The following is a 245792-nucleotide window of genomic DNA, read 5'->3' on the forward strand; positions in this document are numbered from 1 at the left end:
CAGAGACACACTGTACCCACAGCTGCTATACGACTCCTCAAACGTACAACCACCTAAACAGGAAACAAGGGAACGTGGAGGTTAGGAGCCTTTTAAAATGCGGTGCAGCTGTTCAGTTACAAACCGTAAAGTGTGTGTGAGTAACTAAGTGGTTATTCAACGGTACTAGTTATACAACCGTCCAAAGTGGCGTCAATTTCATTGTACAATGACAATAGAGGCTTTTTATTTTATTCCATTCTGTTCGATTTAGCCCTTTGTGGTGCAGTCAAATAAATCAAAGGCTAAAACCTAAAAAAAAAAGAATCAACAACTATGACACTTCATCTACCAAATCGGGTTCCAACCAAGCTGAAAGAAATCTCACCATTGACTGGGCAGTTTTCAGCTCCCATCGGGCCATAATAAGGGTCAGTGGGCATTTCATTCGACGTGGTGCAGCCAACAGTTGCTGTCACACTAAAAAAACATGAACGCAGACCTACAGTCTTCTTAGGTTTAGGCACTTAAACAACAAGGTGAAGTTCCTCTGCTTTCCAGCTCAACCCTCCACCGACTTCCTCCTGACTATGGCCACTAGAGGTCGTCTCTCTGGCACGTGGCTGCACGGCAGAAGGCTGCCCTCCGACTCACATGTATGGACTGATACGACACCCGTTTGCATGTGACAACCGTCAAGTTGGCCGATGGAAGACAACTTTTTTTAAGATGCTTTGCCATTGTTGACTATATTATACTGATCTCGGTACGAATTAAGCCAGTGTAAATCACACACTGTCACAATTAATCAGAGAAGTGAGAAAACCAGAAAGAGGGAGGGGGACTGAAGCACCGTCTCCCTCCCTCTTTCTGTTTTTCTTTTAATAGACAGAGAGAGAAACAGATAAGGAGAAAGCTCTTTGTGTCAACATGATTAAGTCACAGATTCTCATCCTTATTTCATGGCCCAGCTAAGACACATTTTCCACTGCATTAGCCTTCTCTGCTAGCCTCAGGCACCATGCACGCACACACACACACACACACACACACACACACTCCTCTAATTAGACATATGCTTTAACACACAACCATTGTAATTTGTTTTGAAGCATTTGAAATGGGGAGAACGTCGCTTTGTCGATGAAAGCACAATATTTCTATTGCATTTTTTTGTGTGTCTCATTCCCCGGCTTTTGTTGACTTCATCTACTGTTGAAATCACATTTGTCACTTTGGACACCATCAAAACCAGAGAAGAATGTCTTTTACTTTAACAGCAAAAAAAAAAAAAAAAAAAAAAAAAAAGCCAGAGAAGTTAGTGAGGCGCTCAACAAGAGCTGGAGCTGATAAAAAACTGTTTACTGATTTTCTCTGAAGTTGCATGTGTGACAATGAAAAACTTTAGACACATCACTTTATGGGACTTTGACCACACTAGACGGTTTGATGTAGAAAAGTAATATCAGCACAGTAAATAGCCTGAAATGTAACACGTTACAAATATAGTTTTGATTATGCCTCTTTAAGCAAGACTTACATCAATTGGGAAATTAAAATGAAAAAAAAAAAGTAGTCTGTTGAAAAACAACCTCCAGCAGTTGGTGTAAAGTAGAGAAAATGCTTTTTTCCCCCCACTTACAGATATGAAAATAGCTGTTATAAATTAATCAATACTGAGATAATTAGCCTTTATGGCCCCCATGTTGTTCAGTGATCTCATTAGAAATGAGAAGAAATCAAAGTGATCTCATTACAACAGAGTTATAAACAGGCATGGGGGTGGGTGTACAGGGGCGACGCAGCATCAATATTCAATATCGGATCTGCAATTTTAAGACCACCGTCAGGGGGGATGGAGAAAGAGGAATGGCTCACAGCAGTGGGCAAGTGTATGTGTGTGTGGATGGGTGGGTGTCAATGCCCCCAAACCCCCTGCATCTCATTTACACACACACACACACACGTTCTGTGTCATAAAAAGGCCTTAATAAAAGCCCAACACAGAGAGGATGTCTATCCTGTACGTGGTGCAAACACAAACTCACGTGCACGAGTGTTTCAGTTATGACTGCAGGGTACATGCATGTATTAATGTGACACCAAAACAAGCTAAACCCCTTCATCTCTGCTAATAAATATTCCTGTAACCAATTTGATCAAATATTGATACCGCTGCACACATGCACAGGCAGCGAGTTATACAGAGTCTTAACATAATGTGAATCAGAAGAGGGTCCATGGGTTGGTGAGTAAAAAATTTTCCTGAGTGACAGGACAGCGAATAACAAACAGCATTTGACAGCCTTTCCATTGAGACAGCAATGAGTGATGGTTATAAACACATGCTTACAATGTGTGTGATGGGTTCGTTGTAATCCGACCTGTAGTGTTGGCTCAGACTGCATAACACTCTGCAACAGCTCTCCGAACAGGTACATGTACCAGCCTCCTAGTGTGAGGACGTGGTGGTTTACTCAAATGAAAAAACATTTTCCCCATTCATTTGTCTATCAACCAATAGGAAGAATAGGACACATTTTAAGACGTTAGAGTCAACGCAGCATTGTGGTCAGATTCTCCACGTACATTTATCCACAGGCACAGGACGTTTCCATTAGACGAAAGTGTCATTGCAACTTTCAAAGTGGAGCGGCATCAATGCTCAATTCAGTTTTTACGTCAGATCACATCACATTCACGTGTGTAGAGCCTCAAAAACTGCTCAGTTAGGTTTGAGCTACAGCTTCTCCGTAAAACCTAAAACTTCCTCCTCTCTCCACTCACCCACGTCTCTGTTGTTCATTTCTTACGAGGCTGCGAGGTGCCAACACTGACTGATGACAACAGGGAGTATGTGCATGTGCACGGAAGTGAGACACTATAAATTCCCATCTGACCACACAGGCAGGGAACGGAACAGAACAACAACCTTTGTTGTCATTGAGCACATATACCAGATACATGTTACAATGAAATTCTTTCTCTGCATTTGACCCATCCGCCTGGGGGAAGCAGTGGGCTACCATGGGAGGGGGGCTCTGATTTGATCCTGCAGACGTCTGCATCCCATCCTGCTGCACTAACCATTGAACCACCGGGATTGAATTGGATTTTGGACGACATAGACACGTTATCTACAAATTAAAAAAATAAATAAATCTGACTCACTTCACTTCAGCATGTTGCCGTTCTCATCAAGTCAGAGGTAATTGCAGGTTGGAAAAACAAAAAACAAAAACCTTTACTCATTGTTTTTGAGTGAAGCTGACTTAAAGCAATCAAGTAGTAACAAATGAGGCAATGACACTGCTGACACACTGAAGGTCATAAAGGGAAGTATTAATATGGTCAAAGCATCATGGGTGCAATTCACAAACCCAGTGCATTTGGCCATTGACTGTGCGTGGGACTGATCTGAGCACGAGATAATTACAGCTGATTAACAAAATTAGTATTATAGAATATTTTGCATAATATTGTGGTATAGAGTAGTACTTTTACAATAGTACACACACACAGTGCACTCGACATGAAATAATAACTCAGAGTCCTCCATACTGAGTGAAGGATGGACCTGAATCTATGGTTGTTCAAATATTGGTCAGTGGGATTAGGTTTGGAATTTTGGTAAAGTAGCAATAATCCAGAAAAAAAAGAAGAAGTCAAATGATTTCAGCTTTAACTATCAGCACAAACAGTAAACGCAAGTCCTCGGTTGTTTTAGACTGAAGAACTCTTCATCTCGTTCTCTGGCAAATAGAATAATTAACCAAAACAAATTCACTTCAGAGAGGGAAAGACGTGAAAATCGCATTGTTGATAGTCGACGACCAATTAATTATTTTTTATTGATGGTGAAAGGTTTGTTTTTCCTTCCACACCTGTTTTGTCAATCAACCCCATGATACTGGAGCTATAGAAAACTCTCTCCAAACACTGAGTCACTGTGTCGCGTCACTTAATAGTCCCAGAGACGGTTTTCATGCTAATTTTGTTTTTTGGTTTTTTCAATTAAAAACAGCAGCGGTTATTGTTGACAAATTAATAGGCAACACAGAAATTACAAGGACGTCTCGTTGTTGTCGCTGCAGTTGAGATGTAATTGGTTTTGTTGTCAAAAAAAAAAAAAAAGTCTCACCACAGACTAATAAGCAGAATAGCAATTACTTTTCACATAATAGAGGTTGAATGTTTTGCGTGTGTGTGTGTGTGTGTGTGTGTGTGTACACAACATGGAACAAAATGAGGAACATTTTAAAGGGTAAACGTGTTGAACACGTACGTCTAAAACCTTTTGAGAAAAAAAACCTTTTTACTTCATATTCACTCTGAACCATGAACCTTTTTGGAATCAATGCTTTTTCTGCTTGAGCTGACACCTGGTTTACTTAGAGATGTGGTTGGCTGACATGGATCACACTAACTCAGTGTCAAACCACACAAAGAAAACAAAAATCCACACCAACATTATCCAAGCAACCTGGCTCTAATCCACTGAACACACACGAGAATGACTCTTGTCTGAATGTGCCCACTTACACGCAAATACACACATCCTCCAAATGACACCGCTTGTTTGAGCAGAATCCTGTGTCTTTCTCATGTTGAGATTCTGCTCCCGCGAGGCACCGATAGCAGCCATTAGAGCCTTTTATGTCAGCCAAAGCTAACACAGTGCGACAGGACCCACGGAGTCACAAACCAGAGGGAGGCACCCCGAGGCAACCGGCTCTAAAGAGTCTGTTTGCTGCTCACTTAGATAACATCCACTGATCCTGAGTGTGTGTTCAAGTGTGTTTGTGTTGGTTGGGGGGGAGCAAACGGAGGACAGATGTTGAGTGATTATGTGTGAGTACAGTGCAGAGCTGTTCTCCAATGCAGATGTGGACGGAAACAGAGATCAAACCACTTTTAATCTTCTATTAATTGTACATTTACTGTATTATCCCAAGAATAAAAAGGTCAAATAAAAGTTAATTAAACCTTTTTTTTATCGGCAGTAAATACAGTTGATTACAGTGACAGTGGCCTTATTTTGGAATTTGAAATGTCATCTGCATAGTTTTCACTGTACATCTGTTGGGCTTAACAGCTACTTCCCTTCTTGCATTTCACAGTAAAAGCATGCGCCATCTTGTTTCACAATCAAAATTTATTACTAATATTAAGCACCAACTGTCCTTCAGGAAGCTGAAGGCTGAAGAGCAGTAATATGGCTTGATGTACTTTTACATTTTCTATTCTCTAAGCTTACATTTATAGAAAGAGTGACTGTGAAACACATTTCAAAGTTGCCATAAAATTGTATTGATACTTTTTTATTGTGAACTTGCAATAAAACATAACAGTATGAGTATAATTAACACATTCTCATCTCCTCACATATCATATTATGCCCCAGGTACCTTTGGTGTCACCATTAGTCATGGCCAGGAGTGTCAACATTTGACGCCACGGAACCTAACAGTGTGTTAGGGTTAGGCACAAAAGTTGCAAGATAAATGACATAACAAAACACTGACAGTTTCCTTGCTAGAAGAACCACATGCACCACCTCGTGTTACGATCATCATTAAAGAACACAACATCTGGTACCAGAGTTGAACCCTGTGGAAAAGTCCCTGTTACTCGTTGTACCATCCACCTCCCTATGAGACGTGTCATTGCTTTAGGCATCAAGCATTGAACAGCAGGGTTTCCATCGTACTACGCCAAAAGCTCCGAGCGTCGATCACCGATGCAAACAGGTACCCGAAGCTTCAGCACGTAACACAAAGCGACTGGACAAAGCTGTGCTTTTTGTGTGTGTGTGTGCATGTGAGCTCACTGTGTCCCTGTGTGCATGCAAGTCTGAGTCGATCTGTGCTGAGAAAGTCTGGAAACCCAGGTGTGAGTGCACACTGTGGGTGGAATGACTCAGTGTGTGTGTGTGTGTGTGTGTGTGTGTGTGTGTGTGTGTGTGTGTGTGTGTGTGTGTGTGTGTGTGTGTGTGTGTGTGTGTGTGTGTGTGTGCATCTCGTCTCTTAGTTAAGTCATATTACATCCACTGTCAGCTAACATGCCAAGATCCTTAAACATTCCCATTAAGTCATTTAAAAGCATATGCCATCTGCGCCCATGTAGCCCTCGTTCAGACACATCCCGAGGCAAATAAACACACTGGCTAAACAATAAATGCCATTACTGCCACCCCAATAATCCTAGATAATAAGAGAAAATGGGAGGGGGAGAGAGAGGGAGTGACATAAAGTGTTTGGTGGAGCTACCGAAAATGCAGAAAAAAATGTCATGATGTGTCAGGTGAAGTTGTTTTTCTGCGTACTTCAAAATTCAAAAGGAAGAAAGCCAAAGTGACGAGGTGACAGGTTGTGTGTTTTTGTTTGAGCATGTGCATCTGCATGTGTGTCTGGAGAGCAGGGGGTGAGAGGACCGCACACGAAAGTGAACATTTAATAGTGAAACACAATAATACAGACAACATCTGCAAGAAAACAGGTTCAGGTGATATTAAATGCAGGAGGGGGTTACGGGTTGTGTGTGTGTGTGTGTGTGTGTGTGTGTGTGTGTGTGTGTGTGTGTGTGTGTGTGCAGGAGGAGAAGCTTTGGGGTGGGAAGTCAGATCAGTTTCTGACAAAAAGAAAATAAAGAAATGATGAATGTGGGCTGAAAGAAAATTATTTGAAAAAGAGAACATTTTGGAAAATTCCGACACGATGTGAGGGCCAAAGGTGTTTGTGAGTTTTCAAAGCACTCTCAAAGTTTTTTTGGGAGTTTGCATGAGAGCAGCAGGGCAGTGAGCGCGAAAGGAGAAAGCAAAAAGGTCCAACGGAAGCACAACTAAAGTAGGAAAAAGGCCAGTGTGCAAGTGTCAAAGATGGAACGAGTTAAACATTGTGATGGTGCTTTCTGCTTTGTGCAGATGCTACTGTGAGGTTTGACGTCCGAGGGGAGAATCCAGATTACTGCACAACATTTCGGCTGTGTTCCAAATCTCTTATTATCTTAACCTTTCACCTTAGATGTACTTGCTTTTAACTATGTGAATGTTTGCCCTAATTGGTGCCCTCGTGTAGCGTGCGTTGACTTGGGGGGGCTGTTGTGCACATTGTCAGAAAATTACGCTTTATTGTGTTTGTACAAAAGGATCTTGGCAACAGCTTCAAATCACAAGAATCTAAATGCCTGTTACTTTTGTTGCCCTTCTGTCTGCCCTCAGCATTAACCTATTTGAGGGTCGCTATGACCTTTATTGTGTTGTGGAAAAGCACAAGTTGGTGAGGGAGCAATAGCCCAGCGTGGCTAACCTGAATCTTTTGGACATACACAAACTACGTAAAAACAAATGTGAACAATGACGCTGATGATGCTGCCGTTGGAAGCCTGGATAAGCAGCAGTTTAAGTAATAAAACACAGACGTAGTGGAAGTCAGCTGGGTTCAAAAGCAAAGGAGAAAAATAAATTGGCTTTAAGTTGGGACCTGAAAGTTGCCAATGTTGCAGCATTCAACAGTTGACAAAAGAAGACACTGACCAAATGTTGACCACCGTGATGACTTTAACCCAACCCACTGCTGATGACGTGGATCAGAAGGTGCTCACAGCCAATCAGGAGCTAGAATGGGGTGGACAGAGATGGTTGGAAAACAAGCCGATCAAGCAGGAGTTGATGACTGCTGAGCTACATGGATCAACTGTGTCTTTCAGGCACGACACAGAAAACAATGTCACCAAACGTTGCACTCAATCGAATCGATGGTCTTTGGTCTGAGGGGTGACGACAAAGGGGAAATGGCCAAATTGACGCTTTTGCTTTCACCAAAATGTGCACCTTCTTTTTGATATGACGCGATGGTTACGGTGGGCTGTCGGAGAAAATTAGAGGAGACAGTGACATTGGAAAAAACACAAATCTCACACACACACACACACATTCAGAGCTGATTGAATTGATGTGCTCCCTCAAGCTGCTGTAATTGTATCTTGCTTCCCAAAACACACTTGAACCTCACTCAGGTTGAACACACACATCGACCCTCAAGTTAACCCTGTCTGCCCTTTGACTGGAAACCAAACCAGCACAGTCCGATCTCTAACAAACCATGTCTGCTGCAAGCAGACTGGCTGATTCTGGAGCTGAACGCAGTCCAGGCCTCATTTGAACAGAACCAGGCGGGTCCTGTTTGCTTTGTAGTTTGGTACCAGGTTATCCCCGTTTAAAGATGGTCAGGTTTAATGATGTAATGATACAAACAAAAGACAATGAAAAAGATGCTGCAGAAAGGTGGAAACACGTGGTGTTACTTTGGCGTAGGCCCTTTAGAGCTACAGAAATGTCTTTTATTAAAAGATCTGAATGTTTTAAATGTGAAACCTGATTTTAAGTTGACATCTGACATCTCATTTGCCCCACGGGCTATTTGCTAGTTTTAGGTATTTGGGACAACAAAATGCCAAAAGTAGAAATAATAGCGTGACCCATGACCTTTGGAAGCCAAATAAAAAAAAACAAACAAAAAAAAACACACAACCAAAAAACGATTTTAAAAATCTTTGACTCCACAACGCTGCTCATGACTTGAATTTGATGCACGACAACACGCGTCAGATATTATCACATCATTCTAAGGCTGCTATCTGTTGTTATCAGCACCATAGCTATGCACCTGTAGGCACCTGCTCTACATGCTGTAGGCTCAGTAGGTCATTATCGTGTGATAGAATGTGCCAGAATGTGCTTTTGGTTTTAGCACAGAAGAATCTCAAGCTCGTGAGAGGGTTTAAAACTGAAACAACAAAATCTCCATATTGTATCACCGAATGCAACTCTGTCGCCTGTGACAGTTACACACTCACAATTCCTATTTGACTCATCCAAATCGCACACACACACGCACGGTGACGTTTACACTGTCCCTTTGTCACACGCATGCAAACCCCTTCCTCATTCTCTCTGTCTCACAGACACACGGTTTTATGAAGTTCCTGTCGGTATTAGGATGCTAATCCTGTGCAGGATTTCACCGTTGTCAGAGCAGAAAGATCTGCTTTAATAATCAGCTCAATCTTTGTCTCTTTCACACTCACTTTTTCAAAACACACACTCTTACATGTAAAACACCAACACAAACTTCAAAACCCTCTTTATTTTGCTGTGTGCTTCTAATATACTCTGAACTAACACTGTAAGGACACAATTTGAGGAGTAGCACACACATAGTATGTGCACACACACACACACTAATGGGGATGACATTTATAATTTTACATTTATAATTTGCATCAAAAGTCCCATATGTGTTTCTGTAGTAAACCAAACCAGAATCTTTCCCTAAGCTTAACCAAGTAATAAACCATAACCCTAAAACCGCTGCTTGACCCTCTACAACAAACGAGGGTCAACCAAAGCCTCGAGGTCTGCGACTGGTTGAGACAAGGATGGCTGGATATTAAAAGACAGACTCGAGTACACAGAGAAACAGAGCATCTGCACAAAGGAACACACTTTCTCACACACTTGAATACAACTCGAGATACACAAAGTCTCTGTGGTCATCATTAGGAGAGCAACCTCCTATAGCAGGACTACAGGGGGGTGACCAACTCCATCCCTGTCCTACTGTCTTCCAGCACTCTGGTCCTGTCAACTTCACACTCTGTGCTCTGCTTTCACATCTGTCAGGCACTTTTTTTTTTTTTTTTAAATTTCCTTTCTCATCAGATTTTGTCTGTACACTCATGTCCGTTTCTCCTTTACCATTCGTCTTCCACTTGCCTTGCTCTCCATCGTCACTCCAACCTTTTCCTCCCAAGTCCTTCCTTCGTGGTCTTCTCTCTGTACATAATTATTCTTGCCCTTATTTTCTATGCTTTATCAGCTTTTAGCTTTGACATTTACACTTTAATTAATAGTTTTAATTACTTTAATTAAGTTGCCAAAGTAAATCAAACTTTTCTCATATGTTAATCATCTTCCATTCATTTTCTGCTCCTCTTACATTTGATGTTTTTACCCTCCTTCATATTAACTATATATGTCCCCATTTATTGTTGTTTTTGTTCAGTTTTTAATTCTTGGGAAGTTCTGACTAAACTGTGACGTCCAGCTTAATTCAGACATTTCTGACAATCAGAACATGGAGGGAAAATAAATGTGGATTCTGAGTTTAGATTTCAACATCTGAAAAAAATAAATTAAGTCTGAAATAGTGACTTGTAGGTCAGAATTCTGTTTTTTTTTCCCCTGACAATCAGAATTTGGAGGAAAGCAACTCAGGTTAAAAAGGTAAATATCTTAATAAAAAGAATCAGGAAAAAAGTTTAAAATTCAGAATTTTTCGACAGAATTCTTAGTAAAAATTAGAATTGTATTGAAGTGTTAGTAGCTTTTCCCTCCATAGTTTTAAATATTGCACAAATTTCAAAGAATGATTGTTCCCATCCCTTCTTTCTCTCCTTTAACCTCTTTTATTCCATTCTTTACCATCATCTCGCTCATTTTATGTCTTTTTGTCTCGATTCTCAAGCAGCTGAAAGGAAAGTTCTCTTGACCTTAAGGTCCACCTGAAAATCAATAACCTCTTCTTGTTTTCCATTTTGTTAGAAACCAAATGTTCTACCTTTTATTTTCATGTTTCACATTTGCATATATTCTGTGCTCAGTCCCATTACTGTCAAATATCCACTTTAATGTTTGCCCCTCGTTCTTCCTCTCTTTGTACTTTGTTACATCTTGGTAACAGATTGAGGTGTAAGCTCAGCCCGTCAATGGTCATTTATAATTCAGTGGTTTTACATATCACACAGAGAGAGAGAACCTGTGGACGCGAGAGAAAATAAAACAGAAAGATGGTGGTGAGAGCAGCCATACTTTACTCTGACATGATGACCAGTCAAGGCTGGAAACAGCAGTTGTGTTTGTTTGTGGGTGTGTAGAGGTTTGAGAATTAATCATCACACAAGAGTCACTGAGTCTAACCATCAATGTTACAGTGAGGGTGAAAAGTGCAGCAGGGCAGAGGTGAGACTTTGGCCACACGAACCTGGAGAAATGAGAACCGCTCTACTTTTTCATGCTGGGCTTCTACTCGCAGTGACGTGACATTTTTACGCCTCCATTTTGGAAAAATCGGAGCCTTCCCGAAACGGTGACATTTTGGGGTGCTGTGTAGCAGAACTTTAAAAAAAAAAAAAAACTTCCCAATGTGCCAACTTTAAATGCCAGAACAGGCAGCCGTGCAGAACGTGTGGTACTAGTGATCGGTGGCCATGTTTAGTTTGCAATATGAGGTTATTTAAACATTTCCAAGGGTTTATACATCAGCATTTAGTGCAGGAGCCACAATCAAAAAGCTTTTTATTAGACGTCATCGATGAAACTGAAAGACGTGTAACTGTAAATGGAGGTGATCACGTATAGATCGGGAGCATGTGCTGGTTCCACTGCTTAACAACTGAACAATAGAAGGAGGAAAAAAAGATGGAGGAGAACAACAAAATGAGGAGAAGAAATGAGAAGAAGAAGGAGCAGGAGAAAATGAACAAAGTGCAGAAGCAAAAAAGAAGAAACAGAAGAGAAGGAAGATTAAAGGAGGAGGAGGAAGAGGAGGAGAAGAAGAACAACGACAAAAAAAAAAATAAGGAAGACAAAAAAGAGTTAGAGGAAAAAGGAGGAGGAGGAGAAGAAGAAGAATTTGTATTTTGCACTTGAGTGTGAATGAAATAGCTTGAAAATAATCGGTGGATCCAAGTTGTGACATGGAAACCTCTTTAATTTCTGTTATGTTCCTGATGATGCCGACTTACACAAAGATGTGTTTGAGATGCTGATGTTTAGTATGTGTGTGTGTATAGTGTAAAACATCTGCATCTTTGTACACTGACACACACACACACACACACACACACACGGGAATAAGTGCAAATACTGCTTATTTATCACCTCGCTGAAATCCCATAGCTTAAGAAGAGTGTGCTTTTTACTGCCCGCAGCCTGCTCTATTACTGTACACACACAAGAACATGCATATGCTTAACATGCACACACATACACACAAACACCCGTGTGTGGCACATACAGTACACACACATTTTACAGCCCTGAGCGTCTGTTTCTCCCACAGTAATCAGGACTTAGCAGGAGTGAAAATGCAGGACATGCAGTCTGCAGCAGCTAATCATCTTGTACTGACAAATTTTATGAGTTTTAGGCCTTTTACGATGCAGGCGGACGGTGTTGGAAGCATTCGTCAAGTCAGAGCAGCTCAGGGTAGAAATTGACTCATTTTTATTTCATTGTAATTATTTATTGAACATATTAGGCAGAGAAACGCCACAAAGAGAGCTGGGGAAGAAAGGGCTGAGCTTATCAGCCCATTTATCAATGTGGGACTTCGCTTCCAAGAATGTGAAAATAACACTCAGTGACACTTTAGCACCAGTTAATTATTAGCACATTTAGAGACCTTTATATTTTTATTGTCACAGAGGAGGCTGTTCCATCCTGGGTTTGCCTCCACCCTGGTCTCCATCGCATTTTACAGCATCTGCGATGTGATTTGTTTTACTTCCCGCTGACCTGTAGTGAGATCCTGTTTAAAATTGTCTGAGCTGATCCTTTAGCCAAAGATCTTTGCCCACATCTACCTTCCTATAGTGGCCTATGTTTATTATGGATGAGTCTGTGGCAAATATTCAGTGCCAACACAAAGTAACGTTCACACGCTTTATGTTAATGATGATCATTTGTAACTGGCCATTCTCACATACAACTGCAGCAGCGTGGGCCAATGACAGCTGCCCGTTCAACCCTGTCTCTTAAAAATTACGTTTCTATACAGCTAAACTGCAAACGCGAACAACGTAATTTTAACTTTACATTTTCTGTGAACAAAAGAATGTGTTCACATGTAACTTAAACAGCCAGTTGCAAATACGTTGATGCTGGAAATATCAATAAAAGGTAACCAGGCAATGGAATAGTTTCACACAAAAAAAAAAAATATTTTATGGCTTTTAAACACATCCACGATCTTTCTCTAACCTACATGTCAGTGGTTTTCTTTCCTGAAACCAGCCAGATACAGGACTCAGGAGCCGATCTTGCGTGTTTGGCTAGAGAGTCCAGTGCTTTGTCCACCCCGACCCTCCCCAACATGAAAGGGCTGTTTGTGTCATTCGCGAAGTGCGATGCATTGGAACATAATGAACAACTTGCCACATTCCCTACAAAAATGTAAACACATTTGGAGTTTAGTGGTGTGTGATTAATATTTCTTTGGAGAGATTTGGCCCATTCATTGTCATGGGCAAGCCAGCAATACCAACTGGAGCTCAGCCACATGAAAGAGAAAAGTTGAGAAAGGTTCAACTTTTTGCAAAAAAGCAGTTCTTCAGTATGTTCACAACATGTGGCAAACATGTAAGTTAACGGAAAAAAAACAATTTGCCACCATTGTTGGTGTCGAACAATAACAGATACACGGCACGGAAATAATAAAGTCGGCACAACACACCCACAGAACACCAGCTTTACTGGATGATCACAGCTACAGTTGGACACATGGTCACTGTATGGACACATCCAGAAAGACAGAAATGGACGGGGCTCACAGTTTCTGAGGGGTGTCTCAATTCTAACTGAGATCACCAGCCTGGCCAGTGTTCTCCAGTCTACTTAACTACTTCTACTAGCACTGTACTGCATCCATAACACGGATAATCTGCAAGATAACTGCATTTCTATTGTGGATAGCAGAAATAATCCTTATTACAGGAAACTACATCTATTGGTCATTTTTGTAATTGGACATGCACTTGGACAGAACAATTACTAAGTCTTTAAGTAAGTCCCATGATGTACTATGATATACTGTTTCCCCTGTTGCTTATACTAACGTTCATCATCCCTGTGCTGAGGTATTAAAGGAGTTAAACTAGTATTAAAACAAGCTCCCTAATGCAACATATGCACAATGAACAGTTTGAAGTCTTCACAATAACTGTCAACACACACACACACACACACACACATCATGGTAACACAGCACAGCTACTCTACATAAATTTCCCTTAAGCAAAAGCCAGTTTAACCCCTGTAAATATTCATAACAGTAATGTGTAGGTTGAAGTGGCCCTTCACTCTGCACCTCTAGCAGGCTTAATACTTGATTTAAATTAGTTTGAACGCTAAAAGCACCTCTTAGCTACGCTTTAGGTCAGAAACACCACACAACATTTGGCCTTTACTTCAGATTTTGAAACTAACTGACATGCTGGCGTATAGGTTATTCAGGCCCTCTTTAGCTCATTCTGTACTTTCTCTGGTCTTATCTAGACTGACGGCACATTTCGATGAGTTGTGGCTGTTGATTGTCAGTCCAAGTGTCCATACAATGTATTCTCACTGAACATTGGAACCTAATTTGCATGGAGTTAGGGTCGAGTCTACTTTATGCAAATCGGGGGCACACCGTAGGAGCAGGAGCCCCTGGAACCTTTCAATTACTTTAAGCCAACTTTTTAAACTGTGTGATTTGGTTTAACATCTGTGTGGCCCTTTTTCGGCCTTGAATATGTATTTTAGAATATTTTTTTTCAGTTGGTGAACTTTTTAATTATAAAGCTCATCTGTCATCATATCCATCATCTGTCACCATGGCTACCAAAAGATAAGCACTACAATATGCGTGACTATTAATGAACATGCTGAATTGTATTACATGCATTTTGAAGGTTTATGAATTTACAGTCGCTGAGATCAAACATAGTGTTGGTCAACAAATTAACGGAATGATCCAAAGTCTCCATAACGTGCATGCTCGAGATCTCCGGGGGGAATAATATTACGAAGGACGTTACCCACATGGGAAGATGACTAAGATGATTCAGGTTGATGCTGACATTTGTTGTTAGATTTAGTGTTTTTACAGGGATTGATGATAATAAGATAAATCTAAAAATTTCCCGCTTAATATTTCTTAGTGCAGAAATGTGTCTGTAAATCCCCAAAATGTTTGTTTTTATTTAACTGTGTAAAAAGTGTGCAATCTGTTTATCTGTCCTCACATCCCTGCGTGCACACACACACACTCTAACCTGGGTTTTAACCAGTTTCATCCTCGCTTGCTCTTTTATCAAAGCCAGATTAGCTCCTCACACGCGCACACACACAGAGATCTGCAATATAGCGCTCAGCGAACCACTGACTGTCACACACGCACACACACACATTGATTACCTATCTCCCTCACTGTCTCTCTCTCTCCTCAGACTCAACCCAAACACTTATAGACAAAATTTATGCATCCTCTCTCCATTATGAAGATGGATCACTGTCAGAGAATTTATGGGTGGAATGAGCCAACTATCCTATTCTGAAGATGTGTGTTTTTGTTTTTGGTATTTTTTTGGACAGAGAAAACTTGAGCAGAAACAGCAACCAACAGTACAGCAACTGCCAAACCACAAATACAAAATGTACAAAGTAAGAAACGGAATTTGTGTGTATGCATCTGCATATTCATGCATTTTATAAACTCAATTCCCAAGAAGTTAGGACGATGTGTAAAACTTAAATAAAAAAACAGAATGCAAAACAAACATATTAGATGTTAAAACTGAGACATTTTCACATTCATGGAAAATATAAGCTCATTTTAATTGTGATGTCAGACACAAATCAGATGTCAAAAACAGGCAGAGTCTCTCCAATGTAAAGATTTACATTCGGTGTCAAACTGCACCAAACATTTTGGAACAATTTCAGAAAAATGTACCTCAACGGAAAATTGCCAAGACTTTGAAGATCCCACCCTCTACAATATATAATATCATCAAAAGATTCAGAGAATCAGGAGGAATCTCTGTGCATAATGGACAAGGCCGAAGGTCAAAATGAATGAATTTGATCTTCGGGCCCTCAGGCAGCACTGCATTAAAAACAGGCCTAATTCTTACTGGACATCACTGCATGGGCTCAGGAACATTCCAGAAATCACTGTCTGTAAATATGGTGAGCAAACCACAAATATAAGTTTAAAGCTGTATCATGCAATGAAGAAACCATATGTGAACAAGATGCAGAAACACGGCTGTGTTCTCTGGGCCAAAGCTCATTAAAAATGGTCTGAGGCAAAATGGAAAATGGTTCTGTGATCAGATTAACCAAAATTTGAAATTCTTTTTGGAAACCATGGGCACCGTGTCCTGTGGACTAAAGAGCAGAGGGACCATCCAGCTTGTTATCAGCAGACAGTTCAAAAGCTTGACGGGATGTTAAACAGTGGAAAACATCACCCTGTTCTAACTTTTTTGAGATGTGCTGCTGCAATCAATTTTAAAATAAGATAATATTTTCCATGAGTTTGTAAAATATCTGGGTTTCAACATCTGATATGTTGTTTATGTTTTATTCCGAATAAAATATGGGTTGATGAAATCAATGCATTCTGTTTTTAATTACATTTTACACATTGTCCCAACTTATTTGGGATTTGGGTTGTACAGGTTTATACTTGTTTTGTCAAAATTGGGACATTTTGCTGGTCCTAACAAACGAAGAGGCTGTTTGAGGCTTAAGACTTTGTTTGAGGGTTAGAGAATGGATTGTATTAGTCTTTGCAAGAGTAGAAATACAAACCTGTGTGTGTTTGTAAGTTTGCACCACCTGAGGTCAACATTTTTGAAACCAGGTCAGCCTTTCGCCCCCACCCAGACAGCAAGGACAGTCCTACCCAAGGGATCCAGTGTGAGTGTGTGTGTGTGTGCATGAGTTTGTGTGTATATTTATAGGTTTGGACAGGTGCAAAACCCTCCAACACACATCTACCCCTCTGTCTTTTATCTTTGTCCTCGTTTTATATGTGAATGTGTCTCTGGGCCTGCCTGTGTGTGTGTGTGTGTGTGTGTGTGTGTGTGTGTGTGTAATCCCCCCAGAGCCTGCCACTGGCCTATTTCAGATAGAAATGTTGAACTGTAATGTATTTTTACCCCCTTTTCTGCCCCCGGCCAACCTGTCAGTGACCTTGGTCCAACAATTGCACCATAGGGCACCTTCACGATACTCAAAGTCCAAATTCACAGTAGATGCTTTAAAGAGGTTGGTTCAGTTACAGTTTTCCTGTTCCTATTGTTCCTATTGCGTCTACACATTGAAAGTTAGCTCGGAGAAATACCAGACAAGATGGAACCATAGTATTGTCAGGCTTGTGTGTGTGTGTGTGTCTGTCTGTTCATCAATAATGAAAGCCAGTGGCCAGAATGAAGACTGTGATTAATGAGCCTACCAGTCAGAGATGCTAATCACTTGCTGCCACACACTCAAAACAAGACCTCTGTGTGTGAGTGTATGTGTATGTGCGAGTGTGTTTCTCTGTTTGCGTGTGTGCATAACCTGACTAGTGTAACTGTTAGCTAAAGCACCCTCACACTCACACTCACTTCTTTTCCTCTCTGGACAGAAAGATGGAACTGGATCGAATGTTGTTGCTTGAAAACATGCATTTTAAAAAGAATAAATAATGATGGTAATAATACACAATATTGGATTTTAAAAAAAATGTCAAATCGGCATTTGTCATTGTGGCTTTGGATGTGTTTGTGATACTGAGTAACTAGTTTATTTTGTTGTGTTTGTATGTCATGGGAATTGAAGTGCTGGGCTGCAGGGAAGGACCAAAATGATTGACAGGTGGTCTGGACCAGGGTGGTCGGGCGTAACGGAGCTTCAACACAGCCCAGTAGACACAGCCTCACACACAAACTGGGCCTAAACACATAGAATCACTCTCTCTCATACCAAGACACCAAAGCACCACAGGGACCTCTCCTCACCTCAACTTGTCTCCCTCTGACAGCTTTCAACAGCGGTCAACACACTCACACACACAGTGCACACAAACGCAGAACTCCTGACAGTTACATCCTCCCACTCTCCTCCCTGTCACAGTGTTGGCTGCCTTACCATCTATGCATGGACACACACACACACACACACACACGCTCTAACACACACAGAGGGGCTGCTCAGCTCTCGGTCAGGTCAATGGTTCCTGCTGCAGAAGCACCTTAACTTGTAAAGTCTGGGGAGACTTTCATTCTCTCCTCACACTTTGCCCATTTGTCTCCTACTCTTCTCTCGCTCGCACACTGTTCATTCCACTATGAAACACTAACCTCAGTCTCAGAAATGGAAGAATTTTTGTCAACTATTCCGGTCCAGATACTTGGATCAAGCAAGGCGGTTTTTCCACAGTGTCACAGGGTCTGAAACATAAACGATAAGGAGCTTTCTATCTTGTAAGGGCTGAACTTGAACGTGAGTTGGTGACTTTTTCGTACATGACCTATTTAAACAGCTGGCCAAGCACCAAACTACTTTAATGCAGTTTAATTAAAGTTTATTTATGCAGCGCCACTTCACAACAAAGTCATCTCAAGGCACTTTACATAATAAAGTCAAGACTATAAAGATTTATATGGAAAACCCAACAATTCCGCCCTTGAGCAAACCCTAGGCAACAGAGGAGTTATTCAGCATCACTTTGAGACAGGATGCTCCTAATTTTGACAATGTTCCATAGGTGGAAGAAGGCTGTTCTAGAGATTTGTTTTATATGTGAGGTAAAGGACAAATCCTGGTCAGAAATAACTCCAAGGTTCCTTGCAGTAGTGCTGGAGGCCAGACCTATGCCATCTACAGTAACAATGTGGTTGGACATCATATCTCTGAGCTTTTTGGGCCCAAATACGATGACTTCAGTCTTGTCTGAGTTTAGAAGTAGAAGTAGAAATTGTCGGACATCCAGGCCTTTGCCTTGTAGACATGCTTAAAGCTGGATCATAGAAACATATAGCTGGGTATTGTGTTTTCTAATAATGTTGCCTAAAGGAGACATATATAAAGTGACAAGTATTGGTCCTAACACAGAGCCTTGTGGAACTCCATAGCTTACCATACCTTTGTGTGCATGAAGGATTCATCATTAACATGAACAAATTGAAATCTATCAGATAGATAAGATTTAAACCAACCTAGTGCAGTTCATTTAATCCCAATTTCATGTTCCAGTCTCTGTAATAAAATGTTATGATCAATGGTATCAAATGCAGCACTAAGATCTAACAGAACAAGTATAAAGATGAGTCCAGTATCTGAGGCCATGAAAAGGTCGTTGGTGACTTTTACCAGTGCTGTTTCTGTACTATGATGAACTCTAAATCGTGACTGAAAGTCTTCATACAAATTATTCCTATGAGGGTGATCACATAATTGTTTAGCAACTACTTTTTCAATTATTTTAGAAATAAAGGGGAGATTAGATATTGGTCTGTGATTGGCTAAAACACCTGGGTCAAGACAGGGTTTTTTAAGTAGTGGTTTAATTACAGCTACCTTATAGACCTGTGGTACATTGCCTTTCTATATAGATCTATTAATGTTGTGTATATTAAGGGTAAAGCTTCCTTGAGCAGCCTAGTTGGAGCAGACCGGTTGCTATTTAGATGAGGTAATAGTTGAAGTTTAACTAAACTTAACCTGGGTCGAGGAATTGTTGATGCAGATATGGAAACTATAATTTACACTTTATAAGGTGATGCCTGACCTCTCCTATACTGTCAGATTGATTTCAAACATATACTCCAACAGCACCAATCTCAGAGCGAATTTGTTATTATGTTGCAACAACGTACATAAAAAACGGATAAAAAAATATTACACACAGCTGCATGTAAATCCCATCTCAACAACATCATTATTGATTGAAATGACAGGATGGGGCAACCTTGCACCTTGCAGCCAGTTCTTTACAGTGATGAACCATCATACTGCAACAAACAATATTCTTTTGGCCAGAATGCATTTTCCTCCACAAACTACCAAAATAAAAGCCAAATCTCTAAAACATGTAAGTTATTGGCATATGATGCCATAAAGTCTACCCATGTATTACAGCCCAGGGGGTGGATGCTAACTAAGAAGAAAATAACCTTGTTGAGCATCTTTTCCCCCCTAAAACCTACAAGTGACTGAGTTGACAGACGTATTGTAAGTTGTCTTAACACTGCATCATGTTCTCAACCTTCTGCCCAAGTTTTAACATTAACATTACAATTTGCGTTCCTGAACTGAAGCAGCACGTCCAGCAGTTCAGGCCAAACCACTGTAAAAAGCTTCACAGTGTAATCTAGTCCAACTTGCTTTCTTACTGGTGGCATCTTTTGATCAAATCCTACACTGGTCAGATTGTCCCAGAGGCATCATGCATCTAATTGAGTCTCATGATACTACTGACCTTCACTCAGCTGCTTTAATTTGTGCTCATTTCATGTTTGTTCACTTTGTTGTGCCCTTTCAGCCATGCAGCTTATTAAATTTTATGTTATCTAATGAGATCTAAAGCGACGACTGGCCTTTTCTGGGTTAAACCCAGCAAATTTTAGATTATGGTCACCCAAAGATGCAACACTTTCAGATCCCAAACCCAGATCCAAGCCCCCTTGTTCACGGGGGTCTTCAACTATTTATACAGTACTGATTTAGATTAGATTTCACTTTTTTATAAATGAAAGAATAAAGCACATATTTCAATCTAATGAACACATCAAATTGAAATAAGACCTTGTTTTTTTTTTGAACAGGAAAACAAAATGACCTTGTTTGAATACGTGGTTTAAAAGTTCCAACTTCTGTAAATTTGAAATTGGATTTGTTTCTAAAGGGAGATCTTTGAACCGTGTACAAGTAATAAAGGATGAAAAAATTAGAAAGGGGGGGCTAAGTAGATAGCTGTAATTTGATTGGGAGAGTAATCAAAAGCAGCAATCTTCACTGTCCATCACTGAAAGAAAGGCACCAAAGCCTTGAGAAGCTTTTGAAAAGTAGCCCTTTCTCTGAGTTTGAAAAGGGGTAGGAGGATGATGAGCAAGGCTTTCAACTCATTCACTACACACCACCCCCACATGTAAACACAGACAACTTTTCATCAAAGGGCTAAGTGGAAGTGTAAAGAATTGGCGCTGCAATTTAGCTTTGCAAATTTAATTATGTTTACCAATTAACTAATTAAGATGATTTAATACTCGAATGTTGAAAGCAAGTTGTACATTTTAGTTTCAGTGGGGGAAAAAAAAAAGCCTCCAGCTTCCTGCAACAAACGCACACACACACACACACACACACACACACACACACACACACACACACACACACACACACAAATCTCCATTTCCAAATTTAGAGCCTTAAGGTCACTGACTTGGAATAAGGATGGGGATTAGATTGTGCAGGTGTCTTTGTGTGTGTGTGTGTGTCTGTTCGTTCTTGTCTGCCTTTTTTGTGCCTCATTAAACCACCACCTCCCAAAGCTACTGACTTCCCTCCAACAGCTGTTTTTTTACAGTCATTAGCTACTTACCATCCAGCCATGCTAACATGCTAACAACATGGCATTGATAGCTAATCTCTGTGTTTTCCCTCTCATTTAGCTTCGAGCTTCTTTTAGCTCTAGGGTACAAATTGCCATCTAAGCTGACAAGTACTCACTAACTTTGGGCATCACCAAAACATCAGCACCATCTGTAATAAATGTTCACGTATGGCATGATGCAGGGATGCTAGTTAAAACCAGCACTATACGCTAAAAACAGTGCATATAATGTCCACTCCCATCATTATCTAAGCTGGCTATGCTAAAGCCTGTGACCCGATCCTATGGGGAGAACATGCAGACTCCACACTGAAAACTAAGTGCTCATTCTTTAGCATCCTTAGAAAAGTATATCAGTATTAAGACCAGTCCTGAGACACAGTGAAAGGCTCAGTTATGCTTACGCATTAAATATGCAGCACATATGTAGCATGACGGACCCTGACGTCTCCCTGTGAAGAGGAACAGCACGTTGCAGGGACGTAAACCCGCAGTAAATGTGATTGGTCCATTGGGTAGCATTGCATGTCTGCAGGATTAATGTGCATCCACTGATTTGAAATAAATGGTTGCAGAAAACAAGTGTGCAAGTTCAATGCAGAAGCATAAATTTAGTGCAAGTGTGCAACAATGGCACATTGGCCGACAACATGACTAAAATCAAGTACCTTTGTCTTCTTGCACTTACTGAAAAATTGCTAAGCGAACTAAAAAACAAACAATTGTACATGTTGTTTTCACACCTTCTCTTCACAGCCAATATGTTCATAGTACAATTAACAGAACCAGTGCTCTGCTTAACAGCATCACCTTTAATAGGTTTCTGTTCAGTGATCTAACACGTCTTCTATGTGTTTTCACCATACAGAGTCATAATTGTCTCTCTTCCTTTCCACCCTCCGTCTTCCTTTATATTTCTCAGTCTTGTGTTTCTTTGTGTACCTGCCCCATTTCTTCCCTCCCTATTGACATCATCCAAACACTTCCCATTCCCCCTTTTGCATCCTAAGCGCAGGAAAATTCCCCAGAGAACTGTAACTGGCAATAAGCCCACCAAATCTTATACTTTTGTATAAGCTGTACTTTGCAAAAAAACTTTGCTTTGCCCTTTAAGGAAGGAAAAAAATCTACCTAGAATGAACTGTCTGCTGTAAAAGCAAGATTGCACAGTGATTGATTGAAACATCTAAGGCTTCCCCTCTGGCATACCAAACATACCTTTGTGCATTTATATCAACTTCAGGCATTGCAATCCTCCTGCAGATACACTGGTGGATGCCGTGCAGCACAATAGCAGTATTCAGTATGAAGCCAAAATACACAATCAGTCAAGACTGCAAATAAAATAACTGACTTCACTGAAACAAATACTGTAAATACAGTCGTTTTTCAGATCCAAATCTCCTGAAATTTGACGATACAATGAAAGTGTTGATTTGTCGATGAAATGTTGAAGAAAAAACTGTTGTTAAATACTGTAACCATAGATACTAGCTGTCTAGTGCCCTGGTTTCTAATACGTAGCTGGTCTACTGTGTACAGGCCCTGTGGACCAAGAGGGCACCTGTACCCTCCTGTGTAGGAATCAACAGTCCAGATTTGCTGTTTGAAAGTCACAGCTCTTCATAAGAATATTGCAAAATCACCACAATGCGACAGAAAGTTGACAAAATGAGCACTAGCTTAACAGTTGAGGCAATGGGACATTGTAACCTGTGACCTTTACTGGTCTGTGTGCAGCAGTGTTACAGTAATTAACAAAAACTATGACAACACCTTTTCATCAAACCTTTCTTGTGGTTAAGAGGAGAATAAAACAAAATAAAACGTATCATTTGTCAAATAATATGCGAAAAACTAAAGAATAACGTGAAAGCGGGAAGAAGAGAAATAAAGAAACATCTAAATGCAGCCTTATTTACCAACGTACAGAGTTTCCTCCAAAACCTGAAGATCCTCCAGTTAAAAAGTTATATTTGTTTCTTGGCATTTTGAAACAATCTCAATAGGAAGCTTCCAACGTTCAGTAACTTCCTGTCTCCATCACCTTACGTTGCTATGTTCATGAACTACATTAATCCAGACTGTGCAACAGTTTTTCCCGCAAGCCATCAGGCTCCTCAATACACAGAACTGAAATGAAACTCACACACACTTCAACCCAAACTCAACACACACTCATCACTCATTACTCCATTCAATTCATTCCATCATCATTTATTTATTTATTTATTATTATTATTATTCTACACTTAACTGCACTACACTGTTTACCTGCTGTTTTTTCTTCTTGCACATTCCACTGCAATTGCACTGGACACATGGACATGGACACAGTTGACATTTAACTGCACTTAACTGTTTACATGCTGCTTTTTGCACCTTTAAGCACACTTGACTGTACTGTACAATCGAAGTATACACACTGATAACATTTATCTACACTGTCTGTCTGTGTTGTTTTTCGTCTGCACTAGTTGCACTCGATGCACTTTACATAGCTTGTGTTGTTTTGTAGCATCTTGGTTCTTGGAGGAACGTTATCTCGTTTCCACTGTGTAACACTGTGTATAGTGGAAATGACAATAAAAAACACTTGACTTGACTTGAAATCTGCTGACAATTAGACAGGATGTTGCAAAAAACAGCAGAGAATATAAGAAACACAGCCTCATGCAGAAGTGACAAGTTAAGATGATTTTAGTAGATTTAGTTTAAAGGTGACCAATGCTAATTAAAGAGCTTTAAAAGCCCCTGAGATAAAAACTGAGCTCAACTATGGTTGCAAAAGCCATAAACAGTGCACTGGAGCACACACACAGCTGGACCCAGAGGTCACCCATCCATCCATCAGGGTACAAAAACTCAGCAGTGCAACCTTAAAATAAACACACACACACACACACACACACACACACACACACTACAATCAGCAGGATATTTAATCCTATACAACTACAGGTGGGTGCTACCAAAATCCTACAGTACAGCAACTAAGACTTGAGAAGTTAGAGACATGGAGTGTGAAAGAGCAAAGAATTGTTGGCTTTATTTTATATTTATTAAAGTTAATTCATCTTCCGAGTTATTTTTCATGGTACTGCCTCCCATTGAAACAGAGCACAGGTGCAGTGGAGTTGATCAAAATAAAGTGGGAAACGGAATGATCCCGTGGGAGGGAGCCGGAGCAGGGAGGGTGTAGACAAATACTAAAAAGAGAGCCACTGAAATGGAAACAAGGTGGGAGGCAGAGGCAGAGAGGGAGCAACCAATAAGTCAGGCCTAGTTTACCAGTCAGGATTAATGGGAATTAACCTTTCAGCAGCTCTCCTAATGACACACAAACATGCAGCAAATGGTCTAGCTGCAAATGTCATGTAGCTGCAAGGTGCTAATGACACCACCTTGTGAAGCCAGTGTGTGTATGGGTGTGTGTGCATCCTGGCATCACCATCATTCTGACAGCCAGCCTCAGCCTTTAGACCTTTATTTTGAAGGAAAGTGTGTGCTGAGTTTTTTTTTTAGTTTCGGGATGGAATTAGCGAAATAATTATAGGTTTAATAGTAGATGCTTAAAGTTAGATTAGTTCGGATGTTGGGATTCTGGGAGAAAAATATGATTGTTCCGGTTTGCAGGTCGCAACATAGTTTAGCTTCAACTGTTTGCATACAGGTGGATCCTAGACTTTATCAGACCTTTTTAAACCAGTGCACTGGAGAAGGAGATGGGGCTGATGATTAAGCATAGATCTGTCACCTGAATCACATGTTTCGAACATCACAGAGCGGCTTGTTAATCTGCCATAGAGTGGCATGAATTTAAAAGCCACAATCAGCGCTGCCTTTACCTCTTAGAGAGCATAGCGTGAATGTGCAAACACAATACGACAAAACGTAGTCACAGTGCAGCAGGCATCCAGAGCTCTTAGTGCAACCTGACAAATGGACGGTCTGTCTGTCTCACACACACACTCACTCACTTAAATAAACCACAGAACAAGGTATAATTGAAGCCCACCCCTCCTCCTTTTTTTTCTCTCATTCCTCCAAATGCTAATGCAGTACCTAACCTTTATGCAGCGTAGCTAGGCTAGCTGTTGGCTTTGACCGCTGGCTGCTCTTTAGCAATTAAAGAGAAGGAAGAGCGCGACGCTGGCTTTGGACTGTCATACTGGTGACGACGTCTTTGTGAAACACCAGCCTCTACAGACGGCAAACTATGTGTTAATGTTTACAGCTCATTTAAATGTTTGTGCGATCACATGTTCATACATCAGTGTGTATAGAGCCGCCAAAAGGCCCAGTGTAATATATAGAACCCATTATTAATCTTCTTGCTAAGAAATGAGCTACAGCATAAGGCAAAAAGTATATTGACAAGACTAGACTACAAATATTTTAGGTCTTTAGCTCATTCTACTGCATCACTTTAGAAAACCAGAACTTCCTGTTTGGGTTCCAGAAGTACATAGTGATTTCTGACATGACAGATCACAAATCAACAAAACTATTGGTTAAGAGAAATGGCTCAAAATTGCCTCGGGTGTGTGGTCTGCACTAATAAGAGGCTTTGCACTCTGCAAAAGGTACCAGCTCCCGCCTAAACCAAACGCATCGTTTCCAGCAGGTGAGAACACGCCTGACACAAACCATCTCCTGTTTTGTGCTGCGTAAGTGAAAGTGGCCGGATTCTTGAGACCCTGTGCACAGAGACCTGAGCTCAAGGCGGCCTGACATCTTCGGGAAGAGGCGCATTCCTACAAAATGTGGCTAACCTCGTTAATGTTCCTGTCAAGTCAGGTGAGTTTCATTTGTATAGAGCATAATGGGAAGACAAGGTGCTTAACATCAGTGTTAAAGCACTGACACAACGTACTGTACACATACGTTTGGCCCACGTGTTTTTACTCATTAACTAGTCATGTAAAGGCCGCGCTAACCATCACAGAAGAGTGAACAAAACCTCCCAAACTACTGTAATCTGAATTCTCCACTTCGTGACAACAAGTCTGTAAAATCAGCCCAAGACAACATTTACATTTTCCATCAGCTGGTTTGGCCACAGCAGCAGCAGAACAGCGAGTAGAAGGAAAACAATTGCATGTCAGTGCATATACAGTACAGTATGTGCACGTGTCTACCTACAGAATGTGTCCATAATATCCACGTCTTCAGGGGTAGTGCGTGTGTGTGTGTGTGTGCGCGCGTGTGTACACTTTGGTATTCAAGGGCCGAAAAGCTAGTATCAGTATTCTGTGACTGTACTCATTCTCTGTTTTCCTCTACCATCCAGACACCAATTACTGCTGCCAATCACTTTCTCTCTCTCTCTCACACACACACACACACACACACACCTACACACAAATATACAATACTAAGCAAAAACTTAGAACACACACACACACACATCCCAGGGCAGTACGAGTGTGCAAAAATGTGAACAAAAGTCATCTATCACTCTACCTTTATCTGGCTTCCTCACTCACACTACAACATAAGCTCTCTCTCTCTCACACACACACACACACACTAATGTATTCACACACTCTCTCTGATGCCACCCTCCAAGTTCATTAAAAATAAACAATTATTCATCTACGTGTAGTAGATACAATAATGAGAAACATGCAAATTTTACATGTACAGTTACACACACACACACAGAGGTGGTGTCAGCTTTATTCATCATCACACACAGTAATCATGTTTCTTTTTTTAAGGTGTACACACACACACACACAAACACACACACACAGCTGTCCTTGCCTGTAAGCCAACCAAGGACAGCAGTGTTGTAAACTAGTCGACTGGAGGCCTTTTTAAACAGGTGTTCTACTTTCTACTGTCCAGACCCATTCATCTCAACCCCGATCAGCTGGAGAGTGGAACAAACGGACTGAGATAAAATGGGGTAGAGGGAAAAAAAACCAAAAACAACAACTTTGGGATAATTGCAGTAAGGAGAAAAACAGACAGAAGAGAAAAATAAATGGAAAACTCTTTTCAAACTGTCAAATGTTGTATCTGATATTACTTCCTTTGTCTCTTCTCCGTCTCTCTCTTCCAGCATCCACATGATAACAGTCACAATCCAATCTTCAAAAATTCAATTAGCTTTAGTCGCCTCCGCAGCTCGTTAGTCCACGTGGCTCGTTAGAGGGAACAATAGTTGAGACTGAATGTTTAGACCAGTCTTCCAGAAATGCTAGCACTCATTTGCATGTCATTAACATGCTGTTTGCACGTGTGACCTGCTGCTTTCTGAATGCATTCAGACCACAATTAGGCTTCTGACTCCACTGAAGTGCTACTATAAAATATATTGGTACAAATTATAATAGAATGTTATTTTAACTTCCAGCTGTAGTTACTGATACAGATCATTGTGCTGGTTCCCTCCCGCAAACCTTTGCGCACTAATATGCCGTTTACACACACACACGTATAGATGTGTTCCTGTGTGATGTCATGCCAAAAAGAGACCACTGACTTAAATGTTATCAGCTACAGCAGCTGCATGGTAATAGCCTCGATAAACATAATGACTGTGTGTGTGTGTGTGTGTGTGTGTGTTAGGGGTTCTGACCCGTAAAGGAGTGAGCGTTGACTGATAATTACCAGCCATATTGTTTCTGGTCATTTAGAACCCATTTGCATTCAATTTGAGGTTTTTATTATCGGCCTTTCCACATGACACAAATCTCTATTTCTAATTCTTTTGCCCTGTTTCTCTTCTCACGCCTCCCTTCTATCTTCTCATTAAATCCCAGACACAACTAAGGCTGACGTGATCTAACCTTAGTCGCCAACTGCAGCGGCAGGACCAGAGGGGTGGACTTGGGGTTGCACTGGCCACGCCCATATTTTTATTGGCTACCCCAGGTGCCGCCAGGCAATTGCAAATTAATAAAATAATAGAAATTGGTAGTTTCAGTTTTTTTTTTTCTCCAGTTATCAGTCATTGGAACCAAAACATACCAGGAAAGTCCATGAGTATGTGTTGCCCACATTGGAGAATCTTTGAAATCTTACCGCAGAGCCATGTCCTCCTTCAGGGACTGGAAATGAATATTGGAGCTGTGCTGAGTAAAATTAAAGAATGAGCGTTAAGAGAAAAATTGGGTTTCAGGAAAACTGTCTACTGAAAGTTAGTGCTTTAACCTCAAGCGGCTGAGGATACATTTCAAACAAATAGATGTTTGGCATGGAGGTAAAGTTCTTGACTCACTCAAAGAGGCCCTAAGATCAAAGGGCTATTAGTAATCCCAGACTGGTGTCCAACCTCAGCCAAACTGGCAAAATAGTTGCATTTCCTCTGAGCCATTTCTATGGGAACACGGTGTTTCTCAAAGCTGCAAACGCCTCTAAGAATCGGTATTTGGCTGAAATCCGCAAGGAAGGAAAGTTCCAGCAGACAGATCAAAGCATCACTGTAGACTAAAGCACTCGGAGCTGCCTCAGAGTCTTAGATAAAATAGTCACTAAGAATTAGGCCACAATGAAAGCTCTGCTCAACCTGCTTTCATCCGTTTCTCCTCCAAACCTCCTTTTCTAGCGTTTGTATCTGCACGCCTACTTAACGCTGATAACATGACAGCCGACCTCAGAATCCTGAGTCTGTAGCATCTGCATAGCATCGATCTCCACGTACAAGCGTAAAGCTCACACAACACCCAGCAAAGCTCAACCCCCGGCCTCGTGATTCAGTCGAAGCATTCGCTCCATGACCCCCATTTGCTCTGGTTTTTTCCTGCAGCCGTCTGGGGTTCATTTCCCCAGACTGAAATGTGACACGCTTTGCACAGGTGGGGAAAGAAAAGTTGCATTTACATAACGAACACACACTCACATCAGGCCAGTCTAACTGTGACCCTCTCCACAGGGAGCCATGTGTGACGGTGGCATTAACTTTCAACAGAAAATTAGCCTCAGCCAACCAATTAACCAGCTCTTAAATCTCCTTAGTGCCGACACTAAGTGTATAGAAACAAAAGAGAACATAAGAGGGTGTGTGTGTGTGGGACAATCAAAAAAAAAAAGAGAGGGTTTGTGTGCTTGAATGTTGAGCAAAGGTTAATAGGACCTCAAGAGGGATAAGACAAGGGCCTTGTTACCTTCCCAGAGCTGTCTCCTCTGCTTGCTCACTGACAGGAAGACGGACACACACACACACACACACACACACACACACACACACACACACACACACACACACACACACAGGGGCTCAGTGCCAAAGCTGGTGGTCTATTGAGCAGCAGAGTAGTTCATTACTGTCCATGACTTACACTTGCACTAATGCTCCTTAATACTTAACACTCTCCTCTCATCACTTCCTCTGTTTCCGTGTCGACCTTTTCTTTTTTAACTCTCTCTCCCCAACCACCTCCCAGCGGCCTCAGCTGCTCCCTTTTCCCTGCAGCAGTTATGAACGGAGCCTCTGAGAAACAACTGGGCGCCTGTGCAGCACGTGACGGTTGTGACCGTTTAGCTGAGATCGAACAACAATTAACTGGAGTTTATGAAACACATTCGTACACTATGCACCTCTTCACGCTTCTTTTGCTCACTTGTTTCTCTCCCTCTATTTTCCTGAGACCATCCTTCTTTATCCCCCTCTGTTTATATCTCCTTATCCTCTCCCCTTCTGTCTTGCACGCCGTTCATTTTGTCTCCCACCCCGTCGCCTCCTCTTCTTCTCTCCCTTTATCTGTGATTTTACATCTTGAGCTCATCTCTCTCCGTCGATCCATAATCCTCTCAATCTAATCACCCTCTTCTCTTCTCTCCGTCTCTCTCGTTATCTCTTTCCTCGTTAGAACGGGATCCGACTGCTCTCATGGCATAGTTCATATCTGCTGTGGAATGCACACATGGTCGACACGGTTGGCTGCTGCTGTTGCTTTTATTTTGTTTCTTCGGGTTTTGTTGCTGCTTTGTCAGTCATGCTATTCTGGGCAACAGACTGACAGGCTGATACAATAGCACTGTGGCTCACACTAGTGGCAGCATGCGTTGTTTTGCCAGCTGTGAAACACAAGTTACAAAAGTCACCTATATTCTGCAACTTCCATGCAACAGTTTTTTTTTATGCCAATTGCGCTTGACGTTGGAAATTACAAACAAATTTGTTTTAACAAAGTGCAGCTTGCTTCATGCACAAAATACTTTGCATCGGAACACCATTATTTTTTTCAATTTCAATTCAATTCAACTCAACTTTATTCATATAGCGCCAATTCACAACAAAGTCATCTCAGGGGACTTTACAAAATAAAGTCAAGACCTCACTAAGTTCACTACAAAAACATAATCGCATTTGCAATTTAGTTGTATAGGAATAAGATTTTTGGCAGACAGGGTTGTAGTACGTCCCAGACCGTTGGCACTACTTTTCAGCCAATTCACCATGTTGACTCAGCAGTGGATCCCGTCAGTGAGAGGGGCCACTCAGACTGGCGATTCAGCTTAGCACAGAAATACAAAGCAAGTAACGAAAACCGGCAATCGACAAAGTGAACTCACATAAGGCTCTAATTTTACACCTTCGTCTCACCCGCACTTTTTGATAAGAGCATGTGACTTCTTAGTGGCATCGCCATCTGGAATGATGCTGAAACGTCTTAAGTGAGCGAGTGGTTTGAAAATGCTCTGCAAACTTTCCGGTTTGTATCCACAGTCCTGTATCTTCTGCTTTCACTATTTGAATGACTCATACATGCTATCACCACCTGCTTTACTTCCGACCTTTCAAGTGCAGTATGTACATGATGGTTAGTTATCGTCTTCGCGATGTGTTCAGGTTCTGTTTGTTCCAGGAAAGGCAACGTGTGTTGAGCTTTGCTTTGGATTATCTGGGGAGCTAGATTGTGCAGCCATAGTGGTCGAGATGAGATGGGAACCTGCATGAGGAGCTGGGTGGCATATTCAGAAAGGTGGGGGTCTGAGCTTACTGCACCAAGCCTGTACACCCGAAACGTGGAGATTTGGTCTGTAAAGTTTACATTACAGAGAGACTTTGTGGGGACAATCACTGAAGAGCTAAGTAAAATTAAACAATGATGTCAAAAGGACCAGAGGTGGTGCGTACAATAAATGGGGCATTTTAGAAGCTGAGAATGATGTTTTCCAATTAGAAGCAGTGGCCTGATGATGGGGTTTCTGGTGGTAATTGGGACCCGAGTCTGAGCTTTAAAATGATGAGACAATTTCAAACTACACTTATGAAGCCAAAATGGGTCGTGCACCTGTTTTATGTGGGTCTGTGCATGTTAAGAGTGTTTTAATGGACCATTATGTCACTGCATACAACTCTGGAGGACTTAAAGTATGTTCATAATTAGTCGTGATTCATAACTCGGCAGTAGCCATCAACAAAGTCCCATCTAGCATCTGCTCCGCAATTATCTTACACTGTAGTAACAGCCACTCCTGCCTATTCTCTCTCAAAGGTTGTGGGGTGAGGATGAAATGGCATGTTGTAGAGCAAACCTCTGCTCTTTTCAATCGGATGACACGTTACTCTTTATTCCCTCTTGGAGCTAAAACAGGTATAAAACATTGTGATTGCATTGTCTTGAAGAAAAGAGTCTAATGTCTGACTTTGTGTGATTTAAACTGCAGGAATTTGCTTAAAAGGCGACTTCACCACTTTTCAAATGGCTTTTTATGGATTTAGTTTAAGGTGCAAATGTACATTAATGCTTTTAAACTTCCCACTATTGCAATATTTCTTTGCTACGATCTAAAACACTCCTCCAGATGTTTTAATCAGATGTCTTAATCTGGAGGAGTGTTTTTCATAATCCGCGGTCGAGAATTGGAGGAACACTGGAAAAGCAGGTTGACTATGATTACAAACTCCATAGTGTGAGTAAGTAGGGTTTTTTTTTCCAGTTAAAAAACAGTGAGTAATGGGATGATATATGAACTGAAGGTTCCTCCGAGTGATGTCATCTGGAGGCATTTTTCAGCTAAAGGAAGAGAGATATTTTAATACAGGGAAGTCAGAGGTAACGTAAAACGCAAACTAGATCCTAAAGAAGCAGTGAAGGCGTCCTTTAATTAATTACCCAGAAGCCACTATTCCACCTACTTCCGTGAGCCAGCTTGTCCTCCAGGTGGAGAGACTTCACTGCTGCTCAGCTTTCATCTAAAAATATGCATGACAGGCTCCGTGTTATTTACAGTCGAAATGCCTTTTGCTCTTCAGCATTTCCATTAAGTCAAAGTTGAAGTGGATTTATTTATAGCGTGTTTAGTAACAAACGGCAGCTTCACGGAGAACAAAGAAAAAAAACGCGCAGATTAAATATAGATCATTGCGCTGTCTGTACTGATGTGTCTTCCTGTATGTCGGGAAGACGTTTCCACGCAGCTTCCCTCTCTACAGCTTTATATTAGACCTGGGATGTTTAGCACTGTGCAAAAAAAAAAAAAGACCACTTTTAGGCTTTCAGGAACTCATTGTCACCCATAGATGATCATTTACACAGTATAGATTATGTATAAGAAAACATAATTTACACCATTAATGGCCATCGTGATCTCTAGGAATCCTCAGTTCTCCAACAAGGTCACTCATCAGTTTGATAATCTGTCAGTTAGATGCTCATTTCACTCCGTCTGTGGCAAAGTGTCCTCAAGTTTAGATCTGATGAGGATTTTCCTGTCTGTCACCCTGCAGTACACGTGGGAACTAAATCAAATAAATATTTTTACCGCGCACGCAGGCATAAGAAGATCAAATTGTCCGGTTTACCTAATTAACTTTACTGTCATTGTGCATAAAATTACAGAAAAACATAAATGCATGAATTGTGAAAATATAAAAAAGGGTTTTTGTCTCGTTAACTCTAAACTCTTGACCTCCTCAACAATATTATCTCTAATCCTCCTCCTCCTCCTCCTCATGACCTCCCACTCATTCTCCCATCATTTGTCATTGACGCTCTTTTTCCGCCACCGCCAGTTGCTCCCACTCCTCCTCATCGCTTCCTCCCCCTCACTTATTTATTTCTTTACATCACTGCTCCGTTCTCCTCCCCTCGCCGAGTGACAGGTAAAGCATCTGCTGCCATGTCTCCACAGCCAGGGAAATGGCTTTTCTGTCTCTCTGTCCGTCTGCCTGTCTATCTAACTCGCCTGTCTGCCTGCATCACCCAAACAGGCAGCGTTTCCTGTAGCTAGCAATGGCAGAGCCAGTTATGTGTTAATCAGCATTCAGTCTGAGTCACGTGCACTAAATACACATACAGACACACACACACACACACACACACTCAGTTCACATGCAGGTCTAAACATCAGTTCTGTGTGTCTGACAGTCAGATGGATGGTTGGACTAATAGATGTCAGGGTGAACGGATGAACGAATGACTGAATGTTTAGACAGAATGAGCGATCAAGAGTTGTATGAATGAACTATAGAACAAAAAAAAAAAAAAAAAAAACTAAATCACACACTGAGATGGAAAGATGTGGGTGACAAAGAAAAGGCGAGCAGATGCTGGATTACAGTTGTGTACAATTGGCAGTGTTTTAGTCAAGTTTGTGTGTCTCTGTGTGTGTGTGTGTGTGGATGAGAGAATGTAAACAACTAGATGATGCCTGGCACCTCCACACTCCTCCAGAATGGGACGACGTATATATGTGTGTGTGTGTGTGTAAATAACGAGCGGCAAAATCCAACTGCCAGGCAAATATTACGATGTTTGCTCCTTTCTGTCTGCTGCATCTCTGCCCTTCTTAATTCATTCCCATCTTTACGTTCTCTTGTAAATCGGTTTTCTTCTGTCTTCACTTCTTCCTCTACTGAATCATGTCCCCGCGAGAAAAGAACGTCTTTATTTTGTCTCTGTCATCGCTTCTCCACCCATAATTCGCCTTCTTCTCCGTCTCCTGTACATATCTGTATGTGTTGCTGTAACCTCGCCACTAGTTTTTGAGTTTGGACACAGAACCACTGCTGAGATCTGGGAGGATTTGTAACATTCCTACAGTGATGTCCAGCGCAGTGGAAACACCAGATTCCCATTGAGCAGGAGAAAATCTGCACCTTATTATCTGCTGCTTATTAGCACCATAGCTATGGGCCTGTAGGTGCCTGTATGTTGGTCTGTTTCTGCAAAACCAGCAAACAGCATTTGGTTTAGGGACAAAAACAAGAAGGCTACAGTTTCAATCAGCCGTTTATCACATGCTTTTATCCACAACTATGGAGCTCAGCGTCTTTACCCGGGGACAACTGACATGTAGCCAAGAGGACTGGGAATTCGAACCAGCAACTGAGCTACAGCCGCCCTAGAAGATTGTAGTGTGTAACCTGACAAACCATAACTACGGGCTGATCGTGATGGATAACGTCCCATTCGGTGGCTCTAGAATCCTCCAGTAACTTAACCGACGACTCCAAATGTAACCGGCAAACCTTTCTCTCGCTGTAATTTGCACCTTCCTAATCTCGCCTGTTTGTGTTCTTAGCTGTCCTGACTTGGTGATGACCCTGCATCAACAGATTTAAGAGCTGCTGATCTCGATGGCAACGGAATAAACGGCAAATCTCCTGTGATGGATTTCATTTGTCGTTCTATCCTGTTACTGTGGCTCTTTCTGATTTGGACATTTCAATTTTTATGCATTATGTTTATTTATAGAGCAGTTAAGAGCAGAACGGCTCTGACTGCATCTGCGTATCCATCTTCTGTTTCAGACCACCCACACAGCCCGACATAAATTATATTCATCCACTGTGAGACCAAAGTGAATGATGCGTGGATATCAAAAAGCTTCTCTTCCCTTTCTCGGCTCTATTACTCGGTTATCACCTCCCTCCTTCTACCCACGTTTATTTGTCTCATTTCCTCCTTTATTTCCTATCTGCCATCCATCCTCTAACTCTTTTTCTCTCCTCCTGAGCTTGTTGATTCAGCAGAGTAAGCAGCCGCTCAGCCTCTCTTGCCTAACATCTTCTATTAAATATGGATTAATTACTCCGAAACCTTGTTAAGCTTCGTAAAGACCTCCTGCATTAATCAGCAGTTATTTTAATTAGGGGAAAGGAAGTTTTTAATGTGCCGCCGACATTCTAATCAGCTCAATCACAACTTTATTTGTCTCCAAGTTTGTTTTGCCGCCTGAGACGCCGACATCAACCTTTACCCAACCACCTTCTTCAGGAGCACTAATAAAGTCTGCAGAAAGTTTTGCTTCCATGTTCACATACTTCCAACGTCCAGTCTATGACCGCTAGCATGTGGACCAGCTACCTCCTGGCCCACAGCTATGGCATGATAAGCTCTGAAATGGGTGTGGCAGTGCTCCACAATGCTCTGCCAGTGCTTCAGGTAGCCAGCATCATACTCCAGTACATGGAAACTTACCAATCAAGCAGAAATAACTGTGATATCTGACTGGTAAGAAAAAACTGTTCGAAGCAAATATGAGCAGTGTTACTGTGTCACAGGAGGCTTCAAGTGCAACTCTTCACATCATGGTACATTTAAGCAACATCACTATGAAAGCGATTTACGTTTGGTGCCATTTTGACAGCTTTTAGGCTCATAATCCGAAATAGTTCATATTTCTTTCTTATAAATTTCCAAATAAATTAAAAATGTATTGCGTAAACATTAAGAAACCAGCTCTACTCGCTTGTTCTTTTCATAAACAAAGACCATGTTTAACGCACCTCCTCTTACCATCTGCCAAAAATATTTTCTTTTCGACCTACGGGGGCTTGAAAGTGACACAAAACTCTCACTGAAGTGATTTTTTTTTTCCTGAAGGTGGAGTCAAAGTGCAATAAGACACGGAAGACGAACATCTGCACCATCGTGCCCTGAGGGTCTGAAGTTGGCAGCCTCCACGGGATAAAAACAAAAACATTTTCCACCTCATTTATGCCTGCAAGTATTCATCTGCTGAATTCTATCTGCGATGCCATTATGCCCTTCCAAGGCTGAGGGTTTCTGGATGCACGGTTGTATCATTTATGACTGCTGTATAATTTATGCGCTGCTTTAAAATCCTGCCTGTATAATTTATGTAAAGAACGAATTACTGTAATTAATGGTTTAGCCTGTTATAATGAATGTGTCATGTCCACCAGGCATATCTTTTATTTAGACTATTACTGATAAACAGACACATGGGCAAAGTCTTGGTGAAGGTTTCTGCAGCTATGACGTTTGTTCAAACATATTCAGATCTCACCGTCCCGTTGGTCTGTACGGAGTTAAAGCCGACAGGGGGAATTGCGCCTGAATACTTTCCTACTGCAGCTGATGCATGCAGGATGCAAAGATGGGCATTAATACAAACACTGGATTCTGATAGTTCTCCCCAGCACTTGTACACAGCAATGCACAGGTGGTGAGTCTGTGTAGGCATAGCTGATGGTTTTTTTGTTTTTTGTTTTGATGCATTTCCAAAAAGAGGTTTAAAAAGCACGCTGGTTACTTATTAAATGAGCACCTACGCTGCACAGTTTAGGATTATTCTCATCTGGAAAAGGCCTCATTCGTTGTGTTTATCCATTTCACACGTTTTCCCACAACTCTCTGTCTTCTCCTGAGACTCCCACAGAGAGCTGGCTCTTCCTGTGTGTCCTCTGCAGGTGCACCAACACACTCCTCTCCGTTTCTAAGCCCATTTTACGACTTTGCTTGCGTTCGCTTCACCGAGTAACCTCGGACCATTTAAGAAAGTTTCCTGCACCTCTTTAATGGCTACAGCTGTGCATTTACTTCCACCGAGTTCTGTGCGCATTGCTGGATCTGATGGTGCAGCAGGCAAATTCACCCTGAGGGCAACTGAATATCCATTTTTCTTGTCTTTCCATTAGATGAGCATTTCAAGGCTGTGTCATCGTTCACTGATCACAGTATCTCACTGTGTTTTCTGCCAAACATCCTAGTGGCAGACAGAACTGTCAGACTGACACCATCTTCAATCTCTGGAGAACTCCGTGTCTTTATCCCCTGCAGGGAATTAGCGTTGTTGTTGTTTTTAGGAAACACAAATGACAAAAATGACCTCTGAACCTACCAGGAAATCAAACTGCAATCAGTTTTACAGTATCTACAGTGAATTTTTTGTTTTATTTTTTATTTTTTGACGGAGGCAGACGAGCAGTAACTTAACTACTGCATTTTAGACCAAAATCAGCTCAGCTCAATGGGCAATCAGTTAAATTCATGCACACCTGCCCCACAGCTTAACTTTGACACGCCAACAGAGTAACAACCATTTTGACAGAGCCGATGTTGAAATGAATGGAGAATCAGCGAGAGTTCAAACCATAGAAATCCCTGCATAATGTGATGATGGTACAGTGGTAATTTATGTTCAAGGAAATCACTGATCGGCAGCGCGTGGCCACCTCTGAAATCGAAAGCCATTTCCAGTCAAGTCCTGCAGAACTTTTTGCAATTCAGGCATTAAAACAAGACAAAAACAAAGCTGGTGACAGGAACTAAAATCATCACTGAAAAGGAGGAAGAAAATTATACTACATTTTCGTTTATATTCATCATCACGCTCATGTTACTTTTACCAAGAGCCTCTGTAAAGCGACTTGACGACCTGATTTCCTGCCCTCATCCCTATTTTTTTGTAAAGATAAAATTGCCAAACCTGAGAAAAAGACTAAAACTAAATTTTGTTTTTCCTGAACGAGAGCGGATAAAGTTTTAAATCCTGGCAGCTAGAGACGAGCCTGTGACGATACGGGAAATCCTTTCAGAATTTGGGTTGTCAGGTGAGTTAGAACCAGTCGTGCGCTGCATTCTGGGATTGTAACTGCGATTCCAATGGCAGGTAAAGGGGGAAAATCACAAGCTGTTTGCAGCAGCTTGTGTCCACATAGGAAAACAAAACTATTTATAGCTGTTCCGAATGGCCGCACTCAAAATCGATAATTGTTCAAATATGCGCATGCGTAGTGCACGTTTTCAGACATTTGAAGGTGTTCAGAGATTCCAGCTGGATAGTATGTTTCCAGTCTGTTTGACAGCAACTGCAATTCACTGCAACTATGTAGCTGTGCAAGTAGTCACAAGGCTTGTTGCACCACTAACATCACACGTCACACACAAACTCCCTCTTTTTTCCATTCTAAGTGCATATTATTGACTCTGTTTCCCCTCTGTCTCTTTCAGCTCCACCACACAGACACACACACTCTGCCCCGGCACTCAGCACGCCCTGCTATTAGACTGTCAGTTAGTCGGGCCAATAGAATAAGTGCCGTGGATTACGCGGACAGACAGACACACACACACACGCACACGCACGGGGACGATGGACAGCATACTGAGCAGAATGGGGCATGAGGTGACAGACATCCCGTCATAAAGCTCTTTTCCCTCACACACACACAAGCCGCAGATGAATCAATTACAGCCACTCAGACCGTCAATACCAGTCAGACATAATCAACTTAGTCATTTTTTTTTCTCGTCTCGACCTCCTGTCGTCCGTTGTCTTTGTCGTTTCCTCCAAACACTCATCATTTGCTATTCCTTATGTTTTTGATTCTTGTCTGTCTCTCCTCCTCCTCTTCATCATGTCTAGACAGGAGTGATGAACAGCAGATGACAAGGCTTCTCCCACAAATCTTCCCCCTCAGTCTCCTCTTTTTCTGTCTCCTCTCCTTTCTCATCTGCCCTGTTCTTCTTCTTCTTCTTCTTTCCCCCCCTTTGCCCCCCCCCCCCCCCCCCCTTCTTCTCAAGGTTCTTTTCTCTGTTCCTTTCTCGCCCATTTCCCTCTTGGTCCTTGCCCTGGCTCCCTCGTTTCTCCTCTCGTCTTCATCTTTCCTATCTACCTCCTGTCCTCTCCCCTTCAACATCCTCCTTCATCTTCCTTCCACTAAACTCTTTCCATTTCTTTGCTTCCCTTGTTTCTTTCCTAATTTCTCAACCCCTTCTCTGTCCTCCTCACACGTCCTTCATCGTCTTATTTTCTGCTTCTCCTCCAGGTTTCTTTCCTTTTGTCTCTTAAGTTCACTTCTCCTCTGTTCTCTTACCATCTGTCCATTCTTCAGTCTCTTCATCCTCATGTCCTTTTATTTCCTTCAGCTCTCCTCTGTTTGCATGACTTTGGCCAAACTCTACCACATTTATATGAAGCATGAGACACACAGTGTCTACACTAATCACATAATGGGATATATAACACAGGAAGTGAAGGCTGTTAATTTGATAAAAGCCAGAGACTTTGATCCATCTCCCCCCAACATATCAACACAGCAGGTGAAAAAGTCAAGGACAGATGAAGGGACACACCATCTCTCCCTTTCTCTGTCTCCTTTCATTCTCTTTTAATGTTTCTCCTTCTGGCCGTACTGCTAAAGAAATCTCATAGTGGAATGTGAATTGAAACGTCTTTTCAGAGAAAAAAACACAAGAGCCTTTGTCGTCCAAGGTTCCACCTGATGTTGAACAATTAGCATTAGTCATTGAAACTCAAACTACAAGTCAGTGGCACAGCTGCTCACGCACACAAACATACAAGCTGCACACAGACACACCTTTGGTTTCATTTCCTGCAGTTTTAAGATGTATTTTTCTTTTCTCCACTTCAATACAGTTGTGAAGAATCGAAGAATGTTTCTAAGTATCGTTTAGGAATTTCTTACTTTGGATAATCCGCAGACTTTAATCTGGACTGTTTGTGGATCAGTAAGAGCTTTTTATACAAACTATTTAAAAAGGGCCAAGACAGACAAGCCCCCGGATAAACAGCCTGATTTTCTTTTATTTTTTTGTAGGTGTCCGGCCCCCAGAGAGGTAATAATGGCCTCCAGTTTGATAATGGATCAGAGGGCAATCGAAATGTCTACTTCCAGATTTAAGACAGACTTGGGTTGAAACCAATCTCTTCATCACTGGGTTTCAATTTGTTAGAACTGAACAGGTTCCTGCACATTTTCATCTCCTAAAAACACAGTGCAACAGTGACAATTTGTGTGTTTGCTTGCATTACTCATTTGTTCAAACAGACCATCATTACCGTAGAGAATGAACACAAAGGTTAGTCAGTAGGTGTTCATGTTAGAGTGAAGGTAAATCACCGGGAAATAAATGTGTGTCAGTGTAATGTCATCAGAAATGAAGAAAACACAGCTCTGTGTGTGTGTGTGTGTGTGTGTGTGTGTGTGTGTGTGTGTGTGTTTCACTGGGAATATATCTGATGTGCCACTGTCGCCCTCTAACGGCGCACGAGCAAACAACCAGCTCTCTCTCACACACACACAGGCATATACACACATCCCCAGTAAAATGACTGGTGACAGGCAAGTAACGGCAGAGTAGATCAAAAAGAAACACACACAAACACACTCCACAACAATACGGCAAAAGGTGTGACGGGTGCAAAACGGTACAAAGAAGAAAAATGTAATGATTTATTTCCAGCTTTTTTCTGGATGTGCCCACATCCTCATGAGCAGGTTGAGCTGCTTTGGAAACTATGATACACGGACCACAAGACGCACGACAACATTTAACGTGGCTTTAAAAAGTTTCCCTTTCACATGTCTGACAGCATCAACAAAAACACCTATATTTTCTATTTAACCACAACACGCAACGCAAGCGCTTTCCTGCGCGATGCCATTACGCACGGCCGCGCTGCAGCGCAGAGCCGGAGCCCAAGAGAGAGAGAGAGAGAGAGAGAGGGGGAGGCGCGGAGGAAGGGGGGACTCAGCATTTGGAGCCAGTCTTCTCTTCAAAGTAGCCTCTTTTTGCAGGTTTACAAGTCATGAATATCAAGCAGAAGGTGCCGAGAAAGACGCGGACACGGAGCCACACAGTGCTGCAGCGGTGCACTGACATCACTCAATTTCGTGCCCCGTTACGTCGAACCTGAACTTGTGGAAACGGATTCGTGCAGCTTGACACTCGGATCCGTGTTAAAGTCTCACATTGTTTTTCCCACATACATTAAAAATAACTAAGAAACATCCGATTGTAAGTCATTTCTAACACGCATAACGGAAACTAATCCAGCCCACAGTTAAAGTGGCAGCACGGCGCTTTTATTCTGACTTTAAAGTGTTTGTGCACCAAACATTTTATGTGTCATCTTTTTCGATAAACTCACTTTGACTCCCAAGATCCTTGTTTTCTGTTTGTTTGTTTATTGTTGTTGTTGTTCTTTTTTTTTGGGGGGGGGGGGGGGCGGGGGCGTTTATGTTTTTTCCCGAGGATGAAGCGTAAAAAAGAGCTACTGTAACGTACACAGCTTCAGTCTCTGGTTATTGACCATTTTTAGGAACTATTAAGGAAAACACGTATCCTGCGCGTAACAAGTGGAGAGCGGACGGTCCGCGCTGCAGGGATGCTGCCGCGGACCGCGTGAGGAGCCCGGTGCTTCTAGTCCGTGACATCAAACTGAGCATTCTGACTAAAACACACGACATTATTCCGGAATGAGCGAGTAAACACGGAGAGAAGGATGTGAATCAGTGGTGTGCGAAAGTTCAACTTGCTTGTACAAGTGTAAACTGAGCACGTTACCCCACGAGACGGATTTTTTTTAGTGATGGGTTTGTTGTAACACCTGTTAAAAATCGTCATTAAACAATAACTAATAAACGAGCTGAAGCTTTAGCAGAGGGCTCGCGGAGTCCACAGCGAAAACCAGCCAAGGCAAAAATCCACCAAACACCAACCATGTCCCTCATTAAGCCCCAACAGAACTTCGCGGCGAACAGGAGACCTGTGATGCAGAATCCCACACGGTGCTGGAAACAGCTCGGGTCCGTGGTCAGCACGAGTCACCACAAGCCAAACTACCACCAGGACGTGCACGACGAGCGGTAACGGACAGGAGTTTGCTTTCGAGACATATCAGGTTTTACATACGTATCAATGACAAGGCACAACTGCCCATGTCTCCAAAACTGATTTTAAGGGTCTTGAATTGTCATAATACCCCCCATAGTCTATGGTGTAATGTCTGTGCACACGCAGGACGCTGGAAGTCAACAAATCAGCGGGCAAGTGCACTTTATAGTCCCTCATGCGCCACCTCCGTGCCACGACGATTATAGCGAAGGAAACACGAGAAAAATCACCCAAAAGTGAAAATATAAATGAGACATTCAGGAAAAGAACACACGCATTGCTTTACCTGGAAAGAACTGTCCATCAGTAAATCCCAAAAGTACAAAGTGGATGAAAGCTACAGGCAAAGCGACAGAAAAGCTCCGTTTATCCATTTTGGGGGTTTTCTTCTCGTTGTCTCGGAGGCGCAGCTTCTTGAACATACTCCCGTCAGCTCCTGAAACTAGTGCTCCTCAGTTCGGGACAGCGGCGGCAGGAGGAAGAAAAATCCTCGCATTGGTGGAGAAGAACACACAGAAAGACGCAAGTAGAGGCTGGGGAGACGATGGAGGCAGATTTTACGGGAGATGTCTCCTCTCCTCCGGTGCGTCGGTGCGCGCGTGCTGTGCCAAAGAGTGTGTGAGAGGGGCGCAGTGTGTGTGCGCGCGCTCAGGCGGTCTCTGACAGACTGACGTTCAGTTGGAGAGGAATGGGGAGCAGCGCGCGCCACAGCGGGCGCCAGACACCCGCGTGAAGACGCTCGCGCTAGCGCCTGACAGGGCTTCCGGTTGTGCGTTTCAAAATAAGGTGAAGTGGCACCTGAGAGGGAACTGATTTATTTTATTTATTTATTTTTTACAGCGGAGATTTGAATACGAAATTCATAATTGAACATCTGGGGACATTTTAAATATATAAATATGAGGAAATTAAAGTATTTATGTTTCTCTTTGAGCTTTTCCATAAGCTCGGGATGCCCACAGCCGATCATCGGTCATCATGTGGCACAGCTTTTTACGCACCGGATGCCCTTTCTGATGCAACCCTCCCCAATTTTACCCAGTAATTTACAAGAGAGACACACTCCGCTGGCTGTCACACAAATGACCCCCCGCACACACACGCACACACTTTATGTTCCATCTTCATAATGGACTCCTGGAGAAATCAACATCCACATGATTTAATGGATTCTTTTGAAAGACGAATGCGAGCAATACATTTAGCGCACGTCTTTGATATGTGTCCAGACACACGGTTTGCTGCTTTTCCTAAATCGCCCAGTTAAGGCTCCTATTTGAAGAGCAGTCGAGCATATTAAGTGTTTTCTCTAACTTGACTGTGCTGAAGGCCTCTTGATTTTTTTCATTTTTTTTTTTTTTTTTTTTTTCGTTTCTCCCGGGTCCTGGCGCCTGCCTCCTCCGCAAAGATCGGATTCACGCACACATTCCCTGCCGCGCTCCCTGTCCTCTGTCTCTGCGCGTCCGTCCCTCCCTGTTGTCTTGATATCCGCTCCTCTCTGCTCGCTCGCTTTACTGTGGCAGGTTTTCTATTTCAAGGCCTGGCTCTCTTCTCTCTTCCACACATATGAGCAACACCTGTGGGCGGGAGAAGCAGGACATCCTAAACTTCTTCTCATTCTGACTCACCGTGTGTTTCACCACCTTTTGTGATCAGAGTGAGCAAATTAAGTTTCTAATTCAGTGGCTGCTCCCTTTGCCTGAGCTGCACCTCTCATTCAAAACTCCACTTTATAGATTATATTTAATCTAATCCATTATTCGCGACAAACGAAATGAAATCAGACTTTGCAGCAGTATTGTTGTTCTAACACATCTGGGCATAGAAGTATTTTTGGAGTCTGCAGAACGTGGCTGGATGTCAGTGGTCTGTGCGTTTCCAAGTTCTTCAAAATGAGCCCAGATATCATCCAGATGTTTTGATGGATTATAGAGGGCAAGTAATTCAACCTCAGGGGGTTTGCTTTGATCATAAAAAAATAATAATGTCAGAAAAGTATAAAAAGATGCTTCAAATTGTAACAATTATTAAAACATTTTAGAACGTGACAACTTTGAATCAATGTGTATTTAGACACGAAAGCATAGAGAGACTCTTCAGAAACAAACATTGTGGTTTTGACTAATTTGGTTTTTAACAGTGTTATCAGGCATCTGTGGAATAGCTCTGGCCTGGCTCAGGTTTTATCTGGACAAACCTTCAAGCTGTCCCGGAAGGGGCATGTTTCTAACTCTCACAGCCTCTTCACCGGTGTGCTACAGGGCTCAGTTCTTGGTCCACTTTTAATTTTTTTCCTGCCAAATCCATACTACACTCCTGGGTTCTCTCATCCGACACACAGCTCTCCCTGTCCTTTCTACTGGAGGACACCGTCTCTTGTGCAGGTACTGGTTTATATCTCATCTCAATTACTGCAGTGCGCTGTTAAAGGGCAAATTTTGAACTAGCTTTAGTTTAGGGGTAAATGTACCTTAATGCTTCTAAACTTCCCTCCAACTTCCTTCTATTAAAATATTTCTCTGCTTCTGGCTGAAAATGAAGGTTTTTCATCATTAGGAGAAGTTCAGATGACGTCATCTGGAGGAACGCTAGAAAAACAGATTGATCATGATTACAAATCTCCATAGTGTGAACAACGAGGTAACGCAAACTGAAGGTTTCTTTACATGATGGCATCTGGAGACATTTTTCAGCTAGAAGAAGAGAGATGTTTTAATGTTGCCAAGTGAGTTTAATGGCAATTATTTACATGTACTACTCAAACTAGACCCAAAAGAAGCAAGTTCAATATGAATGAAGTTGTTCTTTAAATATTCATATCCAAACCAAGTGTACTGAAGGCCTGAGGTGGTGTGTTACAAAACAGATTTACAAAACTTGAAAACGATTAGTTCTTGAGCTAAAATCACGTACGACCCAAGCTAGATCCAAATGACCAAGTTCTGTATTAATGAAGTCATCCTTTGAGGGGGCTACTGGCATGAACAATCAAACCCCTGCAGATGATCCAAAATGCAGCAGCAGCATCATCAGGTTCAAAGCTCGGACTCTCGCCTACAGACTGGCCAACTCAGCCTCCACTCCCTCATTCAGGTCTACAATCCCTTCCGTCCCCTGCGCTCTGCCAACAAAGGTCGTCTTATGGTCCCTTCACCAAACAAAAGATAACCAAGCAAAGCCCTTCAGCTCAGTGATCCCACGATGGTGGAACGAGCTTCCAAAGTCTGCACGCTCAGCAGCCTCAGTCCCAGCATTCAAAACACGGCATAAACAGAAGTCTGCCACTTAACAAAAAAAACCCTTAAATCTGTTCCATCTTGCACTTGTATCTCATTTGCATCTCTTGAAATGGAAACACGTCTTAGAGCACTTTGCTTTAATGTTTTCTCCTTGACTTGCTTTTTTCTTTCCTTGTTCTTTACTTGTCAGTCGCTTTGGATAAAAGCGTCTGCCAAACGATTAAATGTAAATGCAACTGCTCAACTATGTGGAGGATGGTCGGTGCTTTGCTGTGTTGAGCAGGGACTTTATTTATAAACCTATTTGGGTAAAAAAAAAAAAATCGGAATAGTCCTACGTCTCAGGCCAGCTTTGAAAAATGTTTGCCTGGAAAATCTGAGCACTCGCGAGCCTGGAGACAAATGCCACAGTTCACATCTGCGTACAGAGAGAAAGTTTGCCACGTGGAGCCAGGTGAGGCTCCAGGTAAAGTCGGCGCTGATAAAGCGAGAAGTCAAAGCAAAAACACAGGAAGCAAAAAAAAAACAAGTCGAAGTTAAAAAAAAAAAACACAGCGGATGTTTAGTACTTTGATGTCCGGAGATGCTTCATGAATCCAAGAATAAAGGCGTTTTGCTAGACATTTAATCCAAGTGATTAGACAGATGGATGACTGGGTGAGTTTATTGCACCAGCTAATGTAATTTCTGTAGTTCAGCTATTTCACATATTGGAAGCTCTGTGATGTTTGTATGTGCACTGATAAAGATAATTGTAAGAAATTTGAATCAAATAAAACACATTTTCGGCTTTTCTGCATCCAGACATTATGGCTGGATGATGAACCTAAACTTCTAATCTGTCTCAGCCCTCTACAGGTCCCTGCTGACCTGATATTTGTTCCCTTCCCTGTCCAGGTGAGCGTGACAGGGTGTGTTAAATTTAGTAAATTCCACACAGCCATGTGGGACGGTCGTGACATTTTTTTGTCCTCCGAGCTATATTTGGCTCAGTGGTACAGGCGAGATACCAGAACTCAGCCTGTTGCTGTCGGGTGAAGTGGAGATCAATACTGGCTGCGATTCGAAAATTTGAAGAGTGGCAGATCCCATTTAAATGCCCCTATTCTTTCTGTCCGATGGTTTACTGCGATATATGAGACAAAGCTACTCAGCTGCTTCGCTTTTAACTCACTCAATCAGTTCAGATAAGCCACTTCAGCAGCATAGTGCTCTAATCACAATTAAGGGGAAATTAAATTTTAACTTAATGGATGAACGATCTCAACAGTGGACAGTCCCAATACAAATTTGCCAGACAAAATTTGAAATAATTTTCAATTCAACTGTATTTCTATAGCGCCAATTCACAACAAAGTCATCTCCAGGCACTTTCCAGAATAAAGTCAAGACTATAAAGATGTATAGAGAGAATAAAAGTAGGATACTTCAGTAGCTATGATCACACAAACTTAACCACATGAAATACATTGTCTGCAGATGTCTCCATGCTACTTTTGTTTATTTCCAGCTCGGAGTATTTTATTTCTGGGTTTGGTTTACAAAGATGTGACCTGTGCTTAAACCCCAGGACAAGCCTCAGCTTTCCTGTCACCTCCCTCTCACCCTCAACTATGTATTTTTATGCTTACAGCTAATGAATATTTCCATTATTTAGTGATTTAGAAATCAATGTCTCATTAACATGAGGGTGCGTTCGTCCGAGCCAAGATCAGGACACAAGCACCCGTATCCTCTCACCTCTACATCATCACTTATTTATTAGAAATCAATTATGCAGAGTTGAAGCATTTCCCCTCAGGTCTCTTCTAGTCTTTCCAAGTTTATTCTACTGCTGTGAAATTGTGCAACACTAGGTTCCAACATTGTCCAGTCTCCAAATCGGAATGAAACGATGGTACGAGTCAATTTCAGCATCTGGTCACCTCCAGTAGGTCATCAGGGTGTTATACAAGCAAAATAAACCTAAATATCATCTTGGCTCTGTAGGCTTTGTAATGATAGGAAGTGACCCTCTATTTTCACCAAAGCTTCTGCTACAGCGAATCAAATTAATTAGCACCAGAGGGATGAGAGGAGCAAAGGATTTGTTTTAGAGCTAAGACGGTCAAGAAAATACCACACACAATAAACACACTGACTCACACACATACACAGTATATATCACAGATGACCTGCAGTGTGCAGTTACACTGTGTCCGTTTGGTTATATGCTGCATCTCTACGCCCGGCTGTGTGTGTGTGTGTGTGTGTGTCTATATACAACACACTCAGCTGGGACTATTGGTACATTTGGCTAAAATTAATTTAGTCAAATCCTACAGTGCTGCAAATAATCAACTTTCATGAAGAGGATGATTTTCTGTTTTTATTTCGGAGAGGTGGTGATTACACGGTCCGATCATTTCGGACCTTGAGGCTCAGGTTGGTGCAAATCAAAGGAGTAAGTGTGAAAGGTCCCTCAGATCACGGTCCAGGCCAAAGAACCAAAATCTGAATTTCAGAAAAGGGCTCGAAGAAAAAACTACAAGACTAAAGCGTATAATAATTTTTTGGAGAGCATGAAAGAAAGGGACAGGAGAGCAGAGCTAACTATAGAAACTATGACCTGCAATAAGAAGGGTCCATGTAGGCTATCGAACAGGAAGTGGGTCGTGCACTTGCAAAATTGCAATGTGAACCAAAACTGCCCGGATCAAATGTGTACAATTTACTACCAACATGAACATTGGTTCAGACCTTGTTTGCGACTGTCAGGTGTAAGAATGCCTTAACATTCAGTCCACTTTAGGCTCCTTTTTTGGTCCCCACCAGATGGGAAAAAGAATCAGACCTTTGAGTTGCTCCTTATTGTCAACCAACCCTTCTCACTGGTTTTTTCTCTGTGCAGGGGAGATAGTGTTTTAGGTGGGGGTGTCGCTGTTAGATTCCCATCTTCTCTCAATCAAAAGTAAAAAAAGAAAAACAGCTAGCCAGATTTGCCTGCTCAGCTCAACACGCAGATGCAGCCTGAGGCACACAGAGCACCAGCAGCTGGCAGCAAGTAATACTGAGGAGAGTAAATTATTAATAGTGGTTTTTATTGAGCACCTTTAACCTCCCAGCAAGGACGGTATAAATCAATATGTCGAAAACATAAATTGCATTTTTTTTTTTTTTTTTTTTTTTTTTTTTACACTAAGTGGTAGAAATAATAGAGCTGGGATTATACAACAAAGTAACAGCAGTATAGAAACTCTGATAAACAAGAAAGTCGTGAAATCACTGAAGTGTGTGTTTCTACAGCATTTTAGCAGAACATTTGCAAGACTTCACATTATGAACTAGTCCAATATAAATTGAAGCCCTTCGTAGACCTTGGTGGGAAGCGATTAATGTAATGTAAATATTTATTTATTTAATTAGGTCCATATTAAGTATTTATTAGCTTGTACAACAAAACCTAAAGCACTGTACACACATTTCTTTAGCCAGTGGATGTGTGTCTTATTATTCCTCTGCATTCACACTAATCCTGTTTGGTGCAGAACTCACACGTCTCCTGTGAATTATACACAACAGGTTTCTGAACAAGCCTAAAAGTAATTACGTCAACCAAACTGCAAACGCGATTACATTTTTGTAGGCAACGTAATTATTACGTTCCAAAGCAACTTGTTTTTTGAATGAATGAAACTGCACTTTCATTAAGCGAAAGCGAGCTGCCAGCAGGTGGTTGGCGAGGGCGGCTGGCGTACAATGCACAGAACTGTCAAGCCAACGACCCGGCTTTGCCCGCTGCGTCTGGCCCCGGAGTCCTGCGTCAGCTTAGGCTTAGGCAAGAAAACATGTCATGGCCTTGGCGTCACAACCCCCTAAACTTCCAGTTTGATATTTGATTGAACGCACTAACCTTCACTACAGAAGCCTTTTATTCTTGTGACCTGATGTAGCTAGCGAGTAAAACGTAACCAAATTAATTAATGTACAATAATATGTGAAAGTCTTCTAATTCTTGACCTTGTGTTAACCAGAGACCTTATTTTGGGCATTTAACCAAAAACCCATTCAAAAAAAAAAACATACCTAGTTTCTAGGTTTAAGGCCTCAAGTTTTCCAAGTTGTGGATCATATGTCTACTAAAAATACATAAAGTTTCCAAAAGGCAGCATGAGCGTCATCTCACTGTAAAACTAACAATCAACACGCAGCAGAGTACATATGAAGCAAAATCATTTCTTCTTTTTGTGATATTTTGGCTAAAGTCATACTGGTGGTGGCCAAGCGGCTGAATATTGTGTAGTGCAAACATTTCAGATGAATTTTACTTAAAGACTGCTGGTTTCCTGTGGGTTGCACTGACCTCCAGTCCATTTATGTCCAAACTTCTTTTCCTAATCAAACAAATAATAAGACATAATGCTGCACAAAGAAAAGCTAAAAAAAAAAAAAAACCACAAACCAACTAAACACGATTACTAGCAGAAGTGGCTTTAATTGAAGAAATCTAATATCCAGCGAGTCAGAGCCTGAGGATCTGTTAGGTAATTCACAATCAAAGCCAGCACTTCACCTGCACTTGAAAACTCCTATTTTCCCTAGAGACGTACGTGGCATTCCAGTTTAATACTTAGTAAATTGCTTGAAAAAAATAAAAATAAAAATCTAATTTTCCATGTCTGCTTTTTTCTCCCTGGTAAGACAGCTATTACTTGTTGCTGCCACAAGCTAAGTTTTTTTCTTTTCTTCATTTAAATAAAGTGATGTTCAAATAATAACCGACATGAAGAAACATGAAAAGAACATTGTGTCTTTTCAAATCAGGTAATTTTTTCCTCACACTGAATGTGAACCTTCAGCCTGTTACATCCCTTAATCAGAGGCACTTTAATAGTTTTTATTCACTTTTGGAGTTTTAATTGTTGCAAAGCTTTGGAGATCTTTTAGACAAAACAGCACTTTTATGACTTCAAGTAAGTTACTGGTTTTATAAACCTGCGCAGCCCAGGAGAGTTCAATCCTGTTTGCTTCATGTTAAATATGTTAACGAAACATATTTGTTTTCCACCTTTTTATCCTCTCAGATTTTGACCAGTCCAACACATTCTTAACCACACATTGTTCAACATGTAACACTCTGAACATGTCCAAACCACCTCAATCTGGCCTCTCTGACTTTATCTCCAACACATCTAACATGATCTGTCCCTCTGATGTCCTCATTCCTGATCCTGTCCATCCTCGTCACTCCCAAAGAGAACCTCAACATCTTAAGCTCTGCTACCTCCAGCTCTGCCTCCTGTCTTTTCTTCAGTGCCACTGTCTCTAAGTGAACAACATCTCTGGTCTCACCACCGTCTTGAACACCTTTCCTTTCATTCTCGCTGATACTCTTTTATCTCACAACACACCTGACACTTTTCTCCACCCGTTCCAACCTGCCTGCACTCGCCTCTTCACCTCTTTTCCACACTCTCCATTGCTCTGAACCGTTGACCCTAAGTACTTAAAGTCCTGCACCTTCTTCACCTCTGCTCCCTGTAACCTCACTGTTCCACCTGGGTCCCTCTCATTCACACACATGTATTCTGTCTTCCTGCGGTTAAGCTTCATTCCTCTGTTTTCCAGAACAGACCTCCACCTCTCTAATGCAACTCCCTCTGACCTTCTCTGTACTTCTCCATCAGCATCCTCAAAACAAATACTGCATCTGTTGTTCCTCTTTCTAGGCATGAAACCATATTGCTGCTCACAAATGTTCACCTCTGCCCTTAGCCGAGCTTCCACTACTCTTTCCCACAACTTCATTGTTTGGCTCATCAGCTTTATTCCTCTGTAGTTGCCACAGCTCTGTTCATCTCCCTTGTTCTTAAAAATGGGCACCAGTACACTTCTCCTCCTCAGCATCCTCTCACTCTCCAAGATCTTGTTAAACAAACTGGTCAGAAACTTTACTGCCACCTCTCCCAGACCCTTCCATACCTCCACAGGTTTGTCATCAGGACCAGCTGCCTTTTCCACTCTTCATCCTCTTCAACATCCTCCTCACTTCACTCTTACTAATCGTTGCTACTTCCTGCTCCACACCAGTCACCTCTCCTACTCTTCGTTCCCTTTCATTTTCCTCATTCATCAACTCTTCAAAGTACTCCTTCCATCTTCCCATCACACTCCTGGCACCTGTCAATACATTTCCATCCTTAGCTTTAATCACCCTGACGATTTCTAGAGAATTGTGATGCATGTTGCAAGATCTTTAGGTTTTATAATATACAATGATGTTAAATTGCTTAACATCATAGTATTGCTTGTTAAAGGTTGCGCAGAATTTTCAGGTGACTGGTTAAATAAATTATTGCAGTCACAACACTACAAATTCCTAGCAGGACAGAATTTAATTTATTTTCTCTGCATATTTTTTATATTTAGGGCTATTATTGTATATGGACAGTGGGAAAATGTTCTGATTCTGAAATTAAAGAGATGTTGCACTTTATAAAATCCATGTCAGTAATTTATTGATCCAATTATCTGCCACTATTCATTTGAATTCTTATATTTCTTGTCAATAATTTAAATCAATCAAATCACAGAACTTGTAAATATTAGATCAGTTTCTTTTAATTGCTCAACAGCCCTATAAAATAACCATCTATATTTTCATGTGCTCGGCCTCCGGCTTCTGCTCAGCCACTTTCCAGGGTTGGATTTTTCTTTATCTTCCTCGTGTGTTTTATTTTGTGTGTGTGTGTGTGTGTGTGTGTGTGTGTGTGTGTGTGTGTGTGTGTGTGTGTGTGTGTGTGTGTGTGTGTGTGCATATTTTCATTGTAGCTCCGTAAAGCAATTTGTAACTGCTGTTTTGAACTAGCAAGAAAAATGTATATCTATGATCATTAAAATAAGTGTCGTTGCAAACTGAGGAGTAAACCTGAATGAGATTTTTATAGCTACTGCCTGAGGTCTAGATCTCTAGTAAGGGTATGGAGCTTATTTCCTGTGACTCCTAGACTTATGTGATGTTGTTCCCTGCATCCACAGGCAAAATAGACAAGAATAAGTGTACACACAATGTGTTTCTGCGACACTGAAAGGAAAGTGAACTTTTCTTTGTTTACAAGTAAAGTCCACAGGGCCTCTTTAAACTAATTTGACAAAGTCAGGATTTTTCCCGCATTCAGAAGTGAATGGAGTCAAATCTCGCCCATGGCTCCAGTTCCAGATAGCCATAGTCTGAGCAGTGATTGTCAGAGTGCAACAGAGCCCAACCAACATGTAACGGAACGTGAATGTATATGAATGTGATTCATTCAGCCTTGATTAATTAACAGCCAAATAGACAGTAAATTTTCCTTCTGTCCCGAGCAACAAATCTTTGTGTCTCAAATTCACAGTTGACAAGTTTGGGCCACCACTGATCCCTATAACACCCACAGAAACTCGTAAAACCTTTGATACTGAGCTCGATGCTGCGTTAACCTCTGCACGTAGGCATAGGTGGAAAAATGTGTGGTTTGATGGTCTATGGGAGTCGACATTCTTTTTTTTTTTTTTAACCACAAAGATAAAGAGAGTATAGTGACATCTGCTAGTGTGAAGTCCCTACAGCGACGAGTCCCATTTTGAGACATGGCAACTGAAAATCTCCATTTAGCAGTCAGATATTACTTCTACTATCAAAGGAGCTTAAATTCCTATGCAGGTGGTCTATGTGTGTGTGCACATACAGTCTGAATGTGCGAGAATATGTAGACTCGCAAATGCGTCTGCGTGTTTCACAGAAATTGGAGACAGGATTTTTATGTGATTGACAATGATTTGCAACTGTGTTCACCACAGGAGAGACAACATCCATCTACACACACACACACACACACTCTCTACATGAGTGATAGATGGTTATGCTTCTCCATTTGGGAAATCAGAAGAATGCACACACTCACTTTTCATTCTCTCTGCATGGAGAAGCCGACATTTTTGTGTTTTGCTTGTTATTTGCATTGAAATCACATCACGGCAGTGGAGTAATGCAGCATGCGTAGCCTGACAGCTGACGAGACGAAGGAAAGGTGATGCACAGGCAGACAGGGAGAGAAAAAATAAAGGACAGAAGAAATTAAAAGAGGGACTTGGTGGAAGACATAAGGAAAGAAAGTGGAAACCTACAAGGGTAAAAATTAAAAGATAGCAATTTGACAAATGTGCCACAAAGGAGGGAAAACAGGAAAAGGAAGAAAAGGGTAAACATGCAGAGGGGGGGGTGTAGAATCGGTAAGAAAAGGATAAAAAGCAAAGAGAGGAAAAAAAGAAAGAAGCAGAGAAAAAAATGTACAAGTGAAAAACAAGAAACAGAAACAGCTGAAGAGTGTGATGGAGAGAGAATGGAATTTTATAAGCGAGAGCTTGACAGGCAGAATCCGATTTGGTGAACGAGGGAGATGCTGAAACCACCTGTGTAGTATTAAATGAATGCAGTAGCATAACTGGTAATGTGGGAGCAGGATGTGGAGAGGACATTATCACAGCACCAGCAGGATATTATCAGTGACGCAGTAGTAAATCAGAAGGTGGGTAGACTGCATGACCTCCAGTTGGCTCCCATTGTAATGCAAACGCCATCCATTTACACAGCATTCATTTGATTTTAAGAGTCTTACATTTTACTTCGGAGAGCAACCACCTTCATGTTAAAGCAACTCAGCGGCGACACTGTGTGAACTTCAGGTCCAATCTCAACAACCAGCGGAACGTGACATGAGAAGGGGGAGTTTTAGCTTTATGTGTACGAGCTGCAACAAGTAATTGAAAAAGATAATCAACTTTAAGGGGGAGTTGTTATACATCTGAGTGACAAAAGCTCAATTGTGACTTTTTTTTTTTTATAGTCTAAGCCACCCGGGCAGAATGTGGAGCTGCATGGGGCACCGGGGTATTGAAGAGCACATGGGAAAGTCAGTAAGAAGGGAGGAAGAGAGGAGGCAACCGGGTCAGTGATTGGTTGTTAACACACACGTCACATGACCACTGAGCACTCACTCACACCTTTATGTGAAAAAGAAGACATTAAAAGGCTGTGTGTGTGGTGGGTGGGGGTCGACTTTTTTCTGGACTCTTTTGCAGACTTTGACGTGAATCACACTTTAACATCAGCTAAAGTGTCTCAGCTGCGAGGGATGATGGAGAACGGCTCCCATCCTCTGCACAACATGCCGCTGATCTCAACTCTTCTCAAGTCCCAGCTGCAGTCTGAGCAGGAGATTTTCACCCCTCCGCCACATCCAGACCGCAAATGAAATGGGTCGCGCATGCACGGAGCCACCGCTGGCTGATCCCGGTGTAAATGTCAAATAAATCACTGCCTCACAGCCTCAGTCACTTCCACTGTGCGTGTCTCGTTCAGGGACATTAGCTAAACATCTAGCTGGCTAACTCATCGTGTCTCCTTCTAAACTATACACTCAAAAATACAGAAAGGAGTGTGAATCGGACCCAGAAGTCAGAGGCTGGGTGAAGCTGTTTATTGGAGATGATACGCAGGTATTCTGCCTGAAAGACTGACTCCTACGACACACTTAGAAAAAAAACTTGAGTAACTCCGCAAGAGTTTCATCACTTTTGCCCGTCCCAAGTCCAGACATAGGAGGAGGGAAGAAAGAAAGTTCATTTGCAGTCCTAAAGATATTTAGGGTGTTTTTAACTCACCTTTTGTCTCTGCCACAATCTTATTCCTGTCTCCTACAGCATCGGTTACAATTACATGTCGCGCAACTTCTAGCGACTAGTTGGCAACACTGTTGGAGTCGTGTCACTCGGACATTTGCATTCTTACAATCACCACCTCAGGGTAAACACACACACGTTCAATTAATCTTGTGAAGATGTACATGTATCATCGGACGGAGCTTTAATTCTAAAAAAAAAAAAAAAAAAAAATGTACAAAATTCTTTAGTTTGAAGTCACATTTTACGTGTTTCTCTAAATTCAAGGCTGGTTAAGTGTCACATACATAATGTTCCCCTCCCCCAGCGGGTTGTGTGAGCAGATTTTGTGGCTGTCCAATTATTACACAACACTCATTTAAACTAATGTCCTGCAAAAAAAAAAAAAAACCCCAGACAGTCGTTCAGTATGCTGTAAAGCATGAAGGTCTTCATCAGTACTCTGACAGCAGCTGACTTTGTTATGTCCTATGTGTACAGGGGAGGGAGAAAGACAGTACTTTAGAGAGAGGGAGGACACAATCCCTTTCACACAGCCACAGTGTAAGGACTCACCGGGTCTCCACAAGGTGATCCATTTATATGAGGGTAAGCATTTCTGTGTGCAGACATGTGCATGTTTCTATTCACGGGATGATGTGTGTGCGTCTGTTCCAAAGCATGCATGTAAGCGTGTGTGTGTGTGTGTGTGTGTGTGTGTTTATCGGAGTCCATGAATTTATCAGGCAGCTGTAACATTTTTGGATTCAGAATCTCTCATCAGATGACAGAACCTGGCTGCCACTGTGCTCTTGATGTAGTGGTGGGACAGCGGAGGCTGCAGGTATGACACTGAATTTCTATCAGCTTTTCAGCAATCACATCTTTTAACAGCTCGTATTTTCTGAAAAAGATTTTTTTTATTCAGCAAACCAATCTGTTGTATATTACATGTAGTATTTAGTAGTACTTGTTAGAAATGTCAAGGAGACTTTGAATTTCTTACTTGTGTTACACTAGTTTCACCTCAGCTCTATTTATTGGACGGAAGAGCACAATCGACACTGGCCTCCGTGAACTATAACTCCAATCTTCTCTAAGCTTAACCAAGTTTATTTTGAAAAACAATCTTTAAACTTGGAAAACCGCGGTAGCTGAATAGTTTTGAAGTGCACGGCACATAATCGCAATCTCCTGTGTTTGGACCCGGTGGAGAACTTTTTCTTTTGCCTACACTCACCAGGAGCAGCCACGTTGGGGTTTAGGGTCTTGCTCCAGGACACTTCGACACCGGACACCTTCTGAACCACAGTTGCCTAGCAACGCCCAGCAAAGAAGGTGGTGTAGTATCAGGACGCATGGATTTTATGTAGTGAGGAGTCCTGCAACATTAGAGCACATTATGAAACTTTTTCCCAAATGTTCTTCAGTAAACATATGTTCCCAAACGTCAGAGTGAGAGGAGCTCAGAACATCAGCTAATGGTGCTACTGCCGCCTCCCCATATTCAAGCCACAGCTTACAGCCACTTTTGGGGCCAGAAACTACCAGAATATCGCCGCATACCAACAAAACTCAGCTTTTTACAGCAACACATACCTAGTGTCGATTCATTTCACATTTGCCTAGTAGACTGCAAAGAAATTTGAAATAATGAAAAAAAAAATGTAAACACTGAGTTGTTGGCGACCCCTGAGCTATGCCCCCCCTCCCCCTTTCATCGATTGTGTGCAACAATAAACCAACAGCACATTAATGCAGAGACATTAATTTGTCATAGACGAGTTTATGGCTGATAGTACCAAGGCTTTGAAGTCAAGACCACCAGTCAATCATATTCTCAATTTGATATCCTCTACAGTCTGAGGCAAAAGTGCATTGGAACCAATCATGATGTGAAGGAGTTCAGACGTCACGGGGCTTTGTTTGACTGGACTGGGAGGTCCAGGTGCAGTAGACTCTTGTGTTGACAAGTGGGCCAAGTTTGAAAGGGAAGCTCTAAATTTACCAGTACATTCCAACGCTCACTTATGGGCCGAGGGCCAGGAGAATTTTTTTATACAGTACGAGGAACCAGGGCTGTAGGAGTCGCCCCTGCAGGGAACAGGCAGTGTTCGCTCACAGTGACGGCATCCAATTGACATGGTTGTGGAATCTGATCAATTTACACACACTTGTCTCCTGACTTTCTAGACACAGATACGCTAGAGCAAATGCATTTCCCTTCCGGCCCGGGGACGTCTTAGGATCCCCCCAGAGCAGCTGAGAGAACGTAGCCAGGGCCAGCAGAAAATGTCTTGATGGCAGGTGGATGGATGGACATTTTCTTTTTTTTTAAATGATCAATGTCACATCCGCATCTACCGAAGTACAAATGTGACAAATGTCAAGTTGCTTGATGCTTTAAAGTGCCGGCATGTACCATCGCCAGTTAACCTGTTATTTTCGACAGGTGAAGTTCAGGATGAGCTCAGGATCAGTATAAGACGTACTTCGACTGTGGCTGCGGCATCTGTGGGCTGCAGAGCATGAACAGCCGCCCATTTCGCTCCCTAATTTTAGACATGTAAGTGTGCGTTAGCCCTCGGTGTCTTGATGTCACAGATGATGTTTAGCTATTTAGAGAGCAGAGCCTGGCTCCACAAACAAGTAGAAAAGCTGCTTTCATGGTAATGGTTAAGAGGCTCTACACCCACTACTCGCCATCATCCCCTCGGTCGCTGGATTTCTCACTTTTTATCCAGATATACCCACAGCTCACACGTCTTTTTTCTGCCCGTCTCTGCGTTCGCGCCTGTTGTTATGTTTCTTACCACGCTGGGTTTCTATCTGCAACACTGGCTGTTGCCACCGCCATGGACAGCCGCCCTCGTTACTGCACCTTCATCTGCTCACATGTGCAGACAAAAGCGAAGCAACAAACTGCAAAACGATTGCAGAAATTTAAATTGCCCCTGGATTATTAATTACTTGCTAAACCATAAAAGAGGGCAAGTGGTTTTTAAATACATAGAAGAGGGCATTTTGGATTTCTTATTGCCTTCCTTAACCCTAAACCTGGAGATCGTGTGGCATATAAAATCACAAGAGAAGAAAAGTAATAGATAAATAAAGTTTAACTTTCTTTTATTCTCTTGTGATTTTTATATTTTATTCATCTATGTTTTTATTATTTTCATCAAATAAACTTGTTTTATTGTGTTATCTTTTTTCATTGATTATATTTCTTATATATCTTTTATCCACTATTCGTGTGTACGGGTCTCACTTTTCTGCTAATATTACTATTATTCTTCTTATTATTATTTGTTGTTGTATTTTAAACAGTCGTTTTTATTGGTCAATATATTTATAGTTTTCTATTATTTTTTAATATTTTGACTGTTTTTATTGTCTTTGCTTGATTCAACTTTTTATTAATATTCAATTATCTGAAAACACTTTGCATTAAGGTGCTATATACATTTCATAATAAATTGCTTGATTGATTGAGCCACCTTCACTTTAAGGTCCATTTTTGGATGAACAACTTCCAGCTACTGTATCAACTGCTGTACTTCCTGCAGTCCGCCATCTTGCCAACATTTAGATACAAGAATTCACTTTCTCTTTGTGTTCAAAAATTTTGATATACAATAATAACTTTATTGTCCTTTTATTCTAAGATTATTGCCTCTTATTGTAGTCTTGATTTCTAGAGTTCTACCTTTGAAAGTTCACCCGTTGCATTTCTTTTTCTTTCTATAACTTTTATTGCCCTAAATCAGCTCTAATAGAGACTCATTGCTGTTACCCAACTTCCGACCTCAATGTAAATCCAAGTCCTATAAATGTTTTATCTGCTGATACAAAGTCTGATCAGCTGTATTACTCTGCAGGATTTTCTGCAACTATAGTAACAGGTGACACAAAGGGGAGCAAACAATCTTTAATTATCATTATAACCCGACACAGTACAAATGGTGCAGAATGTTTTACTATAAGTCCATTTTACAAACCTCTGCTATACAACGAAATGCTACATGGAGGTCAGTAAAACCTGGACATGTGTTGTTGTAAATCGTTCTTGTGTGATCTGTGTAGACCCCTCTAGTTAGTCTCTCACACACACACACACACACACACACACACACACACACACACACCGAGTCACTCACACTCAGTGAGCTATCTCATGTCTTGAGGGTAGGATTTAATTAAAAGGTGTCAAGTTTAATGAGGCTGAAGTCACTGTTATCAGTCAACACACACACAAACACACACACACACACACAAACATACATTTAATACTTAGTATACATAAAAATGGAGGGGTGGGGGGGGGGGATACTATGGCATAAAAACCTTTTTGCACAAACACACCGTGTACTTTACTAAGGACATACACTCACACAGTCCTGCCCCCGCGAACAGACAGATACACACACAGTTTGTTCCATGATTAAGGACATACTTAATGACACAAACGTCCTGTCCTGACAGTGGGCACACACGCGCACACACACACACACACACACACACACACACACACACACCTCATGATGAGTCATGCAGAAGAACCCAGTTAAGAACACTATAACATAATTTGCTAAATCATAAGATTTATGGTTTGTTTGGTTTTGACGTCATATTTTTGCTGTTTTATGTCACACAGTCTGACTTAACCAGCCTTTGTTCCACTGGAAACTTAGAGAACATTCTACACATTATAGTGTCCACTGTATCGGGCCATTTTTAAAAATCAGTCCTGAAATCTTCATTAGACAACTGTGTGAGTGAACACAGGACAACAAATTACGCCACATAGTCTCGCGTCTTATTGTGGGCATTTCCTGCGGCATTTGCATCTTTATATTTGGTTGTTTTATCTTTTGTCATCCTTTTGGTGACTGGGCTGCTCAGTAATTCATCTGTATATAAATATACATTGTATTAAAACGCGGTCTTCATTCCCAAACTGCTTCAAACACTTGCTATCTCAATATCTCAACACACTGAACTTCCTACACAGACCACTCAGTAACAACCAATCCCCCCGGATTTCCTGTACCCACTCAACAGGAGCTGATTTACACTCTTTCAATTAGGGCTGCTTTATAAACCACAGCTCCCGTTTAACACCGGACACCATTAGAAGACCAGCTCCCCTAACGGGACCACTCGCAGTGTGACGGATCCACACAGTCTGTATGGGAAGGCTGAAAGAAATGAACAAGAAATGCCTGCTCACAACAGAGGGCTGGAGAAAAGGAGGACTTTTATTTTCCACTCTCAAAATACCAGGGATGTGTTCATTTGCCAAATTGTGTCTCGTTTTGTTTTAAAACGCAAAGAACCCTTGTGGGAAATCTGACGCTCCAGCGGGAGTTTGAGGGGACGCTGACAACTGGAAGCAGTTTACCCCAACTGTATTCCCACAAGTTTGTATTCAGAAACTACCATGAAGACAAACAATAGAAAAGATTAAATGCATTTCCAAGCTCACCTTTGAAACAAGGCTTGCATGTCCTTGATCCACAGACCAAGCTCTCAGTCCAACAAACCTTATCCTTCCCAAAGGGACAGCCCGTTGTCTTTCCTGAGGCGCCAAAAATCGTGGCTTTGTCCAGTCACGTCTCTTTACTTGCTGACTGTTAGAGTAGCTATTTGCCCTCTGTCCAAAAGCAATGACGTAAAAATAAGAAGTGAACAAGTCTCACAGGGTGGTGCGCGGTACCACAAGACACGTGACCTTTCCACAGGAGACCAGGGTTCGGCTCAAGTGCGAGACGTTTTGTGCTTTAAGGATAACGTAATGTTTATTGTAACACAATGTGGTGCACATGGTTACTGTAGTAAGCGCGTGTGTAGTTTTCCAGTGGCATCAAATGGTGAAGCTTCTGAAACGTGCAACAGTAGAGCCACAGTGTAAATGCAGCGCCAATATATTATGTCAAATGACTTGCGGAGCAATTTGATGTCTTAGGACGGGTTCATTATGCAATGCAGGATGATGCAAGGGCTCTGTCTCAAATGTAGAACGACATATGAATGATTTACATTAACTGGACTGTGCAAACTAAATCTTGGCCTCAATGTGGACATCTGTCTGGCCCCTCATGGATTGGGACGCTGAAAACACTTGGACACTCATGAACAATGTGGACATGCAGAATAAAGCTTTTTCTACTTTCCCATGTATTGCAGGTGGGTTCCTTTGTACCTGCTTTGTTCTAGGACATGGCCAAAATGCAAGCTCGGCATTGGCAGCTTTCACTGACCCAGGCTGTTGAAACCACGTGTGACGGCCCAGAAACCCTTTGGAATTATCTCCCATCCAGTAGTTGGCTTTGGGTTCTAAACGCAGGACCTGTGAAAATGCGTTCATTCTGTACTTATGTCACCACCCAAAGACAAAGAAGCCAACTACAGATACAAGGACTAAAATTTGATTGGACTTGAAGCCCAGCATACTTTTAGTGCTATTAACAAATATGTACTAACACAATTTCCGACTCAAAGAAGCCAGACTACTCTGCCAGTAGTCTCCTTGCTCTCAAGGAAGCAATTATTGAATTTAATTTGCTCTCACTGAATGAGAGTGGATTGCTAGTAAATGTTGCTACTGTCTGCTGCTCCTGCAGATTTATGATGTCCCTGTGTCCTCTGAAGCCATCTAGGGGTCATCACTCTTTTTACAGCTAAATTTGGTTTTTCGAATGAATCCTTGAACAGTGCAACCTCAAATCCATTTGCTAACTTGTGCATAAACTCCTTAAGCTCACCCTGAACAGGTTCCTGCAAATACAACTCCCGTTTAATGGACAATCACTCTACTCAATCCAATCAACGATATTAAAATCGCAAAGTGGCTCCATTTTTCTTTGGAAGCTTCTCTCCCCTGTTATTCCTGAGCAAAAAAAAAACACGTCAGGGATATTTTTCATGCATCATTCCTAATAAAAGCTCCCCGAACAATGAACTCAATTCAGTTTCTGCTTTTTCCTCGCCAACACACACATTATTCAGTGTACCTGCTCAGTGGCAAGCACACATTTCCACGCACAAATGCACACAACCCAGACAATGTCCCCACTCTCTCAGACACACACACACACGGGAACTTAATAACAGTTGGAGGGCGGAAAATGATTACTCAGTGCTTTTCTCTGCTCTTCATCTGCTTTTATTTTATTTTTTTTTTTTCCACAGGGTTCATCTCAGCAAAACGACAGCCGCGGCGATATTGCTCCTCTTTGCTTAAACGGATATTGGGGAGGAATCAGATAAAAATGCTATTTATTTCTCATCTTCGCCGCTTAGGTATTGGCTTTTGCAAAGATACACACACACACAAACAAACACGGATACGAACACAAACAGATTAATGCACAGAACAACAGAAACATCCTGCAAACAAAAACATGTGACGCTATCACGAAAGCACACACACATACCATATGCCGTCTTCTGACTTCAACACAAAGGCTTTGAAGTCATATTCAAATGCAAGACATAAAACATACAGAAGCACTAATCTACTGTATGAATTTACATCTTTGCATATTTGCTACATCCGAGTTTTTTGCAGCATTTCCATGTAACAATGTGATTTAGCCAATAAGTGTTTGGCCATTCAACCTTTCTTAGGCTCTATTGGATCCAGAAAGTATGCTGACCAGTAGGAAATGGCTAGAAAGGTGCCAGGAACAAAGACACACAGATAAACACACACTGCACAGTGGTTAACACCTGTGCATCATCTGTCAACACATCAGTAACCTTTTTATGTCGGAACGTGGCGCTAAAAGGAAACTGAATGTTGAAGTAGAGACTATCCAGTTGGTATCCGGGATTGTCCTGTGACCCTGCTGACATGGCTGCAGTGTCAATCCATTTAAGTGGCCAGTGGCTTAGTGGCACTGGCAGCCCTGAACGCAGTTGCCTGTGATTGCTGTGAAAGCACAGACAACCGGGATTCACATAAAGAGCCGTTTGAGCTCTGAAGAACGGATGTCCAACATGGAGCAGTTTGATTCTCCTACTAATCACAGCACCAGGTTGTTCCCTCTTCATTTAAAAGTGTACCAATTCAGGGGGGGGGGGGAAGGGTGGTGAGGAAAACCTGCTCTGAGCACTGCTTGATGTACTTAGACCACTCATACACTGAATGTACACTTTGTCCTCTGTATGAGAGGCCCAGGGTTTTTAGTTAGCTCTAATATTAATGCAGTCATGTTGGTGTTTGTTGCCTAGAGCGACGACAAAAAGCAGGAAATCTGCTGATCTGGGTGCACGAATAGGTCAACGAGACCGAGGACTTTCCCACAAGAGATAGCCATTCAAATTCATGTGGCACATTTCACACATGGCCCTGTTCATGGCTTTATCATGTATTATTGTATGGAAGAACTTATTTTGAGTCCAACCGTGATCTAATTTCTTAGCCTGCTGTGCCCAACACGAACACAGTTGTCTCTATGTCCCCCCCCCCACCCCCCATTCCCATCAAAACTGCCTCGTGTCATTGTTGCATACAGATGCCAAAGAGTACTATGGCGTCGGTATAAGATTCCAACGAGGTTGACGAAATGTCACTATTTGATGCCAAAGGAATAAAAACAGGCCAGTGCAGCTGACACTGTGTGACCCATCCAATGGATTGCTGGGACACGTTGAGTGCTACCGACTTCACCCGATACCCCCTTTTTTGTTTTTCCCCCTCCAGCCAGGTCAGCCAGGTTTTTCCTCCTGGGTTAAAATGTGATAAAACCTTTCATTGTTATTCTATTGACACTGGTCAAGCCTGCTTTTCCCTTCACTTTCAAAATAAATTTGACATTTTTTGGTCATTTGAAATATCACAGCTACTGGATAGATTTCAATAAATATTTGATGGACACATTCATCACCACCACAAGATGATAGTAATAAGTTGGTGATCCACTGCTTATTGTCTCATCAGGCCATTTGTCATCTAGTTACCATTTTAATTACAAAATGCAATTAGTCATTTAGCAGATGTCTTTATCTAAAACTGACAAATAAGCAGCACACACTACGCTTGGTCTTCAGCATCTTGCCCAAGGGCACTTAACTTAAGGGCCAAGACGTTTGGTAGGACATGTACATAAAGGCCATTAAACATCCCTTTGACTTCCCTATTTAAAAATCTCTCTCTACTTCTAGCTGAGAAGCGCCTCCAGATGACGTCACTTGGAGGGACCTTCGGTTCTGGTTACGATATACTGTTATATCACAAATAATTAAAATTCCATTGGTGCAAAATTCTGTATCCCTGTGATATTTAATAAAAAAAAATTGGCTGTTCATCATAAATGGTCACCTTCATATTCTTGCATAGACCGTACAGTCCATGTTCTCCATCCAGGACACTGATCGTGCGTCTTCGTTTTCCCCTTTTTAGCGAAAGTTGCTTCACTTGTTAAACACAAGTTGTCGCCATGCAACGTGCAAGAAGTTCTTTTAATTGCTTAACTGCAAAGGATTCATGAGTATTTTAATCTGCAGAAACTCATTCTCGAAACTCAAATGTAAGTACTTGTACGCAGTGTGGAAAAAAGTGGTATCAGGACATCTCTATGTATGATCAACAGGTCTATGGCACAGATGAAGAAGTTAATCCAGGCTGCAGGCTGACAACTGACCAAACGTGCATAAAGATACAATATCATTAAGTTTGAATTCGTTAACCTTGTGCTCTCACATCTCTCCTAGCCAGCAAATACCATCATAGTCTTGTCAACTCATCTTTTTCAGAATATGAAACTTTTTAATTCTAGGACAGAAATTGCTTTTTTTTTTTATACATGGATTTGATAATACATTATTTGTCTAGAGTGCAGCGAGTACAGCTGGGTGAAAAACAAACGTGTCATTAAAAATGCAATTTAAAATCTTAAAGAAAACTGCCTGTGCTCAGATTCTTGGGGGCTTCAGTGGCTCTGAGACAACCTCAGGTCACAAAGACACTGATACCAGCATGGCTTTCTATGCGACAGTCAGGGGTCAGCGGTGCAGTTTCACTATTGTAGCCAGACGGGAACTAGGCTGTGTCTGCTGTGTGTCTGCTGTGTCTCCGTCTGTCCCTGACCCCTCTACCCACCGACACAGAGTCATGGTGATATATCGGACATAACTCAGGGTTAATGGGGTTCAGGTGCTGCTTGTTGTCTCATCAGACCACCGTCATCGCTTCTTGGCTTTCTGACCAACTCGCAGCTCTGTTCTCACTGCTTACATTCAGCTTCAGTACACAAGTCTTACTTAATAAAACAGTCCGGCCCTGAGAAATGTGTTTAATAATGTTTTCCCTCAACTAATTCTGTTAAGGCAATGGAGAGTTTTGCTCTAAATAGAGATAGATGTTGCAAAATTAGTTTCTGGAGTGAAAGTAAAGCAGCATAATGCAGTTGGGGTTGTGGGCTTATCCTAAAACTTTGCCTTGGATTTTTTCAGAGGAACTGGAGCTTTCAGACACGTTTGCACATTGTAAAATATCTACTATAAATCTAATGAGCTTTAAGGACACGTAAGTAAGATAAAACAATGAGGAAGTGGAAAAACTTTCTGTACTTACCTCGTTCAATGTCGGGGGTCTTGTCTTTTTTCTTTTTCTTCTGGCGTGACCTCCTCAGTGTCTCTACACAGGCCTCGGTATGTATCCCAACACTTCCAACATTTTGTCATACGTTCCAATGAAAGTTAGCACGAAGAAGAGTGAGGAAGGTTGCTGCCACAATGTAGTGCCAGCAAGGTTTGAGTAAACAAAGGCATCCGCTCAAAAAAAAGGCACAAGTAATAATGAAACAGTACAAAACCAAGTAAAAAGTAAAAACTGAAAGTCAAAATCCCTCCATTTTGTATAGGTGTGCCCCGCCAGGTGTGCTCACATATATAGAGGAAGGCCCCGCCTTTCCAGTTCAAATGGACCAATCAGATTATGACAAAGCAAATTAGATTAGATTCTTTCTTCTCATTGCATGTAATTACGAAATAACTTGAAAGAAAAGTATAAATAAATAAAAAATAATTAATAGGATATTTCCCAATAATATTTCACATGATATTACACAGTCAATATAAATCTAAGAGAACATATTAAAATAAAGTAGAGTCAGGTCAGGTCTATACAACTAGTTCAATGCTTAAAACACCAACAGAAGAAGACGACACATTTCCTCTGAAATCACAACATAGGTGTGTGTGTCTATTTTCTCAAGCGTCTTTTCAAAGAATAAATGATACACATCCCTAAATGACACGAGGATCCATTTGAAATGACAGAAGTAGTATGACCAGTCTACACCTTTGACTACAGTCATCGTGGTCACTGCAGTCAGAGGTTATAGTGTTGCTCTTTCAGGCCACAGTTGTCTCTGGACTGACTCTGAACTCTTCTCTGAACCAGGGACATTTTCCATGAACAGTACAGTAATTTACCTGCAGGTTTTATGAATTTCCCACTGAGACCGTTTCAATAAAAAGGGTTTTGATCAATTGATGCATAAGAATTCCTTAAATTTGACCTTTAAGTGCATTTTGATCATAATTTTGCATGTTGGATTTGGGTTAGCATCTTTTTACCTTTTTATATATATTTTATGGGAGGAGGTTGTATATATTTTAGAAAGAAGAATAAAATCAGTGTATTTGCAAATTTCCATCCTGTGCATTTACCCTGTGTCAAACCTTCTTCCCCTGTCTGTGCACAAACATTTTCCCCTCAGTGTCTGTTTTAGAGATAAGTCGACATTTAATAAAACCCTCTGCTTCAGGCCCACTGAAGCTCTTACTGCCTCCCCACTTAGATCTATGATCACTCCACTGTCATTAGAAGCTAATCCCTTTAGTGACCCGACAAATTACAGAGTCTTCCTCGGGATGAAAACCCATTTTCCACCTGGAATACAGTTCAAATTTCACGCATTTTAATATTTTTGCCATGTGAATCTACTTTAACGTTTGACCTGACTGTGTCACAATACCTCTCAGTGTTTGTGTGCCATTATTGATCATTGTAGTACACTGCAAACAATGTATTTAGAAGATAAATGCTAAATGAAGATTCAGAATAGATAAGATGATGAAGAAACTGTTTTAAACCTTTCGGCCATTTGGTGCGGTGAGTCCTGCTATTAAGATACCACTGCATCACTGAACATTAATTTCCATTAGTGTATCCACCTGGAGAGACAAGCAAGTCTAATTTTTTTTTTTTTCAATCTGTTTTGATCTACACCAATGTTTTCTGTCTGCTGTTTGGTGTTGGGCAGGTTGTGCATTGGGTCGATGAGAATTTTATTAAAACCCTCGCCTTCTGCTGTGGGAAATAAAGTTGATCAGAGCAAAACAGAGTAAAGTTGGGCTGAAAAAAATCAAAACAATGAGCTGAAGAATGTTGAATTGGTCCACAGAGCTGAGAGTAACTGCAGAGCCAAGTGATAAATCTTTGTGGGTTTATCACCACGAGTGAACACTTTCACATTGCACACACATTGCATTTACGTGCATTTAAGTGAACAACCTTAGCTGATTACTCCAATCAGGGCAGGGAATTAGTTAAACCTCCATGTGGACTTTTCCAGGAAAAAGCCAATTTATCTGCTGTGTATGGCCTGTAACACGGTTTCCAATTTGCATAGAAGTGTGCATGTGTGTTAATATTATTATTACGTTTATTTATCAGGAACCACGAGATAAACCACTAAGAGAAATTGCACCTTTATCTAATTGTCTTATTACTGTGTGCAGTCCCCAGGCAGATTGACACAACAGACAGCAGACAAGTGCTACATACTTTAAGGCAGCTGACCATTACCACGTTTAAGCTGGGAGCTAATGCTTAACCTATAAAGAGTCACCTCTTTAAAAAAAAATCTGACCAGTTCTGGCCATGTCACAGCAGGTCAATCTCATTAACACACGGTGACATAGTGCTATTAGCAGGCCGGTCCAGCGTCAACTGCCAAGAGCAGTGTAAATAGCCACAGGGCCACGTTACTGAATCCTGGCTTTGTGAATTCAGTCAGTATGAGCATGAAGAAGTAACTCAGCTACTGTCCCGCTGAAGTTGTCCATCAGCAGCTGGTCCATTAAGCCAGTCCTGTGTGGCCAAGACCCGGACCTGGCGTTGCCAGTCAATCCCTTTGTTGACCTGTGACTTAGTGATAAGCTCTTATACATACGCATAATTAAAGCAGGACAGTGACTGAACCCAACTAACTGCATTTTATTTTAGATTAAATATTAAACTATAAATGCCAATTACAATTCAATAATTTAATATGTAAGCTACTTCTTAAGGATGTAACATTATTTCATATAGACATACAGTACAGTTGGGGACCGTTTCCATCGCTTTAGTTTGAAATGTCAAAAGGAGTAAACATAACATTTAGTGCCCAGTTACATAGTCCAGTCATCAGAAATTAATTTGACTTAATTGTAATTAATTTTTCAAAGTGGCTGCTAAACTTGACTATGATATTTTTTACACATTCGTTCGATTTTGTTACTTATAATGACAAAATACACTTTGTACCAGCTGATGTGCATTATTATTATTATTATTATGTTAGGTTTACATTTACATTCCCTTCCATTCATTTAGGTGGAAACATATTCCAGCTCATATTGAGCTTATCAATCAACAAGCTACAACAGTGGTCTGCATAATGTCTCAGGAATGTTTCCTTGTGTTCCAATCGAACCGGTTAAAATGTGTTAACATTAGAACCAGCTCTTCTCATAATGCGCTCCAGTACTTTGATCCCAATCACAAACACGTAGTAGAATTATCACCTTTCTGACAGGTTTAACCTAAAAACTGGGAAATTATAACATAAAAGTATGGTCACATAACCCTGAAGGTCACTTGGTACTTACAGCTATGGGGGGGTCATACAGTACATCTCTAATGCAGAGGTTTAAGGGAGTTATTGTTTTCGTATGGGAAATATTCATTATACAATTTTCTTTCTTTCTTCTGTAAATTTTAAAGCTTGCAATGACGAGAACATTTTTCCTGTGGTGAATTAATTTGCTCATTTTTTTAAAATCCTAAAATAAGTTATTAAAATCTTTGACTTAAAATAGTCAATAGTCTTTTCCTAGTTTTGAGGGTTTTTTTCAGCGGTTGGATTTTTATGCTACCTCCAAGAAAACTTTGCTCCACACAAGATGTTTTGATCATATTGAATATATTGTTCTTATTTCTAGCAGGGGAGTTTTTGCAGTTCTGTGTACTTTTTTAGCAGACAGAGTTGACCTAGCTGACCTGCACAGGCTGCAAGCAATTGTAGGTTAATCCCTTTAATGGCTGGAGATTTACCGTCATTGACGGCTTTAGTCCAAGTGTCAGTCCTTTACCCATCCGTCGCCCTGCAGTAACCAGAGGAGGGCAGACTTCAGACCTTTAGACTGCATGTGTTTTCTTGTACACGGATCTCTCCGGAGCGACAGAGCGATGTCACCTGTTTAAATAAAGGATTAAGTAACAAGTAGCCTGTTAATTGGACAGTTCGGTCATCCTGCCACAAAGGGGATTTGTTGTCATGGGGAGGAAGGAAAAGCAAGTCTAATTCCAGTTCTTCTAACTTTAGAGGGCCTGATGAACTTGCAATCTCGCTGCAAAAGGGAATGAATGACTCCTTAATACGAGTGCACACCTGACAACCTGCCTGCTGAGCACATCACAGTCTTACTTCCAACAAAGTGCTGTAGGTTTACTTGGATCTCAAAGCTTTGGCCAGGTAGTTTCAGATATGAAGGTGCAAATATCTGGAGCCAACCCGGCATTGTCCAAAGCTTGACACCATTCCAAATGTGCTTAGTGTGAACTCACTCCTACAGTAGCCAAGACTCTGGCTGCCGGGGAAATTACATTTGTCAGCTTTCCATTACAGAACAGTGTCTGCGACCGCGGGGCCAGCTTTGTCCATTATGCTTGTTCGTTTTAATGCTACATTTGGACAAGTAGGTGTCAGAAACTTACAATGAAAACCTGGCAGTGCTTTAGTACTTTGCTGACAGAGCCTTTAACAGCAGACGAAGTCAGATCGGTGAGGAGATATTTTCTGTTCGCTGTACCTTCAAATGCAAACAAGGACTCCCTGAAACTCCGAGATTTGGATTATAGTTGACAGGACTCCAGTGAGTCTTTAAAAGAAACTCCACTTGAGATGTATCCCCGCCTGTATTTGTGTGTCACGGGAGGTGAATCCTTTTTGGTTGCCACTGAGAGCCCTTACAAAGACAACTGCACAACGTGTTGGTGTCAGAAGTTAAGCCAGATGAGGATGAGAAGGTGTCTAAACCTGTTAACCATGGAGGGACTCGTGCCAGCAGGTTGCATAAGCTATTATGACGGCAAGGCGTGGTGATGCTAACAGGCAGAAGAGTAGAATTAGGAGGAAAACAACACTTATCAAGCCTACATTGACAGATAATATGGGTATTTACTGCTCTGTTATCATTTACACTGCAAAAATGGAATTTTAAGTAGCTAAAAAAAAAAGGAAAATAATTCTTACCAAAATAATCCAATTTTAAAAACATATCTGTGTTGTGTTAATTAGTTTAGATTTAGTATTACTTCTAAATGTAGACAAAGCATTTTCTAATGTAAAGCTATTTGATACTAAATTCAAAACTCCTAAAATTAGCTTAAATGAGCTATTTTGAAAAAAAAATTAACCTTTTCTTTATATTAAGGCATAAATTCAGCTCAATCATGTTAAGACTCTTATTTTGTTGCCTGTAATGAGCAAAAATGTGCCGCTGTTTTCTGGTTTTAGTTTTACTGTCTCTGACGAGTAAAATTTTCATTCTAGTCTAAAGCAAAATTTGCTTGCTCCACTGGCAAAATATTTTCCCCTCCCCAATATAAAAGATTTTTAATACATTAAAGGTTTTTTTTATATATATATCTCTAGCCGGGCTGTTTCGCAGTGTATGAGAAAAAAAAGTGAAAATGAAAAGGATAAAAGGAAATAAAACTTTATGATACACGAAGAAGAAGAGAGAGAAACTGTAAAAGACAGAAAAAGGCAGATGTGTGAACTGTACTGTACAGAACTGAGTTGCCCACAGGGATTATTAAAGCTGTCTTATCTGACCTTTGTAGATGTAGTAAGGGATGAGGAGAATAAGCTTTTAATAGGAAATAAACAGGAAGAGGATACGTCGAGGGTGGAGGATGAAGATGAAGATGAGGATGATGACAGTAAAGAGATGATATAAGGAGTGAAGCAGTCGAAAAAGGGGAAACGGGTGGCGAAGACTAAAGTCAAACGGAGGAAAGAAAAGGAAGGAAGAGAGGCTGCAGAGCAAGGAGCAGTGAAGGGAAGAGGAGTGGAGGGTGGAGGTGGCACAGATTGGAGGAGGGTGTTCACATATCGTGTCTAAGTGAGCTTCCTGTGGTTGGGTCTTCTCTTTGTCGCCAGCCTCTCTAAGACCCCTTCAGTGCTGCAGACAGACAGAGAGACAGAGACAGACAGAGAGAGGAGGCACTTATGGAGGCAGGCAGTCCTTCCACTGGATAATCCTCTTCGCTTCTACTAATCCCAGCTCCTTTGCTCACATGTACCATCACACACACACACACACTAAACAGTTTTCCTACCTTCGACTTGCACGTGTGTGTGTTCCTGATGTGGCTGAGCATGAATGTAACAGAAACCCAACTCTTTCTATTGAACAATGTCGTTTTTGGAAATATGTGTTTGTCTCGCGTCACTTCCTGCCGATTGGAGCTGCTTTCAGGGGCCTGGTCAGATGAAAGTGCTCTACTGAGTTTTTTCATTTTACACCGAACTTTGATGAGGGAGAATAAACTCCCTTCCGGTTGGCAAGACGAGACAGCGGTTGTCCTCACTTCGTTCCACGTTACTCACAACGCAACGCAGGCTTTTCCCCTAAAAGAAGCGGCGTCAGCTGAGGCCCGGTGACGCTGACGTGCAACATATGGCCGAACGTATGTGGAAGCAAACAGGGAAATAGAAGAAGTAAACCCAGGTTCTCTTTGTTATGACTCCTGCATTAATTCATGAAGTATTAGTAGTAGCAATAATAGTAACGATGAGTACAGCGAGGACAAGGCAGTGATGGAAGCTTTTTGGTGAGAACTTTGATTCACTTTCTCGCACCCAAATAAATGGTCTGAATTCTTCACAGCCTCATCGTTAGCTAATAGCTTTACAGCTGAGGCAGCTTAGGCATCAGTGTCTTGGCTGAGGACAATTTATTGTAGGACAGGTGTAGCCACAGCAGCAATAATTATTATTGATATGAAGGAATAAATATATTTATATGTTATAATATACACTCCCCTCCAAAGGTTTTGGAACAGTGAGGTCAATCCCTTTATTTTTGACATCAAAAGTTGAATGTGAGACTAGTGATCACCATTTCAGCTTTTATTTACATCTGGATGTGAGACACAACTTTAAGCACCTTATGCTTGAACCCACCCAATTTTCATGTGAGCAAAAGTATTGGAACAGAAGATTAAAGTGAATAAGACTTAATGTTTAGTTGCAAATCCTTTCCTTGCTGTAACTGCATCAAGCCTGTGACCCACTGACGTCACCACACTTTTGCGTTCTTCAGCCTGTTTCAGTTGTTGTTTGTTTTGGGGGGTTTACTCCCCTCAGTGTCCTCTTTAGCAGGTAAAATGCAGCTCTGGAGGGTTTAAGCCTAAAACCTTCCACACATCATCAATGGAGATTAAAGAGCCAGAAGAAGCCGTGCAGCCCAAGCCGTGACATTACCTCCACAGTTTGGGATCATGTGCAGATGTTTTCCATCACTCTGGTTCATTTTTGTCTCATCAGTCCATAAAACTGTGTACCTGAATTTTTGAGGCTCATCTCTGTACTTTTTGTCAAATTCCAGCCTGGTCTTCACATTTTTCTTGCTAATGATTGATGGGTGGTTTGCATCTTCTGGTGTAGCCTCTGTACTTTTGTTCATGAATTTTTCTGCGAACAGGATACTTCACTCCTCCCCTCTGCAGGTTGTTGCTGATGTCACTAACAGTTCTTTACAGCTCCCATAATGTTTCTTTCGTCAACCGCTGTTGTTTTTTGTGGTCCACCCGTTCAATGACTTGTTACTTAGCACACCAGTGGTTTCTTTCTTCTTCTGGACATTTCAAATGGTTGTAGTGGCTATGGCCAATGTTTGTGCAATGGCTCTGATTGATTTTCCGTTTTCTCTCTCAGCTTCACATTTGCTTGTTTTTCACGCATAAGCAGCTCTCTGGTTTTCATGTTGGTTAACACTCTTAACTATAAATGCAGTCTGAACAGGCAAAAGCCAAATCTGAAACCGAGCGTAGACATTCAGAGCTAATTGTTGTTTGAATAATCAATGTCATAACACATCTATCATTCAATAATGTTCCAATACTTTTGCTGACATGAAAAACCGGTGGGTTCAAACAAAAGGTGCTCTCTTCTAAGTTGTGTATATGTATTTATCCAGATGTAAATACTTATATAAAAAAAAAAAGCTGAAATGTTGATCTCTTGTCTCATATTCATATTCTTTTGATGTCAAATCCAAATGTTTTCAGCCTACAGCAATACAGGACTCGGCCTCACTGCCACAGGGTGGCATGGAGGTAGAGCGGTTAGTGCTGCCGCCTCACAGCTCCAAAAATCCTGGCCAGCTGTGGCCTTTGGAGTTTTGCTTGTTATCCCCGTGCTTGCGCGAGTTTCCTCCGGGTGCATATTAGGTTAAGTGGTGACTCGGAATTGTCTGCAGGTGTAAATGTGAGTGTATGTCTCTCTGCGTTGGCCCTGGAGACGTGTCCAGGATGTGGTTACAGATAACCGATGGATGGATTTGTCATACACCTAAAGGTTCCCAGGTGCTTACAAGACACTGCAATATAAATAACCGTGCGTGTTTTTGATTATGATTGTTATAGATTCAACTAAGTTGTGTAACTAATCGCAGTTGATCTCTGCATCAGTCATTACGCTCCACATGCTATGCACAGCTCGAGTGCATTGTCATCACATAAAAATAAATGATAATGCTACGAGACCTTTTACCTTCACATGATGGCTGGATGTTAAGTTACGTGTGTGTTGACACCCAGGAAACAATATCAGATCTGTGAGCTCTGTGATCTGTTGCACCCCAAGTTTAAATAGAACCGTAGGTTTGATTCTGCTACTGCAGTTTATTCACACAGTATATTTGGTCTCTGGCAGAGAGGGCTGATATATCAAGGAGCTTTAAGCTAAAAAGGCCTCAGCATTTCACAACTGACAGATGCCCAGAGAAGTTTAATGCCTTGCTCATTAGAACATAGGCAGAGATAAACGGGTGAAAGTAGAAGTGTGTTTATGTCTCAAAAGGTCAGTAGAGCATCTTACTCTCGTTCGTTCTCTTTTCTCTCTATTCCCTCGAGTCATTAATTATGATACGCACCCACACACAGCCACCCACACACACACACACACACACACACACACTAACAAACGCTGGCAGATAAAGGATTAGCGGTTGATCCTGTTGGAGCTTGGCTTTTTAGCTGAGCTGACTTTCACATTACCCCACACAGACACACACACACAACCCTGGGGCATATACAAAGAACATGTTCTACCTCTGACATATGTTAAAAAAAACGAATTCACATGGTCGCTCCAATGTAACCTGTGACACACACTAAAGGTCAGAAAGGCCGAACACAGACACACACAACACCTGTGCTCGAGGCATCAGCGGACAGTGTGATCATGTGTCTTCGGATGTCAGGTGTGTGTAAATAAAAAATGGAGTAAGTGGACAAAATTGCACGTATAGAAACGTGAGACTGTCCTAGAATTCATGTGTATAGAATTTGGACGGAGCCAGAGACAAGGAGACAGGCTGACAGACAGTATGGAGAAACCTCCTGCTCCTCTTTTCATTGTAAGGTGATTTAGTCCAAGGAAAAGAGAATCAGGGTAGCAGATATCAAATTGCTTTTTAAGCTTAAAATCAATTTGAACATATTTATTTAATCATCTTTTTCGTCCACCGGCAGGCACCACGGTGGTGAACACTCCCTCCTTCCTATTACTCTATCATTTTTTTCTAATACTACAAATCTTCCTTAGCAGCGAGAACAATTTTTCTATTTTGGTTTTTTGGTTTATTTTCTCATTTATTACAAAGAAAGAATTACAGGGGCTTCTTATTAAAAATAAAAAGGTGGATTATTTTTCTTTTTAATATCTCTCCCCCTTGTTATTTGGTTCCAAGAGACACCTTGTGTTTCATGGCACAGTGGAGGAGCAAAATATGCAAAATCAAGCAAGAAATCAGGAAGAGAAGTAATGGAGGTAAAGGACTGGGCAGAGTTGAGTCGGAACTTCTTTACAGTACACCCAGTTTTTATGGACAATAAAACGGAGACTCCGCATGCAGTAAGCTAAACTCAATTACAAAGGCCACCGCGCAGGAGAGTCATGTGGAGCTGAATGGCAATTAGCACAACGTGTCAGCTTTAGAAACGGCTGACAGTCACCGCTTTTTCCGAGTTTCCAAAGCAAATCGTGGAAACCTGACTGAGCTCCAAAAAGGCACAGTGGTCCTGAAAACTAGAATCATTTCCAGTGACAACAGGACCAGTTGAGAAAACTTATGACAGAATGTCATCTGTCAAACTGGGACACGGGGCAGGTTGGAAAATGACTCAAGTTGGTGCGGCCAAAAGAAACTGACAGTTGTAAAAGACACAGCTCCACAGGCCCAGAAGTTTGCATATGTAAGAGTTTCCCAATGTGTCACCGTGTGACCTTTAGGAATCATTTAACACAGAAATGCAACATGCAAAGTTTCTATGGGTTCAGTCTTAACCGGTTTTAAAAACAAGACACAAACCTAAAGCCAGATTTACTCACTTTTAATATTTTCATATATAGAAAGCAAACACTAGAAGATTCAGCGGACAGTTTTTGTTGGTACACAGACGTCAACACAGAAGTCGATGTAATCTGTAATGTCAGTCCATCATTGTCCTCACCATGTGTCTCACAGGGTGTTTTCCAATCTGTGGCCTCTAAGCATCCCTGCAGGGCATTTGTGGCCCCCTCAGACCATGTTTTCACCGTTTTGGATCAGGTTAAATGGTGAACGGTCTGCACTCATACGGCGCTTTTCTACCTGCTGGCACTCAAAGCACTTTCACTATCAATGTTTGATAAAGCGATGGCATAAACTATAAAATAAATGATCAGTGATGGCACTGATGCAGCTGGTTTCATGTAGCTGTCAAAGGTAAAATCAAGTGATTTGCATCAAATTGTTGAAGTAGCAAATGCAATATGTGATATATGATTTTCTACCAGTTCGGTTTGGCTCCTTTAATCACATCGTTTTCTACTGTGGTTTAACGGCATCTGACCTGAAATTTAGAGCCACCGATTGCTCATGTCAATGCACAGAGATCAACAAGGATTAGACTCAACACATGGTCAGGATGCAGATAACGAAGGGCAGATCTCTATGGAAAACAATGAGTGGCAGAGCTTTTGGTACATTGTGGAAATCTGCATTTTCTTCTGATATTCTGAACATTCATTGAAGATGTGAGCTACATTTGGATAAAAACTTGAGTCGTGTTATCTGTGTGCTGTTTGGTGTGACTGAATTAAAGAGAGACATATGGTGGGATGCATCTATTTTTGACAACATAATAAGCTTTAATTTGATGACTGCAAAATGTGGCTGTAATTGCGCAGCGATAATTTTCATCAAGCATGGGTCTGTGTTGATGCACTAGTCTTTCGGTAATTTCTCCAATAGCTCCTAATGAACTCACTTGCACTGCAGCACATGGTTTGGCAAAGTTTTTTTTTTTTTTAAGTTTCCATCAAAAAGTAAGTGGGGGAAAAGGTCACAAAAGACATATAAAAAGAAAACCTCCGTAACAGACGAATCTAATTTTTCTGAATAAACCCTGATGTTATAGTGTCTGCTGGAGGCAACTCATTTCAAATCACCACTCCACAGTAAAGTCTATATAGAATTAAGGATGAGAGTCCCATTTTTATTGGGAATCTGAACATAAGAAGCCATGACACAGCACCTATGTGCCTGACAAATCGTGTTATCTTGCATGTTCATATGAAAACATTTGCATATATATAACGGAAATTTGCACAATTCGCTCAAATCTGGTGCCTCAATTTGATGGAAACATAACTGCAGTCACACACGCACATCAAAACAATTACATATGAGTCTGCTATGAGTTGGATTTATAGCAGATTCTTTTTTTCAAGTGCGGGGCCTTTCAGTTCGGCTGATTAAAATCCTGGGGTCATTACACAGCTGAATGCAAGTGTTCCATCTTCAGCCTCTGATTTGAGAAATGTGCAATTACAATCAGCATAGGTACTTCCATTAATTGGCACAGCGTCATGATCTAACAAAGCTGCTACGTGACATCCAGGCTCTACAGTAAAAGCATTTGCAGTGTATGGATTCATCAGTGGATTTCCTCAATTTCAAAACAACCTAAAGACCTGAACCAGATACATCCGCACAGTCCACAGTTTATTTCATCCCAATACGACGACTTTTTGATTCAAACAAATTTTCCTGTGAAATGAAGCCTGAAAGGAACCACAGGGAAGCCGGTGGGAGGGAGATGAGGGAATTAAGAGGAAGGATTACAAAAAAAAAAAAAACACTGGGTAATAATAAAATGTTCAAATTTGTGTTTTTATCTGTGTCGCAGCCACACTTGATCCCCTCAATGACCCCACACCACCACATGGAGGTGACAGTCATTTGTGAAAAGTGCAGTTCCAAATTAATGAGCATGAGTGGAGTACACAAAAGAATATCAATGCCACACACACACACACACACACACACACACACACACACACACACACACACACACACAGGAGAATATGATTGAGCATTTGTGTGGGTTTGTACCCTGATGTGCCCTGTTAAAGGCTGTCAGTATGTGACTAGAGCTGCCTGTTCAGTAGATTAGCAATGAGTCATTTAGCACACACACACATTGTGATCTGATGCTCTGTGTGTGTGTGTGTGTGTGTGTGTGTGTGTGTGTGTGTGTGTGTGTGTGTGTGTGTGCACATTAAGAAAGATTTATCACAGGTTGTGTGTTCTGTGCCTCAACTCCAACAAACTGATGTGTACTGTACATTTACTGTAGGTAATATTCAGGGTGTAGAAGTAATGTGCTAAATCATCTTAACATCTGAAGAGTCATGAAGTGGCAGCTGAAATCCTCAAGTTACACAAAGTATCTCTGGCATATTAATTGTTTTTATCCAACTGCCTTTGCAGTAAAATTCTGACAAAAATCTAAACAATCGGTCCAAAAAAGGTGTTTAGATGCTAGAAACGTCAACTCTGGATGTTCGCAATAAACAATGAAAAAGTTTCAAATTGCGAACTGAACACATGTTGAAGAAGTCAGACTGAAACAACCTTTTGTCACTTCACTCAGGACAGAGATTAGCAAAAGCATTGTGCAAATATGATTGTGTGAAAGTAATAATAACAACAATAATAAAGCCTATGTGTAATATGCTCATATACGGTTATGAGCTCGGAAGCGTTCTCATGTATCATCACATCATTTTGTGTGTCCATGTTTGCGGGTTTTTCCAGTGGGCTCTAATAAAATTCACTCTTCTCATAGACCTCTCACATTTCACTGGGCTTGAGCCGAAACTTACTCGGCCTGAAAATTGGGCTTTCTGGGCTCCCGCTCACCGAGGGTTTGCCTCCAACAATGACAGCGTTTCTCCCCCCCCCCCCACACACAGCCACTCAGCCTCCGAGTGATGTTGACGTGTCTGCGTGTAATCAGGCAGATGGACCTGGGATCAAAGCATGCTGAGTGACGGATTCAATATTTTGCTGTTCCGTTTTAAAAAGTCTCTTCCAGGGATTTTTTTTTCTGGGTTATGCAAATTTTCACTCATTACTGAAGGTAAATGTAAAGAGGAGGAGGATGTTAAATTTTAGAACACAAGCTTCTGCCAAGTTGTTGGACCTCCCTCTGCCAACTTTTCACTGTCCTTCCTTTGCACCTGTCGCAATAATAATAATAATAATAATAATAATAACAACAATAATAATGAGGGCGTAGTAGTATATTTAAAGCAGATAACCTGGAATGGACTGTGCACATTGTGTTTATTACTCTCAAGAACTGTTGTTGTGCATCAGTTTTCTTTGTCTGAAGTCGGTGGATACGTGTGCATTTCGTGCATCTTCGTGTCTACATGTGTCCTAGTCGCACGTCCAAACAAACCCAACCAAAGCGACACAGAAACACTTTGTCAAGTATCACACAGGCAGGTTTTCACTGCTAGAAAAGTACAAACTATTTTGGGTTCTTGGGTTTTTTTCGTTTTTTTTCCCGGCACTTCTGTGTAAAAATCTGTTATCTCGCTGCTTTTCCTTTTTTACCGGCATCTGTCTCTTTCTGCTTGCCAACTCTAACCTTCTGTAACGCAACACCAAAGCTTTTCTGCACCAGACAGAAAACTTAATTAGTATTTATATTCGTGTTTCACTCGAAAAAGAAAAAAAATGCTAATCGCACATTCAGTACATTTGTGTGGCTTCTACTGTGCATCTCATTGTGAAGGTGGGTTTATTATGTACATAAAGAGGATGTAATATCCATGTATACATTCACTTGAATTGTGTGTGTGTCTGTGACTCATCTGTGTATTTTGTGGATTCATATGCACAATCTGTGTTTTTGTGAGGAATTTGTAGCCACTGAGTGTGTGTGTGTGTGTGTGTGTGTGTGTGTGTGTGTGTCTGTGGGTGCACGCCTTGGCTCTGGCTGGTAGAGGCCCCCTTTCTAGTACCCCCCAGCTCCGTCTCTCCTGCCAATACCTAATTGATTTGGCTCCATCCTGCCTGCTCTACTTACTCAAGTAGTTAATTAACTTAACTTTTAATTCGTTTCCACACGGCGCCTGGTAAAACATAAAGCTGACACTGGCTGTGCATGACCACTCACCCTGTTTTTGTCTAATGGAGCACACAAGCTGGGAGTCCCACAGCTCGTAAACTGGCCTGGAGGGGTCGACAAGTTTGTTGACAGCGTTTACTGCATGTCACACACAGGCCAACTTTGCCTGGCTTCACTCCACGACTCAGTCCAGTTTTGTTGTGTTCACTTCATGCTCAGTTACTTTGCTTTTCTCACTCTTGAGCCATTGCCTCACTTCAGCTTTGCAGCGGTTTCTTTGTTAAATGTTCATTAATTATGATTTTAATTGGCACATAATGCAGAATTACCTTACTATATCTGCATGGGGTTGATGAGGATCTTGATTAATGGCAATTACAGTGCGATTACTTCACCAGGTGCTGAGATTTCTGGCTTTTAGAAGTCACTTTGCAGCACGTACTACTTCTGGAACAAAAGCTCCTCTCACACCTACTCAGATTTTTAGCAGCTTAACAATGAAGAATGGCGCTAAAAACAAGCAACTGGCAATGCAGCATGTCAGCTATCAAGGCTAAAAAGCCTTATTTTCAAGCCAAATAAAAGGAAATGACAAAGATCTATGATTGTTCCGTTCTGATTGCTGTACATTGCTTCTTCACTTATTTTGTAAATCAGGACTGCAACAATTGCTTTTGTACCTCAGAACAAAGAGCGTAGAAGAAACGAGTCTAACTTGTGTCAGAATATTGTAAAAATATGTAAAATTTACTGAAAATGCTACTGATCTCCAACATAGTAAGTCAGAAGTCTGATTATTGTTATATAGTGTTTAGCACAAATCATACATTAACAGTAGAGAGCAGGTCTTTCAAAGTCCAAAACACCTTTTCCTTCATGGTTTCACGCGTCATGGTCATGTTTCTAGACTTGGACCCGGATGCTGACCACAGGAAAAACGGTTCGGGGTTGATACGACGAGCAAAGTAGTTACGACGGGTGAGTTACCAAGACACGGGAAACAAGCCCACTGTAACAGGAAAAATACTTTAACAAGAGATGAGGTACTTTACTTTTACATGAGACCAAGTAAATGACTTTAACATGAGGCAGGGAAAATACATAAACATGACATCAGGTAGCATGAAGGCTGCACTTAAACATCAGGCCAGGTGCTACGACAGAGTGGACTAAGCAAACAGAGACTAAAGGTCCATAAGCTAAACCTGCATCCATGTGTGTTGTGCTGTATATGTACAGTGGAAAGCACTTTGTAACCCCGGGTTTGAAAAGTGCCACTTCAAGGAAGTTTTACTTGTTCACTTCTCCTCATCAAAAGTGATGATGACAAATATCCAAATATCCCCCCCCCCCCCCCCCCCCCCCCCCCCCCAAACACACACACACACACCCCACCCCCACCCCACTCACTATCAGAGCAAAAACACATCAAACCATTTAAGTTGTTTCAAGGGACATGAACCATCTGGTCTCATTCTGCCCCCTCCTGTCCCTCTGTCTGATTTTTTCACTCGTCCTTGTGTCCGTCTCCATCTCTTTCTTCTCCTTTGGGCCTGTCTGTTCATTTGTCTCTCTTTGTCCTTCTGGACGATGAAACAATTCAGTAACCCTTTTTAACGTGGCTGTTTATCAGTCATGAAAATATTCTCAAGAACATTGCTTTTCTGCCTCTCTCTGGGTTTGAACATAGAGACGTCCATTTTGCTGCCATTCGGGGGGGGGGGTCACAAACTTCCTCACAATCCTGTCAGCTGCTTTCTCTGCCCTTGTTTGAGCCTGTATTTTGGCACAAGGAATGCTAAAGCCCCCAGAACAGCGTTTTGTGTGTGCGCTTTCAACAGTTTTAGAGTCGCTCCAAAATTAGGTGTCTACTATTTTAGGAGATGAAAACATAAAATGTGCAATAGGTAAACATCAGCATTCTGTCAACACTTAAGACAAATGTATTAAACAACTAGTACATTTCAGTATAGGAGCCAACCTAAAGGCGGAATTATTCTTTTCAGTAAGTTTCAACGTGGACGTGCGCCGAGAAAGGAATTATGGGTAACCGTCTGCCACAGAGGCTCACAGAGACCTCGACGTTCTCACCTCCCAAATCTCAACATGATAGATACTGACAAGCAGATCCAATAGCAGGAGTCGAGACGTGTCGAGAGTGCAATAACAAATCTAAAGGCTACGAACTAGACGAAGCTATGATCCAACTCACAAACTGTGGAAAAAGGCTGGTGGTTGGGGAAAGGACGACTGAGACGGATAGAATGCGCTGGGAGGAACAATAACACAATAGCAACTAAACAAATCACACACAGGTCCCTTAAATACACAGAACACAAGAGCAGCGATTCCCTTACTGGCTTCAAACATGGAAAACTGGGTGGACACACATGCTGCTCGGTAACCTCAACTTAGAGGAAGTTCCTTGGTGAATAACATCACCCTGTCCCCAAACTTGTATTAGGGAGCCAGGGACCTCCAGTGATTGGGGTGGTAGGCTGCCCCCGGTTGCCCCCTCAGTAGGTAGGCTCTCACTCAGGGCCAGGTGGAACAACAGCATCTGATATAGGCACCTACTGACAGCACTGCCGCCTGGGTTTGGTAGGTCGGGCCTATGGTTACCTGGAAAGGATAAGGGATTATTACTACACATGCACTTTAACATACTTTCACTTTCTTGGTTTAGTCTTTCCGTTTGGCCATTGGTCTGGGAATGGAACCAAGACGTCGGACTTACAGATGCACCCAACGCCTACTGACAGCACTGCCGCCTGGGTTTGGTAGGTCGGGCCTATGGTTACCTGGAAAGGATAAGGGATTATTACTACACATGCACTTTAACATACTTTCACTTTCTTGGTTTAGTCTTTCCGTTTGGCCATTGGTCTGGGAATGGAACCAAGACGTCGGACTTACAGATGCACCCAACGCCTTGCAGAATTCTGCTCAAAAGGCCGCTGTGAACTGAGGTCCCCGGTCTGATGCATCCTCAGGCAGTCCATGGAGCCATGCTGTATTTAGCTGTATTTATAGCTCTGCAGTCTTTCTGACCAATGGCAATTTAACAAGGGGAACAGCATCGACCAATTTGGATAAACGATCTTCTACCACAAGTATAACTGTCTTACCATCAGACGGGGGCAGACCAGTGATCCAAGTCCAAAATCATGCGTGACCAGGGACGGGGTGGGACTGGCATAGGGTGGAGGAAACCAGCAGGTGCCTGGTGGAGTGTCTTGTTCTTGACACAGACCTTACAAGCTCCTACGTAAAAATGTATGTCCACATTTATAGCTGGTCACCAGTATCTGTGGAATTAGTGCTGTAGTTCTTGTAGTCCCTGGATGGCTGGCCAGCCCTGAGTCATGGCCCCAAATAAGCAGCTGCGGACAAAGACAAGTAGGGACAAACAAACACCCCGGAGGGCAACCAGCAGGGACAGGAAGCGAGTGTTTAAAATCTCTTACCCTCTTCTCCAGGTACTTGAGCCTATCCCTGCTGTCATAGGGTGGGAGGTGGGGTACACTGGACAGGTCTCTGGTCTGTCTCAGGGTCAGCACAGAGAGAGACATACACAGACAGACAAACATTCACACCAACATGCAATTTAGAGTCACCAATGAACAAGCATGTCTTTGGACTATGGGAGAAGCAAACCCACACAAGCACGGGGAGAACATGTAAAGTCCACACAGGAAAAGGCGCGGTAGGTCGTGCATGTGAGCCCCCAAGCTTCGAGCCGTTTTCGACCCCAGTTTGGAGGGACACATCAAGGGGTCTGTTTTTGAGAGATTTCACATTGGCAAACTTTGTCATTATTGGTTTTCGAGTTGAAATCAACGGGCTGAAATGTCAGATTGAGTCGAGAACGCAGTCGGCAAAAAGTGAAGGTGTCTGAACACTTTCTGAAGCCATAGTAAATAGAAACTAGGATATGGAGCCATTGCTGATTGACTATTTGGTTTTTTTTGTGCCCTTTTGTAGTTTTTTGTTCTCACACTAAAACTTTAAAATGTCACATCAGCTAGTGGCTTATTTGAATCCAAACTAGTCTCATTTTTATTTCAATGAAAATCTCTAAACCCCAGGGTTCCAAATCATCCATCAGTGCACATGTGGCACAGTGTGATAACCCACATAATTACTGCTAATAATAAAAGAGTTAATATACTACATTAACTTGTAAAACATTAAAGAAACCGTTTCAATGCATTGTGTTCCAAACTATGCATTTAAACCAAAATTGTTGCCATTAGATTCAAATACTTAACTATGAATTTACAAATGCCAAAGCACATTTAAGTAGAACACTGTGAAGAGGACCACAACAAACTACTGTGTCCCTGTCAATGGTATAAAACTGGATGTTTAAACAGGATAATGTTTGTAAAAGGCCACTGAGCAGCTCCCATTCATTTAACAAACTTTAGTGTAGATTTGTATTTACATAATGATTGTAGAAAGTGAAATGTGTATTTTATGTAGCTTCCTCCTACAGTCACACCGGTTACATTTTATCTGTCCCAACGCGAGTCTTTGCTTCTTTGACACAAACCATTAAGTGATTTTAAGGTTTTCTCCTATTTATAGAGTTTGAGGATCATCGGTTTCTAAACTGAAGGTCCATCCAACGATCGGACGTGCGCAGTGCCAGCGGGCAAGGCAGGCAACTGCTTGGGGGTAGGGGGCTATGTGCCCCCTACTGAGTGTTCAGTGGAAACAAGCAGGTGTAATGAAACAAGGAAAATCCGCTGGTGAAAATGACGAGGAGTTATGATTCTCGGAGCGTGAAAATTAGAACAGCAAGACAGTGGTAAGTGGAGCAGTGGAGCTAATATTTAAATATGAAACACTACATAGCGTTAGCTAAATGCTGCTAGTGTAGCTGTAAATGTGGTGAACAGACAGTTGAAAAAAACCCGAACTTCCGCTAGTGTCACATCGTTTCTTTCGTTTACTTTGACATTTAACTTGAGTTAACTTAGCTAACTAAGTTAGCAGAGCTGCCTGAGTTGAGTCCAGCATTGTTAGCTTAGCCAGCAGGCTGCAAATAATTAGCTAACTCAGCACTTTTTCTGTGGTAAACTGATGAAAGCTGTGTCCAATTAAACCGTCAAGCTATAAATGCTAAGTTGTGAAATTTAGGTGCAAAGAAATTCGAACAAATGTGCTATAAATCCCTGTCAAATCCATCAATCATTACTGTAGGTCATCGTGCTATGTGCAGCGTGTTGTGGTGTGTATTTTATTATATTGGTTTTATGATGCATACATTTTTACCTAGGGCCCAAACAGCCACTGCCACTATATTAAGTCAACACAACACCTGTTGCTAACACACACCTGACGACCCTGTAGATCTGCCTCCAGTCTAACAAACTTTATTACTGTGCTATTCCTGTTGGGAGGATGGACATGGGTTTCTGATGGAGTTGGTCACTGTAAGTAAGGCTGGGACATGGTTCCAAGTATCTGCGCTTTGTTCTGGATGTACTAAATCACGGATCAGTTCTCTGTGCTATAGCTGGACTGACTGGCTGAGCTCCATACGGAGGAATAACTTTTGGGCTTTTGAGGAGGAGGCCGTTACTTTTGGATCAAAAACAGCTTCGCTTCAGTAGAGTCAGTGTCAGATATCAGGGCGGCTCGGACTAGCAGGTGAAAACAATATTTAAAGAGCTTTTCTAATTAATTTAAATGTTTACTAAATTAAATTAAATTACATTCTAATTGATTTGTTTGAAAGCTGCGTGTAGTTTAAACATGGCCCCTGTAAACACAGGGTCGCTCAGATTTCTCTAAGTCCACAAGCGGCGCAGGTTCTTCCCTGTTCTCATGTAGCTGCTTCAGAAACTGAACATAACATTAGCAGTTTGATTGGACGGAGGTGTGGACTTTACCTTCAGCTCAAGCCAGTGCTAGAGTCTGGGGTCTGGTTGTGAAGCCTACCGTCAGGAAAGGCAAGACGGGAACGTGTTTAAGGGCCTCTGAAGCATTTCAGGAATAGGGGCCCCCAAAATTGCGACATGTCCACTCACATTGGTGCCACTGGGTTTGGGACAGCTACTGCATAATGGCGACAAACTTGCTGCTCCGCAGTTCAATGGGACGTTTCGGAATGAGAGGGTCATATCTAAGTTTGCGAACAAAGTGACAGACTGCAGCTGGAGGCAGCTGCTGCCTCCTTGATCCTCACCAGGCTGCAGGGAAAACTCTCCGATCCTAATGCTAATTAATTTCCCTTTTGAAAGTGACGCCACAAAAAGAGATTCACATTTTTTAATTGGTTAAAAAGACAAAGTGTACTATTGTGGTTTTCCGTGATGTCAGCTCCTCCATATAAATGCTCGCTGGTGCTGCACACAATTTAATCAGTTCATCATAAACTGGCCAAACCTGGTCACTTTGCTGTAGACAGTTCCCACCTTAATTTCCCGCTGCAGAAACAAATGGACGATGCTCTGATGTGTGTGTAGCTTTAAATGCTGTAGCACACCACATCCACAAAAGTCTCATTAAAATGTAAATTAGTTTTTCTTGTAAGTTTTGCTCCCCTGTTGGTATTGTTCTATTTACCAATTACACAGTGAAACTTTGCACATTATTTTAAAATGTTAACTTACAAACACCCACGGTTTTGCACACTTTAAACTCCACTCGCTGCAGAACCTGGATCAGAGGTTTGCATCTGGGTCTCTCATTAATATTCAAGTCAAGCCCCGGAGATATACCCTGCCCTTGCATCTTGTGTCAGGAAACAGAAAAACGAAAGAAGAAAATTACAAGCTCGAGGCTATTCACGGGGGCCTTGAATGGACTGAGAAGTTTTAACTTGGATTCAATCCAAAGCTGAACTTTCAAGGTATCAGTACATTTTCTGTATCGTACTGTGTACGAACAGGTCACAAAGGACAGATTCCCAATACGTCGGAGACATTTTGCTTCTTGTTCTTCAGTGGAACAGCTATGTGATGCTCATGGACAGAGTTTGTGACTGTGATATAAGACAGTGAGTACTGTTCTTGTTGAGCTAGAAAAAAAAATTGCAGACAACAATGCCATCTGCTGGATGCTCCCATTCTTCACTTTATTGCCTCTAGTTCCACATTTGATTAAGTCTTACAAACTGTGGATGTTCATTCAAGCATGTTGCAACTGACACTGAATTGTAGTTTTGCTCGGTTCATCTTATCAAACAATTCAGTGTGGAGTTAAACATGTTTTTGAATGTTTTAGGAGCAGAGGTGGATAAAGGTTACTTAAGGTCGATTATTCTGTCCAAGTAAATAACTCCTTACTGATTAGCTTTTAGTTTTAGTCACAAACCTCACAGCTGATGATGCTTCCTCATGTTTCTTCAGTGTTCTTCAGTATTTTGACAGCTGGTAAACTTTTCCGACTTTAGACAGAAACTGTTGAATTTGTAGCACTGAAAGGCTTTATTATCAACAACATGGCCTCCTGTCTTTGCATGGTTGGCCATGGCTTCTCCAGAGGGAAAGCAATGTGTTTTCATCTACTTGGCAGATAAGACACAGTTAAAAGTCAAGAAGGAGCCAGAACAAAATCTGAATATGCCAAATGATGCCAATAATTCACATGTAAACTCCTTTGTAATCGCTAACAGTTTAATAAGTAACTAATTTAATTTCCGGTTAGTGAAATTGTCTGCATCCCCTTATATTAAAATGGCTAAAAGAATAAAACAAAAAAAATCGGCATATTATTTAATGCATATTCAATGACTACGAATGTTCATTACAAGTAGCAAAAACTTACAACTCCCCTCCAAAAGTATTGGAAACGGTGAGACCAGTTCTTTTATTTTTGCTATAGACAGTGGAGGTCATGTCACGGCATCTTCTGATACGGGCTCTTTCATCTTCATTGATGATGTAACGCATGGTGGCAGCAGCAAAATGAACTCTGAAGTCTACAGAAACATGTTGTCTGCCAATTTAAAGAAAGAAGCAACCAAACTGACTGGAAGATCCTTCATCATGCAGCAAGTCAATGACCCAGAACAACAAAGGAAGTGGAAGGTGTTAGACTTTAACCCTCTACAGCTGCATTTTACCTGTTAAACAGGAGACTGAAGGGAGTAAACCCCCCAAAACAAACCACTGAAAGAGGCCGAAAGCCTGGAACAGCATCACAAAAGACGAATGCAAACGTTTGATGATGTCAGTGGGTCACAGGCTTGATGCAGTTAATGCATAAAGTCTTATTCACTTTAATCTACTTTAACCTTCTGTTCCAGTACTTTTAGAGGGGAGTGTATATTTATGTATAAAGGAAGTTATATAATTCACTTTCATATGTAAAGTCAAGTGTATTTCAACACTGTACCAAAATACATTGTTAAATATTTATTCAAACAATGTATTTTAAATAAATCTTAACGTGAGGCTGATTAAAAACACTTCGAATCTTATCTTTTGTGCTGTTTTGGCTCAGTAACAAGTTGCCTTTATTTTTTATTAACAAAATGAGCCTCAAAGGCAAATTTGTACATAAAGCCAACAAATGCGTAAATGTACTTAGTTATTTTTCACCTCTGCTTACAGGTACGTACCCTGCATATCTGTTTGGGGGTCTTCAGTATCAATTATGTCACTATGTTAAGAACAGCTTCTACTAACAATCTGTGAGAGAAGGCGTATTTTACAATTACAGGAAATCTTTCATTATTTTATGCCACCAAAAATATAAGATGGTTGGATTGTTGGAAATCCATTAAAAGTAGAGCAGTACCTCTTAATGAGCAGCAGAGGGCAGCAGCCATCGCAGAAAACAATGGCCACAGTCAATCTTTGACTGTGCAATGTAGTGAGTTGATGAAATAAGATAATGTGCACCTGCTTTAAAAAAAACGAGCCACAGTATACAGAGTATGACAGAACTCTTTAACATATTTTCAAGATTTGTAGATTTGGTTCTGAGGTCCATGTCAAGTGGCAGCATTTTACAAGAACAAACGTTTTGCATTTCTGGTGTTTACGTGTTACAGCGAAGATATGCAAGTAAAGTGCTGGAGAATCGTAACAGTGCAGGCATTTTACTCACTAGGACTATAATGGAAATGTATGTGGCAAATGAATTACCCACAGAAACCAGTTAAAGCTAGAAATATTTAATAATAAATACACACACACACACACACACACACACACACTGAGGACATACCAAAAGACACCGCACGATTATTGACTTAAAGGAAGTTTCTTTCTATTATGACACACTCATTTTTTCTTTAACACTTTTAGGGCATCTGTGGGGCTTTTGGTGCTTTCAGACAAATAGGAAGCGACATATAAAATCCTTTTCAAATAATTTGATGAGATTTGTTTTTTGCTTCCTCCACAAAAATGCCCCAACTGGAGAGACTGTGGTTGTATTTAAAAACTCCCCAGAGTTATAATTGTGTGAGTCTCTGCCTTTAAATATTATTGTGTTGTGGTAAATTACTTACTTATTTGTGCTGAACATTTCGCGATGCAACCATAGAGTCAATTTTCCACTTCTGCAAACTGCAAAAAGTCAAGTCTGTGTCAAGTTGTTTTTGTGGTTTTGCATTTTAGGAGCTGAGTGGATCTAAACATTTGCAGGCAATGTAACCATACCAAAATAATAATAATAATAATAATAATAATAATAATAATAATGATCACGATAACAATGCAGGCATTGTCCAATGAGATGGAATACTGCAACCCATTACATTTCATTTCAGATAGCTGGACAAAAATCGATGTTTAAACCCAAGAATTACGTTAAAGTTTCAACGTTTTTAAGCAGCCACAAGCATGAAGATCCACAGATAACACAGACTTTAAAAGGCCTAAAGGACAAAGGAAGCTTAATGATTTGCAGTTTCTTAAAGCTTTGCTTGAACTGGGGTGATATTAGTTGAAAAGATGAAAGGATTCTCTAAGACTTTAGGACAAAATTGCACTTTGTTTGTATTCGGAGATGTATCACGTTTTCATCTCTACGCGAAAACTGTTTCTGTTCATCTTTATTTTCTTCATCTTATTGTTTCTAATTTTCTTCAAACAAATCCACTTTCACACCGAGCTTCTCTTTCACAATGCTGCACCTCCGTGCAAAGATAAACAGAGAAAGATCACTGACAAACAAACACACACACACACACACACTGGTCTCCATGACGCCTCTCTGACCTGCACATCTGACATCTGGATCCTCTTTGTGCACACACACATACAGTGCACAGCCACTGAGTGTGTGTGGGTTCGAATGCATGCTTGTGTGTGTAATTGTTGATGATGTCAACCTATCTGTGTGTGTGTGTGTGTGTGTGTGTGTGTAATACCACTACTTGTTGCCCAGTAGTTTTGTCTCCAGCTGTATCTCTTCATGTCTCTGTTGATTCTGGATTTAATCTGCTTCTTTTATGGGATCTCTTTAAACCTGCGTCATTGTGTGTGTCTGTGTGTGCATACGTGTGCTATTATTAACCTTGAATATGAAAATATCCAAATATGAAAGTTTTTATTGTTTAATATGTAGTTTTCTTCTGTCCTAAGTACCTTAGTTCTTTGTTCTGAGCACTAATGATGTAGTAGCAGCATTAGATTATTGTACACATCACAGTAAACTGTAGTCATAGTATAGTAAAATGCTTTGATAACAAATAATAAAGCATATGATTTTTGGCCTAAAACACAAACACAAACACTTTATTTCTGTTTTACAAACCTGACGGAAACTCAGACGTTCTGAGTGGGTGATGACAATTTATGTTTGCAGCAACACATCTCGAAATTGATCATGGATTTACAAATAACGTATTTTTGCAAGTTATGTGTGGATTTGTTGAGCTGATGTAATTTGAAGATTGGATACAGGATCTCTGTACGCAAGGGTTATAATAGCCTACTTCAGAAATGCAATGTGTTACGACATTATGGTATAAAGGAGAGTTTTTAAAAGTCCAAGTGTCAAACTGGCCTGTCTGCAGTCCAGAGCTGTCTCCCACTGAAAACAGCAGCATTATGAAGGAAAAATATGACATATGTGTGAAAACATTTTAGCTTTGCTCACAAATTCAAAAGGAGCAAAGTTCTATTTTTAAAGAGTTTATGTCTTTTTTAAACTATTCAAATTATGAAAGGGTTTCAATTGATAATAGGTTTTAAAACTGAAGGTTTTTTAAAGATTTTTCCTTTTTTTTTTCTTTTTACTTTGGGATCTGAATCCAGTTTGGATTCCTCTAGATATGTTTCTTCAGATATGGTTTGGAAGAGCACAGAGCCAGCAATACAGCAATTCTCTCGCTCTGTAATGAACTGCACATAGCTTCAGCAGAAGCCGTGGAGCTCCATACACCAGACACGCACCATTTAAGGGAGATCAACAAGATGTGCTTTTACATTAGAAACAGCCATAAGCTGAGAAGCAGTTGTGAGATTATAATGAAAAACGCTGCATCGAAGTTGACTCATAAACAAGTTGCAACTTAAAATGTCTGCAAAGGGGTTTTTCCACAAAAACAATGTCACAGAAATGATTCCTTAACCCTGAATTCTACACATAAATGACAAAAGCAGAATGTTTCTGGTTAAAGAATGACCAGGTAAAAGAGACAAAAAAAAAAACACTGGGGAACACAGAGAAGCCGATGCTGAGAAAAGAGAGAATCAAAGACAGGCATCAAGAAAAGCACAGAGTCAGTGCAAGATAAGAAAAGAGCCAGATAGCAGCAGGAGGGATGTCAAGAGCAGAAGTGAGAGAGAAGTGCAGAGAAGGCAGTGACCCATGGGATGGAAGGCATGTTTTTAAGCTGCGGTTTGAGTCAAATAGATTTATACCGCAGCGCTTCAAACCAGCAACACATGCTGCACCTGCGATCCTCCACAGGCCGGCGTTTGCGCTGCTCAGCAATCGAACAAGTCGACATTTTTATGCTACGAAATCAAAGCTGGACTGCATATTTCCATAAACACTCCACGATGTCGTCTCTGCAGCACCATCGTGCATCCAAGCATCCTCTCTCTCCCGAGAACCTTTTGGGAGTGTCATGGCATCCGTACAACACATGGGTGCCATGTGATGTGGTGGGCTCTTCAAAGCACTGTACACACTAAAGAGCATTTTAAAAAGAAGATTGGAATCTAGCTTCGTGGCTGTACTACGAAAGTGGACATGGCAACCAATGAAAAACTTCTACTGGGACTCGTTTCATTAAAAATCAATGGTGACATGCTTTTTTTTTTTTTTTTTTTGTGCAGTTGAGTTTTTGCAGTATATTGCAGCATAAGAGCACAGTGCTGTAGGTCCACTTCCTTTTGATGGATGCTATGCAACTGTTTCATGTTGAACGTCTCACTGGGAAATCATTATTATAGTGAACATGATGTCTGCAGCTCCAAAAGGAAAAGATGAAAGCATAAGACATTAGAATGGGAACTTGCCATATTAAAGCTACAGTATGCAACTTCTTTGTAGTTTTATCTTATTAAGAGGTGCTGTCAATATTTCGCAGGTTCTTTAAAAAGCACTGGCAGCATTGCTGGAACCTATCTGTGGCCTGGGACTGTTACATATATTGTATTCCGGAATCACCAGAATCTCAGGTCACATGTCGAAGTGTCATTGAGCAAGACACTGAACCCCAACTTAGTTGCTCCCAGTGTGTGTTGGCCAGCTGCATCGCAGCTCCCCCCATCGGTGTGTGAGTGTGTGTGTGCGATTGTGTGAATGGGTGAAGGAATTTGAAGTGCAGAATGAAGTGCAGACCATTTATCTCACATAAGCCTAAAAACACAACGAGCATAGTTGAAGGCCAAGCTCATGCAATACGAGAGTCATAGGAAGATTTAATTCTGGGAAGAAAATAAAAGACCATCTGTTTGTTCGCAACAAACAACAAAAGATTAAAAAATTTCAGTCGAAAACTCGAACCAGCAGAGGGTGGAAATGTGAAATTTGAATTAGTCTCAACAGCTCGAACACAAAAACCAGAATATAAGGAAGAGATACCGGAGTAACAACAGCAACAAACGCCTTTAATTCTGGAAAGATCCGTCTGCGTCTTCATGTAAAGAATAATGAGTTGAATTGTATCATGATAATTATCCATAGATTATTTCTTTAAAGGAAAAAGCTCAACAATTTCTGCTTGATTAGTGCGTTTTGCAGCCTGTTTCTTATGGTTCGACCGTGAGGATAACTGAGGGGCTGTGGACAGTAACAGGGGGGACTGAACAGAGTCACCTCATTTTGAGTCTTAAGGTGGATCTAGCTTAAGTTGCATATTTTAGCTTTAAGTAATGCACAATAAATGCAATGTATTATGCACAGATGCAAACACAAATTGAACATCTCCACATCAGCTTTTGTGCAGTATCAATACTGCATATAGCAGTACAATTACTGCAGTATAGCAATATACTGCAAATGCAACTAAGATTTTGAATGGAAGGAAATTGCAGTTTCTATTAGCATAATGCGGGTATGAAAAAAAAAAGTGTGAAAACACGTTGCATCAAAACATTATTCATCCACTGATTACACTGAGTAATTGCTTAGCTGCACGGGGACGTACATTGCAGAACACAGGGTTTGCTGACTTACAGAAAAACATCCTTTAAAATCATTTGCCAACAAAATAAACTATTTATTGCATTAGTGGAATTGAAAAAAAAAAAAGAAAAAAAAAACTACCTTTGGTTTGTTGTGTGGCACCACAGTTTTAGCCATAATCACTAGAAATTGCACCTTCGTGGTTTTTTATATTATGTGCTAAAATCCCAAACTAATCACCCTAATCCCCTGTTTTACATGTCATGATTGTCAGGCTGGGATTTCTGTTGCTGGCTGAACCTCTGCAGCCGCTGCAAGAGTTGAGTCTGTGCTGTCTTGTGCCCCCGCTGCTAAAGTTATTACATCAAGCTTGTTTTCTTTCTTTCGAGCTCCGTTGCGTGATGCCCCTTTACTTCCCACAGAGATGATTGAGTCAAGCTTGTTCTGTCGGCACAAGATGAATCTGAGTTGGGCAACTCCACCAGAGCTCCTCTGCCCATCTGGCGCAAAGTGAGTCAGCGCACAAAGGAGCTGATTTGTTCCATACATATCTAACCAGAAAGTAGGCTTTTATTGGTCCCTTTGGATGATGAATAGATGTCTGGTATGTTGGTTTTTAGTTTGTTGGGCAGGTACCTCACATGGCTTACAGTTATTCAAAGCACCCTTCACTGTTTTGTCTTGTTTCTGTTATTGGTGTTATAATATTATTTTAGTTTTAACGATTTATCGGGTTAATTGCTTAAATCTGGTGACGTGGCAGCAACACAAAATCCCACAGCGATTCTGAGCTTCCTCGTTATATAGGCGAGAGTTTAAAGCCCCGGTTGGCAAGATGTGGTTTGTTTGCTATCTGGCTCCCTCTACCACTGCTAAGTCAGATTCACCTTTACACCGTGGCTGAACCAGGCCAACTGCAAGTTTGGATTGACGTGCCCTAACCCTAAAACCCAAAGAAACCAAACCAACACAAGACCACTGATCCACCAGTTCCGATGTCTTGGCTTCTTCCAAGCTCCCTTTCTTGAGCCACCTGTGCCATGTTGAGCCCCATGACCAGGAATACCGAGCTAGCCTCTTCTCACTTGGTGCCGTGAAGCATTACTCACTTCTCACGAGAGATCTCTTGCACGTGATTTACACATAATTGGAGGGTTTGCGCGAGCAGTGGCAACACAGTGGAATGGTGCAAGAATTTTCTTAACCTTTTCAAAGGCAAGATTGACACCATCTGCTCCCTTCTATCTGGATCTTCTGCTCCACCTGCCCTGTTTGCCAGCCCGTGGTCTGGGCTCTCTGGCTCTTTTCAAAGCTTCTCTGAAGGTTTCACAGTGTGAAGTTGGGGCCATCATCAGAAAAATTGAATCATCCACTTGTCCACCCTGGATCCCTTTAGGACAACCCTGATTAAATCTAACCTTGCTGCCTTGAACTCATATATAAATAATCAACCAGTCCCTTCAGTCTGGCCTTGTTCCATCCGCACTCAAAACTCCTGTTATCAAGCCGCTTCTTAAAAAAACCTTTGACCCAGATGTTTCTTGCCAACGATAGACCCATCTGCAACCTCACGTTCTCTCAAAAGTGCTGGAAAAAGCTGTCGCCGTTCAGCTTCAGGACCATCTACATCTACACAATCTGTTTTAGAAAAATTCACTCAAGTTTCCGCTTCGCCCAGAGCACAGAAGCAGCTCTGGTCAGGGTCACAAATGACCTTCTGCTGGTGGCGGATGCTGGCTATCCCTCTCTACTCATTCTCCACACTGTGGATCCTCAGTCGGCTCCACTGTGACGTTGGACAGGACAGTCCCCTTTCATCTAGAGTTACCAACCTTGATGTGGGTCTGGATCCCCACTTAACATTTAATAACCACATAAAACATATGAGCAAATCATCTTTTTTCCACCTGAAAAACATCACCAAACTCCATCTCACTATCACCCTATCTGATGCAGAAAAGCTCTTCCGTGCCTTTGTTATCCTCCAGGTCAGACTATTTCAAGGCACTGCTCATTAGGATCCCTGGCAAGAGTCTTCAAAAGCTCCAGCACATACAAAACAGCGCTGCCAGGCTCCTGATGAGAGTGTGTGAACATTAGCATATCACTCCTATCCTCAAGTCCCTTCACTGGCTCCCACTCCCAGAATTCAATATAGAATTTGGTTACTACCATACATCAGTGCATCCATGGCAACGCCCCGGCCTACCTCAAGGAGCTTATCACTCAGCAAACTTCATCCCACAATCTCAGTTGTACGAGCGACCACTTCTTACATACCCCCAGAACTAAGTTAGGGACTAGACTAGGGGATATCTAGCTTTCTGCTCAGCTGTGGAACCCCCTTCCTGAACATCTGAAGGCCCCACAGACTGTAGCTGCTTTAAATAGGACCTGAAGACTTGCCTCTTCAAGAAAGCTTTTAAATAACTGCTCCTTGTTCGTCTAGTATTAAATGTTTTAAGCTCCTTTTTCTTGTAGCACTTTGAGATTTGTTTTTAAATGAAAGGTGCATTTAAAATTATTATTATTATTATTAATAATGGCAGCTGGGCTTGGCCTGCTAGTCATAGTCGTGTTCTTGCCACTGAGCCTGTTCTTTTACCTGCCTGCTTCCCTTAATTTTCACCACATGAAAAAGAAAATTCCCTTCACTGCACCAGTTTTTGGGTGTCATCTTTTGCACATTTCTTCATTCCTGAGCAGGGATGCGACCTACATTTGTCCTTTCCACCCTGCCATGAGTTTGACTAAGGGTTTGTTTGGGGAGTTTTTCCATTACCCAGTTCTAGGGTCTAAGGACAGAGGAGGTCACGTGCTGTACAGACTCTACAGGCCATTAAGGCAAATTCATTATTTTTGGCAATACAAATACAATTTATCTGGACTTAATTTGGCAACATCATTGTTTTCCTAGATTCCAGCAATAAATTTGGGACCAAACTGTATTCAGAGCCAAAAGAAACAAAAATAAGATCCAGGTTGCCTGGCAAACTTGACACTAAACAATGTCCAAGTGCCAGAGAGTAAACAAATATGAGGTTCGAGAAGTTGAGTTACCTGATGCCAATTTCGTCTAATATCTGTGATTAACAAAATGTTCTTAGCACCTGTGTGTTTAATGATTATCACACCATTCTTAATAAACCAGGGCAACAAGTCAGCTGTTTGTGAGATGCTGAAATTGGTACATCTGGCATCAATAAACCAACCAAATTGAATTGAATTAGTTTACTTTTTAGACAGATTGTGTGTTAATTTCTGTGCATGTTTAAGCAAAGATTAACATTATTTCTATGCACATTTAAAGAAAACATTTTCTGTGTGTGTGTGTGAGACCACATACTGTGCCTGCATGTGAACTCCTGCAACATAAAACAGAAATACTTTATATCAGCCATATACTTGCCCAGGGGGTCTCACTTCCTTTTCATTGCCTGTCATTACTCTTCAGAGCCCATTAGAAGTAATTGAGCACCTGTCAATTTCACCTCTTTAGCGTTTGTCTTTTATCTTTGGACATCAAGGCAGGAAATAAAAATGGCCGACTGGTCTCTGCGGTGTATCCGTTTCAGGTTTGAGTGATAGATGAGTTTTTCTAGGACAGAGTGTGTCTTTCGCTCTGAGGTGTCCCGAGTGTGTAAGTGTATGTGTGAGTGTGAGTCCACATGTGTTTATATTTGAATTTTTTTAATATATATATATATATATGTGTGTGTGTGTGTGTGTGTTTTGTTTAATCGTTATTTTAAATTTATTGCACTTTAGCCGAGAGGCGAATACATTTTAGTAAATAAACTTTTGGAAAGTTTCCAGAGTTACATAAGCAGATACCTAATCAAAGAATAGGTATGATACAGTGGCCCTGAGAGCTCACGCCACTGCAAATTGAGAAAACACATGCAAACAACAACAAAAAAAATACTCCTTAAATTTGACAACACAGGTGCAGCATTAAGAAAAAGTTGTCTACAAAGGTTCAGGGAGACACTCAAGTCTAAGTACCGTGAGCTCTCATAGTAAACCCCAGAATGTGGCACCAAAATGGCGGCCGGCGTACCACTAACTTTCATCCTAAACAGTCATAAATAATGAACTTCAGCTGTGCAAAGAGAGCAGGTGGACTGGGCTCAGGCACAAATAGAAACGGGTTTAGGTTTGGTAAACTAGTTGTGGTTTGACTTAAAATCCCTGCTTCCCAAAGGTTACGCGACATCTGTCACATTACATAGCCTCACAGTCTCATTGTTACTGCTTCACACTGGTTTAAATTCTCTACATGTCGCCCAACTGTGTTATTATAACAAAAACTATGAATTTCACATTTATAACAAAGCTTTGTACTGTGTCACACAGCACATAAATTTCAGAGAGCCACCAATTAGCCTTAGGTCCATGGATGAGCTGCAGCCACCCCTTGGATGTCACACTTAGACTGACTGACATTAATTTACCTCACGGAGAGAAAACATCGCAAAGGAGAAGCAACAGTTCTCAATGTGGAAGGTTTTATCACTGCTACATGCTTCTCATATCTCAATAGAAAATGACTTCACTGTTAAAACTTGCCTTGAAGCTCCTGATAGGAAGAACTAAGGGGGTGTAGCCAAGGTCAGGTATCATTTATTTGCAGGTGCTTATCTGACACCAGCATTTAAAAACAAAAGCCAAATGAAAGCGGAGTTCATTTAAACGGGATTGATGCATTTGTAATTTCTCCTTGTACAACACAGCTTTCTGTTTAATTTCCCCATGTATCTGTCGGGTCTCAGGTTTTCGTGGTCTTTGGGGAAATTTGCCAGTCGAGGTGACGTGATGTGCAGATAAGCTTGCAGTGCCACGATGTGCTGCTGAACAGTGTGTAACTCACACACACACACACACACACACACACAGTGAGCATCTGTTGCACATTTACCATGTGGTCATGGCCTTGTGGAGCCTCTTCTCTCTTTTCAGGAGGCATTTTTGATCACTCAAACTCTTTTACTCCGTGGCTCTGTTTTCCAATGAGCAGCCTTCATGCTCCTCTCTCCCTGTCTCAGTTCTTATCTTCATCAGCTATTCTTTCGTTCCTTTGTCTATTGTTTCCCTGTCTCCTCCGCTTATACTGAAATATTCTCCGATTTTTATCTTAAACCATAAAGAAATGGATTAAAGAAGTCTTTATTTTCCTCTGATTCCACGAGACAAATGCCACACCACAGGAGCCTTTTAGTGGACACCAAGAATGTTTTTGAGCTAATTTAAACTAATTCGGTAACAATATGTCATACATAAACATTAACTTGTGCTTTTATAACGGATTACTGACGTTTTTCCCCCTTGTTTCCCGTAAAAGAGGAACCTAAAATACTGCAGCATACAAAAGTTTAAGGTTTTCAGATTTGTGGATTTTGTCAAGGCCTTTCCTTGTTTTAACATGGCAATGAAAACTGTTACCTTCATAACTGATCCACGATGAGCATTAGCATTAGCAATGATGGAAAATAGATAGTTCACCAGAATCACAAGCTAGAACCTCTAAAGTGGCTGATGACTTACAGGACGTCTTCACCGACACTGAACTTGCTTCTTTTGGTTGGATGCCTTTAAGCTTCCATCTACATGTAAAATATCTTCTAGCTAAAAAACATCTCCAGTTGAGAGACCACTTGGCAAAACCTTCAGTTCACATTATATCATCTCGTTCCTCTTTCAATGAAGTTTGTAATCAACCTGCTTCTTAATAATTCTAAATACACTAAGCTACTAAAATGTATCATCTGAACTTGGAATGATAAAAAACAACATTCCAAGTGTTGTCATCTGGAGCAGTTTTTCAGCTTAAGCATAGAAATATTTAAATATAGGGAAGTCAGAGGAAAGTTGAAAAGCATTAATGGACATTTACATGCTAAACTAAAGCCGGAAAAAGCAAGTGGAACATAAAAGTCGCCCTTTAAAAGGACGTTTACTTAAAACAAATAACTGAACCTTGCACCATGTTGGTTTTAATGTAACGTGGGTGGATTAAATTAAAACGCAGTGAATGAAGGTGTAATTAACCAAGTACAACTTTGTCTGAAGTTAGCAGAGTTTTTTTTAAAAGGTAACAAAGTAATTTTTCTTTACACACACACATTTTTCTTGACTACAAACTCTATGTGACCTTGTCTTGGAATGGTTTCATTCATCTTCCCACTGTGAGGGACATGGTTACATTCAAACTGAGGGGTGTGTAAGTTTTTTTCCCTGTGTTCATTCACACTGAAGAAGTTCAAGTGGGGAAGTCAGTTCATATATTTCCGAGTTTCTCTGTGAGCAAACTCAAACTGTGCCCTGAATAACGGAAACTAAAGTTTGCATTCTCACCTTTTAATCTCCCTTCTTTTACAAATGTGTCTTAAACATTACAATTAATGAAAACACTTTGCTAAAAATGCATTCGATTTCGATGTACAATCGAGATTCTGAATCAAATACAATAACTTGCAATCAACGTTTTCTTGTATAGAAATGTAATTTTTGGGAGCCGGGGTTGTTCCTGTAGATGTAATCAGAGTTTCCATGCTAGAGATCACGATTACACAATTTATCATTTAAGACAAATGTGCAAATAAAATTTGCAAAGCATTGGCTTGGTTGTTGTCAGAGACTTTAAAGAAGTGAAGGAAGAATTGACAGCAAATAGTGCTCGTTGACTTCTGGTAATACAATACAGTGAAGAAACTGTTCAACTGGTGCTCGACTTGAAACCAAGTCGAGCACCAGTTGTGTGTATCTCTGAAGTTAAGAGTGTGCTAACAATGTGTTTAGTGGCAGTCTGTCAGCAGCTGGTTAAGTCTGTGCCTGGAAGCTAAATAAAGGTCTGTCAGACAATAAAGACACAGCAGCTTGGCATTTTAATAACGTGCTTCAGTTGCTAAGATGCGGGAGGCTGTGCACTCACTTGAACCTGCAGCTTTCAGCAGGATGATGAATTGATGTTAGAATCACGAGAGACTGAGTTGTTAACACATTGAGTTGGTTTTTATTTTTTTCCTCCTTCTTCTTCTTTTACATGTGGCAGTGCAAATTAACCATTAACTAATTAGCTTTTACTGGTAAGATTTATGATATAGCATTTACATAAAAGCTCACAAGTTGTTTTGAAAATGATTCCTGAAAAAAAAAAAAAAAAAAAAAGCACTTGTGAGTTTCCACTGTGCTATTCCCTTGATGGCTTTTATTTTGACTGAAATTTTGCTGCATTCCTTAGCTTTGGGACTAAAAGCAAAAGGAGGAAATGCGTGCAATGAAGCATTTCTGTAACTCAGATGAAAAATACTATTTTTCTTTTCAGCGAGCGTGCAGAGCCTTTTATGGTCGTTCACCTAATTGTTTTTTGGACTCTAATCCCCTGAACTCTGCATACTTAACTGAGTTGTTTATATGGTTTTTGAGTTCCGTCCTCAATAAAACATATTTCTTTCATTAGTGAAGGAAATTCCTGTTTTGCAAAATGACGGGGAGATGCACAGCACTTCATGCTACAAACAGACATTTAGAAGTGAAGTGAAACCAAATCATTCAATTAAAGATGCAAAAGTTTGCAATGAAAAAAAAAAGAAGCTTTCTAACACACATATCGCTAGTATGGTTCCCTCAATTTGCTTTATATGAACAGTTTTTTTTACATACTTGACTGTATCTGTCCTGTCTGTTTATTGTGTTACTGTAGCTCTCGTTGCCTTGAGGGAACCATTGTAGCATTTAATAGTAGGTTGTTTAGTTCAGAAATGTATTTCATAAACACTAACTATAGGAGCCAAATCTAGTCCAGTGAGTTGTCTGCATTTCAGGTTCTGAGAGTCTCCTCTATATAAGTAGCTGATATACAACACACCTCTCTTCTTATAATAAGGGGAAAGTGCGCTGCCTTTGAGTACACACTTGGCATTTGCTTGATTTGTTCATATACCAGAGTCAGCGAGTAGACTCTGCTTGTTGGCCACTAAGCGTGTTGTAGTTTCATTAATCATTGGTGTTAAAAATGTGTTTGCATTTACAGTTGACTAATACAGCTGCCATGATCCGTTTCTATGTCCTACGCAACAAATGCTATTGCGATTCGAAAGGGAACATAACCAGTAGATGATTATGTTCCAGTGCAACGTGTTTTTTTAATGAATAAAGTGCAAAATTTAGAAATGGAAAGTGAGTTGCAAGGAGAATTTATATCATAGACCCGAGTTCAAGTCCACACTTGTTTCTGTAGGTTATGCAAGAAAAATACTTTGGTTGGGTTTGAGAAAGACTGTGGTTTTGTTTAAAAAACAAAAGTATTAAGTCTTTCTCTAACCCTAACCAACTGCTGTTCGTGCCTCAACACAGCCGTAAAACGCTTTATTAAAGCTGTACTCGAACTGGATGTTGAGCCTCCGGACTGTGTATTCTGCTGGACAAACGCACACTGTCAGGGAGCATTTTGCTGATATTATCAGCGTTATTTCTAACATCATTCACGTTAAATGTCAACGAATCTTCAATGTGTTAATTAAAATTGCAATCAGGATGAAACCACTGTATATTCTAGCTAAAAATGTATTTGCGTTGATCTTTAGAAGGCAGGATTCTTTAACAACATGCTACAATTAAAGTACTCTTTGCAAGTTTTTTTGATTTTGTTATCTATTGAATTTATACTTATCAACACCAGCATATCAGTGTGACAGGTGTGTGGTGCCCAATGCTCAGAACACTTGAAACACACGACACATTTGGAGGGTTCGGGTTTGTCTAACCCATGTTCCGAGCAGCAGCAGCGTCAAACAGACCGAGCCAGCGAGCTCCAGATACCAAAAGGACTTATTCTTACTTAATGTCTTGCTCTTGTTCCAATTTCACCACAGGCCACAGTTTACTCTGTCCAACCCCATGAAGAGGCTGTGGCCACAAAGCATCAAAATAAAAATTACAACCAGGCTTAATGTGGAAGCCTCACAGACACTAGAGTAATTCCATTATTGTTAAATGTGTGGGAAGAGAAGCAAATTAAAACCGTGTATCTCAATAGAGTCATCTCTGTTGGAACAAAAGCCAATATTGCAGAATGAAAGCAGTTGTTTTTACCGTGTCACATTCTACTGTCTGCATATTTCAAGGTCGTAACATTTAACCCACGACCAACTTAAGATCTGTCACATTGGTCAGTGACACTACAGACATGGATCCATAGACTAAACATGTTAGCTTTGATTTAAAGGGTCTTTGTAATTGCTAGTCAACCCTGACTACTGGAAAACAATAATGCCGTGTAGAAGCTTGTAGTACAGTCGCTGATACCCACTGTAAAAACGGGGCTTCTGATTCCTACAGCTGTCTTTAAATGGTTTTCTAGGACAACACTTAAAGTAATTTGTCAAAGAGATTCAGGAATTCCCTTGCTGGTGCCACCCAGAGAACCCAAATGTTCCTTGATGCCGTTATTATTTCTTAGCGTACGAAAACAATGTTTTTTTTTTTCTTTGTAGTGCATATTTTTTTTGTTGAGTACAGAAAAATGCATCTTTGATCTGGTAATGAAGGCTGTGTTGTGAGTCAGTCAATAAATCAGCTAAAGTTTAGAAAATTTGTTTAAATAGAGACGTGACATTAAACTGAATCATGGGTAGAAGAGACAGGACAAACAAAGGAGGATGACATGCAACAAAACTCAAAGCCTGTGTTCACATTGAGTGAACTGTGGGAGCCGATATAAAACATTTATGCTTTTAGATAAAAGTAGAAGAAGATGACTTTTTATTTCCTTCTTTCAATACTTTAATACTTCATTTGAACAACTTTTTGAATAGATTTGGTGCAGTGATGACAAATGACAATAAAAAAAAACCTCAAGAAGAATCAAAAGACAAATTCTTTTAAAAAGTTTCTCGACAAACGTTAAGCAAATATTTAAGCAAATTGAAAACATATTGATAAAAATATGAACAGTCTGTTTACAATGGCTGCCTAGAAAATTGTGAAAGCATTGCATTTAATATTGATAATTGTAAAATTGGGAAATAGTTAACACAGTAGGTGCCTCATTGGTAAAATCTGAGCCCAAGCCCCTAAGAAATGTTCTCGGCTTAGATTGTCTAATTGTATTTTTATAGAAATTGCCAGTGATGCTTTAGATGAAACATTTATATGTGTTCGTTTGTATGTATAGATTTCAGTGTTGTAGTTCTTGTACCCTTTACATGTTTGCTGAGTTTTCCTACAAGAGGACCTGCACCTGGACAGGTGGTCCATCTACCACAGCACTGACACACAGAGAGCGAGACAGCTATTCAGACTCGCATCACATCTGTGGGCCTGTTAATCTAACCTGCATGTGTTTGAACTGGGGAAGGAAACCACAGAATGGCCCCAGATGGCCGACTTGTCAAGCAGGATTGGTGCAACACAAAGCATCAATTCCACAATTCAGTCGTTGCTGTAACTTATTTTAGAAGATACTTCACAATAACAGTGATGCCGACTCTTCCACGTGTGTTGTAGACAGGAGACATGAACTAAAACTGACCTTCTCACACCTAAGGGAGAGATTCACTGTAGATTAAGAGAAGCAGATTTCTAAGTGTGTGTGTGTGTGTGTGTGTGTTTGTGTGTATCTTGTATAATGTGCATTTTGTTTTAGCAGTAATTCTGAGCAGACCACCTAACTGGTCCTACCACCTAACTCCAGGAGAAAAAGGTGTTTGCTCTTTTACTGGTGCTAAAAATGAGATTCTCATTTTAGCTCATTCTGTTCCTATTTTGGCTCAAACTCCTGCAAGGCTTCGGTGGTAAACTACCTTAGTTTTATTTAGGTGTAAAGTATCTTAAAATGAGGAAGTAATATACTGTGCATACAGACCCACTCAGTTTTATGCGTGAACCTCTAAATATTATACCCACAGAAAGGTCCCACTCTCTGACCCTTTTTACCATAGTTATGATCTTGATCAATCAAGCAGTCACAAACTACTCTTTTTTTTTTTTCTTCATGGCACATTTTTTTTTGGGGGGGGTTATGGATCATGGCTTTTCTAAGGAAACTTACTCATAACAATCTATAATCACATGATCAAAATTCACTCACTAACGATCAAAGAGCAAGGAGTGAGTTTTCCTTTGCCGAACCACAAAAAATGAAATGCAGCTGTTGCCAGCGACGTGGGATCTAAAAAAAAAATGTCTGCAGATACTGAAGCAGCTTTCAAACAAAGTATAATTTGTCAAGGTTGTGTGAAGCCTGAGTCCAACGCAGCCCCCTAAACACACCTTAGCCAACCTCCTCGTCTCGGACTTAGAAATCGCAGACATCTTACGTACCTGACTCATTACCCGAACAGGCACAACTAATCAATTGCAAAAACATGGCAAGCTATAATCAGATTTCAAACTTGCAGTTATGCTGTTTTCCAGCTGTTTTCGTTTCTTTCGGGGTGGGCACATTAAATTTACTGACTGCCCACATTTAATAGGATTTCCACAGAAAACATCGCTGTCCAGCGAAGGCAAAAAAAAAAGTTAAATAAACAGGAATCATCAAAAGAAGAGACTGAGCAACAATAGATGGTGGGGGGGGGGGAGATCAAGCTGGAAATATGGAACCACTTAGTCTCTGCGAGCCCACCCTATAAAGGGTTAAAGATGGCTACGGGATAAGTGGAGCTCGTTTATCGCAAATTTGACAGTGCTAGTTAAATGGTGTGTTTTTCCCTCCGAGCTGCCAGTCTGGGGAAGCAGCTGAGGCTCTCTGCTCCCCTCACCTCCAGTCTTCCTCCCTCTCCTGTGCTCTCCTCTCGCTGTTTATGGCTGCACGTCCCGTCTCAGACCTAAGTCTCCTCAGTGAAACAGAACAAAAGAGAGGAAGGTTTTGCTTTCTGTCTCATTTCTCTCCTCTCACCTTAACATTGCTGCGTCAGGCCTTAAAAAGTATCTTTTCTGCTTCACCTCCATCCATCCCCTCATCTTTTAACCCCCCCCACCCCCCACCCCCTTGGTCTTGCCTTTTTCCTTTCTTGTCTTCTATCTGTCCCCTCGCTGTGGAACTAAATTCTTAAATCTGACACCCCCGGAGTCCCCGCAGATGTCCGCAGCCTGGCACTGAAGCGGGCGCTTGCCAGCAGCCCAGATGCATTTGCGACTCTTTGCCATTGTGATATCCTTGGTATGTGAGGTGATCAGGATGGGGTCTGGTGTCGCACAGAGGCAAAGTGGTGAGTACGTTGGGAAAACAGCATGAGGGGTTTGGGGATTTCTGTCATTTTCACGGCCACTTGTAAACATGTTTCAGTTACTGTGGCTGATCTGATAATCCACAGAGTTTGTATGATAGCGAAACAGGAACTCCTCAGATACTTTGTGCTGTACATAGTAAGAACATGCAGAAATTGAAATAATTGACGGTCATATATGAATATCACATTCCTTTTACCACAAAATATGAACACAGCAAATGACTATGACGTTAATGTTAAGAACACGGTGTTGGTAACAAACTAAGCTGCAAAATATACGGAACTTATGATTAACATGTGATGACTTGCTACTAGAGACCAAGTGCTATTAAAAAAAAGCAGAAGTTAAGTTTCTCTCCGTTGCGTCAACAGTTATTTTCATTTTCATTTTATAATAAAAGCGAAATGCTTCTTTCTCATTACATCATATCACTTCTCTTCATGTCCCGTTATTACATTATCTCAAAATTGATACTAATAGAAAACAATTATGTATATGTATATGCGGCAACCTAAGATATGTCATAATAAATTAGCAATAAAAGGCTCCGTGCTTTGCTCGGGAACCGTATTAAATTTGCGACATCGTATGAAGACCTTTGCGACATCCAGCGGCGGCTGTTGCCATTGAGCAAGTTACATTTGTCCTTTCGTGACAACTTTTTGTTCCATTTCCGAAATCAGACACTCAGATATCACTCTGCAGATCTGGATCATCAGGGAATCGTAATCATTAAATTATTATTTCCCCCTACCACGCTTTTAATTTCCTCATGTGCCCGATTTGCCCTCCACCAGCCGACGCACCACAGTGCTCAGAAATTCTACTCAGACCAAGATGAGGTTTCGTGACATCCCTCTGAAAAGTCCCCAGACCACAGCCACACAGGAATGCAGTGACCTTGACACTTAGCAGTGTCATTTCCTCAGGAATTTGGAACCAGTAGAGATCCGGGATCAATTACACCCTCATTTTGGCTTCTGACGTGTCCCTGTTTGCGCCCATCAGCCAACCAGAAGTGAGGCCTTAGATAACGATTAGAAAGGCTGCACAGGGCCATCAGGTGCTGCTGACTGGGATTCAAGATGATCGCTTTGGACAGCAAGATTATGCAGCTTCAAACACTCAACAAATGAAGTTTGTTGTCAGACCAATGTTTAAACAGTAGTACCAGTACAGCCCCTCAAATCAGATAAGGACAAACCTCAGCAAAATACTTTAAAAGTCAACACATAAAACAGAAATTTGTTGCAGAAGCTGGTGCAGTGAAGTGTCCTTGTCAACAGTGTAAAATGAATGACTCCTCAGAGAAGGTATAAACAGCATAGGTAAAAATAGAACTATGGCAATTATGCATAATGACAGCGGGTGTAAATATAATAAAATATAAAGGACATAAATATAAGAATACAGAATAAATACTCTTCTCTTAAAGACATGTTGTATTACGGTTCAAACAAACCACTGAAACTTTCTTCTGCATCAAAAAAGAGGAAATAGAGCCAAGTCCTGAAGCAACGTGATTGTTGCCTAAAATTTGACAAAATTACTATCGAGTTCGGTATTTGATGCAAATAGGTCAGAACAGCTTAAGGTTAGATGTCGCTTTCAGGTCTCAAGGGTCAAATGCTGGTTGTGGACGCAACGCATTGACCCGCTGTCAGTATTAATCACTTCACACTTGAAATTTGTTGGCAATTCAAGTACCACCCCACAGGCACACACACACACACACACACACACACACACAAACACACCCTCTGCACTATTTCCTCTCCTTCATTTACCTCTCATACAATTTGGTCCTGCTTTACACACCCCTTCCTTATCGCATCTGGACTTGGTTCCTTTTAACTGTTAAAACACACGTACACACAGCTGAAAATGTCTGAAGTGTTTTGGAGCAGGAAAATGGAAGCGTAGAAGTCAGAAGGGTGAACCCATTATAATGTCCATTAGTGCTATTTGTGTTCCTGTGAGGTTACTGGAGGTAATTGTGAGCACCTGTGGCTGTTTTACAGGAGAATTTAGGAGAACTGAGAGAAAAACTGATCAAAATTCGAGATAACATTTTCCTTGCTTGTGTATCCAGAGAAATTTTCAGCGTTGCAACATTACACACATGTGTCCGTTTCTGCCGACTTTGGTTCACTTTATGGTTTTTGTGTTGGAGGTTCGCAGGCTTCGATACATTATCAGTGTGCTCACTGAACTTTCAAAGGTGCTAATGGGCCTGGAACAAAATCAAGGAGTGTGTCCGCAAATGCAGAAATACAAAAACAAAATTGAAAATGGAGAATGTGAAGTTGATGTCACGGAATATTAACTGTTGGCCGATGGAGGCACCATGTTGTGAGACTTCCTCTGCCTTTCTGTTGGCAGTTCGGAGGCTCTGTTTGGACTTTCGGTCGTGGTTCTGAAAAGCTTCACCCTGGTAGGTGAGTGGAGTAGTGCTGCCTTACCTGTGGGCATGACTGTGCTCAGAGCACCAGAGCTTGGACGGAACCACTGGCAAAATTGTTCCTCTTTATTTGCTTTTCCATATACTATTGCTTGCTTTTGCAATTTAGTTCTTCCTTTTCAACTCTTCCCATCGATTTGAACGACTTTTTATTCAAACAAACGATAAGCAGATTCAAACCACTGGAGCAGGCAAAGGTTAACAGACAACATACTGTAGATCACAAGACCCGCATCAGAGTCTATGGCAGCAATCATGAAGTCAAAATCAGGAAAAGAGTCAGATTCGATGTTGGTACATTGTTAGCTGAGCTGAGGAGGTTGAGACGGAGCGTTGTGATGTGGAAGACGTTTGTTTGTTTGAATGCAGCGTTTTGGGGCTAAAAATAGTGCGAAACCGACCGTCAATTTCTACAAACAGTCCTGTGTGTCATACGACAGGATGGGGACAAACGTCCCGTAGTCAACATGGAGTCGGCCGTAAAGTCTGAGGACTTTTTGGAAACAACATGAAACAGCTACAAATGACAAAATATTATTATCATCATATTATTATCATTTGACAGTGATCAAACATACACAGTGCAGATGGAATGTGTGTAAATATTCACATGAGATTATTTTCGGGGGCAATTGTGTTATTATAATGTAATATATATAATAATATATAAGTCGGGTGACATAAGTCTTTTACACCATGGACCTTCATATTTGCACTGTTAGGGTTTGATGTCAAGCACACAGTGTTAAACTGAAGCTTCTGCTAATGTGGCACGTGGATCTTCTCCCCCCCCTTATGTGAAACAGTTTACTTTGCTCCTTATGCTCCACCTCGCACTGCACAGCACTTCAGGCAGCCATGGTTGTCAAATTATGATAAACAGAAATGTTAATAAAGTCACTTGTTGAGCTGAACTTCCTGCTCTTCTCTAATTGGTCAGTAGGGCGAGCGTCGCTCAAAAAAGGGAAACTCTCTGCACCACTGTGTGTGTGTGTGTCGCTGAAAACATGAAAAATGTTGCGTAGTGTAACTTTAAGCTCACGGCACACAGCTGGAGAGTATCATCATTCAAAGGCTGCAGCCAGAATATGGAGATGTAACACAAACCCCCTCGAACTTCAGTCGCATGGTGAAAAATGTGTGAAATAGCAGCACATCTCGGGGGTCATTAGGGTCTGCACCCGACCTGTCATGTTTTTCTAGTTAAAGTACACTTTACAGTGGGTACTTTGGCTCCATGGACTTTGGGGGGGGGGGGGGGGGGGGGGGAGGGTTGTTTTTTCACACCCTTAAATTGAATTCTCAGAATTTCTATCAGTGAAGCACAGAAGGATAAAGCCCCTCGATCTCACCCTTTACCCACGTGATCTTTCTTTTTTACATATTCGATATCTAATATATCAATAACAGCATGTGAATCGTTTTAATCTACTGTTTGTAATATTGTTTGACAACAAATCTGTGAGAATAGATGGCACAATGTTGAGACCAGTACGGAAACAACACAGATATTTAATAATACATAACATTTCAATCATATAATCAGTGCTAACAAATCTAAAGGTCTGTGGTGTGAGGGGATCCGTCTTACTCTTTGCAAAAGTCCCTCGCACCCTAATAAAGTAAAAATGAAGTTTCGTACAACTTTATTGCCTTTTTCCGTCCGTGGTGTTAAATTGTCTGTCTTCGACTTCTTAGCATTTGTTTCCCCCACCACATTATGGAAAAACAGTTTGAGGGTGGAATTCCCATGAAAATACTCGCATGTTTCCTTGAAAGTCCAATGGAGCTTCTTCCACCTGGTGCTTGTTAAAAACGCAGTGCACTAGGAGGCGAGGTCAAATGTCACCGTTTTACGCTACCTAAACCTGACACTCCTCTGAAAGTCCCTGAAGCCTGCAGATCAATAGCATATGTGTAAAGAGCTGTTTTTCAGAAAGTGGGTCAAGACCTCAGAGTGTGGTTCTGAAGTGCTACGAAACAGGTTCCTGGATGATTTCACCCTGCTCTACTTTGTACTAGACCCCCGTATTTTATGGTGTCTTCTCTAGTCTCAACTATTAAGGACTCGACTCGTGTCTTCTAAGCTGAGATGTCTTCAAACGTGACCTGAACACATGCAAGGTTGGAGGTCGTGGTTTAGTGGCATCTACACCAGATACGGCAGGACTGAGATAAGAATCATTTGAAATCGAGGTCCAGAAATGTGAGAAAATGGTTCACTAGAGATTTGCTGATCTACACTGTGGTGTTATGTTGGACAATATGATTTTGCCTCTGTGTGTGTAGTACAGATCTATGGAAGCCTGTTTCTCAAAATATTGAGATAATATTTTATTACTTTGTTAGGTCAAAATGTTGAGATCTGTGACATCTGTACATTATCTATCACCGCTTGTCCCACATTCACCAATTAACCTGAAACGCCTGTTTTCGGACTGTGGGAGGAAACATGCAATTTCCATGCAACCTTCTATCTGTGAGGCAGCAGCTCTAACCGCTCCGTCACCGCGCTGGTGGTGGCTTAGTAAGTCATTATTTTAAGAGACAGGGCAAAAACAAGCTTCTATACAGATCAATGTGATTCTGCACAGCATGAACTATAACGTGATGACCTCCATCATCCATTTGCTGTCAGAAAAACTTTCTGTCCAACAACATGGGTCAGCTCCCTCATAGTTTACATTTCTGAAGAGATGCAGCTTGTGTCTGTGATCGTCTGTGAATTGATTTTCAGTCTCATGCTACATATATATTGTAGCTCTCACCTTTGTTTAGTCGTCCTACAAATTACGCAATAACTGCAACACTTTTATGGGTCATGTCAACTTCTCTTTAGCAACATCACGTCAGGAGGATGAACAGTTTAAATTAACCTCTCATCATTTCGGAGCATTTGCCTAAGCAACTGACGCCATTGATATGTTCGATATGCATCTTTAATCCATGAGATGGTGAAGAGATTCCCAAGCATCATTATGTTTAGTCTATGTGAGCCTGATCCTCAAAGATCCTTTGATTTCAAAGGGAATAAGCTGATTCAGTCTCATAAAAGGCACAAACGGATGAGTCGTGCCATTCAAAGGACGCAGCCTTTAAATCAATGTGCAGTCACCTTTTCTTCTCCGTGCTCTAACAGACAAGGTTTGGATTATTTCCTGGACATGCACTTAACATAGAAGCCTCCTACATCATTTTACATCCTTCTGTCCACGTGGATCCTGAAGTAAATGGCTGTTGAGAAGGGTCGTAATCCGTGTGCACGTGTTTGTACTCTAAAGAGCTGCGTGTAGTAATAAAGTAGTTTTTTTGACGATTGCATAAGTTGTGACCTCTGATGACCTCTGCCAGTGAACAGTGATGTTTTAGTCTGCTCACACACACACACACACACACACACACACTTTCCTACAGACCCAATCAACAATGACGCTGGCAGTCAGCCACAGGTGCTTTGCAAGGATCAGACTCTGCGATTTTTCAGACTCACGCACACTCACCGCCTGTCCTTCACCTCCTCAGCAGACTCTTTCCATCCTTCCTTGCTTCATTCCGTCTTCCATCCCACACTATCCCTGTCAGAGCCCTGTCCAGCACTCGACTATCTGGCAGCACAAATCACCGTTTGCCGTTGTACTATATTGAGACTTACTTTGGCTTATATGTAATCCTGCTACCAAGACAAGTAACAAGACTATTTTTATATTCATCTTTAGTGTATGTGATGGGTTTTTATAAAACAGGCTGACCCACAAGGAACAGCTGCATAATATTTGCAGAGCACATTTAATAAACAGACAGATGAGCAGAGATTCACTTCATGTGTATTTATCCCATTTTTGGATACATTAGTGGACAATACACGAATTGTCTTCTTCAATTATTTGTTTGATCAGTGTAGTTTAAGTGTTCTCCACCTGATTTTGTGACAGTTACTCCAATTTAAATGACATAAAATGATTGTTTGCACTAAAATATGAGATTAAACACTAGTACTTTGAGGTAGGTACTGCTACCTGGCTTTGCTTGGCATTTGTTTTCGCCGTAAACGGAAGGAATTTGGGTTCAAGATTAAAAGGTAAATATGAGATGAATGTTCTGAATTTTAGCTTTTATTTCCTGGTATTTACACCTTATTTACACCTTAACACCATGGCTTTTTTTTTTTTTTTTATCCGAAATGTTCACTTTTTTTTTTATTAATACAGTGAAACCTGCATTTAAGCACCGAGATGATTGTGTTTAGGAATTAATTGCAACCCAGTGGGTTTCAACACACAAACATAAAAGTCACGTAAAAGTCAGGTAAAAGTCCAGACCTCGTCCTTTTTCCTCTACCTGTTTGTAAAATACCTTCTCCTCTGTTGAATCTGCCTCCCGTCGTCTCCTTCAGCTCACAGGGAGACATCGGAGGACTGTCGGAGCTGTCTGGAGTGTTCCAGTGACAACGGCTGTGTGCGTTGCCCCGAGCGTCTCTTCCTGTTCCTGCAGAGGGAGGGGATGTCCCACCACGGAACATGTCTCCACGCCTGCCCCGCTGGACACTATGGACAGAGAGGGAAAGACATCAACCGCTGCATGAGTACGTTGTTTCAACCGACTCACTCCTTTTCAGGCCTAGTTGATTATTTTGTCCATGTGCACAAGTCCACATATTCACTGAGATGTATCGTGTTTGTCCCAGAAAACTATTGTCCTAATCCCAGAAAACAACTTTAGCTAACAGCATAGTTTGTGTCTCATTCCATAAGTTTATTTGACTAAAGAGATGCCAGTAAGCCCTCAGCTGCACACAATTATTGCGTGCAGCTCCAACCGTGGTAAAGACAGGAACCGGCCCGATCAAACCTGAAATATATTCATATGAAAACACACAGTCAGGAGTTCTTGGAAAACCGAAAACAGCGCTCACAACACAATCAGTCCAACGCCAGATTTTGCCAGATGGGTGTAGTTTACACTCTGGATTTATTCAGGCACACGCAACAACACGCTTTGCTGGCTTGAATGGACGTTTTGATGCTAAAACAAAGTAGCATGTGAAGGCCATCAGCTGAGACAGTGGAGAGTGGTGCATTTTTTTGTACACGAGACAACAAGTTCTCACAGCTAGAGGACACAAGACTGCAGGTTGTTTGTCTGTCACTCAGTCGGATGTCTGGAAGTCACAACTTCCAGCTTCCAGCTAAAAAAAACATGTGTCTTTGGGAACAAATTGACTCTATTGATTTGAACTCATTGGTGTGTCACTCTTATTTCCCACCCCCAACATCCCATTTCAACAGGATCATATTAAGGAAGTCCAGTCCCATTTCTTTGTCCCCCCCATACATTTGCACTGCAGCATGTCTCTCAACATTCTGTTGAGATCTTACAAATGGGTTTTTGACTGAATGACTGTGTCTGAAATCCTCCCTATTCCCAATACAGTGTGTTCACCATTTTGTAGTAGTGTCTGAATGTTGAGTGTGTAAATCTATCCACTATACGGTGCAGTCAAAGTATCCCACAATGCAACACTAATGACACGTACCCTACTTTCTGCTAACTGTCCCATTTTAGAGATGTGAAAATTATCATTGTGAGGCTCAAACAGCTGTTATTGACCAGTTGAACAGTTAGTAAGTGACTCGTCTCTTGTGAACTACGTAGTGTACATTATACCAAGTAAAGTGGCTTTTTGTCATTTCAGCCACATACAGCCAACACATGGTGCCGTACAAACCACACAACCACATAGACGTTTTTGGCACAGACACATTTAATGCCAACGAACACAGTGGTATGAGTTACAGTATTGTGCGCTAAAGCAGGAGCTGATTCTGCAGACACTTAGGGGACTGGGGAATTTGGACACAGCCGGTGTGTGACGGTCTCTCTCTCTCTTCTCAGAGTGCCGCTCTTTGGAGTGCGAGCACTGTTTCAGTCGGGACTTCTGCACCAAGTGTAAACCTGGCTTGCAGCTCTACAAAGGCAAGTGTCTGACCAGCTGCCCAGAGGGGACGTTTGCCCACCAGACAGACTGCTTAGGTAACTAAGACACTCTGTAGGTAGAGCTTTTATCATCTGCAGAAGTTAGCACGAAGTGGAGGGTGTAACGCATCAACATCGTCTTCTAATCAAACAACAAAAGTTTGACTTTATTCTTCAACATTCAACTTTTTTTTTGTCCTCAGTGTCTGTTTTAATGATTGTCACCCGCAAACAGTATTGGGATATTTGACTAGGACTAAACACAGGACTTTGAGAAGAGAGACACACAAGTCCACGTCCTGTTCTTGCTGTTTGTGTATTTTCCCCCCACACTATCACGACAGGGTAAAGGTCAAGGTAAACCTCATTATCAACATGGGGCAAATAATCTTGCAGCCAACAGTAAGCAATTTGTGCAACCACATAACCACAGACGTACCAATACAGTCCAAAACAAAAACATACTAAAATCATGGCGAACAGGGTGAGTTTGAAGGAGTCATGTGAGGCTCTTTTGGAGGCCATTGGAAGCTGGGATCAATGAAACCTTAAATTTATTTGTCCTACATTTTGGCAAGGAAAACCTTCAACCAGATGGCAGCAAGTTATATTCTGCAAAAAGTGGGGAAAAAAACAGTGCTTTCTTCAAAGCTCTGCTTTATGTATTGACCTCTAGGTTCATCAAGGTTAAAAGTTAAGAGACGCAAACCAGCAGATAAAAGAAAATGTAAAAAATGACTCAATAAAACATTTTCATAAAACTGGTTTCGAACTCCTAAGTTTACAATTTCAATGTTACAATAAAATATGAGTTTATCATCAATTATTGATGATTATATCACCATTTATTTTGACTGCGGCACCACCTCAACAGCCTGAACATAGATGCAAACAGGAGAAGCAGGCGCAGGTTTCTTTATAAATGACTCTTGACTTTCAAAGGTATTTGACACATGTTTCCACCTTTCACTACTGGGCCAAGACACACTATAACTGAATCATCTGCAAACTGAATTATATGTCTGCCCTCAACGTGAACTCAGAGAAAAACCAACCAACCAAAAGTAATGAGAGGACACATCCCTGAGGGGATGACGACGGATAAAACCTCATACTTTCTTAGAAGTTCTCGTTAGAAAGTCAGTCACCAAACCGATTAGACTGCATACTATGGCATGATGAGAACCTACTGAGCCTACTAGCCCATATCTATGGTGGCTATTATTGTTTTCAACCAAAGTATAGGTAAAGTTGTCCATTCTCAGTAGGAGCGTGCAGACAGGGTAGTAAGTAACGGAGTGTTGAGACAGGCCAGCGCATTCTTGCTTTTGCTTTGTTGTCTTTCATTTGGATTTATTGACAATAGGAACAGACAGAGAGAAGCACACGAGCTGTCGCTCACTAAACTTTGGCCCGGAGGTCTTGCGCTACTTTGCTTGATTACATGCACACAGGTGTCCTGGTTATGATCCGGTCTTGGAAGCACCCTGTTTATATTCAGTGTAAACATCATTGCCTGTTTTCAGAAGCCTGAATAAGCTTTTATCCCAGTTTTAAAAAGCCTAAAGATGGCAGTAAATGCAACCAAAGCTGGGATACTGCACCTTTTCTGGCACGTGTACCGTTTGTTTTGCACAGACAAAGAAACTTACGAAAATGAGTCACGGAGGATATTTAGTGTCTCGTATCTCAGTGAGCCTGCAAAATATAACCCTTTAGACAACCGGCATAACCTTTGGTGACCTTTTTACTGTTTTAATTGCTGTTTCAAATCACTGCAGGTTTTGTGTTACGCCATCATATAAACCCGCCTATAAAATGTAGGTCCACTCTGCAGCGGCTGCATTGGGGAAGCTGATCTGAGGGATTTAATCAGCAGCAGACTCGCTCCTGCACACTCCGCTCCTCTTATCTGCCTTCCTGGCTCCGTGGCCACTTCTCTACAGTGTTTCATGTGCGAGTGGTTGAGCGGCTCCATTGCTTGTGGAGGTTCTTTATGTAGCATCAAGCTGATTTTAGTGACCTAATGTGACCGTGGATAGATTGCTCCTGTTTAGTGAATGGTCATGTAATAAGAAAACCAATCTTGAAAATAACCCTTAATCACTTTTACCTTATTCAAATCACCGTCCTCAAGTACTTTTAGTTTTATATGATGATGGCTTAATGATGCATCCAAGCTACAAATCTGTCTTTTTGTGCTACATGTTGTTTCTGAGAAGTTCATCTACCCATTTCTTTCTCTACATCTACTCCACCGTTAAGTCTTTTCTGATTCGGAGCCAGACGTTTGATTCAACACATGATTCACATTAGAAGTCTTCAGAGAAATGTTTGAATTTATCTTCATATCTCATTGTGTATCATCCCTCCCTTCTAAGTAAGTGAGATACATTGCTGAGCTCACTTATCAGTCGATGCTGTTGGAGACTCCAGATTCCCCCTCTGCCGTCCACCTGCACCATCTGCAGCTACTGTTGTTTCTTGGCGCCGTGACCACATGTGGTTTTAATGACGATGTTAAGGTTTCATGTCTAACTGTTGGTACACACCTCAAGCAACTTCCACCGGAGTCACCACATGGAAATCTATTCATTTCAAACCTCACGATGTTAATGATGATTACCAAATAATGTTGTCCCATCTTGGCCCAAGATGGTGGTTTCCATTGTGGATGTCGTGCTTTTCTTCGTCCCTTATGAAGTGGGGGGGGGTTGGGGGGGGTGACGTTACTCATCATCAACCAGTCTACAGTAATGACTCGCATTAATGCTTCAGCTGGTGTTTATAGCAAAGTCAGATCAGCTTCTAATGCACCTTTATGTTAATTGTCTCTCTCTTTGTATCTGTGTGCTTTAGAAAACCACATGTAGCCAAATGATTATTCTTAACAAAAATTAGCTTTAAAGGAATTTAGTTTGGCATCTCCATGCTGACCACCGTGCACCTCATGGGGTGGAAAGAACTTTTCTTCTCTTTGACCTTATACAGTCATGGATTCGTGAAAGTAGTGGGTGAAAATGACACAAAGAAAATACAGGATGTTAAAATGACAGACATCCATATAATTTTCCATTTGACACCCGTCGTCCTAATTTGAGTTGATTTTGTTGCTTTACTTTAACCCAAACTATGCTCTTTTATCCAAACCGACAACAAATGGGTTTGTAACTTTAATCTAGTCATTTTTTTTAAAACTTCAGAAATAGTGTGTCCCTGCCCTTTCATACAACTCAGAAACATCTTAGTGCCCCTATGCAAGCTATGCAAGATTTGTTGCAATTACACCTCTTAATGGGGACGGGCACCAAAATGGTCGCTAATGTTACAATATTGTTACATCGAAACATTTAAAAAATGCTGAATCACAACTGTGCAAACAGAGCGTTTGGTTGGCTTTTCGTTCGGCACTAAATTAACATGGTCAGGTTTAGTAAAAATCTCAGGATTACGCTTAAAATCACTTCTCGCTTTTTATAACCTAAAAATTCAAAAGCCTGTATTTTAATGTGTGACTTTGAGATGCCATTAATCACCTTGCTTCTTTTTTTTTTTTTTATCCTTTGGCTCCGCTCGGTTAGAGGACTGTCTCCTGGCTCCGCCTGGAGAGTGGAGCAAATGGAGCACCTGTCTCCATGATGGCCTCACCTGTGGCTTCAGGTGGGGGAAGCAGACCAGGACCCGGGTGGGCGGGGAGTCCAGCAGAACGCCCGAAGAGAAAACGGCAACGCTTTGTCCATCCCACAGTGAGACGCAGAGGTGTAGAATGAAAAAAAAGTGTTCCACAGGTGAGGAGGGTGGGATAGTGAGAGGGAGGGGGGGTTACTGGCTTAAGAAGAGGCAGAAAGATTTAACTGAAATGCAACAAACTGCAGTAGAAGCAGCCTGCTAGTCATGAGCCCAGTCTGATACAATGGATCCTTTAGTTTATTTATTCTTAATGATGTGGGGCTGCCAACATCTGCAGATTCCCTACATTGTTTGGTCTTGTGTTATGTGCTCTGTTGCCACACTTGTGCAATTTATAATGCCAAGGGGAAGAGATTTGACCCTATAAACAATTTCAACATGTGCTACTTCTAATTAGCACTTCTGGGCTGACATTAATAGCTTTTCCGCTTCCTGAACGGTATTGTCATGATGTGTAATGTAGAGGGATCTGGAAGTGGAGATATTGTTACTTATAAGACACCTGTCGATCCTCTGATGCAGATTCACATTTTGTCTTCGGTGGAGAAGTCGTGATGTATCTGCAGAGCCACAATACACCGATAATAATGCTGCAGCATCTTTGTTGTACATAATATAAGCACAGAATAGACTAGAAGCTCTATTGTTGTCATTTATCACATATACTGTACATGTTGCTATGAAATCTTCTGCATTTAATCCCAAGCTTGGGGATGTGGTGGGAAACCACAGGTGGCACCTGGCGAGCTAAGCTCTGAATGTCTTTCTCTACACGTTGAGCCACCAGGCGGCTAACGTAAGGTGCCGACGTAATGTAACACCAGCGATGAACAAGCCGTCCACAACATGTGCCGGAGCCCGTCGGGGCGTCCAGCTGTCCTTTATTACTGCTGCGTTGTCAACATCACAGTCAAACTGCAGCACGTTTCAAATTTAGCCCAAAACTGAAACCTATCAACTAACAGTTCCTAAACAAGTCAAGCTCTTCACATTAACTTCGCCCTTTACTAGCCTCTATTATGAAGCGCCAAAGGTCCTTTAAATAAAAACCAGAATACGATGTTGGGACTGGCCTGTGGAATGACACAAAGATGTGCTTTTAATCTGATGCCCTTAATAACAGGATGACATTTGTCCGGGCCTATGAAACCCTTACACTTTAAATAAATCAGTTACGGTTTGGTTAGATTTAAGGAAACATTGTGGTTGTGCTAAATTGACTGGTTTGTTAATAATTATAACAATAACCATGCAGTGAGGGTCAGGGAATGCAGTCCTGGTTTGTTAGGAACAATTCAACTTTTTTTAGGCTGGACAGCCTCGAGATGCTGCTGACAAACTGGAGGCTCTTCATTGGTTGTGTGTTGTGTGAACCCTTTGTTTACAGCAAATGAAATATGGCGCAAACCTGCATTTACTGATGACAGTTTGTGAAAGGCTGCGTAACGTTAAAATGCTCGTTTAGTTTTTTTGAATTGGACAAACAAAAAGTGAGAGTAATTGCTGCACAAAGTCTGTTGGTGAAGGAAACGTAACCACAAGATTAGAAGGTTGTATTTTTGTTCTTACCAACTGACACTGCACATTGCAAAAGACAAGACCTGTCAAAAATGCATCTTCATCCTCTAACAGAGGCTTTTGGTGCTGAGCACAGAAACAGAACTTATAGATGAAAACAGAAGAGAGAAAGTTTGTTCATGAAGAGGACGATGATATATTCTAGGCTAAAAAGCACTATGAGTATTTCTTTGTGTTGGCTGCTGTATCACACCTCCACAGCTTCATCAGAGGGTTTAGGAAGCTTCCATCCAAAGATATTTAGCTTATCAGATTTGACAGGAGCAATCACGTCCAGGGTGTAATGCTGAACATGTGTTCTGTGTCTTTTTAAAAGTCTAAGGCAACCTGACTCCTAGCTTCTTAAAAAAAAAAAAAACAGAAAAAAGAAAAAAAGAAAGAATTTAAAGCTCTGTGTTGTGGAGATGCTGTCAATACTGGTTAAAATCGTATTCAACAGAACAAAAACACGGATTATTTAGTCCTTCTAACGCTGATGAAGGCTTAAAAATGCCTTCATCAGCCATAGAAGCATTGTTTTTGTGACTGTCCCTGGCTTATGCTGTGAAGTCCGCATTAACTTAATGATGAACTTCATACGGATATTCCAGAACATTAAAAACTAAACTTGGCAGTGGTTGTCGGCTTTGCCTCCAAAACCAATTGTTGTTGTGACTTCTTCATTGTTCCATATTTTCTCTGCTCATTACGCAAACCGTGCATGAAGCTGTGAAACATTTGAACAGTGCGGAGGAATTTTTTTTTTTGTTTTTCACTTTGTCCAAATTGGTGAGAAAGCCAACAGCAAGTTAACGGCCCTTTAAGTAGTGTGTGTGTGTGTGTGTGTGTGTGTGTGTGTGTGTGTGTGTGTACATTGTCTACAATGCAAGGCATGTAATTTGAGGTAAATATCATTATTGTCAGATCATATGTCCGGTGGCATTAGCAGAGGAAGAAATTCAAGCAGAGTCTGGCGCGGGGATCGAGCCCGTGGACCAAATAGCACACATCTGGGATGAAAGGGTGCTGTGGCATCTCTCGAACATTCCTCTGTTGTTCCCGATTAGACGGCTCTAGTCTTTTAATTCCCTCTCTCTTGTCGTCTTATTGTTTTCAGATGACGGGAACACTGGTCTCATCTCCCATCTGCTCGCTCTCTTCTGTTTTGCTCTGTCTCGTCACCGAAGGCAGCAAACTGTCACAGGCAAACAGAAGGTTTCGTTGCTTGTTTTCCTGGCAATTTAGCATCTGGACAGTTAAGCTGTAATGTTGGCAGGGATTTTCTCAGCAGGACAAATGCATTTCGCTTCGTATCCAGCTCATCGGCGACTGGTAACGTGTGGTGCAATAGTTGCGAGAGAGAATCCAGGTTCAGGTTTTCAGGTGCTCTGTGGCGAAGTGCAAACAGCAGGTGGTTGTACCATCCACCGAACACCGTCTACCGTCAGGCAGGTTATGGTGCACACAGGTGTATTTGCAAGTGGCTCCTTGTAGAAATCAGGTGGTGTTTTTTGGTCCCCTGTATTAGCGCAGAGGTAGCCATCAGTTTCTGAAAACGGGGATTAACCAGCAATCTTTGAAGCTGGTTTGACAGGTTTCAGAGAAATGGCCCCGAATTTGGGATGATTTATTTGGGATTTATTAGCAGAAATCAAATCTAGTGTTCCTAATGTTTTCATAATGTTTAATGTTTTCAAATATGCTTTCATTTTTGCTTAATCACCAGAAAACTCTTTTCTTGAGCTTAGAATGAGCCTTTTATATCCCCAAAGAGACCGAGTCCCCTTTCACGGAGGTCGCCATGTCGCACCAGCATGTTTCTACAGCAGCCAAACACTGAGTCTACAGAGAACCTTTGGTTTTTACTTCCATGGAAGCTGTGAGCGAGAAAGGAGACCTGCGCAGGGTGGACCTTGTCTCTTGCTCAGTGACATCTGTGCTCGGCTCTGACCCCCTTTGACCCTAAAGAGGAAAAGCTGTTAAGGAAAATGTATGATTGGATGCTATGGCATTAGATTTATGAAGATATTAAAAATTATTCAATTTCTAAATATAAAATGTATCCAAAGTATCCTCATCACTGGACATATGACCGTAGACAGGCCAGTGGTTCCCATCTTGGTCCTCAAGTGCCACTGCTCTGATGCTTTTTCCACTACCAACTGCTGATTACCTGGATTAGGTGTCTTCTTTCACTCTACCCTCATATGAGATGGTGTCTTTCATCTTATGGCTGACTGAACACACCGGATTGACTCAACTCACCGAACCGACTCTGGTGGGCAGGTTTGACCTGAGAAACATGGAAGGTCGAAGCATCACCACCACGGGATTAATCACCTTGGAAATGGGAAAAGGTCTGATGAATTGGGGAGCCAGTTTCTTGCACTCTACCTTGAGGAGTAGGTCAGTGGCAGAAAACCACACCTTCTTACCTGGTCGGTAGAAAGGAGCTGTAGAGCAATGCTTGCTGGCCCATCTGGTGTAGACCTGGACAGTGCATAAGGTCTATTGAGTCCTTCTCCACACCAGATGACAGCATTTAACCAGTGCCGTGGCAGATGGAACTGTAACTTCTGATTCTAGGCTGGGGAATAATGGTGGTTGGTAGCCAAAGACTGCTTGGAAAGGGGTCATTCCCGTGGCGGCAGAAGGCAGAGAGTTAGGGCGTACTCCACCAAGAACAGATTTCTGGCCCACATAGCTGGGTTCCAGCTGCACAGGATGCGAAGTCTGATTTCAAAATGTTGATTCATCCTTTCCGTCTGACAGCCTGACTGAAATGCCCAATACATGACAGAATTCAGAACCAGAAACTGGCTGTGAATGGGGGCCGATGATTGGAGATTATATCACGGGGAGGCCGTGTAACCTGAAGAGCTGCTTTTTGATAGTTTTGGCAGTGTGTTTGGGAGAGGGGAGTTTGGGAATTGGAATTAAATGTGGCATTTTAGAAAATCGATTGACTACATGTGTTACAAGGGTCTTTTTGGCACAGAAAGGGGTCGGTGTAATTCTGAGGGCCGTAGTCAGGGTGTCTTGTATTGGGCGCAGACCCAGGACATAGTCGGCCACCAGAAACGCTGTCAAACCAAAAAAGAAGGGCAGGAAAAGCGAGGGTGACATGTTAGTTGCGATGAGTGACACCAATTGATACCTTGGTTCTAAGATTTTTTTGGGACATATAATTTATTTGTGGGGCAGGCTGAAGGTTCTGAGAGAACAGAGCCCAGCGGGCCTGACGAGGGTTCAGTCTCTTACTCCAGATTCTTGTGGTCAGTGAGAAAAAGGAATTGCCCCCTCTAACCAGTGTCGCCATTCTTTCAGAGCTAATTTGATGGCCAGTAACACACGGTCTTCGATACTGCATTTCCTTTCAGCTGGAGACAGATGCCTTCTTCCCCACAAAGAAGAAGCCAGCGCTGGAGCCGCTCAGATTATCCCCACATGCTTTGGTGATGTATTTCCTCATCGCCCCCTGCTCAGGGGGGGAGAGCGAAAAGAGACGGCCCTGGGGTGGTGAAGCCCCAAGAGGGAGGTCTGTAGCACAGTGTGGGGGTAGGGATGTAGCTCGTTGTAGCTTGATAAAAACCACTTCCAGATCTGAATAGATTTCTGGCACTTTAATTAAATCAGGAAAGACAGTTTCAGTTCTTTTAGAGTTACATCGAGGGGGAAAAGAGGCTGAACCTGGAGATGACTCAGAACAGGAGTCAGGCCCCCCACTCCAAAATCTTCCAGTCCAGGTGCAGGTTGCGGGACTCAAGCCAAGGGATTCCTAGTACCACTAGGTGGTGAGGGGACTGAATGACGAGAAGCGAGATGGATGCCGCATGGTTATCAATGGTGAAGGCGAGGGGAGCTGTTCTGTGGGAAACCTGATGTAAATGTTGATCATTAAGGGAGCGGACCTGGAAAGACTGAGGTAAGGGCATTATTTCCACATGGATTCTCTGGGCAAAGCGGCATTCAATGAAATTGGTATCCGACCCCAAGTCAACAAACACAGAGACAGGAGTCCGAATGGGACCCACACTGAACTGAGCTGGAGTGAGAGGATGGGAAGCTGGTGGTGAAGGCAGGGATTGGCTCAGCAGTGTCCCCCACGACCCACGCTGAGCTCCCCCGTTTTACTGGACGCGAGATAGACCGATGGCCAGGACCTCCACAATATAGACATGAATTCCTTTCCCTCTCCTCTATGGACAGACAGGAGTGTCTCAGGTGCATGCGTTTTGGAGACTCTGAGCTGACGACAAACTGTGGTGTTGTCTTGGCCGTAGGCTGATACACCGGGGAGGAGGACTGACGAGAGGGGAAAGAGGGACCAGAGACAGAATAGCGGCCAATTCACAATTCAGTGTCCAAGAAACATAGTCAGAATCCAAAGAGCCAGAGACAGAGATGTACAGAGTAGGTTTCCAGGGGGAACAGACAAAAACCGGGGACCATGAAACAGATGTAATGAACCAGAGAGACAGAACAGGGAAGGTCCAAGGTCCAAAACAGATTCAATAAATGGAGTCAGGCTATTTACACTGATCATTATGATGAGACTGGAGGCACAGCAGACGGGTGAGGACAAGAGGGGATTTCAAAATAAAAGTTCAGATGTGATGTGTGTGTGAATTCTGCCCACCAGTCTAAAGGCTAATGGGTGTGTGAGTGGGACATTTTTAACCTGACTTCCCTGTGGTGTAGGTTGCTCCGTCAGCCCGTGAGTTATTAATAATGACTGTAAAAATGTCAGCTCATCACAAACGCAGACATGTGTCTGATTGGGAGAACTAGCACCTCCTCTGCTGGTTCCCTAAATCTACTTAGGACACATCCTTGAGCGCTCGTACATTTCCCATGTCCTGCCAGCCCCTTTTAGTCTGTTTTCTTTGATTTGTTACAGTCCTGCTTTTTAAAAAGAAGAAACAAAACATTGTAAAAATTAAGAGTTGTCAGCTCGAGGATTTCATTTCTACAGCGTTTCAAGTCCTTGAATGACAAAATCCAGGCTTCATTCAGATGTAAGTTTGTCTGAGGACATCCAACTCAATTTATTTCAGCGGTTCACACTAGAGGCTTGCTGATTACATGTTTGATAAAAAAAAAAAAAAAAATTGGCATGTGACAGACAGGGAGGGAAATTAAACGGGAGCAAATTCGCCCTCTCCCAGCAGGGTAAAAATAGTTTAATTAGTCACAATTCAGCCACAACTCCGAAGAGATCGCAAGTCAAACACCCAGTTATTTTTGGCCCCGCTGCGGTTAGGTATCCAGCTCATAAACAAAGAAACCACAGGAGATAAGAACCCAAAGTCTTTTTTCATCCGTTGGGGTTTAGTGCATCACAAATCACTGTGTAAGTGTAGCCAGCATAACTGGGAGACAATAACAAATCACAAGTGGTGTAATTACCCATATTCTGTCCACATGTTGATAACTCAAATAGCCTCTTCTTAAATTTGAGCTGCATATGTATTTATAAAATGACTTTTGTGGCTACAGACACATGTTTGGTGTTAGTATGAAAGCTTAATAAGTTGTATTTATGGTGGTGATAATCTTCCATACTTTCTAACTAAAAATGCAGCCATAGTAAATACTTGGCACATAATGAACTTCCCCTGCTATAAAATTGAAAGCTGGTGTTTTATGATGCAATGCAGTACAATGTAAACTGCAGGCAAACAGTGGTATCTATGGTCAACGTCCAGCCGTGTGCATCTGTCTTGCGTCAATATTACAACAGGCTGAAACAACTGTGGCTGACCTCGCTTGTACAACGTCCACCCTTCGTGATTGTTCCACCGCTGCTGCAGCGCCTTGTTTTCCCGAACAGCATGAAGCAAGACGAGCAGATACAGGTCATAATTCAAAGCAAAGTCCCTTGTGGCTTGTTGCCTGCTCATTACTTTTGCCCTGTGCTCGCTGAAAAGAGACAGCAAAGCTTAATTCATACAAGTGCTGTACAAGCTGTGCTTCAATGTTTAATATACTAAATGCAAAAAAAAAAAAAAAGAAAAAAGAAAAACGAGGGCTTAGTACAATAACACACAACAGAGCTGTTCACTGGGATTAAACTGGGGACTCGCTCGTTACTAATATACTATACATGAATGAAGTGTGCAAGTATGGAATTAGGAAAATACATTTCACAGACATTTTCGTGAGCACACTAATCAGCTGTGGACTACGGCCCAAGTTATAGACTGTGGAACTATAGTTTTTGGTCCTTTCAGTTTATCCCGCGAGTTCAGGGTCACCACAGCATGTGGATTGGTCAAAGTTTTCTTTTTCCTGACACAACCCTTCCCAAATTCTACCGGGCTTGGACCCGCACCGCACAGCTGGGGAGGGGACTGGGCTGTTAGGGGTTCAGTGTCTTGCCCAGTAGCAATACGCTACTAGCCTAATATTTAAGACACATGACACTGTTGTTAGCTTTTGCTTGAATACATTGCTTGAGACGAAGAGATTACAATTGCATTTTTTCTACTTAAATGTCCTATTTGGGGCGACCGTGGCGACCCCAAACTTATTGGCCAGATGCATAGCAGCTCCCCCATCGGTGTGTGATTGTGTGCGCGGAGGGAAGCAGTTTGAGTGCCAGGTAGAAAAGCTCCATATAAGTGCAGAGCATTTACCATTTCATGATGTAAAATCACTGTAGCATAAGTCTCACCTGAAAGATGACCCCAGATATCCCCAGCTTTGTGTGAGTAGTGTGTCCACAAAAAACTGCGTTAGGGTTATGGAAGACAACTTCAGGCTGAGACAACGCGGGTCAGGCAAACAAACTTCAGGGTAGCACTCATGCTCTTCCTCCCTGTAGTAACTGCATGCGCCAACGATGTCTTACAGTCATTAATAAAGTACACGTCTCGCACTAGTTGAACCCCAGTCTCCTTTATGTAGCATGTCAAATGTTGAAGCGTCAGGTTTTCCGTTGTACTACGTTACAATCTCCAAGTATCGATTACTGACCCTGAGCATCAGCGTGTAACGCAAAGGGACTGGACGAATGACCTTTCAGCCGCAACTCACGGCAGCAGTATTAATTACTGTCAAGTTGCACAAATGTTTAACCTAAAATCTAAAGAAAAAGAACTTGTTTTTATCAAAAATTATAAAGCTGTCATGACCAAACATCAGATGTTGGTACAACTACAGACAGATTTATACATGGACATTTCAGTCTAGTTCACATCTCTGATTTGAGACCATGTGCTCCATTCGCAGTACGTGAGCTTCGAGGTCACATGTTTGCTGAGTGTTCTGGGTAATGTCTGTGTCACAGAGGCACGAAAAAGATGTTCAGCAGGCTTCGATTCTCCTTGGTTGTTGGTTTTGATTTCAAACTTGTCCTCTGCTTTAATGCTGCTTCGTCTGGTGGTTGGCTGCAGTTGTTTGGTCTGCTATTCAAGTCCCAAACTTTCAGAAGTTCACAACCAGATGAAAAGTCAAAATGAGCCTGGCTCCACCAGGTGAGCTGTGATGCTGAGCTGATGTTAATCCAGATGCTGCTTGCACTTTCTAGGCTGTTGGCCACTGGGCTTGGAGAGTTTAAAGGTGGAATCTGTGCTCTGATCAACAATATCAAGAGCGCCAAAAGCAAGACCGAGCATTTGGACGCATTTTAAGGACAGAGAAAGCGTATGTAGGGAGGTGGATGGCGTGACTGGATGGACAGTGAATGTTTGTACTTATTCCAGATGTTTCTGTACCTTAACTTAAGGTGAATGTATCTCTGTGTTATTCTATAACTGCGACAACGACGGCTCTGAAGCACCACAGCCCCCAATAAGACCTTACTGAACCCCCCAAGGAGAAAGAGGGTCACACATTGAACCATAATTATGGGCTGATTAATGCTCGAATGCTGTGATATCGTCCTGAACCGGGGCCACATGCGTGAACCTCTGTCATGACTAAAACATTGTACAGAGACAAAAACATGAATATGCATTTTGCTTTCACCAGATTTCTAAAGACAGGTTTACGCCTGGTTGTGCTTTTTAAATCTCAGTCCTCATGGAAGTAAGCGCACGTGCTCAAGCTTCATTTCATACACGCAGGTGGAAACACCCTGAAACACCAGTTTGCATATTGATACTTGTGCTGATTGGAATCCATTGCAATGTTTTAGCACAAATGACTGTTCTGCCCGGCTGCAGCATCGATACCTTTAATTCATCCTGGCTGTACATAAACAGATACTTAATATTAAGCCATCATTAGTCAAATACAGATTTAAGGTAATAAAAAACTATTAGAAATACTGACAAAAGAACTAAACAAACAAGGGGACCTCTTGTCTCATTCATTTTTGATGTCAAACCCCAAAATAAAGCCTCGGTGTTCCAACGCTTCTTTGGTGGAGTGTATGAGTTGCCAGGTCATCACACTGGGGGGAAAATGTGGGGACCTGTAAAATAGAGCATTATTAAAGAAACCTCAGAACCCAAATCCCCTTTGCACATTCACGTTTGCATATTTATTATACAACAATGAAGAAATTCCTGATCCTCATCCTCGTCTGTTCCTACGCAACTAAAACTGCCAACTCGATTACATTTTTGGCAAAGAAAATAAGTGGGTGATTATGTTCTGATGTGTTTTTTTTAATTTTTTATTATTAAAGTGTAACGGGGGCAGCGCGGTTATGGTGGTTAGGTTAATTGGTTTCTGAGCATGAATGGTTCTATGTACGTCTCCCAGAGATAGACTGGACACCTGCTCAAGTTGAACCCTGCGTCCTGCCCAATCACAGCTGGGATCGGCTCCAGCCCCCCTCAGTGGTTCCACACAGGATAAGCGGATACGCAGAATGGATGGATGGATAAAGTGTTACAGTTTGTAACAGAAAGCAAGTTGCAAGGAAATGGATGAAATGGATTTAAGGTGCAGACCATAGTCTTTCTCTAAACCTAAACCCAATGCTGTGAGATTAAACAAACCACAAAAACAAGGTTATGTTAATGCTGAAGTCGTTTTGGGGACAAAAGTTTAAGAACATTTTGCCGATTGTGCGTTTGAGACGACCCATCCTCGGTATATTCTGGTTGCAATTATGTTCCTCACAGTTTTGATGACAGCATATCTGTGGAAATCGTCATCTATGTACGGAACTGGTTTACTAAGCAAAGGACAGTCTGATAGACAAGATGTGTCTGACATAAAAGAAGCTAATTGAGATTACACTGTTCACTGCTTCTACAATATGCAGTCTGTACGCTGCAGAAGTCAGCGGCCTCCTCATTCAGCAGCACATGGATCTGGGCAAAGCTCACAGCGTAACACAACACAGACAGCAAAGCTGAAGCACATTTTCCCCAAGTATCATATGCAGTCAATTAACGCATAGCTGTCCCAGTGCAGACGCCGCCTCTGGCAACTGAAGCCTGGACGACAGGTAATCATTAGAGAACATGGGGCTCGCTGCACGCTGCCTTCCTCTTCTTCATTCCCCAACTTTTTTTAATAATATAATACATTTAGGGGCCCACGTGAAAGGTAGTAGTGAGATTTTTTTTTTTTCTTTCTTCCCTTCTTGTGGGCAGAGATGAGTGAAGTGTGTTTCTCGGTGGATTCCACACATTTTCATAATTATTTGTGTTGGTGTGACCCATTCAATTTTTTGCTGGATCGAGTCCATTTCAGCGAACTTCTAAAATGTTTCCATTTCACCATGAAGAAATTGGAGACTGGGTACACTCCCCAGATGGACATCGTACACTACGTTTTGAAGTACTGAATGTATCAAAGATGTCCTGATATTTTGCTTCTATGCTTGTTTTATGACTAGCAGGTGTCTCCTGTCCTTAGAGAGTTATTCTGCACGACACACTTGTTGTGAGCAGAAGCTACCCAGTGATCCTTGATCCTTAAAATGTATTTGCCTACTTATTAAGAGTGGACAGGTGTACCGCTTGTTGTAATGACAGGGAACTCTTGCTGTGGCATTTCCTACTCATGGATAAACATCTGCATGCTGCGAGCGATGATGTTGAAATTCTTCTTTGAGACTACCGTTGTGCAGCTTCGCATCAAAATGTGGGATTGGTTGTAGGGTTGGTTCCTCAATTCCCCAGCGTCCTTGAGCAAGATACTACATCTCTTTGGCCAGAGCAGCATCATGCATGGCATCTCCGTCCAAACTCTCTCCTGCCATGTGACCTTCTACAGTGGAGCTGAGGCAACAGGAGACACTGATTAAACACTGCACACTAGCTTGTCTTTTTTAGGGTTAAACTTTTAGCCACAAAATACTCCCAGCTAGGGGAATCATGGAAGCTAACAACATGGCCCTTTGGATGGCAAAGTCGATTGTTCTCCCACTTTGATCAAGACTAACATTTCTTTCACCACATTGTCATATGATATCATCAAGTCTCGGATGGATTGTTTTGTAGAAACTTTCATTGTCCCCAGATGATGATGATTCCTGACTGGCGCTTGTCATAGGAGAAATCTCAACATTGCCTTGTTGTATTGCCACAACCATTTGTAAAACTTTATACATCTTGGATGGATTGATAGGGATACGGTGGTAGAGTAGTTAGCGCCTCACAGCTCCCCAAACTGAAGCGACCAGAAGTCAAAAATGCGCTAGTGGCTGGCTGCAGTACAAGCCATAAACCCTGCCTGAAGTGGTTAGCGCTGCCGCCTCACTGCTAGAAGATTTCCAGTTGTGTGGGTTTCCTCCCTCAGTGCAAAGACATGCTTGTTAGTTTACCTGCTGACTCTAAATTGCCTGTAGCTATGAATGCGAGTGTGAATGGTTGTCTGCGTATATATGTGTTTCTCCATTGGCCCTTTGACAGACTGGAAAACCTGTCCAGGGTGGTTCGTGCCTCTTGCCCAATGACAGCTAAAAGTCACCCAGTGCAGCCACTGAGCCGTCCCAAGAGAGCTGCTGAAGACAAACGCTTTCCTCCAAGTGTAACCAAGATGGCTCCAGTCTGCATTCAAATCTGCAGATTTCTCATTAAGAGGCCGTTTGTAATCTTTCTGCCACTGTGCTGAACCACGGTTATGCTTGTTTTAGCTGTGCGTGTTGGCCCACATGGTTCTGTTATGCTTATAGCTCCACGCAGATTTATCCTCCTTGGTGCCATTGAACAGTGCTTTTGTTTTCATTTCCACAACAGCATGTGGTTCTAAGTGCAACTCTGTCGTGCAAGGAGTCAGCACAGGATAAAGAGGATATTACAAGCATCTTTGAAAAGCATCCTGCTGCTTTGTCTGGTAAATTTTGGCCCCCTGAAATTTGGCAATGGTTCAGTCAGAGTTTACGTCGATAACAACTTACTCCCATCTCTAAAAGGTATCTGGCCATAGACAATACAATAAAAGTGTTTAGGATAATGGTGTCATGACAACTGTTCATCTCAGATTCTGCAGTTGCTTAGAAAAGGTTCCAAGAGTTCCGTCCTTTGTCTAAGCTTTGCACTGAGCTCCTGGGACTTTAACACTGTACTGTGTGCTGATTAATGCAACGAGTGCCGTCGAATGAAAATCTCTCATGTTGCCACAGAGCAGCTATCAGCTCTAGTCCATGATCACCAACAGGAAGCTTTTGGACTTGGCCATAGCAAACCTGGACTTTTTGAACCTTTGAGCATCACTAAGGTAATACTCTATGTGAGTGTATGTACCTTTTTGACAATGTATGTGTAATTTGAGCCTTAGTTTTAGAAAACTGTACCCACGAGACCACTGATCGATGCCATAAAATTGATTGTAGCCTACATGGCAGTTAAGAACAAATATGTATCCGAATCTTGCACGAGGCCCATTGTCCTTGCTAGTCTTCATAATCAGCCGATGCTAACGTTTGCAGTTTGGACAAAGAAAACCCCATAAGGAGCAGTTAGATTCTTTTATGATTGTGGGGGAACTTTTATTAATAAGTTGTAAATCATTGCCACTAGTCAAGTTGTTGGTCTCAACTGCCATTCCTACATGATCACATTTGAAACACCGACCTCACTTTTCTTGCAGTGGCGCATCACTTCCCGTTCATATCTTCACACATTCAGTGAAGCATTTCTGTCAGGAAATTCCTCTCATTACAGAAACAACCAAACGTGCCACAAATTGACATGTACTGTTCTGTTGGAGACATTGAACAACAGTGTTTGCAACATACTGAAGTTAAGACTTGGTTGACTTCGGTCAACAGAACTATTTATATACGTGCACAATAGCAACACACGCAAGCCTTTGGTGTCTGTTTTCAATATTTCAACGGAGAAGTTGACCATCAAGACAATCGTCCAGAGTCAGAGTGAATCCATCGAGGAGTTTGTGATGTGGTCGTATGTATTTAGTGTTACGGTTTTAGAGGATGCATACGATTCAGAAGAATGGCCATGGGGACGGCATTTGTATTTCTGTGCGTCCACATCCATGGTGAGCTTGCATACATTTCTTTGTGTGAGTAGTCTGCCTGTGGTTAGGCCTTTATGTGACGAGCGGGGAGGTTTTCCAACGCAGCACTTGATTCAGATAAGATGGGTGAGGGAGGATTTGCTCCCAGGACACACCAGCTACAACCCATCTGCTTCACTGTGTGTAATTTACGTGTGTGTGTGTGTGTGTGTGTGTGTGTGTGTGTGTGAATGAAAGACACCTACTGTAGCAGAAAAATGACTTAGTGTTGTTGCCACACTTTGAATAAAGTCCTCAGGCCTTTTGCAAACTGGTAAAACTTCAACTTCAAAGAGGAACAAACCCGAACCCTCAACTGCTCAGGAACCTCCAACCTCCCAACATTGTTTTGATTCAATAATAACTTTTTTTTAAGTGTGGAGCTAGTTTTAACCTGTTCATGCAACTGCAGGAAAGTAAAAATATAAATAACAGAGGATTTTCCCCCCAAGACCGCAGAACTTTTCATTGCTCATTCAGTGATTTAACAGTCATCGATGCCAGAAATACAAAGGAAGAATAGGTAGCAATGAGCTTTGAGTCGTATTTGGAGAATGTGAATGCAAAGAGAGGTTAGACAGCAATAACAGCAAAAGCAGTAATTCTGAATATGGCACAGTATCGATAGTTCAGTTTGGATGACCTGAGAGATGTATGAGGCAGCTAACCAATGGTCAAATCCAGGAGAGCAGAGTCGAGATAGTGGTCTCTCCTCCCGTCTTACAGCAGCAGTGATGTGACCTGTTGTTCAGGAAATGCTCAAAGTGCCAGGAACAGATGGTCAGATGTGTTTAATCGGATAGTTGTTTGCTTGTAGCTCCTTGCTGTGGTGGATGAGCGACCTGCACCGCCATATCCAGCTGTTTGGGACTGTCTGCCAAGCCGCAGTTGAAATTTCTCCTCACACATGTGTATGAATGAATTCACCGACACGAGCACATGACCACACAGCGTCCACTGTATACGTTACGTCAACAAGACTGATCGTGCATACATCTACATTAGTAAAGAACATGTGTGCATCACATGCACGTTTCCAGTTTTTTATACGTTTGCAAAAGTTTCTAAAAGCATCCGTCCATTATCTGTAACCAGTTCAGGGTCGTGGAATGTTCACTGGGCGAGAGTCAGGGTACACAACGCCAACACAAAGGAAGACGTGGACAGACAGACGACCGTTCAACGCTTATTCACACCAATTAACCTAACGTACGTGTCTTTGTACTGTGGGAGGAAACCAGAGTACCAGCAGGGAACCAACGTAAGCATGAGGGAGAACTCCACACAGAAAGGCCACAGCCAGCTGGGGATGTGAACCGGGGACCTTCCAGCTGTGAGGCAGCAGTGCTAACCACTACACAGATGTGCTGCCCTTTCTATATTATCTATATCATTTTCACTTTGTAATTACAGATTAAAAAAAAAAAAAAAAAGTTACACCCCCTCCACCTAGACTGGGGAAAATAGATAGAGAGTAGAGGCATTTCAGGACAGCCTGTCCTCATCCCCATCATCAGCACAGCATCCAAGTTCAAAGGCATTGTGACAGCGTTACTAATGAAGGACAGATTAAAGGAATGAAGGGACGGAAGAGCTGGAGAGTAGAGACAGAGCTGGAAAAGCAGAAGAAGAGCTGATTGATTTAAGGAAGAGGATGAGGGGAGAAGACAGGAGAGGATTTAAAAATCCACTGTCTTAGGACGAGTTCCCATTACTAATGAAGGGCAGATGACAGCGGGGGGATTCCTGGCATGGCACCACAGCCTTCCTACAGTAGAACAGGGGGGAAGGGGGGCTCTGATGTAAACACTCATCATTGTAGCCTCTGACACAAGAGATAAACAACCAAATATCGATCAAAGCACCATGTGAGACGCAATCTGCAACCAACCTTCACTGTGGAATTAGGCTTTCGCTTCTCCACCGACGGCAACGTCGGTCATGCAAACAGCCGGCTTTGAATCAAAATGACAGTTTGAGGCTCGGTGGAAAGTGGGAACTCAGTTTTGCCCCCACCCCCCACCCCCCACCCCCACTCACCCCCTTCCTCTCCAAAAATACAACTGATATGCCCCTAAGAAGCGTGGTTACAACAGCAGCGCTGCGTTTTGAAGATTGATGGAACATGGTTCCATCTGTATTTTCTTTATCCTTGTAATAATCCATGTTGGGCGTCCGCCTGTGATTCTGATGGAATGAGGTGGAAGGAAAGCGAAAGAAGAAATGAGCCAAAATAAGACACAATTCTTTCAGAATCATTTGTGTATCATTTGTATCATTTGCTTTAAGAGTCACATGAAGCCAGAAAACTGCTCTTGATGAGGTCCCGGGTTGAACATTAGGCAACTGAGAGTGAAGCAAGAAGAGAAGTTTTAGAGATCTTTGCTTCCAAACTCAGACTCTGTACAAAGTGAGAAACATGTCGGGAATAAATCTTTCAAACACTCGACTGGACAAATGCCACGTTTTCTAAGAAGCTCTTGTAAATGCAGGACTTATTTTAGTTTTCTCTCAGAAACAGCGCGATGTTACTGGGCAGCCAGTTGTGTTGGGGAAGCGGATGGTTCGGTGAAAGACCATGTTCCCTGCTTCTCGCTGGCAGCTTTTACCTCAGCCTTTCCCCATTTTTTGGCTACACATTACCTGAATTTGACTGACCACATAGTATCAGACTATACTACCAATACTTGATTTCACACAGGAGGATGAAAAACTAATTTTGTAAGGATGCACAGGTGGGTAGATGGTAGGCTGGATGGATGACAGTCAAAGGATGGATGGGTGAATACATGGATGGACAATAGATCATGAATGGGTTAAAGATGGTAAGATAGGTAAGATGGATGACAGATGGTAAGATTTAGTTAATAGTTATAAAGGATGGCTGGATCAAATAAGGGATGGACGGATGGATGACGGTTAAGTGAATGGATTGACATGTATAGGTGAATACATGGAGGAGTGAACAGATAGATGGCAGATGGACAGAAAGAGACTAGATGATGATTCCTGTCATTGTGACTGACAGGTGAACGCTGTGAGGAGCATTTTTTGGTTTTGGTTCCCCTGACGAGCAGCTCAGTATTCACACCACACTTCACCGTGTCACAGTTTCATTTCACCTCCTGGTGTTTGCTTTCCTTCAGCTCCTCATTCTTTTCTCCCATTCCGCCTGCATTCGACTTGTAGCCCTCTGATGTCCAACCAACCTCTAAATCACCCTCAGTGCTGTATATTACAATGATTCCACTTTTAAACTGGGGCCAAAAATACTGAAGCTCCTTTCTCTGCCGCTGAACATCAAAACCACATTTTCTATCCAGGCTGCTTTTAATAGCACGAGACAAGTTTTAATCTGATGTCATGATGAATTGTCAACCTCTTATTCCCTGAGCCCTATAAAGTTTTGATCTGAAATTCTCTGGCTTTTAAATATGACATGAAATCTGATGTATCTGTGTGTTCACAGCAGACATTGAGGAGACTAAAACTAAAAGCTTTTTGTCTCTGTCCACTCGTGGCCAAATTCCCCTCTGAGAGCAGTGATACATCACTGAAAATATTTTAATGACACTTGTGGGAGGAGGATTCTCTGTGCAGACCAACGGCTGCAACCTGGATAAGAACCTGGGGCTTCACCCGAACATTTCCAGTGTGTAAAAAAAAAAGGATCCTCTGTAGGTTTGCACATTTTCCCCATTTACTATTTGATAAAATAGGGGAAACTGAGGGAGGAGGATGGAGGGATGTACATTAATGTAATGGCGCGATCTGGTCTTTGAAGGATGCTCGCTCCTGTCAGACCAGGTGAAGAGTGTCTTAATGGATGTCCATTCATTCTGGATCCGAGAAAAAAACACTACTTTGAGGCAGGACCAACACAGTAGGATCAGAGCGGCCAGTTTGTCCTTCAGCGTAAACGTGGGGTTAAACTGACAGCGTTAAGTGATTCAGTCATTTTTATGTACATAATTTGGGGGTGTGTCTATCTCCAGAACGTCCAATCGCTCCCAACCGGCCGTTAAACGTGTTTACAGTTTACTCAGTCGTCAGGTAGAAATCTGTGATGGTTGGTGGAAACAGTATTTATGTGTGAACTGTCCAGTCTTTGACAGTCTTTGCTCGTCTTCAGGTGCGTCCCCAGCTTTAGAGAGAGCAGAGCGCTGGCTTTATGTTGTACAACTCTGCTGTACACACTGGGTTTAAGGTTTAAGGCTTAGCTTCCCTGCAGTGGATCACTAAGACCCAAATGTCTGGATTAACTTTTGTTTTAGCATGTTTGCAGTGATTGCGGCTCAGTGTGTATTCAGAGCTTGATTCACTGGAATACAGTCGCTCAGCTGCTGTGGAAACAGTTAAATCAATGATCACTATGTTGGTGTAAGACTTGCTGAAACTTGTATCCTATAACAAAAGGCTACAGGAAGAAAATGCTATATTTCCATTGCATACGTGCAGAACCTTCCTACCATTACGTTTAATGAGTTGCACCTGAAGTGGGCCTGTGTGGAACTGAGCAAACAAAGTCTGCAGTTAAGCAGCTGTAACGAAAGACAAATGTGCCGCGAGTAAATACCCATAAAGATGCAAAGTTGGGACTAGAAATAAAAATATCTGTACTATTTAACATTTTTCTTTCCTTTCTTTTTTTTTTTTTTTTTCCCCATCTGTCAGAAAGAAAAAAGAACAACCAACAAGGACCTGGGAAAAAAAAGGAGAGAAAACTACAACAGTTGGGAGCCAGCAACAGCACTGGCAGCTCTCAGAACGGAACAGCAGACGCTGCCGCAGAGCACGAGGACCCCCGAGGACGGGACGCACGGCTCGGCAGCAGCCCCAGTCAGCGGACTTAGACCAAACCACTGTCTAATAACGTCTTTCATCAGCCTCTTACACTCTGATGAAGCTTTACTAACAAACACAGTGTTTCACCAAAAGCCTGTTACTGGAAACTTCATAATGAACAAATAAGTAAATGTTATGACTAAGAAATTCTTATGTTGTGATGCTTGTGAACTACGAGTCCAATTTCCATCCAAGGAATGTTGCAGACTTGCCAGTAAACAACCGTCCGGTCATGGTTGGATCCAGCATTATTCTGTAGTCTTGAGGTCAGAATTGAAAAGGGAAACATGCACTGTGTGTCAAATATTATGATTACAGAACTTAAACTTAACCACATTTAAAAAAAAAAAAAAAAAAAAAAAAAAAAAGGCTTCATTGTTTGCAGCAGCTTCCTCGTGTTATACAATTGGTGATATTGTGGCGATATGTTACCTACTGTTTAAAAGAAACAGCTCATCATCCTCATCTGGACTCCATCAAAGATGAACCGGTCAATGAAGTTGTCATTGCGTCAACCAAGCCCCCGATTTGCCCAGTACATGAAAAGAAACCTCACGGGCAAATGTCTTTAAAGTGTCTTTGTACTGACTTACAAATGCTGTATTTAAAGACAAAGATATCAGCCACTGTGTTTCATGGTTTGTTGTATTTGTCAGGGAGAAAAAGAAGGTTTTCTTTAAATATTTAGTTGCCCTGTGTTTCAGTATAAATGTGCAGTCTGCGGTGTCTGATGTTGCACAGGTAAAGTGAAGGTGTAGCTGGTTGAAGTTTTTTTCCCCCCACAGCTGATAAAAATCATCTGTTTATTGAGTTGCTTCCCAGTTGTACATGCATCAGTATTTCTATGACGAAATGGGATTTTCCTCCATAACGTGAACGTGTGTTTTAATAAATGTACATATTGACGCTGCTGTTACTGGTAGAGGTTTGTCTGCATGATTTCGCCGCCTGCTAATCTGAGTTGTGGATGAGTGCGAGCGTTGGCTTCAGGGGAGTCTGAGAGCACAAAAGTCAAAAATGCGTGGCTGGGCGTCAGTGTTGTGTTGTGTTCTGAGAGATAATGTGTTAATTTATTTTTGAGTGTTGTTTCTTTTGCAGATATGCAAATGAGAAATTGGCAAGACACACCGGGCAAAACTTGGCAGGAAGGGGACAAACTGCCGTTCGACGTCACTGGGTGTCTTTGTGCTGCATCATTTTTATTATATTTGTGCCGTTTTTTTCATGGCTGAAACACTTATTACTGACCTCATTTTAAATATGAAATGGCTGCATGGCCAGAGTTTAAAAATTAAATCCAATGAAAAGTAGTAATAAAGCAGTAGTTACTAAATGAACCCATTCAACCTGCAAATCACCCAATTAAGTCAAACCTGGATGATGAGTTACATGAACAAAAGGTCTGTGCATATTTGTACACATTGATTGTACAATACAAATGTATGTTGTATATATAAATACAGATTGTGCACATGTAATTATGACCCTGTTATGTAGCATATATTTTTATACTGGTTATTCAGCATAACGTGTACTTTTATATTCATACTTTTGCACCTTTAAACCAAGTTTCTAAAGAGACTAAAAGCTCTGAGCTCTTTCTCAGTAGTTCTCTGCTTTTACTAGATGCAATCACGAGTTGTTTTCCCCATAAATGTCTCTCTACCTGCTCAAACCAGGGCTGCTGCAGCCTCTCCCAGCATGCACTGTGCAGAAACCAGGCTGTTCAGTCCACTTCGGGGGCCACCGCAAACCACAGACCTGAAATGTTGACACACATTAAGAAGTGGCTGTAATGACGTGGGACAGAATTTGGTGTGAGGACAAAAGAAAGTTGAAAGTCATCTTTTATTGCACAATAAAAGATCACACATACCATGTTTTGACTCGTGAGATTGGTCCACATGGGAATACAGAGAGCTATAGTTACAAATAAGAAAAACGGAAAGAAAAGATAAAAACCCCACCACATAACTTACTTAGTAATGACCAGGTTTCTGACTCCAGGATCAGCCAGTTGGTGTCTTTTCTCCACTTTTTCAAAGAACGTCCTAAATAACATTGCACTTGATTCAGCTTCCCTGTATTAGTTATGCTGAGGTGGGTGGTTTCACAGACATGTCTGAACCTGCATTGCTGTGAGCCAAATCTCTACTGTCCAGCGCTCGTCGTCGTGCAGCTTTAAGATCAACATGCCTCTTAAAATTAAATACGGCAAAAAGCCTGTTTAGGAAAATGATGATCAACGCAGTGAAGTTTGACTTAGTGTTTGTCGGCCCTGTTTGTCATCGTTAGGGGAGCTGAAGGTTTTTGTGTGATCTTACTTTGTTAGAAATTGATCGTAAACGGCTTGGTAAAAATTATTGGTTGGCTTGGTTATAATCCATAGGACATTTGCATACTGTGCCTAGAAAATATCTCAGTGTCTGTGAAACCAACCTGTGATGAATTAAGCTAGAAACACCACATTTTCGATTCGTTCACTTTTTTAAATTTATGTGGCACATCGAGCAAAAGCTATGGAGTGTGTCTGCATTCTGAGGTTTGTTTATCCTCGTTCGAGCCAACTACTAATCAGCTGATAGGAGTTTAGTGTCTTGCTTAAGGAGACTTCAGCAGGCTGAATCTTTGACACTGGGCCCTTTAAAAAAAAAAACGAAAGCCAGTATTCAGGTGCTCAAAAAGAGGTTAGTGTGCACTGGTTACCTGCCAACTCCACACAATTAGGCCAACAAACAGTGACTTGATATTAAACAGGCATTTTCATTTTAAAGATGCAACTTTTTCTTTTTAAAGAAGGAAAAAAAAAAAAAAAAAAAAAACCCTAATCCGCATTAAAAAGGTCTGATTCTAAAACTAGATTTCGATGACTGAAATGCTATTTCGGCTAAAACTGAATGAGCTGTAATTGTGTAGATCTGTGCTTGCTTTCTTGTTCGGGTGTGAAGTGGTCTTTTTAAGTTTCCGATTAACTGCCAGAGCTGCTCCCGAGACTAGTTTTCAGATGCCTCCTAGTATACAGTGAAAAAAAAATGCACATTTGATAACAGGACCGACCTGTCGGCTGCATTAGGGTCCTAACTAAGGACACTGCATGTTGTTCCAGCTCAAATGTTGGATTACTGTATGGCACAGTTCCCCCAACTACCTGAACAATGAGATCATTTGTATACATGCAACTCCTCTGTCATTGTAGCTAAAAAGCAGATTAGCAGGAGATGAGGGGAAAGCAGATAGTTTAACTTCCATGTGAACCAAAATGCTTTTGTCTTTCAAGAGACGTTTAAGAGTAACAAAGCCAGCCATTAATCAGCCGTGAGACAATTAGGCAAAGACGAGATCTGTACAATAAATACATTATTCATGATGAGATAAATGTTTACAACAGTTTCAGGTGACCATTCTAAAGAACATTTAAGTTAACCAAAACTACTTCAATGAAAAAAAAAAAAGAGAACACTGTTAAAGTAGGCGTGATGTGACATGAACAGACGAAACGGAGCCATCGCCGTGACCAACCACTAGCTGTTGTCACATTCTGCACCCAAGATTTAGTTTCAAGTTTTTACATTTAAAAAAAAGAAAAAAAGAAAAAAAAAAGTCAGTAACAGGAAATGATGTGCATACATGGGCTGTGGAATTAAAAGTACGATCATTTTGCAGTGGTAAATTACAACTGGCTTCCCCTTGGGATTTTCTGATGCATTGTTCTCAGGAATGTCAACAAACACAACAACAATCAAATACTTGCGTTGGATACATACTGTATTGCGCGTGTGCATTATCATTCTGGATGGGACAGACGCCAACCTAAAGTTCTCCTGCAGTAAGCGAATGGTAGAAGAACAGAAAGCCATTGTTAAAAGTTCAAACCTGTTATTTCTCAACCTGCGTCTTGTTCGCTTTTCGCTCCTGGGCTCAAAGCAGAACTCTGCTCGAGTGCTGATTAAGCAGCGTGAAACCTTCACAGCGTTCCAAACGTTCTTCCACCGAAAAGTTGTCAAACCTTCGATTCCAACCACAAAGTAAGAGTTGAGGAGCCACTGACATGGATTTGCAGTACTACTGTGTAGCTTTACCTTTGGTTGGACTCAAATGTTTGTCAGAATTTTGTATCGACTCTCTGCACCAATCAATATCTTGCGGGAGTTTCCCCCATTGGGCAGGTAAGTAAAACACTCACCCAGTCAATGCGATTTATAGTACTAATGCAGAACTATGTGTCAAGAGCCAGGTTGAACAACTGAGATTTACACTTTATGCTCTTTAAATTACTTTTTCCTGTAATGACTGTTAGATCTCTACCTGAATAAATGATGATTTGAATGATAACTATGGGAACCTGCTTTTCCAAAGAGAATCGAAAGAACTTTTAGAGGCACTGGTAAGGACAGTCGCTTTTCCTTCACTTCCCATTTACGCTGTGACGGAGATAATTGACAGTGATTTGGATGCTTGTACCCTTCGCATTACTGCTGACTTTTAAAGATAATGCACATCACCAAGGCTGTGTACACAAACTGAACACAACTACAATAACATGTCCCTATATGGAGATGTAACAGAACATCTATACAAACCTACTAGCTAAATAAGGCATTTTACTTTGAATAATACATAATGAAACCAAAAGAGAAAGAATGTCTTATTTGGTGAAAGTTTGGCAAAGCAAAAGGAATAGCATAATAAATTATATATAGCCACAAACTTGTGACAAGGCAACAACTATGTTTTTTTTTTCCCCCCAAAAGAAGAAATGTGACTTGTAAGGACGTGACGGCAGTAGAAACACAGCTACACAACGAAATGTGTGCGCATGCATGCACACGTACACGCTCTTCCATTACCACACACTCTTATGCACATATTAATCAAAGTAAAGACAGAAACAGGTTAACATTCACTAAAAAAAAAAAAGAAAAAAAAAAGACATTGTGCAAAAATAATGTTTTCATGTATGAAAACAAAAGTCCAACATCATCAACAGAAACATTTGACATATACCCCTAAAATACAGACCCTGTTGTGAAAAGACTAAATAAAACAGACTTCCATCCATTTAATGTACAGTACAGTCTGTGTGATACAGAAAACACTGGGACGACACTCAATGCAAAAATCCCCCTTGCATATGTCAAGTATTTTCCCCCCAATGGAGAAACAAAGGGCTAAATAAAAAATTATGCAATGGAAACAAAAAAATTAATACACAGCGATAGATTTACACAATTAGAAACTCTTAGTATGAACTGCTATAAAACGTATTTAAGGGAACGAAGGGGAACAAAGGAACGGCACTCTTCAGTCCACTTGGTATCCCTCTTCTTCCTGTTTTAGCTTTTCCACATTCCTAAAGAAAAAAAAACTGACTATTCCCTTTCCGTGGACAGATCCTGGACAATAATCTCTCTCTGGACACACAAAAGACATGATGCTACAGGTTGGGATTGCAACCATTTTGTCACTTTGCACTATTCCTGGTGAGCCAGTGGCCTGGATGGAATTACAACTGACTTCTTCCAAGTTAATTCCACGTGGGACTCCAGGGCAAAAAAAAAAAAAAAAAAGAACTTTTTAATTACTCTCCTCCATTTCTGCACAATTCCCCCTCACCCCCCCCAGGACTTTGCAGGACAGGATACAATCTAATCTCCTACTGCCCTCTGGTGGCTTGACTGTGTGCTTAACTTTGAAATTCCTGTTCTTGGGATTAGGCCTGATGATCAGAAAGAAGGGCAATCGGAGTTTAAAAATTCACATGATCTAAAAAGTAATGAAAGAAATTAATCTTATGATTGTTCTCTGCTTTCATCAACAAAGCTAATAAAAAAAGGGGAGTTCTTGTTCTGAATTCTATAAACATTTCCTGTTCCCGAATTCTGGACTCTGTTGTAAATGACACCTGAAGTGTGGATGTACAGAGAAGTTATAGCAGCAACGGCATCGCACTGACACAAACATAAGGCAAAAGAAAACTATGAATGACACTTTATAAACCATAGGGAGAAATCAAGGTAAAAACATCCCTGCCAAGAACCTTTTAAAACCTCACTTGAACTGTGATTTTTGACATAATTGTCAATATTATAGCCACAATTTTAGCAGGGAAACACCAAGTTGTGTTTTTTTTTTTAAATTTGGCAGATTTCTTACCTGTACTAAATATGAACTGTGGACAATCATGATCTTGGATTATTGGGATTTCAAAGAAAGCTCCACTCTTTAAAAAGTATTTGGACTGTGGTCTGTTTTCTTAGTAGAGAAGCTCTTGGATATTCGTCTTACGTTTGTCAGGATTTTACCAACTCGGCTGGGAAAAGGTTGTTTTAGTGTCATATGTCTGGGAACCCTGGTTCAGACTCATCTGTCTTACAAAGTTACACTTCCATGTTCGTACAGCCTGCAGGTTTTCGAACATTACTGTAAGATAATCCAATAAATAGATATCACTAAATTTAGTGGAGTGTGCCAGAAGTCAAAAGAACAAGACAGTACTCATTTGAAAAGGCTGTGTTTGAACCTTAAACATAAGATACACAAGCTTCTCTGAATTCCCAAACTGTGGTGAGAAATTCAGAGCGACTTTAGAAAACCACCTCTGACTGACGTGCCTCAACCCTGCAGTCATCTTCATTTCTCTATGCAAGCACAACAAACCGAAGCTGCACGTCCAAAGCTTTTGTCAAAATAGACCATCTTGGATCACGCTGAGCTTCTACTCGTATTGATATTTCTGCCAACGTACTTCCTCGGTGGTGCAGTGTGTGTTCCTGTTCAGAGGCGTCCTCCCCCAACTCAGTCTCGATGTAGAATGAAGGGGAAGAATACACAGATCATTTCTTACACGAGTTTTTTTTGTATACAAGGAGGGAGTGGAGACGGTGGGTGGGGTCTGGGTATATAAACATGACCGAGTTGAATATAATCATTATTGTTATTAGTCATCATAATAAAAGTCTTTACATGAACACTGACTGACAGACACGGCACAAACTTTACACTGTTGCTCAGTCGAGAAAGAGGGCAACAAGAGAGACCGAAGGAGAGAGCAGGAAGTGGTTCGTTTCTGTCCTCTGCAGTTTGTCTCGTCTCCTACGCTTCCTCTCCTTCCACCTGTCTCAGCTCGTCAGTTTCCTGCGTCTCCCCTTGTATTGCCTCTAGTTCTTTATCCTCCAAATGTTCCTCGTTCTCCACTGCCGCCGCTCCCTCGGGTTGGTTATAGGAGTCTGGTTCCTGGGGCGCTGAAGGCCCTTCCGCGCCATCTCCTTGCCCAGCCTGGGGCTCCTCAGTCGGAGATGGGCGTGGGTCTGGAGTCGAGGTAGGGGGGATAGAGGGAGACGAGGAGGAGGCTGGGTGGAACGTAACACTGGCTTTAACCGTACTTTCTCTTTCCTCCACCTCTCCCCTCACCACTTTCTCCTTGTCGTCCTCTCTCTCCGCTTCCTCCCTCCCTTTCTTCCTCCTCCTCTTTGGGCTTCCTGGGGAGCCATCTACTGCTCCAGGAGGCATTGCAGGCAGTGCCATGATGCCACCATGTGGCAAGAACATGTGGGGGTACAACAGGCCGTGTGACATGCCCGGGATGAGGAAGGGGTTGAAGGTAAGATGGCTGCCAGTGCTGGCGCCCAGATGTGCAGAGCTCAGATGGGCCCTACTGGTGGAGGTAATGATGGCCGCTGCCTCAGCTCCTCCTGGCCTTTTGTTAGCTTCTGCTCCTCCTTTCTCTTCCCGGCTCCTCTCGTTGTCACCACCTGTAACCAAAACGGCAGTACTCTCCCTCTCAGCAGGTGTCGTCGATGAGGGGCTGGAAGCCTCAGATGTAGAGGGTGCAGTTGTGGTGGTGACTTTTGCAGCAGACAGTGCAGAAGAAGAGGATGAGGAGGAGCTGGGGTGAGGAGGAGGTAGTGGAGGTGTGTGCGCCATCATCGTGCCAACGCTGAACAAGGCATGTTGGGGGATCGCAGCCCCATGGGGGTGAGGGATGCCGTGCAGCATCATGGGTAACATGCTCAACCCGTTCTTGGCGTCTTCCACCGAAGCTCCAGCTCCTCCTGCCTGAACTGCTGCAGAGAAGCCATGTGGAAATCCAGCTGCCATGATCCCAGAGATGGGGATTCCAGGAATACCACCACGGAGGTTCTGCATGGCCACCATGGAGTCCATGCTGCCGATTAAGCTTCCGTTCATGAAGAGGGGGGGCCCAAGGCCAGATGAGGAGGAATCGGAGATGGACAGGAGGGGTTTAGGCATCTCGCTGCGAGGACGTCGCCCACGACGCCGAGAGTTCGGGTCTCTGTTGACTGGTTCTGTCAGGATCCGAGAGAACTTACCCTCAGGGAGGAACCCCTACAGATTTAAGATTAGAGTTAGTACATCATCTACACTGAATAGATTATAGAAATTGTGTTTTTTTTTTTAAAAGCAAGGAAAGAAAAGAAGAAAAATACTAACAGAATGTTTGACCACATCAGCCCAGTCTGGAGCTACATAGTACTCTGAGTTGGCATCAAGCCATCTGGAAAGCTCCTTTATGGCTGGAGCCATAGCACCACCAAGCTGCAATGTAAAAAAGCCAGTTCAGGTATTTAATAACAAACATATTCATATTCAATAGTTAGGATTTCTCCTGCTTCTCTGCTTCACAGCCTATAATAACAGTAGATGACACCATAGCACCACTAAGCTGCAACAAAAGGAAGCACAGCGAGATGCTTTCTACTGAACTTTCCTGCTAGAAAAAAAAAAATAGAGCTACATTTTTAAAATACAGATTAACCGATATGCATTTGCTGCTTAAATTCATGTGTGTGTGTTCTACCCTGCGTCCAGTGCCTCGGTGCACAACAGGAACCCTCTCCTCCCCCGTCAAAGAATTGATATCCAGCTTTGTGGGGTCTTTACAGCGATGCCTCCTTTGCTTTGGACGCTCCACAAAGCCATGTAACAAACCTGCTCCAGACTGCAATATGAAAAAGAGGAACATGAAGGTGGTAAAAAAAACAATTTCATCTCAATTTAAATATACAATGTGTTGTACTGTAACCATCCGACTTACGTGAGTGAATCCAGGTAGATCCATGCTATAGCTTGGATTCTGCCTAAGCCACTCAATCAGGCCTTTGCTGGCTGCCTCTCTGTCGATGGCCACGATCTCTGGCTGAGGAGGTGTCTGGGTGGGGGTGGGAGTAGTAGAAGAGGAGGAGGGTGTGGGAGGACCTGCGGGTCTCTCTGATGGAGAAGGGGACGGTGAGGATGTGGAGGAGGAAACCGAGGAGTGGCTGATCGCTTCCACCCGGCCCTGTGGACAAAAAGACAAAGACACACACACACACACACACACACACACATGCAGGTGTTTAACGTCTGGAAACTGAGTAGGGAGATGGATTTTCCACTCGAATCCAGTGTGTTTTTTTTTTTTAATCGAAGGTAGGACTTTTTCTCCCAGTCTACCCTAAGCGTGGTTTCCCTCTTCCACACTGAACTCAACAAGTATAACTGCTCTGACAGTGAAAAGGTAAAAAGGCCCCTCCGCCCTTTACCCACCTGTGTCTCAGAGAGGTGCAGTCCTCGGCTCTTGGTGAACTCAGAGTACAAAGCTTCCACATTTCTCCTCCGCCCTCTTCGCCTCCTCAGTGAATCGTCTCCCCTCAGGCTTCCGTTAACTATTTGCCCTGTTACAGGATGGATGAGCCCGGCCTGTAGAATCCCAGCCATGTCTATTCCCACAGAGCCTGGTAAGGGAGCTGTGATAGGGGGCGGTGGTGGCGGCAGCTTATGACTGCTGCCAGCACCGGCCCCGTGGTGGCTGATTGCTGGTGCAACCACAGCTTCACCTGTTCCAATGCCGCTGGTGGTGCTTATTTCTCCAGATGACTTGGTTAGATCAATAGCTGCTTCTTGCCAACCATTAATCAACATGGCTCCTGTACGGTGGGAGGGTGGAGCCACCACAGGCACTTTCTCACCAGTAGAGCTGGTGGTGGCAGCAGTGTGGCATGGTGATGCCGATTTCCCAGCTAAAACCTTGGCAGCAGCTGCGGCAGCGGCAGCTTCGTAATCGAAAGACCTCCGACCTCCCGCTCGTTTGAGCTCGGGAAGGAAAGGAGGAGCCACGAGCCTCTCCTGTAAGAGAGGCAAGGAGGTGAGGCGCCAAGCTCCGCGCCCACAAGCACCGCCCCGCGGCATGTACTGTCAGGGTGGACAGGGTGGGTGAGGGGTAGACAGGAATGGGAGAGAGATGATGGATTTGTTAAACATACATATGGACTGAGACGCAACACAGAGGCGGCTGTCAACCAGACCTGGGTATAAGCATGAGCCCAAGACCTCGAAACACATTTTGAATTTGTTCATCATATTTTAGTAGTGGTGTGTTCTCCAATTGTCTCTCTTTAAAATGGATACAGAAACTTTTCCTATACTTGCTAGTAAAAGTCTGATTTTTACACTATGATTAACTGCCCAAGTCTGATATCAACATGTATAATATCAGTGCACAGAGACAGGGAATTGTACAAAAAAAGCAACAAAGCAGTGATGTGAACTAGAGGTGCCCAGTGCCACCTGAAACACTATGTCCAAGTATTTTGTATTATTCCTGAGCTGTAAGCTAGTGAACATCAGTGAATTGCTTTTGAGTAATAAACATTAAATCGAACAAATACACATTAGATGATACATGTGTAAAATATAAATGCACCATATATATGATTATTTTATAAAAGTTACGGCACATGGCTGTAACATCTATTATGCAAAACATTCAAATGACTGTGTCTCTGGGTTTAGTAGGAGGACAAGTTAAAGTAATGATGCACAGTGCAGCTTCCTTGAGTATTAGCCATCTAAGAATCTTACACTACGAGTGGTTTCAACTGGACACCACTTGCATGAACCATGGCATGAGACATTGGCGATAAATGCAGACAGATGACATATACATCAATATGTACAACAAAGGGGAATCCATTAAATCATACATCAGTTCTGAGGTGTGTGCTCACCTTCGGCAGTCTTGTGAGAGGTGGAGGGATGGAAAAGCCCAGTCCGGGGCTGGCCTGCTGAACTCTGGCCTGGCTCGGGATGGAGCTGGAGGCTGTGGTGGGGAGGAAACCGGCCCTGTGGTGGTGATGCTGGGCTAAGCTGTTGGCCAAGCAGGAGTTGGCAGCCAGGGAGCCAGGTGAGTCACTCTGCTCGCTTGGCCAAGGCCACTTTCCCTTCAGGATGGCATGACAAATGCTGTCCAGACGGTTGATGATCACCCGGTCCTACAGACAAAACAGCAAACGGCTGAACTATTGACACGAGGAAGATCATGTGAACGTTTATGCGCTCATTTTATTTAAAAAAGGAAAAAAAAAAAACAACACACTGATGGCAAAAGACAAGATAAGCTAAAAGAAGCAAAAATGGCTTAAATGCCATTAAAAGGAAACAACTGACTGGACTGAACCTTACTGGGAACAGGAGCTTGATACATTTACAGAGAATGATTGGCTAAATAGGAGGAACACACTGTACATCACACAGCAACTAATTCACAGACATGAAGGCAATTTTACTCTTAAGCTTATTAGCAGGTAAAAAGACACGATGGGATATGATGTAGATTATAGGTTTGGGTTTTGGGAATTAGAACAGCAAATCTCTGTAAATCGGTAAAATAAAAACAATGACCTGTATGCATGTACAGCTTATGAAGATTATGATGTTTAGTAACTAAAAATGTTTATTGTACCTTGGGCCACTCAGAGAATGAGTACAGTGCTTTCTCCTGTAAAAGCTGAGCGATGGTCGGTTCCTTGGTGTCGTGCAGACTGTTCTCACACGAAATGGGACCTGCAAACCTGGGGCTGCCTGGATACCCCTCCACCACAGGCACTAAGGGAGGAAGAGGACACATATAAGCTCACAAACAAGTAATTCATCAAATCATTTTATCTTAAATCCTGGTCACCCTGATCCTGTGATAGGAACTCAGGAATTATTAGGAAGTTTTGTTTTCCTGCCTTTCATGCATCCCATCTTATCCTACGAAATCCAACCTGAACTTTAAAGGCTGAGACTGCTTACCTGGTGAACTAGGCCTCTCCTCCTTCACTTGGCTTTTCACCACCAGGCTCTCTGAGGTCTCCACCAGACCATCTGTCTGCTCGAGCTTTGGGGTCAGGACTGTGCTGTCCGCCTCCAACAGCTCCTGCTTGGTCTCAGCTTTGATCTCAGGTAAAGCTGTAAAGTCCAGGTCCTCTTGCTTTGCCTCGGGTTTGATCTCAGAGCTGTCTGGGTAGGTTGTGAACTCCAGACCCTCTGGTTGGGCTTCAGGCTTGATGGCAGACGTGTCGGGATAAGCGGTTAGCCCTAAACCTTCTGGCTTTGCCTCAGTTTCAAGAACAATTTGTTTGGCTTCAGTTTTGAATTCGGTGCCATCTGAGAAAGCTGCGAAGTGCAGAATTTCAGATTTACTGTCCAAGTTCTCTGGCTTCATGTGAAGACTTAGATCTTCAGGTTTGGGTTCCAAAATGACTTGTTTTAAGTCTAACTGTTCAGATTTGATCACCATGTCTTCCGACTTAACCGGGTAGGCAAGAAATCTCGCACGTTTGACTTCAGAGCTATCTGGGTAGGTGGGCAAAGCCTCCTCATCAGGCCCTGTCTTTGTCTCCTCTACCTTAACTGGTAGCTCCAATCGCTCTGGTTTCCTCTCTCCATCACTGTTTGGCAAAGGAGAAAATCTTAGCACGGGTTGCAGATTGTCATTGCTGTTTGAAGATGGTGGAGGGGCTCCTTGGATTTCATTGTGTTCAAGCAGATTGGTGTTGTCCTCCTGATCAAGGGAGAACATCAGTGCTCTATTCTTACAGTCTTCAGCTGTACCCTTAAAGTTTTCCTGATCCACAGCGACTTCAGATTTGACTCCAGCATTGCTGCTGCCCTTTGTGGTGCTCTCAGAATTTAATAATATGGCAGGTGATGAGAGGAATGCAGAGGGACAGGAGGGTTGTGTGCATTCTGAGTGATTGTTGTCCAGCTGCATCCCATTGGGGTCCGTCTGTTTCAATGCTTTTTCTGCCACGTCCTTACAAGGCTGAACTAGTGAAACATGGTCCATCTGCCCTTCTGAGATCTCATCCACTTGATCAGCAAGATCTGTGTGCTCTATTGAATCATCCTCTCTGGAATTTTCTGCAATTTCTGTTGCTTGGAGAAACTCCCCAGATGTGCCCCCCATCAAAGTTCCAGGTTCAATAGAGCTTTCCACTGACTCTTCTTCAACGGTCTGATACAAGATCAACCTGTCAACATCCTCCTCAGGTTCTTCAATAGACTCAAGACACTGCTCAAGCTTTCCAAGGTAAGGGTGCATGTCTTGGGCTAAGTGTGTTTTATGTTCTGCTTGCTCAAAGCTCTCCTGAAGGTCTTGAGGCATTTGGGTTGACATGTCCATCCTCTCTTCCTGGTGTCCCAGAGCTGGCTCAGGCTCTATCCCATCGATTTGTTCCATGCAAGTATTGAAGACTCCCAAGCTTTGGTCTGCACCTATGAACATAAAACATCAATTTGTGAAATACATGTGGTAAGAAATTAAGCAAAGTGAAGTCAATGTACAGTGCGTAGAGATGTTATGTGTAAAAATAACTCTGATGGCATAAGCACATTAGATAAATGACACAATCGCAGAATAATATCTGCAGTCTGCATTTCTTTCAGTTCACTGAGCTTAATGATGCTGGATCAGAACCTGGAGGCTGCCAGACGCATTGCTGTCTGCCACGGTCTACCAGTACCACTGGGGGTCACCAAGCATATGGTATAAATACAGAAATACACAATGGGGATGCCATAAATGCCTTTACACATACCTTGATCTTCATCACACTGATCTGTTTCCAGACTTTGATCCATTTGCTTTTCAACATTGTGCTCCATGGTTTCCTTTGACAAGTCTTCCACAACACCTTCCTCCTCATCCTTGCTGTCAAACTCAAAACCAGCACCTCCTTCCTGGTCCTCCCCCTCCTCCACAGGATTGGTCAGGCTCTCTGTCACATTGGAGTGGCCTAGCCTATCCTGCGGCTCATGGGCAGTGAGGTCAGATAGAGAGAGCTGAGGTGGGGGTACGTAGGGCGGAGGGGGGCTGGCTGACAGGTCAGTTTGATCAGCACTGGGTTCCTCACTCACACCAATGTCCTAGATAAACACACGTGTCAAAATCACATTTAGAAAATAGCTCAGTAGCATTGTTTAGCAATTTACATTGGAATCACATTACAATTTTATGCTAAAATGCTGGTCACAAAAATTTCAAGTGAATTGTTATAAAGACACAGAAGTTTGTTTTGCACATGTGACAACTTTGCCTGGTGTAAATTGCACCAGTGGAAGTAATTAACTGCATTGAATTTGTGACTGTGCACCTAATAAAAAGAGTTTCTAAATCAAACGTACGCCATCAGAATCTAATCATCGGTGATGATGATAAGGTGATTGGTCATGGAGATTGTTGTGACAGGTTGGTGACTGTGTAGAGTGCAATGCTCTGATAGTAGAGACTCCGGTGCCACTCAAACGCTGCGCAAGAAGAACCTGTGAGGTTTTTCCACTAACAAGCCATAACCCCCAGTCATCCGGCTGAACAGTTTTAAAGTATTTATTGCTTATTCGATTTATTTGTTTCTCCCCTCCTCAAGCAGTAACCATCCAGGTTAAAGAGTAAAGAAAGAAATTGTGCCCTCGTTCCATTTAAATAAATTCATTTATAACAATGTGATGAGCTAGTGCTGCCGGCTGCCTCCAATATTACAATTAATCTTTCTAAATTTCATTTGCCATTCTGTGGGCTGATGAAGATGACGGTAAGTAGCATTTCAAAACATGACTGACACAAGCTATAGGGCACGCTAATATACGGAACAAGCATATAGATGTTTAAGCGGCATCCATTTTGGCAACAGTACCAAAGATGTCCCCCCAAGAAGACTTTGGGGGACTTCAGACCGGTGGTGGAAACCTCACATGTGATAAAGAAGCTGGAGAGACTGGTGCTTAACCATCTCCATCTCCTGGCGAGCCCATCAGTTTGCATGCCAGCCAGGCATTAGAGTTGAAGATGCTGTCATCTTCCTCCTTTACAGGGCTGGGAGCTCAGTGAGAGTCACATTTTTTGACTTGTCTAGTGCATTTAATACAATCAGACCACTTCAATACTGGATTACCTCACAAACAGACCACAGTATGTGACGGCTTGTGACTGCGAGTTGGACATAGTGTAGATGGCGAAGAGGAACGCAGCCACACAACCGAGACATGTTCAGCTAAGAAGCCTGCAGAAGTTCTGTGATGACTCTGCCATCAACGTTCTGATCACAGGTGATGAGGAAAGAAAGTGCAGAGAACTGATCCAGGACTTTGTGGACTTGTGTCAGCGGAGCTGCCCCCAGATCAATGCAAAGAAAACCAAAGAGCTGGTGGTGACACACACTCTTCACCATCACCAGTGATCCAGGGAAAGCACATTAAGAGAATGGACCCTTACAAATACCTGGGTGTTCACCTAAACAATAAACTGGACATGACAGATAACACAGACGCCCTTTATAGGAAAGGACAGAGCAGACTCTAAGGTCTTTTGGAGTGCAAGGAGCACTACTCTCTCTACAGCAGACAAGAGGAGAGTGGATACGTTGATCAGGAAGGCCAGCTCGGTCCTGGGGGATGCAGTACAGGAGGTGGGAGAAAGTAGGATGGAAGGCAAGTCAGCATCCCTGCTGGAGAACAAATCTCACCCCATGTATGACACATCCCTGACCAGCTCCTTCACTGACAGACTGTTACATCCTAACTGGCTGAAGCAGTGATATCGTAGCTCTTGTCTCCCCGCTGCTGTCGGACTTTACAACCAGAGCAGCTCCCAGGGAACCAATACTCACTGTAACATACTCTCCTTCCACTAGTTGATTGATTGTTGATTGTAAACTTATTTGTCCTGTATACTGACTAATCTCATACAGAAATTCTTGTTGTACATTTGCATATTTTTTTTCTGCTGCTGTAACATTGAAATTTCCCCACCGTGGGATGAATAAAGGTTTATCTTATCTTTATAAGGGCTTGAAGAAAAAAGAAGACAACACAGACTGTGCAGTCACTATACTATCGCTCGTCTCTGAATGTGCTGGTTTGATCTTTTTGCAGCCCTACGTGACTTTTACTTTATCTTATTTCTTATGTACTTTGGTAAATAGCCTATTGAGCAAAACTACCTTGCTGTAATAATGAACTGAAATATTCTAACTTTAGCTGAAACTTAAAATGTAGTCAGCGCTTTGATGGTGCAAATCACGAGCATCTGCCATAAAAGTGGCACATAACTGCAGCAGACAGACCCTTTGAATGCCCACATCCGTATTTAATGATACATGAGCAGTTTATGAAGGTGGATTGCTTCTCACTATGCTCAGCAGTTTGTTTAACTTTGTTTTCTTTGAACTGAAATGATGAATTCCACAGTAGTTTATCATTTCTGCCTATTGTCCGCCCCAGTAAAAACAACAATTCAATGGTTTTCAGATTATTGTTACCTAAAAGGCATTTTTTAAAATGCTTCTTGAATCATTACTCCTCTAAAACTCTGTAAGTTGTCTCTGACAATAGGTTAAAACCAACCTTAAAGAGCATGTAACTTGAGGACAGTGGCTCCACGGAATCTCCTGCAGAGGGATGGGAAGGAGAGGATGAGGGTGGGAGGCCCAAACATTCCTCCAGAGTTCCACCTTCCTCCCCTGCTCCATCTTCCCTCTGTGCCTCCTCATCCTCCTCCTCCAGAAAGCCAGTCTCCAGAGCAGTGGGGCCCAGGATTGGATCAGATTCGTTGAACATGTGGTGAGCCGGACTGGAGTGGTCCGTACTGTCCCAGGGAGCCTGCAGGAAGGAATAATAAGAGTAATAAGTGATGATACAGGAAAAAAATCTGGATGAATGTGATGGAAAAATGAAGCAAAGGCATTAACCAGGGAAAGTGGAAGATGTTGATGCTAGAAGCTTTCCTGATCCTGACTTTTGATACATTTTACAGTTTTATAATACTATCAAAATTAATCTTTGGATTTTAAGACTTTTAAAAAAATAAAGTAAAAATACAACAGAAACAGAAAATTAAATAATTCCATATAGGCCCACATATGACTCCAGAATATGAACCACATTTCATATCTTGTTATAGTTCATTTAAACAGTAAACCAAACAAACAATAAACCACCATAACACTACAACTTGCCTAATGGAGTAATAAGTCTGTCATCACACTGCACAGCTCTAATTTCATGGCATGCTCCAGAATTATTTCCCTTATTTTACATACACTACTGCCAGAAAGACTTTCGGGGGAAACTTTCAGTTTCAGTTATTTTTTTATTTTAAAAATTTCACCAAAAGTCAAATATGTTTGTGAGCAGTGCTTATAAAAATGATGTGCTGAAAATTCCAGCCAAAAAATTACTTATTTGCTATAACAATCAAGATTAATCATAAAAATAACACGTTTAACTTTAACTTCACTATAACTAGTAACAAAAACATTTCACGCAATCTTTAAATTCCTATTGAATAACAGACAGTTTAAGTATTATTTAAACAGAACTACAGAGATGTGAGGCACAGCGTGTACCTGTAACTGATCCAGCTCCACTGATGGTGCCATCAGCCCAGTTTCCTCCGACGAGCCCTGCTCACCAACAAGTACGTCGCTTCTTAGTTTTGAGTCCAGATCTGTTCCCCCTACACCATACGAGTTGAGCATGTTTTGGCCTCCTGAGGCCGAGTTGAATGGGAAACCATTGAGGGCATCTTTAGACACCTTTCCGCTGTGTAAAGCATCGGCAGACATGACATCATGCTGCAGTGAACCCAGCTCCAGGGTTTCATCCAATGGAGGACAGTCAAGGAAATCTCCCCGGGAGCCAGGAACTATTGCTAGACTTTGTGAGGCTGAATCGTGAGCATCCAGTGGCGGAGGGTGGAGGTGAGAGGAAGGAGACGGAGCTGATGGAGCCACACTGTGTTGCTGATGGTGGTGGTGGTGAGAGGACTGGTGGGGATATTCAGGAGGCTGAGGAGAGTGGCGGCCGAGTCCTGAATCATAGAGACAGCAGTGTGGATGCTGCAGGTGAGACGAAGGTGAGGACGAGAAGCCAGGGTGAGCCGCCAAGCCCGGATGGTGAAGATGAGAGGTTTGGCCCCTGACATAGTTCCCATGAGCCTCCAGAAAAGTCAGCTGAGGGTCATTAAGAATGTAGAAATCGGTGCGGCTCAAGCCGTGGCGTGCTGCCCCGATAAGGAGGTCACGGTCATGTTTACCAGTCTCCCACCAGACTGGGAGGTAGAGGGAGGGGCGGCACAGCTGGAGGCGGGCCGAGAGCAACGGGTGACGGAGAACCTGAGGAAAGAGTGCAGGAAGCAGTTTTTGAATTTAAAACAAAGTTTGAGAAAGTATTAGTGTAAATTACAACAGAAAGGTTCATTAGACTATTAAATATCAAATAGACTGACACTATGATGATTTTTAAAAAGAAAGGATCTATTTATGATACAAAAGGCTTCAATCTAATGCTGCTGCAAAAAAAAGGCAGATGACAAAAAAATTAAACTAAGGCCGAATCCCAACACAAACAACTGTTGTGTTGAGGATGAAATTTTAAAACCAGTTTTATGAGTCTGAGTTGCAGTCCCAGTTTTAGGACTATTATTGATGAAGCATCGTTTCTTCGAAGAGCCCACCTGCTCCCTGATCTTGCGGAGCAGCTCGATGCGGTACAACGTCCGGGCGGCTCTCTCCTCTGTCAGAGGCTCCACGAGCACAGAGGGATCCACCAAACCTAGAAGGGAAAAGAGGGGGGGGAGGGTGTTCAAAAAAAGGAAGCATGAAGAAAAGATGTTAGGGTTTAGGATGAAATAGAGAAGATCAATAAGTTTAACTGCTCGTGTGAGTCAGTTTTGTCTTTGTTGAGTGTGTATTTCATCCCACATACACTGTACATTCTCCTTATAACCTTTCACCAGTATATGTCTACATAAGACACAATTTATCCAGTTTAAATCAATTTTTGTTCATTTGCAATTAGAAATGTAGAATTTTCAAACTTGTTTACTGTATTTCGGATTTTGGATGAAATTCATGTAGCTCTTATGACTTCTCTTTAGCATAATTAAGCATATGTGTGTGAGCATGTGTGAGTAATGCACTACACCTTCTTCCTTCCTCGGAGGTAGCTTGCAGGCTGCCCTGCACATGTTGACAAAGGAGTTGAAGTATCTCTCCAGACTCTCATCCGTCTTCCTCTCCAGCCGGGCCAGTGCCCTGAACTGGGACCAGTCGAAGGCTTTCCTCTCCGGATCATAAATGACCCCAAATGACGATACTGTGCGGTAGAAATCTGCTTGCTCTCGACGAGTCCACCTAAGACAATACGAAGACAGATACAGTTTTTAAAAAAGTACAGCGACAATGGCAATAACTTGCTATGTTTGCATTTTAAAACTATGCTCGAAATTTGACAGATGATTCTAGTTGTAGATAAATACATTTACATAAGTTTTCCTAAGTGAAATATTGAGTATCAGCAGCCTCTAGCAACCTGCACACAGTATTCAAATCGGAAAGAATGTTTGGGTTTTACTGTGTCAACCTGTGAGAGCGAGAACTGAATATGAACTGTTACAACATTGTATAGACTTCTCGTGTCGTTTGAAGTCATTTGCTAAATGAAAAACTGGACTGAACACTTACAGTCGGAAGTAATTTTGATCTTTTAAAATGTAAAGAGGTGAAAGAATTTACAAACATTTATTACAAACTAAACTGAATGAAATTCTGAATTTCAACTTAAGAAAGAACCAATGCAATATTTTGACGCTGGCACATCTACCTGCACAGCTATGAAATTAAAATGACTCTGCAGCTAGTTTAACAGTAAAAATAGAGAAAGCATAAAATATAGTTTTCACTTTTAAACACAGTTACCTTCTCTGCCACTCCAGAAACAAGGGGTCGGGTTCCGTGGCGACCACAGAACACCTTCTCAGCTCTTCACCGAGCTGCCACGCCAGCGGACCACCAGCATGATGACTGTGAGCCGCTCCGGCTCCTCCGATCCCCATGCCGACGAAGTTGTCTTGAAGCAGGAAGTCGTGCCTGAGGAGAGGCTCGCGCCGTAGCGTGAAGCGTTGGTAGGCGGTGATGAGGCGCCGCAAACGGGCTGTCAAGGCAGGGCCGGTGGGCCACATGGGTCGGGCCTGGACCACATGCAGAGAGGCCACACCTGTTCCTGTTCCTGTTGTGGTCGTTGTGACCAAAGTCCCGTCCTGAACACACAAGTCACCTGACATCTGGGAATCTGTCAGGAGAGAAAACATGATTAATTATTTGTCGAAAAGAGTTTTGGGGCATTTTCACCCCCTGTATTCTGCAGAGATGCAGTGAAATGAAGACTTTAGCAGAAAATTCTACCAACAGAATTCTCACCTGGACCTGTACTGTCAGGCTTGTCGGAGGTGTCGGTGCTAGAGCAGGTTTCTTCTCCCTGTGAATTAAAATCACACAAAATAAATAGAAATAAAAAGCAATACCACCATATGGAAGTGAGTATTTTATTCACTACACTAATATCCAACTACCACAGACTAGACCTTCTCCCAAAGAGATCATTTGTATGTATATATTAAAAAGACAAAGTAAATAGGCACTTTATGTGATGACGTGACTCTCTAACATTTCAAAGGTGTAAAATCTGGTAAAAATGTAAATAAAGTTTGCTTGAATAATTGGATTGGACCGGGGAACTTTGTAATGCAATACACCGATGATGAGATGTTCCCTCCGTCTTTCAAATTCGTGTTTTTGTTTCCCAATAATGACAAATGCTGATCTTCAACTACAAAACACTGCTGTGAAATCTAAAATCAGTCACACTAACATTATGCCATTAAAATGTCTTATTGTGTTAACTGTACAGCAGAGTCTTGGATCGTTATAAAGAGGCTACAGGTGAAAGTGAAGAAAAGATGAAAAACATAATCTGTTTTGCTATTATGTATCATTATGTATCATCTACTGAAATGAGTAATAAACACTACGCAATTATTTTTACAATCCCTGAGGGTCTCACAGTTGTCGCACTTGGAAGTGTCCACAATTTAAACGTTTCTTCCCCGAGGGAATTTTAACTATCATCACACAACATTGAATGTTTTATCCCAAGAGGTGACAGGGAGGTAAATGAGTGATTCAACTTATGGACAGAGTAAGAGAACGAAAAGGAAAAGTGAAATCCTTTTAAACGCTAATGTCACGTCTCAGGAGAGCTTCCTCCTCACCTTGCTGCTCTCGTCTCGATCCTCCCCTCCATCGGCTTTGCTTTCAGCGTCGTCCTTTGCCTCTTCGGTTTTGCACACGCTGACAAAAGAAGCAACAGACAAGAGGAGAAAAGCTTTAATAACAGTTACGGGGATCCCACTGCGCTCCCCAGGTGTACGACTGAGGGCAACACATGTAAAGGCAGAACTAAATGAGATCGAGCAGAGCAAACATGGTCCACGACAAGCAGTTTCCTTGATGTTCGGCTACAGACAAAACATGTCAGAGTACAGGAGACAATAAAAGCACTACAGAGCAATAAACAGATACTAACAAAGTCGAGACAACAAAGAGCCTGTCAGACCGTGATCAAGAAAATACATAAAATATGGATTTAAGAGCTTTAACAGTTACAGCAATTCCTGAGGCACCATAAAATATAAAAGGGGAAGAGCTTCTTAACCAATAACGAACCAGCCGACAGCACAACCCTCGAGTGTTTGGCTGACAGCAAGGTGTGAATGAAAGATGCCTCGAGTAGCAAAGTACAGCATCAGAGCAAAAAAAATAAAAAAATATAGAAAACAATTCAAACAAAAATATATGAAAGCTAAATCTGCCTCCCTGCTGTGGGAGATACACTCGCAATTACAGTTTGAAGATGCACCGCATTTGTTAGTCTATTGGTTTAACAAACGCACACTGAGGAACAGTGTGTGTCTATATATGACAACAACAAATCGAAAAGAAATACATACTGTAGCTGACGGTTTTGTTTTTAGAAGTATTTTTTCCTTGTAACTCACCGATGTAATCTTCATATCTGACAAAGCAAAAATTAAGAAAATGGTGTCTTGGCCCAAATTGACTCATGTTCATTAAAACCGGGTGTATTTTGAACATATGAGAGTTTAGTCACCCGTTTTTACAAAGAGCCTACAGCCTCCTGGCTGAATAAACTTCATTTTTGACTCATTCATGCCTCCCTCCTCTATGACGACCTTGTTTTTTGTAAGGGTTCATCAGGTAGCCAAGCGCTTAAAGCGCACTGCCAACACTCTGCCTACAGAAGTTCTTATGCTCTGTACGCCATCAGCAGCTCACTGCACAGGGTTGTATCCTCTTAAATTGTTGCTGTTCGTGAACCATTTCCATTCACGTTTCGACCCTTAGTTCGGGTTTCTAACAACTAATAGATAAGATGCATTATTCACATCAAAATATTTCCAGAGGAAGCCCTTTTCACCAGAGTGATCTCTTCCAAAGTATGAGCCCAGCCCTCCACCACACTGCTTGTGTAGGATGCCCACATTAATGACACAAACACTTGATATAGGGCATAGAAACGTTCTTGTAACATCGCCCTCCGGGGTATTTATTCATGTTCTTGTTCCCAAACCTCAGTAAGAACTCAACAGAGTTGACATTCGGATACTGGAAGCTTCTCCTGCCACACAGCTGCTGAGCTCAGCTGGGAGCAGCTTCAGGCTGAACAGGTAACAAAGCGAGTGACCTTCCCTTCAGGAAGATGATCAAACTGTTCACATCTCAGAATCTTCATTGCGCTGCTGTCAGCTGGAGCAGCAGCAGCACCAGAAAATGCAGTTCTTTCCTCTTTTGAACTGGGTCTGGGTCTCTCGATTATTCCTCTCTGGCTTTTGTCAGTGTAGGTTCCTTTGGCTAAACACAAAAGTATAGTGTCCGTAGCAGGAAAATGATTCAGGCAAAGGATTTTCACAGCTCCTGTCCACCTTTTAGAGTTCAGCAGTAGGTTAAGGCTTAAATTGAGTACAGTATGATTACACACCTGCAGCTGTGTGTTTGTGTGTCAGTGTGTCAGGCTGTTAGCCATCATCAAAACACGGTGTGCTTGCTATCGCCATAAGCACCCAGATGTCATCCTGTGCATTTATACTGTAATTTGTATGTGTTTTTAATCTTGTGCTTCACACTCAGTATGTAAAGCAGTTGTGTGGGCGAGGAGGTGCCAGCGTCAACGAAAACAAAATGATACCAAAGACAGGATGTGTTTTTCGCACCAGTGTCGCCACCTGCTGAGAAAGCTACTACAGAGAGTCAAGGAAATTATGACTGGTGGAAGCAGGATATGGCTCCTGCTAAAGATCTGCGGAGAAGCTTGTGTACGAACATGTGTCCCACTACTGGACAAAGCTAAGACAAAGTGAGCTACTAGACTAATAACAGGACAACTACATGTTTAATGGTTGTTTAGTGAAGGCACTTAAGCACAATGTCATGTGACCGACACAACAATGCTCCTGACATGGACCCTGATTTATCATCAAACATCTGCACACAGCATACAGCGAGAGGGCCCTAGCAACACATTCATCTCAAGCAGTTCCTCCAGTTGCCCATGCAAAATATAATTGTCAGAGTTTTTGTCTCACTGCTTTTAAAGAGACGTATTTTTATTTTGTACGCAAAGAAAAAAAACTCTTCATAAAAGATTAAGATTGTTGTCCAAAAGCAATCAAACTGGTAAAAAAAAAAAAAAGGTCGCCCCACAATGATCTAATTTGAGATCTTGTGCATGTGAAGTTGACTCTTTAGCCACTGGAAAGGTTACACAAATTCTGATCATTTAAAAAATTCTCGACAAAACGTTTTGGAATGACGAAACGTGTCACTCAGTCCAGCGGTTTATTATTTTTGGACAACGACAGAAGGCTGTGGCACAGAAACAGTCACACAGGAAGCAGCCTGACAGATATTAACCATGAGTTGAGTCGGTTGTCACTTTTCAGTGTATTCTACCTGTCAGCCATGTCAGGGGCCCCCTCTCCTCCTCCCTGTTCGGCAGACAGCGCAGTCACGTCCGGCATCCCCACCCTCTCCAGAAAACACAGCTCGGGATCAGCACGCATGGCGTTGTACCGCTCATATCCTGTCCAAGGTCAAACAGTGATGGACAGACATGCAATTATAACACGGAAAATGTGCAGAGACATGTAGAATTCACACAGAATTAAATAAAGTGGTTCACGTTTCTGTGTTAGTTATAGCCCATATGGCTCTTTGCATTTACGCAGTTCCTTGTGCACTTCCTGAACGCCTGTCAAATACGTCAAATGAACCGGAATAGAGAGAAAGATGAGAACAAGCTGGCGACTCTGAGTTCAGGGACACACATCAATTAAACAAAGCCTTTGCTGCTCACATTTACGCTGTCGCTGACAATGTTCACATTATTTCTTTGCAAAATGATCCATTCAGGTCGCGGTTTATCAAAAACAATTGTCTTCCTTCCACTTCCAGTGTTGCCAGGTCATACACTTACTGAAGATGTGACAATAATTTGGGTTTCAGTATCTGATGATGCTTTAATAGTCTGTCTGGCCTTGAGCACTAGTAAAATAACAAGTTATATCTAACACACATTATTACGTATATTTAACACATCTTTTAAGGCAGGTGCTAAAAACTGCTAAAGCCAATGTCTTATAAATTGTATGAACCTGAAACATTCATCAAACAATAAAAAGATATGGAAAGAAAGGCTTTTGTAACTTTTCCATGGATAGATAAAAAATAAATAAAAATAAAAAATTGTTTAAATGTCTGTCAAACTGCAGGTTGACACTAGTCCTCACCGTGTTTGTGAACTCCTATGAGGAGAGACTTGTCAGCATCTGCATCCCACCATGGAGCTGGAATCTCTATGTAGTCAATGTCTGGTAGTGACACCTCCAGTTTACTGTCAACACAAACACACACGCATCATATACAAACTGTCAGTCTGTCCGTCACTATTGGCAGCACTGAGTCAGAAAACCGTCTCTCGCTGAAAACACAAAGCAAAGTAATGTTCAGACAATCAAATGGGTCTAAGCAATTTCACTCTCATAGCTACATTTTCAGTTTGCAAAGTCAAATGCATCCAGCTTATTATCCAGTTAATGATTGCTCAGATGCTACATTGGAGAGACACAAGTAACTTACAAGCCTGTCAAGTTAACCATCAAATCAATAGGCCTGATAAAATCTACAATAGGAGGAGCAGGCTTCCTACCTGGCAGGCATCCCCTCCTGAGCCTGATTGGCAGCCTCACCTAGGACTTCCACTTTCAGGTAGTACAACATCCTCACCCTCAGTAGCACCCTGAGGACAGACAGGTTTTAAGACGGTCTTTTCTTTTTATAAAGACGCCACAGTAAAACATTGTTTCGTTGCTCTAAATCCACTGCAGTTTGGAGTTTCAGAGTGAGGGTTATCGTAAACTGTTTTAATAGCGTATGTTTCCTTTTGATGTGTGTTGTTTCTCTATTCTTTCTAGAGTCCAAGTCAACTGGCTTTCTGAGAATTTAATTAAAAGCCACTGCTCTCACCTGGCCATATAAACCACTATAAAGACTTCACATTGTAAATAAACCGCTCCAAACACACTTCAGTGTGTAATTAAAGTTCTCAAGTGGGTATACGCTTAACAACCACAGGCTATGTTTCTGTATTAAGGCTGTCATGTTGATGCTACAAATCACAGATTACTAATTAATTACATAAAATGACCTGCACTGCTGTTGCTGGTAGCTGCTGTTCTACAGCTAATAAATTATGCAACTTGTTATGGTAATAGGGGGAAAATCTAACAAACCAGTAAGACGGTTATTTCAGTTGACTGCATTGCCCTCTGAACAGATGAATGGTTAATGAGGGTCTCTAGGACAATCTCAAGGTTACACGACAGTCGTGTGTGTTTAATGCTGGTAACTGGAGATGATAAGGTTGGTTGTAAAACTGACTTGTTGCAGTGTTGTTTGAGGTGTTTCTTGTAGCTTTCATCCTGCAGCACCACCTCGGGGTTACAGTGGACCAGCCAGTCAGCGTTCTTCACCTCGGGAACATTGAGCTGGTTCTTCAGCTTTTTCCCTTTCCGGCCCCGAGGAACCGGAGCTGATAAACCTGGGACACCGAAAAAGGAAACAATTAACGTTAAAATTATTTTTCCTATTAAAGTTGTAGTGTTCACCAACTTAAAGTTTTTTTTGTTTGTTTTTTTTTAAACAACAAAATGATACTTATTTTGATGAGATTTCTTTAAAAGGTGCAGCACTATTACTTTGTCAGAAATATGTGGTTGTTTTCTGTTCTTTCTGCATCTTACTGTATTTAAACGAGTTCAACAGACAGCAGAATTATTATGTTAGATCCCAACGCTAGAGGTACTGTAACTGGATAGGTTCAATTTAAGGTTATGGGAAATGCCTATGGGAAAAGTCTGAGATTCAACATGAACTATAAACAGTGACGCAGCAAATCCGAGAACCAGACTGCTTGTTCGAAATTCTGTGAAGTTGAGAGCGAAAATGTTCAGAGATGAGTGAGAACACAAGCCTTTATCCAGGCCAGTAAACCTGCTCTGCTAAATAAAAACACAAGGAGCTCTCACACTCGCCTTTAAGGTGTAACATTTATTTCTTAAGTCGCTTAATTAGATAATTTTACTTATTCTAGACAGATTTACCCAAAATATTCTAGATATGTAGTAGATATTACCAAAAACATCTACTCTACAAAGGCCGTTTCCACAAGATGTATGCACAGCTTAAAGTGAACAGTCTGTCTTATTGTGGACTGAAGACCGAAAGAAGATCATCAAGTCTTGTCATTTTAAACTGTAAACGCCTAAGACACTTTGATGAGTAGGGAACCACTAACCAGAGTGATTGAGCAGTGCCTGGTCCTGGCCCTCCTTGGTGGGGGTGATCAGATCCCAGATGAAGCTCTTGATCTTGTCGTCACCTTTGTAGTGTCTCAAACAGTAAACAAGCAGAGCCCTACGTAGTAGAAAATGTGTGTTCAACATTTACATAATTAACACTACTCATACAACCGTGACTATGTTTGTGTCCTGATTTGGATTAATACTATAAACAACAGAACTTGCTTTCCGTACCTACAGATCACCTCCATGTCTCTCTCAGCCAGGTGCCATTTAAACCGACCGTGGTTTAGGATGTCCTTCCACCGACCCCAGCTGGAGAGGAGGGGGTGAAGGGAGCGGGGGAAAGAAGGGGGAACAAATAAGAACGAAAGAAGAGAGGGAAATACAGTGGGTCATAGAGACAGAGTATTAAATATGAATTTATCTTTCCACTAATACAATGCATGTATTTTAACCAAAACACTGGTTATATAGCGTTTGGTCTCGTTTTAAATGTGAACCTACATTTAGCAGGTATAAAAATGTGCTACACAAAGAAACCATTTTTGTGCCAGTGTAATGAAGGCGGCAGTGGCGACATATGTCAGCTTGTACCCAAAGATGAGCAGGTTCTTCTCCACCCTGAAACACTCAGCACGGAGGTACCGCCGACTGCGGTCGCCCAGGCGTCGAGTTCGGCACGGCCGCTCCTCTGAGTCGCTGTCCAGCTCCGAGAACTCCATTAGCTCGTCTTCCTCAAAGGAGTTGTAGTGACGGGTCTGTTTTCTCACCCGAGGCGTGTCAATCACCAAGGACTCCTGCAGCACAGAGAAGAATGAGGACTAGATGAAAGATGCAGGTATGAAGCAAGTGAGGAGAGATGGGTCAAAGCTTTTGTCTGCTGGATGTATTCACAGCTAAAGAGAGGGAACAGAGGAGATGAGAGGAAACAGGAAGAGTGTTACTCCTTTATCCTCCTACCCTCATTTCCATCCTGCCCTTGTTTTCTCTTTTTTCACTTTGAGAGCTCAGCTTAACTTCTCCTCCCTCCATGTTCGTGTTCACAAGTTTGGATCCACCTTTTGTTCTCTTTCCAAGCCTCATCTTATTGCCCACCTCATTTTCTTCATCCAGCATTTCCTCAGTGCGCTACCTTCTTCAAACCTGTGCTTGAAGGAAGTGCACCTCCTGTTTAGTGTTTAACGTTTCACCTGTTTCCAATCTATTCTTTTTTGGGGTTTGTCACTGCCTTCACTTTTCTTCATTTCTTTCATAACTTCACTCTGGTGTTCATCCTTTCAGACTGCACTTTCCAACCTTTGTCCTTATCTGTCCCTGTGTTTCGTTTTTGTTGCCCTCTTCGTCCCCTGCTGTCATTCTTAAATCTGCTCCTCTCTCCTCATCTCTTTGTACCTTCTCAGATTTGGAGTCAATCTCCACTTCCGCAATCTTGGCCCATTTCTGCCAGAAGTTGGGGTCGTCCAGAGAAATGTCCGTTCTGTTGCCAGACGAGATAAAACTGGCCTGTGGAGAGAGAGAAACAGATCAAGTTCTGGTTGAACTTGGTTTTGACAGCTTTCGCAGCTTAACCGAATGTTTGAACCGCAGCTACCAGACGCTACTGTTTTGCACAAATACACATTTGATCGTGATGCCAAAATATGTTTCAAATATGTTTTTTCCCCCTCAAAAAATCCTCTGAGACAGCATTTCGAAGCTGGAACAACAGACGATCACTTTCATTTGAAGCCTTTCCTTCTTTCTACCTTAGCGAAGGTGGAGCCTTTCCCTTCGGACTGGATAGTGATGGTCTGAGTTCGCCTCTGAAGTATCTGATCGATGTCTTCCTCACAGAACTTGGAACCCTCATCTTCTTCGTCCATCAGCGCTCCGTACGCTCCTTTTTTCAACAAGTCCTCCACCTCCAGCTTAGAAAGCTGCTGCACCTGTAGCGACAAGCAGAAACATAGGTTTTCCACTTAATGTATGATCCACACACAGCTTTTAATTGTGATGACTTAACATTTCGCTAAGAACAATATGCAAATAAATGCATCTAACAAGTTCACAATATCTACCACTATTCCCGCAAGAAGTAATAGCTCACCCCATTAAGGTTTCCTTTGCGATTGATGTCTTGGAGGACGGCTTTGTCCAACCCAAGCTTTAGACTGGCCTTGTCAAACATCTCCCTCTCATACGAGTTCCTGGTGATCAGCCTGTAGACTTTCACTGCTTTGCTCTGGCCAATCCGGTGGCAGCGTGCCTGTGCCTGGGACAGAGACGGGTGGCGCAAATATTTTAAAAAGTGTGTTTAACGCATTCACATTTGCCTCAACAGTGATTACAGCTGGATTTACAAATGCTTTTGGACGCAATAGTGTTTTTTATGCATGATGTATTGGTTTATGCATAAATCCAAAAAGTGGGGAAGATTCAAACCCACACAGTCATGTAACATGAGTCATCATTTGAAGCATGCATGTTGTCACTGCAGCCCCAAAGGGATCACAAATGCCACTAAGCTGAGCAGCAACTTATCACAGGAACAAAAAAACCCATTATGATTTAGTGGACATGATTTTTTTTTCTTCCTCAGGTTAATGTGTTTACAGTTAACATCCTCGTCTCTTTAACTTTGGACATTACCCATATAGTACGGATCTTGCAGTGGCATTGTATTTTTGGCCACAACAGCAGCCTTTGTTGCCCACCTGCAAATCGTTCTGGGGGTTCCAGTCGGAGTCAAAGATGATGCAGGTGTCAGCAGCTGTCAGGTTGATTCCCAGGCCTCCAGCTCTGGTGCACAACAGGAAAACAAAGCGATCCGAGTCTGGCTTGCAGAACCTGTCGATGGCCGCCTGTCGGAGGTTTCCTCGCACACGACCGTCGATACGTTCATACGTGTAGCTGGAAAAAGACAGACATAAGTGGTTTGATCTTTTTCAGCAAAAAAAAAAAAAAAAAAGTAAATAAATGTATTTTTCTATCCATATTTCTCCTTTCTGTTAATGTCTGCAAGAAACTCTTAAGACTTCCCAAAATCTGCATTCTGCTTTTTGCATGCTCGTCTCTGCATTTGTGCTTTCCCTCTCCTCTTTCCATTGCTTTACTTGCAGCTCGCTTTCCAACCCCCCCTCTTCTCACCGTCTCTGGATGAGGTAGTCTTCCAGGATGTCTAGACACCGCACCATCTGGGAGAAGACCAGGACTTTGTGTCCCCCCGTCAACAGCTTGGGCAGCAGTTTGTCGATCAGCACCAGTTTACCTGCTGCCTGGATCATGGCCTGCAGCTGGAAGTCTGGGGCATCTGGACTGTGGCTCTTCTTGAAGCTTTCAAGAATTTTCTCCTCTGCTCCTGGAATCAAATGTAAGAGACATGTAAGATGGGCAGAATTTTGTTTTTGTTTTTTTGTGGTTTCGTTTGGACTTCAAGATGAGCCCAGGTGTCTCTCCCAACATCACTGTTTTTTGAAGTGGCTTTTGGCTGTAAAGGGCCCTGGGATCAGTAAATTCAGATCACTATACATTGCTTATTATCCTTAAGGTGTCATTGAAGAGTTGCATGTACAACTACAGGAGAACAAAGTCCGTCAGTGTGTGTGACCAAGACTGTGCCTGCGTATAATTAGGGGGAACCTGTGTGTTCATACCTGTGATAAGGTAGGGGTGGTTGCAGCACTTGCGGAGCTCCATCATGGTATTAATGAGGTTAGGCATGTTGTGCTGGTTTGCTCCTTTTGACAGAAAGGAGAAGTTCTTTTCTAAGATGGCTCGATAGTATTTCTTCTGAATGTTTGTCAGCTCCACCTACAAGAACAGAAACATAAAGAGGGAAAAAAATGCACCTTTGATTTAATATACAGGCTAATAAAAGGGGTAAAGTGCTGTCGTGGTAGGTTTTCTTTACCTACTGCCTTGAAGTTTATCCAGTAAATTAATTAGGAGTTACACTCTGGTTTTGGTTTTCAAAATACAGTATACAACTGGGGCCATATTACAGAAACCTCTAAAGTGTTGCGATAGTAAAAGTATGAAATAGGATTATACCCAATGTGGTACTATAGAAGCAAATCCTAACTAGGCATGTCCCAGTATCTACTTTTGTTGGAAAACATACAGTCTCCGAAATACTTGTGATAAACCACATTAGTGAGGGGGGACTCTTCTCGATGTGGTTTCAGTCCGGTCCCAAACAAGCTTTGGAGTGGTGGTTAAAACTGCATGCTGTGTTGACAAAGAGACACACAGAGACAACTATTCACCCTCCCATTCACACCTACAGGCAACCGAGTCGCCAGTTAACCTAACATGCATGTCGTAGGTCTGTGCGAGGAAACCAGATTAGCCTGAGTAATGGGGAGAACATGCAAACTCCACAAAGAGAGGCCACAGCTGGACAGCTGATTCGAATCGGGAACCTGATAGCTATAAGGCAGCTACAACATTTTGCTTGATTTTTCAATGGTTGGGAACAAAAGCTAACTGTGTAGCTGTGCCATGTTGCATAGCACTTTTCCATCTATAGGAATATTCCCCAGTACAGAACAGGATCTACTTCACTGAACTGTTCATCTGTAATGGAACTGTTCCTAAATCAGGACCCAATTCTAGGTGCAGTGGTGGCCAGGTAAGATAGGATGTGCAAGGCCAGGATGTCTGTAATACAGACCCTGGAAATAATCCATCCATTTACCGATGGCATTTACCTCTTATCTTGTTGAGTAGCCTGGGCAGTCACTCAAAAAACACTGGCACACATACAGGCAAACACACAAACATTCAAATCTACAGGCAAATTTTGGAATTTCTAAATCGCCGAACCTGCATGTGTTTGCACTATGGGAGGAAACTGAAGCACCAAGTGGGAAAAACATGCAATTCCACACAGAGACGTCCCAGCCGTCTGCAACAGGGTTTAACCATGGATCTTCATGCTCATAACGATTTTTTCCTCATCTTAATTAACTTCTAATTTCATTCCGAATGTAATTGTGATTAAACAGACTAATAAAGACTAAAGACTAATAATTCTGATAAAAATTCTCATTACTGGACTCATTATTGCAGCTACATTAGTGGAGCTTTTGTCAAGCTGTTTTGGCTGAATGATTTACTTCATCTAAAAACAGAAGGAAGCGGGATTTAGGTTCTTTCCAGCACTGGAGGGTTTACTGTTATTTAAAACACAGAAAACAGTACAAATATTATAATACTGCAAACAACAATCACTACCTCTATTATGGTCTCTTCTTTAGGCGCCAGGTTTTTTTCTACGTCATCTTTCAGTCTTCTCAACATCATCGGCTTCAAAATGGCCTGGAGTTTCTTCACCTGTTGGAGAGTAGAGGGGAAGGTAAATGTAATCCACAGATATTTCTTTGTTTGAAAAAAGGCATCTTTCCTTCCCCAGGTCCATTCCAACATAGATTTTATGCATTTTTGTTTCACAAAAAGAAAAAGTAGAATGCAGTCCAGGCGACACAACACACACAACTATGAAAAACCAGGGAGGATGGAGGAAAATAGAGATGTTAGCGTCACTTGAAAATAAATGCCAGTGGTTCCTGATGCGGTTTTTCACAGGAAAAAAGTAGCCTCACAAAGTGCATCACTTGTGTTGGCACACATTTAAATCACCAAGGTAACAGTTTCCATAAGATCAGTAATGTTTTAAAAACACTGAACACTGCCTCTACTTTTCCCCCCCAGAAACCCAAAAGATTTATCCAACAACCTGCATAAAACATCTTCAGTCAAATAAACTAAAAAAAAAAAATACTAAACTTGCTTTATGTCTGCTGTTCAAGAAGATTCTGAATTAAAGCTAAGATGGCAGGCAGCTGGCTACTGAAAAAAAAAAAAAGAGACTAAATCGCAAATTGGAAAATCCGTTGAACATTGAACTAGCTGGTTATCGAGATCGAAACATTGGTACAGAGGCATAAACTGGGTCTCAACAAAAAGCAATTCCACACATAGACTTCAGTCTGACTTAAGTCTAAAATACTGTACCAACATGCGATAACTATACGTATCTGAATGTACCTGTTCATCTGTCTTGAGGTCTCCAAACTCTTCCAGAAAGGTGCTTTCTGAGGGAAACTGCTGGGGCTCCAAAAAGTTCAACAAACTGAACAACTCCTCCACTGAGTTTTGCAGAGGTGTTCCTGTCAGCAGAACCTTGTGTTCCTGAAACATGGCCAGAAACACTTTTAAATAGGAAACATCACATTGAATCTGCTGCTCTAAATAACTTCTAGACAAATGCCAAATATGAATATACTGTATATTTTCCTCATCCCACACAGACAAACTGACCAGGTTCATTAGTTTGAGTCCCTCCAGGAGCTTGCAGTTCCTGTTCTTTAGTCTGTGAGCTTCGTCAATTACCACACAGCGCCAGTGCAGCTTCTTCAGCTCTGGACAGTCAGCCATGATCATCTCGAAGGTGGTGATCAACCCATGAAACTTCAGCACACCAGGAATAGTGTTACTCTGTGGGTGACAGAGATGTCAGCAATGGTACATTTAAATGTCACGTCAACGGGTAGAGGATGGGTATCATACAGCTGTGACAGTCTGTGTTTGAACTCTTCCCAACTTTCAAATGAAGCATTAAATGTAAAAAAATAAAAAAATCTTAAAATGCTGAAATGATCAGGGATGAGAGAAATTCACACCATGTTCCATTTCTGCAGGAAGCCAAATTTATGTTGTTTCAAAATGTTCTAAATATAGTGCAGTGAAGAGAACCGTGTTCAGTGTTGTTCATGCAGCAATCCTATTATGCCACTGACTTTTTTTGGACCAGGTTATATTAAAGAGGGTCATTCTAAATAACTACACAGCTGAAATGTGCCACCATGAAGAGATAAGAGTGTGAGGCTCAAAAGAAATTTAGTTTTGATATTCTTTGATTGTTTTTAGTAATATTTTTAAAATATTGTAGCTTTTATTATCACTTGTTCTACAGACTACTACAACTACCAGATATTTTCATAGTCTAAAACTATTTTAATTTGTCATTTCTTTTTATAGTTTTAATTCGCTTAACAAATTTTATTGGTACATTTTGTATCTTCATTTAATTTGAGTTTTACTTTAACTTAACTATATTAACCTTGGTTAAGATTCATCGCCCTAGCTATCATTATTTTTCATGTCCAAACTTTGAATCAATGTCCTCAGCTCAATACGCCATTTAGCACTTGGTGCGTTGTCAATGTGAATCTAAAATTTACTTGTCAGTTGGCATTTCCTCGCAAGGAGAAAAACAAATTCCTCCACAGTTGATCAAGTTGATTTCTTTAATTGAAAAGTCCATAATAGATTTAGCTAGTTAGCATAAAGCGAATGCAAACACTGTAAACTAACTAACAACACCGAAATATATCTAATCTTATATTGGAATACATTTTCTATGACGCCAAATAAAGATTGGTGCCAGAGGACTGACACGGTTTTGGTTGTGAAACTGGCATTTTCCCAATAGCAAAGCTACTGAGACATTGCTCTTTTCATCCTTTCATTAAATGTAAACTTTCATTTGATTCCTGTTTGTACTATTGCTGTGGGTGACAGAGACGTCATTTCAGAAAATTTAGCCTCAGAGTTATAGCAATTCTGCGCTATTTAAAAGAAATTTCCCAGTTTGAAATCCCAGAGTTTCCCAGAGTTGCAAATTATCTTCTACATTTAAATAGCTTTAAACCAGCTTCTCTAAATAACTCAAACTCAGATCATTTTCTTGACTGCCAATAATTATACAGCCAGGAAAATGGTTAAACTAACTACCTGAATCTGAAAAATGATCAGTATAATTACAGAGCATCCCAATTTTTCGGACTTTTGGGGGTTTTAAGCAGGAGATGTACAAAAAGCTACCAAACAAACAAGTCGTGGCTGCCAAGCAATTATAAGACTCAATGTTAGCTCTTGCTCACAATAGGAAGTAGAATTCACCTGCCGTTGGATTGTTCACCCACTGTGAGACAGGTCAGTTTTACCCTACTGATGATGGGAAGTTGCTGTAGTTATAACACTGTGATTCTCAATGTTTCTACGGTACAATACTTTCCACATGTCTATTCTTAATAAAATTTTCAAGATTAACCAATGGTGACTGATGCACATCTTTCCTGTCATTACAGCTGTACAGAACACTTCTTTAGAACTGTTCAATTAATCTACCTCAAAATTGTCGATTGAAAAGTGTTGATCGTTATACTCACTCCAAAATCCACTTAAGCTTGATCAGAACAAGCCAAATTATATGTCAAATGCTGTTGAGGAATGTAAGTACAGTGTGAAAATGAAGGATGCAGATATTGTAACTTAATATTAACATGGCATTCAAACAAATAAAGAGCCACAAATCTATGGAAGACGCAAATGACCTGCAGGTGCTCCGTGAATCCCACCACAGTAACCAGATAAAAGAGGCAAATTTCCTTCTTCTGCATCTTTTTTAGGACGTGCAGTTCTCACTTGACTAAAAATAAAGGAGCAGACACACACCCATACCCCCTCTACCTTCAGATCTATTTATAAAACATCACACAGCTGACTCATTCGCTCTGTGATCGATGAGAGATGATGATGATGATGATGACGTGCAACCTGCTGAAAGTGAATAAATTCAAACACTACCTGTGGGTCTCTGTGAAACATCTCATACTGCAGGATCATCTGCCGGCTGATCTGTGAGCCGTGATACACGATGACATTCATGTGTGTCCATGTGCGAAACTCCCGCTCCCAGTTGGTGATGGTGGAGAGGGGGGCAATGATGAGGAAGGGCCCACGAATCCCTATGCTGAAGATCTCATAGAGAAAGGTGATGGACTGGATGGTCTTTCCCAAACCCATTTCATCTGCCAGAATGCAGTTTTTTCTAGGTAGAGACAAAGATGTTGTGAGGGAATGAGACACAGCTGGAACCATATGGTCCACCGCCTAAAATATGGGAAAATATCCATTTATGCTAAACATTAAGATAATCCCAGTCTTGGTATAACATAAGCGTAAAAGTTACACTGACTTGGCATTTTACAGCATAAATGAACTGTATTTTAAATAAGCATTAAGAAGACAAATCCTTATTATAAAGCTAATTTATTTCCTTTTTGGGTTTGGTTCATCTCTAATAAAAGAAAGAAATAGGGATAGAAAGACACCGTTCAGATTGGCTGTTCAACTTAGCGAATTAGTATTAACACCACTACTACAACTTTTACTGCTGTGGAAACCTATCAGACATGCTCGATTAGAAGTGTTCACAAACCAAACCGTATGTGCTGAGCCAGAACAGTGGGCTAGATGTGAGCTGACTCAATGTGTTGTGGCCTTAACCTTATCTTTGGTCTTTGAAAGAACACAAATGTGTTTTTCTTTGTTAAGGTGTTTGAAGCCTGACTGAAATATCAATCTGTTTTGGCTGGAACAAAAGCCGTGTGTTTGTATATTCACCTGTTGTACCAGTTAAAGAGTAGCCAGTTCATCCCCTCTAACTGGTATTCTCTGAGCTGGTTCCCATTGCGGTAATCTCTGGAGCGCTCCAACTTCTGCCACTTGTCAGGAGGAGGGCGCTCCTGTGCAAACACACAAGCATCAATGGACTTATCAGTAGTTACTCCAGTGTTTGCATTTCAATTATCATGGATTAACCTGCACTGTGTTTACTTCAACCCTTATTAGATTAGTGAAGGTTTATTCAGCTGCATGGATGCAACTATACTGTATAGATTTTATCCAACAACAGAACTAGGAGAATGAGACATTACAACTATTTGAGTCCAGTGCTAAGTCAGACAAGAGGATAAAAAGGAGTTGACGTAGTTATTGAAGGAGAGAGAGAACCCAGTCTCTGATTTTGCAGGTTGAATGGAAAAAGTAAGTTATGAAACATGTGGCTGCTGCAAGTGCGTAATAAGTGATAATGCTTGTTTTGAAATGAAGAATTTCCAATGGCAGGAGTAATTTTCTCAGGTCTCTCTTCTTTAATCGCTCAGGAATGGTGAAAACCCCCCAAAGAAGCAGTGAGTTTGTATTCAGCAAAGTAAATGTAGTGATATTTTTGGGACAGTTGTAAGTCATCAGTCTCCTGAGCAGTCTACAAACCTGTTCTGCTCACATTAAACAGCCTCTCCTGTGGTTTCTTGTCTGGGCTCTCTCCACAGATGTGGAGGGAATTGTGGGTCAAGGAACAGATGAAGTTATTTTTCATGCATTTGATTGTGGGAGTTCCAAGCTGTAATGTCCCCTCTATAAACAAACAGAACCTGATGGTGCAGAGATCCAGCTTGAGAAGCAAGACAACCCTCACAGTACTGATCGTGTTAGAAAACAAGGGCACGTGGTGAACGCGAGGGAGAGTGGTTGCAAACGTGGGCTGTTATTTAGGAAAAGGTTGGGATTAGATCGACTGCGTTGTTCTCTTATGTGCCTAATAAACTCAAAATGATAAAGTTTCTGTTTACTATTTATCCAAGAGCGAGGGCTTCCAGACATTTTATCTGTTGCCCACATGTCTGTGGCTTTACAGCATCTTAAAACAGGCGTAGTGCAGCCGTTTCCTTGGCCAGAAGAAAAAAATGGCAGGTATTGTAGGTTGGACTGTCTTCCTTTACCAAACATGGATGAGACAGACATCACTATAAAAGTTGTTGCACATCCTAGTACATACATAAGAGCTCATAAATCAGCATTTCTCCTCAATAAACATGACAAATGTCCGATTTTCTACTCCAAGCACAAGCTGACACATCAATTAAATGTCTCCCCTACAAACAATAAATATTTAATTCTATTAAAAAAAAAAAAAAAAAAAGCTTTTTATAACACTATCAAAGACAAAAGTTCCCACAAGGTTTCACACACGTGCTTTTACCAAAACCTGGAAAGTCTCCTCTTTGAAACTGAACCCTGATTGCATTTATCTCAGTACTGAGCTGCTTTTTCTTCTGCCAGTGCACAATGGTGTTTCTACTCACGACATGTCTGAGGTCTGCTGGCAGTTTCTGGATCTCCTCAAACTCTTTGATCTTCTCCGGGTCCAAGTCCTCCTGCAGCTCCCACGTCGCCTCCTCATACGAAAGACTGCACCACTTAACAAGGTAATGTGTCACCTCCTACAACAACATGAAGGAAAATACGGTTGGTCTGTGTAAGAGAGAGAGAGTGTGTGTGTGTGTGTGTGTGTGTGTGTGTGTGTGTGTGTGTGTGTGTGTGTGTGTGTGTGTGTGTGTGTGTGTGTGTGTGTGTGTGTGTCACAGCACTTAAAGTGAACCACGCCACACTTCAGTAACTACCACTTCCACAGCAGATAAACACTGCTGCCAGAGTGTGTATGTGTTTATGTGTTACCCACCTCTCCCGTCTCAGTATCAGTGGTAACAGCCACCTCCAGCACTCTGTCCACCTCGACGTAGTCTGGATTAAACAAATCCTCATCAGGCTGGAAAAGGGGACAAAAGTGAGACAATGACAAACTATTGATCATTCATTAGTATACATTATGAGGTCAGGGGGGGCTTGATGAGTGGGGGTCTGTGCGGAGTAAAAAGCTGCTAAATGTGGTAAATCACCTCTTGCCAGTGGCTAGTTGCTGCTCTTAGCATTTACTTATGGTCATCATCATTTATGCAGGTTAGTTCTATGTGTCCATATTCTTCTCATTTTTATTGGATTTACAGGACTTTTTGGTCCTGATTCCTGTAACAATGGGTATTGCCAGATACCGATTTGATACTGAAATTATGTACAGGACGTGTTAAAATGTCTTTTTTTTTTTTTTTAATCTACTTCATCCAAACATATTTTGTTCTCAGAGGTTTTGATCAGCAACAGGAGCCCTGGAACCAAAGATATTCAACATGGTCGGATCTGTGGCGGTAACCTACGAGCAATCTGACATGTTTGGGGTGTGTTTATATTAATCTCAGAATTTTTCACGTTTTTAATTTGCATAGTTTTTGATGAAGGCCTGTAATCTACTCCAATACAGGACAGTTAAACTAAACGCCGATCAGAATTAGTTCAGCTTTATTCTTGCCAATATTATTCCTTTGAAACATGCCTCAATCGGAGCAGATACTTTATAGACTGTAAAGCTTTTAGATGCATTGCTGGTCATTGTCATTTTAATCTGTTTTACGAATTACTTAATTTTATATTTCTCAATATCTTGCTTAAACTAATTTTTTTAACCATATGTCGAGTTGTTGCCTTGGTTACGGCATGTTGCACTTAACCTATTGCCCTTTATAGTACTTCCAATGCTTTACAGCATCGCTGGATGAATGTTCTGTGAATTGTTGGGCAGGGTATCAAATTCATTGCACACCACAAGTAATTAACATTACTCTAATCACTGTTGGTGGCTAAAATGTGTTTGTCGATCGCTTTGACTTATAATTAGGTTTGGCTATACATCTGACCAGTGCTTAAGGTTGGTGGTGATGGTTACCTCTGTGAATAGGTGTTTCATTTGGGCCTGTTTTGTTCTGAAGCGTTTAATCTTCTGGTGGATTCGGGGATCTTTCTCTAGTTCCTCCAGAGTGGCCCATTTGCAGTGTAGGTAGGAACTAAACCAACACAAAACATTCAACACAACTTTTATTTCATTATTGTACTGTGTGAAAGTCGTTAAAAAGTAAAAAGAAAATCAAGGTTTATCACGCCGCGATTTCCCTTTTGTCTCACTTTCCTCCACAATCAACTTATTACAAAGCACCAGAAATGTAGGCAAAATGTTTTCTTCATCTTGCTTGTCATTAACATGGATAAATTATAGCAAGGCCCATCATTAGTGTGTGTGTGTTACATAATTTAATAAGCAGGTGACAAAATGAATTAAATAAATTGCATGAGAAAGTGCTCTAATGTTAAATTACAATAATGTCTAAATCAAAACTGCAGTACATCAGACATAAAATTAGGAGATTTTTGGTGTCATTTCTTTTTGCAGGAACCATCAGACTGTTCATGCAAGGTTTTTGTCTTCAGACATCACTGAATCTTCCAGGAGAAAAAAAAAGATGCGTCACTGAGAGAAAAAAAATCCCTAATCGTTAAGTTTACAGAAGAAAGCAGAGAAATAGTTGTTACTTTGGCTACAAATTGATATCCATGATTTAATCCATACATGGACAAATATAAATGTCACATTACTTCTTGGTGTAATGTTTTTTTTCAACATGCAGTTACTAAACTGCATTTGATAAAACATGTGTAACAATGACTTTTGCACAACAAACATTAAACTTCTCTGTAACTTTATGATTTGCAAATACATTAAAAAAAAGGCATAAAAAGGTCAGTTTAATTCAACTCAACAAAATTCACTATGTTTTATTCATCACTCCTAGGAATAAATTATCATAACACTATTTCTTAGTAGGACCTATTTTAAAGATACAAAGTGGTGGAACAAACAGGATGGTCTCCAGGGACTCACAGACTTTATGGAAGAGCTGGGACTTAGTGGAAGGATTTATGGGGGGAGATAAATAATTAAAAACTCTCCACTCTCTATCAACCACTACTGCTGACAATCACTGACTGTGGACAATCTACTGAAAAACAGCCTGTGTGTGCACAGTCAACTTCCCATGGAGACTTCAATGTCATAAAAGCAAAGTCAAGACACACTGTAAACATTCTCATTTGTTTCCCACCGCTGCACATCTGCACATGTAAATACAAAGTGGGGGAAATTCCTTTAAGCGTGATATAAAGCTAAGCAAAAATAGCAAATATGCAAATATATTTAAAGGCGCTGACAAAGTGATACTCACAAATTTCTGTACTTGACGTAAAACTCCTCTCTCTCCTCTGCTTGGTCCTGTAATAACAAAATGTAGGGAAACAGAGGGGAGGACGACAGTGGAACTTAGAATGTGTAATAAAACCGCTGAGGTTAATTTAGCAGGCATTAAATAAATGATTCCATTCACAAATTTGGATGTGTGTGTTCTCTCCTCTTCACCTCTTTCTTCACCGTTCTGACGGACAGAATTTTCTCAATGATGTTGGCCTCATCTTCAGGTGGTTCCTGAGGGAGAGAAAAAAAACCATTACTAGCACAAAAGGTCCGTTCACAAAGTGTGTTTTCATTCAGCAGCAATGAAAACAAATATGCATCTAAAGAGAACTTCACAGAATCTAAAATGTGTGTACAAATCTTGTCAGTGTCTGAATTGCCTCAACAACACTGTTTACATGCGAGTGCTGAATAAACACTGAATCTAACAAACAGCACAAATTGCAGCCTCTGAAATAACTATCATTTAATTCCTTACCCCTCCAAACAGTCTGACCAGAAATGGAACATTCTAATCTTGATATTGCGGGACTTTTGCTTTTTATTGCGTGTAATATGGTCCTTTTTGGCTCATTTCTATAGATACTAATCTTATTTTAAACCTGTGACATTTTATTCACCCACAGTTGTTCAGATTTCTCTAAATTCATTTTTGGAGTCTGATCCTGAATGTGAGGAAGAACCTCATCTAAACTAACAACCTGTCTGCTAGACCCGATTCCAACCAGACTGCTTAGGGAAGCTTTACCCTTGATAGACACATTTGTATTAGATGTCATCAATCTATCTTTAGAAACAGGCTATGTACCACAGCCCTATAAGGTAGCTGTAATTAAACCCTTACTTAAAAGAAACCTCCTTGACCCAAGTGTTTTAACCAATTACACCAAGTTGCAAAGCAATTATGCGACCACCTGTACAGTCTCATCTCTAGACTTGTTCTGTTAGAACTTAGTGCTGCACTCGACACCACTGACCAAAACATTTTATTAAAAGACCCCATAGTTCCATATTATCCCAGTGGACTGCTTCGATCTCAGAGAGCAGGCCTACTTGTAGGTAGAATAGGAGGCAGAGCCTTTAGCTATCAAGCTCCTCTCCTGTGGAACCAGCTCCCAGTTCACATAGGGGAAGCAGACACCCTCTCTACTTTTAAGTCTAGGCTTAAAACCTTCCTCTTTGATAAAGCTTGTAGTTAGTTATAGTCATGATGCTATAGGCTTAGACTGCAAAGCCTATAGCATCCTTTTCTTTTCCTCCTCTCTCATCACTATCCACCCCAAAGTTATTTATTTTGTTTTTCATCATGCCAGGTCTTTAAACTAGGCTGGGCTAACACTGTAAACTCTGAGCTTTTTGCACCAAGATTAGAAAGGGGCAGCACCTGCAGATAAAGAGTTTCTACTGTCAAACCCAAACAAAAAGTACTTTGTGAAATGATAATTTGACTAGTAGTTTCATTAGACACGGTAGGGAAAGTTTCAGTGAAGGCTTGATGCTCCTTACCTCGGCCTGCCACGCCAGAGCGGTGGCATTAAGCGCTGAGATACGACCAGCTCCAAGAACTGCAATAGTCTCTCCGTCATCGTCTACCACCTTAAAGTCCAAATCCTCATTGTACTTCCGTCTTTTGACCTGCCGTCCTGAGCGCCGCTTCTAAAGAGCACAGACACAAATGAGTTGAGAGAAAAAGCAGAGGAGGGATTGAGGAGTGAGGGGATTGACAAGAGGTGACATACATACACACACACACACACACACACACACACACACACACACACACACAAAAAGAAGGAAAAAGGAGAAAATTAAAAGACAAAAAGAAAAATGTTAAGGAACAAGAATATGAAAGGAAGAAAAGAAGAAAAGAAGACTGTAAAGATAACAGAAAAACAATCTTATGGGAAACTAACATTTGTTGCTATTGAATTATGTTTGAGAAAAAGTGAATTAAAAAACAAATGAGTAACAAACCAACAATTCATTCTTAGGGAGGAACATTTTTTTTAAAATGCATCACTTCAGTGATTCTGCATCAATGCCATGTATAACTAGTGTGGCTAATTTAGTATTTAGATTTAAATCTGTTAAAGCTAAATCATCTGTCAAATTAATCCGGATACGTCTTTGTCACATGCACAACGTGCCTGCATGAAGGTATTTTTATTTCAACACTGCAATTTGCAAAATCCCCTCCTGCCCCAAATAAAATGTTGCTACTTGTCACAACTTGTTAGATGAAATCTTTCCCTCAGTCTTTCATCCATTAGTGTAGTCAGATAGTAGTATAAGGGCAACACTTGCTGTACTTCTCTGTTGTTGTTTGTGAGGCCTTCGCTGGCTCTGCACGTACATACGTCAGTGTGCTGACGGGACTAGAACAGTATACAAAGGGTCTAACTTTGACACAAGTCAGCTTAATTTAGTATAGGGTTGAATAATATGGTAAAATTAGTCAATTGCAATTTCATAGCGAAAATTTACACTCGAATGAGTGATTTTTTTTTTTCTTCAAAGGCTCCTTTTAGTCCGTTTTAGACACGGTCATGTAGCCAACTGGCTCCAGTCTCATGCCAAGAGTAAAGTTTCTCCAGAACACATACAGCAAACTTTAACAAGGAACTCCAAGCTTCTCCTAATATTTATAATGGGAGGTATTTTTTAACTTCTACACAAATATAAATGAATGCACCTTAAATTGCAGCTAGTTTTACTTTGATATCCAGACGAGAAAAAGACTCACAGCAGATAGTTAGAAAACACAGTCTTTGAAACGAAGCTTCCTACTGTTAGCAATACGAGAATTGCACCTAAAACTATAATATGTGACTTAAAATCGCACCAGATATAAGATCAATCTCCTTGGCTCTGCCCAGCCCTCGCTCTCCCTGCTCTGCTGTTCTCTTCTACCATCTGTCCCTGAGCCATGCTCGCCACTCTTCATGGCTCTTCAGGCGTGAAGTCATTATCAAATAAAAAAAAAATAAGAAGATGCAAAACTTAATAAGAGAAGAAGAAATTGTTGAAATCCTCTGACTGGTTAAAAAGCATGAGCATCTCTCAAAGTTTGATCCACTATCTATCTCTGCAATGCTGCCAAAGCTGTACTGAATGCACGTGCATGTGGGGAGGCCACAACAGGAGCCAAGAACAAGAACACGTTTCCACAAAAAAATAATAATAAAAACGTATGTGAAAAAAGTTACATACAGTAGCTTTCACATGGCAATGTCCCCAAGAGTTTCTCCACTGAATGTCTTTTGGGTTTATTTTAATTTTTTTTCCCGATGAAAAAGTTTCCAGTGGATGTCACTGCAATCACCAAAATATAATGGCACAAGTAGCAGATGCAGTTACAATAAATCTCTGAAGTCAGGATGACGGGAAGCCCAATTATAATAAGAGGCATTTTTACACTTGATAATTAGTTTAATGTGGGAAATTACCAAACCTTAAATTCTGGATAGAAGGAGGTGAGAACGTGATCACAAAGATTTACTAACTTACAATTCCAGGTATAAACCCCCGTTTTAAGGCTCTATCGGGTCCACTAACCGCATTATCCAGAGGGTCTTGGCTGTCCTCTCCACCCATGTTGAGGGCTGACATTGAGGTAGTGTCATCACTCTCCGCCCCTTCATGGACAGCCAGCTCCTGGTTTCTCCTCTTCCCCTTCTTCTTCTTCTCCACGGGCACTGTGCCAGGATCTCTGGAAGGAGAAGAATTCTGATGAGTAATTAGCAGCTGCGGACGCCTGCAGCAGCATTTGTTCACATAGTAAGAAAGTAGGAACTTTGCTGATCTCGCAGGCTTTGTGGTGAACGAGTTAACTTTTTTCTGGTTTTAAAAAAATAAATAAAATGTATTTTTTTTTCAATAATCTCAGGAGTCCAATTGCTGAGGACGACCAGCAGGAGAAATGCTGGTTTGAGACGGGAGCAGGCTTTTAGACCAGGCGGCCGAATCTGAATCCCCAGATGAGTTGAGAAAATTAGAGCTGAGGAGGTGAATGAAAACGCAGGGCGTTTCCTGGCTTACAGTCACCGTGTAGGTGGTGATCCAGTGGCTAATTGGCTTCTTTCTGGCACAAGCACCTGCTTTTTAGAGTAAAAGAAATTAAAAACACCGGGGAAATGGAAGCTGAAGCATGTTTCCCTTCCATAATGTGACTTATGTCCAAATGTGAAGGTAATGTATTACATTAAGAAGGGATTTGAGCAAACTTTTCAGAAATTTGTTCTGATTGAGCAAAGACTGGTTAAGTTCCCGCGGTCACTATATATGTAGCAAGCCGCAGGAATCAATACAAATCCATCAATATAAAAAAAAAAACATAGCTGATTTCTACAAGCCTGCATGAAAATTATTTTTGTCAGTCAGACTGGGGAAGAATATTATAATAATAATTCTGCTCTGTTGACAGACACACACACAAATCACTTTTCTGACAACAGACGGGAGGTTGGAGTGAACCAGATGGAACCATTCAGAACACAAAAATAATTTTCATAATATTGAAAACTGTCCAAAAATGTCTGCGCTTTTCCGTATCCGAGCACCCTGAACAGAAAACCTGAGCTGGTGGCTGAAGGCAAACATTACAGTGAGGCCCAAACGCTGCCAGCAAGTGTGTTGTCAGTTCATGCTTCATTTATACAAAGTGCCCATGTTTTGACTCACTTTGCTGAATATGCATTCATAACACAGAGAGAGAGAGAGAGAGAGAGAGAGAGAGAGAGAGAGAGAGAGAGAGAGAGAGAGAGAGAGAGAGAGAAAGAGAGAGAAAGAAAGAGAGAGAGAGAGAGAGAGAGAGAGAGAGAGAAAAGAGAGAGAAGAGAGAGAGAGAGAGAGAAAGAGAAAGAGAGAGAGAAAAGAGAGAGAAAGCGAGAGAGAGAGAGAAAGCGAGAGAGGAGAGAAAGCGAGAGAGGAGAGAGAGAGAAAGAGAGAGAGGAGAGAGAGAAAGAGAGAGAGAGAGAAGAGAGAGAGAGAAAGAGAGAGAGAGAGAGAAAAGAGAGAGAGAGAGAAAGAGAGAGAGAGAAAGAGAGAGAGAAAGAGAGAGAGAGAGAGAAAGCGAGAGAGAGAGAGAAAGCGAGAGAGGAGAGAGAGAGAAAGAGAGAGAGGAGAGAGAGAAAGAGAGAGAGAGAGAGAGAAGAGAGAGAGAGAGAGAGAGAAAGAGAGAGAGAGAGAGAGAGAGAGAAAAGAGAGAAAAGAGAGAGAGAGAGAAAGAGAGAGAGAGAAAGAGAGAGAGAGAAAGAGAGAGAGGAGAGAGTTTCTGAAACTGTACTAAAGTTCCACTTAATTAAATCAAGCGCTAAAACAGTGTTATCGTTTCTTCCATACACAACTACACACTCATGCGTCTCCCTGACGTCCCCGCAAATCTCACACACACTCCCACTGGAACACAGACCTACAACTAGCTTCACTTTTCAAAGAAATGTTATCATAATTCCCCAGAGTAAATATGTATTAATATAACTTCACAATTTTATTAAATCAATTAATGCAGCAAATGTGAACGTTTCCTTCCTGGAGTCTTTGGAGAAAGACAACTTTCTGGGCCACAACCCACAACCAACAACATTGCAATAGCTCTATTCTAACTTTTATTGAAATTAATATCAATATTATAACCATTCTTTTCATTTTTCTGTGTATCATTTGTTGCGCAAATTAAAAAGAATTGAAATTTTTGCCTTTCTTCATCTCCTGCCACATGCGTCATGAATCCAAGGCCGTAATGCGCACCATCATATTTTGTCATCGCGGATTTTGGTGGCGAATCATTGTCCGCATTGGCCGCCAAACATTTCTTTTCCTTTTCGTCCCAGTTAGACACTGTACTTGGCCATTGTCCACTGTCCAAAGCTACATGTGTCTGGTCAGTGAGAAGCCGACACCATGGCAGTGGATTTGTTGTTGTACATCCCTAAAACGAGTTTGGGCTGCTCTGACACCAAAACAATAGTTTCGACTGCTACATGTTCTGACTTTAAAGGCGAGTGGGGGGGGAAAGAAAAAAAAAAAAACAACGCTCTTGGCAAGTCCCTCAGTTTGAGAAACACCGTCTTAAATTAATGGTTGTTAAATGTTTCGTCCTCTCCATTGTCACAGCAGTGCTCGCTCAAAGGGATTTGTTGCATTTTGTAATTATGCAAAGTGCCTTGAGATCTTTTTTTTGTTGTGAACTGGTGATAATTCAATTTATTTTTATTTATATAATACTTAAACTGAAGTTGTTTCCTGAAGCTTTTAGCATTTTTACACACAACAGCAGCGCTTCACAGCATTATGTATTTACTGTAAATCACTTTTTTTCTTCGAATATTGTATCAATTTTTGTGTGGGACATAAATATCTAATGTTTTTTGTCACGTGGGCATGAAGCTAATTATTTTAAATTTCCCAAAAGAGTGTGGCAATTATTTACACATTCTGTAGATGACATTTCTTTATTCTATGTGAGGTATGCAACAAATTATGCCATTGAGTCTGACTGACTACTTTACTATTCATAAGTTTAATCACTGCCAAGCCATTTGATTTGTGTTTGTTTTATTTTGACAGTTTTATGTTCTCTTTAATATATATTACATTAATGATTTTGTACACAAATTGTTTTGTTTCCCTCCATGACACCTGCCAGTACAGTACCAAGGGGCTGCATGTTGAAGCTGCTCTTAATCAAAGCGCAGTGATTATTTAGTAGGTTTGAGAGGTTGAGGCCAGGAAATCACACTCAACATTGGTTGGTGATGACTAGTTTCCCATCAGTCCCTTAGAAGTCATTATAAAATAAATACAGCTCACAAAGTGCACATAGCAAATTTAGGCCTGCACTGGCAGCTGTGGTCAGAGGAACAGAAATGATTCATTTGTGTCCCAGTTAATGTTATTCTCTGTCCTGCACTGAAACCAAGCTAAGAAGGGAGCAGTTAGAAAAGACAAAGAAACATATTAAAATGGAATTTTAACTGCACCACATGAGGACTTTCTAATCTTCTTCCGAACAAAGCCCGACCTGATACCAGAGCACAACCTGGAAATGACCCTGAGCCAGTTCACCAGGCAGTATCTTTCTCCCCACATCAACGCATCCTTTCTCCTCACATTTCACAGTTTTATCTCTTTTCTTCCGCCTTATCTTTATTTTCTTTCATATCATTACGTCTGTGGCATTTCGTCTCGTCTCACCCTCGCTTAGCGCAGCCCTCTCTTCATCTTACTTCATCCTTCTCATCTTTCAGTCATAAAACTCCACATGCATCTGAGGACATTACCTTTATTTCTTTGTTTCTCTGTCCCATCACTCTCTTTTTGACATTATTGTACTGTAAACCCATCTAAACTTTGCTCTGCCGTGACAAAGTCAGCCAGAAGGACATTACCCGTCGGCACTCTGTCTTTCGTTGTGAATTCAGACTCTCAATCACAGCACAGCACACAGTGTTTGGGTGTCCTGCCATCACATTTCTCTTGCTCTGAACTTGTGTCATTCATCTGTGCATAAATGTAATTGAGCTAGTCAGGATGTCTGTACTAGAATACTTAGAAGTGAGCATAAATGATTTGCCTTAGCCTGTATACATTGTCTTGTGTGTTGGTGTTTTTCTTGCAGAATCTTTAAAGCGGAAAACCATAATATGTCCTTAGATACTAAAAAAAATTAGAACTTTTTTGGTTGCAATTTTGGTTTGAAGCACAGCAGCCATTCCACAAACTTTGGCCTTTAACGTGGTTTCAGTAGAGGAACATGAGTAAGGTCCTCTGATGGTGGGGACATGCTGTCTGCGTTGACCAATCAATGTTTTCATACTCATGTGAGCCATGATCACATTTGTGTTGTTGCTGAAGAAGAAGGCAAGCAACGCCAAATGTTACGGTTCTTCATTAAATCTTTACACTTTTGATATGTAACACGCACACTTTACTTAATGTGATGTTCTTATGGCCTTCATACACATGCTGGTTACCGTATTATCTGTGCGTGCTCAGAAAACACAGAGAAGGAACTGGTTGGGTTGGGCTTCCCTCTAACAGAAAGATAATTAATTAACCAATTTGAAAATGGCTGGGGGTTAGTTAAATGTGTGTTAGAAATCTGTGGGATTAATGCGTATACATCAATATCAAAATATATTTTCAGGCAAAGTACGAAGCTCATTTTGCTAAAGTGCAAAACACGGGGTACATTTACGTTGTCACGGGTAGAAGTAAAATCATGCTCCCCATCTTTTCTTACTGCCCACAAATGCAAAAAACAAAACTGTATTTACAGCTTCTAATATTTGCCCAGAGAAGAAATGCATCATCTGTTGCAGCTGACAGGTTTACTGCTGGCTGCCTCACCTTACTCCATCTGTATCTGCTTCTAGAGCTTTTCAAGCACAGCCTCTTTCACTTTCTTTCCTCTAAATCTCACATCCTTAAATTACTAACCACTCAGGATGTCTTACCTGGGTTTGCGGCCCCTCTGCTTTGGCGCTGAGGGGACTGGGGTCTTGCTATTGGCCTGGCCATGGTTCTTAGCCTGGGGGCCTTGGAGATGCCCTGGGACTTTATCTCGGAATCCTGGGGTAGGAGCAGGTGCTGCTGCTGGGGAAGAGGGGAGTGGGAAATGATGGACAAGAGCAAAGGAAAATTCTCTTTAGGATTTGGTATACGTAGACTTGATCGTTTGCAAACTAGCAACTAGTGTAATGAACTACTTCTGAGGTGTGAGGACAAACACTTGATGCAGAGGTGCATCCAGCTGGGGGAGCATTAGAACAAACAAGTTCGCAGATCCCAGTTTGATTGCTGCACAGGTGGCTCCTAATGCTTGGTTTGGTTCTCTGCGTGGAAAAGCTCCAAAATGTTTGTGTAAACCTCACCTCCAGCGACAAGGTGTGTTTTGGCATCGACTCTTAACAAAAGGTGGATTTCCACCTACGGGTACTTTCACTGGGGCGAAAGGAACATTTACTTCCTGAGTAAAACAATCTCCCAACTTGCTCTGCTCCCGAGGGTCACGCCCTGCTCTGTAACAAGCAAAACAAATAACCCCTCTGCTCAGCTGTTTTATAAAGTGTGAAATGCGGGATGGCAGCTGACCAATCAGCAACGCTCGACGCTGCAGCCACAACGCTGGTTGTCCCTAAACTTTAAGACACTACCCTTTTACCCAGGCAATTTTTGGGAGGGTAGGACTACAGCCCAGAACTAAATTTAGATGCTGGCTTCTCCTGTGGAAACACCGGTAGAGATTTTCCACGAAAGGTTCCTAGTCCCAGGGAAATTCACCCAAACACTAGTGAGTGGGAAAAATATGCTTTTGTTGCTTGTAGGTTGGATTTCTGCAGTGTTTGCTGGTAACTGATTTACAATGGAGAGCTGCAATGACGGCGAGGAAGACATGAGCGCCTGAATTTTAAACCATTTGACTAGAGATTTTTTTTAAAAACCAAGCCTTAACAATTGCTATAACATAGCTGTTACTATGCAAACCTTATCATTTTCACATCTGTTTTAATGGAACTTCCATTGACCTTTGCACACGCGTTAGCACTTAATTAAAGCTTCTGACTGTAAAAATTATATCAACTGAGGCGGCAATTGAACCTGTCAGTACGCTGCAGTACAACTCAGCAGTAGCAGCAGAAAGTACAGCGTTAAAATAAAAAAGAAAGATAGAGTTTACTGCAGCATTGCAAGCTTTACAGGTGCTGTGTTTGTTTTTCTACACGTTCTGTGCTCCTACATGTTATTTGTGACGTTCACAAGCTGGTTTTTCATTTTTGAAAGAATGCTAATGCACCCACCTACGCACAGACGCAGCACGCTTACTCGCTCTTAATTAAATCCAACAATCGCATCATAACAAGATTCACTTATCCCGACCTGTCTGAGCATGATTTAAGGACATTTAAGACTAGAACATGGTATGTACCTTCCCAGCTAATGCTAAAATGTTCTGCCCTCAGCTCCTGTTGTGAAACTAAGTTAGATGTAAAACTAGCAGAGCTTCAAAGTGGTTTAGTTGCATCTGTACACCACTAGCAAGCTCATCAAAAAGATAAAAGCAAGAAATCCTCAGTTTGAATAATGAATATGTGTCATTTTCTGCTTTTTAAGTAACAATTCATTCCTTTAGGTAATGGATTGGGTAATTGTTTCCATTCTGCCCACAAATAAAAACAGATCTGCGTTTCATCACATTGTCCTCCCACATAACTGCCTCTGCATGCAACCATCAAACGCCCACCGCTCAGACAACCTACACACACACACGCCAAACACAGCCATGCTGTACCTTGATTCGTGGGTACAGGAGGTAGGATTTTAATCTTCGGTTTCCTTCCTCTCTTGCCGGGCACCTTAACAGGCACGTGAGATAGTCCTGGGGCCACCGTGGTGCCTGGTGTTTTCCCCACTGCCACATTCTTCAGGTCTGCCCCTCTCTCCTTTTTGCCCTCCTTTCCCTTGGTCCTGCGCTCCTTCCGCTCTCTGCCTTCCTTGGGCTCCTTGCTCTTCCTCAGAGTGACCACCACTGCCTGCTTCTCCTCCTTTCGTTTCTTTGGTTTGCTACTTTCCCTTTCCTCCACCTCGGCAACTCCCTTCTCCCTCTCTCTCTTGTCCTTTTTCTTTCGTTTCTTCCTTACCCTGCCTCCACCTCCTCCGTCATCCTCCTCGCTCAGGGAGGAAGGCGGTCGCGGGGCTCCCCCAGAGTGCTTGGTGGAGTGGGCCCCAGCTGCTGCACAGTTATTGGACATCGCCGTGGTGCCCACGGGGGTGAGGAGGCGGAGCTGATCCTTGGGGCCTACAACCAAGTGTCCCCGTGGGATTGTAGGAACTGTGGTTTGTGCAGTGTTGTTTTGGTCCGAGGCAGAGGAGGAGGCTGCTGCAGGGGAGGCCGGAGGAGGCGTGTGCTTCAGGAGGCCAGTGAACATCTGTGGGGGGGAAAATAAATAACTGTTATCACACGGTTTACATTCACTAGCTCCGTTTTATCCATTTCTTTGATTTGGACGGTCTGAATACTACAAATTTTATATGAATTACTTTTCATATTAAATATCTGCAGGAGGTGCTGAGTTAGAAAACAAATGGCAAAGTAGAAATGAATAGAATTAATAGGCAAATGAAAACAACAATTTTGTTAGAAACAGAAAGTGAGAGCAGCACCATGGTGAGTGCAGTGCCACATGACTGTTGTACTAATGGAATTACTGCCACGGAAATGTACATTATGCTGAATGTACCGTGTCACTGAATCAGCAATTCCACCCCCACTCAATGTATTTCACTGGGCCTTGAGTAGCTACCAACTTGCATCTGTCTATTATTTGAAAAGAATTTATAGAACAATTATCCTTTTTCCAATTGCTTATTTCATATTTTTGTATCAAACTATAAAAATTTTACTTGTGCAATATGAAAAAGGCTGCTTACAGTGATAAACCTGGGTCTCCTATTAGCTTAACTTACAGAAGGAGCAGGCAGCTGGACTCAGCAAGAGCAAAGAGACACACTAACTGTGGAACAAAGTGGTGCATTTCAAGAGCCAGACACCTCAGAAATTGGTCGATTCAAATAACCAGTTAAAAACTTTGATGATATTTGATGGTACACTGACTGACTCACCACAGCAGAACTCCATTGGCATTTACTCCCCTCTGCACATTTGGAGTGGTGTCTTGTGAGAACTGCACAACTACATTCTCTTAAAGTGTGGGTATTCTAGGCAACGGGTAAATAACGGCTGAAAGACACAGCCGTTATTTGAACATGCACACGTCATAAGATGATATGCAAATTTATCAAACTCTCAGTACAGGTTTTTAGATGGATGACTCTGCACTATTACACCGCCACGTCATTCAAATTCACCATTCTTCATCACAGGCTTCTGATGCTTTGTTGCTGGTTTAGTTAACAGCTTCAACTGGCAGACGCACACATACAACTGTCAATAAGCAGGACTCAAAGCAGGACTCGCATTTCCAACAGTTGTGTAAAAGTCAATTACAGTGGGCAGGAGGAGACATATCGCACCAAATGAACATGTTGGATGAACAGCCCTTTATTATTGCATTCACGCACAATACCAGGCTATGTAACCAGAAACATAAGCGTCTGAGCGCTGACTACTGTCACGGAAAGAAATTAGGTTGTTTAATAGCTGGCAGACTCACCGTGAGGGCACGGTCGACAAAGTAGATGTTTTTAGGTCAACATCATGCTTTCTGCAGCCATAACAATTACATACCATTGACAATGTTTGACAAAGTGGTCAGAAATGATAAAGATAAGGTGTTCGTGGTGCATGCATAAGCTGTGTGTCGAGAATCAAAAAATTTTCTGACTACTCGTCTGAGTCAATTGGGTGAGATCAGAATCAAGCAAAACAAAAAGGTTGTAGCATGACGTTTGAAATAATTTGCCTTACTCACCATGCACGTCCTGCAGTGAGACTACTGCACATGCACACATCATGCCGACACTAAATGTTACTGTATGCAGCTCTAACTGGAATTAACAGACCCAATGATTCTATGCAAATCACATATTAACATTGTCCAGAGGGACGGGAAAAGAAGAGTGAAGAGACTGATACAAAGCCAGAAGGAGAAAAATAAAATAGAGTAGAAAGATGAAGAGGAACAGAGAGGATGAAAATGAGGCAATGATGTGGGGAGAAAAGAACCAAAAGAAACAAGTCAGAAATGATAATGAATGATAATGAAGGGATGAAGGAAAAGGATGAGAGAGAGCTGTTATTCTTATGCGCTGAGTGAATTAAGGACAAAGCAGTGAGACGTGGTGAATCAAAAATCATAAAATACACAGATTCTGATCCTGTTTGGCGTGATGTGTAAATAAAAACCACACATCACTTAAAATATGCAAAATATTCTTCTAGCAATCCCAGATGTTAGAGCCTTAAACAGCATTACCACCAGGACAACCTGAGCATTCATATAGTTAAAACACAGGAACGAGAAAGGAAAAAAAAAACCCAAAAACAACAACAACTTCAAGTTCATAGAGGGGAGGCTGTCAGGGTGAAGGACAGGCTGGATGAGTCTTGTACTGTGATTAAGTTTGTGCTCCTTCTGGCATATGATTCAACATCTCCTCTACTCACAGAGCAGCCTGTGTCAGCTAAGGCCGAGGACTATTACTATGCCACTTTGCTACAAGTGTTTTACATCAGTCCAGCTGAAAAGAAGCCCCTTTGCAGGTGTATACAGTGATGTGGGAAGTTAATAGTACATACAGCTGCGCAGTGTGAAGTTTTTCTTTTTATCTATTACCAAACGACAACATCACTTTCTGTATGGGAGGCATTCTCAGAGGAAATTCCCCATGCACAGAAAAGCAAATGTTGTTGGTGAAAACATTAGACGGCGACGAACATGACAAATGTTGACTGTAGCTGAGCACTGAGGCTTTGTCATGTTGTTCTGAGGCTGTGGTCAGCATTAATCATGACAGCAAAATGTCAAATTACACTTGAGCATTAGTCTTTTCAGATTCAAAAAGATGCTACACAGAACCATGCTCACAGCTTCACATTGTGTCTATTTGGACTTTCGCAGACTTATGGGACCACGCTTCTTATTGCTTCGATAAAAAAAAAAAAAACCCCAGTCTTCAAAATGAGTGTCGCTGGGTAGCTCACCGGTTTAAACAGCAGATGCAGCACAAAGTCTGCAGTTTAGACGTTTCTTGGTTTTCTAAAATCCAAAGCAGACCAATCGGCTAGTTGGAGCTGCTGGTTCTAAGACTTGCCACCCCATCACTTCAACGGAGAACACGTCATTACATAATCAGTTACGCTCAGTGGGTTCGACCACCAGGGAAACAGTGAAGACAAATCACTCAAAGAGGCATTTTGCTACAGTCAACCAAGACAGACAAGATCCGAGGACTGATTACAAACCCTGGACTGCAGGTACCAGTTAGTTTTCTGGTCTTACCAGGAGGTAAATATTTTGGCCAAGCTTTTCTGTGCCTTGAATTAAATATTTGAATAAAATAGTAGTTGTGAGAGAACATTCTGATATTCCATTCCTGCATACATGACTTGGAGGATAAGGTCCATTCATTTCACAATGGTTCCTTACTTGTGCAACAGAACAACTGAGAAATGTCTCTAAGTACTTTGTTCTTACTGTACTTCATGTACTCATAAAAGCATGATCGGCCACAAACTTCTGTAAAAGGCCAAGACATTAAAAAAAACAAAACAAAGAATATACCAGGAAACCATCAGTTTCAAAATTTTGTTTGGATTATCCATCGTTTTTAAAATGTTGTACCGTGTCGTTTCCCTCACCAACACCTAGTAATTCTGTTATTGCAAGATGTTGAGAAGTCAAACCGTATTCTGCCATTTCCACCATTAACACCCTGAATGTGATAAACAACAGTAGCCAGACTCCATTCTCCTAAACTCCTTCAAAGCGTATCAGCAGAACAAAGTTTTTTCTCAAAGCTAATGCTTAGTTTTGCTGCTGCTTCCTTGTTGCATCATCTCGCTGAGGAAGTCCTGCAGCATTACAGTAGATGTGCGAAGGGGGATTTCCACCATAGATATATCTGTAAAACTAAAGAAGAACAGATGCACATCAACAGAGCTTTGGCTTCCTCACATCCCCCTCTGATTCATGAAACACGTTTTCAGTTCAAAGATAAATTGTAGATATTACAAGACACTGATACCTGCACAAACACTTGGAACCATAAATATAAACTAGAAATCCTCCAAGGTCACATAAAGCTGGTATGTGACCCGAGCGTTTCTGAACTACTGCAGTCAACGATCTGATAGAGCCTATGTGAGAAAGTGGTGCATTTAGCATAAAGCCAGTTTTCATCACATCTTTTGTATTGTTACAACCATTTAAAATTTCACCAAAGAAGTTATGTGTCAGACAAATCTATCGAACCATCTAGCTGACACATAACTCCTTTAAAAATTCTTCTGATAGTGTTTACAAAAGCACTGTTAATTTTATGTCTGATATAACCTCGTGGTACTTCAGGGCTGTTGTATTTTGACAAAATGTCATTTAGACTTCTGGGGAAAACCCTGAGATCAGAACCATAAAGCTCCTCCAGGTAAAACACATATTTTCATTGTTAATCCAACAAAGTATAAAAAATGTATAAATTGAAATTACAAACTAAAGTCATTATTCTGTGATGAAATTATTTGACCCTGACAAGCTTCTTTGTGCTACGCTGTGCAGCATTAACAAATAACTTCTGGTGCTTGGCTCAGGATCCTAAAATGTGGTCAGTGAGACTTGGAAGCTGTATCAAATATTGCCTCGGTTTTCCATTTACATTGTTTTATTTATTATAGTTTGATATTTGATTCAGCTGAGGTTCTTTTTTTGGGGGGCCTTGATTTTAAGTTACCGTGGAAGAATCTCGAAACCTCAAAGATATTCTGTTCCGTGGTATTGCCATGTCTGTGACCTGTACTCATTTCCACTGTTTGTGTCACGCTAAATGAATTAGGCTGAATTCATTAAAGACTGCTACAATGACCAGGAAACCCAAATTATACTGAATCTAATTCCAAAGTGAGAGCATTCTGCTCACGCTTTCCTCTACTGTGAATGCCAGTGTGTGTGTGTGTGTGTGTGTGTGTGTGTGTGTGTAATGAATCCTAGTTCATAATGAATATTAATGTACTACATGATTGATCCAAGCAGGTAAAATTGTCTCCAGTTTGCCACACCACAGGAAGGTCAGCGCAAAGGGTCTGCTATTAAAAATAATGTGGGAAACGGTGTGAACGTAGTGATTTGCTCAGCAACATTTCAGTGGCACAGGAGCTTTCCAAGACACAAGCTTGAAATTAAATCACAACGCTGTAACAACCTCCCAACTGTTCTCAAACACCCCGAGGCTTCCAAGAAAAACCTGCCAGTCTGACCTTGTTTTCAACTCCATTACCAAGCAGGTGTAGTAAGAACACCGCAGAAAACTTCTGGAGAGACTACAACAAACCGTGGTGTCCAGTACAACCTGCATACAAACTAATGAAACCTACATGATGTAATCCGAAATCCAGAAGCATGACATTCACCGCGAAAAGGAAAAGAAACGGTCACCAAAACACAAAAGGTTCAAATCAATACTGGATGAGCATTTAGTTATAGGAAGAACTGATGTAATGTTTCTAAACCCGCAAGTAACTTCAGTTTCTTTGGAGGCACTTTTATTGAATGCATATTTTGGGATGTATCTGTAGCCTGCAGGAATATCATTAAGACACATTTAGCTGCAGTAGTACTGTATGCAGTGACTTATAAGTGGACAGACTGCAAAGGAACCTTAACACTGGGAGAAAAAGACAAATGTCATACTGAAGTTGATGCATGATACCAAATTAATTCTTACACTTTCCTGCAGCTTATATAGAAATGTGAGCATATCCATTGTTAAGCGTTCCTGGCTTTTTGTATTGGTGTAAGTTGGCTGGATTTGATTAATTCGGATGTTTTGGTTTCAGAGTTTAGAGTTCGATTCAGAGGAGGGTTAGAGCTGAAAATGCTATTCAAAGCAGCTGTACTTGCAATTTACTAATGGCTCAATATGAAATAACCCCATTGCACTAGATGGAATTTGACAATCCAACCCAGTGGAATTAAACAGTACAGTGTGTGCTGTATAACATTAGCTGCACAGAGAGAACCATTAAATTACCTAATTAATACAGATAGCAACAGTATAATGTGCAAATAAGCAGGTAATGACTAAAGACTGTTTGATCCAAATAAATAAATGCAGACACGTGCATGCATGTCACGACATGTTAATTGTAACCATTTGTACTAAAAAGCTACTCGAGACTTAATAAAAACACATCACTATTTTAATGTTCTTAACCCTAAACCTAAAGCAGGGTTAGATTCACTGCTTTTTTTTTTTTAAGCATTCTGTCACATGAGGTTTCATCTGAGCACAAAACTTTATACAACCGATTGACAACAAAGTTATTCCAAGGCACTTGGGATAAACAAGCTCCCTGCCAAATATATTAGCACAGCCAGGCCAATTTATTTATTGTTTCTGTCCATTGGATACATTTGGCTTGAAGATCAAAAGCTGGAATTTCAACCAAGATACATTAAACAGATAGAAAATGTCACCTTTTGTATGACATGAGCCAAATTTTAATTGAAGAAAAGTACTGTGAGGTTTTATAGTATCTATCTGACCTTTTATATGACCACAATTTTCTATGTTTAACAGATCAGGGTGCAAATATCATCAAACAACGCTGAAATTTTAACTGTTCCTCTTGTGAAACTAAACCCCAACGTATTCAGTCTACAGCAATTTTTTTTTTTAATGTTAAAAAAAAAAGAAAGAAAAAAGTTTATGGGCATCATCCTTCCAACACTGCAGGGATCTGTATTAGCAAAGTTAAGAAGAACTAGAATTCAGATAAGATTTTATTGCTCTCATGATGGTGAAATTCCAGTGTTCCAGCAGCAAAAACAAGCACTAGATATTGCACCACACATTAAATCAAAAATAGTTCCCCTCACCTAAACGAATATTGCACAAGAAAAAAACAGCCGGCTCTCTTAACCAGCTCATTGAGTCTCTTCCTGCCACATGCCCAGCACACAATGGCGTAGAAAATTACAGAGGCCACCACAGTGTCCTAGAAAGTTCGGAGTAGAGCCCTGCTAACACCAAAGGACTTCAGTCTCCTCAGGAGGTGGAGAGGACTCTGGCCCTTCCTGTACAGGGCATCGGTGTTGATGGACCAGTTCAGTTTATTGTTGAGGTGCAGCAGCAGATGTTTTTTTTTTCCACTCCAGTCAACAAAGTCAGTGACGACTCCCATCTATTCCTGCTCATTTTCCTTAGACGGCTGTGACTGTGTAGTCTAAGAACTTCTGCAGGTGACAGTGGCAGGTGACAGTCACGCAGTCTCAAGTACTGTGGTCCGTCAGTGTCAGGTAGTTGATGGTCCATGCAGCCAGATGTTGGGCCATACCTGCCAACTCCAGCTTCGACTGCAGCAGTGACGGCTGGATGGTGGTAAAAGCACTGGAGAAGTTGAAGAACACGACCCTCACAGTACCCCCAGGGGACTCCAGGAGAGATGGGGCCCAATGCCTGAACCAGGTGGGTCAGGTGAGCACCTTGCATAGCAGCCAGCGCCATCAGTGTGTGTGTGAGAATGGGAATCACTATTGCAAAGTGCTTTGGATAAAAGACTCTACCTAAACTCTAAACTCTACCTTAGTTGCTCCTGCTGAGCGTTGGCCAGCTGCATAGCAGCTCCCCCCATCGGCGTGTGATTGTGATTGCGAATGGGTGAAAGAGAAGCGGTGTACCGATAGGTAAAAATGCACTGTGCAGACCATTTCATTCCATGGTCTTCATAAAAAGGTGGGAGATTAAGGTGACAGGTCTGTAGTGATTCAGCTCCCTAGGGGGCATTGTTTAAAGGACCCTGAACAACACAGGTACCAGACCACCTCACTGAGCTGGTCTGCACACTCCCTGAGAAGCCCGGCTCTAAAATGGTCCGGGCCTGTGGCCTTCCTAGCTTTGGTCTTTCTTAACTGTCTTCCCATTTGGTCCACAGTGAGACAGAGGGGGGTGGGTGGTGATCAGTTGCAGTTTTCCTGGAGCTGTGGGGAGAATGCTCCACATGGAATGGAGACGTGAGAGGCTGCAGTTGTGTGGAAACAACTGGCCTGGAGAGGCGTGAAGAGAGGCCTAGGTGGTTGGCTGGGGACTGGGCAGAATCAAATCTATTGAACAGATTCAATTAATTTGCCCAAGCCTGGTCTCCAGTAATCTGGTGGCCGCCCCCCTCCCTTCCATGGCCCAAGATGTGCTTTAGTCTTCTCAACACATCAGGGACATTGTTCTGCTCTATGCGCTGTTCAACTTTTTTCCTGTCGCCGTTCTTGCATCTCCTGATCCCGCTGCACTATGCTCAGCTCCTCCCTGTCCCCTGAGAAGAAAGCCCTCTTCTTCTCATTCAGCAGGGCCTTTAGCTCTGGGCTCACACAGGGCTTGTAGTTAGGAAGGCACCGTACATTCCTGGATGGCACAGCGTTCTCACCACAGAAGTTAATGTAGTCCGTGATACTGTGTGTAGGACAACCACCTCACCGTTTTATGCCTCCGCCAACCAGTCAAGTTGCAGTTTACATGCATGTCTCTCCAGACTCCCACACTTGTGCATGAAGAAATGATATTTTCTTCAGGGCTTTCCTGTGATATTGCAATCACAAGAAAGGATGTGATGTCAGCACGACCTTGACCTTTGACTCCCAAACCCAATTCTAAAGTAATGCCCTAAAGCCCTTCCTGACACTACAGTCACAAAAATAGGACAGACAGAGGGATATTCGAAGAACCCAAATATATAATGAAAAGCAAAATATGAAAGCAAAAGTAATGCACGAATCTATGTGAGCTATTAAAAAGATACAAGCGCCTAAGGATAGAGAGCATTAATGCCAGTTAGTAAACTGCTTTTGTTAATCACCTTCTGTTCACTGAGATTAACACAGATTGTTATAAAACCTGAAATCATCAGTAAACTTACACGACAAAATATTGGTTAACGTTATTGCACTGGATGACAATTTCTTCCTCAGATTCAAAAAATATATACATAAAATTAAAAAATTAAAAATCAGTTTTCCAGATTATTAATTAAAAAAAAAATAAAATAAAAAAATAAAAATAAAAACACACAGGCCTTAAACCAAACCACCAGCCGTGGCTGCAAGAACCTTCAGGTCTAAATCTGACATGGTGGAAAGGGATCAAATTATAACTAAGAACTTCCCACCAGCACTAGTACAAAATATGCTGCTGCTTTAATTATTAAATTCACATTAAACTCATTACTTAATGATACACTGTGCTGCTTCTTGAATATAAACCTCATGCATAAAAACAAATTATGACTGGCACGTTGGCTTGAGGTGCGTAAACAGCAGTCGTCCACCAGCTGTCACAGTGTTTAATATACATTACGTTCCATGTATGGCATGTCCTACCGTCTGCTCTATGACTTACTCTGTCTCTTTGCACGGCTGTTCGTGGGCTCTGGCCATCTGTACGCAATGTAAGAAACTGTACGTTGTCTGTATGTTTCCTCACTGTCACCACCACAGACTGTAGCACATTTATGCTCTTGGCAGTGGAAGCGATTGTGTTTCTGAAAATGAGCCAGTGCCAGCTCATTACTGTGATTATGTGGAATACTGAATGAGAAAGGTTGAGCTCTGAATGTGGCTGATGAAAATGTAGCCTGACATTCTTCAGAGGTCTTTAGCAACAAAACATATCAAAGCCTTCCCTTCAAAACACACCTATGCATGTATTTGATGCAGGATGTCAGAGGATGACTGCATGGTTCCTATGACAGCAGACCAGAGAGAGTGATTAAGTAGCTAAAATTGGCTGTGGCTGTTTCTGATGCTCTTGACCGTATTTAGAAACCAGAGAACAGAGAGCACAAGCACTGTGGAGGGACTAGAATGCCAGGTCACGCAACGTGCTATGACTGACCGAGTGACGTCTGCGCATGTGTCTACGCGAAAATCCTTATGAGGCCTGTGCACCTTTGTCTGCAAAGGGTATGCGTGTCACCTTGATGACTAGGTGGTGTATGGAAGATGTGGAGTAGGTGCATGCGTTACTTTTTCGTAACTGCTGTTTTTATGTAGCAAGAACCAGCACTATGCAGATGCACTACCTGTTTCAGGTTAGAGCAATAATCTCAATGAATCTCTCTCTAACACACACATACACACCCACCCAAGCTCAATGGCCGTCACTGGTTGGGTTGGGAGGGGCTATCAGGGCCGTTGCCGTGGAAACTGGCTCTCTATGCCAAAGCTGCAGGGAGCAGGGGGGCGGACGTAAACACACGGTCACCATGGTAACTCTCTCCTTGCCACTGGCTCCTGACTGTCTATCCATCTAGCTGTCTGTCTAATAGAAGGATTGATTTCTTTAGTTATCTGCCCAGACGTCAAAAGGTTTTACCTGCTTCTGTCTAGATAGTGATCTACCTGTCTCTCCGACATCCATCTGTACAAGACTACTGGAAAATCCTCTTGTTTTAAAAATAAGTGACATCAGGTTTGACAGGATTTCTAAAACATTAGTTACCTTTTGATTTGCAGAGCCAAAGTCCTATTAAAATGACAATTCTAACTACTGCATGTTGTACAAATGATTTGCTAAGAATGTCACCAGTGATGAGCAAAAAACATCCTCATTATTAAAACTACACACTGTTAATTCCTGATGGTTCATAGAATATCATGTCAAAAAAACAATCAAACATTAAATTAGCTGCAAGCAAACATAGCAATAACTACAGGGATGATTGTATAATTTCAGCAACCTATTTCAGCAAAATATCAAACTTGTCTTTGTGACTTTGTTTGTTGGACACAGTAACGATAACCACAATCCAAACCAAGTCTGTTTAACTTTCACTAGTAATTTCAGGTTTACCAGTCATCTGGCAGGATGAGCCTCCGCAAAGCATATAAAGAAAACATGTTAAAGTCTGGTTTAGTGGAAAAATAAAAAATAAAAAACTGTAGGTGAGATAAAAGGATAAGCAGCAAAAGAGGAACATGGGCAGGTTTCTCTTTTGAGCCCCTACATGACATGAGCAGCAGAATAATGAGGCTGAATGAACCAGGGAGAAAAGATGGACTTGCTCCTCTGCTAAGGTCAACTGCTAGCCATTTTTGGTTAAAGAGAAAGTGAAAGGCAGTGTGGGAGTCAAAAGCGTCAGAGGGTGAAAGGGTGGGGGTCAGAAATAGAATAATTGTTTTTTTTTTTTTAAAAACAATAAAATGAAAAAATATTTTCAATTCTCAGCTTTAGACCCACCAGCCTAATATTGTGAATGTCCCCCTCTGCCACCAAAACAAGTCTGACCCTTTGAGACACAGACACAATAAGAACTCTGAAGGTGTTATCTGATATCTGGCTCCAAGATGCCATCAGCTAGAAGTTGCGTGGTCAGACATACATAAACTTAAACAGTTCATCCTGGTGCTATCAAAAAAAGTTCTAGAATTTTTATTAAAATACAGTCAATGACCACTTTGTTAGTACAATCTATTTTAATCCAATACAACTGTTCAGTGTCTTGTTCAATTTAACTTTACTTGGCTTGAAGAATTTTACCTGAAATAGTGCTGACCAATAAATCATATTATCATCATCATGATCATCAATAGGCATGCAAACATTTGATCTATGAGATTGTCACATATGAAACGGAAATTTAGAGCGTGGAAAAGCAAACAATCATTTAGCTGCGCCAGCTAAGGAACGGCGATTAAAAGTTGTAATTTTTGGGTGAGTGAGACTAGCAGATCAGAAGAGAGAGTTGTGGCGCTGACAGTGCAGCCTCTCGCTCTTGTCCTGCGCAGTTAAGTTCTACACTCCATTATACACCCAATGCGAAACCGTTCTGGAAGTAGAACAAACAAGCATAAACTTCAAAAAAAAGTTGGGAAGATGCGTAAAACCTAAAATAAAAACAGAATGTAATGATTTGCAAATCTCATCAACCCATATTTTATTCACAATAGAACATAAATTTTTTCGAAATGTTTCGAATTTTTTGTTTTCTGATGCACCAAATGTTTCCTTTTGGTTAAAGGTCGAGACTGCAGTCGGGCCAGTTCAGCACCTGGACTCTTCTCCTGTGAAGCCATGCTGTTGTGATGGATGCAGTATGTGGTTTAGCATTGTCTTGCTGAAATATGCAAGACCATCCCTGGAAGAGACGTTGTCTGGATGGGAGAATATGTTTCTCTTAAACATCTGTGTGCTTTTCAGCATTGATGGAGCCTTTCCAGATGTGTAAGCTGACCATGCTATAGGCACCAAAGCCCCCCTATACCATCAGAGATGCAGCCTTTTGAACTGTCCGCTGACAACAAGCTGGATGGTCCCTCTGCTCTTTAGTCCATTAGTCAAATTTTGATTCCTCTGACCACAGAACAGTTTTCCATTTTGCCTCAGACCATTTTAAATGAGCTTTGGCCTAAAGAACGCGGCGGCGTTTCTGGACCGTGTTCACATGTGGCTTCTTCTTTGCAGGATACGTCATTAACTGACATTTGTGGATTGCCTGGCCAACCATGTTCAGAGACAGTGATTGAGTGTTCCTGTTTCTAATGCAGTGCCGCCTGAGGGCCCAACAATCACACGGATCCAGTTTTGACCTTCGGCCTTCTCCCTTGCTCACAGAGATTCCTCCTGATTCTCTGAATCTTTTGATATTATATAGTGTAGATGGTGGAATCTTTAAACTCTTTGCAATTTTACATTAAAGAACATTTTTCTGAAATTGTTCCCACATTTTTTGGTGGAGTTTGTCAGATTGGTGAACATTTGCATGTCGTTACATTCGAGAGAAATGCTCCTTTTATGCTCAGTCATGTTACTGACCTGTTGCCAATTAACCTAATTAGTTGCTCCTCCATTTGTTTCAAATTCCAAATGAGCTAACATTTTCCATGAAATGTAAAAATTCAGTTTAAACATATGTTATGTTGTTTAGGTGAATATAATTGTGAATAAAATATGGGTCGATGAGATTTGCATTCCTTTTTTTTTTTTTTTTTTTAAAACTTTTCACATCTTTCTAAATTTTTTGGAATTGGAGTAGTAGAAAAACATTAGTAACAGCTTTCCCTTATGGTCTCCTACCCACCATTTGCATACGTTGGTGAGTTTTTTTTGCCAATCGCCGTCTAATTTAAGGTTCTGGTGGACTCTCTCTTAAGCCTTTTTCACACACAGTGGGAGATCGTCACAAGCGTTTTCACATGGAGAAGGTCTGCTTCATTTAACAGACTCCGAGCATACAGGATGCACATGATAGAAAAAACATATGCTGCCAGAACGTGTTTTTTCCACATCTAAGCAATTTAAAAAAAAAAAGAAAAGAAAAGAAAAAAAAAAAATACAGAAAGACACCATAGCAGTTGCCCGATAGAAACATCAACATTCCCATTCACATATTTTTAATCCTACCAACAATTCTGGACAGAGCAACGAGCTCCATCCACTCAGAGGCTCACTCACATAATCTGCACTTTGTACTAGAGGACTTGCAGAGGAAAGTCTGGGTCATCTCTGGTCAATTCTAGAGAAATTCAGGATTCCTGCGTATGTGTGAAAGAGGCTTCAAAAAGCTGCTCCAACACTTCAGTCCTCTCCCTCCACTCAGTGAATTTTCTTTCCTTTTATTCCTGCAATTTGGAATTATTGGGGGTCTATGTTAGCATTGTACCTGTAATAACAGAAAATCATATGGAGATAAGCTAATATGCACACTTCAGTTTATTTTGAGCGGAGAACTTGAGATTATAAAGAATAATATTTCTTTTATATCAAATTTCTAAAAGCTCCTTAGATAATCATCTGTTGTGAAATGGTGACCTCTATGATAATTACTCTAAAGCACTTCAGGCTGTAAAAGTGGACATGTGAGGGACTGGAAATCAAAGGCTCTAAAAACAACAGTGTGGATACTGCTGGGCCAGATAGGACCTAACCAGGGCTTATTTTCCCTAACCAGCAGTATTTTTCCTACAGCAAGAGAGAAATTGTATTATTACTTAGTCAGGTTTTCACCAGAGAGGAGGAATAACCTCCTGAACCTGCTTCGGTTTATTCTACATACTGACAAATACTTCAGTTGCTTAAGCTGCAGAAGATATCTGTAAATGGCAACTTGTTTAGTGTAGAATACAATCCAGCCACTGAGGCTGAGGCTCAACATAGAGACTCTTAAACTAGAGGAAGCGACAGGTCATGACAGGAATCATATTTTAGCCCAGTTTCAACAAGGCCCAAAAAAAGACCAACAGGGCTCGTCTGACCCGATTTCCTTTTAAGGGTATCAAGCAGGCCTAACCACAAGTCATAAATTATTAACTAACATAATTAGTTCATGATCTTATACACTGTTGCCAGTAGTTTTAATATAAATATTCAAACAATATGAAGCGGGATCATTCAGAGCCCTGTGTGCAATGTGTAAAACGATAAAGGACATGGGTGTAAAGTAGGCCACTTGCACCTGAATGACTAACATCCGAATCACTGCTGGCCAAGTAGGCCACATTTGCGTGCCGCCACAAAAAGCATGATGAAACAAAGGCCGTACAGCAGAGCAAACATGCACCTCCAATAAACGGCCTTAAGTGAAGATCACAGGAGCTGTCTGCATGACGTGCAGTAGCAACTTCATTCAAGTCGGTCTCAGAAGAAATGTGTCACGGTGAGAATTCTTTCCTTACCAAAAAGGAGGAAAGCCTCTTTATTAAATGTGCAACCATTACATTTGCAACGACTCAAATTACCTATAAATTGAGGATTTTCAATTTATGACCACTTAGCAAATGTCACCTCTCAACTCGTACTTTTAAACTGCTCCTGTCACGCTCTGTAAACAGTCTAATCACAAAGATCTGCATTGTGTTCCAAGGATCACAGACCATAGATGAGTCTTTATTCAAAAATAAATTATTTTTAGTAATATTTTCCATAAGTGTTACAGACTTTTGCTTTCATATTGTGATTCTTTGCTCACCTTGTACAGGTTGTACATGCAGCTACAATACCTGATTTTTTTCTGACGTTAAATATGATTCTATAGTGTGGATGTTAGTTTACATACAAATGATCACATTAAGTCACATGTAGATGTAGATCTTTTCAGATGTGGAGAAAAGAAAAGCTTGATATCTGTACTCTGCAGTATTGGAATTTTACTGGGGGAAAAAAAGGTTTCGTACCTGCGCTACAGACACATTTTGATCCTTTATTCAGTCCTAATGAAGTTGTTTAGGAATATGTTTAGCAAGTATTAAAGGTGAAATCCTGTTTTACTTTCTACAAGAGGGTCATGTGACGTGCTGGATGTCCTGCGTCTTCTACTGTAATCACAAGCCATCTCGTGTAACTGATCAATCCACAGCCCTAACTGCAAATTTTATAGAAAGAAATAATCTATAGTAACGTTCAAACCCCTTTTCATTGTGGGAGCAGGTGTATTTAATGGGGCCAGAGAAATAAACTTCACATGGAAAACAGACATGATAGGGGCCACTGCCAAGTTTTAACCTTGGTTTACGCGTCAATGAGTGTTGCACTATAGATGATGTATTACCAATATTTTTAATTTAAAAACACTGCTCACTTTTCTCCATGTTCACTTCCTTGGTCTCATTGTACAGAAAAGCAACTGCACACACAGTTACAGGTAACCTAGAAGCCAAAATTAGTTGCTCAGCTAACTTTCATTCATAACCCAAGCCACTGCCATCCGTCACCACAATACCAGAACTGCAGCCCCCCCCAACCCAACACACACACACAGGCGTCACATCATGGTTGAATGTGCTTACATGACTGTCTACACAGGCACACACACACACAAAGAATTTCTCCGTCACTCCCACACTGACTATACATGGCTCAATCTGCTTACATGACTATGTACACACATGACTGACAACAGCGTCTCTTAATTACACACACACCCACACTCACCCCAACATACAAGCTTTACCGCTAAATTTGCTTACGTGGATCACTACATAGCATATTGGAAAAAAGGAAAACACACACCACCACACGCATGGCTCTCTATCATGCCAACACACACTCTCTCAGTCACAAGCATGCACACAAAAGACACAGCCTCCAGTGACGTGCTGCAGTGTTGCAGGCTCTGCCAGCCCAGTAAAAGCGACTGAACACAGCTGAGGGTGGTTGCCTGCAATCTCACTGCCGATGAATCAATAATGCTGCCTCACAAACAAGCAACACTCACGCAGTGTCTGTGACACAAATATAGACCGTGAGCACCACTGCAGTCTCATCAATGCTGCCGTTTCCTCGCAACGGCAACAGCAAGCAGAATTTGAGATGTGGCTAACACTCAAGCTAGGCTAACACCCTTTTTGGATGGGTCAACATATGCACATCCATGGCGCAGTCCCTCTTCGCCTGGGTTGTACACAGGTCTGACATTGCTGGGCCTTTTGTAGGAACAGATCTACATGGAACACACACACACACACACACACACACACACACACACACACACACACACACACACACACACACACACACACACACACACACACACACACACACACACACACACACACACACACACACACACACACACACACACACACACACACACACACACACACACACACACACACACACACACACACACGACAAGCTGATAAAGTAGGAGACCTTCATCTTTGTTAAGCAAAAACAGCTGCACCGTCTGGCATTTTGAATGGCATGTCACTTTTCTCACACTCTCTTAGCTCAGCTGGATTCTGAAAACTCAAAAGATCTGAGTCAAAAAAATTATAATTTAAACAATAAAATACCACAAATCTGATACCATGTTATTTATTTGTTCTTAAACAAGCTGCACTGATTGTGGCTCAGTGTTTCAGTAGTTGTGGCAACAATACTTATCAGAGACATCTCCACAAAACAAATATTGCCGTGACTTGCACTGTAATGTGATATTACCGGTATTAATAAAGTTTTAACATGCTTCATTACTGAACCGATTAAACTTGTTTCGATGTAGAGCCATGACCCGTTTAGATTATGTTTAATTACCATTACACTTTACTGACCACAACTCTGTGCCCTCTTGATCATCTGAAAGGTTGGATCCAACCCACAAACTACATCTATCTACATATCTAAAAACAAACATCTCCAGATAATCTAAATACAGCTGCAGGTCTCATTTTTGAACAGCTAAAAAGTAAATATGTCACATCACTGTTCAGATCTCTGTGCTGGCTTCAGGTAGACCACATCTGAGACACTGCCACCACACAGCTTCTGGTGGACCTCAACTCAGCCCTTCAGCTCCATGGTCCACAATGGCTCAATCCAGAGATGTTGAAAGGAAACGTTTTTATAACTCTAATTACACTTCAAGTAGCGTTTTCCTTGCTTTCCAATCAAAGTGCCTTACAAATGAGGTGCAGAGTCTTTCAAATGACAAAATGGAATAAGATTGTCAAACTAATTGACTGTCTGAATTAGGAAAATGGTGACTTTTCTCAATGTCTAAAATGCATAAAAACCCAACAATGTTCAATTAACTAAACAAAACCACACAAGAGTAGTAAATCAGTCTACTTGATAAATCCCTGGTTATTTTTCTGTATTTCTTGTCTGTCTAGTTCTCTGCAATAGAAAAATAAAAACATATTAAAAATGTGATTGTTACAAAGCAACAAAAGAGTTCAACAGTAACCCAAGGACTCCTCTTTACTCCATTGCTTTAGACAGGTTTCTTAAATTTCTATAAAAAGCCCTTGCAGTGATTCCTTGTGTATGACCTGTTAATTCTATTATCTTAATAGGGAATATTTAAAAAACTACACAAAGGCACCTGCTTCCCCACATGGGGAACCACATGGATAAATCCTAAAATGTTTCACATGATTTGAAACATCTCACATTTTTTAGGTCATGTTCCCCAATTTCTAAAATGTGGCCATTTGTTGCTTCTCTCTTTTATAGTATGGGTTTGTTGAAGTGATTCATCATTTTCTGACTTAAATAGTAAAAAAATAAATAAAATCTTTTTTTTCTTTTTTTTATAAAATAAATCTATAATAACAGTAACTTATGATTAATTCAAAGAGAGGCGGCTTTCGGACTGTCCCTTTCAACGTGTTCCGCAGGTTGATTTGGAATGCGTTTTTACGCCAGATGCCCTTTCTGCCTCAACCCCCACCAGGGCTTGGGGGGGGGGTCGGCACCAAGGTATCCTTTGGTGGCTGGGTGAGGCCACACTTGGTGGGGCGGGGTTCGATCCCATGGCATTCTGCATCCCAACCCAATGCGCCTTCCCTAATTAGACATCTGAGCTCTCCATAATGCCCTTTCACTTTTATTCAAATATTCAGAGCAGCTGGAATATTTCCTCTACTACAGAAGCAACAAAAAAAGAATATAGGTGAGAAACGCTGCATTCACATGTCCGTATTATAACGTAGAGAAAAAGTCTAGCGTTATTTCCAAAGTTGGTTTTTCCTTCTAAAGCTGTGGATAGTAACACAGCCAGCACTTCTATGTCAACCATGTTAATCAAAGCCCAAAAAGCATCAAACACTCACAGATGCCGAGCAAACGATTGGTCACAAAGGCTTCACACTGACAAACACAATAACCTAAATGAACGAACAGATGAGGTTCACTTGTTCAGGTCTGATTACCAAAGTACACTTCAAGAATAAAACGCACTGAAATCATCTGCCTTGCTTCAATCTGAGAACAAATATTGCATCACTGACCTCTACAGTCAGTTTTTCTCACTTTGAAAGGTTTTGTTTATGCTGGGAGAGTCTGCCAACAGCTTCATTATCTTTCCTTTGTTGTCACTCTTCTTCCTGCCTTCTCTAAACATTTCCACATCCAACCCTCTGCTCATCGCGACGCTATCGTTCAGCCGTTTCAAGATGTAATGAGCTGATAAGCAGATAACTTGATGGCCACTTGAAAAGATAAACTGGACACGCCTTCGCTGCATCAGTGGAAATCCCATCACCTCCCCTCTCTTAACAAACTGATAAAAGACTCAGATCATCCTGCAGGCTTCTCATAACTTCATCTTCAGCATCAGGTTTGGATGTGGACTACAAGTGTTACAAGAAGCTAACAAAAACATTCCTCTGCTGAGATAATAAAAACCATGTGACCGAGAAAACTATCAGTTCAATTATTATTATAGGGACACGCCAGCTCACATAAACTCATTTAACCTGATATGTTAAGAGTTTAACCTTTTCAAACCCCTGTTAATAACTGTGCACAAGTCAAATAAACAAACCAATAAAATGCATCCAACATGTAAAACAGGGGAAATGAGACAAGATCCTTCTAAATGGCCTTTGATTTGATTTCACTTTATTACTAGAATATAATTACTAGATTTAGCAAAAACGAACACAGTTTAACAAGAGTGAGGCCAAGCACACGCCAACAGTAGCTCAGTGTGGGGAAAAACACAGCTATTTAAATGCATAGAAATCAATATATATCAAGACTTAATATTTGACTTAAGTGTTTTGATATTTCATATTCCTTTTCCACAGTTACCCACCGCACCTTCTCACCCTCTTCTTTCCAATAGCGAGTTGACCTCCCCCCCCACCCCCACTTGTGCCCTTACCCTTAAAACTTCTCCGATACATAGAGTCTGCAGGTGGGGTCATTTTAAGATAGCTGATGACAACAGAAGTAAAGTCTGCGGTGCTAAAGTCCTAACAACTACTTACTGACTCAAATCTGTGCATTGGTCATCTTTTTTCTATTTGTTCTTTTCAGCAAAAGTTTAATAAGCACATGTCGCCTTTGGCAGGAGAATGCGTGAGAATTTCCGCTCTTGCTCTTGATTGCTGAGGATTATACTGTTCAGCAACTCATACTAAAAGCAGTGCAGTTTAGCACTTGTGTCAGTCCTCAAATTTAACTTGTACTCCGTCCCAGCAACACCAGCAGCATCGGGACATCCCTCGAAGTGATTTCATTTAGACGATACAGTTTACCTAATTTTTAAGATTAGGAATAATTTAGAGGGGCAGACATTGCAGTGGGTGGAATGACCGCCCAATGACCCAAACATCAACGGTTCAAGGCCCAACTCCAAACCTCGCTAGAGACGTGTTGAAATGAAACTGACCCACTACCTTACAAGTTACATTGTAAGGCTGGTTGCATAGTGCAATGTCCTATTATTTAAAAAAATAATAAAAATTATGTATGTACTGTAGAAAGTTAGAAATTCTATCTTGACATCCCGACTGCCAAAGACAGACAGTCATCCAGCAAGGCATTGTGTTGGCCAATTAAATGGCACCTTTTTTACCTCATTTGCCTCAGTAAACCGAAATCAATCCTAAAAATAATAATAAAATATTACTACAATAATAAAAATGGATCTAGTTTGTTTGTTGTTGAAAAGAAAATATCAAATTTAACATCTTTTTCAAAGTCAAACTGGTGCATCTACAACTAGGCAGCTGGTGTCTGGAAGTACAGTGAATTCTTGTTCAAGCTCAAAGTGTTTACACAGTCCGCAAAAGCACAACCACTTAAGAACTGGCTTAAAAAATATATTGTGTCAAGTTTGCGTTTAGGTTGTCATAATCTGCATGGATGGTTTTATTTTTGCATATGTTTTCTATTTTAATCACTGTGTTTATCTGTATGTCTCAGCACAGTGTACTTTTATCACACATAGTCCTACTGTAGTGTGTAGGATTACATTTTTTTTTTAATTCCAAAAGTCTAAAAAGCAGAGCTCTGTCACCCTTTCAAAGAATAAATAAAAAATAAATAAATAAAAATAAGGTCAACATTAGGAATCCTACTACGTATACAACTTAAATCTGCTTGGAGCACAGCAGCAAAGGGTGAATGCACTTTTGTCAGTAAGATTATAGAAGCATTTCATGCAAAGTGTTTTCTTAGTCATGCACCAGACCAGCCAATAAAATAAAAATCATGTGCTCTATTTTTATAAATGTGCCATTTGTTAAGGTAGATGCTTTAGAAAAACATCCTTCAGAAGAATCTTTGTGGGTTTTATTTTTGTATAAGGAGAAGAACTATTTCACTGAAACTGTGCTGATAGGAAACTGTGAGCGGTTGATGAGCAGACACTAAACATAAGTCCTAAACAGTCTTATTAAGAAAATGGTAGACGATTTACTTAAATAAAATGACAAAATAATAAAGTGAATAAACAGCTCTGACAACAAACGATCAGGTTTCACTGTTGTGAAAGAGCTAGCACCTCGTCGCTGCAGTACAGAGTCCTCGGCCTCGGCCTCAGCTGAGAGACTGCAGTGTCACCTCACACTTAACAAAAACTCTGACTCATCACACTGCTCAGCTTGTGTCATAAATATTACGGCCTTCATCAGAATGCAACAACAAACACCAAAGTAACATGAACAGAACAATCCTACAGCATAAGGGTGGAGGGTTGACGAACTCTAGAAATGGGAGAGACACTTTTCAGGTGACTTAATACAACCGGTGTTGGCTGTGAAGGGGGAAAGATGCAGTGGAGCAACACATACGGTGGAATTTCTTAAGATATACAGCCTGCTACGAGACGTTCTACGTTATTATGGACGTTAAAGATTTTACTGATAAATATAATGGAGTTTGAATTAAATATCTTCTTAGCTGATCGAGTTTCTACTAAACATATTTAGCATCATCACTGACTGGTTTATAGTCCTGTAATTCCCAGGTGTAGCAAAGTCAAGGCACTGCAACGTGGGACTTTTAGTAAAAAAAGATAAATACTCAGTTTTGTTGCATTGTGAGAATTTTTGCATATACTTTTGTCTTATTCAAAACAGTCAAATAATAGCATGAGAAGTATGTAGAGCATATAAGCAGTATTTTAAATGTTCTTATTTTTTTTCCAGGACAAACAAGAATCTGCTAAATTTAGAAACAATCCTCCCCAGATTATGAAATATACCTTAATTAGTATTTGCATTGCTGAATGGCTCTACACCCACTTCCCCAACAATTAGCTATGCTAAAGAGGGGCTTGACCCACAACGTCCGCGTATTATATCATATTTTCTGCATAAAGAAAAGATAATTACATGATTCAGTCTGCTTTATATATCTGCAGTGCATGAAAAGAATCAAGTGCACATCTTTACATTCATCTACACCCACATACCACCAGCTTCTAGGCGACCTCTGGTCCTCACACACATCGTTTCATATAAAACTAGAGGCAATTTAAGAAAGAGTTTCTAACACAAAACTACAATTATGTAGAAACACAATGTCTTAAAACTATAAAAGCACCTAAGAAAAACAGAAATGCTAACCATTTACCTTGTAGTTGCCTTGGTTTTATTCAAACTTACAAGGATTGAGCCGAGAATAGAGAAAGAGCAAAATCTACAGACGACACCATAATGTGATGACCACGTTACTTTTATAACCTGCTGTGCCCATGCATGTTATTTTTTATCTGTAAAATACTGACACCATAACTGCAAATCCTCCCAATCAATGTCGTGCAGGAGTGTTCACTTTTAATGTGACACTTAACTCACCACTGCCAACAGCGATAATAGCATTAGTCTTATCAGGGTCCTAATAACAGCAAGGTACAAAACACTTTATAGAATTAAGAGAAATGCAAATAATTCCAATACTTACACACTTAAAGAGTCAAGATTGAAGCCTGAAATTCATGTTTTATTTAGTGTCAAAGCTGCTGCTGTGTGCATGGAGGGCTTTTTAAAATGACCTACTTTTCTATTGTGCGCATGTGTGTGATTACAGTACAAACCTGCTGCTTGTCCTTCTTGTGTATTTTCATCTTCTATCCCTTCACTGCATCTGTTAACAGAAAAGGACACGATTCAGATTACTTCCAGAAATGCACACAAAACAAACGCCATTCAACAGTACAAGTTCTGCAATGCATATATATATATATATATATATATATATATATATATATATATATATATATATAAAAAAAAAATTATGGTGAATGAAATTCATACTGCACATACGCTAAATAACCACCAAGGAAATGATGAAATCACTAAAAGAATGATGGATGTGTTTTGGCTTACAGTTATACTCAGGATGAACCTTTAAATAAAAATGTCTACGCCATATTGGGAGACATTTTTTGAAGCCCAACATTGTCCAGCTAAAACCTCCTTCAACCTCCAGTTACACAGGTTCCAAGTACAATTACAGTTGTACATCTAGTTTCTTGCTAAAGGAAATTTGTTCCAGTGACCTTTTCTTTGCTCGGTTTCTGCTAACAGGAGATTTCAAATCTACGGCTGTAAAAGGACAATAATGATGTTTGCCACCCAAAACAGTAGGATGAGGAGAGTCGAAGCTTATATTACTTTCACGTTGTCAGCGTCCACATTAGGGACGTGCAGAGGAAATAAGAGAACGAGGAGGCTCAGTAGGAAAGGCCACGACACTAGGATTCTGATATACACAGGTACAGTATATTACACACACAGCTCACACCTGAACCATTACTACACCGTTAGACAATGAACAGAGACCGGCCACCCAACCAGAGGCTTTGTGCTCCCTTTAAAGACACCTGTAGACAATTCTAGAGTGGATGGAAACTCATCTTACATGAAAACCTGCAGGCTCTAACCATCTTACTAAAGGTCAACATATTTGACATTTGTGTGAATCCTTTTCTCTTCAATTCTGCACTAATTTGTGTCTAGATGGCGTAACGACAGTTAACATATGCTCCAAAGTGTTTATCTGCTTTATGTTCAGGAAAGCATCCAAATGCCACTAATGCTTCATTAATAAAAAAAAGGCATTGGGTTATTTCTGAGCCTCCATCCTGAATCTGGGAAATTTAGGAGTGAAGGTGGTGCGTCAACATTTCTCCATCAACAGGTCCCAGAAGCAAACTGATCATCACATCTCCAAACAAACAAACAAAAAGAAAGTTTACAGCACAAATCGCCACCACAGATTTCAGCACGTTGCAGAGAGATTCCACAATTAAAATACAAAACCTAATTCAACCGACGGTAATTAACTGGCAACACAGCACAAGTTAAGCTCCCAATTCAATGCTGAAATGGCACATATTCATTTATTTGCATTGACTGCACTCCAGGAATTTAAAACAGTTCTCTGATGATTAATCCTTGGACAGCCCCAGCGCACACAGCAGGCATCAGTACAGAATCATATTTGAGGAAACATTTTTTTGGTTTTCCCCTTTTATAAGTAGCAGTAGTGTTAGTGGTTGCACAATAATTACTGTACTGTAACTAGTGTGACACCTCCATGACACTGTTGATCAATAATTAGGAGACAGAAATATTTCCACACAGCTCCACACTGCTCCTCTGGAAGCTGGAGCAGGGCTCAACATTAATCCTTCCCCGCTTTCCTGGGGCAAGTAAACTCTGTGATGGGGCAAGTGGAATGAGTCATGCAGTTGCCTGATCAGTCTGCAATGTTTCCGAATCATTGATATGTGTGTGTCGCACCCCAGAAGAGCGTGTTCGATCTTCACCAATTGTGGCCATAACTTAATGAAAGATTATTAACGTGAATCCGTGCAAAGAGGAAGAATTCACCCCGTTTTGTCACGTCAATGTAACTTACTTCAAATTTCTCAACAATCATTGTGTCAGTCAGCAGCTGTGAGTCTAAGTCTAAAAAAATACAATAGCATTAGCGATAGCTTCACATTTTGCTGATTGTTGATCGATGCCATTTCTGGTTAAAGCTGAACTGAACTGAAGCTGTATTGACACACAGACCATCTTTAAACATCTCCACTCTGAAAGGCCAAACTCCGCTGCAGTTCCAAGAAAGTGCCGGAAATTTTCCCATTTTAATTTAAACTGCCACAGCAGTGAAGCTGTGCCACAGATAATATTAATGAGTTAAACTTTAACAATAACATCGTTTTAAATATAACCAATAAAACTAACTAGCAAACTGAAACAGACTCACAATTGCCTGATTGTGGCCAACTCTCCAAAATGTTTTGCCTTTTTTCCCCCATTTATCTCATTCTATGGTTTTATCATGATCTGTGATCAGTATTGATGCTTCACTATGATGTAGTATATTTGCCTTCTTAGTAAAAATACAGATACGACATCAAATCAAGTATTTTCAACTCTTAACACAGAAGCTCACTTCTGAAAAAGTCAGTAATTGATTCTGCTCATGATATTAATGAACAACCGTTTTCTGCCATCTAAGCCACAGTTGCCCCAACTTTGTTATTTTTTTTAAAAAGTACTTTTGAACCCTCAAGATTATGTATCATTGTTAACTTTCAAGTTAACGGTTTGTATATTATTAAAATATAATAATTGCCAAAATGTTATATATTCAACGTTAATCTAAAATCAACTAAAGTGAGAGTCGCTCATAAAATACACCAGAACCCAAAAAGAATACGGCAACCGACTTAACTTCACACCTCAGGATGCAGAAAGTATTTCTGCGTAACATTATAGTGATGTGTCTTGGCTGAAGTCTGTACAGGTTGTGTTTACTTTCTCATTCCAAGATGAAAGGAAGCTGAATGCTGTGTTAATAGTCAAACTGCTGCTGCACAGAACATGTTCTGTAGATTGTTTTTCTTGCTACGGCACTAAAAGGCAAATTTGACAGATCAAAAATCAGAGTGCACTGAGTATTTTTTTTGTAGTTGCTACTTGGGTGAGGCAGCTAGTCTCTTCAGTTTTGCAAGTTAAAGTTTTGTTTTTATAATTTCAATAAATCAGATTAAGTTTAACTTCTGATTGAAGGTCTCTAAAGCAAAAAAAAACAAAAAAAAACACATTTAACATCTGCTGCTATGTAGATTATTTATATAACCTACACAATGTTTACTGAGCATCTACGCCACAAACTTTAAATCCGACTCTCATGTTTAGGGTGTAGCTGTAAGTTATCAGCGTTTGAGTTCTAGTCATTTAATAAAATGATGAGAGCAGGTGGCACTTTGTTGCAGAACTGGGCTAAAGATATCAGAGGCTAATTTGCACAACACTAGACTGAGTAGAGAGTGAAGAAACAATTTAAATACTTTGAGCCACTGTCCTTGTCTACAGTTATTTTTATTTTTATTCCTTAAGTTGGAGGAGAGCAATGAAATGTAACCTGAGGTAAGAACGGGACTAAGTTAAAGCAGTAGTTAAAGTAGGTAACTACTAAAATGTATTAATCCCCCTATAAAGACATCAAATGTGATTATAAAAATAGCTGTAGTGATAAACTGATTTAATAAGATCAACCACCAAATTTCAGTCCTTCTGACTAGTGTGCTTGCTCCATTGTCCCAGTTCAGGGTATAGTGCTCTAGCCACTGACCACTGAAGAGGTCAGCTCATGCTTGAGCACAGTACAAGGAGACTGTGCGTAGTAATAGTACAGCCTGAAATGACCGTGGTCGCCCCACAAAGACACACACTACAGGACTCGATTGACACTGCACTGGGGCGACTGCCAGTGTGAATGGGTGAACGCGAAGCTGTGTAAAGCGATTTGGGTAGAAGGTGCTAGTGTCCCTGAACACACTGGAACTACAAGAAGCAGCGGACCTGCCGTTTTTGACAGATGCACATGCAGTGCAGTCTTAATTTAAACCTGTGCTCAGAGGGGAAATGATCCAGGTACAGCTTAGTTACAACAACCAGAGTAACGTCCACTACAACTACGGTCTTGAGGTTAAGGCGCAGAGCAATAATCAATAAGCTTTTTGAATAGCTTGCAGATTTGCGTCTGTCCCACGGCATTCGGCTCATGGAACTCCGCCCTTTCACAGGGTATGGAAGGTCATTCCTGTTGCCAGGTTGCCACTTATCTGAGGCAACGGTCCTTTTTTTCTCCCCCCAGCATAAAGACTTCTTACCAGAGTTTTTACGTTCATTCTGATGTGTCACCTAAATGCCTTTTTACATTCATTTGGATTAAGACGCTCCTAAAAAAACACTTAGGCACTATGTCTAAGCCCTTCTATGGTAGGGAAATCCCTGTATAATCTTCCCTACAGCAGAAAAAAAAAAAAAAATCTCAAGTGAGTCAGTCTACTTTGTTTCGGTCTGTTTGATTAGGCCTTTGCAAATTCAGGAAACCTGAAAGACACTTTCTCATCAGTGAAAACATTAACCCACCAACCTCCTATGTACACACTGACGATTGCTGCACCGCACTGATTATGTTGGGCTAAACTTAGATATTACAAATCACCACTGGGTAATTAGCAGAAGAAAAGAAAAAGGAAAAAAAAAAAAATAGGAAATTACTTTCATCGTGCGCTATAAATGAAATTGTGTGGTCAAACCTCAAAGATGCTGCTATTTTAAAAGCTAATGACAAACATAAAAGTGTCCCATTTCCTATATTCAGCACTTTTAAAATTATGTCTGCATGGTTTAAAACCTATAATTTTAGAGCCTTTTAAAGAAAGTTTTATGTTTAAAGTCTTTATTTTGGATGTTTTCCCATTTTAAGAAAACTTGGCTAGAACATCAAATTAACTGGGGAAAGTTATATTATCACAGTCCGATGCTAAAGGGAGTCAACAAAAACATGGCTTCTCACTCATGTCCCGAGAGCGATAAAGGTACAGTCAGGTTACCAATAAACATATGTTAGACACAGACGTGCGACAGCCATAGTCACACATATCCACCACTGTCACTGCTGGTATACACCCCCTGAAACACCTCAGAGCCAGGCAGCGCACAGTGGCTAAAATGACCACTCAAACACTTTCACTCCAAGTGTGAATTAAAGAAAGGAAATGTCTCCTGTTTAAGTTCCTCAGGGGTCGTAGAAATCAGATTCTAACCTCTGCTGGGTTTATTTACCTTCACCTCAAAGTGGCAAGTCGTCCTTTTTAAAGTCGAGATTCACATTTCAGCTCGCGCCTTTTAATGTCAGCTGCGAATACGTTGACCCTTATCAAATACTCCAAATCCTCTGAATATACAATATGGAAGCGATGAAAAAAAAAAAAAAAGGTCTGAGACAGCAACTGGTTCCACATGGCTGCCCAACCACTGGAAGCTCTTAAAAGAAATCACCTCTCCTCCTCCAGAGCAAATACAATCATCATCTCAGTCCATAATATCAAGTCCACACGCTAAATGTTTCGTTTCAGACGGTATATTTAACACTGAACATGCTTTTCTGGAATCTTTCATCATCCCTCCACAAAAGAGGGGAGAAAAAAAATGAAATAAAAATACTACTGGACTGATTTTTGGAACGTTAAATGTCCAAAAATAAATAAGTGAAAAGATCAGTTCCTAAAGCCAAACTAAAGTCGTCTAGCCTCACGGCTACAGCAGAAATAGGGAGTGGGCTACAGACATCTAGCATCATTTCCTTTCCACTTTCCATCTCCACACCTCCAGATTTTTTATATTTTTAAATGTGTACTTTTGAACTCAACGCAGACACAAGAGGTGTTATAAAACCTTTTGGAACACACACACTTTGATGTGCAAAACAAGATTAAATCCCCTTTAACAAAAATCCATTGTGCTTAATAAGCAACTAATGATAATAATGATATATTCCCCAACCATGACGTGAATGCAATGTAACAAAAAAAATTTCCTTAAAGAGAGAAAAACCACACAGAGAATCCCAGTTCAGTTCTTCACCTCTTCCATGTGATGCAAATCGGATGTTTTATAATCTGTGAGCAGCAAAAAAAAAAAAAAACTGCATTAAGTCACATGCTTTCCCAGTTTTGTCCAGACTACAATGATGTGAGGTTCACATCAAAATTTGTGTGCATCAATACCTTCTGAAAACAACAATGAGATGGACATTTTTATACTAGCTTGCACATGACCATTCAGAAATACTATCTCCGTTAGAGATATGGGTTTGTCCCTTATATCTTATTGCACAAGCCCAGTTTCATTAGGTGCTGCAAAGGTTACAGCTAACAAGTCCTCAACAAAAACATTGTGAGTGGGTGGAAATTATGAAACATCTGGCCCATAATTTCTTAAACTTTTTCCGTTTGCATATACTTGTTTTGATGAGAGAAATTACATATTTTAACACTGTACATTCATCAAATGTACAGTGTTAAAATTAAAACCGTTCTAAACATAATTTTATTCCAGGACTTCTGCACATTGCTGGAAAATTTTAATTGCTCATATGTAAACAACTTTAGTCTTTCTGCATCAGCCGCATTCACAAAAATCGATTGAATTGTTTTACATTTAAAAAAAAAAAAAAAGGCTTTGCACAGTTTCCAATAAGCAGGCAAACATTACAGAAAACAGAGAAAATGTCAAATACAAATTCATTCTACTTCATCTGACCCTTAGCTGAAGCAGAATGTATCTGCTTTTCTACCGTGTGTCTGATCATGCTATGAGGATCAAGGAGATGCCCATAAAAAGAATTTAAAACATTTAGGCGGAGAAAAAAATTTTAAAAACAGTTTAATGTGGTGGTGAATGTACTGAAGTAAGTTAACTAAGCCAAAGCCCTATGTTACATTACTAACCTGGCTTGGTGGCTAAACATAGTTAGGCTGTGTTCATACATAAGATAAGATCTTTTCCTGAAGGAAGCTGCTGGCTACAGCATTTTTTTTTAAATTTAATTTAAAAAATTTGCCAAACACAGTTGAGAGCCTCATTTGTCACTTATTAATTGGTCTTTTTTTAGCAACTAACACAAAAACTACTGTTACACAGCTGTGCAACAAATGCTGGATTTTTCCTTTCCTTTAACCGTGACCCTTAGCCCCCCTCAGAACCCAGACAGCACCTGACTGGGTCCTGCTTGTGAAAGTGGACAGTGTTTTCAGGGTGTGGGCTTCCCGAATTCATGATAAATCTTTGGGAATTCCCTTTCATAGCTTGATCATATGGTCAGAAGTGGAGCAAAGACTCAAAATTTCAGCTTTATAGCAACCATCTGACCTCAGACTAAACTTTGTTTTCTTCTGAGGAAAAAATGTCAAAATAACAGTTCTACTTCCTCGATGATGGCTAAGCTTTACACAAGCTAAGCTTTGTGCAGTCGCGTGACAACCTGCAGAAAAAAAAAAGTGATCAACAAAAACAAAACAAAAAAAAAAAATCAACATAAGTTGTTGCTTTTCATTCATTCTCTCTTTTTAAATCCGTTTTTAAACACATTTCCCTGGAAAATTAAAAGCTGATTTAAAACACGTGACGCCTGTAGGTAGACGCTAATTTCACAGAAAAAGCAGATACTTCTCATATACTGCACACTCAGCACGTGACATTCAGCTGTATCACCCTCTCGCTGCTAAACACGTGGATGCAAAAATGGCATCTGTGTTAAAGCCTGTGTGCAGCAATTGGGCACTGCCACCACCTGCCTCACTGTACCATTAAAGATAACTGCAGCATCTGCACTAGTGTCAACAAGACTCGTAACTGCCATTTATAAGTGTGTGACACTTAATACTTCAAACTGTATTTTCTGTCAATAAAGTGATTTATTTGCAAGTGAAAAGACAGGACTGACTGTGTTAATTTGTTTTCTATAGTACACCTGTCAAGAGGCCCTAAAATAACACACAGAAGAGGCACACGAATACTTGAAAATGTTTTTGTTGCCAGTTCTTTACTTTACCACATTGTAGTACTTGTATAATGTATTTCAACTTCGTCAGTGTAACAATTTGGATTTTAAACCTGCCTACCAGCGACTGATACCTTCTTGCTAGGGTTCAACTTCCAGCCAATTCTTGAAAAATGTGGGTGTTTGCAGGCCTGAACATCTGGCATTGGGTTGGTTTTGGCCGATCCGTGACACGAGTGAGTTGACAGCACTAGTGACCCGACATCACATTTACACACATGCTGTCAGACTGATCTCTGGGAAATGCAGTGAATTACCGCACATGTAAAGTGAAGGGAATGAAGTGAAAGTGAAATCAGGAGAGGGTGAGCAAACCAGTATAAAAACAGGACAATACAGCGTCATACCCTCATTATTTCATCTTCTGTTGCCATAGAGACACAAAATAGTGCAATTTGCCAATTAAGATGTGTTTTTACTGTCCATTTTTTTTGTGCGTTTGTACTTTTATAATAGAAACGGCTACGCAACAGCTGATGCATTTCTTATCATCTAACTTTTTTTTAACCTAATGCCGAGTCATTATTGACACGGTTCTCTATTCCTCATCCTGGCAGTACAACAAAATAATATTCAAAATAAAAATCTGGGGGAACTTGCATTAATTTTTCAAATAAATTCAAATTCAAAATTCATCTTTCAATCAGCTCTCGCATAATAAGGCGGGAAAGAAAAGGTGATAAAGGAAGTCCACTTATTTTCTGAAGAGCCCAGTGCTCGTAACTTTTTAAATGTTAAACAGTGCAGAGCTATCAAACCATTTTTGGCTATGAATACCAACACAGTTAATGCACATCAGTAAACGGTTTTTAAATCCTAATATTAGAATCCTGCCCTCGATTTTATGGGCACAAGGAGGCTGTAGAGACATCGATTTAAAATGTTGCAAGGGTGTAACTTGTCTTGTTAGTACGTACTGGTCTAAAAGCCAAATAGCACTACTGCTGATTAAAATATTTAATGTTAATACAGTAGTGTTTTTTTTCTCTTTTCTATAAGTAACTGTTTAACATAATGTTTGTTTTCACTTTTTGTCAAGTTTAACTCAAAATTAATCTGGAAATGTAGAAAAAGTAAAACCTCTGCATTAAAGTATTTTGATAGAAAAATTATATCACCGTCTTTTTATCTGCTCAGCCATATTTACATCTCAGCGATTTCCAGCAACATGTTTAAATGTTCTAGAACATAATAATTTTAAATAATCTTCAATTTGGATTGATTTTCACTAACTGCATAAAATACAACCCTTGTTGAAGATTATTACCTAATTTACTGTGTAGCTCTATGCACGATTTTACAGTCACTCCATGTAAAGCAGCAGTCCCACAGTTTAAACATAATAAAAACTGGGTTTAGAAATAACAAAGATGATATCACGATACAGCCACCCTGGCACACACACCAAAGCTCCCCTCACATTAGTTTTCCATCTTCTGAAAGATAAAAAACACATTTGGGTCTAAGCCATTCAACCAATTTGCACATCCAGATGTGACAACAGGTGACAACAAAACAAACCTCCTCCCTACACTTACAAGTAACTGACAGCGAGTCTTTGTGCACTGACAGCAAATTTACAGCAACACCGGAGTATGAAAAGTGTAGAGAAAGGTTTAGGAAAAATGAAGTCGCAAGGTAAAGGAGGTGTGGACTTCCTGTTCTTCTTGAAGGCCCAAGGAAAGAAGTGACAGCAGTTAAATCAAAGTGAGAGAAGACAGCATGTGGAAGCTTTTATTCAAGTTTTGTGCCAAGTTGTTTTATCCGTACACACCTGTCACCCATGAATATTGATGCAAGATGCATGCTGTTTTCAGAAATGAAACAACCGCCTGCTGCTCACTCATTTTGCTGCCTTATGTGGCGGAATTCAAACACCTGAACATACACACATGCATCAACAAACTAGTATAAAAACAGGACCCTACATCTACGGTGTCTATCCCATCGCAGTGGAAGCAGAAGACAAAGAAGGTTCATACATGTGGTGACACGTCTCCCTTTTATTATTGAAATATTGGCTGCAGACAGTTCAGCCCTTTATCGACTAAGTTTTCGGATAAAATATCGATTTCGGATAAAATTACTAGTTTATTTGTTGGTCATTTTTCCAAGTTACATTTTCTCAAATATGATGATTTCTCCTCTCCCACATTCCCCGTTTTTTCCTCTTCTATTGGCTGAAACTATTCATCTAGAAAATAACTGATTACAATATATAATGAAAATAACTTTTCATCTATTTTGCATTAAACACAATTGTGGCATTTGGTTATTTTCACTTGGTAAGTGAACTTTTTGCATTTCCACTGTTAACAGAAATATTTTCCAGAATTTAAAAACAAAAAAACATAACCTAGGAAAAAAGGCTGCTTTACCAGAATCAGCAGCATCAGACATATTTCGCCTGACTTTCTCAGTAGACAGAGCTGTTCTCTTTTCAATGACCTTATTCGCTTCACTCAACCACTTGCCCTTGCAAAAAAAAAAAAAAAAAAAAAAAGAGCAGAAGCTTAGACCTCAACTGTTGCTGCGTCTGAGAATCATCGGGAGACGACTCACTTGAGGGACAAGGAGGAGCAGCCAGCTGCGCTAAATCAGAACCAAACTCTGCCCTGTTTTCCCAAAACGTGAGATTGTTAACATGCACAAAGAGGGGGAGTGCGTTTTTAAAATGGAACACAGCTCCTCCTCGCTCCATCCCTGCGTCAGCTGTGCGATGCTCCCACGAGGGAACAAACAAAGGAGCGGACGGTGTTGTCAGAGGCAGGCTGGGTTACAACGGACACACTCGCATACTTACATTTTTATTAGATAAATCACCTCCAAATCTCAGCATCTCCTTATGACAGTTTGTTTTTTTTCTCATGTCTAGTGTCAAGCTAATCTAGTCCACTGCTATAGTACTGTGACACCGACTTATTTATACAATTGTGTGCCATATTTAATGTCACAACTAAATCCTCCAGCTTTTTCCACTTACTCATCCACATCACCAACCTGAAGTTGCTGCCTAACCTACTGCTTTTGCAGAGAAACACTTGCAGCCTTTGAGTGAAGACAACAGTGGAACAAAACGGGCCATCGTCTAAATTTATCCCTTACAGGCACAGACGGCTACAGCTTAATTTCTGCAATCTCTCAAGTTTGCTGTGTGTTTAACATGATCTAAGAAACTTTGCTACGATATAAACACCTGCAGAATGTTTAGCCACAATGCAGGTCAGCATATGGCTTCAGTGTGTGTTTTCCATGTGCTCCACTATAGTTGTAAACAATGGAGCTAAGCTAATGAAGCTCGTAACTGAGTCCTTGCGGTGTTGTTTCTGTGCCTTGAAAACAAGGAGGAGGACGAGTGGTAAGTATGATATTGTCATTTCATGCTAAATTTCAATTGGTTGGTCAGTAGAAGTTGTTGGACGCTGTCAAAACTTGCCCTCTAGGTGTCTTTATTTTAATGTTTATTCAATTAAAAAATTTCCGTCTTCATCATGTTTCATTTTAATAGTAAAAGTGCCAATCACAGTTTCCTCATTGGCTAAGTTAATGCTTTCATACTGCTTGTTTAGTGCAGCCAAGCCAGACAGATGTTGAGTTTATATCGATTTAAAGAGAAAACAACTAATTGCCACACTCACAGTAAGCTGGAACCAGTAAATGGAGCCATTATTAAAACTGCAGTTTAATAGTTTTCCATGAATCAGTAAATTGCTTATATTGTATAATCAACACATTTACCTAAAAATGTATTTAAAGGCCACATAAGTCATCTAAGACTTACTGCCTCCCCTGATTTAGTTTAGTCATCATGATTGCTTAAGACAAGATGTTTCGAACCGGATGATTAGATTCATTTAGGACATTCAACAGCTTTTATATTGGACATTACTGAGAAAGCTTTACCAAGAACAGATTTCACCAACACGAACTATAGAAGTAAGAATAAAATGTACTGTAGTTTCCTCAGCTTACAATACAAAAGGAAAGGGAGAAAAAAAAAAAAAAGGATTTTCCACTAAAAGAGCTCATCGACACCAAGTGATTCACCCGATCTACTAACAACAAATTTCTTCTGTCTCAACCCACAGAACAGACACAACATGCACTGTCATCTAAACACCTGAAGAAAAAGCTGAACTAACATAAACTGAAGCTGTCAGCTCTCTGCTTTCTTCTGGTGAAAAAAAAAAACATAAGAAAATATCACCGACTTTCTGGGTGAGACACACTGTGTGAATTTTCAGCATCTTTTACCGTGATTTTTGCTATTAAAGTTCACCTGTCACCGCTAACACCTGCCGTTGAACCCTGAAACTGTGACACTCTTTGGATAGTGTCTAAAAAGGAAGGCATGATTCTGTAATTTCTGCCATTGTCAGGAACAATACTGTGATAAAAACATATTTTGCCAGTGTAAAATTGTTTATTTTTAGCTTAGGTTCACTGAATATATGCTAATGGTAAATGTTCCTACGTGTTCAAAACACATAACTGTTGTTATAAAGTGTCACATACAATAGTTGCTGAAAGCGCCAAGTTCCAAAACGTGAACGGAACATATGTAGAACTCTTACAAATCGTGTGTCTCTGTTGACGCTGTTGCGTGATTTTCCCTGATGCTTTCCCAGCAGCTCCTTTAGACTTTACCTGGACCCTCCTCAAACCTTTCTGACAGTCCTACATATGAAAATCAGAGACCATGAACAGACCTCCTTTTCGGGTGCACATGCCAAAAGAAGTACACAGTCGCCTACCTATTCTCATATTGTATCCATGGCTCACCAGTCTGCTAAGCCCACTGCCAGGCTTCTGCAAGCTGGCCAATCAGATAGAGGTGGACTCAGAATGACTGGGACCTTAAAGAAACAGGAGCTTAAATGAATCATTTCAAACAGAGTTGGAGAAGAAGCAGAGCCCCAGAATGACAATACAAACTTGAGATTGCACATAATATGGTCCCTTTAATGACAACATTTTCAGCACTAAACTGCCATTATAGGCTTTGCCTTAAAGGCAATCTGACAAACCAAGGTCTCAAATGCATACTAAACACCCAAATTAAAATTAAAATAAAATAGTGCTTCGTTTCTTTAAAGTCCTAACATAGTTTATGTAGCATAAGACTGTGTAGTGGGTGGGCTTTGCTATATTGCTTCCTGTGCAATGTGTGTATTGCTCCCACATGCAATGCAAAATAAATGCTACAAGAAAGCTTAAGTGCTCAAGCCTGTATATTAATACCGGTCTCTGTCGCCACTTGAATATTGACACAAGTCGTTCTGACTTCACCGCCCCACTACACCTTGTACTGTGTAAATTCAACCCAAAGGGGATCTAATAGTTGGTTGGACAGACGCTCAGTGGCCACTTTATTAGATACACCTATAAAGATATAATCCAATACAAGAGTTCTGCTATAAAGTCCTATGTCTACAAAGATAACAATGTTAAGTTTTGACAATACCGTCAGGCTATGAGTTTACGCTGCAGCCATTCGGAACGTAGCTTGCAGTATTGTGGAACTGGACTTCATTATCCTGAGACGTGTTTCCAATATTCTGGGGGAAGCCTATTGGATGCACAGTGTTGTGTCTGAAGCCAATCTAAAAGCAGTAAGTAAAAACGCCAACTTTTTCCAGAGCATAGTGACTAAAGAATGTAAGTGCTTTTAACAAGCAGGGTGAACCGCAACTGTAAACGGCGAAGGTCAGGTGCATTTTAGGAGCGTTAAGAATGGAATGATTAATGTCAATCCCACAAGCTGCCCAACTGCATTTAATTGATGAGGTGTACCCTAATAAAACGGATAGAAAGAGTAGCTTATTGCGTAGCTGCCCTAATTTACTCTCAACGACTACAGTGCAATGACTCAAAGCATTTGCATTCACACATGCAAGCTAATGCAGAGAAAGTTGGCTTTGAACTTTCTGGGTTTGAAAACCGGGTATCAGATGGCCAAGTATTACTACAAAAACACACTTGTTATCATCAAGTAAGTTATCAACATGCTGAAGGTGTGCTGTAAAAGGAATGCTGCATGATCTATGCCAACACGAGCTGGTAAGCATTTCTGTGCAGGCTCCATGATCTCCGTGTTTTCTCTACAAACAGCAGCTGAAAACACATGTCACCGTTTATTTTTTCTGCCTTGGCGTGAACACCTCAGCGAACCAAACTATTCTTCCACTTTTTAGGAATTAGAACCAACTCTATAAGCTGCAATTTAGACAAAATACTACTTCTGCTTCAATAGTTAACCGTGTCAAAGGTTAAGGAGGCAAAAGTTATGTTTTTGCCCAATGCAGCTTTTATTTTTTTTTTATTTTTTTTTTTAAATGATGGAATCCAGAAGCAGCTCTGCAAGTAGCAAGACAGACAAGTTCAGATTAGAGCCTTCAAAAAGCCTGGGCTCCAAGTCTTCTGGCTGTGAACTGTGAACATGCAAACACAACAAAGAGCAAAGCCAGTGGCGTTAAACCGCTGGGCCAAAATGCTGCCTGTAGCAATGTCATCCCAAAACCACCCAGGGAACCTGAGAAGGGAACCAGCGACCAGTCAACTCGTCACAAACAAAAAGTACAACAGCCAGAATAGCATCAACTGAAGACAGTCCCATTCCCAACTGCAGATTTTAAAAAGACTCTGGAAAGGGATTTTGCTGAGCGGACAAAAAATATATATAATTATGAAGTTTTACATTTAATTCTATAGTATAATTCACAGTCATATCCATAATCCTGTATGTAATTATTCAACATTTTATTAGTATTCCTGTCTCGTTTCTCAGTGCTTTCGGCTTTTAGATGGACACCAAGGTTGGACCTACGCTGCAGAAAATAGCTGGGGAAAAAAATCTAAATGAAGCTCCACATATGAATTTTACACAAGTTTCAGGAAAACAATCACCGGTTTAGGTGTGTTTTTGTGTTAAAAAGGATTAAAAAAAAAAAAAAAAAAAAAAAAAAAACAGGCGTGGACCAAACATCTTAACTAATAAAACAAAACCTATTCAACTTGAGAGGCTTTCACCTGTTTTGCATGCTCACAATTGCTGCAATCAGACCAATGAGATATGGATTAGCTGTTGGCAACCTTTTGTCTGTTGCCCAGGGGGGTTACACCTGGCCAGGTAACAGTGTGTGGATGGACAGACTTCTCCCTACGTGACTCGTCTCGCGCGTGCCTGCATACATACATACATACCTGGCTGCCACAGCTACAAATGTTTCAGGAGGCTAACCAGCTAGCAACCTAGCTTACACCTCTTTGGGGTTTTGGGGCTGTAATGAATGCTAGCAGACGCAGGAGCTAACGCACTGCTAGCTTGAATGTTGCAAGCCACCAGATTGCCCCAAGTTGGGAGAGCTAGCTAGGAGGGGGGAAAAAAAGAAGTTCCCGCCGAGCAAAACGGCGACTTGGGATGAGAAAGACGAACAAACACTGCACACAGCTACAGAGAAAGGAGACACTGTGTCCCATTTCATGTTAGCCCCCGTAGCTACCGCGCTAGCTCCCTCCGCTAGCGCTGTAATGTCACTGCATCGCTGTTGTAAATACATTATAGCAGCGCTCTCCTTACACGTGTGGACAGCCTCTAAAACTCCTTCTCAGGGACATCTCTCCGCCGATAAACCCTCCCCGAAGGACTGCTCACCTGCTCCGGACACCGGACACGCGCTCTCACCGGCGAGACATCCTCCCGGCGAGCCCGAAAAACACTGGCGCTTTTTATTTCCAAGGACACAAAATCGCCATGACAGTTTAGAAAAATGCATAAAAATTAGCAGGCAGGGGAGGGAGGGGAGAGAGAGAGAGAGAGAGAGAGAGAGAGAGATGGGGAAGGGGAGGGGGGATGAGAGGAGAGGGGAGGGATAAAAAAGAAGATGAGGAGGAGGAGGAGGAGGAGTGCAACTCCGCGCAATATCTGTTTAATCCACATAAAGCTAGCAGCTCCGCGGAGTTCATTCAGTCTGGATGCTGGAGTCCTGCACTGTTTTTCACTACAGTCCAGTCTAGACACACACTCACTCTCTCTCTCACACACACACACACACACACACACACACACAAAAACAATCATAAGCCGCATCCAAAAGTTAAAAGGCGCTTCTTACCTAAAATGGCCACTGCAGCAGCCAAAACACAAACAGCTTTTTTTTTCTTTTCTTTTTTTTTTTTTTTTTTTTTTGTGGAAGTTTAGCAGCAGCCGCGGCGGTGTGGCTGCTGCAGCCAGCCTAACCTTACCACTCGGATCCAGTAGCAGCTCAGCTTTTCACATTCTTCCATTGGCTGCAGCCTAGCGCAGCTGGCTCCGTGCATATTTCCATTGGCCCTGCAGCTGTCAAACAAGCACAACGAGCGTCTCTCTCTCTCTCTCTCTCTCTCTCTCTCTTTCCCGGGTTTGTCTGAGAGCTATCGCGGCAGCCCCAGGAAACACCATTGTGTATTGTGTGCATTTTTCTCTCCCCCTTCTTGCTGCTTCGCATTTGTGCGAGCCTCACGCACACCGCCTGTGGTTTATTCTAGGTGCTGGTGCCCGTCTCCTTACCGCAGACTTGCAGGGGAATCCTTCTCGTACCGGGGGACGCTTTCCCACCGCACCGCACCGCCCGGCTGGCTCCGGCTGCTGTCATTGAAGGAAGAGCGGGGGGGGGGGCAAGAGGGAGAGGGGAGCGTTCGCTTTTCAACCCCCCCTCCATGCAACAAAACGAAGGGGTTTACATTTCTCCTCTGCTGGCTGCATCCACCAATCATGTCGCTTTTTACTCCTCCATCATTACCGGGTTTGAAGGGCGGAAGGACAGAAGTAAGACGGTCCACGTCTTTTGCAGATCAGGTTGCGATTCCCGGATGTTCAGTTTGTTTGCTGGACTTAAAACAGCTGTATTTGTGTGATGTAGATGTGCAACGTGCTTTTGTAATTTTTTTGGTTGGGGCAGTCATGGGTGATGTACAACTTGCAACCTTTCCCAACTTCGCCTGAAAGCTGTGGGCTGCTACTGCTGCCCATACAACAACTGCTGAGGACAGATGTGCTACAAAATAAATGGAGCTACTGCAAAGAAATGCCTCCAGTCTTATGTAACTGGCACAAAATAAACCTGTGTGTCATAGAATAAACCTCTGACCACAAAGTGACAAACTGAAACTTAATAGGTTAACCTTAACCAAGCGTTGGGGTAGGGGTTGGGGTAACCGTACCACTGTGGCCGGGCCACTTTTTTTCCAGATGTCGCTGTGTGATGCCATGATATTGCACCACGTGTACACGCATTCCAGTTCGTAGGGCAGGTGGTCAGCGATAACACAGCTGAGAGAGTCTCACAGAAATAGGGTTTCAAAGTGGAAAAGCACAAGCTGCGGTGATGCCACAGTGAGACTGTGCTTCTTCAGCCTGTGGCTAAAGATGCCTACTGGAAACATGTCAGAGCAAAAATAAATATATTCAGGGTTAAACATGTGCTGTGGAGCTTCTTATTTGAAGCTACAATATGTAACTTAAACTCTGGTCCAGCCCCCTCCCCCCTCCCCCCCCCCCGCCTCTGCTCTGCAATGCCCCGCTACCATCTCCTATGCTCCACAATGAATAGGAAGCCTCAAGCCTCACTGAACAAGTAGTAGAATTAAGGGAAATTCTCCGGTTATTTCTGCGGCCCGGCCGGTGTTGTTCCGTGAGCCTGACTTCACTGGATCTGGGTCATGTTTCTACAAAAATATCTCTAAAAAATGTAGATACTGCAGCTTTAAAGTCAGAAGAGTGTTATTTGCATTCGATCTTATGCATCAACACCCGTTGTGTGTGTACCACTGAGGCTAACCACACGTGTTGAATGTATTTCCTTTCTTATAAAACATTTGAAAAGCAGATTTGATTTTAAATTTTCCTTGCTCGCATTCTTTTTTACTGCTGGTGCAGTTTGTGGTTCATTTACCTTGTGTAATGATGGCATGTCTTCCACAGAAATAAAACAAGGATCAACTAATGAAAAAACTGCCCCATTGCTCTGCTACAGTACCTAACCACTAAAGGAGGCTTCACTGATTTTTGAACTTGCTTCATTTAGTTCTACTTTGGGTAGTACATGTACATAAATGCTGTTAAACTTCCCTTTGACTATCCAGACCTCCCCCAGATGACATCATCTGAGTGATGTCATCTGGAGGAGTTTTTCACCTAGAACCAGATCAATATTTTAATATAGGGAAGTCAGAGGGAAGTTTAAAAGCTTTAATGTACATTAACACACTAAACTAAAGATTAAGTTGAAAATGAAGTCACCCATTAAATAATAGCCTGTGTCTAATATAGTTGTGTTAAAACTTTAAAATGCTTTAAAGCATGACTTCACCTATTTTCAGTTTGGGAAATACATGTATTGTAATGCTTCTAAACTTGCCTCTAAACTCTCTTCCCTATATTTAAACCTATGTTCATGCTTTTAGTGGGAAAACTCCAGATGACATTATCCAGAGGGGGTCCAGTGACCCCATCACAGGATCATCACAGGAGTTCTGAGTAGGGAGTATAGAGCAAAGAGATGGCATCACCTGAACTGGAACACTCCTGCAGACGGTGTCATCTGGAGGCATTTTCCATCTAGAAGCATAGAAACATTCTAATATAGGGGAAGCAGAAAAATAATTTTTATGGTATTCATCAACATGAAACTAGAGCCATGGGAAGTAAGGTGAAAATCTGTGAAGTTGCCCTTTCATTGAAGAAAAAAATGATTTATAGACATGCAAATATGTTGAATTTTAAAAGTTTAACTGTTGGACCATATTGTTTTAAGGCCATTCTCTGTTCTCTTTGTATTAATTGGTTCCAAAGTTAGTTGTTTCATGTCCAGAAATCTTTTTTTTTTTGCCCACACATTTCCGAAAATGCAGATCAATATTCCTACTTCAGCTGATACAAATGGCCTTGTAGTGATAAACTTGTCAATAATAAGCAAAAGACATTTTTTTTTTGAAGTCAGAACGGTTGGAGAAAGATGATAATGTACATAGTTAAAGAGTGAAATAATCTGCATTGGGAGAACTGTGGGCTGGATGAATGGGCCGAGACTTTCCCTCAGGGGATCTGTGTTCAATTCCTGTGGTGAATGTGTCTTTTCTTTATCAGTAAGGTAAAGTTCCTATTTTAAGCCAAACCATAAACCTTTTTCTAAACAATCGACTTGTCTTCATGCCTACACTAAATTGATTCCTCAACTTAGCCAAACCATGATGACTCTTTAGTTGTAAGCTTGTACTTTATGTTTTCTCTATGTTCACGTAGGTCCAGTACACCAGCCAGCATCATAGGGCAAATTTTCAAGAGACACTCTTATGTGTCATATGAGACGGTTGGATTAACAGTCCACTGTAGGGTTGTTTAGCTTGGAGGAGTTCTGGGGGTTTTGAGTGGAGACATTAAGTTTCTCTTTAAACAAGGTTCAAAGATCGAGATTTAAAGTTCAAGAACTTTCAGAGGAAGTCTGCTGAGCTCACATGTCAACAGTGTTTACCTCTCTATGACACATGAGCAACCTCATTCACAGACACTAAGTTGGGTTGGTTTTGACATAAACATACGATCTTACAGGCTTAAAACTAACCTGTATCATTACACAGAACATAATGGAAAATAAGTAATGTAGGGGATTACATTTCACACTGAATACTTAAATGTGATTCAATTCCTCTTACAAGCTTCTTGGTCCTGTTTTAAGCGACGTGACCTCAACGATCTGCAAATCAGATGAAGCTGAAGCTCTGACCTGTGGTGGCCCTGAGAGCTCGTGACACTGCAGCTAAAGGAAGCACATGCAAAGAGGCAAAACACATGCAAATTAAGTTTGCCAATGCACCGAGACCAGCGCAGCATGTAGAATCAGGCATGAAGAGAAAGCGCAACCGAATATAGAAACACGACGACGACGACGACAACAATGCAAATGCAATTGTTTATTTGTTTCTTTGTACTAAATGCTGCAGCCATTGTCAAATTATTAAAGTTATAATGTTTTATATTTGTTTGTAGCACTGCAATGAGCTCACAGGGCCATTGTACCGACCTGTGGTTGACTATGAGTTGGTTTGTAACACGAATTGAAACCCATAAACAGGCCCAGAGGTGTCCTGAATGCAGTTTTAATACAAATAAAAATGCAATGGTCTCATTATAAACTTCCAGGACAAACAGAAAATCCTGCACAATTTTTGAGTGAGGCTGTAGCACTGTCTGACCTTTTATGTCAATGTTATAGAGACTAAGCTAAACTAATGTCTTTATGCACTAGGTGGACATGTCATATACTGTCTCAGTGTTGCATATTTCTCCATGTCTCCATGTGTTGCAGTGATCTTGACACTGGGGAAAAAAATCTCTGCGTCATTACTGTTACAACATTAGACATACACATCATCCGCCAGGCAGCACTTGACTAAATAAAGTGTTGCCTCATAATTGATTCGCATGGTGTGTGTGCTACCACCTAACACTGACGTCGTCTATTGTGTGGTGGAAAAACGGCCATGATATGAAATGCTACTGAAAAACACCCACCTGAGCCATTTCTGTGGCTTCTGTGGCTTCTCCTTCTCCTGCACATTTGAACTTGGTTACCCCTTGGAGTTCTTCTACATTTTTTAATGCCTTATTGTGTTGCATTCAGTGTTTCTTACACTATGTCTACATGCAAATAAAAAAAATTCAAAACTGTATTTTCATTACAGAAAAGGCAGCGTGAAAAATACTTTTTTTACATTTATAAACCCAAAATATCTGCATTCAAACACTGAGTAAAATATCCCAGAACGGGTTTTTTTTTTGTTTGTTTATCAAAAGCAAATTCCTTCAGTATAGAGCATGAGCCTTTTCCACAGGTAAATCTTGTAGCCATTACATTATTTCTGTAAAAGTTGTTTGGTACAAGATAAAAAAGCTCCTAGGACTATGTTTGCTTTTTAATAGTACACCTTATAAACAGTTTTTAGTGATATTTTTTGAAGTGTATGAACATTTTGGAAACTGGGATTGTAGTTTGCAGGGTGTGGCTAAGCATTTATTGGATGTTTAGGCCTAAATTGTATCTACAGAGCTGATTTTTTATTTTTTTCCAATGGTGGATGAAATACGTAAAAACGGCAGTTCAGTTAAAAAGCAAATACCCAAACAAAAATATACTTCTGGTAAAATTAGAAGTACCACACTGACATTTCTACTTTAGTAAAAGTAAATAAGAGCTTGATTTTAATTCATTTAAAGTATTAAAAGTAAATGGACCCACATTTTCTCCACTGTTCCTTTCTGTGGATCAGTGCTGCACATTTAAATACTGTACATTTAAATGTTTGTGCTACTTAAAAGATCATAAATTATAGATCACTCTACTAAATGTTTAAATTGATAAGTGTCATTAAACACACTGAAAACACACATCTGAAGTAGGCACTGACGCTCGAACAGAGTTTCAATTTATTTACTAAAGTTGTGTTTCAGCCAGAGCTGAGAGTATAAGACTCACATCTGCCAGTAAAAATTAGAGCTTGTGATTGTTAAAAACTATTTGGACACAGTTTTAAACTGGATTGCATCCACTTCATATAACCAACTGCATTATATCAGTACTTGAGAGACCAGAGAGTGAGATCAGTGGTTGGGAGAACATGGTTTTTGGGTTTGTGGTGCAGCCTCTCTGTTGTAACTGCAGGTGCTCTCACATAAGGACTGGAGGACCAACACTTTTCCTCTCTGCACTGATTAGTTGTCACACTATTGATCTGGCTTAATTTAAAAAATAATAATAGTAAAACTGTAATGTCTGATCTTTGAAACATGATTGCAATGGGCAACTTAGTATAAAGTAAAGATATTTGCTCTTAGATGCAGTGGGGAAAAAAGCAGCCATAATTAAATTTAATCGTGTAAAGCACAGATATGTGAAAAATACTTGAGAACAATAACAAAGTGCTTATGCCTAAAGAAGAACTAGTACTTTAATTTGTGTGAAAACACAGAACACGTGTGTGTAACTGTTTCAGACTAAATAAAAATGTCTAAATGTATTTTTCCCCAGATTTAGTCATTTTATTTTCCTATCTCCAATCTCTTTATGAGGTTTAGTCAAATAATGGGGACCCAAAGATGGACAGACACAAGTCGCCCCATGTACAAAGGTTTCATGGGGATAAAGTTGACATACGGGCAATAGGATGAATGAGGTGAGAGCTTGCAAGGATTCCTCCGGCTCAGTAGATGGCAGACTAGCCCACATCTACAGAGAAGATGAAGGTGAGTTTCCAATGGATTTACAAGTAATTAGTTTAATGATCATATGAGGCTTCCTTGCTTGCAAGGTGTCTCAGGGTTGGGCCTGGAAGGTGTGTTTCTCAGGTAGGAGGGGAGGAGAATGGTGGAATAACGACCACCTCTACGTGGCTTGTCAGAAAGGAAAGAGTGACAGGGACAAACAGAGCAGGACAGCGAATAATAGTGGGTGGAGAAGACCTGGGTTGAGTCAGTGGGAATGAGCTTAATCTCATGGAATGTAAATTTAATCCCAGTGTCCGAAATCCCAAACACAGAGAATTAGTCCAAAACATCCAGAGTGCTTCAGAATACCAGTCGAATAATCCAAGACATTAACAAGGTCCAAATCCAAACATCAAAGAGTTTAACAGAATCCAAATCTCAATTTCCGGAAATGTACTTCGAGTTCATTCAGAGTCCAAGTATACAGAATTAGTCAGGGTAACATTTATTTAGGCAGTCAGATCAAAACTCACAGAACCAGGGGATTATTTAGGCAGAGCAGGCAGGTGAGCAGGCAGCATAACATTCCATTTACCTTTAGTCATTTAGCACAAACTTTTATTCAAAGCGACTTACAAGTGAGTTAAAGGCAGCAAAAATCTAGCTCAAGGAGAAAACATCAAAGCAAAGTCCAATCAGAAAAGTGTTTACATTTCATGAGATGCAAGTGCGAGAAAGAGATTTAAGTTCATAGGAAGATGCAGAGGAGTTTTGTTTTCAGCAGTTTTTTTAATATTGTGAGTGAGGCTGCTGAGCGAGCAGAGTTTGGCAGCTCGTTCCACCTTAATGGGATATTTGAGCTGAAGAGTTTTGCTTGGTGTCTTCTGTGCGACGCTGGGACCACCAGACATCGTTCGTTGGCAGACCTCGGCAGACGGGAGGGATTGTAGACCTGAATGAGGGGAGTTGAGATAAGCGGGAGCTGTTGAGGTGATCACCCTGTGGGCGAGAGACAGAGCTTTGAACCTGATGCGAGCAGCTACAGGGAGCCAGTGTAGAGATCTGAAGAGTGGTTTGATTGTGGATACCGGTGACCTCATGAACAGAGCGTTGAAGTAACTAAGACGAGATATGACCATCATATAAACCAACTAGTTGTATGATCCGTGAGGTAGGGTCTGATCTTTCTGATGTTGTAGAGGGCAAATCTGCACACCCTAGAGGCTGAGGAGATGTGGTCCTTAGAGCTCAGTTGGTTGTCGATGATGACCCCGGCTTTCTGGCCGACTAGGATAAAGTCAATAACTTCAGGCTACATGGTTAGTAAAAGGCTGGAGAGTCGCTGTAGAGGAGCAGACATTCTTATATAGGGGAGTGAAGGGGCACGGATGAATGTGGTCAGCACTAATTGTGGTGACGTTACAGAATGACTGAGGAGCAGAAGTGGGAAGTGAGGACTACAAAGTAAAGGTCTAGAACGGGAAATCAAACTGGTGATCCTGACACCTTCATGTTTGCAGGCCAGTTTTTGAGCACTGTATCGGGGCCTTGCACATTTATCATTCTTACTCATGGTGCAGAGAATTTTTGTTTGACGAGACTCATTTTTATCCCCCATTAAAGGCAAATTGTTTGCCTTAATTTGTTTATATGCACTTTATAATCCCGCTTTTTCATCAGCACTACATGGACACAATTAGGCCGTTCATCATCACTTTGATAGTACAACAAAGCTCAGACTTTCAAAGACTTGCTTTTTTCTTTTGATTTGCAAAGACTGTCTGGAGATCTGACAGGCCTCATTAGAAAAACTGTTTTGCCAGATTTCATCATTTGGTTGTTTTAGAGAATACTACATTCACAAAATGAAGTGTCTATTCCCCGAGCGATGATAGAAATTAGTTTTAGTTTGTGATGAAAAAAGACCCAAAGATGATGCTGTTTTGTGATCTGCAGTGTTGCCTTGCTTTGCAATAGGAGCCTAATGTTTATGTGTGTGAAAATAGAATAGACGGCGTGATGTGATTAGGTTTTGCTTAGCACACAACAGGAAATTAAAAAGAGATTTAATTTCATTTAATGTTAACCCAGGTTTGAATCTACCTGCCAGCTGTGGCCTTCCTGGGGGGAGTTTCCTCCGGTTTCCTCCCACAGTCCAAAGACATGCATGTTATGTTAATTGGTGACTAAATTGCCTGTAGGTGTGAATGGGTGTTTGTCTGTGTATGTCTCTCGGAGCTGGCCCTGAGACAGACAGGAGACCTGTCCAGGTTGGACCCCGCCTCCCTATGACAGCTGGGATAGACAGGCTCAAGCCCCTTATGACCCTGAACAGAATGGGATTACAGATAATGACTGGGTGGACGTTAACCCAACTACACTTTTGTTTAAAAAAAATCGTGTCTCTGGTTTGAAAATCCTTAATTCTCCTCTCCACTGTTGCCTATGGCTTGCTCCAGGGGGAATTGTTGGGTTCTCTCTATGCATCTTTATAGTCTTGACTTTATTCTGTAAAGTGCCTTGAGATGACTTTGTTGTGAATTGGCGCTATATAAATAAAGTTAAATCGAACTGAATTGAATTTGAATTAATTCCAAAGTAAAAATCGGTGGCTCATTTAAAATTTTCACATAATTAATATTTTATGATGATCAAACAATTGAACTGTGTTAAACTGGGTTTTTATGTAGCTTCTACAGATAAAACATTTTGAACGGTGCAATAATTTCATATAACTAATTAGAGGAAATGCAGTGTTTACATTTGCACAAAATACAATTGTTTCATGAAAAAAAGGCCCCACTTTCACTAGCTGTGAAGCTGCTTGAGTTCAGGGTGTAAATGTACATTAAACTTCCTCTGACTTCACTATATTAAAATATTTCTCTGCTTCTAGTTGAAAAACTGCTCCAGATGACATCACACGGACGAGTTCAGATGATGTCATCTGTGGAAGCCCTGGACAAGCGTGTTGACCACGATTACAAACTGCATGGTGTGAGCAACAAGATGACACAATCTGAACTGAGGTGATGTCATCTGGAGGCATTTTTCAGCTACAAGCAGAGAGATATTTTGATGTAGGGAGGTCAAAGGGAGGTTTAACGGCGTTCTCTAAAGAAGCAAGTTCAAAATGAGTGAAGGTGACCTTTAATAAACAGCATATCGTACAGGCAGCACCACTCAAAGTACAAGCAGTGAGTTTTCAACAGACACCTGCCAAACTATGTGGTGGGGACGTATGAGAGGGTAGTGACAAACGACCCGTGTGGGAGGGTTTGGCGGGCATTTAAAAATGGTAAAACTAAAGGAAGTGAGGGTCAGGTATGTACAGACAAAAATATTACTGCTATCTCCTGTCTCCCCTGGACATTTCAGCTAGCTTTTTTTCGGTTGTACGAATCAGCGTACTTTTGCAGGAACTGGTGGTGATAATGAATACAAGCTGGAATAAGCATGGACCCACATGCTGCGTGCAAGCGGATGCTGCCACACCACACTGAGCATCACATCTCTGAAGCTTTGGAATCGATGCTTTAATCCACAGCATGTGCACAAACTCTCCTCGATCGGATGAAGGACATCCACTGCCAACAACCTCTTCTTACACTCTTAATATGGAAAAAACAGAGTTGACAGAGTCAATGTTAGTTGGAAAAACTGAGTGGGATAAGATTGCACTTCAATTAAAGCATGGCTGTAAACGTTGGTAACCACAGATGCCCATGTGCTCGGCTCTTTTATAGACCGGGTTAAACTCATATTGCAACAGGATTTATAAAAGTGTTCATTTTAAATTATCCAAGTTTAGAGGGAGGACATAGTTGCACAATATTTACAGTGAGGTTTGTTATGCACAACCAACACTGTCAAGGTGCAGCAAAAGTTCCATGCAGCCGAGCATCCGTGCATTCATAATTAGTGCGGCAACCATTGTGGATGTTTACCTGACTCTGTCTATCCTGCACTTTCTAAATGAGGTCTCCTCTGGGCGTCGGGGGATGAGAGCGCCACTGTGTCATGCATGTGAAATAGTAGGATTTCTGTTGTGGATGAATGTGGATGTGAATATTAACCACTGTGCTGCTGTCGTTCTGCTTTTCCTACTGTAGTTGGTAAGAAGGCAGCAGAAAGGCTCTACGCCCTACGACTATCCCCCTTGTATAATGAGGCAGCCACTGCACCTGGTGTGGTGGGATTGGATCATACAGCCTTCTGCATTCCAACTGCATTGCCGGCATTGCCAATAAAACTCGACTCATCGAACCCAAGTCAAACAAATAATCCGTGTGATTTAATTTTTGTAAAATATCAGCATTGATGAAATATGTTTGCTTTTCGTGCTAACTATAACCGCACATGCTAAAATTGGTGGCATCCACCATTTATCAAGTCAAATCAGGTCAAGTAGTTTTTGAATTGTCATTTCAACCACATACAGTGTGCACGGTACCCAGTGAAACGACCATGGCGCTACACAAATTACACAACCACTTTGGGTACCAGTAAAAAGCACTAAATAAAGACCCCTGAAGTTTGTTGACAATTGTGATCCTTACATCCACCCTTGTCTCAGCTCCCTTATTGTCCACCTATGAGACCATTCAGGCCAGGTGAGAAATAAAGAACCAACCTTGGGGATATACATGGGTCCCCGGGCCCCAGAGTTCTCAATCCTGGCCCTTAAAAACCCCTGTTCTGCTTGTTTTCCAACTATCCCTCAATGTACTGACTGCTCCTCACCTGCATCAGGAGTGTTCGTTCAAACAGGCGCTGGAAAATAACCATAAATGTGGACGGTGGAGACAACGCGAATGATATCTACCAGCTTCTGACTGACTGAACACACATGGTCTAGCTAATCAGCAGTGAGTAGTGTAGGGTTAGTTAGAGAACAAGCAGAGCAAGGGTCCTGGAGGACCAGGGTTGAGAACCACTGTCCCGGCCAACTGTCCTTCAGACTGAGAAGTTACTTGGATGAGTAGAAAGCATTTCCAACCAAGAGGAAAGAAGTCCAGTTGATGTGACTCTACCTCCTGATAGCCAGGAGTTACTAGAAAGTCTCATGTTACCAGCCAGTAGACATCCACAAACAGTGATATGTATTTTTTGGAAGTTCTGCTACAAATGACCTACACAGTTGTATTTTATTGGAGGCCACTGCCCGATTTTGGTATTGAATTTATGAAAACCACCTGAGCTCATCCCAAGGTGTCAAATACGGACGCTTCATGTGGTCCTTTGGCGTTAGTAAAGTAAAGTAAACTAAGCCGTGGTGTTTTCTCAACTGTAACAGGGCAAGAGATCAGACAGACGGGCAACATGGTCGAATTGTGGTTCTCCAATGTGCACGCAGAAGGCGATAAAAATAGTATTTGATGCCTCGAGATGGATCATTTCCTGATGCTATGAGAGAAGAATGTGTTCTTGAAACGTAATCCCTAGCAATCCTTAATCAAACCACTACTTTATACTAATGCACTCATCTGTCAGAAAACCTGAAGTATGTTTTTGCACTTTGTGAAATATGAAACAAGTAACGTTGAATGTGCGAAGCACTGGAAACACGCTGCTGCGAGCAAGCGAAGCCGAACCTTTATCAAAATCAATCAGCCTACAATTTCTTGCATTACGTACCTGGACATTTGATAACTGTAAAGAATTCATTGTGTTCATCATGTTCAATTCAAAGAGCCGCAGCTGTGATTTAAATGAAAAGTCATAATAAAGAGATGAAAGCAGGTCTCTTTGAACAGCGTTTTTAACCAGCAGAGCTGGATACAAACCTGCTGAGCCGGAGAAGGTTTGGCCGAGGAAGAGTTAAATTATTCTGCATCTGTTCCAGGCACCCCTGCAGTCCCCACAGATCCTGCCGGCTTTCTCCTGCTTTTCCTCCCTCCCTCCATTCTTCATCCCTCCTCCTCCTTTTTTTCGCCCTCCTTCCTTCCTCCCCTCGCTTGGCTGCGAGCCCGGAGAGAGCGCTGGAAGGAGGAACACATTTTCGGATCTCTTGTTTCCCGCCCAAAAGAAACTTTCTGATGTTGTGCTGCTCTGCTTTTTTTCGTACCCAGATGTAAAACGCCGATTTCCTGTTGGAGCTCCGTCTGCTCTCACAGCTACGACCTCCACCTCATCACAGAGGGAAATGACCTACAATTTGAGGCGATTTCTGTATCTTTGTGTGCAGTGTGAGGATTGGGATCTCACCGGCGTCTCTTCACACATGGCTGCTGAGTATCACATGGAGCCCTTCACCACACACACATCCTTTACTTATTACCTATGCTGTGAACTGTTTTGCTTTGCTGCAGTAAACAACCTTACACACACACACACACACACACACACACACACACTCACATACATAATTGTTAGTTAGTTATGGAAACGACGAATCAAACGTACAAATTAAGATTAATTGAGTTTTTCTCGTGACATTAATATTGTGTACAAATTAATACAATACTCATCATTTAAATAAGTCACATTTGGTGTATGTAATAAACTGCCAACTGAGTTATGAGTGTATGTTCAAATTAAGCAACCAAACAAATACATAGATCAAAGAAAAAAACTATGTTATAACACATTTTGTTAAATGCTTGTTAAAGGGCAACTTCTTATGGTCCTAGTTTGGGGAGTATTGAGCTTTTCCCCGGATTAAAGTATCTTCAAACAAAAAACTCCTCCAAATGACATCATCTGGAGGAGTTTTTTGTTAAGATGGTGTCTTCTGGAGTAGTTCTGAATGAGCAAGTTCACCGAGATGACAACCTTCATAGTCAAAGCAACCCGATGACTGAAAACTCCTCTAGATGACATCACCAGGAGAAGGTTTTTGGGTTTTTGTTTTTTGGATGTTTGTTCAATACCAATCACATACATGTACTCCTCAAACCAGAATCACTGGAAGCAACTTGGAAATTGGTGAACTTTGTTTTTCTTGTGACGACTACTTTAAAAAAGGAGAAAAATGTGACAAAGCTTATCTTCACTTCACTTGCTCTCTTACCATCGAGTCTCCCTAACAGCAGCTTTCCAGTAGTTCGCTGCACTGCGTTTTGCCCACACGCTTAATCTTTCTGCCCGTTTGTTGCCCAAAATAAAAACTCTTTCTGTCTCTTAATTGTTATTTGATTTCTTTTTGACTTTGTCTCAATGCTTCTTTTTAGCCTAGTTCTTCACGTCCTTGTTCATGTTTGTCCTGCCTCACTAAATCTCCCCAACCTACTTTTGAATCTCGCTCTCCCTTTTGCACGTCTCTGTTCGCTCTTTAATCTTTGTCCTTAACGAGATTTAGCTTCACTTCTCCTCTTCTCTCCCCGTTCGGTCCTGTCTTTTTGTATCATCTGTCCTCTTTCCAGGTCCTTTTTAGAAAGAAGGTCATGTGGTGCAGGTCCGAGCAGTTTGGCTGCACCCGGATCTTATTCCTGGTCACCTAGAATCATATTCTTCTTCAATAGTAGGTTTACAATTTCATTATAATATTCCATCCTGTTTTTCCATACAGGTTTGTGCACAGGGTGTTTTTTGTGTCTGCCCTGTGAGGAGCATGAGGGATGTCATGCTATGCAAATTTCGGATTCGGAATGATTTGGAGCTACGTACGGTTGGACCTGACGTTTCAATTTCCCACCCACTGTGGATGGGGAATGGGTGTGAATATGTGTGATTTAGGATGAAACCCTGAATGGATGCAGCTTTATTGAAGGGTAACACAAGCATGAGTTTCTCCTCTCCACCGTGTGTTGTGAGCTGGTTGCATCGGGTTTTGACATCGTCTGCAGCGGATTGTTTTTTTATGATGATAATGCTCATCAAGGGGGGAATTGAACCTCAGCTGACTTCTGTAGACAACATTTCATCAATATCTGTGTCTATTAACATGAATAATTAGGAAGAAGTTGCCTTTCTCACGGTTTAATCGCTAAGCCCATATTTTTCTCATTCATAACTCTTGGAGTTTTGCTTAATTACATGTAATAGTGCAGGGAATTAGTGATGAAAACATGGCTGCAGATTCAGGTTCAGCTCATCTCTTCAGTTTTCCTGTGCAAACATGCACCGTGGCCTCTAACATGCTAATACTGTGATGAAGATGTCTCACATTGACAGGCTAAACATGCATCCACTCATGATACACTGCATGTATTTTTAGCAAGCTGCCGAAGCTCTAAGCATCCCTCATATGTCCTACATTATTTTTAGTCTCAACCGACTCAGGCTCAAACCAAAGACTGTATGCACAGTTAGCTCGAGACATCATTTTGAATTTGTTTACAGTATTTGTATAACAAGTTATCTTAATCTTTCATTTGTAGCAATTTAACTGTGTTCTGTTATATGATTATAATTATAAAATAGATTTTTGCAACTCTGTCATTAATGTGCATATAAGCAAACGGTGAGTGCAGTGGATGTCTCCACAGGGATGTTGTCATTGGTCATGTCCTCTGTGTGTCAGACACACATGAGGACATGACCAATAAACCAGGTTATTTTTCAGTGGCGCGTACAGAGAATATGTGCACAGGTTGCAGATACAAAGCACTGTTTTCTGGAAAATGAAAATTTCTCCAAACACATGAAGGTTACACACGACTGGATCAAGATATTGTGCTTGTTGCTCGTGTGTCAAGCCACACAGACAGACACAGCTTGGCCGCTGCAGTTCCCCTTTGGCAGCCATGTTGGCTCCACGGTCTGCTCCACGGCCGTTGCTATAGTAACTGATGCTGATCTGCTGAGCGTTGGGCTCCTCGCCCTGGCACTACTGTGCAGGCCGCTGTAACATATTTGCAACAGGAACAGCAAAAAGGGATTAGGGAACAACCGCCTTCTCTATGTGAAACTGTGAACCACCTCAAATGTGCTTTTACTATCTATCCAGTGTGTGAAAAGTTTCAGCGTGGTGGAAGTTTGGCTGGAGTTTGAGGGAACTAATTGGTTTGGTTGGGTTTTAAAGTGCTACTTCACTAATTCCTTCCTATGGCTTTAGTTTAGAGTGTAATAACTTATAAATTCCTCTGACTTCACTATATCAAAATATTTCTCTGCTTCTAGCTGTAAACTCCTCCAGATGACATCATTAGGAGTTCAGATGAGGTCATCTGGAGGAGCTCTGGAAAAGCAGGTTGACCACTCCATAGTTTGAGCAACAAGATGACATAATGTGAACTAAATAACTAATGAACTCCAAGTGATGTCACCTGGAGGCATTTTCAGCTAGAAGTAGAGAGATATTTTAATATAGCGAAGTCAAAGTTAAGTTTTATGGCATTCAGGTACAAAAGTAGAACCAAAAGTAACACGTTCAAAATCAGTGAAGGCGTCCTACATGTCCAACATGGACACTTGTGACTTGATGATTAAAAAAAATGCCCTGCACACATTGCACTGCAACATCTGTGAGTTTGCTAACAGAAACAAGTTTGAGAGGTTTTTCATATTTTATTGGAGAATCATCTTGGGAATCAAAAAAGTCAGTGATGCTACATCTTTGGTGTAAAAAGGGTAAAACATTTTTCCCTTACTAGCCCCGTGTTAACAGCAGAGGGCATCGTGCTACAATAGGAGCAGAGCTCTGTCGTTTTAGTTCAGTCAAAAAGTGAACAGAGGAGGAGGGAACAGAAATGAACCATGTGACAATACGCTGCACAGTCATCTGCATCTAATTCTTACTTCAGAAATAAAGGAAACAGTATAGTTCAACAGATTTTAAATGTTTTGTCAGGATTTTCATGTGTGTCTCAAATCCAAAAGTCCTTTTTTTTGTAGGTTGTTGAAGCAAATATTCTGCTCCCATTGTTTCTCCTCATAAAACACTTCTGTTTCACACAGCTTCTTATTCACCCATTCACACGCCGATGGACCAACACTCACCAGGAGCAACTAAGTTGGGGTTCAGTGTCTTGTTCAAGGACACTTTAACATGTGACCGGAGCAGCTGGGGATTGAACCAACAACTGTGGGACTGGTGGACGACCGCCCTCCCTCCTGCGCCACATCCACCCCGTTGGACGCATAGTACACACCAAAATTAAAACAGGCTTTGAATATATAGTTTGTCCAATTTACAAAAATAAAGTATCATCACAACCTTGATTCCTATAGAGTGAAGCAAAGACAAAAATCTCGTCACATCTGCAGAAAAGTAGGACTAACTTACTTGTAGATGGTGTGGAACAGCCTGAGCAGCACCTGTTTTATTTTTACCTTGTTAAATTAAAAACTAGGTCTGTTCTAAGAAGGATTCATTATAAAAAAAAACAAAACAAAACAAAAAAAAAAAAACAGTGCTTGGTTTCTTTAAAGTCCTAATATGGTCTATGTCCATCTCACTTTAAAAACTGTCCCCCAGTAAACTCAAGTTGGTCACACTCAGCTGTTACAGCGAGCGTGAAACAAGGGAGTGGAGGCCTCCACATACACAAGATGCACATGTCATGTCCTCCTTATCTTTGGCTGCCATGTGTGTGCGTGCGTGCGCGCGTGTGTGCGTTTATAAAATGAATGTGCCAGCTGAAGTAGATGTTGGAGTACATTTCCTAGGCAGCAGCCAACAGTGTGTGTGGGTGTGTGTGGTATGTGCATTTGTATAAGTATGTGTTACTATAAAGATATACAGTACATATACATGGCAGAAATCTTTCTGCATCTTAGACTTCATGTGCGTGTGTTTGTAGGTCAGAAAGGTCATAAAGAGTCATGAGTGGAGTTTCGCCACAGATTATTGATATTTACTGACCCGTGTGTGCAGCCTTCAGTAGCCACGATTTGGTGGCAGTCAAATGATGAATATTAGATTCAGGGGACAGACAAAAAGCAAAAATTGGAAAAACAAATTAAATATATTTGTCTGTTGCCATGTAAAAGCGATGTCAGTTATTAGCAGTTAGTTTAATGTTAAAGAGCAACTTGAAGTACTTTGTAGTTGTGATGATGTCATGTTACTGCCCCAGACTGCAGAAGCTGTAATCTCCTCCCGAGCTCCTCCAAGTGACATAATCTGAACTGAAGAACTGCTCCACGTGATGTCGTGAACTTAAAACATTAAAGCGTCATGTTTCCTGTGAACACGTTGATAAAAATGTAAATGGCAAAGTTGCAAATGTGTTGATACTGAATATGCCATTGAATTGTTTCCACACAAAGTATTTGTGATGGTTAATGTGACGGTTGGTGACACTCAGAACAGAAAAATCTGTAAAGATCCTAGTCTTGAGTCTTATGTCCCAGTCTTAAACCACATTTATATTTATGACCGACAATGGCGACTCTGAGAGAAAACTACCGAAACTACAGCGCTACCTGAATTCAGCTTCATTCTTCTTCTCCCTCTAGTTCTACAGTCTGTGTTGTCCCTGCCTCTCCACCCAGCATCCCATCGCGTTTTTATTTCCATTTTCTCTTCTTTCAAAAGCAAATTATACAGATTTGTAGTTGCAGTTGCCGCCATGTTTATTTTGGCACAGGAACAAGTAAGATGTTTCCGTACTCGTGGGATTTGTGGGTTTGTCTATCTCTAGAACTTCCAGATGGTACCAACCAGTCATTTCTTGTGTCCAATGTTTGCCACTCCCAGACTGTCAAAGACTAAATATGTGTCAACTGCCTTTAATCAAAGTGTTTTGTTGCTTGGACTCTGCAGTCACTTAACTAAATGAATCACTTTGTTTATTTAAAAACCATATTACATCAGAACATCATTTTTGGTCAGCGTTCGTCTTTTTCAGCTAGAAGCAGAGGGATCTTTTCATGTGGGAAAGGAAGAGGAGGGTTCGCTGATATCAGCCTTTGCTGTTTGTTGTGCCCTCACACCTGCTCGCAGACAGATCCATTTGTATTTTCATACATTTAATTTAAAAATGCCGTGGATTTACTTTAGAGTTCTCTGTACAGAAATAAAAGCGGTGGTGGACTATGAAGCAGCTAGGTTCCATTTATCGTTCTGTCCTTCGATTTCTGCCTAGAGATAATCTCAACATTCGTTGTTGCATTTTCTGATAAATATCTATGATCTATGATCTTTATCACATGATACACGATAAAGTTGTGTGGACCCCCACAGTCTGAGAGATGGAATGAGAGACTCTCATCCAAAATGTGCGCCAGTCTCATAGAATAAAAATGAGAGCACTTGCATTATTTTATAACTTTTTTTAATTAACAATCGTCCACTTCCTGTTTGTGAATGCTTCACTAAGGCTGCGTGTATTTTTATTCTTACTCTATTTCTGCAATATTCCTGTTTTATTCCTGTTACGTTCAGGTTTCTGTTGCTGTGTTTCTTTCTGCTGTGTATGTGTGTGTGTGTGTGTGTGTGTCATGCTGCATTATCAGAAACTACAGCAATGCTGCCTTTTCGGCCACGTCTCCCTTAAAACAAATGGTTGCAACAACAAACATCAACTTTATTCTTGAACTTTTGCACCTAATTCCACTCAAGTTCATCCTCGTTAGCAAACAAACAGCCAGCGAGCTCTGACTTCGTATAAGCCTTAAAAGTGGTGTCAGTACCCCCACATCACAGTTTCTACAGACTGTCACGGACACTTT

The 245792-nt window shown here is 41.3% G+C and overlaps 3 protein-coding genes across 24 annotated transcripts in view; 1 reads left to right on the plus strand and 2 right to left on the minus strand.

The window, feature by feature from the left end:
* Positions 1 to 43385, minus strand: part of ptprt (protein tyrosine phosphatase receptor type T) — a 284214-nt gene extending 240829 nt beyond the window's left edge. For 5 of the 13 annotated variants that reach the window (XM_067505370.1, XM_067505369.1, XM_067505368.1 and 2 more), the window contains exons 1-2: positions 42546 to 43383; positions 1 to 53 (exon numbers count right to left, since the gene is read on the minus strand). The exon at positions 1 to 53 is cut by the window's left edge and continues 73 nt beyond it. In XM_067505370.1, the coding sequence (XP_067361471.1) occupies positions 1 to 53; positions 42546 to 42681 (189 nt within the window). In that variant the 5' untranslated portion in view covers positions 42682 to 43383. Of the gene's footprint in view, positions 54 to 42545 lie in introns of all 13 variants that reach the window. The other 8 variants (XM_067505367.1, XM_067505366.1, XM_067505365.1 and 5 more) reach the window with 4 other exon arrangements.
* A 61921-nt stretch (positions 43386 to 105306) lies between these two features.
* rspo4 (R-spondin 4) lies at positions 105307 to 137211 on the plus strand. Of its 3 annotated transcripts, XM_067504006.1 has the most exons (5): positions 105334 to 105912; positions 112789 to 112977; positions 114288 to 114425; positions 117950 to 118156; positions 136716 to 137211. In XM_067504006.1, exons 1-5 carry the CDS (start codon positions 105828 to 105830, stop codon positions 136892 to 136894), a joined length of 798 nt encoding a protein of 265 aa, XP_067360107.1. In that variant the 5' UTR covers positions 105334 to 105827; the 3' UTR covers positions 136895 to 137211. The 3 variants fall into 3 exon arrangements, with proteins under 3 accessions (XP_067360109.1, XP_067360108.1, XP_067360107.1); XM_067504008.1 differs by lacking the exon at positions 117950 to 118156 and having other exon boundaries at positions 105307 to 105912; XM_067504007.1 differs by lacking the exon at positions 114288 to 114425 and having other exon boundaries at positions 105322 to 105912.
* A 1504-nt stretch (positions 137212 to 138715) lies between these two features.
* chd6 (chromodomain helicase DNA binding protein 6) lies at positions 138716 to 227605 on the minus strand. 8 transcript variants are annotated; one of them, XM_067504001.1, is made up of 45 exons: positions 227544 to 227605; positions 211158 to 211207; positions 188019 to 188655; positions 186184 to 186322; positions 181283 to 181436; positions 179234 to 179383; positions 177893 to 177958; positions 177702 to 177748; positions 176372 to 176489; positions 175274 to 175360; positions 174897 to 175034; positions 173374 to 173495; positions 172555 to 172798; positions 170224 to 170400; positions 169951 to 170094; positions 169138 to 169236; positions 167556 to 167712; positions 167050 to 167260; positions 166617 to 166812; positions 166010 to 166174; positions 165669 to 165848; positions 165316 to 165426; positions 164518 to 164720; positions 164155 to 164235; positions 163917 to 164035; positions 163001 to 163160; positions 162270 to 162359; positions 161851 to 161954; positions 161015 to 161144; positions 158257 to 158335; positions 157406 to 157463; positions 156905 to 157277; positions 156132 to 156340; positions 155662 to 155759; positions 154553 to 155320; positions 153552 to 153806; positions 150749 to 151076; positions 148962 to 150425; positions 148627 to 148769; positions 147893 to 148156; positions 146433 to 147077; positions 145942 to 146184; positions 145705 to 145845; positions 145338 to 145442; positions 138716 to 145232 (listed from the first exon to the last, which is right to left on the minus strand). In XM_067504001.1, the coding sequence occupies exons 2-45, from the start codon at positions 211185 to 211187 to the stop codon at positions 143979 to 143981; spliced, it is 10686 nt and encodes a 3561-aa protein (XP_067360102.1). In that variant the 5' UTR covers positions 211188 to 211207; positions 227544 to 227605; the 3' UTR covers positions 138716 to 143978. The 8 variants fall into 8 exon arrangements, with proteins under 8 accessions (XP_067360102.1, XP_067360100.1, XP_067360104.1 ...); XM_067503999.1 differs by having other exon boundaries at positions 227110 to 227583; XM_067504003.1 differs by lacking the exon at positions 227544 to 227605 and adding an exon at positions 226650 to 226806 and having other exon boundaries at positions 186184 to 186319.
* Between the last annotated feature and the right edge of the window lie 18187 nt (positions 227606 to 245792).

The sequence above is a fragment of the Channa argus genome, chromosome 5 (genome assembly GCF_033026475.1).
Source record: "Channa argus isolate prfri chromosome 5, Channa argus male v1.0, whole genome shotgun sequence".
Taxonomy (NCBI): Eukaryota; Metazoa; Chordata; class Actinopteri; order Anabantiformes; family Channidae; genus Channa; species Channa argus.

What these genes read in the sequence shown, in the direction of transcription:
- chd6 (XM_067504001.1), bottom strand. Translation starts at nt 211,187, where the DNA reads ATGAAAATACACAAGAAGGACAAGCAGCAG. An exon ending in AAGAAGAGACCATAATAGAG is followed by an intron (nt 167,713 to 169,137) that starts GTAGTGATTGTT and finishes CTGTTCTTGTAG; the next exon opens with GTGGAGCTGACAAACATTCA. An exon ending in ATCTACCTGGATTCACTCAC is followed by an intron (nt 145,846 to 145,941) that starts GTAAGTCGGATG and finishes TTCATATTGCAG; the next exon opens with TCTGGAGCAGGTTTGTTACA.
- rspo4 (XM_067504006.1), top strand. Translation starts at nt 105,828, where the DNA reads ATGCATTTGCGACTCTTTGCCATTGTGATATCCTTGGTATGTGAGGTG. An exon ending in TGTCGCACAGAGGCAAAGTG is followed by an intron (nt 105,913 to 112,788) that starts GTGAGTACGTTG and finishes CGTCTCCTTCAG; the next exon opens with CTCACAGGGAGACATCGGAG. An exon ending in CCACCAGACAGACTGCTTAG is followed by an intron (nt 114,426 to 117,949) that starts GTAACTAAGACA and finishes CCGCTCGGTTAG; the next exon opens with AGGACTGTCTCCTGGCTCCG.